At 38.2% G+C, this 243,793-nt stretch overlaps 1 protein-coding gene across 1 annotated transcript; it reads right to left on the reverse strand.

The window, feature by feature from the left end:
- Positions 1-10,171: 10,171 nt before the first annotated feature.
- Positions 10,172-223,069, reverse strand: gb (genderblind). The gene is made up of 14 exons (XM_067155995.2): positions 222,977-223,069; positions 222,452-222,583; positions 183,228-183,401; positions 177,461-177,683; positions 162,267-162,382; positions 162,063-162,188; positions 156,721-156,820; positions 146,501-146,545; positions 97,645-97,768; positions 97,344-97,447; positions 86,673-86,769; positions 64,719-64,868; positions 27,185-27,362; positions 10,172-11,215 (listed from the first exon to the last, which is right to left on the reverse strand). Exons 3-14 carry the CDS (start codon positions 183,382-183,384, stop codon positions 11,163-11,165), a joined length of 1,473 nt encoding a protein of 490 aa, XP_067012096.1. The 5' UTR covers positions 183,385-183,401; positions 222,452-222,583; positions 222,977-223,069; the 3' UTR covers positions 10,172-11,162.
- Positions 223,070-243,793: the final 20,724 nt, after the last annotated feature.

Consider the following 243,793-nt stretch of genomic DNA (forward strand, 5'->3'; position numbering starts at 1 on the left):
GGAAAACCATTTTCAGGACTGCCGATAGTGGGATTCGAACCTACTATCTCCTGGATGCAAGCTCACAGCTGCGCGTCTCTACGCGCACGGCCAACTCGCCCGGTCAAAAAAATCCAAGTTAAGGCAAGACATGAATATAGATAAAATTTATGTCCTAGAGGAAGGCCGAGAGCTTGCACAGGACGTGTGATTGTGATGAGTGTTTCTCAAATCTTTACTTATCTTGTATTGAATTTCATCCTTACTACATACAATTTTATCTATATTCATGTCTTGCCTTAACTTGGATTTTGACTGATGATGGTCTCCAGTAAAACCAAAGCTAGTTTCAACAAGTAAATATAAAACTTCTTTTTAAGGTTACAACAAATAGTATTGAATTGGTGGAAACCTTTAGCTTTTGTTTTATGGCATTTAGAACATTTCATTTCAAGTGGTATGCCAGTACATTCTGTTCCCTTGTGTTTCTAAGATCAATGTACTATGTGTAGAGTTGTACAAAAGGAGTTCTAACATGGAAATAAAGCATTTCTGGACCCATGTTCATACGACATACTTTCTTCTCCTACATGTGAGAAATGGGTCCTGAAAGTTGGGCCTACCATATTGTTCCACTCTGTATTGTTCAGATTGAGCTCAACTTACTTTTTTTCCCCATTTGTTTCACTCTTTCTGATGGGCAGTACTACACAAATGAACACCGAAGCAACATTCTTCACTCTCCCGTAAAACCAGCGCCCAACAACCTTGCATGTACAGTATATAAAATGTAAGTAAATCACATCTTAATTGAAGAAATAAAAATATGGAGATAAAGTAAAGATAAATTTCCATTTTCTTTGAAATCATTTAGGAAAAGGCTAGGAAAACAACAAATAGGGAATCTGCCACCTGGGCGACTGCCCTAAATGCAGATCAGTATTGATTGATTGATTGTACATCAAGAAACATGTTTTTAATGGGCTTACTTTTAACCAAGCATTGTTCACTGATGTACTAGTCAAAGTATCTTTGATTAGATATTTTGTTATTACACTATAATTGGAACATACAGTCTTATTAAAACACTGTTCAACAGTGAAAATAAGTACAATTCAATAACATTCAAAACAATCTAATTTTCTGCAAGTATTAATAACAACCTCATTTGAGCCTTATTTGAAACACTAATTACATAACATACTAGCTCACAAGTAGTTTCCACTCCTAACAGTAACACAATTTCATACTACATGTTAAAATAAATAAATAATTAATAAATACATACATTTTGCACATAACTTACTGCACTTCCTGTTTACTTTTTACTGTTAACTAATCTTTAGAGCAAAAGTTGTCATAAAGCTGAAACACACAATGTACTGTATACACTACTCACCTTTCACATGAGAATAAGAAAAGAAAATATGAACACACACTTCGTAACTTATACAATACTTGGCAAACATGTGTAAATCATTTCCTAAAAATTCATAACATTATTTGTACAATTGTTACACAGAAAATTAAATAGATTCATTCACATAAGCAGTGGTGTATTTCATCTTACAGAGGTTCCTGATACAGCTATATATAACCACAGTGCACTTTAATAATAATAATGTTACTAGTGTTACATTCAACTAGCAACTTTCACGGTTTTCAGATACAGCTAGGTGTCGGAATTTTGTTTTGCAAGAGTTCTGCCAGGAAATCTAACACCAGCAAGCAGGAATCAGTCCTGCAAGCTCTGACTCAAAATGGCAGCACTCTACCTGCTATTTACATATTGTTTTGGCTCAAGAAGTCATACAGGCTTGACTGAATTACAGAACTGGAATCACTGCAGCAACAGGAGCACATTTCACTACATACAATCCCCACATTAGAAGTTGTTTCAGCTGTGCCTGATATTGTTTGGAAGCCAACAACCATGCTTACTTTCACATGTGTGTGCCATCTTAGTTTCCTTGCATTATCTATTCATAAACACTTCCCGTTACTCCGTGAATCATTAATATCATTATTTATACTAAAAAGTATTCAAGAGATTCAAAACTTTCCAAAAATATACAATTTGCAATCAGAAATGTAAACATTTTGTTTCAATGGTAAGTTTTAGATGTAGTTTTTACCACAAATTAATCAAATTCAGGGACTTTTTGGATACAGCGAGGCGTTGGAATTTTGTCTTGCAGGAGTTTAACTAACAAACCTTCATGGAAATGATGTCCATGGTACATGGTGTAAACTGTGCCACTTATTTCAGTAAGACATCCATAACACGTGGTGACAGCAGGCCACCTACCGATAAAGAATCAATACGACATATGGTCACTATGAACTGCACCTCTTCACTCTGTCCAGGGAACATAGTGTAAGGTATGTTCCAAACCAAATGATATACAGATATGGTGAGCATCTACTATGGCGACAGCAAGTTTCCAGTTTAGCCTGAGTAACTGGTGGCTTTTTCAACATTGCATGAAGCTGATGTCTGGCTCCACGGCTAAATGGTTAGAATCTTGGCCTTTGGTCCAAGGGGTCCCGGGTTCCATTCCCGGCCAGGTCGAGGATTTTTACCTTAATTGGTTAATTACTCTGACTCAGGGGCTGGATGTTTGTGCCACCTTCATCATTACAGTTCATCTTAGGTACGGCCCAATCTTCATAGACACACAAATTGCCTACAGGGCATCTACTCAAAATATCTGCACCAGGCCTCTCAGGGCACCATACACCATTATTTAAAAAAACCTCATGTCCTCTTAGTTGTACTTACTTTCTCTGCTTAAAACCCAAAACTCATTTTCCCCATCTATTTCAAGTATGACAAAATGCATTCCACTCGAAGTATGTTCAGCCATTTACGAAAGCATAAAGAACAAATTAACTGCTCATTGTTGGAAGGTATGAAGATAATGTTTGATGAAGCTGACATTTTGTGGATACTCACTTTATGATGCATCTGGTCATGTTACAAGGAATGAAGTCTGCCCATTCAATAATGGTAAAACAAGTAGCAGTATTTAATACCCTCAGTTGAAGAAAACTAAGTCACTGACTTTTATTGCCTCACATGTTGTTATAATGTATATCCACTGTTCTGTGCTCTTGCATTGAAAATACTGTAAAGTGTATTAGTGGCAACCATAAATGTCTTCATAAGCCTTATACTTCTAGAGCTTGCAATTCATTGTAAAAAATTCTAAGAAATCTTACTATTATTACTTTTTTACAACTGTCTTTACGTCGCACCGACACAGATAGGTCTTATGGCGAGGATGGGATAGGAAAGGCCTAAGCGTCGGAAGGAAGCACCTGTGGCCTTAATTAAGGTACAGCCCCAGCATTTGCCTGGTGTGAAAATGAGAAACCACAGAAAACCATCTTCAGGGCTGCTGACAGTGGGGTACGAACCCACTATCGCCCGGATGCAAGCTCACAGCTGCGTGGCCCTAACCGCACGGCCAACTTGCCCGGTATTTTTCTATTATTATATCAATTTCAAGAAGGATAAAACTAATCAAATACAACCTTCTAGAACATTATCATGATGAGTAAAGATTACAGAAATCAGCAACAAATCTTTACATTAAGCACAAAAAAATAATTCTTTCAATTGTCTAGATAAAGGAAAAAAATGACTTAATCCCCTTTTACTAATGATCAATTGAAATAGAAAAAAGAACCCAAGAACCGCTGTCAGAAAGGTTCCGGCGGTCAAGTACCTAGGAGAGTGGAACTCAGCAAACCAGAGTGAGAACTTAGCCATAGACACCAGGTACACCAAGTTTGAGAGAGCCTACCACTCCTGCAGAAGCATCTACACATCAAAGTATATCTCCAAGAACCTCAAACTCAGGCACTATAATGAAGTACTAAAAGCATCTGTTCTCTATGCCTCCGAGTGTCTTGTGATGTCCAGGAAAAGCCCGTTCAGGAAATTAGAACTCAAGGAAAAGAAGATCCTGAGAAGAATACCGAGAGCAGTAAGAGAATAGGGATGCACCTACAGAATCGACACAACGATGAGCTACACGAACATCAGGAAGATATTGTCGCGTGTATAAGAAAAAGGCACCTGGTCTTCTATGGGCACCTAACTCGCGTGAACCCCTGCAGACTTACCAGCAGGATCTTTGCTGTGGCAGGTAGAGGAAAGGCATCCAGGAACAAATAGATCTCTTTGGCCAAGTCAGATCTGGAACAACTGGTAATCCCACGTGAGTCCATACATAACTGCCCTCAGTTCTGACAAGCCAACCAGAGGGGAATTTTTCCAACATCACTTACTAGTAGGAAGAATATAGGGACCAGCAGACTTACATGGATGGAGGAAAGAAAGATGGTTCATAGCCAGAAAATGAAGGAGTACTGGAAGAGCAGAAAACAGAAGGTCCAAGTGGCGAGAAGATACGAGCCCTGTGGTCCTCAGTAGACCCAAACGATGATGAAGAAGAAGACATTTTCATGAAAATGGTCTTTGAGAGTTTTACTGCCTTATTTTGATATTTTTAAAGGTTCATTTCTCAGAAATTAAATATTTCATGCAGATTTTTGTTTCAGATGTCTCAAGGTCTGGAGTTATTGAGCTGACTACACCTTGTACTGCTACATCCACCACTACTCCTACAACCAAACCAAAGTCTTGTCCTCATTCAGGTAAGTGAAAACTTTTAAAGGTTAAACAGATTGTCTGAGAAAGGTGTATAAAGCGAAACACCAGTGAGAGGTTACCTTGAAGATTTGTATCTGGTCTGCTCAGATGGAAAAAAGAAATAACTAAATCACTGTATTCCACAAGAATTGTTCTTTATGGTTGACATATTCTAATAGAAACAACCTGTTCAGTCAACAGACGTTAAAAGTTGTTTGTATTCCTAGTTTTATACTGTACATCAATAAATTTTCTTAGATGGGAAGAGCAAAAGAAGCCTACAAATACATCGTAAAATCATGGTTCTTGTTCCAAAAGTGCAGACTCCATATACAATATCTAATCCTACAACTAAAGCACACTGTATGTCCAACCTTTGCCCCGCTTCTCAACGGGGTCTAGTATGAAGCGAAATGAATTTTTGCAATTAAATTGAAATAATAAATAAGATAGTTCAACCTATTCAATACAAATAAATAAGAAATGTAGTGTTACATTCCTATTTAATTATAAGTGGAAGCGGTACCGGTTTCAACCCCAATCCGGGTCATCATCAGCCGAATAAAACGCAAAAAACGATGCATAGGTAAGAAAAAAAATTAAAGAACGAGTCCCCTACAAAAACAGATGAAGAGGCAATATAAAACAACGGGGATAGGCACTGTAAAATCCAGAAGAAGTAGAAGGTTGGCCATTTTTGTTCTGTACTTAACATCTCTTCAACACGTACTACATGTACGTAACACGACCTAATACGTTGAAAGTCTGTTTCGACTACATTTCTTATTTATTTGTATTGAATAGGTTGAACTACCTTATTTATTATTTCAATTTAATTGTGATACAGTTCAATACGGAACATCATGAAATTTTTATCTTTAAATGAATCTTTGCAGTGAGTTTTTACAACCCGACGCCTTTCCTAACATCAACCTCATTAGAGAAGTTAATGAGATGAAATGAATGACGTGACATATGACAGAAGAAAGGGAAAGGGTGAAACTCAGTGCCGGCACATAGCCTACTCCTGTTGAATAGCACCAAGGGGTCTACTCAAGGCTTTTTAAGCCCCCATCCAATGGATGAATCACCATCAACAGTGTAATATGCCCTCACACCATGAGCACTGCAGAGAGGTGATTAGAAATTGCATACCACCACTTCCCATACGGAGGGTTGCCCCAGTTCAGTTTGGACGACTTTGACGTACCTTTTGTCCTAGGTGATTCCTTTTCTTCAGACCTGGTTGTGCTTGATGTGATAGCAAAAGGCACGGACAATTGCCCTACATCTCAATTTCCACTGTAGAAGACTTCAACGGAGTACAGGAAGAGTAACACTGTCCCATACCTTTTTGCACACTTTCTAAAGACCCCCGATAGTAGCGGGATGTCAAACAGAAAGCCCACTTTTCAGGAGACAAAAGGCACAGAAATCCATCGGCGAGGCATCCAGGGATTTGACAGGGATGTCACTAAATGGTATGACACAGACACTCGTCTCTGCTTCTTTTCTCTCATAGTAGGTGACCAATGATCTGGCAGTACGACTGTATGCTTTATCCATCTGGATCCAGACATTTGAAACATCCTCACCGTACAGCCAAGGGATATCTTCGTCATAATAGGGATCCATGGCATTCTTCTGGAAGTAGGTATCATTGATTTTCACATTTTTCGGCACTCTGAGGATTCTCAGTTCACCTCAGGTACAATATCTTGCAACTACCATGAATCTCCTAGCAAACTTTTCTTCATTTCTCTTGACGAAGTTTGGCCTTTTGGGTGATAGTAAATTGCCCGGGGCTTGTTGGTGTCATCCAAATTAACCAAAGATTCATCCAGGTTAACAAACGACTGCCATTTATCCCCTGCTAGGTAGTTTCCGTATAATTTTCTGGCATTAGTGAGCCGTTCTTTATCATCCCTTGTTTTCCTTACTATTGGCTTTATGTCGCACCATCACAGATAGGTCTTATGGTGATGATGGGACAGGAAAGGCCCAGGAATGGGAAGGAAGTGGCCGTGTCCTTACATAAGGTACAACCCCAGCATTTACCTAGTCTGAAAATGGCAAAAAAAATGGAAAACCTTCTTCAAGGCTGCAGTGGAGTTTGAACCCACTATCTCCTGGATGCGAGCTCACAGCTGCGCGCTCCAACTGCACGGAACTCGCCCGGCCCCTTGTTTTCAAAGTAAGTGTACATGACTTATGCCACTTTACCAGGTTCAGATTTTCTTTAATTATACGGTAGACTGTACACTTAGATGTGCTTGTGTGGCTGGCAAAGTGTCTTTTGAGTTGGTGGATTTTCCTTCAGGACAGCAGCCTTTACCTCCTTAATGATGTCCAGAGTCCTGGATAGTCGAACTCTCTTCAGCGGCAGTTTTCTGAAGTTTTTGTTTCTGCCGGGAAACCATTCTGATGTAATTTTATCACATTGCCTACAAAGGACTCACTAGTGTTGAGACCTTTCATTTTACACTCTTATACAATCCTCGATAATGAGAAATTAGCATCGGAAAGACCAACAGAGTAGCCTTGCCATATATCTGCATTTCGGCAGGCCATGAGACAACAATGGTATGATATGACTGTTCGCGATACTTCTCGAAAACACATTGACCAGACAGAATAAAAAAAGACGACATGCAGCTGCTTCCAGGATTGGCACGTGCGCTCAATGTCGCATCCTGTATTAACTGGGTCAACCCTTCGTACCCTATCGGCGAACATTCGTGATATCAGACAAAACATTACACAGAAGTACGTCATCTGACAGGGTTGGATTTTGCAGATGACAGTGTACTTCTGGATGAGAATGATACTTGGCTCCTAAAGGTCCCCACAGTCCTTGATCTTCAAGCCAACATGTTTGGTCTATGGCTCTGCTAAAACAAAACCCCTCCAGATCAAGATTTTAAGTATGCAGACCAATATTAACATTGGAGCCATTTGATGGACGACAGTCTACACTCACGTACAGTACTATGCAAATTAATCGGAACAGGTCTTTTTGTTCTTCATAATTTTCCCAATGGGTGGCAACAGTGTGCTAAACATTGTTTATTCTTAGATCCTGTGCTCTCTATGCATTCTTTGCACTATTATTCATTGGTAATTAATCTGTGTGACAATTGTTTTAGGTTGAAAGTGTACTTATTTTGATGTGTACCACTTCTGAGGAATTTCAAGGTTTCCTTATGTGGTGGGTAATACCTATGAATCAATGGATACAACTCTCAGGAAGTGTACGATACAAAGAGAGTTAGCTACTAAACTTGGGTGTTGGTGTAGGCACTAGAGCAGGGCTTTTCACTGAGTTATAAACTATCAACATCTGGTTCTGTGGCTAATTGGCAATCACGTTGGTCTTTGGTACAAAGGGTACCAAGGATTCGACTCCTGGCTGGGCTGGGGATTTTAACTTTCATTAGTTGTTTCCTCTGGCTCAGGGACAGGTTATTAGAACCACCTTCAACATTAGATTTCATCTTAGGTAGGACCCATTCTCAGAGAAATGCAAGTCGCCCTTGGGTGTTCATTCAAAGAACATTCATTGGGCCTCTCAAGAGGTATTACATCATTATTACTTCTTAGGTTTTCCACATCTATTCCTGTCGCATGTCTGTATCTCATACCCTCTGGCCTATGTTCTACTGTCTATTGACATCATTACTATGGAAATTCATTCTTATTTCATAGCAATACAGTGGAACCTTGATTCTCTGTTTCTGGAGGAACCATGAAAATAAAACGTACAACATGGGAAAAAGGAAAATCCGAGAATGAATGAAAACCATCAACAATTTGGCTAAACATCACAAAAATGATATTTGTATAATTATAATCTTACAAACACTCCTAAACCAAACCAAACTACAGCCCCAATGGGCCTTTGCCTGCCAAGCGACTGCTGCTCAACCCAAAGGCCTGCAGGTTATGAGGTGTCACATGGTCAGTGTGACGAATCCCCTTGGCCGTTATTCCTGGCTCTCTAGACCGGGGTCGCCATACAGCTCAGATAGCTCCTCAATTAAAGGTAATCGTGTAGGCTGAGTGGATCTGGAATCAGCCCTTATATCCGGGTAAAAATGCCTGAACTGGGTGGGAATCGAACCCGGGCCCTTAGGATGAAAGGCAGGCAAGTTAGACCGCAAAACTGGCATCAAACATTAATTACTGGTACGCGAGTTCAAAATCTCAATACTTTATATTCAATTTTATAGGGGAAACTTTGTCAGTTTCCCATGAAAACTTCATTCAGTACTGCAACTTTGATTAGGCAAACTCTTCGAAACATCTTACAAATGACAATCGACCACAAGTAGTTTTTAATTCCCCTATCTAATAAAATAAAGTACATTAGATACAAAAGCACCCAACATGATGGCAAAATCCCTTTTTTTCTTAATCTTTCATTGTAATTTGGTCTACGCTATACTGTTTGTAGTCAGTTTCTGGAAATCTTGTACCGTGTAAATTAGGCCTACATCAACTTCTATTAAAGGTTATGTTGAACTTGAGAACATGGTTTCAAATGTAAGTATCGATTCTCAAAAGTTCTCGAATGCAGTTCTGCCCGTCACTAATCCTACGAAATTGGAAAGAGAAAAAAATTTTCATCAAAACTTCAGAAATTACAATTATTTGTGACCTTGAGCTCAGCTGGAAAGCGTGCTTGCTGCACGTCAATACGAAATGGAAATGATACAAACCATTTAAATGTAACATGCGCAAATAAAGCAACTGCAGTTTTCAACATTTTAACACGAAAAAGTATAACTCCCAGTCTTACATTAGGTCCAAAACAGTAATAGGCAATCCCAAGACCTACCACGGCTTTTTGTATGTAAGGTGCAACATCTGTTCTGGTCTCTACAACATAATCGTATACGATAATATTACAATACTAGATTTGTGTTAAGAAGGAGCAGTTTCGACTCTTCCCTGAAAGCCCTGTTACTATACAGTGCCCTGAGGAAAGTGCCAAAAACCTGTTCTGCAATACAATAGAAAAAAGTGCAAACATCTGACGAAATTAATGGTTATGAATTTCATGTTTTTGGTCCGTACTGAACTGAGAATAATATATAAGTAATAATAATAACAACGTAAACGTTTCCACCTTTTCAATACTAAAATATATTCACAAAATTATAAATTACACGGTACTAGTTTCGACCCATCTAGGGGTCATCATCAGCCGTATTGGAGCAAAGATCACTTTTGGCGAAATCCTAAGAAAATGTTATTTTAAAGAATAACAAGTGAAATGAGATGTTATTATGGTAATAGTTAATAATACAAGGAATATACATACTAAGAGGTATAATTACCATAATAACATCTCATTTCACTTGTTATTCTTTAAAATAACATTTTCTTAGGATTTCGCCAAAAGTGATCTTTGCTCCAATACGGCTGATGATGACCCCTAGATGGGTCGAAACTAGTACCGTGTAATTTATAATTTTGTGAATATATTTTAGTATTGAAAAGGTGGAAACGTTTACGTTGTTATTATTATTACTTATATATTACATCTGACGAAACTCGTTCCGTCTTCAAGTAGAGGTGTCGAAATGCGCTTTGTCTCCTTACAATTGTTGTGGCCACTCTCTGTGTTGTGATTTCTGAGATTCTCTAAACAATACCACCCGAACGCGATGCTAGGATGGTCCCTGATGTAAGTTCACCGCCGATCACTTTTCCAGTACAGTACTTGCTCTAATTATCACAATGACTGGGCGTTAACGCCAAGATCCATGAGTATGCCATAGTCGTCCTTTCGTGAAATACAGTTTATTGAAAAACGCTTGATAGAGGATTTACCGTTGATGGGACTAAAATTTCTGGACGGTTGATCCGGGAAATCGTTTTTTCGAGGAACGGATAATGCGGGATTTTTACAACATGTTTTAATTACGATGCTCGCAGGATCACATAATTTGAATGCATAATCCAGGAAAACGTAGTCTTCAGGAACGGATAATCGAGATTTCACTGTATTTTCTATCAACAATTCTTTCTTTGTTTCTGACCTTCTGCCTGCAATTATCCTTGAACAAAACAGTAAATTGAATGACAAATACATCACTGCTCATGAAAAGAACCTTATCGATGATAAGATATCATTAACATTTTCTCAATTGCTCACTCAATTATGCACGTGTTACCTTCCTAGCACTTATTTCTAAAAAAGACTGGCAATTTTCCACCTCACAAAAATATACAATAGAAGATTCATATAATTCCAACATGTGGTAGGAACAACAAAGCCAAACAACACAGCAAACTAACAAAACATTTAGGTTATTAAAATATTGCTCAACTACACAATACTGTTTCCAGAGATTTCTTGTGACTACTGTCAATAAATAGACAATTTTCAATAATTTTTTAAAAAACAAGTACTACTGGTCTTAAAAATATCTAGCACAGCCAATCAGATCAAAGTCATGACAACAGGATGATGAAATGATGATGAATAATTACAGATGGTCTGGCATGAGGTGGTTCATTATTCTTCCTTGGCAGATAGGAACAATTTCTGGACACTGCATGTAAGTTTAGCTGAAAAGAAAAATATTTAAGCATCAGGAAATTAACGTTGTGAATTGGTAGAAATAAACTGGAGCACAACAAGAAATGAGTGACATAGCAGCTTAGGTAGGAGATAACCAGGTTGTATTTATGACTTTGAAACTATGACATGAAGCAACTGTCATGCAGCGTGTGGAGTACCTGTGTGTATTTCACTGTGATCTAATGTCGAACAACACGCACCATCTCAGTAATGTCCTAGTCAACTTCCATCACGGCACAGTTCTGGGCTTACCTACATATATAAAATAAGAGTTTTGTCTGTACACTGCCCAGAATTGAAAAAGAATAGTATTTCTGTATTGGTCATGTCCAGAGTAACCAGGAAATGCACTTTTTAATTTTCTGTAATTTCTGTCTGTCTGTCTGTCTGTCTGTCTGTACACGCATCACAAGAAAACAGCTGAAGGGAATTTAATGAAAATCGGTATGTAAAGTCGGGGAATAAGTTGCTACAATCTACACCAGAAATAATTTTATTCACGCTGAGTGAAATGATAGTTCAGGGGAAGGCCTAAAATTTAATTCTCAAATATTTATGTTATTATTATAATTTTTTTTTTTTGCTATTTGTATTATGCCGCACCGACACAGATGGGTCTTATGGCGACAATGGGACAGGAATGGCCTCTAGGAATGGGAAGGAAGCGGCTGTGGCCTTAATTAAGGCACAGCCCCAGCATTTGCCAGGTGTGAAAATGGGAAACCACGGAAAACCATCTTCAGGGCTGCCGACAGTGGGATTCGAACCCAATATCTCCTGGATGCGAGCTCACAGCTGCGCGCCCCTAACCGCATGGCCAAGTCGCCCGGTATTTATGTTATTAGTGGTCCTATCGATAATACTACATAACTGAAGTTATATAGAATTACACTATCGATTTATGTCTTACACTTCTTTGATATACCGGCTTTGATAACAGACATATTCATGAATTTGGATTTTTGTTGCTAAGTCTATATCAACACCAAGCCATAAAAGAAATAGGTAAACAGATATTAATGAAAATCGGTATGTAAAGTCGGGAAATAAGGAACTGCAGTCTACGCTATAAATAATGTTATCCACCCTGGTTGAAATGGTAGTTTAAGGGGAGGCCCCTAAAATGTTAATTTTTAATTACCTACCTATGTTATTGGTCCTATCGAAAAGTACTACATAACTCATAGAGAATACAATTTCCGATCATTCATGCCTTATTCTGTTATGCCGTACCGACTATGATAAGACTGGTGGTGATGGTGATTATTGTTTTCAGAGGAAGTACAACTAGGCAACAATCCCTATATAACAATAATCAGAGAGGAAAAATGGAGGGGTCTTGACATTTCAAAAGAAAGAAGGACTCACTTTACATTTGATGCAAATATGAAGGCCTACAATATCGAAATCTCATAAAACTGGTCAATAATAACATTACATTGACCATTGTTTGTCGTGATGTGCTTTTTCGCCTTCTGCTGTCTCTCATCTCCGACAGATGGGGTTACTGCTGTGTACCGAGTTTAACCTCCTGCTAATACCAATAATATTATTCGGAACAAATATTTCAGGTTCCCTATGGGAATCAACATCTTTACCATCTGATGGCCAGGCAGGCATCAACTTTTGAAAATGAAACGAAGTCTCTCATAGTGGATTGGCACAGCCGATGGCTCCAAGTAGCCTACACAGTGGCCTCCACGTTATGCACCAGCCAAGCGTCTTGGTAGGTGTGCTATTTACCAACTGTGGGAGTTTGAAACTGATCCATTTCTGCATTCTCTCTGACTTGTGACTTGTGCTCTCTGAACGTCTAGGAGCATTGTTAGGATATGTTGTTGTATCATCTAGGATATCCATTTTTTAAAATAAAATGGTAGCACATAGTTGACTGGAAGTGATCCTCCTTTTTCATTTTAATATGTTCACTATATTTATTGGTGCCAAAATACTCAATTGAATGAACCGACGTACTTTGTCTCCTTGACTCAAAATAAAGAAACATTAAGGTTACATTAAGGTTACGACAACTTCGTAAACATACAGCTGCAGACTACGGCCAGATAAAAGGAAGTATCTTGCTCGTTTTAGCATTGCTACTTACTCCACTTAGAATTTTCACTTTATTTTGGTCCATTTTTAGGAAGAGTACTCTATTTCGCATATTACATTCTTTAGTTAAGCACATACGAGATATTTATTGCCGCCAGGAACAATAACCTGTTCATTGTTCTGCTTTCATTCACTAACAAAATGACAGAAGCTTCATTAGATAGATTGCATAACTTGAAACGGAAATACACTGGGGAAAGGGCAAATGTTTCACACGATTTATTAATGCTATTAACAGCTTCAGTGACACTACACCATTGAACGAATATCAATATTACCGAGAGACTACAAGAGACACTAGACAAACTTATCAGCATAGATGACGTAATCCACGACCTTCTTTCAGATCAAGAGTTTGAATATGATATCGAAAAATGTGAAGAGTATATTGACACTGCCAAATGAGCCATACAGCGTGCTACACACGGCATTAACGATAGTACAGCCATTTCAACATCTTCTCTCAGTATTAATGCCCCCAACACCCTCTGCAATCACACATTCAATAAAACTACCCATTATCAAACTTCAGCCTTTTAACGGAAACATTGAAACATGGCCTCGCTTTTGGGAACAGTTCAATCATCTGTAGACAAGAATCAGAGAGTATCTACAAATGATAAACATGTTTTTTTGAGAGGTTATCTGGAGGGAGAAGCTAAACATCTCGTTGATGGTATTGCAGTCACTGCAGAAAATTATGAAGAAACCAAACGAATTTTGCAATATAAATATGGTGATAAAAATAGAATTATACAGGCATACTTACATTTCCTAGATAATCTCAAACCTATTCGATCTATCACTCCCGATTCCTTAAATTACAAGTACATAGAATATAATCGTCGTATTCAAGCTCTGAGGGCCTTGGGAGAGAATGTAGAAAACTATGGAGGAATTCTTACACCCAAAATTCTCTGGCCATTTTCGGAAGACAATTGCCGCCGTTGGATAATCTTCACAAAGAATGAGAAACTCTCTGAAGGCAATATTTCCAAGTTGATGGAATTTTTGAATGACAAGGCTGAAGGCGCTCTCATAACGAAGAAAATTCGAGGTGATTCACACACTGAAGATATATTTCTTCCTATTACCGCTGGGTTCCACGTAAACACAAAATCAACAAAAAATGTATCAGGTAAAAAACAAAAAAGACACCAAAGCCATTCTGTGTATTCTGTGATAAACGAGGATACTGGGCTCAAGACTGTAAGCAAATAACAAACATCAAGAACCGTACTGAGAAACTTAAAACTTAAAACTACATCACGATGCTTTCTGTGCCTTACTCGTGGTCACTCAGTTAAGAGCTGTAGCAAACCTGGAAAAGCTCTCTGCTCTAAATGCAAACAATCACATCATCGTTCATTTGCCCTATTGAAGATTCACAACCAACCACAATTAATCAAATTGCCACTCACTTACCTGACTACATGCACTTACAGTGTTTGGTTAACTAGACGAAAAGGATTGAGTAAAGTAACAAGTTGAGTTTTGGACTCAGGCAGTCAATCTAGCTTCATTTGTACATCACTTAATCAACTCGCTCAAACTTGAAATTGTCACTGAACGAGCCGTTACCATCACTGGATTTGAAACGACTCAATTAACGGCAGAGAAATGTCGTCAAGTACTGTTCCACATTCAAGGACTTATGACAAAAACACAAACATCTATCACGGCTCTCGAAAGTAACAATGTGTATTCTGCTTATCCGACTACTCCACCAGACATCACTTCACTTGCACACAATCATAAATTATTGTTGGCGGACCCTAGAGATAATTCGCCAGACATACCCATTTTTTTCAAAATGGCGCCCGGTAATGACGACGTAGTGTTTTATTCTCCGAGTAAATTAACCGTAAAATGTGACGAAAAGTGCGGAAAATGTAGAAGATTAGTGAAAAATGGAATGTTGTGTGATTCGTGTGATCGATGGTGGCATTATAAGTGCAGAAATTGCCCTAGAGACGTAAAAACTTTTTTTTTTTGCTAGGGGCTTTACGTCGCACCGACACAGATAGGTCTTATGGCGACGATGGGATAGGAAAGGCCTAGGAGTTGGAAGGAATCGGCCGTGGCCTTAATTAAGGTACAGCCCCAGCATTTGCCTGGTGTGAAAATGGGAAACCACCGAAAACCATCTTCAGGGCTGCCGATAGTGGGATTCGAACCTACTATCTCCCGGATGCAAGCTCACAGCCGCACTCCTCTACGCGCATGGCCAACTCGCCCGGTAGACGTAAAAACTAATGAAAATGTTGACTGGATTTGTGAGCAGTGTGTTCGGAATGTTGTTGTTGGGGACGGCGTTGACGAAGCACCGAAAACAGTCGATAAGGAATATAAAAGTGCATTAGAAATTATAAACATTCTAAAAAAGGACAATGAGACTCTTAAAGTTGAAAATCAAGAATTAAAAGAAAGACTGCGATCGCTAGAATTGGGGCTGACCATTCTTCGAGTGATATACCGGTACAAGTAACAAACTCGAGCACGTGGTGTCAAGTAGTTCGTGGATGGCCGGCTAAGAAGAAATCTACAACTGAATTTTCGGAAATAAACATCAGAAATAGGTTTTCTGCCCTAAATAATTTAATTCTGGAAGAAAGTGATCGCGCGCACGAAACCAAATCATCGCGATCCGCTGCTGTTGCCGTGCCGAGTTTAAAATTTAGGCCTAGAATTCAGATTCAAGACCCAGTTAGGCCTAAATCAGCGAAGGTAGCTGTGTTTGGTGATAGCCAAGGAAGGGGAATTGCGGGAGTGATTAACGACGAGAATATAGCAGCAACCGGAGAAATATATCCAGGAGCTTCTATCAGCAGTGTTCTGGAAAACGTAGAAGCAGCAACTAGGAACTTCGGGAGCGGCGATGCAGTGCTTATCATCGGTGGGACGAACGACGTAGCTCACGACGGCGCCAAGAATGTAAGATCACAACTCAAACATACACTAGGGAAGCTGACCCACACTAACGTCTTTAAAGTATGAAGGCTTTCACGGCCGGTGTCAATATAATAAAAATCTTCCGGGCTGTTATGCCGTGGTGAGAGGAGTGGACCACGGCATAACAGCCCGGAAGATTTTTATTATACTAACGTCTTTGTAGTGAACGTGCCCCACAGGCATGATTTGAGTAGAGACTCGTGTGTGAACATTGAAGTGGACAAGGTCAATACAGATATTGTTAAAATTTGTAAACATTTTCGGAATATTCAGGTTATTGAATGCAGCAGTTTTGAGAGAAACTGTTATACAAAACATGGCCTCCATCTAAACAATTCAGGTAAACGAAAGATAGCAAATATTGTTCTAGATTTTATTAATCTTAAGATATGTACTGTAAAACAGGCAACTCCCTTGAGTTATAATACCGACCAGAAAAACTAGTAGAAAGAGCCAGCTGTACTTCAAGCTGGCCCAGTCGACTAGAAAAAGAAACTCAGGATAGTAAGGAATTTCAAGTTACCCAATTGCAACAGTCAAATTTTAGGGAGGAAGGGGGTCTGAGATTGCTCTTGGTAAACTGTCAAAGTGTAGTAAATAAACAATTAAAATTCAGTACATTGATGGAATCTTATGAGACTGATGTGGTGATAGGAGTGGAATCGTGGTTGAAAGAAGGGGTGGGTAATAGAGAAGTATTTCCAGAAGGGTACACAGTCTATCGTAGAGACCGAGGAGATAAAAAGGGAGGGGGGGGGGGGGGGTGTATATTCTGGTGAAGGAAACTTACTGTTCACATGAATGGTTTACCGATGAAAGGGATGAAATATTAGGGATACAATTAGTTTGTGATAATATGAAGGAGGTGGGAATTATAGGAACATACAGGCCTGGAAGAGAGGAAAGAGACATGGAAATCTTTGAGAAAATAATAGATTATACTCATAAAAACAATAATAATGACATGGTAATAATTGGGGGAGATCTAAATTTGCCTGAAGTTGAATGGAATGGAGCTGCAAGTGAAGCCCATGAACAGAAACTGGCAAATAAGTTAATTTGGGAGAGAGGATTTACACAAGTAGTACAAGAACTGACTCGTCTCAATAACTTACTAGATGTATTCTTGGTTAAACCATGGGAAATTGTTGATAAAACTGAGGTAATTGAAGGAATAGGAGACCATAAGGCTGTAATAATGGATGTAGGACTCGTACCAAAAAGGCTTAATAAGAGGGTTACACAAGACAAGAAATTGTACAGAAAAACTAAAGTTGATGAATTTGGGACTTACCTTAAATCACAATTCAGTTGTTGGATAAGTGAAGGGAGTAACGTGGATACACTTTGGGCTAAATTTAAAGGAATCATTTGGGAAGGAGAGAAGAGATTTGTACCTGTTAAGAAGGGTAAAATGACCTCAGACCCTGTTTATTATACAAGGGAAATAAGAAAATTAAAAAGAAAATGTAGAACAGTAAACAGGAAAATCAAAGAGGGTAGGGAGAGTAGAGAAACTAGAAAACAGCTAATGAGGGAACTGAATAGAGTGAAAAAGGAAGCAAAAGAGAATTATATGAATGGCATACTTCAAGAGGGTAATGACCACAAAAGGAAATGGAAAAAGCTGTATTCATATATCAGGAATCAAAAAGGAAAAGGAATCCAAATTCCTACAATGGTGGGAGAAGGGGGTGAACACTATTTAACAGATACTGAGAAAGTAAACCTATTTAGTAGGGAATTTAGAGAGTCAGTAGATGATTGTCAAGAGTTGGAAACCGAAACAGAAGATAGAGAGGGAGAGAGACAGAGGGAAACAAGAAGCTTCTCATTCACAAATGAAGATATTTTCAGAGAAATCCAACTGCTTCAGCAAGGAAAAGCAGCAGGAAGTGATCAAATTACTGGGGAGGTATTAAAGACAATGGGGTAGTACATAGTGCCTTATTTAAAATTTCTCTTTGACTATGTCATAAATAATAGTGTGATACCAAAGGAATGGAAGGAATCTATAATAATACCAATTTATAAAGGAAAGGGTGATAAAAGGAAACTAGAGAACTACAGACCAATCAGCCTGACCAGTATAGTTTGTAAAATACTGGAGAGTTTAATATCGAAGTACATCAGAGGGATATGTGATGATAAAAATTGGTTCATGAGGAGCCAGTATGGATTTAGAAAGAAATTTTCTTGTGAGGCACAACTGGTGGGATTTCAGCAGGACACATCAGATCAATTGGATTCAGGAGGTCAGTTAGATTGCATAGCCATAGATCTTTCCAAAGCCTTTGATAGAGCGGAACATGGAATATTATTAAAGAAATTGGAGGGAATAGGATTGGACGTAAGGGTTACACGTTGGATAAAAACATTTCTAAATTCAAGGGTTCAGAAAGTCAAAGTAGGAAATAATGTATCTCAGGAAGAGAAAGTTTGGAAGGGAATTGCACAGGGTAGTATAATCGGTCCGTTACTTTTCTTAATATATGCAAATGATTTAGGGAACAATATAACATCAAAAATAAGATTGTATGCAGAAGACATAATTGTTTATAGAGAAATAAACAACATTGAGGATTGTTCAGAATTACAAAGGGACCTTGAAAGTATCCAACAATGGGTTGAAGAAAATAATATGAAGGTTAATGGAGGCAAATCAACTGTTACAACTTTTACAAACAGGAGCTTTAAAACTGAATTTGAATATACTTTGGATGAGGTAGTTATCCCAAAAGATGGCAAGTGCAAATACCTAGGTGTGAGATTTGAAAGTAATTTGCACTGGAAGGGTCATATTGATGACATTGTTGGGAAAGCATACAGATCGTTACATGTCATAATGAGGCTACTTAAGGGATGCAACAAAGAATTAAAAGAAAAAAAGTTACTTAAGTATGGTTCGTCCATTATTGGAATATGCAAACAGTGTTTGGGATCCTCACCAAGAATACCTAATAAAAGAAATAGATAGTGTGCAGAGGAAAGCAGCAAGATTTCTAACAGGGGATTTCAGGAGAAAGAGTAGTGTATCAGAAATGTTAAAGGAACTTGGGTGGGAAACTTTAAGTAAGAGAAGGGAGAAAACTAGACTTATAGGATTATATAGAGCCTATACAGGAGAAGAAGCATGGGGAGATATCCGGGAGAGGCTTCAGTTGGAAAATAATTATATCGGCAGGACTGACCACAAATATAACATTAGAAGGAATTTTAGCAGAAGCGATTGGGGTAAATTTTCATTCATTGGGAAGGGTGTGAATGAGTGGAACAGTTTACCAGGGGTAGTGTTTGATCCTTTTCCAAAATCTGTACAGATATTCAAGAAGAGAATAAACTGCAACAGAAAATATAAATGAAGGGTTAGAGGGCATTCGACCAGTGCAGGTTATTGTAAATAAAAAAATGTGTGTGAATAAATTAATTCCATCCCCTGGTCTAAGGAGTTTGGACAGCCAAAGTAGGGGACTGCCTGTAGGGGTGAAGTACAGTGGGGACTTCGAGGGCCCTGGGACCGCTACGGTAGCTGTGAAGGCCCTTCAGGAACTCTGAAAAGTGGTGGCAAAAGGGGCTCTGGTTAAGACGCAGCAGGTTGTTATGCTACTTAGGATCCAGAACGGTAAAAAAAAAAAAAAATGCAATGTAAATATTAATCTTATACCAGTTGTATTGTATCATTTGAAGTAATTCCACATACTGTAAATCAGTTTACTATATTTGTAAGTAGTACAGGAGATATTGTAAGTAGAATTTTGTAAACAATATAAATTTATTAAGGATGAGCTGTGTGTTTAATAGAAAACATTGTTAGCATAAATTGTATAATATTGTATTATAGGAAAATTTTCTTCTCTTGTTAATTTAATATTTAGTGCTTGACAATAACGTATTTTAGTGTACCATTTGCCACCGAGGTAGACACCTCATTTGCAAATAAAGAGATTTTGATTTTGATTTGATGTTTTTGAGATACTAATCGGAGCTGACCACTGTTGGAAAACAATAAAAGACAGAATCTCTTCGTCATTTGTCTTACCTCCATCGATTTTTGGATGGATACTTAGTGGCAACCAATCAGGAATCGTCATTAACAAAGCCAGCGTAAATAAGGTAGAGCTACTCGAAGATTTTACAGTACTTGGTAACCACATACGTCAGTTTTGGAATCTTGAAAACATGGACATCAAAGATACTGAATTAAGATATAAATCTTTAAGTACTAGAAACACAGAGATACTCAACGAATTCCACGATTCTTTCTGTGTAGATGAAAGTAGGCGAGTAGTTTCACTTCCCAAGAAACACAATTCACTCTTTTCAGTCATAAATTGCATATCCTGTTTTCGATTTCAGAAAATTTTGCGTAATGTCCACGAAATACCTGGCAGTTTCTGCTTGTGTTCAAGACAAGCCTTATTTTTCCTCCAATAACGTGAACTGTCATCCTCAAGAAATTTTCTTCATGAAGAGCGATTACTAATTTCCTCTTCCTCTTCAATAATGTGGAACTTTTCTTTAGTCTTGAATGACCTATAACGGGAATTCACACCAACCATCCAAAACACATGTTACTAATAAAATCGATGCCACGCCAAATGATGCAATATATACGCTTCTTGCTTGAGGTGGGAACAGAGTTGCCAATTGAGTGGGTGGTAAAATGTTGACACAAATAATAACTGCACCAAAACTTTTTGTTGCCAAATTTTGAAAAGTATGTGGGAATTATTTGCGCATATACAGTCATTTCTTCTATATTGATCACTAGGGCTCAGATTCGAGCATATTAGCATATTTTTTTCCCTGAATAGTACACATTGAAAGAAGTCTTCCAGTGGTATTTTCATCTCTCTGGGACCAACAGAATTTAAATTTATCGAGAATATAAATGCATAAAAATGCAGTTTCCAGAATAGAAGCATATAAATGCATACTCTTGTGGTTTTCATCTAAATAGTTTGTTTTTCTTCGAATTTCCCCCCGAATTCGGGCCCTGACCATCCTTAAGGTTCGAAAACAGAAATAATTATTGAAAAGCCTATCTGGTGCGAATAATAGAACCCCAGGTTTTTAAGCTTTAGTGAGGTCATTCACACACCCTAAATGGCCTCTGCCGGATTAGGGTGCAACTCGTCAGAGAAGCTCTGGAAGCCCCGAGCATCCTTTCACTTTGAAATGCGAGGTATTTTAGTGGAGTGCCTATTTTTGAAACCATTACCGTTTAGGTGGCTTTTCCCATGAAGTGGTGGAAGATCTGACCCGGTCAAGTGAAGTTTTTACTCTCAGTTCTCAGTTTGTAATCGTATCCGTACATACCTATCAAGTTCTTGTGATTTCGAAGTACGCGATGCCTAAAATTAAGGAATCTCTGATTGTTTTACTCCGACGATGTGCAAAGGAAGACCCTGAATCGTTTTCTACTGACAGGAAAATTCTTTTCCGCAAAATGTTGAAAAAAAGGTTAGTTCTTATTGACATTTTCACATCTATGTTGTTAAAGATATTACTCGGGAAACAGTTGAAATTTCAAGTAAGCCGTACGTGCAGCATACGGTGCCTACCTACTAGGTAAGTAGAGAGAAGTCTAAGAATTCGGAGTATAGACCCGTTAGATCCTCAGATTTTACATTTCCGAGGCGGAAATTGACATTTGGATTTGCTGGCTTTTCATGGGATCGTTGAGAAGGTGCTCATATTTCTATTGCAATATTTGAAAATAATTTCATAGTCCACAATGCTTTATATTTGTTCATTCAATGCATTTTTTTTCTCACTTATGCGTACCTACCTATTTATTTTCAGATCAAGATTTCGAAGGGTTTTCAATTTTCCCAAAATATAGCCACAAGTGGGCACTCATCAAAAGTCGGGGGGGGGGGGGAAAGGAAACTGAAGAAACAAGCGCTGATACAACTTTTGTTCAATCAGCAACAGTACTCGGAAGAGTTCTCTTCCAGAGTTTGTAGGGCGTTCTTAAGTGCCAATATACCCCTGTACAAGGTCGATCATGCTATGATTAGAGCTCTCTTCAAGGACTTTGCAGGAAGAGAATTGCCTAATGAGTCGACCCTACATAAAAATTATGTTTCTTCACAGTATGAAAAGGTATGAATTCATGCACGATTGCCGTATTCCGCATTCTCGTTTAAACAATTTAGAAGTAATTTTAACATGAATCTGGCTCTGTCGTAATGAAGATAATCTCGATAATACCTTCATTCCACGAAGAATATTCATTCAGGTACTTTTTTCACCAGGTTCTACACGCAATCAGGGACGACATCGGGAGCCACCCAATTTGGTTACCTATCGACGAGACCACATACAGTTGTGGAAGATACATTGCCAATATTATTGTTGGAAAACTAAGTCCCAGTGAACCAGGTAAGGGCCACCTAATTCTGTGCAGGGAGCTAGATGTGACAAACCATAGTACCATTGTGCGAACAGTGCAAGCAGCTCTGCGTAAGTATATTTTTGTTAATTTATTTTTCAAGTGTTTTGACAAATAAGAGTAAGTACAGTCTGGCTATTATTTCAATGCATTCTACGTTTGCTCAGTGAAGACTCTGATAGTTCTGATAGTTAAATATCTCCTACAGTCGTATGACATGTCAGAATCCCATTAACTGAACAGCTCACCCTTCATTTTATGCATTCCTGTTTCAGGTTTGCTGTGGCCAACCTTTTCAGATGAGGAGGTAATCAAAGTACTTGCATTGGTGACTGACACTGCTCCCTACTTTATTAAGGCTGGGAAGAGCCTCAAGCTTCTCTACCCGAAGATGTTACATGTTACTTGTCTTGCCCATGCAATGCACAGAGTTGTTGAGGAACTGCGCAAAAAATCGTCCAGCGTCAACAGCGTCATTTCTTCAGTGAAAAAAATTTTCATCAAGACTCCTTCTCGCATCCGTGCCTTCAAGAACATGCATCCAGAGCTCCCTTTACCTTCTGAGCCCATACTGACGCGATGGGGTACTTGGATCTTGGCTGCCTTGTATTACGCTGAAAATCATAGGGCAATTGAAGAGGTAAGACTATTTGAAATGTTTAAAATCTTCCCATTTTCGAGGTTTTCTTTATGATTCTTTTCAGACCTTTTATGTTTACTCCATCATACGGCACCTAATTTTGTAATTTTATTCTCCTCGGCTAATGTTTTTCAATTATATTTTTTCCAGGTGATCAATACGTTTGATGAGGCGGACAGCAAGTACATCGCGAAAGCTAAGGCTGCTTTTTAAATGAAGGGCTTGAGGCCATCCTTGACTTTCATAAAAGCCTACATACGCGTCATTCCTGAGGCCATCCTAAAGTTGGAATCGCGAGAGATGGAGTTGGTTGAAGTGGTCGCTAAAATACAAGGAGTCATCCAAGAAGCCGACTCGTGGCATGGAGAGACTGGGAAAACCGTGAAACAAGTTAGAGTTTGTGCTGGCTCGAAATCCGGGTTGGAGTGCAGCGTTGGACTTGGAGAGGATGCTGCATGGAGAGTCTGCACCGTCAGAGGATTTTCCGAACTACTCTGCATACTAAGCAGCATCATTCAAGTATTTACCTCTTGTCAGTTGATGTTGAAAGATCGTTATCATCATTGAAACTTTTATTGACTGATGTAAGAAAATCATTCAAAACTGAAAACTTTGAAAAAATTCCTGTTGCAGATCTACTTCATTGACTCGCCTAAGTTTGAACATTTTGTAAATTAACTTTTAAACTGTAAATTTTATAAGAAAACTTCTCATATATATACTTTGAAACTTGAATGCGAGTATATCGCAGTGTATCATACAATTAGAAAATAAAGCTCGTACCGGTATATAAAGATATGTTATTGGTTTTTTCGTTTCACTTTCTTTCTATAGTTTTTAATGGTGTTTTCCAAGCATATTCTGCATATTTAACTGCATATAATGGTTTTTTTCGAGCATATCTATCGAGCATATAACACATGGTTTTCGAAAATATCTGGCGATTTTATCGAGCATATCGATCCGAGACCTATTGATCACGAAAAAGGCTAATACTGTGAGGGAAATCTATTCAATGACAAGTTGGCATCACAGCAGGGAGCAGTGGAAAAGATGAGGAAAATAGGAAAACACACAAGGACAATCTCCAAATCTTCACATACTGCCATTTTCAAATAGATGACCTCTTTCCTCATAAATCCCAATTCTTCTCATTTCTGCTTCCTAGATTCATAAAGGAGTGAACATCAACTCAATGAGGGGAACCCCACAAGTCAATACAAGTAACAGATACTGTATGTATTGCTAGTCTTTCACAACCTACAGTATATTCATCTCTTCCTTTTCCTTGAAGATCTTTTCCCGTTCTCCTAATGAAGCTGGAAACTAGAAAAAAAGCCTATCAGGGGTTGAGAAGAAATGGATGTAGAAAAACTGGGAATAATCAGAGAACTTATTTTTGTGAGGATGACACGGTATGAAGGTGTGGAGATAGTCCCCGTCTTTTTATGGACTATTTTCATTTTGTCCATGTTTCTCCTTTATATAGCTTCATCTTCCTACACTGCTCTGTCACCGTGTTTATCCTGTTATGTGTACCCATCCAAGTTCCTATCTTTCCATATATGACTTTAAAAGTGCAGTCATGAATCCAAACTGCTGTTCCAGGTACTTGCTCAGAGTCAGTAAACACGAACTTAATTCTACAGCCGGTGTTTCAAATGTCATCATCATCACATGCAGTTTCCAGCTGTTGGCCAGGTCTGCTTGGAACACAAGCCTCTCCATCTCCTCTTGTCTTCTCACTACTTCTCCCTCGCCACTCTTGCCCAGTCCTCTCCTCTTCTTCGTACACACTCTTCTACTGCTTTTATCCACCTGTCTCTTGGTCTTCCTTTCTATGTTTTCCTGTTATCTCCAATTTCATGCATCCTCCTCTGTCATTCTCTTCATGTGTCCATACCATCTGAGTCTAGATGCCTCTCTCCTGCTCTGCAGTGGCTCTTCTTTCACTATATCTCTAACCTTCTCGTTTCTCATCTTATCCATTACCACTCCTATCCTGCTTCCCAGAAATTTCATTTCACTTGCCTGTATCCTAGTTACAGCTCTGCCTCATTACCCAAGTTTCTGCAGCATACATCAGAATAGGTACATAGTACGTCCTGCCTATCGCTCTTTTGCTTCTCTGAGGGACATCCTTGCTCCAAACTAGCTTCTGGCACTTTTCAGGTATGCTCCTGTTTGTCTTCCATGCTCAATTGTTTCCTTACAATTTCTTCCACTTTCCTTTATGATACTTCCCAGGTACTTGAAACTCTCTACCTTCTTAAACTGTTCCCCTCCAAGCATTATCCCTCTCGAAGGACTCTCCTTCTTTCTAGTTGTGATCACTACCTTGCTCGTTATGGCATTAACATACCTGCCAACTTTACAAAACCAAAAATCAGGAGATTTTGATATGAAAATCAGGAGAAATCAGGAGATACAATTGGTCAAAACTGCTTATTCTACATGTCTTGCACAATACAGGAGTACTATGGTATATAGTATAACACTTATTATCTCAAAAACCAACTGTTGCTATATGAGGCTACAATACTAAAAATTACACATCTCTATTCTCTCACAGGAAGTACGTGAGAGAGATGATCGGTCTCTGATAAGCCTTCCGAAAATAGTATGAACTCATCCTCCACATGTATGAATCAGTCATGCACCAGATGCCATTACTTAGAAAATGCACAGATTAATATATTGCATCACGCGCCCGCGCCATTATGCGAAGGACAATGCTATTTTTAGCAAGTAATTAATTAAAATTTGCCAGAATTGTCTCCAAATGGCTTCTAAAATGTCTAGAAAAGTCACTAGCCGCTATCTTTGAAATTCTGTCACTAAATTACTAAAAAAGACTCAAAATCTAGCGATTAGTCTCTAGAATCGACTAGACTGATGTGAATGAACACGAACATAGCATGCGAGAACGGGAGATTGACAATTAATATACACATTGCGATATACAGGTTTCAATAAACATCGCACATTTGCACGCATTTCTCATATCAATAAACGTCGATATTCCATTTGAAAGCGGCCAATGAGAGAAGAACTTACAGCCACTGGTGTACAAAGCTGAAATGGCGGGATTTGAAAACAAATGTTTGAAGTTTACCAAAAAAAATAAGCTAAAATCGGGAGAAATAACAGAATAATCGGGAAGAGGGAAAAAGTCGAAAAATCGGGAGTCTCCCGCCTAAATCAGGAAAGTTGGCGGGTATGCATTAAATTTCATTCCATTTGTTTCACCTCCTCTTCCCATGCACCTGAATGTTCCTAGATATCCTCTTCCTTTTCTCCCCAGACTAACAAGTCATCTGCAAACATCATCACTTTTATTTTTCTTTCCCCGATTTTCCTCGACACTTTTGTCATTAGCTCGTCCATTACTACAATGAAGAGCAAAGGTGACAGAGCACTTCCTAGTCTTAATCCACTTTCTTGCTCAAACCAGTCTGTTCTCTCTCCTCCTACTTTCACACAACTGACACTCGAATGGTAAATCTCCCTCACTCTTTCTATTGTCTGCTTCTCGACACCTTTTATCTATAAGGCTTCCCATACCTTGTTTCTGCACACATGATCATATGCTTTCTCAACGTCCAAGAAGGCCATCACATGTCCAAATGTCAAATAGATCAGCTCCTTTATAATCACCTTAGACTTCCTAAATGCCTTTTGACAGCTACGCTCCAATTTTGGAGAAGAATTCAGAAATCCATAGTAAAGTGAATATAATAAAAGATTATTTCAAAGGTGTCTGCTTATGCACACATGAGCTAAGATGTTCAGTATCCTAACAGGTTGAAACACTAATTTCTACTGTAGGATAGACCATGAACAGCTAGATCTTACCAAGCATGGTCAGGAACCACTGAGGTTTGTCGTTCCATACAACACCAATATAGTAAGCTGGTATTCCTGTCACAGTGATGAGAACTCCCATTCCCACTTCAATAGGGCGCTCATAGCAGGGAACAACCACCAGGAAGGCACAGATCACAACAAATACTATAGGGATCCATAATGATACCTGCAACAGAAAATCAACATATTATTTTCAAAAATAATAATAAATTCACAAATTGCTCTTTTAAACTAAACACTTTAAGATTTTGTACCTGTTCCTTAAAAAGCTTTTAATATACACATTCTACTCAACTCTTGATTAAGCCTATGAGCAGGGATCTGCTCAAAGGAGCTAAGACAAATTTTGGTCATTTTGCAACCCAGATTTTTTCAATCAACACAAACAATGAAACAAGGAGCTGAGGACAGAGAACATTGGTTGCATAAATAACTCATTAACTTTAGACACTGTTGATGATGATGACAAAAAATTTAACACAGATTCAAATGATGAAAATCTCACTAATACATAAAACTACGAGTATTTCAGAAAAAAAATTACCTAGGAGATATTATAGTAAGTAACACGGGAAAAAGTACTACATTTTGAAAACTTAAAAAAATCTTCAATATAAGCAAGGGAACAGGAAGGATTGCAACTACTATCGAGGTATCTCACTGATTAGTATACCAGGCAAAGTATTCACTGGAATCTTGGAAGGGAGGGTGCGATCAGTCGTTGAGAGGAAGCTGGATGAAAACCAGTGTGGTTTCAGACCACAGAGAGGCTGTCAGGATCAGATTTTCAGTATGCGCCAGGTAATTGAAAAATGCTACGAGAGGAATAGGCAGTTGTGTTTATGTTTTGTAGATCTAGAGAAAGCATATGACAGGGTACTGAGGGAAAAGATGTTTGCCATACTGGGGGACTATGGAATTAAAGGCAGATTATTAAAATCAATCAAAGGCATTTATGTTGACAATTGGGCTTCAGTGAGAATTGATGGTAGAATGAGTTCTTGGTTCAGGGTACTTACAGGGGTTAGACAAGGCTGTAATCTTTCACCTTTGCTGTTATAGTTTACATGGATCATCTGCTGAAAGGTATAAAATGGCAGGGAGGGATTCAGTTAGGTGAAAATGTAGTAAGCAGTCTGGCCTATGCTGACAACTTGGTCTTAATGGCAGACTGTGCCGAAAGCCTGCAGTCTAATATCGTGGAACTTGAAAATAAGTGCAATGAGTATGGTATGAAAATTAGCCTCTTGAAGACTAAATTGATGTCAGTAGGTAAGAAATTGAACAGAATTGAATGTCAGGTTGATGATACAAAGCTAGAACAGGTCGATAATTTCAAGTATTTAGGTTGTGTGTTCTCCCAGGATGGTAATATAGTAAGTGAGATTGAATCAAGGTGTCGTAAAGCTAATGCAGTGAGCTCGCAGCTGCGATCAAAAGTATTCTGTAAGAAGGAAGTCAGCTCCCAGACGAAAGTATCTTTACATCGGTCTGTTTTCAGACCAACTTTGCTTTACGGGAGCGAAAGCTGGGTAGACTCAGGATATCTTATTCATAAGTTAGAAGTAACAGACATGAAAGTAGCAAGAATGATTGCTGGTACAAACAGGTGGGAACAATGGCAGGAGGGTACTCGGAATGAGGAGATAAAGGTTAATTTAGGAATGAACTCGATGGATGAAGCTGTACACATAAACCGGCTTCGATGGTGGGGTCATGTGAGGCGAATGGAGGAGGATAGGTTACCTAGGAGAATAATGGACTCTGCTATGGAGGGTAAGAGAAGTAGAGGTAGACCAAGACGACGATGGTTAGACTCGGTTTCTAACGATTTAAAGATAAGAGGTACAGAACTAAATGAGGCCACAACACTAGTTGCAATCGAGGATTGTGGCGATGTTTAGTAAATTCACAGAGGCTTGCAGACTGAACGCTGAAAGGCATAACAGTCTATAATGATAATGTATGTATGTATGTATGTATGTATGTATGTATGTGTATGTATGATAGAAATATTGCACATTAGATCCAACTCCTTGACTGTTAAATTGTGAATAATTTGGCAACAGTATTATTTTTACACTGTAATTCACTAATGAAGTATGAAACTAAGAGGACAATTCCATGAGAAAATGGACATACAGGTCAAGATTTAAAATGAATATTCCAACCAGTAGGTAAATGTATGAAAATTAAGCCAATTTCCAGAACTACCATGAATTTTTCCACGTAAAATCCACCACTGTTGCATGACTATAATTGTGATCCTCTGGAGGAATGGTTAGTATTTGAAGAACCTAAGAATAAATGAATGAATTTTCCATTGCCAGATAAGAGAGAAATTAAGGAGATAAAGAGCAATAAAGCTTTAGGAAAGGATTCCGCAGATCTAATGAAGTACGCCGGTGATATTTGAAATCTACAGGAACATTTTGTCAATATGTGGGAGACAGAAGTAATTCCTTGTGAATGGAAGAATGAACTCACTCACCCACTGCATAAAAAGGACGGAACTAATGCCAACAACTACACTGCATATAAAATCCTCTCGAAACCACCGCAGCGTAGAATTGAAACTCATTTAGACGAACAAGTCGGTGATTATCATGCAGGTTTTAGGAAAGGACGCTCCTGCGCAGAACGAATATACATACTCAAGTCTCTAATTAAAGTAACAGCAATGAGAAGCCGGAAGAGAACAATCATGAATTTTGTAGACTTCATAAAGGCTTACTATACAGATTGTAAAGTACTACTTAATGTCGTTTGTGAGTTTTGTTTAGATAATAAATCCCTTGTGATAATCAAGGATACATCGGCAGACACCTCAACTTAAGTTAAATTTCATAGCTGAAATCTCAGAACTATTCAAGATAAAAACGAGTCTGAGACAAGGGGACTGCCTTACACCACCACTGTTCAATTGTAACTTAGAAAAAGTAATCTGAAATTGGAGATAAAGAAGGACTGAAAGGGAACAACAGAATGGGATAAAGACAGGATGTGGAAAATGTGTGATCATATTTGATTGGCTAGTTTTTGCAGATGATGTAGTACTCCTAATTAACACTCTACACTCAGCTGGAAAACAAGTAGAAGAATTACAAAACGTGACTGGTTTAAGAATATCTTTGGAAAAAATTGCATATATAGACTAAGAAAAAACACTCGCATAGACAGAATCAAAATCAAATGTAGGGAAGTCCACCGTGTCCAGAAATTCTCACGACGAATGGAAATTAGAAAGAAGCTATAAATAGAAGGGTGGGAAAGATAAAAATGGCTTTTACACTATGTCATGGAACTTATAAATTCAAGTCCATATCCACCCAAGCAAAATTAAAACATTATTATACGGTGGTGAGAACACAGTTTCTACAGGTCCTACCAAACGTTTAAGGACACCTGCGTATTTCATGAATATGATTCCTGTCCTTACATTTTTAGTCTCAGGAGTAAGACTTTTTACAGGGAATTAGTACATATTTAGAGGAACATTTCCTGAAATTTTCATTAAAATATCACTCTTTGTTTTGAAGTAACTGAATGTTTTGTTTATGATCATTGGAAAGAAATTTGCTATATTTTGAATACTTGAGGAGATCTCGACAGTGCAGTATGGGTATTACATTAACATTTTTTGTTATGGAGAAACACAGATACCTGTAGAATATTTATAATTGTATAAGAACAACAGAATATGTTCCCATTTTAAAAATTCCCCCCCTCACCCCCATAATAGAACCACAGAAAGGTCATAAAACAAACATTCCTTCACCTTAGTTGGACAGGAGACCCCTCTAGCTACCGAGATCATTTGTGTGTTACGCTGTAGTGTAAATAAACCACAACCTTAAGATCGACAATAGGCTGAAGATGCTAAAAAAACAGGGCGAAACATGTACCTATGTAGTGTAAACAAATCACTTAGAATTTAATCACCACAAACAGTGAATTGTATTGAATAGGTGGCAACAATAAATTTTATTTTAATAGAATCTTACTTAATGAGGGATACAACAGAAAAACTCGTTAAGTCACACAACATCTCGATTGAAGTGCGACAAAGGAAGAGTTTAGACTTAAGAACATTTGGAAGAAGGTCAGAGAAAAGAGAATAAGTCTGAGTGAGAGATAGAAAATCTGATGGATTGTGTAGGAAAAAAAAAAAAACCTTTTGAATTTTTACGGACATCTCAATGAATGACAACCGTCTGACTAAAAGAATATCTATATATCTATCTATATACATAAAATAAGAGTTTTGTCTGTACATTGCTCAGAATTAGAAAAGAATGGTATTTCTGTATCGGCCATGTCCATAGTAACAAGGAAATGCATTTTTTACTTTTCCGTAATTTCTGTCTGTCTGTCTGTCTGTCTGTATGTATGTATGTATGTATGTATGTACACACATCACTACAAAACGGCTAAAGAGAATTTATGAAAATCGGTATGCAAAGTCGGGAAATAAGTCGCTACAATCTAAGCCATAAATAATTTTATTCACGCTGATAGAAATGGAATTTTAGAGGAAGGCTAGAAATTTAATTTGCAAATATTTATGTTATTAGGGGTCCTATCTTAATAAAAATTGGTATGAAAAGTCAGGAAATAAGTCGTTACAATATAGGCTATAAATAATTTAATTCACGCTGAGTGAAATGGTAGTTTAGGGGAAGGCCTGAAATTTAATTCTTAAATATTTACATCATTAGTAGTCCTATCTCATTGAAACTGGCATCTAGGCTATAAATCATTTTATTCACGCTGAATGAAATGGTAGTTTAGGGGAAGGCCTAAAATTTAATTCTCAAGTACTTATATTATTAATAGTTGTATCGATAAATACTAAATAACCAGTTATATAGAATTAAATTTCAGAGCATTTATGTCATACATATTTTTACCGTACAGGCTATGATAACACAGATATTCACGAATTTGTATTTTTGTTGCCAAGCCCATATCGACACCAAGCCAAGAGAAAATGGGTAAACAGAATTTAAAGAAAATCGGTATATAGAGTCGGGGAATAAGAAACTACAGTCTTTGCTATAAACAATTTTATTCACCCTGGATGAAATTGTAGTTTAGGGGAAGGCACCTAAAATTTAATTTTTACATACGTATGTTTTTGGTCCTATCAAAAAGTACAAACGTTACAGAGAATACAATTTCCGATCATTTATGTTTTATACAGATGTTGATTCCCATAGGGAATTTAAAATATTTGTCCTGAATGAGTAAATTTATAATGGAAAATTTATAATGTCCAATAACGGACAATTATATTGATATTACATTTATGTTTTATTCAGTTTTACCCTACTGACTACGATCAATGGTATTTCAGAGTCGGAAGAAAACTAAATGTGAAGGCCTACAATATCGAAAGTGCATAACATTGATCAACAATAACATTATATTGACCATTGTTTGTTGTGATGTTATTTGTCTCTTATGCTGCCTCTCAACTCCGATAGGTGGGATTACTGCTGCGTATCGACTATAATAGCCTGACTGAATGAAAATGAAAACCTACAACCTGTTTTCCAGTCAGTGACCGGGCCAGGGATGTAATGAATGAATCACATATAGGCTATTATTACGATGGGGTCGCCACTCCCAAAGTGATATATTAATGAATGATAGATGCTACGAAATGAGAATGGAGAGTGTTGCTGGAATGAAAGATGACAGGGAAAACCGGAGTACCCGGAGAAAAACCCGTCCCGCCTCCGCTTTGTCCAGCACAAATCTCACATGGAGTGACCGGGATTTGAACCACGGTATCCAGCGGTGAGAGGCCGACGCGCTGCCGTCTGAACCACGGAGGCTCTAGCCTGACTGAATATTGGCGGGAAATAGCCAGAGAGTTAGAAAACTCTCTTCTTTAGCATCCCATTCCTCTGGTTCATACATTTTCTGATGGAGCTGGTACGTAACATGCTGGTTCTTCATAGTATTCCAGTTATTCGATCCCAACTCTGACGCGCTGTTTTGAACAACCAGCGTGCATAATTTAAGGCAGAGGCTGACTTAGTAGTAGTAGTAGTAGTAGTAGTAGTAGTAGTAGTAGTAGTAGTACCAAGCTCGATAGCTGCAGTTGCTTAAGTACGGCCAGTATCCACTATTCGGGAGATAGTAGGTTTGAACCCCACTGTCGGCAGCGCTGAAGATGGTTTTCCGTGGTTTCCCATTTTCACACCAAGCAAATGCTGGGCTGTACTTTAATTAAGGCCACGGACACTTCCTTCCCACTCCTAGTCCTTTCCTGTCTCATCGTCGCCATAAGACCTATCTGTGTCGGTGCGACGTAAAGCAACTAGCAAAAAAAAAAAAATAGTAGTAGTAGTATGGCCTGGTCTAGAATAACAATTTAGGCCTATTCCAAATTATAGAACCACAATTCACTAAATAACTCAAAATTAAACCCTGAAAAGATCCGCTTCTTAAGAAAAGCTTCTTCCTCTTCACTTTTATTAAATTCTACATTCATTTTATCCCAAATTATCACTGAAGGGCGTTTCTCCTGTGGCTTGGAGGAAAAACTTGCCTCCAAGTCAGATAGACTTTTCCGCCGCCAGTGTAGTGAATTGATATTTTTTGACTCATCGGATACTCCTAGGAAACAGATTAGTAAAAGGCCATAGAGTTTGTCTTGTGAGTCTCCACTATTCGTCCCTCTCCCCGCCGAAAAAAGATGAAGAGTGTTCACGAATAACGGCTGTCTGTGACTTGATCATTCCAGCTCTGGAATTTTGGACTGTTAAATCGGCAGTGTAGTCCTGTTTGTTAAAAATGAGAAAATGTGTGGTGTTTCATTTGATCGAGTATTTCATATGAAAGCGTTGCTTTTAATTGTGCCATTCCTACTGAGGTCATTGTAATGTATGTTCATTTCAGTTGGGAAAACCATTACGACAGTCTTTCTGAGGATGTAGAAAGGCAGGTGGTGAGTGAGTGTCTACCATTATAATGAAAACTTCCCAACCTGATTGTGACTGATGGTATGCAAGCGGGTCTACAATTACAGTGAAAATTCTCTAAATCAGTCTTCATATGAGAAAAGATGTTTTGTGACTTCCCCATCACGTTTCTAGGATAACGTTAAGAGCTATGGGTACAATCTTGCTCACTACGTGTACACTAGAATTCCGTATAGAATGTAGAATTCCGTTGTGAAGCACGGGTACATCAGCTAGTTTAAATATATAATTGCATTAAGGAGGACAATAAAATGGGTGGAGGAGGTTAAAAAGGACGCAGAAGAAATTAAAATGACACCAGAATTGATCTTCAACAGAAAGAAGTTCAGAACTCGAGTAGATGACCACAATTTCCATGAAGAGCAGTGGAAGAACCGGCCCAAATTTGTAATATCTGAGGAGCAGAGAAAAATAAGGAGTGAATGAATGAAGAAGTTCTGGAAAGAGAGAAGAAGAAGACTGGTCAGAAATCATTAAGTTTCACGTGGTCCACAGTTGGCCAAATTCGGAAGCAAGAAAAACAAGTATCCACAGATCTTCAATGATGAAGATACTAAGGAATTTCAGACCATCTATGTCCTTGCGGAGAAAGTACACGGTGAATAATGTTCCCCGGACCTTCTCTCTCGCTTCCATCTGGTGCCCTCAAACAGAATCTGGATTCATCTGTGAACAGCACTGAGCGCCACTGCTCCAGTTCCGATGGGCATTGGCGAATTGCATCCAAGAGGCGCAGTGATCACGTGTAAGCAGAGGTCCTGTGGTGGACCTCTTGGACTTTAAGTCCGCATAATTCAACCTCCTTCTTGCTATCCTTTTGCTGAAGTTCGTGTCCCGTACTTGCTGCAAATGATTTGAGGCCTCCACAGCTGTTGTGTGTAGATCAAGAAGAACTTGCATTACGAGAAAGCGATCACTGCGCTCAGTAGTGCTTCTCCTACAACCAGAACAGGGCCTCCTGGTGTAGATGTTGTCCTCTCTGTACCTTATAACAGTTCTGTACACGTTAGAACAAGCCGGGCCTATAACGTCTGCTACATAGCGTATACTGCACCCATCCTCCACTAATGCTACGGCCCTTGCTGCATTTTCAGGTGAAAAAGCCACTATGACCTGACCTAGAAGTGAGGCTAACTGTTGTAGCCAAACTGTAATCTACACAGAAATAAGCAGCACAAGAATTTACAGCAATAAACCTTAAGACAGCTGTTTGTGGTTAGTCTTGTCAAAAGACGGGAAACGGCAGTATTCGTGTTGCGACTGTCACGATCAGTAATGTTTATCAATTATAGCTCTGAACCAGTAGCAAAAGATCTTAGACGTCGACGCTAATTAGGAACTAATATTTAGAGGCCCCATGAAGAAAAAAAGCTCTGAACCTTCCCAAATGGGCCAATTAACTTACGATACATTGCCATGTTGTAATGTCATAACATTTAATTTATACAAGGTATGAAATGGACCAACACTAAATTTTATTTGAAATCCATACTGTTTCGCTTTTTTGCGTCGTCTAATTTTTTTCCAAGATTCATCGCCATAAGACCTATCTGTGTCAGTGCGACGTAAAGCCACTAGGGGAAAAAAAAAAAAAACCCACACCCAAGGCGAAATGCAAGCAAGTTGGTTGAATTAATAAGAAACAAGTGCTGAAGAAAGAAGATATTGTGTGAATCTAATTAATATTATCATAATTGAGGTTACTGAAAGCATCCTAGAGGTTACACACATGATAAACAAGCCATTATATTTCAAAGTCAGCTGACTGATATCATTAAAGCAGATTCAACAGGCAAGTGCATATCAGTCTAAAGCAGAGGTGCTCCTGCTGGGTATTTCGTGCCGCGGGTGCACAGCATTGTAAGTGGGCAGGCAGGCAGGCAGTGATGATGTGGTTACGTTACAGGCCATGAAGGTTGGGCGAAGTTCTCTCAATCATTCTCGATCACTGTGAAAATATCTGAATTTGAAATGGAGGCAGAAACTAATGAAAGAACGAGGCCAGAAATCCATGTCATTTTCAATTTATATTGTAAGAAATAAGTTATGTTCATCGCAGTTTATGTATTTTAAATGTAACAAAAACTTTGCGGTCTGTCAAACACACAGCAATTACAATATAAATTATAACACTACAAATATACCTGTAAAAATACACACTATTATACAAAGAATGACATGTTTCGTTCTACAAGAACATCCTCAGATTCTATCAAATCACTTAAAACATGCTTATACATATACAGTATTGTTTATGTTGCATAAACTTGTCAATGATAGAGATTTTAGTGATAACATGAACCAGTAATGACAAAAAAATAAATTTACAAGTAATAAGATAATGAAAAACTTATGTACTTATCTAGACTGCTGATGCTAAGTCCGTTGTCACCAAACATTATTTTAGGACTGTGTTCATGGAAAGATTTGGGAAAAGCACACTGCTCACGGAGAGGGGAGGGAAGCATGGGAGAGGCCTTGTGGAGCGTTGTAGATCTCTCCTATTGGATGATAGAATGGAGTATACTGTACCATGGACAGGGGAGTTGGAAAGTAAGGCGGAGCGAGTGGAGCACTGTGGAACCTTCCATCAACACTGGAGAGGGGAGAGAAGGTTATTGACCTACTTCATGTTAAAACGTACTTTTATGTAATATGGATGGATGCAAATTAATGATTTTAGGTGAATAAAGTAAGGAATTGAAATAGACACTAACTATTAAATGTTATTATTATGATAAAAGCTAATTTAATGAGTAGGTGTTGTCCAGATGTTTTGTCAGTAGAGTGAAGATGGTAGGGGAATTTTGTAAGTGTGTATGGTCATTTAGGTTAGTTACATTAGCATTTTTTGCGACGTAAATTTCTATTAACATAATTGAGAACCACGTATTTTTCTTTGTCATGTGTGGTGGTTTCCCGGCGATTTTTCTTCTGTTTATTTAATAGTTTATCTACTGTGCCTAGAGCGTGGTTGTTTTCTTTCACGATTTGTTTAATGCTTTGTATCTCTTCACTGAAATCCGTTGTGCTCACTGGTATGGAAATAAATCTGTGTATCATTGTAATCAGTCCTGCTATTTTGTGTGTGTATGGGTGGTTCTGGGTGATATTGTATTTTAACCAGATACAACAGTTAGACCTAGAACCTCAAATATTTTTGTACTGTATGTAATGAATTACAATTTTCACTATTATATTTTAAGAGGTACTTTAGAAACATTTCTTGTATAATATGGAGTTAGGGTGGATAAGCTATGGCTTGAGATAGTTTGGGTTTAACTTATCTGATAAACTCGCCAACAATCCAATCATGCTTACCAGGAATAACACCAGTCAGGTTATTTATTTGATACATTTACACTGTTATTGTACTTTAATCTTGGATAGTAAATATCTCTATGTCCTCACTTGTGATGAAACTCCCTCGCCATTTAGAGGCTAGCTATTATCATCGGATGCCTGATAAGTTTTAAATACAATTTTCAGAAATTCAGTGAACAGGGAAAATCACACAACACTGCAAAATCAAGCAGTAAGCTTGTTGAATTAAGTGAATACATGATGTTTTGCTGAATTAATAACAGGAATTTTACTTTTTTTAAAATGTAAATGTTGTCATTCCCATCCAAAGAATTATAAATCGTAGTCTGTATCTTTGAAAATTGTAACACAAAAATTATAAGGTACAGGTAAACCCCGTCATACGCGGATTCGTTATCCGCGATTTCACATATACACGATTTTGGTTTTAAGTCTAGTCTGCCATCTGTTAACAGAACACACCGGGCTATTTGGCCGTGCAGTTAGGAGTGCGCAGCTGTGAGCTCACATCCGGGAGATAGCGGGTTCGAACCCCACTGTTGGCAACCCTGAAGATGGTTTTCCGTGGTTTCCCATTTTCACACCAGGCAAATGCTGGGGCTGTACCTTAATTAAGGCCACAGCCGCTGCCTTCCCATTCCTAGGCCTTCCTGTCCCATCATCGCCATAAGACCTATGTGTGTCGGTGTGACGTAAAGCAAAAAAAAAAACTACGTTGCGCGCCAAGATTAAACAGGGCAAGCACCTCTCTACGCGCATCTTCTGTCGTGTTTGTCTAGACGTGAATCGTCAGTTCCGCCAAGTAGAGCTGTAGAGATGCACTGGACAGGTTTTGTATTTAAAATGCCGGTTAAAAGGAAAGAAAGTGTGCCTGTCGAAGGAAAGAAGCGTGTACCGAAGTTGTATTCGTCAGAAACAAAATTAGAAGTGTTGGATCGCTATGAGAAAGGTGAGTGTGTTGTTGACATTCGGCGTGCTTTGGGAGTCAGTGAATCCACTGAGAAAACTATTCGTAACAATGTGGAATTAATTCGAAAATCTGTTCTATCTTCTACTAAATTAAGTGTAACCAGAGTGACCAAATCTCGCTTGGAATCGATGGAAAGAATGGAGTGGATTGAGCATCACAACCAACAACACATGCCTCTCTCTGGAGCTGCTATTCAAGCTAAAGCCAAAAGCTTGTATGCAGAGTTTAGTTTATCTTTGTGTGTTTCAGTGTTACATTTTTAAGGGTATGAAGTTTGCATTAAAATGCGTTTCAGAAACGTGATAATTGTTACTTTTTGTAAAAATACTAAGAAACTCGGCTATTTTAGACTTAATATGTGAGTAAACGGAAACCTAACCATGTATTTTACATATAAAGTGGCTCTCGATTTACGCAAATTCGGTATGCGCGGCAATTTCGCGGAATGTAACTATTTAAAGTTAAAAACTTCATGATCATTCCGTATTGAATAGAGAAATAAGAAGATGTACAATATTAGAAGGATCCACCTTTCAATACTTCGTTGTAAGTTGAACTAAAAAGAAGTCACAACTTGTTTATTGGGACCGGTTTCGACACATTACAAGTGTCATTATCAGCCAAATAGTAAAGTAGGGCAAGATATAAAGATCTTAAAACAACTAATACATTGAACACAGGCAATGTTAATTTTTTGCCTGTGTTCATTGTATTAGTTGTTTTAAGATCTTTATATCTTGCTCTACTTTACTATTTGGCTGATGATGACACTTGTAATGTGTCGAAACCGGTCCCAATAAACAAGTTGTGACTTCTTTTTAGTTCAACTTACAACGAAGTATTGAAAGGTGGATCCTTCTAATATTGAATGTAACTATCGCGTATAACGAGGTCTACCTGTATAAATATCAGAAAATAAAACTGCCTGTTTATATTGAACGCAGTATAAATCAAACAAGAATACCTTCGAAAAGTAATGTTTTTGCAATTTTAGTGCCTTTAAAAAATAATGTAGGCTACCCCAGTTAACATTTCACTGAGTAGTGAAGGAGAGCTTCGTAATCACAATCGAACGCCACCACTTCCTTTCCCTGCAAAATGTGTTCACTGTCTCGCTTCACTATGGCGTACGCTTGCTATGTAAGCTCCCCGAATTTACATCAGGCCAGCCCGGCCGCACTAGGCTAGCCTCAGCGGGTGCCCAGGTGAGCACCTCTGGTCCAACGCAACTATGGGATATCTGTGTATATCAGATGAACTGACATTCTTCTTTAAGTTTCAAATTGAAGAGTGATGTATGAAAGCTCCAAATGTATTAAAGAGGGCTAAAATTAGTATGCACTAATAAGGTAAGAGAATATGTGGGCAATGGCGACTGACTGGTGTGGATGATAAAACCAGACGTGATGGCATGGATCTCACAAGTAACGTAATTTTATTATGTGCAGTAGAGTTGTGAACATTATTCTTCTGTATAATTTGCATCTATTTTCTTTGTGATGAATTAATTGAGTAAATTATTGAAATGTAAACACTGGAAGGAGAATGATGGATGAGTCCACCTAACATAGGGAATGGTAGTTGAGGTTAGATATAAGTGTATGATTAAAGTAGCCACTGATTGTGATACTGAATCATGAGTGGATTGTACTTAGGAATTTCAGAATATATTAACAAAGAACACTGTGGATGTTTATGGATCGTTCTTGATGAAGTGATGGTTAGGAACGAGTAGACAGATATAATTGTATTGGTACATGGTGATTAATATGGGGTCAGAATGTTCTTTTTCTTCAGCGTGTGTCCCTCCTGCTGGCGGGGTCCGCTAAATGGATTTGTTGCCAACATTTACTTCTGTCATGGGCCATGTCAGGGTGGAGATTGACGCTCTTCAGATTTTTGTGAAGAGTATCGGTGCATCGCTGTTTTGGTCCCCTACCAAACATGTAACCCGTCTTCGAAATAGTGTCACGTCAGCCCTTAACACATGTCCAAACCATCGTAGACGACTTCCACACATTTTTTCTTGAATTGGTTCAACCCCAAATCTCTCCCTGATGGATTCATTGGAGATGTGATCCAGTATAGTGACGCCAGCTGTCCATCTCAGCATCTTAGTCTCCATGACACCCAGTCGACGCACTGTCTCAGTCGTGGTTGGCCAACATTCACAACCATACAGTGCGGTACGATAGATTTTTTAATTTGAGATTATATTTCATCCTCCGGTTGCAAGTGACGCCGGCTGTTGTTCTCCATTTCATCCAGGCTGTGGATATCCTTGCACTGACCTCTTCGACAAGTCGGCCATCATCAGTGATCGTGGAGCCAGAATACTTGAATCTTGTCACTCGTAGCAGGTCCTCACCGTCTATCTGAATGGTTGATATAGATGTTGATTCCCATAGGGAACCTGAAATATAGGTGTTACCTGAATGGTTCCGATTGCTTGTGGATCTGATGCCCTATATTCAGTCTTCTTTTTACTTAGGCGCAGGCCGTATTGCGCCAGCCAGTCGCTCCATTCTTGGGTTTGGCATTGCACATCAACCTGGGTCTCAGAGGCCAACATGACATCGTCTGTGTAGAGAAGCGTCTATGGCAAAGAATGGTGCAGGTCTGCTGTTACAGTGTCCGTCACTAAAACGAACAAGAGCGGTGACAGCAAAGAACCTTGGCGAACACCGACGGTGATGGGGAAAGTCACTAAATGTTCCTGCGGCGCCTGAACATACTGTAGCTCCGTGGGTCTACATAAAACAGATGAACCCAGTTGAATAGGAATTCTAGTATGCCATGCTCTTGCAGTGCTAGCCATATGAGGTCATGCGGTGCACGATCAAAGACCTTCTCAAGGTCCAGGAAAGCTACTCGTAGATGGATTGGCTTGTCTCACAATGCTTTTTAACCAAGAGCTGAATGCTGTAATGGGTTAAGTTGATACTAGAAGAACTGAATAATGAAATCAGAAAAAGATAAAAGTGGAATATTGAACATGTGGTTGTGCGTCAGATGGTTGATTAAGAAAATTTGTGCGGATAGATAGATGTGATAGTAGTCAGTTATCATGAATATCCAATGTGTTATGAATTTATAAATATGAATTTCATCCTATAATACTATCTCATGAAGGAATAATGTTGAGAAGTAGCATCAACAGCACATGTAGATTACCATGTAGAGTAGATTCTGAAGTTTAATTCCAACATATTGTATATTACAGAGTGAACCAAGAACTTTGTGTGCCAGGAAGCGGAGTCCATCGTTATTATACCTGAGATTTACGTATGTGTAGTATTGATCTTTGTATTACTTTGTTGAAGATACAGTATAAAAAATAAAAATATAAATAAATGAATGAGTAAATAAATAAAATTCATGCCTGCCTGCATGCATGCACGCTTGGCTACAAGTCTAACAAATTTTTCCCTTTCCACTATCATCAGATTAGCAAACCTATGCTATTTGCAGAACCCAAATGAATAATTGCTGAAGGCACATACACAAGAAAATGTGGTTGCTAGATGGTGGATCATTACCTCATACATATACATCTTAATTGTAGGTATATTGCTATGCCTTTTAGCATTCAGTCTGCAGGCCTCTGCGAATTAACTAAGTGCTTCCATAATCCTCTATTTGTAACCAGCTCTGTAGCTTCTTTTAGTTGCACACCTCTTAAAACCTGGTCTCCCTCTACATTTCTTAGTTGGTTAAGAAATTATTTTCAATGTTATTTAGGAATATGTTTGCTATTATTCCTGATAATGGTGAGCCCATGGTTAACCCTTCCTTTTAACAGCAGATTTTTTTTTTTTTTTTGGTGAATGCAAAACTGCTTCAGTTTAAGGTTGTTCTTATAAGGTTATACAAGATTTTCCATGAAAGCCGGGAAAGATACCAAACTTGCATAAAAACACATTAAAATCAGTATGAAACAGAAATCGGTTTGTTTATAAATTTTTTCGGATGTTTTCCAAACTGCGGCTTACTGATTAGCACGGTATTTTCTAATTCCAATAGCCTGAACACGCATATTCAGTTTCATTCTTGAAAACTGTAATGGCATCACTCCAGAAGCTTGTGGCAAATGTTTTGATTTTCTTGCTTCAAACAGCATCACCTTACCTAGGTTTACCACACACCTATTATGAAAACAACTTTCAAGCTCCCTGTAGACTAATGATAACCATAAATTGACAGGGGAACAGCTTTTCTGAAATTTAAAACACGCAAAAGTACATGACTTACCCTCTGAAATTAGTTATGCACACCACTGTATCCTAAAAATGAAATGGCGTATGGCTTTTAGTGCCGGGAGTGTCTGAGGACATGTTTGGCACGCCAGGTGCAGATCTTTCGATTTGACATCTGTATTACAAGTTGTCCATTTCATGACCGTATCGATGTTTAATCAAGAAGTAAGTATAAATAACCACCTAATCGATACTTTATTAATGCCTCAGGCAAATTGAATAAAATTAAAACTTACAGGACATGTTTCGACCAAAGAACTTTTTTTTTGTGCTTATTTTCATAATGTTTTTCTTTCCAGTTCTTTATTTATACAGCTGAAGAGGACCACTAAGTGGTCGAAACATGTCCTGTAAGTTTTAATTTTATTCAATTTGCCTGAGGCATTAATAAAGTATCGATTAGGTGGTTATTTATACTTACTTCTTGACATCCGTAAGCGACCTGCGCGTCATTATGAGGAGGAAATGATGATGAAGACGTCACATACACCCAGCCCCCGGGCCAGCGAAATTAACCAATTATGGTTAAAATTCCTGACCCTGCTGGGAATCGAACCCGGGACCCCTGTGACCAAAGGCCAGCACGCTAAGCATTTAGCCATGGAGCTGGACACTGTATCCTAAGAAGAAGTATCACATTCTTATTTTATTTCAGTACATAGTATTAAAATCAAGCAATTGTTTACTTCAGCCTTTATTTCTAAGGAGTTAACAACTGCTGTCGGTGCAATTTTTGCAAAAACATGTTCTCCCAATATCTGTTTACACCAGTCAGAACAGTGGGGAGAGCTCACTCGTGCATGTAGCGAGGAATCGATAGCAAAAATGATCGACTGCATTCAACAGAAACGCTGGAGTAGAGTGTATGAATGTTGATAGTGGAAAAATTAACACATCCGAATTTTCCCGTAGTAACGGATGATTCAGTTAAAGAGTTCTCATTCTAACCAAAGGATATTGCACAGATTAATATAGGAATTCTCGAACAGCATACTAATACTGCCATGAAAACCGGGATTCTCTTTTACTGTACCACAGCGGCCACAATCAGATGTGCATCTGAGTCTGACATCTTACTTTGGCCGTAAGTGCCCGCGCTCTAAATTCCTCTTTTGCCTCGAATCATCCTTAGCAAGCTTATAACATCTTTTTCATAGGTTCTGAATGTCCCATAACAATTTAAGCTAAATGCGGGTTTTGCCGTAATGGGAATTGTATTAAATCAAATATAAAATTGCATTGCTCTAATGGAATATTTTCGGAACTTGAAATTTCTTCTACTAAATTGTGGTTTACGCTATATCGGGGTTATACTGTATTTGCAATTAGAAATACCATATTTACTCGTGTATTAGATGCCCCTGGCTTTTCGAGACAAAGAAAATTTTAAAAATAAATCTCACATACAAGACCCCCGATGTAATTCATCAGAGAAGAACAATGATACCGCTTCAAAGCCGGTACAAGCCTTACTGCAGCCCCGACGACATCACAAATTTGTGAAAGTTTTGTCCGTACGACCCACGCAATGAAATGAAATGTCGTATGGCTTTTAGTGCCGGGATATCCCGGGACGGGTTCGGCTCGCCAGGTGCAGGTCTTTCTATTTGACTCCCTTGGGCGACCTGCGCGTCTTGTGATGAGGATGAAATGATGATGAAGACAACACATACACCCAGCCCCCGTGCCATTGGAATTAACCAATTAAGGTTAAAATCCTGGACCTGGCCGGGAATCGAACCCGGGACCCTCTGAACAGAAGGCCAGTACGCTGACCGTTCAGCCAACGAGTCGGACATGAAAACACGTGTCAAAGTCATGTGGTACATCTGTATTTCGAAGTTAAGAAACGTCCGCCTCTGTACCGTAGGCCTACTGCAGCTCTGACGACGTCGCACAAATAGGGGAATAGTTTTGTGTCTGACATGCGCATTGCAAGCACGCATGAGTCATGGTATATGTCTGTGTTTTGTAGTTAAGAATGTTTGCCAGCGTAATGGTTAGCACAATTAGCTGCCGTTCTCGGGGGCCTGAGTTCGATTCCCAGTACCCGAGATTTAAAAATGGCAGGAAGGTTGATATGCGGTAAAAATGGTACATACAGCTCCCCTCCACTGGGGGCATGCCTAAAAAGAGCTGCATCACCTCGGGATGAGGAAACGAGTTTACTTTAGTAAAGAATATTCACGGTTGTTGCTATAGCAGGTGAGATCATTAACAAAGTGATCATTTAATATCTCATGACTCGGGCCAATATAGGTAACTGTTTGAGAGAAGTAATTTTAAAAAGTGATCAAAACAATCCAATCACAATGAGTGTTTTACTCGCCAACGTACCTAACAATAATAATGTTATTGATTAACTAACTACTTCTACGATTTCGGAGATGCCAATCAAGTCAAACTACTTTACAAAGCAAACAATGAAATGTATCCTCCTAATTCAATACAAAACATAATTCCTCTATATAAATGATATCTCCTCTAAAATAAAGTATAATAGATATCACCTCTTTGCCGACGACCTCCAGATTTACTGCCACGTTAATATAAATGATATATCGAATGCAATAAGAGATATTAACTCCGACCTTCAACAACTCAGTGTGTACGCCAGTGAAAACTCTCTCCTCCTCAACCCCCAAAAAACTCAAACAATTATTATCGGTTCTCAGAAATTATTAATCATCATGTATAAAAATTATGCTATTCCTCCGGTGACATTAAATGCCACCATAATCCCGTTCAGTAAGGAAGTGAAGAACCTAGGTATGACCCTGACTGAAACTCTGACTGGTCTGCACATGTAAGAAATACATGTAGAAAGATGTACGCGACGTTACACCCTCTAAAACGACATAAGGACATTTTATCACAAGACGTAAAGATAAAACTACTCCAAACTTTGATACTACCAATACTTGACTACTGCGACATTGTCCTCATTGATACAACCCGTGAACAAACTATGAAATTTCAACGAGCATTGAACTCTGGTCTTCGATTTGTTTTTAACTTGAGTTACGATGCTCACATAACCCCTAGCTACACATTTCTTTCCTGGCTGAAACCCGAGAGACGACGGAAATTCCATGCACTTACGTTGATATATCGAACTCAGAAGGAAAATCTACCCAAATACATCTCTTCAAAATTCCATTTATTAATCCTCATTCCATAATTGTAACACTAGATCTGGCACTTCCCTCGCTATTCCCGTCAACCACTCATCAATATATAACAGATCCTTCGTTGTGGCTGGGTCACGACTTTGGAATTCACTCCCAGCTGCTGTCAGGAACTCAAACTCAATATTGAAATTTAAAACTGCATGTAGAGATTACCTGTTGAATACCGCTGATTGTCTCGTGTATATGATGACGTATGATAGGTTGTGTGATTGTGATTTTTATTATTATTATTATTATTATTATTATTATTATTATTATTATTATAGTGTAATGTACATAATTTTAGCTTCTTACTCATGTACATAGATCACTTTTATGGCCATACTTATATTTCCATTTACTTTATTACTTATTGTGTTCTCTTTTTGCATTCCTTTTTTTTTTCAGTTTGTATCTCACTTTTTTATTATGACTTTGTCTCTCATCTATACACTCCGAATTTTATTCTATTTTGTTTGTTGAACTCTGCTTTCTTTCTTCATTATATGTTGTCCAAATCTGTAATTTTTAGCTTATCTTTGATATTATGATAGAATAGTACATTTCTTTTATATATGCATTATCTGTAGATTAATTATGTGGTTAAGTGTAAGAGAGGGCCACGAGCCCTAACTTCGCCACTGCTAAAGTCAATCAATCAATCAATCAATCAATCAATCAATCAATCAATCAATCAATCAATCAATCAATCAATCAATCATCAGATGGAGTGATAAAATTCAAACAAGTTTTGACTTGTTAGAGCCATCTTCAGTGAAATAAGGGAAGGGGGGGGGGGGTTAAAGTATTCTACATAATATAAGCTAAAAATGTGCTAAAACATAATGAAAGAACAAATAAAAAACAAAAAAGACAGATGGAAAAACCAATAACAATGTACAATATTTACATCACTAGATGGAGCAGTAAAAAACTCGCTGAGGACAAATTCAGTGAACAAAGGGTTAATATAAAACATAATTGAAACCAAAAAATGTGCTAAACCTAAGGAAAGAAAATAAAATAAAATAAAAGATAACAGACTAAAACGAAACAATAAGTGTTAACAGTGAGGTTGCGAAACTCTTAGACTGAAAATTTGTAGTTGGATAACACTTCAAAAACAGGACGAAATCACGGTGTTGAAAATTCAGGCTAATAGTCTGTGTATGTAGAAACACCATACCATGAATGGATAGGAAGGGAGCGAAAAAGCTTGAGAAACCAAGTTTGAGAGGAGACAACGTGCCAGGTGAAATGTATGTGATAAGCGATGGGGAAAAAGTACCGATGAATTTAAAATTTTAGAATAGCGGCATTCTCAATTTCTTCTCAATTTAGCAGTCCCCTTCTCGAAGATTATTTCCAATGTTGGCTAGGTGTGTTTGCCTTATGTTAAATGATCAACAAATTAATCTAAAAAGCCACCTAATCGATACTTTATTTCTTATGCCTTAGGCAAAATTAAAAATATATTAGCACACACAGAATCTTCAGCTGTATATAAATATCTTAGATGAGAACATTTGGACAGTAAGCACATTAGATCTTAAATGTATGTGATAAGCGATGGGTTAAAAACACAGATGAATTAAAAATTTTAGAATAGCAGCATTCTCAATTTAGCAGTCCCCTTCTAGAAGAGGTCGGGAGGGCATCGACAAAATTGAGAAGCTGTGTTAGAGGAGTAACAGCTGCATGGTAAACTGTAAGTGACCATAGTGGAAAACGTCAATGAAGTTTCAATCAGTAATGGAGAAAATGAGTTTGTGCGAGAAACTTGGGCTGATAAGTTAAAAGTGGAAAACGGGTGTGAAGAAAACGTTAAGCTTACAGTACTTAAGAGGTGGTTGTCCTCTCGAACTGGCCTTTTCAAAGTTAATGGTCTCATTCGTACGATCTTGTCTATTGTTGGCTCAGCTGTGTTTGAGAGGATGGGAGGAGCTGAGGGGGAAGGGCGGTGCGGGACTGGTGGGGAGAGAGTGGGGGTGGGGAAGGGGAGTGGTAGTGAGTTGGAGAGATGGAGGCAGGGTTTGTTTTTACTATAGAAGTTCTGATAAATATTAATGTAGGCCTCACTTCTTTCTCAATCTCTCTGTCAACTATCACGTACACTTAACACAGCAAATACAACATTATTGAAGGATTTATAGTGCAGAAGAGCAGCGCCTGAGCTCCTTCAATCACAATGAATTTTACAACGCTTATGGGTAGCAAAAGGAAGTCATGTTCGAATAAGTATCGTTGCCCACTCACCAGCATTGAAACGAGGATGATATAGGAGAAATGTTCAATCCTTTGGAGCATTTTTCCTTCTTTTCTTTTCTTTTTCCGTACAAAATTTTTTTTCCTGATAATGTCAGCTTTTCCGTGATAATTTCCCCTTTGACCATAAGTCCGTAATCGCGAGGTGAAATCTGTAATAGTTGGCACCTCTGCATACTTAACCTAAACACTGCGGTCTCTTTTAGCTCAATTACAGATGTTTAGGTAAATCCTGATGTGATAAATGTAGAGAACAAGCATGAAATATAATTTAAAATAAATATAAAATAAAAATATGCTAATTATGCCATTTATAGCTCTTTATAGCCTAGAAGTCCTGTGTTCACTGCACAAAACTTGAGGTTATCGTATATTGGATCTCCCCTTACTTTATTTGGCTGTGAAAGTGGGAAAAGGGGCGTCTAATACACGAGTAAATGCGGTATTTATTTAGGTGGAGAGTTACCAGACGCAGGTGGTAGTGTTCACTGTTTACGAGTGATGTCTCGATGAAATATTTTTCCTTATTTACTTATTTCTAGAATATCAATGTAGTCAATAGTTTTGAATCCTTTTTTCATTCAAGTGTAACAGAAATAATACTTTGGACATGCCAACTTTCAAAAGTAAAAAAAAAAACAGGGGAAATTTCGCTGCAAATCACGGCATATTACGACACATCACTGATGGCAGAACATGTACTAAGTCATTATAATTCAAAACATTAACTCCATTTGGCCTACATATACAGTATATTTTTCATTATTTTTATGTGAATACTAAATACTGAACATACCTGAACTTTAGGAACATGTGACTTCTCATCCTTCAACATGCTGAACACATTACGACTAATTGTTGTTCAACACACCCATAGCTGACTTAGCCCTCTTCAGAAACTCGGAACTAAAATTTTGCTCAAAGCACTTGCCTTGCTGAACTGATTTTAAGGTTAAAAGTTTCTCCAAAGTTTGCTCAGACAGCAAGGATCTGAACTGTTGTCTTTGTAACTCTGCTAAAAATCCTTTCACATTGTGCATTGCTATGTGGAATTCATAAAATAGTAAGCATCACCTTAGAGAGTCTGTCATATTTAAGTACATAATCAGCTGATTTAATCTGACCTACCAATGCCCACTGAACATCAATTCAGAAAAATTTGCAGATCACAATCATCCTTTCGATTTGCTGGAGTATGATAAATCTACATCAAGGAGAGAGGAGGAGCTTTTAATAACATGTGGTTTCACAAAACTTGCCATCACATTCTTCACTTGCTCCTCCAAAATTGACTTCAATAAGTGAATGTGTAGCATTCTTGACTGAAGAGCTACGTTTGGATTCTTAAAGATATCCATAAAACTTGAGAGAAAAAGGCAAAGATTTATGTAAATTGGATGAAAGGAACATGAACAGTCGTTCTTCACATGACAAAGCATGGCTCTTAGTGTCATCAGTAGTTTCATTTTTTGAGTGAAATTGATGACTGGGTTTTCCTTTTAACTGAGGAGTGTGGTGAAATGTTATGACAATGCTTCACCTTTTCAGACAAACAAGACACACCTGCACTTAGACTGTGCTTAGGAATAAGTCTTCAAAGTTCCCATCTGAGAATCCTTACAATTTCACTCCTGAATAAAGTAACCAAAGGGTCCCACTGCAGCAAAATCCTACCTAAACACCTTCCTAGTGATAACCATCAAGTAAGCACACATGCTTCAGAATTTTCCTGATCTCTGTGTTGTGTAAAGTCTGAAATTCTCTGAACTTGTCTTTCCTCTTTGCACTCCTTTCCAGATAATAAAATATATCAATTATACTTTCACCCACATTTATAGGCAAGCACATCGCACCCTTCTCTGCAGCAAGATTAATTAGGTGATAAGAGCAGCCTATGATGATTATGTTACTATTTTCCCTCTTCAAACATCCTGCCACACCATTCTTCAATCGTACCATTACCGGAGCATTATCAGTACCAAGAGCTAGGCAGTTTTTTAATGGAATGCGAAATTCTTGAAAAGCTGAGTGCAAAGATTAGCAATGTTAGCTCCAGTGGCATCCCCTTCTAAATTAGGCACAGAGAGCAGACAACTCTGAATTTCATTGAGTTCAGGCCTAACAAATGTTACAACAATAGGATACATTTTCAAGTCGCTTTTTATTGCTACCATCAGTAGCAACAGAAAATGCATTCACCTGCAAATGTGATACAATATTTGCCCTTCCTTCCATGCACATTTCTGTAATGATAGCTGCTGTTTTCGTTCTAGAACACCTATATCGTTAAGCGATTTCCTAATCAGGAAACATGCGAAACAAAGGCCCTGCGTGGTCGGCACAATTTACAGGCAGGTTATGTTCTACAATAAATGATGAAAATAAAGCCTCGGTAATCATCACAGTACCGTATTTACATCTTGGTTTTTACATGAAAAGTTCAGTTTCTGATTTCTTTCTAAACACTGGACACACTCCTTATGTTTTTTCGTTTGCACATGTTTGAGTATATCGCACTTCCGACCATGCGCAACTGAAAAATCACACCTACATATAGTACAGAATGTGAACGTTTGTCCCTTCCTGGATTCACTAAAACACGGAAACTCTTCCTATAAGCGCTTTTAATCACCACACCATAGTTCTTTTTTGACATTTTGGCCAAAACAAATGTTCTGACATACAACCCAGAAGCACTACTACGTGACATAACACGAGCACTTATGCAGGTCCTGCCCCGGGTAGACGTCTATGGCGTGCCACTTCTGAAGTTAGGTTACTCGCTTGCAACTTCCACTCCCTATTATTAAGCTATTTGAGTATTTGACTGTATTACAGACCAAACAGGAGCACATGGCTGACCACCGTACCCTGTACTGCCATCTGGTTGTGATTATTAAGCTACTCGTCCACAGTGCAACTAAAATGGCATGCAACTTCGATTTAAGCATGAAAAGTTTAGAGGCTTCGTGCAAAGTCATGCAATTAAAAAAAGATGCATGTGCCACTTGAATTCTGCGCAACTTCCAAGTTGCGTGCAATGTCAAAAGTGGCATCGTGTACACAGCGGAAGAGAGGAAGTTGCGCCATCTGAAAGTGGCGTGAAAAGTTTAGATCATTTTTGTGGCACAACTTTCTCATGTGGTCGTTTGCTGTGACATTATACTGATGTTTGAGAGGGTCACACTCGGGAATAATTTAACGTAAGTACGTACCTGTATATTCTTTATTGTAAATGAAATATAACATGCCTCAAAATAGATACCCATCTTAGTAATAAATGCATAATTTACGTAAGTTCATTTACAGGTTACAATGTCTCAGAACACGAAGTGGGCAAGGGAGATGACGAGAAAGCTGATATATTTAGTTGAAACACAAGAATGCTTATGGAAGGTTGAGACAACAGACTATAGAAACAAAAACGGCACTGTGTAGATAGCATCACAAATTTCAGGTATTACACATGAAATAGTGCATGTCGGTATCAGTGACTGATAGCTGTTACCTGTAATAAAACAAAATATAGGAAATTACAATAAGCTACAAGAAATGATTCCTTATGTGTACTGTATAAAATCCATATATTTTTTAAAAATTGGCTTACCAGATGCTAAATATCTCAATGTCAACACAAGGCGTTCCGGTGGTGATACTGATTTTCTCATTAGCGTGTCTTTCTTTCGTATCAACGGCGCTACTCTTCTCAGAAGATATTCAAAATCAGTCGCTGATATTCGCAGTAAATTCTTGTAGAAGACTTGGTCTTCCATGAACAATTCCTGTAGCAAGTTATTAACAACTCCTTACTCCACAATGTTCACGACCTTAAATCCATTCCCTCACCCAGCATTTCCGTTTCGCTCTTTCTCGTCTTTCTCTTCGTCGCCGTAATAAAATCAGCGATAAGCGAGCCGCCAATAACACCTCGCCAGAAAACATGCTTGCTACTAACAACACTCACATCCGCTAGAACAACTGACTAGGAAAGTTGCATGCGAGAAAATTTGCGCCACTTAAGTAGCGTGGTGTAAACACCCGGTGCAACATTTCTTTGGGCGCACAAGTTTTCGTGTTCCACAACAAGAAAAAAGGCAAACTTGCGTGCTGTGTGTAAACAGTGCGTGCCATTTTTCTTGCGCAACACAAAAGTGACACACAAGTTTTGTTGCAACTTGGACGAGTACCTTTAGAAATATTATCGACCAGCCATACTCATTAAGAGATAAGAATTTCATATTGTTTCGTACTGAAGTGAGTTCACTTATCAGTCATACTCCAGCATATATCAATAGAACGAGGAAACGTCAGGCGTTTAAATAATACAAAAATTACTGAAACTGCTCTGAAAATCAGGGGATCGGTTCTGGTGATCGAGAAGAACGATGAAAAATCGGAAGTCTGATACTTGAATTGTTTATGATTAATTGCTTATACATAATTTAAATGGATGAATTTGAAGATATGTAGTTTAATTCGTGGAGGAATAATATCAGGACATGTAAAGGCATGTTATTCTGGTGTCACAAGCACAAATATTTAATTCTGATGATGATTAATATATTTCGATGCGTATAATTTGAAACCAAAATGATTAATTTCAAACTAATCATAATAATTTTCTTTAATTTCAACAATTACTACCATATTTTGAAATGTTTTATGCGATCGAATATGAAATGAGTGATTTCAATATACTGTAAATAAAACCTCCAGCCATCACTGTCCACACAATTTTAATCAAATATTAACATGGTATCAACAAGAAATTATTGGCCTAATGAATAAATATATTGTCAATATGAGCTGTTGTTTTACTTCGAGACCTTGATTTTAGAATAAATGTTAAGAGTTTCTTGCAATTGAGTGTTGTCTTTTCATAAGTATCTGTGATTTACATTATTACTTGTATTATCATCAGTATTCCCTGGACAAAATTTGAATTCTTGAGAAACATACCTGCCTCCCATAGGTAACTCGAACGCCCTGTAGGTAGTTTTGCGTTGCTCCCTGAGTGATGTGGCATAAACGGGTACTGTATATACAGGGTTATTCACCTCAGATGTTACACAAAAATAACTTCTAAACCATTGAAGATATCAGCATTCTGTTTTCATATTCATAAAGGGTACCCAGAAACTTGTGCAATAATGTGCTATGTATTCTCATGGGGTGATTAATAACCAAGATATAGATACTAACTCCATATTTTTAAACAGAACGGCACAAATTCATACAGCTGGTCTAAAAGTTCAACTGCGTACAAGTTCAAATATGTAAGTATTTTCAAAATCTGAGAGTTAGTTTTTGAGATATCAATAAGAACAGAATGCACTGTTTTGCATGCTGCATCAGACAGCGTGAAGTCGGGCAAGGACATATTGATGCGTAAGCAGGTCCTTGGGCATGATTCCAGCCACAGAATGAAATGAAATGTCATATGGCTTTTATAATGCCGGGATATCCCAGGATGGGTTTGGCTCGCCAGGTGCAGGTCTATCTATTTGACACCCGTAGGTGACCTGCGCATCGTGATGATGAAGACAACACATACACCCAGCTCCCTTGCCATTGGAATTAACCAATTAAGGTTAAAATACCCGACCCGGCCAGGAATCGAACCCAGGATCCTCTGAACCGAAGGCCAGTACACTGACCGTTCAGCCGAGTCGGACAGCCACAGAATTAACACCAAGAATGTAAGCATATTGTACACATGTGATGGGTTTGCAAAGTGTGTATGACAGGCGAACTCATGACAGGACAGGGAGGTGTGATGTTTTTAAAAGGAATAAAATAATTACTTTGACTTCAAAGGAACATAACGAAGGCTAATAATTGTCATTGGTTTGAGTGTACAGTACATACTACTGTATGAATTGAGAAATAAACATAATACAGGACACCGGAAGAGCTCCTTCTAGAAAAGAAAATGAATAATGTCCGTATTATCTCCCTTCCCTTCTGTGTGTTCGCCAGTCATATGACAACGTTACACACCCAAGGTATGTTACGGTACATCACATTATGCGTGTACGATAGTTTACAGTACATGCCTGGTATCCATTCTGTGGCTGGAATCAATGCCAGGAAACAGCTTGCGTGCCAATACGTCCTTGGCCGAACGTACACTGTCTGATGCAGCATGCAAAAGCCCAAATGCATTCTTATCAATATCTCAAAAAGTAACTGTCCGGTTTTGAAAATACTTAGATATTTGAACTTGTACGCAGTTGAACTTTTAGGCCAGCTGTATGCATTCCTGCTGTTCTATTTAAGAATATGGAGTTAGTATCAATATCTCGGTTATGAATCACCCCATGAGAATAAGCAGCACGTTATTTTACAAGACCCTAGGTACCATTTACGAATATGAAAACAGAATGCCAATATATTTAATGGTTTAGGAGTTATTTCTGTGTAACATCTTAGGTGAATAACCCTGTATAAGTTATTCTTAAATTATGGAGTTTGAAAAGTCATATTCTTCTTTGGAATGGGTTAACTTGGGATCAGGCCTATAAACTGTTGGGCTTTTGATCTTTACCCAGTATTGTATGTTCCCCAGTGTACCTTTCTTTCCCCTGACCAGGCGGTAGCTTTCTTCTTAGAGGTTTCTCCCGAAAAACACAAACATTCTTCAGTACTGGGCTTAGGATGGTCCAGAGAATTCTTTTCTCTCTGATAGTTTTTCAATCAAGCCTTTTCTGTTTGGTGACAAAGAGACTCCATAGAATACAAGGCTTCTGGGAGAATGACTGTAGGGCAGCATTCAGCTTCAGATTGCATGAGAGGCATCACTTGTAGGTTTTTTGAGTATGTTGATAGGCCAGTTCCAGCTTGTTAATTCTCAGGGAGAGCGCTGCTGAGTTGGATTCAATCCAGTTGTCAAGGTGCTTTAATTTCTCCACTCGCTTTATCTATCTATCTATAAATTAACATGAGGTTCATTCATTCATTATGCCATGACTTCATCATTAATTTGGCTTCAAATACGGCAGGCAAGATTGATACACGACTAGGAGGTGCCTTGAAAAGTTGAGGCATCATAGAAATAGGAGGTTACCTTAAAAAAAAAAAAAAAAAAGATGAAATCTGCGGAAAATAAGGCACAGTTATAATTAGGTAACATAAAGTAAAACATAACTACAGAAAATGTAAGACATTACCTTGAGATAAAAGTAATCACAGATAGTATAGATTGCGACGAATTACTTGCCTAGGGAGACAAAAAGGCCTTCAAAATACGATTTCTGTTCAATTTTCTCGCGGACACAGAACGACCAGATTTCTGGGTAAGGAGTAAGGATAAGGAAATTTCATTTTTTAAAGATTCGATACAGCAGTGGTGCAAAATTATATGCACGGAAATGTTTTGTTATGGGACATCGAAGGTTTACAAAACGTGATACTATTCATCCCAACAGAAACATTAACAATATATGATGCTATCATATGAGGGTCATCCAGAAACTAACACACCGCATTTTTTCTTCAACAATTATTTACTGAACACAATGAAACTTATACACAAGAAAGAATGATTTCTCTTCTACACTCCCTATTTTTCCACGCAATCTCCTTCCCGTTCTATGGCCTTCCTCCAGTGAAACACAAGGGCATGTATACCCTGTCTGTACCACTCCTTGTTCTGTTTACGAAGCCATTTCTTCTCTGTACGAATCACCTCTTTGTCATCCTCAAAATGTCTCCCACAAATTCTTCAATGGCCCAAACAAGTGAAAGTCTGAGGGAGCTAGGTCAAACAAACAATCACCTGAGTTGTTATGGCATCCAAGTCGCTGAAAGCGCTTCTCAATTTTGGTTAATATGTTCACATATGCCTCAGAATTAATAGAGGTACCTCTCGGAATCACATCAATGAGTTTGACACCATCACAGTCGCAAAACACAGTGATCATGACCTTACCAGCGGAAGAGGTTGCTTTGAATTTTTTTTTTTCCCAGGCTCAGCTTCAAAACATTGCAGCAACTGAGAAGAAATGCTTTTTTTTTTTCCTGAGAATTTTGTGTTCCTCCGTAAGACGGCATGGAACCCATCGTGAACACGTTTTTGCATAATCAAGAGCACTGATGATTACACCCACACTTCCTTTGCTGACTGACAGCTCCCGTGCCAACTGCCGAATAATTCTGCGTCAGTCCTCGCAAATGAGCACATCAGCACGCTGCATCTTGTCAGGTGTGACACCCATAGGTGGCTTTTCCGACCACTGCAAATCCTGGAGCTCTCCTGAACTGCTCTCAGATGGCCTCACCCTCTGTGCCCAGCAACTAACTGTTCTTCGGTTGACTGCTGATGCTCCATAAACTGCACATAAACGTTTATAAATGTTCCCAACCACTCCTTGCTCGCAGTGAGAAATTCAATGTCACGCTGCTTGAAACGTACATCACTAAGTGATGCCATGTTGAACCATTGCTGCAAGTACGCTATCTGTTAGACGAAATGGAAACTTTGTGCACACACTTCGAAAACTTCAAAGAATTCATATCTATAAAGTTTTTCATTCGTACCATTCTTGTGGGCTGATTAAAAAAATTGTGGTGCATTCTTTTCTGGGCCACCTTTTTATAAACAGAAACCTTTCTAACAGAAGAATATACTATAAAAGAATTCTATGGAATCCACTCTTTTGCTCGCCAAACCATAGGTAGACAAGAGCAGGAGGTGTTTCCATCTTTCTTAAACCTTCTCTAGGATTAACAAATTAAATAAGAGAAAAAAAAAAAACACAATTATAATTAAAATAAATTATATTACATGAATAGGCATATATGCTCAATCTCAGATGATGGTAGATAATGTCATTGAACAAATAACAGAAGCTTTAATACGAATGATGACTGATAAATGAGTAACTTTTGCAGGTGATTGCACGAATGCACGAATTGATAAACCAAGCCATAAAACAGATCTAATCCTGGTTACACTAGAAGAAAGAGGATATAGCCTCATTAACAAAACCTGACATGTTAACATACACAGTGCCAAATGGCACTAGCACAACAGACCTTCCGAGAAGAAGGCATAAAAGTAACTAAACAGAAAGCACTCTGGACATCAGCAACAACACCAGTTACAACAACTTTTGATTTTAGTCAGCCATTATCTTCGATCAACCTTGTGGCAACCAGAATATCTAGGAAACTGAATTTGGAAAAATTGAAGGGAAATTTGAGAAAAATAGAAGAAGCAACATGACTAGTACAGCAACATCAAATAATAGAAACAATAGAACTATACTCCGCACGGATCTACTTCTAAACTGACGTTTTGGCAGATTTTGGCTCTGTCTGGTGGTTCTGTGCTGAAGCATAGACATCCAACCAATCCCAATCTGTCATTCATATCGATTTATATCGGCAGAGCGCGATGTCGAAAACCAGTTGCCAACTCTAATATTTACATTTGCTACGTGGTTAACCTATCTCTCTCAGCATGTATGGTATTCGGTACACTTCACGATCTTTTGCATTTTCCTTCAGTAATTAGTGTGCTTTTTATATTGTTGGAGGGTTCTAGTGACTATGAGATCAGTGGAGTGTTCCCTTTGTAGGTCATAACCTCCTTCCTGTGCCAGCCATTAGCAGTGAGTGGTTTTATTTCCTCATTCTCTTTTATTCTTAATAATATATTCCCTTATTAGTGTCAGATGTTGTCAGTAAGTGTAGCTTTTGTGAATTTGTTTTCAATCCATGTTCATTAGTTTTTTTGAGTACGGTATTACATTTTACAAGGGCTGTATACCGCAGTTGTTTTGCATCAGCTGTTCTCGCAGGTGTTGCACGCTGGCAACAGAGGAAAGGCGATGCTCATTTGTTTTGGGAAACTTCAATTTAGAAGTAAGGCCGTGCGGACTATATGCACGATGATTTTGCAATCATGTCAAACACAATTAAAGGATAGGAAATTGCAACCATGATTTTGACAAAGAATGCTATGATGAACGGAAGAAGACCCTGTCAGCACTACATCAAGGCAAAACCACAATGCAAAAACATGATTTATCATTACACGCCCAACAAAGAAAGTTATACAAAAGTTTAATTAAACAGAAAAAAGCAGACCGCGTAGATCTAAATACAAGCAGAACTTGCTCAAAAAGATCCTACAATAGCACTCAAAAGACCAAAATCACCTACAATAAAAGGAATCTCCAAAGAAACATGGGAAAATCATTTTTAAACCATTTTAAACATCAAACATAAGGACACAGCATATGAATATTATGCTGCGGAAACAACAGAAAATATCACCCCTATAACAAGACAGGAAATATATCATGCAATAACAAAAGCAAAATCAACAAAGCTTCAGGAACAGAACATCTCAAAGAACCTTACAATCTGATGAAAGACTATTGGATAGAATTATTCAATGCATGTTTGAGTCTAGGAAAAATATGTGAACAATGGAGAACATCAACAATAAAAGTTATTTTCAAAGGGAAATGGGAAACCTGTAACCCAGACTAATACAGAGGGATAGCCCTCAAAAACTTTCAAAATATTCATGGAAATTTTAAACAGCAGGCCTACTGATGAAGTAAATGTGCTAGTACTTGAAAACGAATTGATTTCAGAAAGGGAAGAAGCACTCTCAATGCTGTGAACTGCTCACTAGAACATGCTCAAGATACAATAAGACACCCAGGGAGAAAATATTTTGCAGTCTTCATAGGATACAGAAAAGCCTTCAATTTCATAAACAGGGAAACATTCATCCAAAAACTCACGTCTGCTGATTGGCGAAGCACACCAAATGACGAAAATACTTTCAGGCAATTTAAAATACATTTCATCCAGATATCTGATATTACCTTATCCAAGAGTTTAATTCATACTACTGGTATTTTATAAGGAGATCCGATTAGCCCATTACTGTTCAACGTCATGACAGCAGACATGACAAATATCATTAAGGACAGTTCAGCAATACTTCTATTCTATGCAGATGATATGGTAATAGGTTCAGAAGACAGAGAAGAGCCCCAGAAGGTACTAAACAGACACACTTCATGGGCCCTAACCAATGACTTGCAAATAAATCACAACAAAATTAAACAAATGACGTTCAAAAGAGGTGGTGAACTCTTTCCAAAAGATACACTGACCCTTCGAAGTAAACCTCTAGAAGTAGTATCAAAATTCAAATATCTTGGAGTTACTCTTCAAACAACATTGGCATCTTTCAACAATCATATCAAAGAAAGAGCAACATCAGCAATAAAGGCAATTTACAACATTCAACAACCACAAAAACTTTGAACAAAAACAGCAACGATACTGTTTAAAACAGCTAAAGCACTAGCAGCAACTTACGGGATCCATATAATCTGGGACAAACTTAAAATTAAGATGTACAATATTATAGGGAAGGATCCACCTTTCAATACTACGTAGTAAGTTGAACTAAAAAGTAGTTACAACCTGTTTATTGGGACCGGTTTCAACACATTTCAAGTGTCATCATCAGCCAATTAGCGAAGATCTTAAAACAACTAATATATTGAACACAGGCAAAATATTAACATTGTATCATATCGTAGCAATTCAGTTAATGTTCAAAACAATAATCACAGTCAAGAGAGTAAACAGAACATCACTATCTTGCGCCGAAAACAAATATAGTTGAAGTTCATAAGCAGATCAAGTATGCACTTATGTAAAGTCGTTGCTGGGCAGGTCTTGTAGGCATTTGTTTCTCCGGCCGAAGAGTAAAAGGTGACGTGAATGAAGTCTTAGGAAAACAGTGTAGGATTTAATTTCGTCAAATTCAAAGTGGATATATAGGTTTTAAAATAATTTAAAACGTTAAAAAAGAATAAAGCCAAATAAAAATATATTAAAAAATAGGAAGAAATAATGAAAGAAATACGAGGTTCAACTCGAAACAACTTGCCGTAGTAATTGATAAAGAAATGATAAATAGAGAAAGGGAGTGGGGAACGTTTATTAGAGGGTGGTGATGGTGGTTATTGTTATTAGAGGAAATACAATTGGGCAACAATCCTTTATATAACACTAATTCGAGGAAAAAAGAGGAAGAGAACCGACACTTCGAAAAATTAAGATATCGGTTAAAGGAAGACAAGGGCCACGAAGGGCGTGAAAATGAAAGACTCCCTAGCCCTCGCAAACCTAATAGCATTGGGGTCGGAAAAGAACAAGAGTTGACCAAGGGAGGTCGGACAGGATAGATGAAAGTGAGGACCCTGGCACAAGTAAGTGGAAGCAATGTCAGGACTCAGCTAAGGGCCCCGTGGTCGCCAACCCATGCTCCGAAGTTCAGAGCCCCTGGGGGATGGAGGGTGGGAAGGAAAGAAAAATGGAAGGGATCCGATACTTCAAAAAATGAGGATTGTTGCCCAATTGTATTTCCTCTAATAACAATAACCACCATCACCACCCTCTAATAAACGTTCCCCACTCCCTTTCTCTATTTATAATTTCTTTATCAATTACTACGGCAAGTTGTTTCGAGTTGAACCTCGTATTTCTTTCATTATTTCTTCCTATTTTTTAATATATTTTTATTTGGCTTTATTCTTTTTTAACGTTTTAAATTATTTTAAAACCTATATATCCACTTTGAATTTGACGAAATTAAATCCTACACTGTTTTCCTAAGACTTCATTCACGTCACCTTTTACTCTTCGGCCGGAGAAACAAATGCCTACAAGACCTGCCCAGCAACGACTTTACATAAGTGCATACTTGATCTGCTTATGAACTTCAACTATATTTGTTTTCGGCGCAAGATAGTGATGTTCTGTTTACTCTCTTGACTGTGATTATTGTGTTTTGAACATTAACTGAATTGCTACAATATGATACAATGTTAATATTTTCCCTGTGTTCAATATATTAGTTGTTTTAAGATCTTCGCTAATTGGCTGATGATGACACTTGAAATGTGTTGAAACCGGTCCCAATAAACAGGTTGTAACTACTTTTTAGTTCAACTTACTACGTAGTATTGAAAGGTGGATCCTTCCCTATAATATTGTACATCTTCTTATTTCTCTATTCAATACGGAACAATCATGAAGTTTTTAACTTTAAATAAACTTAAAATTAACGAAGCCCGCCTGGTGGCCATGATCATTAAGGCGTTGAAGTCTAAACGGTCTGACACCGAGGTTAGCCGGTTCGAGTCCCATTGGTCGAAAAAAATTTCACCATCAGAAAGTTGGCCGGTAGGGTAGGGGAGGTGGTGGTATACAATTTCTAGTCACTAGATTGCGTGCCAAAAGCCTGGATTAAATTTCACACCTCTCCGCAGTGCTCATATGGAGTGAGGACATATGACGCTGCTGATGGTGATTCGACTGTTGGATGGGGACGTTAAGCCTTGAGTAGACCCCTTGGTGCTATTTGAAAGGAGTAGGCCACGTACTGGCACCGGGTTTCACCCTCTACCTTCCTACTATCATATATCATCTCATTAAGTCCTCTGACGTCAGGAAGATCATCCGGTCATAAAAACCTGCCACGACAGATTCATCTCACCTCATACCCGGCCCTGTAGAGAAAGGGACAAGGGTTGGACAAACAAACAAGCTTAAAATTAAGTGATAGCGTACCAGTTATGAGAAAACATGTATGGGAATGCCTACTGAAAAGGAATGTACTAAAATCATTAAGATAAAATGTATAATGAGAGTAAGGGCAGTGTACAAGTGGGGAGTGGTGACTCAAACATTTTATACAAAGAAAGGTCTCAAGCAAGGAAGCAACTGTTGCCATTAATGTTTATTATATTGATGGATGAAATCATAAAACTTATAAAACAGAGTATCAGTAGTGATTACGTGAATCCTTTGGTATTTGCAGATGATGTGCTGATTTGGGGAAAAGGAAAAAAGGATGTACAAAGGAGACTGGACATTTGGAATGAAAATCTGAAGGAGTTTGGAATCCTAGGATATAAACTTCATAGTTCTTACCTATGGCTAACACCACTCAAGTAAATTTGGTGATTGACTGCAGGATCAACATTTACCAGTTCCCGTTTTACAATTGAAATTGTAATGCTTAGCAGTGATGGAACTAACAGTTCTATGAATATTAGTACATGAAAGAGTCTTGATGATGAGCATACTCAAGATGCTAAGAATTCAGAGCCTAATTTATTTTCGTATTTACTCATAATTTCATCCCAGTTTTTAATATCAATTGTATATTGGTTCATTTGTTTTATGTCAATTGTGTATATGTACATTTGTTTAGTTATCAGATGTTTTACATTAGGGCTGAAGATGGCCAGCCCAGGCCGAAACTAGTCCCTAGTTAATGCAATTCAAAATATTGCATATTATAGTATTGAAAGGTAGACCATTACGACATTAATTTAATAATTATTATTGTGAGTTTGGAAAGGTAATTCGTAAAAAGAAAACTGTAGTCATGCACTGTGAAAAAGAGAAGCCAAGTGAATATAGATGGAGAACGGTTAGAGAATGTAGAACAGTTTACATATCTGGGCAGCATTGTTAATGGAAGTAATGAAATCAACCCTGAAATTAATAACAGACTAAGTAAAGGTACAACATTTTATCCTCAAGTCAGAGAGCTTTTATGGGATGACAAAGTACCCAAGAGAACGAAATTAACACAATACAAACAGATATTTCATACCAATTGTAACATACGGACTAGAAACGCTGGTAACTAGTAAGACACAAGATAGTAAGATCCAAGCAGTAGAAATGAAATTTTTGAGAACATCGGTTAAAAAGACAAGAAGAGATAAAATTCAAAATATTAAAATCAGAGAATAGCGGTTGATCAGGGTTGGCGTGTTGGGATCAATCAATCAATCAATCAATACTGATCTGCATTTAGGGCAGTCGCCCAGGTGGCAGATTCCCTATCTGTTGCTTTCCTAGCCTTTTCCGAAATGATTTCAAAGAGACTGGAAATTTATTGAACATCTCCCTTGGTAAGTTATTCCAATCCCTAACTCCCCTTCCTATAAATGAATATTTGCCCCAGTTTGTCCTCTTGAATTCCAACTTTATTTTCATATTGTGATCTTTCCTACTTTTATAAACGCCATTCAAACTTCTTCGTCTACTAATGTCATTCCACGCCATCTCTCCGCTGACAGCTCGGTTAGTACAGAAAACACAGAAAACCAGGCTGAGATGGTTCGGACATATAAAAAGAATGGGAAAGGAACAGGTAGCAAGAAGGGAATTGGAAAGAGACCAGTTGGAAGACCGAGAAGAAGGTGGATGGATCAGATATCGAAGGACATTAGAGAAGCTGGATTGGCTGTGGCTGAAGTAATGGAGCAGAAAAAGTGGAAGGACAGAAAGGAGTGGAGGAGGCTTATTAACCACACCCGGGCGACTGGAGTGGGACATTGATGATGATGATAGCGTACCTGCAGATTAGGAACAAAATCGTGATAAGTTGAATAGCATGGTGGATATTTGTCTTACGGTAGCCTAGTTATGGATAGTATACGAAGGTCATGAAATTGCTTACTAATAATGAAGACAAAATTAAAATCCTTCAGGAAGTGAACAGGCATCTGCATCTTAAGCGTGTTGAGTAAGTACGAATGTCAGAACTCCTTCAACTCGAGACGGTCAAAACCAATGTGGATGTTGGTATTGCCGAAGTATTGTCACATTCAAGATTGCGGCCAAAGTCATTCCCTTGCACACAGCCAAGAGTAACCTCCAAATTCCCAGTTGAGGAGTGTGATCAGAAAACGATGTTTAATTTCCCACCGGTTCAAAACATAAGGCTTCAAGTAACACTTCAACATTACAGTTGTTTTGAAAGAGAGTGACCTTCCTTAAGACAATGATAATTTTCTGTGCCCCAGTGCAATTGTTTTCATATTTCTTGTCTCGAGTTTTTCATACCTTTTAATACTCTCCTCTCATCTTCAGAAAAGGCAAATACAGGTTTCATTGTACCCATATAAAGCCTACACAACATAAAATGCATTCATGAATAAAAAAAATATGTATTGTTTCCACATCCCTGTTAGATACATTTTATTTGCATATTCAATAGTGCAAATTTATAGCTTATTATCCCAAAAATATAATTTTCAATGCAATACACTCCTTTACTTTTTTATAAATTTTTGGTTGAATGTTTTATGTTCAGGCCCCTCAAAAACATGCTTTACACTATTATGTAGCTGTACTGTTCCAAACCTATCATTTATATTGCTAAAGAACAATAACATAATAAAAATGATAATTTGAAAAGACTCCAACTCGCAACCCTCTGTTCCACGAGAAGCAGATATTGAATGACTCCTTAAACACCATAGTTCAGCATAGTTCCCAATGCTCCTACTGCACATCTGCAAGTGCATGGGATCGTGTAATAGCACTGGGATCCAAAATGGAACTTAGAATGTATATTCACTGCTCATGTTGCAGCCACTTTTTTTTGTTTTCTGACAGCTGGACATGTAAGAAAACCAGAGCTTACTCTTCCCGTACTTAGTTATTTACTTGGCTTGAGACCAAGATAATTGTGATACTTGCCTTGATTGGTCGTTCCATTTCTGGTCGTTTCCATCGCAGCCACAGTATTCCACCCACAGACATCATGATAAAAAAGGACTCCACAATGCTTGAGTATGTGATAAGGACATGGATGTCACTTGTACACAGCATGATCAAGGAAAGCAAATTCTGCAAAGGTCAGAGGAAATACAACCGATTAGTTTAAAGCACGAGATTAAATTATCAATAACAATGTTATTTGTTTTACATCCCATTAACTACTCTTTTGCGGTTTTCGGAGATGTCGAGGTGCCGGAATTTAGTCCCGCAGGAGTTCTTTCATGTGCCAGTAAATCTACCGACACGAGGCTGACGTATTTGAGCACCTTCAAATACCACCGGACCAGGATCGAACCTGCCAAGTTGGGGTCAGAAGGCCAGCACCTCAACCGTCTGAGCCACTCAGCCCAGCATGAGATTAAACGATCCTGGACTCATTACTTACAAGAATCATATATCACCTAATCAACCAATAATGTAGACAAATGTTTAATTCTAGGCATAACTTATATTGTTGCATGCTGTTAGGATCCTTAACCCAGGAGAGGGCGTGCAGCCAGCACTTACATGAGAGGGCCCGAATGGTCAATAAGACTGCTTGTTTATTTATGCTTTTTTTTGGGGAAGGGATTATTTCTTTTATGTAGTTTTCTCAGTTTTCTTGAATCCATACATTTATGTATGAACAATTTTTTATATGGTACTTTCCAAAAAAAGGAAAAAAAAGCTGCCACGACTGTACAGGTAAAATAACATGTCGTCCTTCATTTTTTGGTCCTGGTAAGTGAATTACAATGTTGTTTACCCTTGTACGATCACACAAGGGAGTGCTATGTACATCTCACTTAGTCTGACCATCTCTTCCAGTGTATTGAGGGCCTACAACAAGGCTGACTACTCACAGCACTTCAATGTCATCCTCAGATTCAGCTGATACTTCAGTTTCCGTATTATGATCAATGGCCTCACTAACATTTATAGGAAGGGGAGTTAGGGATCAAAGTAACTTACCATGGGAGATGTTCAATAAATTTTTACTGGGCAACTGCCCTGAATGCATATCAGTAGTGACTGATTGATTGATTGATTAATTGATTTGATCTCCTTCGTCATCTGCTTCCTCTTCTGAAACATCTACGGAATTTTGTCTGATAACATCTGCAAAAAGCCTCTGGCGAAATGCGCCCTGTTCTCTTCCTAGTGCTTCGTTCCATGTCGCCTTTTTTAACGATCTCAAGAAGTTTATTTATTCTTTCCTGTTCTTTCTTATCCGTTATGAAGTCAAACGCACAATATACTACCTGAACAAAACAACAAAAATACAGGAGAAAGCATTAAAATAAATGTCAGAAACTCAGCATGCCACAGGACGCGCGCTGTTCAAAGCACCGTTAATATGCACTTTCAATCACCAAATTAACACAATCATGACTGAGGGATCGACAATGCTGTATGCGCTGCCCAATACCTCCTAATATGATATGATTGGGGTGAGGGAGTAGTACAACAATCACCTAAAAACTGGCAAACAAACGCGCCTCCTCCCGGGTTAAAACTAAAATCACTACAAAGAGAGGTAGTGTGTTCTACTACCATCTATATTAACTTAACTACTGTTTACAGTTATTTTACAGTTATTTATAAGTTTGCGAATGTTTGAGTTTTCCACTCAACATGGTTTTTTACTAACACAGCTGAACACACTTTGACCTCTTGTTCTCTCACAGCCTCCACAGTTCAGTGTATTTCCAAAACAGTTAGCTTCACAACCACCAAACTTCACTGAACTCTCCGCAGTGCCCTCTGACAGATTTTTTTTTTAAAGCTATTTGCTCTACGTCGCACCGACACATACAGGTCTTATGGCGACGATGGGATAGGAAAGGGCTAGGAGTGGGAATGAAGTGGCCATGGCCTTAATTAAGGTACATCCCCAGCATTTGCCTGGTGTGAAAATAGGAAACCATGGAAAACCATCTTCTCTAACAAAATCACTCCCGATAAGACTAAATGACTAGTCAAGTCTTCTTCTGTTCATTCACAACTGATCCACTTGAGACTGGCTGATTTGCACCAGATGCACTCTTTATGCAGGCCCAGAGAAGAATCTAGTAGTTGCCACTTCCAGATCACACTGGGCTCTAAAGTTAATCAGCTTCCAGCTTCTGCCAGGAGCTTCCTTATCAAGAGCTTCAACAGTTTGTCAACACTATTGTTTAGCAACCCCATCCAAATAGTCATTGCTACGCCAGCATTATGTTTTCGTGCTGGCATTATTACATTTTGTCAGCTGCCCTGTACTCAGTCTTCATTGTCACAGTATTTCTAAATTAAGTCATATGCAAATACATAAGAACATGAATAAGCACACATAATAGGATAAACACAATGACAGGCCAACACTGGAAGAGGGAGCAATAGAAAAGGAAATAAGGACAAACATGAAAACACTAAAGGACAAACTCCACTTCTTCATATACTGCTCTGCTGTCTTCTAAAAGACAGGTTTTCTCCTCATCAATCACAATTCTTCTACATCCATTTCATCTCAGCATCCAATGAGCTCATTTCTGCCTCCCAAGTTATTCCAGAGGGTGGGCTTTAACATTCACTGAGAGGCCAGGTCCTCCTCATCATCATCTTCTTAAAGACTGTTGTGATTTCTTATGGGTCTGACACATATTTGGTTTTTTTCTTGTAAGCTTGAAGACCATATTCTGCCAATCAATCATTCAATTCCTGAATTTGAAGTTTCCAGCAACTGACACAATGTTATCACTACACAACTTACATAACAGTCCAGGATATTGGCCACTGCAGGTCTGCAGTCACAGTGTCCATCACAAGGATGAACAAAAGTGGAGATAATTGTTGTGCTGTGAGGTGGTACAGTAAGGATGTTCATGAAACATTTGTTATCTGACCCCATGGTGAACATGAATTATCCATATTTTTGAATCATTTGAACAGCATACAGCCAAACATAAAATTTACCATGGAGTCTGAGTGTGGAGGATGCTTGCTGTTCTTGGATGTTTTGGTTTCTTGGAAATCAATAGAACTTTAGGTCATACGGTTTACCGTAAACCCATCCATACTAATAGATATCTTCATGAGTAAACACTTTTAACAGCCGAACAAGGCAGGTTTATGAGGAGGATAAATTAAATGGTAACCTTGAATTTCTAAAGAATGGTTATACAATGAAACAAATTGATGAAGTGCTACATCCCAAGCCAAAAGACAGTTTGTTGCGTGATTTTCCTCCTTTAAGTCTGGCCTCCTTGCTATACGTACAATCTGTTGGCAATACTATCAGACACCCTCGTCGGAGGGTCTGCCTTACAAGGGCTGCACTCGGCTACAAATAGCCACACAAAATTATTTTACTATCAGAAGGCACAATATCAAAACTATCTTTAATTCTAATATCATCGCAGGCAATTGCTTGCAATCCGTTGAAGATCCTATTGGTTTAAACTATGCTGGAACATACACGGTTCCTTGTTCCTGTGGATCGGTTAATGTTGGTCAAACATAGGAAGGTAGCAACGAGGGTTAAGGAACATTGCAGGGACTTACGTCTTTGACAGCCACAGAAATCCGCCGTGGTAGCGCATGCCATACACCATGACCATCAAATAATTTTTGATGCAACACCTGTCATTTGTAAAGAGAAACGTTTGACACCTAGCATCATTCATGAGGCAACTGAAACTGCTAAACACCCAAATAATTTTAACAAAGGGGATGGCTATATACTGAGCAGATCATGGCTACCTTCCATAGTTTACTCTTCAACATCTTTCTCCTTGACTGTGGAGGCCCTGGAACAAACTACATCACGGTCTTTCTATTTTGAGTCTAGTTACTATAGAGTAACAGTTGCCATAAACAGTTACTGAAAGTAACTTCTTTTAAATGAGTGAAATTTTATTGTGTGTTATTTTCCACCTATTCAATACAATCAATCATAAGATTAATGTTCTTTCCTCATTAAACTATGAACATGGGACATGTTTTGCCCCTTTTAAAGGGTATCATCACCTCAAAACCAAAAACAGGTACCTGTTTAGCTATCAGAGGAGGATGACTGAGAAAACTTTGGACTTACAGGTATCCTTCGTGTGTACTCTATCCATGTGTGCTTACACTATAAGTTGCTGCTCTCCATTTCTTTCCTACAAATTTTCTATTTTACTCCTGTTAGCTTTCTTAGATAAGCATTTTCTGTGTCTGTTACCGTATTTACTTGAATAATCCCTGCACATTAAAAAAAAAAATTGAGGCATGAAATTGGGGTGTGGGTTTTATTTGCGTCTAGGTTGGCAAGTTTTCAATGTTGGATGTACAGTTACGCTTTATGTAACCACAGATGGAAGAAAACTGCCCCCATATGTCACATTTAAACGGAAAAGAAATTCAGACTCTTATTTTAAAACTGCATTTACATTTTTTAAAATAGTATTTTACAGAGTAATTTAAATTTAAAATTGCTCCATATCACGATAGAATGTTTCTTCCGAAACGTGCAGGGGTAGCTTTCCACACTTTCTTTCACTTCGGTGTGTCGACAGTGTGTTTCAATTGCTAAGTTTGATTGAAATAGTAATTCTTTTGTATTCAGCATTTGAAGGAATGCCACAATATAATGTAACAGGCAGTTTGCGGAGAAGCAGAATCCGCGAACACAGGCGATGCCGACAGCTGATGAGAAAGCGTGGCTTATAATTATAATCAATTCGAATGAACCGAACAATAATGTCATTGCCAATGAAACTGTAGGCCTATTGTTTTTTATGTTAGCCAAAACGGACGTTTTTAAAGATGGGGTCAAAGTATTGTGTTGCAATGCAGACGGAAGCGAAAGATTTCCTCCCCTTGTCATAAAAAGCTTGATAAGCCACAATGTTTTAAGGGCGTCGGGCACTTTCCGTGCAAGTACAAGACATCTAAAAATGCAAACAGTAAAGTAATCCAAAAAATAAAGCACTTGCACAGGGGAGCCAGCATTTTTTGTCCTCATTTTTGAATCGTCTTTGAATTTACTCAAAAACACACATTTTCTTCTTACCGAAACTGAATCTGCTAAACTTATAACAATGAACCCCCAATTACCATCCGCGAAAGCCTACCCTAAAATTCACAAAGAAGATGTACCCATGAGACCAATTATAAACTATAGAGCCAGTCCAACCTATAAATTATCGCAATTCATCCAAAAAAATTTAAAAAAGCATTATTCAGTTTTAGCAAAAAAAAAAACAATACAAAACTCAATAGATTTTTGCAACAGAACCAAAGAACTAAAGATCGAACAACACCATACCCTTGCTTCATTTGACATAACAAACATGTACCCTAACATTCCTGTTAAACAAACAATCAAAATAATAGAATCTAATTTTAAAAAACCACAGCAACTTGACCACCTTAGAAATAAACGAATTCATAAATTTACTTGAATTCGCCATAAACAATAACTATTTCAGATTTCACAATACCATATATCAGCAACAAGGCCTACCTATGGGGTCTCCTGCCTCCGGAATATTAGCAGAAATATATATAGATTACTTAGAACACACGTCAATTAATAAAATAGATAATATACATTTTTGGTGCAGATTTGTTGACGATATCTTCGTAATTATAGATAATAGATCCACTGACGCACAAACTATACTAGATAAACTTAACACTTTAGACCCCCAAATTAAATTCACTAAAGAAACCAAAAATAACCGTACACTAAATTACTTAGACTTGACAATAACCAGACACGACAACCACTTATCTTACAAGATCTACAGGAAACCCACACACAACTTAAATACCATAAAAAATGACTCCATTCATCCCAATACACACAAAAGAGCAGCCTATCATAGTATGATATATAGAGCTTTTAACAGTAGAAGACCAAAATAATGAACTGAAATTAATCCAAGACATAGCTAAACATAACGGATATAGCAAAGAAATGGTCAACAAAATCATTCATAAAATAAAATCCCAACCTAAAACTAAATTAACTAAAACAGCCAAACCCAAAAAAGATTATGCCCTATTTACCTTTAACAACACCCATATATATATACCATAACTAATATTTTCAAGAAGCACAACATGAAAATAGCATTCAAAACCACACACAACAGCACCAACATTATACATAACACTAAAACAGTCAATAATAATAACAAATACAACCAATCAGGTGTCTACCGTATGAAATGTAACAACTGTGACACAAGTTATATTGGACGTACAGGCAGAAACTTCACCATCCGCTATAATGAACATATAAATGCAGTAAAACATAACCATTTCTCATCAATAGGCCAACATGTAGAAGAATCTAAGCATAGCTTCACAGACATCAATAATGATATGACGATACTAAACATAAACTCTAAGGGCCCCCTGCTCAACATAACCGAAGATTTCTAGATTTCTATATTTCTTTGGACCAATACACTAATCCTAATCATAACATTAACGATATTACAGAGAAAACCAGCATGATTTTTGATAAAGCCATTCGGGCATTAAAGAATGATTACCTCAAAATAGTAAACACACGCTCTAACAAACCAACGAATCACAAGCCTGACCCCGCCCCTACTTCCCCAATAGTCACTCCTTCTTCCCCTCCACAGCTAACATGAGCCCCAGACGCACTCGTAGTAGAACACAGCAAGCCTTCAGACATATTGGTACAAGACCTCCACAACAACAATAGTAAGTACTCTTTCCATATACACACCAGGCATTCCTTCATACATATACTATACTTATATTAGCTTATCTTTACAGACTACACCACAAACGAACATAGACGAGAGAGGTGTTACCACCAACAGCTTCTAAATTCAAACTCAAGACCTGCAGTCTATTATATTAAAATTTACTGAAGTACATCACAGTTGGATTATATAACACAAAAGTTTTTCATGACGAAGGTTCATACTAACATGACACATATCAGCCTCATAACATTCTCGAAGATTACCTCACACAGCTAAACCAACATAACATAGAAGCAAAGGAACCACACAGAAGATAGAAGAATGGAATCTAAGCAACATGAAATTTTAATAAACATTTTAATGTGTTAAAACTTTTTAAGTGTTTTATATTGTGGCCCATATGTTTTAATGTGTTCTGTATACTCATGTTCTAACTTATTGTAACTTTTTACCCTTGACCACAAATATTTTAACTTCATGCTACTGTATACTGCATTTCCATCCCCCATTCGACATCCGGATGTCTAACACAATAACAACTTTTGATTTTGTCTAATAGATGGAAACTAATCATGTACTAGCTGATGATGGCCGTTAAGGGTCGAAACCGGTACTAGTGTAATCTATTTACAAGAAATCGTGTATTGATTGGTGGAAAAACACATTTCTTGTCTATACATTGAATCTATCAATATGGAAAATGAAATTTATAAACAATAAAAGAGCACTACTGTGTCGCAACCAACGAGCTCAACTGATAACAAATTGCTATATGCTTCCTTGCTGCCTAGCAGTACTGGCTGCTCTGGAATGGACAGATCACAGATGCATTTATTGTTTGTGACTGGCGTGATTACTGTAGACATGTGTGCGTGAGAATTTAAGTTTTTAATTTGTGTTTGGGGTGTTTGTAGAAATAATTTGTTTTAATAGTGAACAATTACAGAAAGTCATTTATATTGCAAAACATTAATCTGTGAAGCATTTATAAGTGATTATGGGTAAATATAGAAACTATTCTGCGGGCTTCAAGCTAACCGTAATTGCCTTCGCTGAACAGCACGGGAACAGAGCTGCAGAAAGAAAATTTTCAGTGAGTGAGAAGTTGGTGCATGACTGGCGGAAATTAAAAAACAAGCTAAAAAGCACAAACCCTTCTAGACGCGCGTTTAGAGGTCCTAAAACAGGGAAGTTTTCTATAAGTGACGAAGAAGTGTTTATGTACGTCAATGAAATACATAGCAATGGCTGCAGTGTATCATATGAAATGTTACAAATGAAGGGACGGGAAGTAGCGCGCAAACACAACATAACTCAGTTTAAGGCGAGTCGTGGGTGTATTAAGGGGTTCATGCGAAGACACAATCTGTCAGCAAGTTGTCCACTTCATGACCGTATCGACGAGTATAATCAACAAGTATAATTAAAGAACCACCTAATCAATACTTTATTTTTTGCGTTGGGCAAAATAAAATATACTTTATCACTCACAGAACATGTTTCGACCACTTAGTGGTCATCATCAGCTGTATAAGGAAAACTTAGATGAAAAATATTGGACAATAAGCACAAGCGTTAGTCTTTAGGTTATGGAAAAAATATTTGCTGTGTTGATTGTTTGATTGGTAAAAGTTCTTTGGTATCTTCACTGTTATAAAATGGTGGTCATCTGGTTAGGACAGCTTGCCTCACGTTATCATATCTTGGAAAGATGTTTATTCCGCGCTGCCTTGGGGATCTGTCTTTGTGCACGACCTAGTGTAGTAGCGATGTGACACGGTTTGATTGTTCGTGCAATGCACAGAAGAAAAGGGAAGTGGTGTCATCATCTAGTACGTCATTTGAAGGAGGAGGGAGACTTAGCAGTGATTCTGCGACGTCGTGCTTGATTATTTCACTTTTTCGTCTTATTTGTTGTCTGTCAACCCATCCCATGTATTTACTGATGTGCTCGTATAAGAGGTCTTTTTGCTCATTCATTTAGTTAAGATTCTTTTCCCCATTTTCTAATTTATCAAGAATAAAATGTAGATGTTTTTTAGGTTGTTCATTAGTGTTCCTTTATTGATCTTACTTATGATTTGAAGATCCTGTTTGATATTAGTGAATTTGTGGTTCACTTCTTTCATATGAGCTCCCATAGCAGAGAATCTTCTGTGTTTCTCTGCATTGACGTGTTCCTGATATCTAATTATGAAGCTCCGTCCTGATTGTCCCACATATGTTATTTTACACTGAGTCCATGTCAACTTATAAATGCCAGATTCTTGGAATGCATCATCTTGAAGTTTATTGGCTCTATTGTGATTAAAGAATCTACGTTTCGTATTGTTTTTGGTTGAAAAAGCTACTTTGGCGTTGTATTTCTTAAACAAATTCGTGATTTCATAAATCCTCGGGTTATTAAAGGTGAATTTGACAAAGGTGAATTTGACATATCTCTTAGTCTTCTCTGATTGCTGTTTAATTTGTTGTTGAAATTTGCATTTAGAGATGATTTTGTTGATGAATTTCAGACTGAAACCATTATGCAAGGCTTGTTGACGAATGTAAGATAGTTCCTTCTTTCTGTCAGTTTCTGTTAACGGTATTTCAAAGGCCCTGTTGACAAAACTATAGTAAGCAGATTACTTTTGTGAAATGGGATGTAAAGAATCGCATTTTATTGTGGTCAGTGTAAAAGTAGGTTTTCTGCAAATTTTAAACTGGAAAATGTTGTTTTTCCGAACTGTTTGAATATCTAGAAAATTGAGCATACCATCTTCTTCTTCTTCAGTTGTAAATTTAATGTTAGGGTCTAAACCATTTAAAATATTTAGAATACTTAGACTGTCATTGATTTCTCCATTTATTATGGCATAGGTATTATCAACATATTGTAGCCATAGATCCAGTCCTTCAATGTGGCCTATCACAATCACAGTTGTAATCGTGCAAGCGAAGAGGAAGGTTGGTGAGTGAGTGAGTGCTGACATGGGGATTTCAATAGAATTGTACCGGGCGATGATAGGTCGTTGGCACGGTAGAGGCAGGAATACGAGGCGCAATATGGGTGGCAGAGCCGGACAGCAGGTGAGTCTGATTTCAATTTTGATGGCTGCATCAGTGATGGCAGTGTTGTTGATCATTGGAGGGGTCGAGATGAACCCCGGACCTGATCATGATAATACAGTTGGTTGGGAAGACACGGAGAAGATAAGGGAAATTGGTAAGGCTTAAGCTCAAGCTGAACAAATGAGAGAGCTATTACGAGAGCAATCTAGTGAACTACGAGAAATGGTGAAAGAGGAGATAGGAAAGGTGACAGAAAGGATGGACCAAAATAATAAAGAAATATCAAGTTTGAGGGATAAGGTGAGAAGAATGGAGGAAGAGATAAAAGAGTTGAGATGGCAGGAGAAGAAGCGACAAGGGGAAACCCGAAAGAAAAATATCTTTATATATGGGCTACCCGAGAACACTAAAGAAGACCTGGTATTCAAAGTGTTGGAGCTAATTAACGAGAGGTTGAAGATTAGTTGCAGAGAGGCCGATATAGACGAGATACAGAGAATGGGGAAAGTCAAAGGCAAGAGACCAGTGAGAGTGAGGTTCATATCAACCCTATTAGTGAGGAAGATTCTGCGGAATACTAGCCGGCTGAAAGGTGAAAACGTATGGGTCAAACAGGAGATGGAAAAAGAAGCCTTCAGGAACCAGAAAATGCTACAGTTCCACCTAGGAAAAGCTAGAAGTGAAGGATTAATGGCATACATAAGGCACAATAAATTAGTGGTGGGCAACAACAAGTGGACCAAAACGTGGGGAGTAGAGCAGTTAAAGAATATGCACAACACAGCGAGTACATTGGCCGAGGAGGAAGGTGAATGCACGAGGCAGCTGAGACCAGCAGAATGCGAAGCAGCGAGTGAAGCCCAGGTAGTGACGCGACAAGGACAGAGAGAGGAAGAAGGAGATGCTGAGACAACGAATAGCGAGGGCAGTCCAGGTGACCTTCAACGACAGCTGAGTGCAAACTCTATGAAAGATGCAACACCGAAATGCAGACGTGTGAGTCTCAAGGTCTTCTGGCTCAGAAAAGGTAATGGAAACGAGAGTGGCCTCGATAGAGAATGTGTTAATACTCTAGATGAGAACTCTGATGATCTGGGTGTTTCAAGGATTACGAGGTCCAAGAAGAACAGCCAGAGTGAGAGACAGGGGAGTAAGAAATAACTGGAGATAATAGTAGGGTGTATCGATATTGAAGGCCTTAGAAGTAAGTTACAAAATGAAACTTTTAAAGAGTTGTTACTTAGTTTGCATATTCTCGCATGCGTGGAAACATGGATTCCACCGAAAAGTATTATAGAAATAGGAGAGTTCACGGCCTACTGTAAGTCAAAAGATAGACGAACCGACAGGGGCAGATACCCGGGTGGGATGATGGTGATGGTTAGGGAGGATTTGCAAGCTAGAATAGTCCAAATAGAATCAGAAATGGAGGAAATGATGTGGGTCAAAATAAAGATGTACGATGAGAATGAACCAGATTTATGTATTGGCTTTGTCTACAACCCTCCTGAAACCTCGCCATTTGCGAAAAGAGATTTCTTTGATGAGTTGGCACTAGAAATTAATAGAATGCAAAATATTTTTGAGGATGCAGGCATTCTAATAATGGGGGATTTCAATGTGAGGGTTGCAGACCAGAAGCCGGTGTACGGTAAGGAGACATTTTGCTAGTTGTTTTACGTCGCACTGACACAGATAGGTCTTACGGCGACGATGGGACAGGAAAGGGCTAGGTGTGGGAAGGAAGCGGCCGTGGCCTTAATTAAGGTACAGCCCCAGCATTTGCCTGGTGTGAAAATGGGAAACCACGGAAAACCATTTTCAGGGCTGCCGACAGTGGGGTTCGAACCTACTATCTCCCGAATACTGGATACTGGCCGCGATAAGGAGACAGAAGCAGTTTATGTACAAAAGAGAGTGAGCCAGGATAAGGGTTGTAATAAGAATGGAGAAAAGTTGCTAGAGCTATGTGGTATGATAGAACTATATATTTTGAATGGATGGTGGCATGGCGATGAATTAGGGAACCTGACATTCATAATGGAAACGGGGTAGTAGCATAGACTTGGCGCTATGCTCCAGGAATGCGTTGCCTGTGATTAAATGCATGGAGGTTAAAGAATGGGGTGAGTCACATCATCTTCCAATCATTGTCAGAGTAAAGGATAGAGAGGGTAAGGCATCAACAAGCAATATGATAAAATTCAAAGAAACTCTAGTTACTAAATACAGATGGAAAGAGGCTAAAAAATGAGTTTATGAAGTATTTTGAGGGAGAAATAGGGCAGATAGTGAAAGGTGGAATAGATTCAATGATCGAGATTAACCAAACGAGTACAGCAGTTAAAATAATAGAAAATTCTGTAAAGATGGCAGGGGAGAAGATGAGGATAAAGGAGGGAAAGAATATAATAGGAAAAGGCTGGTACAATGACGAATGCAGGCACAAAAAGTATGAAGTGCTGAAAGCATTGAAGGAGTTTAGAAAACATGGGGGAGAAAACCATAGGATGAGATTCTGTAATTTGAGAAGAGAATATAGGGAATTACTGTATGCAACTAAGTCCGAATGGCAGGGGCAGAGAGTTGTTGAATTAAATAGCAATGCAAAACAGAATGATAGTAGGTAAGTATGGAGTACAATCCACAGGATTTGTGGAATGCGAAAGCTGTCGCGGGAGACGGAAATAAGTCAGGCTATCTGGGTGGAGCACTATAAGAAACTTTTAGAGGCTGAAGACAAGTGGAGCCCGAGAATAAACGAAATCGGAATATCGGTAGGACTAGGGTGTACTATGCCTGCATTAGACAAGGAAATTTCGAATGAAGAAATAAGGGAGGTAATAGGGAAAGCCATGAAAGGCAAATCAGGAGTGATTTCGGGCATCACTAACGAATTTTGGAAGCAGCTAGCACAGAATAAGGATATCCTAGAAAGTATGGTGAAACTATTTAACAGAATATTTGAAGGAGGTGAGTTCCCAAAATCTTGGCAAGAGGGAGTGATCTGCCCAATCTATAAGAAGAAAGGAGATAAAAATAACCCTAACAACTACAGGGGTATAACGTTGCTAGATACATTAAGTAAAATATATACAGGTGTGTTGGCCAAAAGGTTAATGAAGTGGGCAGAGGGGGAACTGATTCTGGAGAGGCTGCAAGCAGGCTTTAGAGAAAGGATGAGGACAACAGATAATATTTTTGTAGTGAAAACAATAATAGATAAGTATGTAAAAAAGAAAGGCGGAAAAGTGTACATTACTGCTATTGACTTGGAGAAAGCATTTGATTCTGCGAGCAGAGGGGCGGTCGTGGTCAAGATGAGAAGGATAGGGGTGTCCCAGAAGATGATAAGAGCGGTTGAAAACATATATTCAGAAGTAAGGTGTTCAATCAAAACCAAGGAGGGAACAATTTTTGGGGAAATATTCTCTAATGTAGGGTTGAAACAGGGTTGTAAGTTGTCACCAGTACTGTTTCTACTCTTTATAAATGATATCTTTCAGTCGAAAGGTTTTGAGGCAGGGGTATACCCAAGCCTTGAGAACCAGGATGTTCCGGGCCTCATTTTTGCTGATGACATCCTTCTGCTCACTTTGACACCCAATAGTATGCAGGGTAGTATAAATGTGGTAGTAAATTACTGTCAAGAGTGGAACTTAAAAATTAATGCACAGAAAACAAAGGTAATGGTGTGCAAAAAAAGGATACAAATTGTCAAAGAATGAAAAATGGTGGATGGGTGAGGCGAGGTTAGAAGTTGTCAAGAAAGTGGAATACTTGGGTTTGATATTAAGTGGAAATGGGAAATGGACGGAGCAAATAAAAAGATCAAAACTAAAAGGCATGAGTGCACTGTCAGCCATTAGCATACTGGAGAAGAAGATGCCCAACACAGACTACAGAGTGTATAAAAATGTTTTTAATGCAGTAGTTAAATCTACAGTGTTGTATGGAGCAGAAATTTGGTGAGTCGAAGGGAGGGTTGACTCACTTGATACAATTACAAGTAGATTTGGGAAAATAATTATGGGCCTACCCAGTTGTTCAGCTAATTGTGGAGTGAGAATGATGTGCAAAGATATGTCTGCGAGTGGATATTACTAAAAGGATAATAAAGTATTGGTTGAGAATGAAGTTATGAGAAGGGGGCGAAATTTTACAGATAACATATCAACACCAAATGAAACATCAGAACCAAGGATACTGGGTGGATGGGGTACGGAACATTTTGGAAACGATAGGAATGGGATATTACTGGGAAAAGGAGTGTAAAGAGAAGTTGAGAATATGTAAAAAAAAAATAGTGCTAAGAATTAAGGATATTGAAAAACAAAGCATAGATGCACAATGTAGAAGTAAGAGGTCATTAGAAGAATTTTGTAATGTAAGTGGGAGAATGAGAATAAATATAGAGATTATAACAAAAAAGGGAATGAGAGGTATAATATGGTGGTTAATGGGGATACATAAAAATAAAACCTATAGACGAAACAGGGATGAAAATAAATGTTTACTATGTTCTGAAGAGTTAGGATGGGCACACCTTATAAAAGATTGTCCAATGACTAAGAAAATACGAGAAAAATTCATAGATGAGGAGGATGTAAAGAAAACTGAGAACGAAAATCAGTTGTGTACAATTGTAAAGTTATTGAATAGAGAATGGATGCACCCGGATAGAATCGCAAAATTATTTAACACTATTAGGGGAATGTGGAGCAGGAAAATGAGAGAAGGAAAGGATGTGGTACATGTCAGCCAGGAACTGAAGTGTGCCTAAGGCAACCTAGACAATATAACTCCGTTGAAGTCTAGAGCCATTAGTCACATAGGCTTAAGGTATAGTATGGAACTACCTTGTTACAGTAGTTCTATTAGTTTCCTGTATTGCCGAATAATAATTTTGTTTTACCTCTTTTCTTAATGTGGCCTATCTGAGTGTGTTCCAAATAATTGAGGTATATGTTAGCTAAAATTCCAGAAGCCGGTGCTCCCATTGGTAATCTGTCCTGATGATATATTTTATTATTAAAAGAAAAGAAATTATGGTTCAATACGAAATCCAGGATAGTTAAAAAGTTTTCTATTTCGGGTTTACTGATATGTTTGTGATCCAATAAATTTGTTTTCATAATCTTAATGGTGTCTTTTATAGGAATGTTCGTGTACATATCCTTAATGTCGAAAGAACATGTTATGTGAGAAGAAATTAATTTGAAATCTTGAACAGCATTGCAAAATTCCTTGGAGGTTTTTACCGAGGTTTTGGTATTAAAAAAACGTAGTTTTGGGTCAAGAACTTATGAATAAATTGGGAGACTTTGTATGTGGGACTTTTCTGAAAATTAATTACAGGTCTCATAGATATGTCCTTTTTATGTAATTTACGCATAGCTCATGCTTTAGGAAGTCCTGGATTCATATTTATGAGTTTTTGAATTTCTTCGTCATTAAAAAAGGAAGGAGCTTTGCTTCAGTATTCCTTTCAAATTCCTTTGAATTTTTTGGGTGGGGTCTTTTTCAATTACTTTAAACTTGTTGTTAATGAAAAAAGTTTCAGTTTTTTTAAATGTAATCGGTTTTATTTAATATTACCACTGTTCCACCTTTATCGGCTTTCGTTATAATTACATCATTTTGTTTAATTTTACGCTGAAGATTTTTCTCAATCTTAGTATTAGTGGAATTAGTCAGAAAACCTTTAATTACGGAGGGAATTTTTTTCTTTGCTTCGTGTCGAATGTCATTTTGAATGTTGACTGGAAGGGTTTGTATGGCCGTTTCTGTTTCTGCCAAAGTTTGAATTAATTCCTGTCTGTTGTTGAAACTATGCCAATTGTGATTTGGCCCTTTGCCTAATATTTGTAGTTCTTGTTCTGTAAAAGATGTGTTCGATAAGTTCTTGACAGGGGGTAGACGTTTTTTACAATTGAAAGATGTTTTAGGTTGTGGCTTATTTTGATTTGCTGAGGAATTGTTTTTTAGGTTTTCTAACTTCTTATTCAATGTTGCCTGTTTCTTATGTATTAGACTCTCTATTTTATCTCTGCTGTATATTTGCACGGAATCCCATTCTAATGGTACTAAGTTTATTGATGCAGAAAGGTGCGCTAGGTAAAGTTCCTGATTAAGGAAGGATTTCTTCCTATACATAAATTTGATTTCTCGTTTAAGCCATAGACGGTTAACTGTTCTCTGTGTTGAAATTTGGAATACTGAGCGTATGTTGTTTCTTTGTGTCCCTTTTAAAAATGTAGGAATTAGATTGTTATTCAGACATTCTTTAAGGAATAATATATCTGTGCTTATTTTTGCGAGTTTCATCTTCAGTCTAAGATAGATGTTCGTAATATTACCTGCTTGGTTAGCATTTGTAAATACATGGAATGGGTTGACAGACAACAAATAAGACAAAAAAGTGAAATAATCAAGCAAGACATTGCGGAATCACTGCTAAGTCTGCCTCCTCCCTCAAATGACGTACTAGATGATGACACCACTTCCCTTTTCTTCTGTGGATTGCACGAACAATCAAACCGTGTCACATCGCTACTACAATAGATCGTGCACGAAGACAGATCCCCAAGGCAGCGCGGAATAAACACCTTTCCAAGATATAACGTGCAGAAAGCTGCCCTAACCGGATGACCGCCATTTTATAACAGTGAAGATACCAAAGAACTTTTACCAATCAAACAATCAACACAGCAAATATTTTTTTTCCATAACCTAAAGACTAACGCTTGTGCTTGTTGTCCAATGTTTTTCATCTAAGTTTTCCTTATACAGCTGATGATGACCACTAAGTGGTCAAAACATGTTCTGCGAGTGATAATGTATATTTAATTTTGCCCAACGCAAAAAATAAAGTATCGATTAGGTGGATCTTTAATTATACTTGTTGACAATCTGTCAGTGCGAAGGAGAACAACACTAAGCCAAAAGTTGCCTGCTGACTACACGGACAAGATTGTAAATTTTCACCGATTTGTCATACGTTTGCGCAAGGAAACTTCGTACTTGCTTTCTCAAATCGGTAATGCCGATCAGACTCCAATCTTTTTTGATATGCCTCGCAACAGCACTATTGCGCTAAAAGGATCATGGAGTGTATTAATGAAAACCAGCGGTAGTGAGAAGTTGCGATGAACGGCAATGCTAGCCATTATAGTTGACGGAAGAAAGTTGCGGCCTTACATCATTTTCAAGAGGAAAACGATGCCTAAGAATATACAGTTTCCCCATGGAATTCATGTACGAGTGCAACCAAAGGGTTCGATGGACGTAGAACTCATGCTGGACTGGGTTAAAACTGTGTGGGATAGAAGACCCGGTACACTACTAAAAGAACCAGCTCTGCTTGTTTTAGATAGTTTCCGAGGTCACCTCATGAACAAAGTGAAGCAACTTCTCAGTAAAATTAAGACATGACAGATAGTCATTCCTGGTGGCCTCTGCTTTGCAGCCACTAGACGTATGTATTAATAAACCCTTTAAAGACCACTTATATCGATTTTACAAGTGGATGATGAGCGGCGATCAGCAATTGACGCCCGCTGCAAATATCAGGCGTCCACCCTTGGACTTGTTATGCTTGTGGGTGATGAAGAGTTGGGACCTTATACCACCTGAACTAGTCTCCAAGAGCTTCAAAAGGATTGGGATTTCGAATGCACTAGACAGATCTGAAGATGACGCAGTGTGGCAGAGAGACGAAGAATCTGATACTGGTATTAACAGCGGCGAGGACGGCGCATCAGATACCTAACCTGCGATAGCAACACAGAAGATTTGGAATAAATTGTGTACTGGTAAGTCCGTATTTCACAACAAAGCGATAATTTTTTGCAAGTGTAATATTTTAACTTTAATACTCAAATTAATGCCAACTTAATACGTTCATTTTTATTTTCAGGTTGGAAAAACGTTCGCCGAATTGTTGTGAATAATTATGAATTTTGTTTTAGACTACTTCAATTATTTTGATGTATAAACGCGAGTATTACATGCATCTTAAATTTGTATCAAATACAATTTAGTTATAAATAAATTTTTTGAGTAATACAAATACTGGTATTAAAAATTCTTCGTATAATGTTCGCACCCTACTATTTTTTCGAAAATTTTGGTATAAAAACCTTCGACATCCTTGCACTTCTCCTTCAGCTAGTCTTCCTTAGCTACCTTGCACTTTCTAACCACTTCATTCTTTAATCGCCTATATTCTTTTCTGTCCTCTTCATTTCTAGCATTCTTGTATTTTCTTTGTTCGTCAATCAGGTCCAGTATCTCCTGAGTTATCCACTGATAGTTAGTTGATCTTTTCTTCCTTCCTAATATTTCTTCAGCAGCCATGCTGATTTCATTCTTCATGACTATCCACTCTTCCTCTATTGTGTTTCCTTCAGCCTTTTCATTTAGTCCTTTTGCAACATATTTCTTGAAACAATCCCTCACACTCTTTTCTTTCAACTTGTCTAGATCCCATCTTTTTGCATTCTTTCCTTTCTTCGATTTCTTTAGGTTCAGATGGCATTTCATGACCAACATGTTGTGGTCAGAGTCCACGTCTGCTCCTGGGAAAGTTTTGCAATCCAACACCTGGTTTTCGAATCTCTGCCTAATCATTATGAAGTCTACCTGATACCTTCCAGTGTCTCCAGGTCTCGTCCACGTATAAAGCCGTCATTTGTGGTGTTTGAACCAAGTATTGGCAAGGACTAAATTATGATCAGTGCAGAACTCAACCTGCCGACTTCCTCTTTCGTTCTTTTGCCCGAATCCAAATTCTCCTACTGTATTACCTTCTCTTCCTTGGCCTACCACTGCATACCAGTCTCCCATCACAATTAGATTCTCGTCACCTTTTACATATTGTATTAAACCTTCTATCTCTTCATATGTTCTTTTGATTTCCTCATCATCCGCTGAGCTAGTAGGCATATAGACCTGCACCACTGTGGTGGGCATTGGTTTGGTGTCTATCTTGACGACAATTATTCTTTCACTACGCTGGTCGTAGTAGCTTACCCGCTGCCCTATTTTCCTATTCATTATTAAACCCACTCCTGCATTTCCTCTGTTTGATTTTGTGTTGATAATTTGGTAGTCACCTGACCAAAAATCCTGTTCTTCCTGCCAACGTACTTCACTTATACCAACTACATCTAATTTAGTCTATCCATCTCCCTTTTCAGATTCTCTAATCTACCACAACGATTCAAACTTCTAACATTCCACGCTCCGACTCGCAGAATGTCATATCCATCTACCAGATGATCGCCCCCTTTCGTGTAGTCCCCATCAAAGACTTTAATATTACTTATCTAGACTCACAGAGCGTGCTGATGCTATGCGGAATATTGAACACTTTCGCGCATCGCCATGTTGCGGGCGCTTCAGCTTTGAATGCATGGGTAGCACGTGGTAATGTTTACAGTCCCTTGCATGTTTTCGATTTGAATCATGTCTGTTAGTGGATCTGTTGTGGTATTATATGTGACGGAGTGAAACTATATTGTCAAATATCTTCAAGGAATGTGAGAGCTTGTGCGATACGCTAGTTAAATTTTTCGGCAATATTAAAGGGAAGTAAGTTAGGCCTTACGTGTGGAATGGTATTCACCAGGATGATTTCATGTGCAACCTTCATTTGTACAGATCGCTATCAGATGGGATCTGGTATTTCTTTTCACATGTGAGTAGAAATTGAACTGTTAAAAAATGACTTTCAATGACCATAATCGCAAACTAAACAGGTTACAAGGTGGTTGATTCAGACAATGTATGGACATTAAATTTAGAATTTTTAGGCTTCTTTTTTCCCTCTTTGCCTCTTTCCAATTCATCGGGGATAAGTTTTTAGAACTAAACAGCTGTTCTGAAAAAGCATACATATTTTTCGTACAGACTGTGTACCGGTATTAAAAAATTTGATAAACTTGGGCCTAGAATTCGCTAGATATGACTGATAAAGCTTAATGAAACCCTTTTAATATTAGGGTAAGGTATTGCTTCAAATTATTATAAATTACCGGTATCTGAAAAATGATTTATTGGTATCGTAACTTATCTCTTAAGTTCTCCTAAATCCAAATCACACAGAAATGATCATTTAAGTTCTACTCATACCATTACGTTATGTCATAGATAAACCAAACCAAACGGAAAGGTCATGGCCTACCAAGCGAGAGCTACTCAGCCTGAAGGCATGCAGATTACAAGGTGTCATGTGGTCAGCACGACGAATCCTCTTGGCCGTTATTCTTGGCTTTCTAGACCGGGGCCGCTATCTCACCCGTAGATAGCTCCACAATTGTAATCACGTAGGCTGAGTGGACCTCGAACTAGCCCTAACATCCAGGTAAAATTCCCTAACCTGGGCAGGGACTGAACCCGGGGCCTCCGGGTAAGTGGTAGGCACGCTACTCCTACACCGCGGAGCCGGTATTTCATATTCAGAAAATGATTAATGTATCTGATATTTTAGAAAGATTTTCGCAGTTATGTGCTTTTCAAACAAACTGTTCAGAGTTGAGTAAAATTTGCTGCAATGACTTATGAGAGAGGAATGATAAGCTATGTACCGTTCATAGAAATATTTTATTTCACCGGTTTCCTTTTTGTTGATACTGAAGATTATTGTTATCGGTACAGGAGTTTGTAAATATTTAACTAATTTGTTCTCCAGTCTGCTGAGAGATGGGCAATTTTTCTCTCGCGATATGTAATCGTACTTAAGTTGTAGATCGCTGTCATTTGAACAAGTATTCGTATTTTCAATAAAGCTAAAGTGTAGAGCCTATGTTTCAATTACATGTATCTGTTCCGAATGTTCAAACACATCAGTTACAAACATGACCCTTATATTAAAATGAGCGACATGATTACGTTTAAGTACCGCTAGGCCTGTATACTGTTTTTTTCTGTTTTCGGGGACTGAATTTCAAATAGGAGGTATGTATATTTATTTTTGTTAGTAGTGTATTTTTCAGTCATCTTATTCAGTCTGCTAAAGGTTTTCTTATTTTTAAATTTCATTTTATGTGCCCCATCTGTACGCTATCCAAAGGATTTGTGTAGACTGTTCAGTACAATGCAAAATGTGTTCAGTTTTTATACACAAATATTTTCAATTTTACCAAGGTCTTGATATTATTTATATTTATTGCGTGTGTACATGGTAGTCTGTGTAGGCTGGCATTAATTTACCAGGGCAGGTGTTTTCATATGTGCAAAATGTAAGTTAATGCATGAATTTCATACTACGGTCTCCTCGGCGAGCTGTGGAGTGCCCACAAGATGGCGGTACGCACATGGGCGTATTTTCCCCAGTCACACGCTTCTGCGCAGCCAGCGGTGTGGGGCCTTGGTCCCCACCTGGAGATCCGAATGGGGGACTAGTTTACCTCCGGAATTTTTTATTTTTTTGCTAGGGGCTTTACGTCGCACCGACACAGATAGGTCTTATGGCGACGATGGGATAGGAAAGGTCTAGGAGTTGGAAGGAAGCGGCCGTGGCCTTAATTAAGGTACAGCCCCAGCATTTGCCTGGTGTGAAAATGGGAAACCACGGAAAACCATCTTCAGGGCTGCCGATAGTGGGATTCGAACCTACTATCTCCCGGATGCAAGCTCACAGCCGCATGCCTCTACGCGTACGGCCAACTTGCCCGGTCCGGAATATTTTACCCGGGAGGAAGCCTCATCAGTACATCATTCATACAGAGAGAGCTGCATGTCCTCAGTAGTTAGTTACGGCTGTAGTTTCCCGTTGCTTTCAGCCGTGTAGCAGTATCAACACAGCTAAGCCATGTTGAGTATTATTACAAGGCCATATCAGTCAATCATGCAGACTCCAGCCCTTGCAACTTCCGAAAGGCTGCTACCCCCCTTTCGATGAACCATTCCTTAGTCTGGTCTCTCAACAGATACCCATCCGATATGGTTGCACCTGTAGCTCGGCTATCTGCTTCATTGGGACACGCAAGCCTCCCCACCGCGGCAAGGTCACATGGTTTGCAGGGGAGGCAAAAAATTATATAGTATATAAAATGACAGGCTAGTCTAGGCAAAGAGAACATAATTCCATTTGTTAACATGATTGTGTTAAGAAATTACTTACCAGGAAAACTAATGAAGGTGTAGGAGTATATCTTTTAATATTTATATGGGCAAGCATTGATGGGAAATGGCCATATCTTGCTCCAACAAAACACATCCTGAAATGAAGAACACATACCATCTCAGAATATGAGCCAGCAAAAGATACATCATGTATATAAGATAACTCGTATGCAAGAAAGTTAAATGTTGCAATAGTTGTACAGAGTGCAACAAGAACACTCAAACTTCGAGGGATAATAGAAGACACTCATACAGACAAAAAAAAAAAAAAAAAAAATTAAATCATTAAATGTTGGGAACTGATAACTGAGGTACTTTATGATGTTATTGAGAATTAAACTATTACATTTCAATATAATTGTAATCCTTTACAAAACAAATTCAAAGGTGCAGACAGTCTTCAGCTACAGTACAAGTTCCTGATCTTGACTTCATTATGTGGGGCGCCTGAAGAGCCTGGTATACGAGACTCCAATTGAATCAGAGGAACAGTCCATTGCTCGGGTGCTTGTAACAGCTTACTCAATAGAGCACATGCCTCGGCAGTCCCAAGTTCACTTTATGAGTGAAGACCTCGGCAGTCTACTTGGTGGAGGAGTTTGTATGTGCGAAAGAGGAACAACAAATCCTTAGAAGCATCCGTACTCCAGTGAAGTGGCTACAAAAGCTGTCTATTCAATTTAAGGGCAACCTAAATTTCTGTGTACAACAACCAATGGCATGGCATCATAAGATTGGTCACTTTTAAACAGTTTTTTTGTAAGGAATTACAATTAAATTGAAATGCAATAGTTTCATTCTCTATCGCGTCAAAAGTACCTCAATTACAAATTTCCGACCAATGATTGTTTTATAAAACATATTTGTTTTGGTATCTTCTATCATCCCAAGAAATTTTAGCATTGAACTACGTTACATCCAGTATAAGGGAATCAAATCAGTAAATGCCTTTCAACTTTAACTGTTCTGAAGATAAAAACGAAGTAGATGAGGTGGTTTTGTAAATCTAGTTAGAGAGAACATACAGTAGAGGGGCAAGGACACGCTTGATAACAATGATAACACATACCATCTCAGAATATGATCCAGCAAAAGATATGTCATGGACATAAACTAACTCACATGCAAGGAAGTTAAATGTTGCAATAGTAGTACAGAGTGCAACAAAAATACTCAAACTTCGAGGAATAATAGAAGGCACAATGTGAAGCCACAGAAAATTTCAAACATACCAACAATTTCAATAGGGAACAAGACTTTTGCTGTTTTCAGAAACTAGATAGAAGTAGGAGCAGAGAACAGTTTGCAGAAAGCACAACTGATCAGTGACCACAAGCCACTACAGCGTGCCACAGCTTCATTCCACTACTGACCTTCAGAGAGAGCTTGACAAGGCCAGATATAGTTTCCGGTGAAATGTCAGGAACTAGAAACCGAATGTGACCACAGCCTTCAAGTGTTGAAAATTTACTCTATATTAATCGAGATGCCTAAGTTCTTACATCCCTTTCGACCATCTTTCAGGAACTGTTTCTCTTTTCAGGCATTTTCTATCACTCCATATGTCCACCAGAGTTCTGAAGGTGCAGCTGTCTTCATTACTTCTACTGAAACCTCATCTACCAATGGTATAGCAAGGTCCACTTCAACTTCTCCTGCTGATGTTTCATTACTGCATGCTCTGCCTAGGCCTACCAAGTGACTGCTGTTCAGTCTGCTGAAGACCTTCACATTACCCTGTGACAAATAGTCAAAGAGCAATAAATCCTCTCAGTTGTTATTCTTGGCTTTCTAGCCCAGAGCCGCTTTCTCACCTTCACAAAACTCCACAACTGTTTTCACATAGGATGAGTGGACCTCACTCAAACCAACCCTCAGATTTAGGAAAATATCCCTGCCTGGCAGAAAATCAAACCCAGTCTCAGGATAAGAGACAGGCTTCTTATCATCAGATCCCAGGAAAGCCACCTCATGGTTATTTTAAGACTCTAAAAACAGATGTTTGTAAGAGCTTAATGTGATACAGATATTGATTCCCAACATAAGAATTTTCGCACTGATGACATTTTAATTTGTAAACCCCTGAATCTAAAGGTTTGTCTTTCCTAGGGAATTAACGCTGTTGTAGTTTAAAAAAAATTGCTTAGTATTATTACTGGCTGAGTATGCAATTTTATAGTTATGTTTTCTGAACAAATTTGTTACTGCATATATATTAGGATTGTTGAAAGTGAACCTGACATATTTATCTTTCTTTTTTATTTTTGGTGTTAGATTAGCAAGAAACTTCTGTTTGAATTTTCTGATTATTTTATTTACCAAGTCCAAAACTGTTGCATTGGGCATGTTTACGGATAAGGAGCACTTCTTTTTCTCGTTCTACATGGAAGAGAGGTATATTAAATGCTCTGTATATGTGACTATAGTAAGCTGATCTATTTTTGTGATTCCAGATGTAATGAGTGGTTCTTTATCGTAATACGAGTAAAAGTGGGCTTTCTATGTATCTTAAAAATAAACTCTTCCTTGTCCCATCTTATATTTATGTCTAAAAAATTTATGGAAACTTCTTTTTCTTTTTCTACAGTAAACTTTACTCTGGAATCTAATGAATTTAAAATATTGAGGATATTATCACTATTGTTCACTCTTTGATCTATTACTATAAAGGTATCATCTACAAAGCGTATCCATAGATTAGACCCTCTATTTGTCCTATTATTTTGGTGTTCAAGATGATCCAGATAAATGTTGGCTAAAATGCTGGAAGCAGGAGCTCCCATAGAGAGGCCTTCCTGTCCATATATCTTCTTGTTAAATGTGAAATAACTGTGTTCTGAAACAAATTTGAGTATGCTAATGAAATCTATTTCTGGTAGGCTAAGTTGTTTGTGTTCTATTAAATTTTTATTGTTTCATCTCTGGAATATTTGTATACATGTCTTTGATATCAAAAGAACATGCTGTATGATGTGGAGTTAACTTAAAATTCGTAAGTACTTTACAGAAATCTACTGAATTTTTATTGGTGTCTTATTGTGAAAAACATAATGATAGTTAAAAATGTATGTATGTATGTATTGAGATGTTTTGTAAGTAGGACTGATACGGAAGTTTATAACTGGTCTTATGGGTATTCCTTCTTTGTGTAACTTGGATAAGGCCCTTGCAGTTGGAAGACCGGGATTCATATTAATCAGTTTCTGGACATCTCGCTCATTTAAAATTAAGGTTGTGCATTTTAGTATTGCTTTTAACTTTTTCTGAGTACGTATTGTAGGGTCTCAATTCTAAAAAAGAGCTATTGTTGAAAAAATTTTCAGTTTTCCTGATATATTCCTCTTTATCTAAAACACTATTGCACCCCCTCCCCACTTATCAGCTTTAGTAATTACTATTTCTTCTTGTTTTATTTTGCGTGATAAACTCATAGTGGGTTTAATACTACTTAGGGAGACTTTTAAACCTTTTACAAGGTATGGAATTTTCTTTTTCACTTCATGTCTGACTTCATTTTGGACCTCGTTTGGGAGTTTTTGTATAGCCGTTTCAACTTCCACAATGGCAGTTATTAGTTCTTTTTCCTTGTTCATTCCTATCTAGTTCTCCAAACTGTGCATGGAGCTGTCTTAACATTTTGGAAGGTTTCGTGCCCTCTTTTGTGAGAAATTTGATAATGATGCGTTGCACAACAGACGTGTGCACTTCTTGCTCATTCATGGCGTACTGAAGCAGCCCAGACAAGCAGAATATCATATCATAGTGAAAAAGTGCTGGAACAAAAACATTTTTTATAACATCTGTTCAAATGAATAGATATAATTTTAAAATAGGCCAAAATAAGTAAATCCATTTTCCCTCCCATTTCACCACCCCATTCAACCAACCACATTGATTTTAATTTATTTCAATTTTTAAATTTCATGTAGATTTTAAATAAAACAAGGTACTTATTAAGATGTTCTTAAGAAGATATAAATACTTTGCAATTTCACCTAAGCATTGTAATACAGCTGAGATGTTCCAAATGGAATGAAACATGTACTGTATATGATTAATTGATTTGCTTAATGCAAATATAAGTATCAAAATGGTGGAAAATTACTGTTTATGATTCACTGTAAATCTGGACTGTACGGAAAGTGTTTCAGAGGTGTCCAGTGAATTTCCCCCAGTTTTTCCCACACTAAAGTAGCATTGTCATGGAGAAGAATGACGTTTTGGATCGGTTGCCAGCGTCGCTTGTTGCGATACGCAGCTTTTGCTTCATCCAAAAGGCGGCAGTAATAGGCTACATTAATTGTCCTTTGTTTGTGAAGAAAATCCACCAGAAAAATGCCTGCAGAGTCCCAGAAAACGGTTGCAAGTACCTTCCCAGCAGATGGACGTGTTTTGGCCTTGACCGGACCTGCTTCGTCTCTTTGCTGCCACTCCATGCTTGCTTGCTTGCTTGCTTGCTTGGGCCCTGGGGTGTAATGATGCACCCAAGTTTCATCACAAGTCACAATACGATGCAAGAAATCCTCTTCTTCCTCCTCGTAGCGACACAGGAGTCCCTGACAAACATCCTGGTGTAAAGTTTTTTGTTCCTGGTTGAGGAGACAAGGAACCCACTTGGCAGGCAATTTTCTGAAATTGAGTTCATCTCGAATGATGGTTTGAACACTTCCATAACTTATTCCTACGGCTATAACAATTTGCAAAATTTTTATTTGCCGATCTTCACCAAATAATGTCACGAATGGCAACAATGTTGTCTGCAGTGATGCTTGTCCACGGTCTCCTTTCATGAGGTTCGTTTTCCACAGCTTCTCTTCCTGCCACAAATTTTTAACCCACTCACACACTCGAGTCTGCGAAAGTGTTTCTGCTACAAACTGTGCACGGAGCCGTCTTAAAATTTCAGAAGGTTTGGTGCCCTCTTTTGTGAGAAATTTTATAATGATGCATTGCACGACAGACGTGTGCACTTCTTGATCACTCATGGCATACTGAAGGAGCCCAGCTCTCCGTCGTTCGCATGTGCAAACCCCCAAACACCTCCACCAACATCCTGGCAAAGCCCCGCATCAGAATTATTACTAACAGCAGTAGTACATTCAAATTCCCATTTATATTTGATCCGTCTTTGTAATTGCATATTATGCTGCATACAAGACATCATACATAATTTATTTAGAAAGTTACTGCATACCAATTACCTAAAGCTTAAGCATTAAATGGTTGCAATAATCATTCGCACTGTTATTATTTATATAGTGGAACCTCAATTCTCAGTTTTTGGAGGGACCATGGAAAAAAAAAACACGTACAACACGGGAAAACAGAAAATCCGGGAACAAATTAACCATCAACAATTTGGCTAAACATCACAAAAAGAAATACAGTATGTATACTTATAATCTTACACACACCCCTAAACCAAACCAAACTACAGCCCCAATGGGCCTTCTGCCTAACCACTGCTTGGTCTCAAGGCCTGCAGATTACGAGGTGATGCATGGTCAGTGTGACGAATCCTGTTGACCGTTATTCCTGGCTCTCTAGACCGGGGTCACCATCTCACCATTAAATAGCGCCTCAAGTAAAGGTAATCGTAGAATGAGTGAACCTGGAACCAGCCCTCATATCCAGGTAAAAGTGCTTGACCTGGCTGGGAGTCGAACCCGGGCCTTACGGGTGAGAGGCAGGCAAGTTCGACCGTGGGACATTAATTACTGGTACACAACTTTAAAATCTCGAAACTTTACATTCAGTTTTACCGGGGAAACTTCGTCAGTTTCCTCTGAAAACTTCCTTCAGTTCAGCAACTTTGATCAGTCAAACTGTTCAATAAACCTAATAAAACCAAGCCACACAACAATCAACCACAAATAGTTTTTAATTCTCTAATCTAATAAAATAAAGCACAGTGGATACAAAAGCACCTAATATGATGGCGAAAGCCCCTTTTTTTTTAATCTTCCATTGTAATTTGGTCAACGGTATACTGTTCATAGTCAGTTTATGGAAATCTTGTATCGCATAAATTAGGCCTACATCGACTTTTAAAGGTTATGCTGAACTTGAGAATATGGTTTCGAACAAGACCGACTACAACACATCAGACCTTAATTCTACTATCGATTGGGGGTAAAATAGCGCCACCGTAGGCAAGCGTCTGAGACATGTGGCTGGTTCATAACTACGTTTACATTGTGTTAAAAAGTGTTCTTTTGATTGTCATTGAAGCATAAAGTATATATTCGGTGAAATAGTAATCTGTAATGGTTTATTAGTATGGTGTATTGTTAGGAGTGTATATGATGGTATTTTTAGTGTATAAAGTGTTTACATTGCCGTGCTGTATCATTTCACAAAATGGGTCGTTCCTGCTGCGTTAGTGGTTGTAGATCGAATTATACCGTTGTGGATACTTCGATTTTTAAATTCCCTACAAATAGATCTTTACGGGAGGAATGGATAAGGAATATTGGGAAAATTTGGAAGTCAAAGACCAAACTGTTGGATGCGTGAAACCAAAATCTGTGGTTAAGGAAGATCTCGTTCCGACGAAAAGGGCGAGCCTATTCTTTTTTTTTTTTTCAGTCGGAGTAATTTCATGAAAGTTGACAATAAATACATTAGTTTCCTTGTTGAATATAAGTGTGCGAGAGTATTTATATGAGTCAGTGGTCAATTAGGATCTGTATTTATACGGAGTAATGTGAGAATGCGTTTGTTTCGATCGTGTTGTGAACCGAGTTTAATACCAATATAATGGTCCGTTATTGGACATTATAAATTTTCCAGCTAACTCATTCTTGGTCGCCTGCGTTTCGCCCTCGTGTGCTAAGTTGGGCTCATCAGTTGGTACTTAGCACGCTTACCAAGACGCAAGACTAGTGCATACCGTGGAGGCTACTGCATATGCTACTTGAAGCCACCAGCAGTGTCAATGCACTATGAGAGACTGTCTCACTTCCAAAAATTGATGCCTGCCTGGCCATCAGATGATATAGATGTTGATTCCCATAGGGAACATGAAATATTTGTCCTGAATGAGTAAATTTATAATACCAATATAATGGTCCATTATTGGATATTATAAATTTTCCAGCTAACTCATTCTTGGTTGCCTGCAATCGTAAGTACTCTATATTAAAATCACACACACAAACAAACAGGCATTCCTCAGACTACAAATTCTTAATTTCATTTTTCGTTCCTTACAGACACACATTGGCATTTATAGACCGGAGAGGACCCACCTTCCTGCATTTGACACTCACAGAATAGAAATTACATTCAATACTCCAGCCATATTCAACCGTAGCTGCACACATCTACCTTGGACAATACATCAGACTTGTTATTAATGATTGATAAGTCAACCATAAACTAATGAATACGCATAATATACAGCAGAAAGAAGAGCACCACTTAGAAAAAAGCATAGACATTCTCCATATCATAATGAAGAAAATCAACGAATGCAAGACCGGAAACTTACTCTAAAAAATTGTTTCCTATTTACTGTAACGGATCTTACATGAATTTGCACATTTTAAGATGACATTCTACATGTACTATATATTTTTAAGAGTGTTTATGTAACTGTACTTTTAATAATAGTCCATTTATACGATTTTCACATCATACTGAAGAAAATCAACGTACGCAAGACGAAAACTTATTCCAACAAAATGTTTCCTATTTATTTATTATAACGGATTTTACTTGAACTGTATATTTTAAGACAACATTTTACATATTTCACATATATTTAAAAAAAAAGTGTTTACGTAATTGTACTTTTAACAACAGCCCATTTACATGATGTTAGGCCTAAAAGAATTCACCTACACATTTTAGATTGTACATAGTCGAATTTACCCTGATGTATGCTCACTTAGAAGTAAGATATATCCTATCATTATGACTATTATTATGGACAAGAAAAATCAACTAATTTGATTTATGTGAAGGTAACGGTGTACAGCTGAGGATGACTACATGTAAAGAGTCGAAACCGGTACTGTAGATATTTGTATAAATAAATTTGTATTGATAAGGTGGAACCTTTCTCGTCTATAACTTAAAATAAGTTGAAGCAACGCCAGGCTCAGCTAGGGGAACCGTGGTCACATACCCACACTCCCATGCTGAGGGGTCCTGGTTCTCCTTTTAGTTTCCTCCTCTTAACAATATAATTATTAAATTAATGTTGCAATGGTCCACCTTTCAATACTATAATATGCAATATTCTAAATTACATTAATTACGGACTAGTTTTGGCCGGGGCTAGCCATCTTCAGCCTTAATGTAAAACATCCAATAGCTAAACAAATGTACGTGCACACAATTGACATAAAACAAATGAAACAAATATCTACAAATTGACATTAAAACTAGGATGAAATTATGAGTAAATTTGAAAATAATTAGGTTCTAAATTCTTGCATCTTGAGTATGCTCATCATTGAGACTCTTTCATGTATTAATATCCACAGAACTGTTAGTTCTAATACTGCTAATCATTACTAATTCAATTGTAAATGGGAACTGGTAATGTTGATCCCGTAGTTCATCACCAAATCTATTTAAGTGGTGTTAGCCATATGCAAGTCATTGGACGCCGCTGTAAATAACCACCAGCTGATGGAGAACTGCTAGATGCTCTCGTGGTGCTTGTTAAATCATGCTGAAATGTTGTTGGACATTGTCAGGACGGCACATAAAGATGTGGTTAAAACAGATACATTGTATCTGGTATAAAATTTGCAATTCATTGTGGTGCCCATGAATTTAACCTGAATAAATGAGATAAAATTAAATTAATGAATTGAATGAGAGAGTGTGTTAGATGGCCAGCCCCAGCCGAAACTAGTCCCTAATTAATGTAATTTAGAATACTGCATATTATGGTATTGAAAGGTGGACCACTATGACATTAATTTAATAATTATATTGTAATTACAATTCAATATGGATCAGAACCATGAAGTTTATATCCTATGCCTCCTCTTAAGACAGAACGGGGGATACTGCTGACGTTTTTCTATCATCACCACCCACAGGGGGGGTGTAAAATTAAGTATTAAAATGTGATGCAGATGTGTGTTACATAGCTTACATTAAAGCATCTTTATTATTTTATTGCCCAATTTTTGTCATTATAAATGCCTATTTTAATTATTTTACTGTCTATTTCCTAAATGTTAAGTGCCTATTTGCCTGCCTATTTTTACAAAAATAAATACCTGAACTTCCAGGCTCTAGTTATGAGGATGGACAGAACAAGAACAGCAAGGAATTACTTTGTCATAGAAGTGAAAGAGGAGAGGCCAGTTGGGAGGCCAAGGAATCGATGGATAGACACAGTGAAATCAGAAGTCAGCAAGAGGAAAGTGGGAGGAAGAGAAACTATACCTTGACAGAAAGAAGTGGTGAGCGCTTGTACACCACACCCGGAAAACTGGAACGGGCAAATGATGATGATGAAATCGAAGGATATTCTTGTAGGACAAAACATGCCATTCTTTGTTTAATAGTGTGTATTTTGTACAGGTATGTTATAGTGTTATCATTAGTGTTTTTGACAGACTGAAAAGCTTTAAAATTACATTAATTAAGTTGACACTGGAAAATATGGTTTCTTTCTTAACCCTACAAGTGCCAACACTATTTTTTGTAGTGCCATACGTTAATGCTGACACTGTAGTGGTTTACAAAACATTTTATAAAATTGCAAAATATTATGAGAAACCAGCAATATATGCACTATTTTGATCAGAAAGAATAGTTTCACAATATAAAGACAGATAAAAACTGATAATATTGGAACTAAATATCCTTCATAGAAACCAAACTTTTTGTTGTTTTGAATTTTTGTTATTTGAAAACACAAAGTGAAATTGCACAAAAAAAATATAACAAAAAAGCAGAAACGTTCAAAATTTTCCCCATACAATGCAGAAATAACACTGGAAGTTTCAAGAAAATCTGTATGTAATTAGCCCTCCTAGAACACTTTGTCACAATTGGGGAAAAAGAAAACATTCACTTTTTTCTTGTACTTTATTCTCATTCTACTTCCTTTTCCTGGGTTTTCTTTTTTGTGTGTCCCCTTGCTCTAAAGACGTGCTCTAATTGATCCTAGCATGTTTCATGTATTCCCACATTACATCCTGGATACCAATGTCTTTTCTAATGTCGCAAATACAGCGAACTTCCTCAGCTGTTTGCAATGGTGTACTGTCATCTGACAAATTATACAAACTTCTTCCAGCCTCACCTGGATTTTCAATGTCCTCGGAATCATTTTCACTATCAATTTCACCAAAGTCACTACCTTCCTGAAAAACTTGTAAAACATCTGATTCATTTAGCAATGTTTTTGATTTCGATGCTGCCTTGTTTGTTTAACACAGTCACATGGTAACTACTAGATACAAGATTTGTATAGTCATTAAACTCTAACAAATACTACCAAAAGCAACAATAGTGGTGGTAAGTGTGAACTAGAGACATTCAAGTTGATGTAGTACAAATGTTTCCCCAACAGATGACATAACAGTCTAGAAAACACACATTTACTGAGGATCTCAAAAAGCGACCCTGGCGTCACAGGAAGGCGCAGTGAGCGACTTTTAGAGATCCTTGGCACTTCTTGGGTTAATGAACTTACCTGGATGATGTCATTATGTGAACACTCAATCCTCCAAAAGCAGACAGAGCTACCAACAACGGCATGGACCAGGCCATTGGACCTAAAGCTCGATCTGCAAATGTCTGTAAAGATAAGGTAATGATACAGCCTCAAAAAAATCTCAAGTAATCATGGTTTTAGTTTAATACTTAATTAGTAATTACATAATATGATTGTCAAAAGTTCTGTTTTGGACTTAGAGAATTTTAATAGCAAAACTAGTGTGATATACTTACCACATGATGTACTTTTACTGGAAACCATATGTAAAAAGTCTTACCACTGCAATAGCATTAGACGACATGAGAGCTGTAGGTGAAAGCACGGCAAGATAAGCCACATTAGCAAGAACATAGATCAGAGTGACAAGAGGCAAAGATACGTAGATGGCTCGAGGCAGATTCCTGTAAAGAAAAGAAAAGGATCATCAAAAGAGCAATATATCAATTATGAAACATAAATAATAAGAATGAAACAGAATTCTCTAACCAGATAACTTATTATAAAGAGACAGGCAAAGCTGTAATCCTTATCCTTACAAAGCCTCATCTTTATTGTTCATAGTCTACATCATGAAATAAAAAGCATAAAATGGTAGGGCTGAAATGAATTCAGCAGTCTGACACTCACCAACAATTTGGTCTTAAAACGCGTTGAAAATTCAAAATCTTAGAACAAGAAAGGGAAATATCAATTGGAGACTAGGTAATGAAGTAGTGGATAATTTCAAGCACTTTGGTAGTGAATTAATGAAGTATTTAAAACTGATTGGGAGTGTTTTCTATCACAAAGTTCACAATCATTTTTAGATGCTGTGACAGTTTTTGTATGCCCTTCGTCATACCAGCTCACTACCATGCTGTTGAGGAAGCATTGAACCTCATCTTTCACATCATCGTCGGTGCTGAATAGACTTCCGGCCAAATGGATAGGTGGTAGTCACTGGGTGCCAAGTCCAGACTAAAGGGTAGGCGGGTGATGATGTTCCACTGAACTTTGGCAGCAAGGCGATGGCTTGACAGGCGACGTGTGGGCAAGTGTTGTTGTGGAGAATGTTTATGCCCTTGCTCAACATTCCTCTTCTCTGGTTCTGAATTGCCCGCCTGAGTTTTTTCAGTGTTTCACAGTACTTGTCAGCATTTACTGCAGTCTCAGGAGACATAAAGACCACCAACAATACCACCTTTCGATCCCAAAACACAATTGTCATGACTTTACTGGCAGACTGTGTTTGAATATTTGCGGTTTGGGCGAAGAGGGATACTGCCACTCGCGTGATTGTTGTTTGGTCTTAGGTGTGAAGTGGAATGCCCAGATCTCGTCATCCATTACAATCAAGTCCAAAAAGTTGTCCTTTTCATCTGCATAGTGGCAAGGAAACTGGCGGGGAGAATCAACTTCTTGTCGCCTATGGTCTACTGTCAGCATTTGTGGTACTCATCTTGTGAACACCTTCTGATATTCCAAATTAAAATACTGTGAACAGTGCTTCAGGAAACCCCAGGAACCGAAATGCAGAGATCACCCAGAGTGATCCGCTGATATTCACGCATGGCTTGCTCAAACTTCACGACTGTCTCGTTGGAAATTGATGGTCTCCCGCTCCTTTGTTCGTCGTGAATTTCAGTATGACCAGCTGTAAACCCTCTACAGCACTTGCGAATATTTTTGACAACCAGGCAAGATTTGCCATACACTTACATCAATTGGCGATAAATTTCAATCAGTTCAATGCCTTTAGCATTTAAAAGAACTAATAACTGCGTGAACTTCGCACTTGGCAGTAGCATCCAACAGGAATTCCATTCTCAACGGCTGCCAAACCAGACTAAGAGTCCCAGCAAGGCATGTGCAAGCTTATTTGGGAGTGCGGGAGGCACTCATTACAAAAAGTGTGGCCAACAGCTGCACAAACAGTTTTTGCATTCATAAAAAAATAAGGAGACCTTGTTTTTGGGATTACCCTTGTACTGTGGAACAAAATTAAATTAAAGCTAAAGAAATAATGAACAAGGCATATTACATACCAAGAAAATTAGTACAGAAGATAAGGAAAGACAAGAGTAAGAAATTAAGATTATATGGAAAGAAATGAAGGTGGAAAATTTTAAGTGATAAAGTGGAGTGAAGTCGACCAAGATGGTTAGGATATATTAAATAAGCAAATTTAAATAATGGAATTGTAAGTGAAAGGAAAGAGGGGCCAAGGGAGTTTCTGATTACAAAGCAATGTGGACTGAACAATAATGAACAAGGCCTTCTTCTTCAACCATTCCCTTTTCCAGATTCTCTCTGGGTAGGGTAGTAGGGTAGTGTACCAAAGCCCTCCACCTTACTCGATCTTTCCACCATTCCTCTTCTAGTACTTTGTTGCTATCAACTCCTCTATTTGCAATATAGTCCACAACAGAGCTCCTCCATCTCATTCTAGGACGTCCCCTAGGCTTCTTTCCAGTCTCTGTATCCATGAATGTTCTCTTTGGTATTCTCTCTCCAGGCATTCATCATGTGTCCAAGCCATTTTAGCTTTGCTATATCAATCTCTTCTTGAAGTTTACACACTCCCACGCTTCTCCTTATTTCCTCAATTCGTATTCTATCTCGTCTTGTCTTTCCTTGTATGCTCCTCAAGAACCTCATTTCAGCTGCTTGTATCTTACTTTGGTTCCGCTTAGTCAACGTCCAGACTGCTGAAGCATAGGTCGGTAAAGGTTTATAATAGGACGAGTATAAAACCTTCTTGCACTTCATTGTCACATTTTTGTTCAATACAATGTCTCTCACACAATGGTAGAAACTTGCAGACTGCTGTATTCTTAAATCAATTTCTCCATCCAAATTTCCTCCTTAATTTCTGTGATCCATTTAATTTTGGTCTTGCTATTCCATAATTTTTCAATTCTTCTTCTGCTAATTCTAGTGTCAGGCGTTCTGATAACAGTCAATCTGGTGTTGGTTTCCGTATCAGGTACACGTAACTTATGGAGAACATACGGGCGAGTCTCTTATATGATTATTATTATTATTATTATTTGCGTATGGACCCTGTTGGATCACGCATTACATTCATGATTCACCTTTCTAACAGACCATATGTGAGTCTCATATAGCTAAATATTAATCTCATTCTTCTAGCTCCCCTTCTTTTCTCAATTATTTACTTCAAATTATTTTCTTTTCAGACATTCACTTCAAACCAAATTAAACAATAGATCACTACAACTGATGTAAAGGAATACCTATTCAAGTTACGAATGTTCCCCTTCAAGCTACAAACAAATCATTACCCATATTACTATTGAACAAACAAATTATAAATCAAGTTGCTCATCTATACTGATAGGGATGCCAAACTCCCAGATCAACTCAGTTGCTGTAGGAGCAACGACATAGTTCAGCATCAACCACAGCAGTTTTGATGTGTTATTTGGTTTCAAGTTTGAATGTGTTATTTGGACTTCATCAATGTTTTAAATTAAGATTGTAAATTGTGACATACCAGACTGAATTTCTTATTGGTTATATGTGTGCCTATGTCTTCGAATTGGAGCATGGCTGAAGATGACCCTACATATATATGGGGTTGAAACTAGTCTCAGTTTTATAAGACAATATATAAGGTGGACCCTTCTCTACCCTTTGATAGTTCTGATAAGATGTCCAAAGAATGATATATGTTTTTTCCTAATTGTGCTCAATACTGGTTCAATTTCCTTATAAACTGTTTTATTTGGTGCGTGGCCTCAGTAGAGGACTGGTGCAAGTCTTTCAATTTGACGGCCTATAGGCAACCTGCATATCCATGAGGATAGGACCCTACCTGAGATAAATTCTAACAACGAAGACGGCACAAATACCCAGCCCCCAAGTCACAGGGTGGCCGGGAATTCAGCCAGGAACCCTTCAACCAATGGCTAGTATGCTAACCATTTAGCCATGGAGCCGGACACCACAGTCAGGTGAAATTTACTAATTTTTAGGCTTCCAATTCCTTTTTTGCTACCATGACAGTGAGTAGTTTGCTATTAATATGCACCTTGAAAATATTCCCATCAATCCTGTCGGGACTTTAAAGTCCCAAGTTACATTTAGACCCAAATTACTAATATTTTGCATATTTATGGTTTCATACATGTTTGTAGCCTATATCAAAATCTACATCCATATTAAAATTTTTGTTCAAAAATAATTCAGTAAACAAAGGGTTAAAGCTCATAATAGAAAAATCTGGTGCAAGTCATTTCCAAAGTGAGGAACAAAAGGTGAAAATTCTATACTGGTCCATCTAAAACTGTTCGTCTGGCGAGCCTAAGTGGCATATACGAAAGTCGAAAATAGTTTCAGCTCAAGTTTTGCCTGTCTGTATAGACACCACAGGAAAACAGCTACAGAATTTCTCAAGACTCAGTATTTAAGTTCAGGTGTGGCCGAAGTATGCACTATACCACATCTCAAATAACATGAGTCAACAATAATAACTCCAGCAATGCACGCACTGCTGTCGGTACTACTGACATAAAAACATAGGTCAAGAAACCATGAGATCGATAACTAGTTCAAATAACTAACATTTAGAAGAATAATACATTTATACAATCTCCAGACTGAATCAACAAGATATTCAATATAATTCTGAAGATTAATGTACTCAACAAAATAGCCAGTGGAAGAAAAGTGGGTTACTCAATCCCCTCCATAGTGTCGTCATCACTGTCAGAGTCGTTCAAGTTTATTATGTTCCATTCAATGACACGTTCTACCAACCAGTCTATGTCCCACAACCCTCCTTCTTCTGTCTTGATGACATGTTTTAACACACATTTCCCTATGTTAGGGAGTCACTAGTTCGATCCCACCCAGCAGCAGGTTTCTCACTTCCACAAGGGTTAAAGTTTTGTTGTTACACACCACATGACCCTTTACTTGGCTCCATATACTTTCAATGGAATTCAAAGAACAATTGTATGGAGGTAATCTTAAAACTGCCTTCCTGATTACAATGGAATATCATCTACCCAAGACATGCAGCATAAGTCCTGAATATGCTGTGGGATGACATTAAGTGGCTCCAACTTGACACTCTCCAGTTCATAAGGGATTCCCTTCCCTTCCAGAAAATTAATTATATCTCCCTTTTCTTAATTTTAACCAAATGGTAAGGTGCATTGTCCATAACTACTACTGCATTGATTTCAAAACTAGAAAGAACATCACAAACAATTCTCCGAATACATCTCCATTAATTTCCTCGTAACAGCATTTCACGGAGTTAGATTCAAAACATAGTAACCCTCCTTCCATGAACCTTTCTTGTTGCTCAAATGTGAAATTATCCAACGTTCCTCCTTCCTTGAAGGATTCCTTAAGCAGCTGAGAATTTGCCCGCACTGGATTTGATGGTTGTATCACTCTATACTTTTACACAGGTATGGACAGAAGCAGGATGTCCAAAGCAGTCACAAACTACTGCCCCGGTGGGAAGAGATCTCTGGGATGCCCCAGGAAGAGATGGCGTGAAAATGCAGATCTTTTGTCTAGACCGTAACAGTTCTTCTATAGGACTAATACATGAAAGCATGATGATGATGATGATGTCCTGAATTTATAATCCCATCCAAATAATAAACTGGTCCTCCCTCCTCCCTGAACTTTCTAATTTGACACAAATATCTTCACCACAAATCTATTTCTTCCCTTTCAATAAGCAGTGATTGATGATTATGCAACATAAACTTGAAATTTAAAGTTTTTAAAAGCCGAAGAGGCACTACATGTGAAATTGAAGGAAAGGTTTCATCACTGCTCAGAGACTCTTAAGATCTTGTCGATTGTTGATATTTCGTTTCTGAAGAAAAAACATGTGAACTTTTCACCAAACTGCAACCCAGTATGAATAAGACAGAATCTGCTTGCTTCCATCTCCACAACAAGTTGGCTAATACAAAACTCCAAGTACGCTTCAATGGCTCAGTGCTAAAGCACAATCCTAACCCAAAGTACCTCGGGGTAACGCTTGACCGAACCCTATCTTATAGAAAGCATCTTGAAAACCTCGGATCTAAGTTGAGATCACGTAATAATATTCTGTTTAAATTGTGTGGAACTTCATGGGGTGCTTCAGCGGACACATTACGACGTACTGCGCTTGGCCTCGTGTATTCTGCAGCTGAATACTGCTCTTCGGTATGGCTTAACAGTTGCCACGTGAAGAAAGTCGATGTACAACTTAACACCACCATGAGTATCATCTCTGGTACTCTGAAGCCTACTGCAACGCACTGGCTGCCAGTCCTGTCCCACATTGCTCCACCAAGCCTGCGACGTTCAAGAGCCCTTGTTCAAGAATATAATAAGATCATGTCCAATCCAACTCTACCTATCCATAGAGATGTTGCAGATCTCTGGAGACAAAGGCTGAAATCCTGTAAGCCACCGATGAAAACAGCTAAGAATCTAATGGATGCTGGTTTCAATTTAAAAGAGGAATGGAAAGAACAATGGATTCGTACAGCTCCGGAGTGGCCAAGCCTCTTTAATCCAAACCACGCCCCAGCTGGTTTCAGCTTGCCAAGAAGAACGTGGGCATCACTAAACAGGTTCCGCACAAATTGTGGAAGATCTGCATTCTCCCTTCACCAGTGGGGCTTCAGGGACTCTCCAGCGTGTGATTGTGGTGCTTCAGTCCAGACCATGCATCATATAATGGACGAATGCCCTCTGCGTGCTTATGGTGGAGACCGAAAAGACTTTGCTGATGTCTCAGTATCCCTAGTGCAGTGGATAAACAATTTAGATATTCATGTGTAATTGTTCCCTACTTACCTTGTATTCTTTGCAGGTTTTTCTTTTGTATAATTATATACTTGTCCATTCTGTAAATTCCATTCGCTTAATAATAATAACCAAACTGCATCCTTTGTAAAATAATCATACATGTCTGGTAACTTCACTTTATTCTCCTGTTTTTCTTTTTTTCCCCTGAGAAGCAAGTTTTCCTAGTCTTAAGTTCCTTTCTAGCACAATAAACACTAAACACTAGTCCTAGAAATGCAAGTAGTCGCAGCTACTAACCTTGCCACATTCTTGAGAATACTACCAGGATATGCATCACTAAACTTCTTAAAAACATTTGGAACACACTGCTTTTCTGCACTTCTCAATGATTTTTCCTTCTTATGCTTCACATGAGAAAGGCAGGGCTAATCCATTATCACTTCACTTTGCACGGAACTTAATAAAAGGTTAAAAAAAAAAAGAGTGACTACCAGTGTTATATTACAGATTATTAATAAGAAAGACTCAATAATAATAATAATAATAATAATAATAATAATAATAATAATAATAATAATAATAATAATAATAATAATAATAATAATAATAATAATAATAATACATATCTCAGCTGAAGACGCCCTTAACAGAGATTGCTTCCGCAAGAAAATTTTGATCAACGGGCCGAAGAGACGAGCAACTGAAGCGAAGACACGGTACCCCTTGGACAGAGGAGCTTAAGCAGGCCCATTCACAAAGAATGAGGGAAATTTGGGCTCTAAAGAAGGCCAAGTTCAGTGTCAAATGCAACAAGACTTAATGTGGTTCTTTATATATATAACATAATATATATAATAATAAGCTAATTCACTAGCACACTAAGAACACCATCAGAGAGGAATAAACAGAATGCTATTCCCACACGCGTGTCCGATGTTAGCTAAATTACAACTATAGAATGCAATGGCTGTTCCACCGATGACACTTTGCTCCTTTCAAAAGGAACTTTAATGCGGAAGTATACATTAAGAATTGAAACTGACAGCTTTTTAAAGTAAAAAGTGAAGCTAAATGGATTTAGATGATGTAAATATAACGTTTACAAAGAAATTACATTGCTCACAAAGTAACTGCAACATTTACCCTATGCTAGACCTGGGACACCCAGGGTGCATGCACCAATGCATTGTGCGGGGTACAGTGCAAAAGACGAATTTGCATGGTTGACCAAAAAGCAGACCCCCCACTCCTCGATTTGGAGCAATAGCGCTGTCTCTCTCTTTCCCCATGCCTGTCTCGCTTCCTCTGTCTGTCTCCCTCTTCCTCACTTGCTCCGTAGTGCTCCAAATCCGAGCCGAGTTGAGCCGAGCTTAGCCGAGTCGACGGGCTGGTACGAGCCGAGCGGGACTGATGCACTGTGCACAGAACCTCTGCACCTCAGTTTGCATGTGTGAGATTTTGGGCGTTCGAGAGGCCCTACGGTTGACTGCCCAACTCATTTCAAACTTTCTTGGTTACTTTGTCTGCCAGGTTGTTTGAGACAGAGTTTAGGCTACATATTATATAAATAGTATACAGCTGCGTATCAATATTAAGGAGGCCAAAACAGAAAATGTTTAATTTTATTGTTCATATTACAGTAGAACCCCTTTCTAACGAATTTCAGGGGGATTTTATATTTTTCCTTAAAAAGGGGTTTTCCTTGAAACAGGGGGTTCAAAGGAAATAGGCTATATATCACAAGGAATAATAAAACATTTATGTCTTAAACTAATGTCATGTCCAGAAATAATAAACGAACATATTAAGAAATACTAAAACCTCAAATTAACACAAGAATAACAGAAAATATTTACAAAACAGCAGATGTAACAAATTCCTTAGTGGACCATTGGGAGCACAAACTGCAGCAAGGAAAAAAGATATAGGTATTACTGACTTGCAATTTTAATTTGAAGGAACAGAGGCCTAACATGATTTTAAAGAGATTTGTGAAAAATAGACTATGAGAACCGTGAGAATAAGCATATTAACCTTCACTTTCTGAAATAATCCAGTACAGTAGTTTGGTTCCTCTTGTTCAGATGTCTCACAGAAAGAAGATTTCTCTCAATTCGGTTGCGACTCTTGACGTGGTTTCATCAACATTGAAGGAAGAAAAGTACTGGTGTACAATATCCAGTCCCTCCACTGCTGCCTCAAAAGTTGGTTCTGCTGGATCCTCTTCTTCTTCCTCTTCAGTACTTTGTCTTTTTGCATCGTCACAAAAGTCTCCAACATCCATCTATGGTGCTGAAGTTAAGATATCATCATCACAAGTAACAAATTCTTCTAATGTTATGGCACGCGAGTCCTTTGATACACCCCCAAATCTTCCTCAATGTCGTCAGTAGTGTCATCTTCATTAAATCTTCTGAAATGGCATCAAAACCCGCATGGCCACAGCAGTTTTGAATAGTGTCCATTGTTTAAAGATTAAAATTTCATAATGCTCCGTACTGAACTGTATCACAATTAAATTGAAAACAAGAAATGAAGTGGTTCAACCTATTCAACACAAGTAAATAAGAAATATAGTGTTACATTCTTATTTGGTTAAAAGCAGTACCGGTTTCGACCACCAATCTGGGTCATCAGCCGATTAAAAATACAAAAACAATGCATAGGAAAACACAGTGCCGGACATTGCGTATGTTGCAAAGATCTTCAGGAGCTAACATCGTACTTTATTTAAGCGACTTGTCTTCGACTTCTACACAATTTTGGGACTTCAAATTTATTAAATCGTGTTGTGGCTTTGCGCCTGGCAGTGTTTGCAGGCTTGTTCAATGAACTGTTCACCTCTTCTCGTAAACATTTTAAGGCACAGTGTCGGACATTGCGTGTGTTGTGCTACTCTTCAGGAACATGCGCCTTGCTACATATAAGTGACTGATCTTCGACATCTTCTGGTTTTTATGATTTAAAATCGTGTAGTGCTACTCCCTATTGTCTTATATTGCTTCCTGAACTGCTTTTGTGAAAGACTTATCCTTTAATTTTTAGTTTTCCTATTTTGTATTTGTATGTTTTGTATTTTTAATTGGCTGATGATGACCCAGATTGGTGGTCAAAACCAGTACCGCTTTTAACCAAATAACAAGGTAACACTACATTTCTTATTTACTTGTACAGGTTGAACAACTTCATTTCTTGTTTTCAATTTAATAGTGTCCGTTGTGACTAGAGTAGAATGCAGCCGGGAAGGCGGTTTCGTATCTTGGACTGCGCAGAGAGAGACATAAGTATGGGATGCGGTGATGCCAATTTGGCTACTCATAACAGCACGAAAGTTTAAACATTTTTTCATCCAGTTATATCTTTAATCCCAAAGCGATGACCTATATTTTTCGAGAGCTTAAAGGTTTCCTGAAATTGAGAAACTGAGAAGCTTTAAAGTCCTAATTTTATAGTACGAAAAAAAAAAAAAAAAAAAAAAGAGCTAACAATAAACACAGAGTGAAAACAACAGTAAATATTAAAACAAAACTAAAACAAAACAAATTAAATTAAAGAATACAAAATTACCTGGTGACCTGGACACTGCATTATTTTAACATCAGCAGCTTGTTATCCTCTGCACTGTTCGCAGGCCGATACCACACGCGAGCGTAGTCTTCTTTTGAGGTGTGGCAACATCGCGTTCCTTACCTTCCCCACCTCTGAACGCCTGCTGCTGAATGCTTACAAAATACAAATACACTCTAAATACTATTTCCCTCACCTGTCGATGCAATACTTGTCTTTCTATTTTTCCTGGATCCACCTTACACACGCAAATAATTCCCTAAATCCGTTGACTGTGATATTTACAAATAATACTCTAAAACATTCACTCGTGACCCATACAAACAGGCACCTCTTACTGAAATGATTCTATTGGCTCAGTGGAAAACACATCATAGTACAAAGCACGCAAATGTTACTGCGCAACACTCTTCAAACCGCCTTCCGGTCTGTGTTCTACTCTAGTTACCATGCTGCTACAAAAATATGTATGGCTTGGAATATATTAAATTGCATTTCCTCATTTCTTTCGAGGAAAGAAATGGCTTTTTGAACCAGGGCCTTCCTGTACTTCACTTTCGCAGAATGAATAATGCCAAGGTCCAAAGCCTGCAGGTGACAGGTGCAGTTAGGAGGAAAGAAAACCACTTTGATATTCGACAGGAAAGATCTGAAGGATGAGCTGGACATCTATCACCAGCTCTATCTTCCTTCCTACCGATCCTATCTTAGCATCCAAGCTACGTAAATATTTTAGAAATATCTCCGATGTCATCCATACATTTTTCTTAAAATCATTTTTACATGGGAGTGTATGGGTGTTCTTGAAGCATCTTGGATTCGTAAATTTTCCAATTATTAGTGGGGGTAATTTTTCACTCTCGTCGCTGTTAACACATAACAACGCTGTTGATAAACTTAACCATGATAGGTTAAAATTAATGTTAGATCCGTATTGACTAGTTTGAATGTAGTACAAAAATATTTAAAATAGTTATATTTAAATCAGCCTTGTCAATACACTTATTAATGAAAGAAAATTATATATTCAATCAAACATGTTTCAGGAATTCAACCATTCCCTTCATCAGTGTATTGACATGGCTGATTCAAATATAACTACCGTATTTACGCTAATATTCCCCGCACCCTAACTTTAGGAAGGCTGAATTTGACAAAAAAACATTGACTCAAATAAAACCCGCACTCCCAAGTTTGTGCCTCAATATTTTAAAAAAAAATATGTGGGTATTATTCGCGTAAATACAGTATTTTAAATATGTCAGTCTTTCTTTACGTTTTTGCCTCCTGGCATTTTTCTCTGCGAACAGCACATTTTGGACAGCAGCAAATTGTAAAACATTCCCTTTTCATCGGCGTTAAAAATATCCTTAGCATCATATCCTTCATAAAATCGAGGTAACGTATTCTTTTTCCAGTACACAACTGTATTGTCATTACCATCTGCACTCTCACCGCACAAACGATTGTGCCATTTTTTAAAACGATAAAACCAGCCATTAGAAGCATGAAAATCGACCAAACTCAGCTTAAGCGCGACCTCTCTAACTTTTTGTTTCAGTATGTTAACATCAATCGGAGCGTTCTCACTCCTTTTTTCCCTCAAGTCATTTCATTAAAATGTTTTCAAGTTCCTCATACGGCAAAAAACAAATATTCTTCCATATTTTCGCCCCAGAACCGCACTCCACTTCTGTGGTCAGAATAGCTTCCTTCTGTTTCATGACGCCAAACAACGTAGGGAGTGACAAGTCATACTTTTTTTTTTTTTTTTTTTTTTTTGCCATCTGTAACAAAGGTACTTGTCTATTCCTTTCAAAATCACTAATGATGTCAATCTTTTGTTGAAGAGTCAGCTTCTTATGTTTAGCAGCCATAATGAACGTAGTCCACCATAACTCACAGTACAACTCTTATCAGATACACAAATGTAACTCGCAGCACAACTTGCAACACAGCAACAAAAACAGTGAATGAAGCTGGAGGTATTCTTCAGTCTCCACCCTCCGCATGACCCCTAAGCAGCGACTGGTTATTATTGATTGCCATTATTATGGATGCTGAAAAATATGTCGGTAAAAATGTCGCAGGCTTGATGTACAATATGAAATTAATCATTTTTATGGATATTTTAAGGTTAACCAGCGACCCATCCCGACTAAAATGGTCCTAACCCCCAAACTGTTCATGCATATTATGTACTGTACAGTAGAACCTTGATAATTCAAAATCGGTTAATTCCAAAATACCACCTAATTCGAAGAAGCTCTCAGTCCCAGAAACATGAGGTACGGTTTTGCCTGTTATTTCAATTGTTTAATTCGAAATAGGGATAATTCGTAATTTGAAGAACAATGTCGGTCCCATTACCAAAATTCAGACATTTAATTCAAAACGGTCTTTACATTTTTAAAATAGTACTTTACAGAGTAATTTAAATTCAAAATTATCCACGTCATGATAGAACGCGTCTTCCGGAATGTGCAGGGGTAGCTTTCTGCGCTTTCACTCACTTTAGTGTATCTACAGTGTGCTTCATATTTGCTAAGTTTTAGTGAAATCATAATTCTTTTGCATTCAGCGTTTTAAGGAATGCCACAATATCACGTAGCAGGCAGTGTGCGGTGAAGCAGAATCCACGAACACTGGCGATGCCGACAGTTGGAAAAAAAAAAAAAAAATCGTGCCTCATATAATCAATCTGTACACACCGAACAGTATTGCCAATGGAAATTCTAAGTTCCCATGGAGGGAATTAGATAAATTTTCCACCAATATAGCATATAAAAAATCAGATCTAATTAATGTATGACTTTTCAGGCGTTTGCTCTATTAACCAGCATTTCGTCTTAGGTCTGACACTAGACTCATCAGAGTGGGATATGTCAGACCCTACCCACTGACGCTGGGGTGTATGCAGGTGAACTTATCAGAAGCCTATTTAAGAGGCACAGTCTGATAACTGCATACGGGACATAAAACTCCACAATGGAATTGATGCCCGCCTAACAATTCCGAATGGAAATTCTAGGTTCCCATGGAGGAAATTACATATTTTTCCACCAATAGAGCATATAAAAAATCAGATAAAAAATTAGATGTATGGCTTTTCAGACGTTTGCTCTATTAACCAGCGTTTAGTCTTCTGATAAGTTCACCTGCATACACCCCAGCGTCAATGGGTAGGGCCTCGCACATCCCACTCTGATGAGTCTAGTGTCACACAGACCTAAGACGAAACGCTGGTTAATAGAGCAAATGCCTGAAAAAGCCACACATCTAATTTTTGATCTGATTCAGTATTGCCAACGCCGATGAAACTGCTTTTTTTAACGCCGAGCCCAAACGGACTTGTGGTTTTATAGGAGAGAAGTGCCAGCCAGGAAATCGTACAACGGTGGGGATCACTGTACCGTGTTGCAATGCACATAGAAGCGAGAGGCTTTCTCCCGTCGCCATACGAAAGTTTGATAAGTCATGATGTTTTAAGGGTATCAGGTACCTTCTGGGCAAGTACAAGGAGTATAGAAAATGCGAACAGTACAGTAATCCAAGAGATAAAGCATATGCACAGGAAAGCCAGCAAAATTTGTCCTCGTCTTTCAATCGTGTGTTTGTTTTCTGTCGTTGCATGAGGTTATGTTTGCCAGTGATTTACCCAAGTGTATTGTTTGAATAATGTAAATGCATCTTGTTGGACATGTTTTGGAAATAGTTTTCTCCATAGCATTTGAAAAGTTTAAACTGTGAATCTGTTGATTGCATGCATTAATGGTCTCAGAATATTTTGTGATGCGGCAAGTGAATTTCTGACTTACGAGCTGGCAGTTAATTCGAAATAACGTAATTCGAAGTCCGATTTTTGCATCCCAATGACTCTGAATTAACAAAGTTTTACTGTACTTTAAAGATTATTTTAATCCTTAATGAGTCCTCGAGGAGGTTGACACTTCATTTGTTTGTAAAATTTGGGGAAAAACTCTATATATTTATTTCTTTACCTGAAAAGTGTTATTTTGTTTACCACCGATTATGAACTAAGGACACTTTTATTCTCCGTCCCGCGGAGTAGGGAAAAAATTAGTAATCCACCATCTGTAAAGATCACATAACTGCATTTCAGTTGAGAATTGTAGTGCAGATACAGTATATTAGATAGTATCTTGCCTGTTAAATTCATGTGTATTTTTGTGCAAATGGCAGGTTTAATTTCTATTATAGCAGAGTAGGACAAAGTAGTACTAATATTAATCTGTATACGTGTTTAACTTTGTTGGTAATCTTTGAGTACCGTACCGTACCGTACCTACCGGTAGTTCTTGCGAATATCTAAATTTAGGCCTAATTGGAATTTTCATTTCTATTTGTGCTTAGTAAGAAGCTAGGATACGTCCGAACGTAGTTTTAACATTATTGTAGTGTAGTATAGTAACTTATTAGAAATTAGAATGCCAATTCTATAATTTTGAGTAGTTTTGAGAATTTCGAACTTTAATCGTAACTTTCTTTTCTGTTTTTGCTTGGTAATAACCTGTTGTAATTAGAATACGTCTGAACGTAGTTTAAAATTATTGTAGTGTATTATAGCATCTTATTAGAAAGTAGTGTGTTTATTCTATTACTGTGAAATATTTGTATAGTATAGTACCGTTTCTGTGGTATCTGTAGTAACTCTCTTACTAAAATTCTGTTGTTGTAATTAGGGTAGACTTAACTGCAGTTAAGATTTGTGTAATTCTTGTGTATTATTCTCCGTTTCCATTAATTAACAGCAATTTTCATCATGTTAGCGTGTTGTAGGAATAAAAATAGTACAATTAAGTTGTATTGTAGTGTAGTAGTAGCCTATATTAAATAACTTACTGTGTGTTCTTTGTGAACTAATCTGGGCAATATTTCTTTCCTTTCATTTTTATTTTGCACAGAATAAGTTATCTTATTTTTCCTTTTCTTTTCATTATTTAGTAAAAAATTGCTAAGCAGTGAGAGTGTGGGAACTGTGGGTGTGGCCAGGCATTAAGGAGTATGAGGGAGGAGTTAGAGAGCTTGAGGGAGATAATTAGGATACTCTCAGAAGACAGGAAGGAAAATAGGCCTCCAAACAATGTACAGGATACAGTAGGTGTAATAGAGGGATTGGAAGGAAATGGGGGAATTATGGAAGACAGGTGGTCTAATGTTTTAAGGGGAAGGAGATTGCAGGCTAAGGACTCCATTCAGGATCAGAATTCAGGGCAGGTGTCGGTGAGAAATCGGTACGAGTCACTGCAGGTAGAACAACCGAGGGAAGATGAGGAACAGGGAACTGTCGCCAAGAAGCTTGGAAGTAGGAGAAAGGGAAGAGGTAGGAAAGGGAAATGAGGAGTAGTGGATAGGAAAAGACAGGTGGAACAGGGTCATGGGATGGAGAAAAGGGAGGAGGAAGTAGCTTCTGCAGCTGTCAGGAAAGATAGGACTGACCAGGAGGGGAGGGGATCAAATGAGGTGGGTTGAGGCTCTGGTCATGGGGGATTCTATCGTTAGACATGTCGGAAAAGTGTGTGGAGGAAAGGGTACCAGGGTAGAGTGTTATCCAGGAATTAGGTTAAGGCAGATGTTGAAGAAAGTAGAAGCGAAGGAGGAGGGAAAGGAGAAGGTGGTCGTGTTTCACGTTGGTACTAACAACGTAAGACAAGCAGGTATAAGTACCAACATAGTTGGGGATGTGTGGGATCTGGTAGATGCAGCATGGATGAAGTTTAAGGAAGCGGAGATTGTTATCAGTGGAATACTGTGTAGGAGGGATACTGACTGGAAGGTGATTGGGGATTTAAATGAGACTATGGAGTGGGTATGTGGGAAACTGGGAGTGAAATTCCTAGATCCTAATGGATGGGTAGGAGATAGGGATCTGCGCTTAGATGGCCTTCATTTAAACCACAGTGGTACATATAAGTTAGGAAATTTGTTTAGAAGGGTCATAGGGAGGTACATTCAGGGAAACAGGGTGCGCTAGGCAGCGGTGTTAAGGGAACAGGGAACTGGAAATCAAGTAGGGATGACATAAAACTGTTAGTGCTCAACTGTAGAAGTATTGTAAAGAAAGGAATAGAATTAAGTAATTTAATAGATATATACTTACCAGATATTGTAATAGGAGTTGAATCATGGCTGAGAAATGATATAATGGATGCAGAAATTTTCTCACGAAACTGGAGTGTGTATCGTAGAGATAGGATAGGAAAGGTAGGAGGGTGAGTATTCATTCTCGTGAAAGAAGAATTTGTAAGCTACAAAAAGTTAAAGATGACAAGCACGAAATTCTAGGGGTAAGGTCATTTCTAAAGATAATAGGCAACTAGATGTCTTTGGAGTGTACAGACCAGGAAAGGGTAGCGCAGACGCTGATTCAGAATTATTTGATAAGATAATCAGCTATGTGGGAAACAATAAGGAAAGGAACGTGATCGTAGCGGGTGATCTCAATTTACCAAATGTTAATTGGGAAGATAATGCTAACGACAGGAAGCATGACCAACAAATGGCAAATAAGTTAATATGGGAAGGGCACCTGATTCAGAAAGTGATGGAACCTACTAGAGGGAAGAATATTCTGGATGTGGTGCTGGTAAAACCAGATGAGCTCTATAGAAAAACCAAAGTAATAGATGGTATTAGTGATCACGATGCTGTTTTTGTGGTAATTAAAAATAAATGTGAAAGAAAGGAAGAGATTAAAATTAGGACAGTTAGGCAGTACCATATGGCTGATAAAACAGGCATGAGGGAGTTTTTAATAAGCAACTATGATCAGTGGAAAACGGTAAATAAAAATGTAAACAGACTCTGAGATGGGTTTAAAGCAATTGTTGAGGAATGTGAAAATAGGTTTGTACCTTTAAAGGTGGTAAGGAATGGTAAAGATCCACTATATTATAACAGGGAAGTAAAGAGACTAAGGAGGTGCAGGTTGGAAAGAAATAGTTAGAAATGGCTGTGCAACTAAGGAGAAATTGAAAGAACTTACTAGGAAATTGAATCTAGCAAGGAAGTCAGCTAAGGATAACATGATGGCAAGCATAATTGGCGGCCACACTAATTTTAGTGAAAAATGGAAGAGTATGTATAGGTACTTTAAGGCAGAAACAGGTTCCAAGAAGGACATTCCAGGAATAATTAATGAACAAGGGGAGTGTGTATGCGAGGATCTTCAAAAGGCAGAAGTATTCAGTCAGCAGTATGTAAAGATTGTTGGTTACAAGGATAATGTCCAGATAGAGGAGGTGACTAATACTAAAGAAGTATTAAAATTTACCTATGACAGCAATGACATTTACAGTAAGATACAAAAGTTGAAAACTAGAAAAGCAGCTGGAATTGATAAGGTTTCGGGGGATATACTAAAGACAATGGGTTGGGATATAGTACCATATCTGAAGCACTTGTTTGATCTTTGTTTGCATGAAGGAACTTTACCAAATGAATGGAGAGTTGCTATAGTAGCCCCTGTGTATAAAGGAAAGTGTGATAGGCATAAAGCTGAAAATTACAGGCCAGACAGTTTGACGTGCATTGTATGTAAGCTTTGGGAAAGCATTCTTTCTGATTATATAAGACATGTTTTCAAAATTAATAAATGGTTTGACAGAAGGCAGTTTGGGTTCAGGAAAGGTTATTCCACTGAAGCCCAACTTGTAGGATTCCAGCAAGATATAGCAGATATCCTGGATTCAGGAGGTCAATTGGACTGTATTGCGATTGACTTATCTAAGGCATTTGATAGGGTAGATCATGGGAGACTACTGGAAAAAATGAGTGCAATTGGACTTGACAAAAGAGTGACTGAATGGGTGGCTCTGTTTCTAGAAAATAGAACTCAGAGAATTAGAGTAGGTGAAGCTTTATCTGTCCCTTTAAAAATTAAGAGGGGAATTCCTCAAGGCAGTATTATTGGACCTTTATGTTTTCTTATATATATCAATGATATGTGTAAAGAAGTGGAATCAGAGATAAGGCTTTTCGCAGATGATGTTATTCTGTACAGAGTAATAAATAGGTTACAAGATTGTGAGCAACTGCAAAATGACCTCGATAATGTTGTGAGATGGACAGTAGGCAATGGTATGATGATAAACGGGGATAAAAGTCAGGTTGTGAGTTTCACAAATAGGAAAAGTCCTCTCAGTTTTAATTACTGTGTTGATGGGTGAAAGTTCCCTTTGGGGATCATTGTAAATACCTAGGTATAAATATAAGGCAAGATCTTCATTGGGGTAATCACATAAATATGATTGTAAAGAAAGGGTACAGATCTCTGCACATGGTTATGAGAGTATTTAGAGGTTGTAGTAAGGATGTAAAGGAGAGAGCATATTTGTCTCTGGTGAGACCTCAACTTGAGTATGGTTCCAGTGTATGGGACCCTTACCAGGATTACTTGATTCAGGAACTAGAAAAAAGCCAAAGAAAAGCAGCTTGATTTGTTCTGGGCGATTTCCGACACAAGAGTAGCGTATTACAAGTTACAAAAATGTTACAAAGTTTGGGCTGGGAAGACTTGGGAGAAAGGAGACGAGCTGCTCGACTAAGTGGTATGTTACAAGTAATAAATCTCATTGTAGACCGTATTGGACATCAGATATGAACATTAAAACAAGAATAATAGTTAACACCACCTTTCCAATACTTATCTTTCCTATATTTAGGAAATAAACATTACAACAGGCGTTGTAAGATGGGACATGTTTCGCTTAACAGTCGTAAGCATCATCAGCCAAAAATAAATCTTAGCCTAAAGTTAGGTCAGGGCCCTGAACCTAGTGTCCTTAACATATATGGCAGTCTAAGAATCAACATTTATATTTATAAAATGAAAACAGGCTTAAAACTAGTGTGAAAAAACATGGAATGTTACATGGCTAAGAGAAAAAACACAATCGAGTTGAGACAGAGGATAAGAACAGAAAGTAGGCTACAATACAGAGCTGGTAGTGAAATAATTAAAATCATTAGGATATCATTGTTACCAGTCAGTCAATCAGAATGTTCAAACATAAAAACAAGAGTGAAAATATATAAGAGTGTTCATCATGGCTGAGTTAGAAAAAACACGTCTGTTGTAATGTTTATTTCCTAAATATAGGAAAGATAAGTATTGGAAAGGTGGTGTTAACTATTATTCTTGTTTTAATGTTCATAAGTGGTATGTTCCGAACTGTCAGTGGAGAGATGGCGTGAGAGGACATCAGTAGACGAATAAGTTTGGATGGTGTCTTTAAAAATAGGAAAGATCACAATATGAAGATAAAGTTGGAATTCAAGAGGACAAATTGGGACAAATATTCGTTTATAGGAAGGGGAGCTAGGGATTGGAATAACTTACCAAGGGAGATGTTCAATAAATTTCCAATTTCTTTGCAATCATTTAAGAAAAGGCTAGGAAAACAACAGATAGGGAATCTGCCACCTGGGCGACTGCCCTAAATGCAGATCAGTAGTAGTGATTGATTGAAAATCACTCTAAACGCGATGGTTGAAGATTAGTATATGCCCTCGCAGACATTTTTTGTAGAGCTTGAACAGCTCTACATTTCACACACTTACACTTTGGGTCTATCCATGACGGTTCAGGCAGCGTAAGTCATGGAAAGCACAACTTTCTACTTATACTGTCATTTTTTCTACAATACACTTTCATTTTGTTCATTATCCATGGTCATTTTCAGTTTCTAATTGCTTTTAATCTTCTGAAATACTGAATATCGTTCACTGTAAATCACTTGAAGTTTGCAAGAGACCTTCCGCCTAAACGTTTATATTTCCTGAAGTTACTGTATGTCAGTAATGCCTCTAGGCCATAAAGCTAGTCTTGCTGGAAACTGCACTTCTCTCCCATACAGCTGTCATTCCAGTACTACCTGCAGTTCAATGGACATAACTAACCAACAGCATCTAGCATTTTATTATTATTATTAATTATATACAGTCATAACAGCACACACTTTTTTAAAACATAACCGGTTTTCGGACACTAAGGTCCATCATAAGTGTTAGTATTTAAATTTAATTCCACACGAGTGCGACATTACAATTAGTTAAAATGAGTTTAAAATGTAGCCCTTTTGACAACTGTAAAATGAGAAAAAGAAAAACAAGTGTAAAAGTATGAAGATAATACTTATAAACTTACAATGTTGTTGTAAAAGGTATGGAAGTACCATAGGAAGGGCTGACTTTTCCTCGTGCTCAGGCTGTTGGTCCAGTACTAACAAACGCTCAGCTTTAAGTATGGAAACGAGCTGCAAGCACATGATGTTACGTCACCTCAAGATTGTAAACAAAATGTTGCTTGCGACTGTTTCATTTAAAATTTTATCTGGACCCCTTGTCTGCGCCAAAAATATCTCAATGTTTTCACGTGTATTTAATTCAAATCCATAATTACCCTTAAAAATTAATTTCATGTCCTTTTCGATACCTACAAAGCTGTGGTTATTGTTGTAAATGTGTTCCGCAAAAGCTCAATATCTGTTGAACTTTATTGCCTTGAAATGTTATTGATATCTTCGCCCAGTTCTTCCTATATAGAACATTTTACAGTCATCACAAGTGAGCCTGTATACTCCCGAACTGGTATATATAATCTTTTTTATTCACACTATGTGAATTATATATATATGTTCTGATATTTTATTTCTGGTTCTAAACGCCATTTTAAGTTGAAATTTCTTATATAAATTCGAAATTTTAAGAACTTGGTTTCCAAAATACGTAAATGTTACAAACTGATTATGTTCAGAGATTTTCTTTCTTTTCTCATGGTTTTTCCTTTTTTCTCAGTTTTCTTTCTTACGTATAATATTGTCTATCATTTCTGGGTTGTAGCCATTTGCTTTAGCAATTTGTTTTATTATTCTAATTTCTTTCAGTTTGTTTTCGTTACTCAAGGGAAGTTTTAATAATCTATTAATATAGCTGTTGTAAGCTACTTGTTTGTGAGTTCCTGGGTGGTTGGAGGATCGTGTTGATGGACTGTGTGGGTTTCCTAAAAATACCGAAATCTATCCTATTTTTGGTTTTTGTTAATGTGAGATCCAAGAAATTAAACTTTTTATCATTTTCTTTCTCCACAGTGAATTTAATGTTGCTGTCAAGCAAATTTAAACAACCCAGAAGTGTTTCGAGAGTAATGAGGTCTCCATTCAAAAGTACTACCGTGTCATCAACAAAACGGAGTCATAATTTTATTTCTTCCTGATATGTATTCAAGATGGTTTTCTCAAGGTTATTTAAATAAATATTGGCTAAGAAACCTGATAGTGGACGCCCCATTAGAAAACCTGTATTTTGCTTGTAGTACTTCCCATTGAATGTAAAGTAACTATTTTCTAATATTAGAGTTAATAAGTTTTTCATTTCGTTAATTTGTATGTGACTTAGTCTGTCTTGGTTCTTTATGTTTTCTTCTATTAAGTGTAAAGTCTCTTTGATAGGAATGTTGGAATACATGTTGGTCACATCATATGATACCATTATAGTTTCTTCATTTATTTCTATTGATTGTATTTTGGAAATGGCTTCCAAAGAATTCGATAATGAATTGCTATTTTCTAATTAGATGTGGTTTTGTAGGTGATAAGTAAAAATTTAGATAGTTGAAATGTAGGGCTGTTTCGACAATTAATTATAGGTCTAACAGGGTAATTCTCTTTGTGGATTTTTGGGAGAGACTTTAAAGTTGGGCATCTTGGGTTCATCGGGACTAATTTTTGTTTCTCTTTTTCATTTATTATGAACTGTGTGTCCTTCAGGGTTTCTTTTATTTTTGTGTTTAAATTGCTTGTGGCGTCCTTCTTTATTTCCTTCATGTTGTTTGTTTCTATGAAGTCAATTGTTTTTTGGATGTAGTCATCTTTATTTATAACTGTGACGTTACCCTTATCTGCTTTAGTTATTATTATTTATGTTTTTATTTTACTTTTTAGATTAGTTATTAGTTTTTGGTGTGTACTCCTTTCTTTGTTTCCTTTGATTGGTTTGTTTATGATGTTTTCAGTTTCATTTGCTACTAAGTGTTTTACAGTTTCCATTTTATTGTCAGGGACTTTTTGAATAGCTGATTCATTCTCTGTTATTAGTTGTTTTAATGTGGCATTATTAAGGCTTTGTTTAAGATTGTGTTTGTGACCTAGTTTTAATAGGATGGTTTCATTTTGGGTTAAAGGTATGTCCGAAATGTTGACAACAGGTTCACAAAATTTTTGCTCAACCAAATCATTAAAACCATCACATATGTATTTGTTCTTAAGTTTACTTATGTATTCGTGAATGTGTGTTGCGAGACATGACCGTTTTAGTTTATTGTATGTGTTCATAAGTTGAAGCTGAAGGTGAAACGCTTCTACATTTAACTGGTCCTTCTTTGCTTGTAGGCTCTTGATTTTACTTTTTAACCATGTTGTCCATGCTATTTTGATGGCGCGTTGACAAGATACTGATGTGGTGTTGCTTTTCAGATTAACAAAATTAGGTGTTAAGTTATGTTTTAAGCATTCATGGTTGAACTTAATGTCCTCAATATTGGTTAATATTTTCAATTTTGTGTTCCTAAATTTAAAGGCTTTGTATGTTTCTCGACCAATGAATGACGAATTATAATCATTATAAAATATCAAAGCCATTTCTTATTAACAGTGCTGATGCAGTTATTTTATTATTATTATTGATTATATAGAGTCGTATCAGCACACATTTTAAAACATAACCGGTTTTCGGACACTAAGGTAAGTACAGAAATTAACGAAACGATAGACTTATTAACTCTAATGTTAGAAAATAATTACTTTACATCCAATGAGAAGTACTACCAGCAAAATACAGGTTTACCAATGGGGGGTCCACTATCAGGTTTCTTAGCCAATATTTATTGAAATAACCTTGAGAAAACCATCTTGAACACATATCAGAAAGAAATGAAATTATGGGTCCGTTTTGTTGACGACACAGTAGTATTTTTAAATGGAGACCTCATTACTCCCGAAACAAATCTGGGTTCTTTCAATTTGCTTGACAGCAACATTAAATTCACTATGGAGAAAGAAAATGATAAAAAGTTAAATTTCTTGGACCTCACATTAACAAAAACCAATAATAGGATAGATTTCGATATTTTTAGGAAACCCACACAGTCCATCAACCATCAATTAAAAACTCCAACCACCCAGGAACTCACAAACAAGCAGCTTACAACAACTATATTAATAGATTATTAAAACTTCCCACTGAGTAATGAAAACAGACTGAAAGAAGTTAGAATAATAAAACAAATTGCTAAAGCAAATGGCTACAACCCAGAAATGATAGACAATATTATACGTAAGAAAGAAAACGGAGAGAGAGAGAGAGAGAGAGAGAAAAAAACCACGAGAAAAGAAAGAAAATCTCTGAACATAATCAATTTGTAACATTTGCGTATTCTGGAAACCAAAATTTAAAATCGCGAATAAATTTAAGAAATTTCAACTTAAAATACTATTTAGAACCAGAAATAAAATATCAGAATATATATAATGCACATAGTGTCAATAAAAAAGATATATATACCAATTCGGGAGTATACAGGCACACTTGTGACGACTGTAAAATGTTTTATATACGAAGAACTGGGCGAACCTTAAATCAAAGATATCAATAACATTTCAAGGCAATAAAGTACAACAGATATTCAGCTTTCGTGGAACACATTTACAACAATAACCACAGCTTTTTAGGTATCGAAAAGGACATGAAATTAATTTAAGGGTAATTATGGATTGAATTAAATACACGTGAAAACATTGAGATATTTTTGGCGCAGACAAGGGATCCAGATAAAATTTTAAATGAAACAGTCGCAAGCAACATTTTGTTTACAATCTTGAGTTGACGTAACATCAGGTGCTTCCACCATAATCTTGAGGTGATGTAACATCATGCGCTTGCAGCGCGTTTCCGTACTTAAAGCTGAACGTTTGTTAGTACTCGACCAACAGCCTGAGACGAGAAAAAGCCAGCCCTCCCTATGGTATGCCCATACCTTTTACAACAACATTGTAAGTTTATATGTATTATCTTCATACTTTTACACTTGTTTTTCTTTTTCTTATTATACAGTTGATGTCAACAGGGCTACATTTTAAACTCATCATCATCATCATCATCATCATCAGTTTTTCACTCCAGTTGCCCAGGTGTGGTTTACGAGCTCTCTCCACTTCTGTCTGTCCATGTACCACTCTTCTCTCAAGACGACATCCCAGCTGACTCCTCTTGTTCCTATGTCCTCTTTCACTTGGTCCAGCCATCCCTTCCTAGGTCTTCCTATCGGTCGTTTTCCGGCCACGACTGCATGTAGCCATTGTTTTGCTGTCCTTCCATCGTCCATTCGTTTGACATGGCCAAATCATTTCAAACGGGCCCTTGTCACTTTTTCATTCAGGGATGGGTACACACCAGCTTCCTCTCTTATTCTTTCATTCCTTACCATGTCCCTTTTTGTCTTCTGTAGCATAGTTCGTACCATAATTTTGACGACACACTCATGTGGAATTAAATTCAAATACTAACACTGATGATGGACCTTAGTGTCCGAAAACTGGTTGTTTTAAAAAAAAGTGTGTGCTGATACGACTGTATATAAATAATAATAATAATAAAATAACTACATCAGCAATGTTAATAAGAAATGGCTTTGATATTTTATAATGATTATAAAGCATCTAGCATGATAGTAACTGCTGCTTGCCAGTAACAGTGATTTCCAGAGGCGCGCCAATTTATTATGGTTCCACGCATTGCTAAAGGAGCGCTTACATTTAGCGTGTTAGCTTTGGACTGGGATTACGTGACAATGGAAGTTAATTAACATTTAAAACAAGTTTAGAAAAAAGTATATTTCGCAAATTTTCGTTATAACGGGATGTGCGATCGTAGTTTATGTGAATTATATTCCTTAAAAGCGGACCTTTCCTTATGTCAGGGTTCGTTAGAAGAGGGTTTAAATAACATTGTGCTTATGGCGATTTGGCTGGGCCTTGCAAAAATCTTCGTTAAAAGTGAGAATTCCTTAAAAGCGGACACGTTAAAACGGGGTTCTACTGTAGCTGTATCAGAGAACTGTACTCTGTGCAACTTTTGTAAAATATTTATGTTTCATGCGCTTTTATCATAACAAGAGATCATCCTCCTCCTCCTTTACCCTTATCCAGCTCCCGCCATGTTGGGGCATTTATGGCACTTCTCCACCTTCCTCTCCACTTCCATCACTTTGTCCCATTCCAGATTTTTTCTTCTTGTATGCCTCTTTATTGAATCAATCCACCTCATTCTAGGTCTCCCTCTTGCTCTCTTTTCCTCTAATTTCATCTCCATTATCTGTTTTATATTATTTTTTTCCTCCATCCTCTTTACATGTCCAAACTATCTTAGTTTACTCCTATCAATTCTCTCATTTAGGTTTTCCATTCTACTCTCCTTTCTCACATTTTCGTTTCTCAATCTGTCTTTCTTTGTCTCCCACCATAGTTCTTAGGTAAATCATTTTGCTGGCTCTAATTCTACTCTCCTCCCTACTTGTTATTGTCCAGGTCTCAGCCCGCATAAGACAATATGAGTCAAATAATTTGTACACTGTTAGTAATGGAGATATTTGCAAATATTATTATTTTTACTAACTTCCAAATATCTCCGGAAACATTAGTTCTGTCTAAAAAATGTGCACAACAACAATTACAGATATCAAATTTCCAATCATTTACATTCTTACCATATGAGATATTCACGAATTTAAGTTTTTGTTGCTAAACCCAATGACAAGCCTCACCGAATTGAAAATATTGTTCTGTCTTTGCAGTTCTGCGAATATCGAACAATAATATTTGTACTGATATATATTTCTGATATTATCAGGTTATTACAGATAAATTATTTTAGACTAGAGTATCGATATCAGAATACTGTATCGAATGCAGTATTGCGACGTTCCTATATGTATGTGCAAGTGAAGTGGTGTGTTCGTTTGAACAGTCACTGTTTTGTGCGACATCGTCATTCTTCAGTTTTGCTCGGTCTGTGAATATCACTATGCGAGAACACCGTGCTCGACTAAGATCAGATATACACACGACATCTCACTTAAAGGAACACACAACACAAAAACACATATTTCGTTATTCATTGCTATATATGTATTATGGGAATGTAATAACAATGCCGTTAATCCGGTGCCTCTATGTCCAACCATTCTCAAGTTGTGCGGAAGTAGTAACTGGTCGTGACGTCACTGCGCTGTAGAGTCTACCTGGCAGCCTTGACGCTGAGAGTAAACTCGCGCAGTCTTTTCCCACACTCCATCCGCTACTGCTGTGTTCTTCTGTTGCCAGTGTTAGTGGGCTTATTTTTATTTATAATGGATGTAAATATCATTCGTCTGTATCATTATGAGCCAGAACGAACGTTTGCTCATGTCCATTCAGATAGCGATCTTGACATGGATATGCTAAACACTACAGGCCGTGTCGGCACGCGAATTTGGTGTAAATGTAATGAGTGTTCCATCATGGATACGGATGAAGAAAGTGTATGCTGTTGTGAATTAAACAATGTAAAAGCAGTGAAATCTGAGAAATTTATGTGTATAACAAGAAATCTCTCGTTTACATGGCTTATTTTAGACCGTGAAGTATTGACAATGACAAGGCATAACATGAGCTTAAAAACAAAGATACCGGACGAGTTGGCCGTGCGCGTAGAGGCGCGCGGCTGTGAGCTTGCATCCGGGAGATAGTAGGTTCGAATCCCACTATCGGCAGCCCTGAAAATGGTTTTCCGTGGTTTCCCATTTTCACACCAGGCAAATGCTGGGGCTGTACCTTAATTAAGGCCACGGCCGCTTCCTTCCAACTCCTAGGCCTTTCCTATCCCATCGTCGCCATAAGACCTATCTGTGTCGGTGCGACGTAAAGCCCCCTAGCAAAAAAAAAAAAAAACAAAGATCATGGCAAGGAAACTTTTACTGACAGCTTTAAATCCATCAAATTTTATTTGTTCCAAACAGTTCACATCGTGGGTAAAGTCATGGACTGCGATTAGTAAAAAGGACAGAGTTGTCATACCATCATGTGTTGTCAACACCATAACGAACACATTTCCGGAACCCAATGGCACCTATGTGGGCTTCACGCTGTAAATGAAAAAATTAAATTAAAACAGTAGAATTATGTAAGAGTTTCCTAAGCTTGTTTGTATGATAAATATAGATAATGTATTATTTTGACATGAAGCTGTACCTCATTTATTGTTGCGAGTGAAATCATGAGAAGTGCTTCTTGATCAGGTCGTCACTGGAAGGTTGAGGTATTGGAGCGATGTTTTCAGGCAGTGACAGATCCATTGCTTGATCTTCAGGTGAGGCTCTACTATAGTTAGTTTCCAAGAGATTTATTTAGTTCATTTTTGCCTTCTTCCATCCATCGCTTGACGCCTCATATTTATGTTTTATCACCCAGGCTCCTGTTGATTTTGAGTACTGAGTTTTAATACCAGCTTTCAATTTATTGATGTTTCAATTATAGTCCAATGCAGCAATCACTGACCCGAGCTTTAAGCCTCTGTACGAGAAATGAACTCTTTTAGGAGTGTATTTCAAACGAAGGTTGTGATAACTTCTAGGCTTCTGGTGTGAACGTAGTGTTTTATATGTTCCACATCTTTTAAAAATTATTTGTCTAAAACTATTTTCTTCAAGGCTTCATATGAACTTGAATTTCCTTTAATCCACATTTTTACTTTCTCTCTTCCCCTTCCGTTAATGTATCGTGCTCACAGGATTTCCATTCACCATTTTTTAACCACTTATGCTCATTTTTTACGTGGTGCAAAACTGACGTAAATTTATCGAACACAGAACTGTTTCCATTACATGTTTGTGCTGCCCACCATAAATGATTATTTATACTGGCCTTCCACGCTTCAACTTCTGGATGATTTTTATCGAGAGCTTTCATCTTTTTCATTAGACTTTTTGAGTGTGCCAAACATCAAATTCATGTTCAATATCAGGATACTGCGTTCTCAGTAAATACCTTACTCCTTTGTATCTATCGGAAAGGAAGAGTTTTATACTGTACTACAATTTTCTTCCTGTACAATCTTCCTCATCGCGATTTCACACGCAGCCCTTTCAAGATCACCTTTCACCATCACTCTCTGAACAAGTTCCAAATGAGCTATGCAGCCTGTATTTATATCCATTAGTGAATACACTAAATATTTGGCTGAAAAGCCGGGAGAATCGTACTGGCCATCTCCGGCTAACCAAATGGGTTTGTCACTGCTCTTCAAACAATCAATAACATTAGTCCTTTCTTGATCCCAAGCACCCTCCACTATCGGACCAGTTACTATATGAATAATTCTATCATATACAGTTCGTGACATCATACGTAAGTTAATGGACTTGCAGAATGACCGAAAAGGTTCAAACAGAATGCCTGACCACAATAATGCTGATGATATTAGGATATTTGTTTCTGGTTTCTGCTAAACCTTCGAGGCGACTTACTTCAATTTGGAAACCTATGGAAATGTAGTTCTTTCTCTCTACACTTTCGGTTTCTACTCGTTGTGTTGTCACAGCCGTACACACCACAGGAAGGCATTTCGACAAACAGTCACCGCACTATTATAATAAACAACACTTCCTGTAAACGAAAGAGCCGCTGAGCGCATACTGAAATAATCAACTGGATGGCTCGCTCAGCGCTTACAGCGCAGTGACGTCACAGCTACTCGTGTTTCCTTAGTTCACCGGCCTGCGGAGCGGCGCACAGCAAAAGCAAATATATAGTTGAAAACTGCCCGATACACTCTTTAATTCTGAGGCAACTTGATTTTTGTGTTGTGTTCTCCTTTAAGCGCTGGCAAATTTCACTTCTGGTTAACCTAAGTTCTTGACGTCATATAACGATAAAAAACATGAGAATTTTAAAATTTCCTTATGCTAATCGCAGGTTTTATCCAAATGTGATTTACGTCAAATTAGATATAAAATTATGTTCCTCTTATGGAATAATTTTCAGGGCTTGAAATTTCTTGAGAAAAATAATCAATAATCAATACACAATACTATAATCTGAACATATTATTTATGAAATAATAGTGGATATGTTTCGGCTCTTGAAGCCAACATCAGCACATATACGCTACAAACACTTAAATGAAAAAACTTACATGGAGGAACATCTTTCTCTCCAATGTATTAATGTTAAAATAGTTCCTCACATCTAAATTCTTATAATCTTATTTAAGGAACACTGGGACTGGGTTTTAGGCGTAAATAATAGCATATTTTGATCTTTTGATTTTGACGTATTAGTGTACCCCTGACCATTGCGGATAGATTAATGGCATGATTTTCCATTTTCCACCATTTTTAAAGGCACAGTGAGACATTTGGTTCTTTCTTTTTTTTTTTGCCGGTTGATTTACGTCGCACCGACACAGATAGGTCTTATGGTGGCAATGGGATAGGAAAGGCCTAGGAGTTGGAAGGAAGCGGCCGTGGCCTTCATTAAGGTACAGCCCCAGCATTTGCCTGGTGTGAAAATGGGAAACCACGGAAAACCATCTTCAGGGCTGCCGACAGTGGGATTTGAACCCACTATCTCCTGGATGCCAGTTCAAAGCCGCGCACCTCTAACCGCACGGCCAACTCGCCTGGTGTGAGACATTTAAATGCCTGCCGCACAGTCATTTAAACGCCCCTTTTCTGTTCATTCCACACAGAATATAATCCTGCACACGCATTTATGCATTTTTAAACGCAAAATTATGAAACATGGATTTGAAATAAATACCCTCTGTACTACTTACTGACCCTGTATTGTGTTACTACCTAGCGTTGGATATAGGTACTATTACTGTGTGAAATATAAAGATACTTCTAATGTTTGAAAAAAATATATATATATATATTGTAGATGGTCGATATGAGGAAGTTTTGCGTTTAGATTTTATTTTTTAAAATTTCATGAGTCATTCAAGTTGCCAATAAAAAACCAATACATGAACTACCGTTAGAGTTTGTGATTTTCAGCATTTGCGATAAATGCGAAATATGCCCAAACTTTGTCAGTGTATGTGCCTTCATCTTATATGACCCGTACGGGTGGTTTTTAGCGATTTCGAATTCGCGATAAAATGCGAAATTGTTTCAAAATGCGAAATTATACAATTTATGCGAAATAGATGCGAAACTCCCAGTTTTATACGAAATAAACATATGTATTTTTTAAACTATGCATTTTTCTTAAAAATAAGATATAAATGTTGTTATTTATTGCAGGAGAAATAATTATTACGGCGCCCATTGCGATCGTAAAGCGGTAACATGCTTTGATGGACAATTCCATCTTGGTGCACGGAACATCTATAAGTTCATTATCGCAGTTAGCTGGTCGGAGAGATTTATTCTCTTTGTTTTGCAGCCTAACCGATTGATGTCAGATGATACCTGAAGCTATTTTCTCTGTATACATAGTAACTCTGAGCTGAAATACGGAAAATAAAAAGCACCTCATTTTGCCGCTCGTTGTAAACAATCATGGCGGCATCCAAGCGTGGCATGGATGAGTTTATTCGTAACTCGCTTGAAAATAGTGATGTTGAAAGTGGAAAAGATTCTCTGGAAAGTGAAAATACTTCTTCAAATGACAGTGATGAAAGTGATTCAGATTTCAGTTCCGAGATGATAGTGCCAATTGAAACTACGTGACAAAACCAGAATGCAACAAGAGCGAGTGAGAAGTCTAGTGTTCCTTTTTTCTTTTCTTTTTTTGCTAGTTGCTTTACGTCGCACTGAGACAGATAGGTCTTACGGCGACGATGGGACAGGAAAGGCCTAGGAATGGGTAGGAAGCAGCCGTAGCCTTAATTACGGTACAGTCCTAGCACTTGCCTGGTGTGAAAATGGGAAACCAAGGAAAATCACCTTCAGGGCTGCCGACAGTGGGGTTCGAACCCACTATCTCCTGGATGCGAGCTCACAGCTGCGCGCTCCTAACCGCACGGCCAACTCGCCCGTTGAGAAGTCTAGTAAAATGATACTTGGAATTATGATCTTGTTGACAATAAGTCCCTTTCTGTAACATGTAAACCAGTTTTTGAAATTCACTCTATAGTGAGGAGGGGGTTGGGTAATAATCCGAAAGAAATGGACTTAGGGAATGAATTTCTAACTCCATAGTTCTGGGATCACGTTACTAAGGAAACCAATACCTATGCCTCTACATTTCTTGCTAATTTATCTGCTTCCCTTGAAACCAGTAATACTTACGAACGAAAACATTGGTTTCCTGTTACTATAGACGAGCTAAAAGCTCACTTTGCTTTGTGTATTCTTATGTAGCCTATGTGATCAATCAAATTTATGTTAAAGTGACGAAAAAATAAATAGTATGTAAGGGAATATTTCCTTTCACAAGTAATGGCAGGCCAAAGGGTTAAATCATTCAATGTGTGGAATTTCTTTCACTGGCTAAAGAGCACTGCAAAGACCAGTCAATCAAACAGCAAATACACTTTCAAGCACCACGTTCATTCTCTTTGTGTGTTGACCCTTGATCTTAGTCGGTTATTCTTGACATTGGTGTTGAATAGTTCTGTTTAAAAGTACGGTAGCGATTTATTTTATTGTCTGTTAGCCATGGGTAGAAGCGAAGTGATGATGAAACAGCATGCCGAAAGTCACAAATCGGGACATTTTTATGTAAGGATACAGATGGCCTATAGTGATGTGCCGACTCTGCAATCAAAAACTTGAAGAAGAAAAAAAAATGTTTTGCAGGCTTTCCTTTGCCTTGGCAGCACTTCTGTGCATTTGGGCCTCTACGAACAGTGTCGATGTAGTTTTTTTTTTAGCAAGTACAACATAATTGTAACTGATAGGCGGTCTCAAATGAAGGACACCTTTTAAATAATTGACATGTTGTATTTAAATAATCATTGAAATTCCTCTTCCATGTAGGTGTGTTGTACTCTGATAAATAAACACGTTCAGAATAGTATTTTTCACTTTGAAATTGTGTTTGTAAATTTGAAAATAAGCATATTCCTGTGTGTTCGTTAATACTTCTTGCAGTTTTATGTTAATGTTTGTCTTATTTTCCATAGTGAATTCAAAACTGCATGACGAGCAATGTGTGATTAAACAGTATGATTTTACTCCCAACTGTTGTGTGCGCAATTTAGCAAATTATGCCTATTTTTAACCAATTTGCTACAAAATGCTAAATTTGAGAAGTTTAGATGCTACAAAACGCTAAATTTGAAAATCAAAACGCTAAATCACTGATTTTTAAATGCTATAAACCACGAACTCTAACTACCGTATTTCTCCGAATCCAAGACGACGGTTTTTCTCTCAGAATCTCCTGTGGAAAATCAAGGGCCGTCTTGCATTTGCGATCTAATAGTAATGAACACCACTGGCAGCTAACACGGTAATAACGCTGCTGCATTCTCCCACACCCGCGTGCGCACACATTCAACGCCCGCCTCTTTATTATACATTGCTAGCCATGGCAACCAGTTGTACAGTGCCTCTGTATAACATCACTGTATCTCGGGAAATAGCGAAGAGAGAATGAAATTCTATTAGCCCCAGAAAAACGTTTCTCAAATCCCCAGAATGGTATCAAAACATGCGACCCTTTGAATTCTTAAAAAGGCCATGGCTACTCAGTGGCAGAGTAATAACGCGTCTACTGAACCTGACGCTTAGTAAAATTAAGTTTTATAGACAGCAGGAATATTTTCGTAATGGATCGTCGTATTGTAAAGTACGTGAACAGATATTGTCGGCAAATTTTCAACGGGTTCTCGTTGAAATGATGACACTAATCTTAAGATAATGGTTATTAAACAAGCAGAAATGAATAATTGTGCAGCTGCAAAAAAAATACAGCAAAGGCCTAACTAAAGCCAATATTCAGTGTAAGCGTGAAGACGAAGAGAGCTTAAAAATGCGTACTGTACCAAAAATGTGCGCAAAAAATGTAAGGGCGGAATGGCCGTACAAGGCACATTAAAACTAGTTCGTTGACCTTCAACGTCCGCGTCTTTATTAGGCCTATACATCGCTAGCCATTGAAGTCGGCCGAACCCAGCAAGCCAAACGTGCGTGTAGTGGCAGCCGGTTATACCTGACGCTAAGTAAAACAGTTTTATAAACATCAGGAATATTTTTCTGATGGATCGTCGTATTGTAGAGACGTGTGGAACAGGTATAGCCGGCAAATTTTCAACGGGTTCTCTTTGATATTCAGATAACAATTTTAAGTTATTAAACCCGTGGAGAACCGTGCAGCCGGAAAAAAAAAAAAAAACCAGCTTAACTAAAGCCAATGTTCGGCGTTGGCGTGTAGTAAAAGATAGTCTAATAATGCGTACTGTACAAGAAAGGCATTCATATTATTTTATAAAGCAGTTTTTAAGCCTGGTTTAAGTTTCTTGAAGGAAAAATTGGAGGTCGTCTTGCATTCAGAGAAATACGGTAATACTATTTCTCAAATATTTGTGATGAATACAAATTACCGTGCCGCATGGTTACTTCTGTTTAGAAACAAGTATTCAAGAGAGGGTTGTATCTTCCCTTTTTCGTAATTTTTTGTGCTTGTGAAGTTTCTTGAAATTTGTATTGATTTCTGTGAGTGTATTACTTAGTGATTACAAAATGCATTCAGTCACTTCCCACTGTCAATATTAAAAAATATGCATGATTTTAGAAAAATGCCATTTTCTCAGTTTCACATTTCCACACACATAAAATGTACTACGTGCTACACATCTGATCCTTTTATCTTGTAAAATGACATACATGTTTCTTAGTACTTTATCCATAAAAATATGTACAGCAGGCACTCGCTAATCGGACATTCAATTTCCAGTAATCGGACGGTTTTGATGGGTGACAGCCCGGTAATCGGACAAAAGCAAGTTCATAGTACTCCTGTTGCTTGGCGCCACTACAGATAGGTTATTATTAGGCAGTGTCAGTCAGTCTTAGCGAAGTGTAGCATAATAATCTTAATGCGTGTGTACTTAACTGTTAACACATGGGTGACGGGCCCCGAGAAATCTAATAGTACGCTCGCCAGCGGTAGGTGACGGGCCCCGAGAAATCTCTATTTTATTCATGACATTGTTTTTGGTCTTCCTGTGACATCTCTTGACCATATCCTGAACTATTTCGGACGTGCACATTGAGTAGAATAAATCGTAGATGTATATCTGCCACTTTTCTTTTATTCACGGCCTCTTTTATTCTTTGATTTAGTTTCGAAACGTCGACTTTCTTCCTGCCGGTTCAGTCAATGACAAGCCCGCGGAATACGGTGTTAGCTGACGACGATATTTTAGAAGAATTATATGCCGATAATCGTTCAAATGGAAATAGTCTAATGAATTAGTGGAAACTGAATGTGAGAGTGATAGTGGAAGTGATATTCAAGCCTCTACAGGTCGTAATTTACCTAGTGTACTTATTTATTCAAGTGATTCTGACGACAACGATGTAAACATTAATGATGTGTTAGGAATTAACGCTGAATATGGTTTTGTAAATACAGATCCACTATTACTAGGGGCATTGGAGAGTACCCATACCAACTTTAAAGATAAAATATTGACTGGTTTAATATTTATTTACGTTTTTATAACCAAGTGCACCCTAGTATGCTTAGTAGAAAAATGCCCAGTACACAGGGTATGTGACAAGCTCAAGCATCCGGTCAGCAATGTGTCAAGTGATTGTACGTGTTAGAGTTTAGTTCAGTGTGTTTAGTGTTAGCGGGAGTTTACGAAAATAAAAGTACAATATACTGTACAGTTACAGTAGATTTTTTTGTGAAGTGTCAACGGTCAAACGGAAACATGAGACTCTAACACGGAGTGTTAAAATAGGAGATTTTAAGAAAGTTGGACATGGGAGAGAAGGTTGCTAACATAGCTCGAACACATAATATTCCACGCACTACCATCTACTCCATCAAGAGTAGCGGAGAGAACATTGAGAAGTTTGTAAAAGACGCTGAAGGTGGTGGTTCTTTACGGCAAACTGTGAAAGCAGGTGATTTTCTAAGATGGAAGAAGCAATTTACTCTTGGTTTATAAAAGAACATGCTCGCCACACCTGAATGCTGAATTGTTAAAAGAAAAATCTTATTTTTTATAACAAAATGTATGGAAAAGATGATTTTAAAGCAAGTGATGGTTGGCTTGCAAAATTTAAAATGTGGTATGGTATTCGTCTGTTGACTGTGGCCGGTGAAAAACTGTCTATTGACAATACAGCTGTAGAGCCATTTATTAAACTTTTTCTAGAGCATGTAGATGAACTAGGTCTTACAGGAGACCAGGTGTACAATGCAGATGAAAGTGGATTGTTTTGGAAATTGAAAAAGTTATGTTCATCAAAATGAAACTTGTGCACCTGGTTTTAAAGTTCCAAAAGACTGAATAACCATTTTACCCTGCTCAAATGCCACTGGAACACACAAATTAAAACTTTTGGTAAGGCTAAGAATCTGCGGTCAATTTGTAAATTTGCCTGTCACTTATAAAGGTCAAAATAAGGCATGGATGACAAAAATCTTCCATAACAGATTTCACCCAGAGAAGCAGTCGTGATGTAAACATAAGCACGTGCTTGGGTTAACTTTTATTGGTTAGTACTGCCGCGGGACACCTACGCGGAGACATGAAACTAGTTCGTTAGCCACATCATGGCTAATGAGATCCTAGATGCAAAATGTCCGAAATATAATTCCTCAAATAATTTAAGTCAGAGAAATATACAAAAAAAAAAACTATTTGTATTCAATGTTATTTAATATAAACAAGCATTTCAAATTGAAGAGCACCAGGGATGCATGCGTTCATGCTTGACCCGCCATTTTGTTAAGCTGTGAGCTTGGGAAGCAAGCAGATACAGTGCGTGAGTGAATGAGACATTACTTGCTCTTGTGCAGTGTGGATCACCGAGCTGAGTTCATTAAGCATCGTAAAGGGAAACATTTGAAAAGTGGCAAGAAGGCAATTGCATTGAATGTGTTCCATAAATTTTGTAAGAAATACACGACTTTAGCTTTAAAGGATTTGCGAAGCTGACATCCGAGTTCACTTGTGTTTCGGAGTGGAAAATTAACACCGCGCGCAGCGAACGACTGTACCAAGGATTGGTAAGAACACCTGGGAAATCAAGAAGCGTCGACTTGGAAGGCGTTCGTCCTGTACATTTTATTTTTTTAATATTGCCTTTTCTATGCTGTAAGTTCCCCACTAGAATTTTATTTGATTAGAATATTACATTTGTGAAGTTTTACTTATATACGCTGTTATGTTTGATTTATTACGTATTTACGTTTCGGCCATAAATTCTAATTTATGTTCTTTTCTGATATGTTAAATATCAAGATACCATTTATCATTCATTGTTGTTTATTTCTCGCGGCTCAATAGCTGCATTCGCTTAAGTGCGGCCAGTATCCAGTATTCGGGAGATAGTAGGTTCGAACCCCACTGCCGGCAGCCCTGAAAATGGTTTTCCGTGGTTTCCCATTTTCACACCAGGCAAGGGCTGTACCTTAATTAATGCCACGGCCGCTTCCTTTCCACTCCTAGCCCTTTCCTGTCCCATCATCGCCATAAGACCTATCTGTGTCAGTGCAACGTAAAGCAACTAGCAAAAATAAAATAAAAAAATTTAAAAATTCTCGCGGACAGAGAGTACAATTTGTGCTGTAATCCGCATCACAATTGTGTGTCAACTACATGTTGACGTCAGTGGTATCTGGCAACAATCTCTGTAGAGCTAATCCTGACGTAATCACCGCAATCAAGCGAAGTAACGACAGTTTCAAGACTGCCCACGGGGTTCCTGCCATGCCAGTGATTCTCCAATCAGCGTTTAGACCACAGATGGATACATACGGATGCACATTTTTCTTTGTTTACATCAGGTTCGGTTCTCACAGTGACGGGAGGAATGAATGGTTCCATACTGATTTTGTACCCCAAGTGCACTCGTTTCTCAAAAAAAATAGAAATGTACCTGAAAAGGTGCTACTCGTCCTTGATAATGCACCAGGACATGGACCAAATGATGTGTTAATGTCAAAAAACGGACGCATTAAGGCTCTTTTCATGCCTCCAAATTGCACTCCCCTGTTACAACCAATGGACCAAAACATAATTGAAATGGTGACAAAGAGATACCAAAAAAAAATTTTTAAATAAAAAAAATTGCTTGAGGCTGTTAGCTGTAATGATGATATCACTGTGACTTTGAAATCAATCAACTTGAAAGACACAGTACTCATGGTTGCAGCAGCCTGGGATAACCTCAATCAACAATAAGATCGTCGTGGAAGAAGTTATGGCCTACACTGGACTCAGCTGAAGAAGGGCAAGATTCTTTTGATCCAGAAGATTTAATGCCATTAGCAGACCTGATAAGAGTCAGCAGTAAAGCAGGCCCAAGACACAGAGCATCAACGAGTAGACACTCAAGACTGGTGTGACGAAAATATCGACTTTCAACAAGCAGTAACTGATGATAAAATTATAGCAGAACTAGATTCATCAAACCGACAAGAAGCTGAAGACTCATTCGAGGTGTTACCGAAGACAACTGTAAAAACTTGTATCAAATGGGGAGAAGAAAACTCCGCAGCAACCAGCACTTTAACTGTATTACGAAAGTTGAAGAGTGATGTACTTGTAAAAACGTTTAAAGGAAAGAAACAATCTACAATAGATAAGTTTTTTCATTTACAGTAAAATTAAAACATGTAAGAACAGTACATACAAATAATACATATTATTTTACTTATTTTAAAAGTATAGTTTTTCAATAAATGTACCCTACTTTATGTTAAACTCTATAGCCTAATCAAATTGTGTGTTTCTAAATGCCAGACTCTGATATTTTGGATTACTTCCAACATACAAGTAACAAATCTCATGTCTGTTCCGTATTGAAGATAACAATAAGTAAAATTCTTTCAAGAATAAAATTTACTGTATCCAGTACAATTCACAGTTTACAGTGATTAAATTCTACAATAATTACATGAATGTAATTACATGTAAATTTTATTCTTGAAAGAATTTTATTTACTTCCAATACATTGCAATCACATCACAGGATGTGTTCCTATGATATAACCAATATGTATCTAAACATACCTATTAAGGAAACCGTAGAAATCATCAAGACTAATCTAAGTACATGCGAAATAGAAGAGTTTATAAATCTATTAAATTTTGCTTTAAACAACAATTATTTCACATTCAACAATAAAATTTACAAACAGATGTGTTTGGGGATGGAGACCCCACGTCTGGAATTTTAGCCAATATTTACATGGATCATATAGAGCACAGAAAAATAAAAACAAGCATAAAAGGACTATGTTTGTAGTTTAGATATGTAGACGATAGCTTTGTTATAATAGATAGCAACTTAATGACTGCGATAATATATTAAACTTCTTAAATAACCTAGACCAAAGAGTAAAATTCACTAAGGAGGAAGAAAATAATAATTTCTTAAACTTTTCAGATATTACAGTAACACGAACAGAAAATAAATTTGACTTTTAGATTTACAGAAAGCCATCTTACGTTTCAATAGCTATCAAAAAAGATTCCCTACACCCAAAATCGCAGAAACAAGCCACTTTTTTTAGTCTGATATACATCATCATCATTTCCCTTTATCCAGCTGTAGCTGGGTAGGGGCAAATATGGTTCCTCTCCACTTTCTTCGGTCTTTCCACCACTCCTCCTCCAACACTGTGTCCCAGTCCAGGTTTCTTTCTATAATGCTGCGTTGGATGGTATCCTTCCATCTTAATCGTGGTCGTCCACGGCCTCTCCTTCCTTGAATTTGCATTTCCATCACCTTTTTTGGAATTCTTTCATCGCTCATTCGCTTTATGTGCCCAAACCATCTTAGTCGGCTCTTCTCTATTCTATCATTCATTTTTTCCACTCCAATTTCTTCCTGGATTTTCTCATTCCTTATTTTGTCTCTTCTACTCTTCTGTATCATACTCCTCAAGAACTTCATTTCGGCTGCCTGTATTCGACTCTCATCCTTCTTTGTCACTGTCCAAGTTTCTGCTCCGTAAGTTGTTATGGGTACGTAATACATCTTGTACATAGTATCCTTTGCTTCCGTTGGCACATCTTTGTCCCATAACATGTTTCTTACACTGTGATAGAAACAACTTCCAGCTTGAATCATTTTACTAATCTCAGCATCCAGTCGAGCATTCTCCATTAATTCACTCCCCAGGTATTTAAACGTTTCCACTACTTCCAGGGGTTTGTCTGCAAGTCTAATTTGACCTTTCCCTTCTTTCTCCCCTCTAGTCATAACAAGAGTTTTACTCTTTTCTACACTTATTTTCAATCCACATTCTTCGATCTTCCCATTCACCACATTCAAAATGCCACTCTCTGATAACAGTTTAAAGAAAGAAATTAAATTTATAAAAGACTTAGCTTCTGTCAATGGTTATAAAATAGATGTTGTTAACAAATTATTAATAGAGTGAAATCAAAACTGGCCACTAACCTTATTTCGATCAAAACTGAAAAACCAAAATTCGCAACAATTACATTCATCAACCCAGCAGTATATCAAATCACGAATCTGACCAAAAAACGGCAAATTAATATCGCTTTTAGAACACAAAATACAAATAGAAATATATTTTTCAACCATAATAGTGTAAATTCACACAAGAACCAATACCAAAATTCAAGAATTTATAAGCTAATTTGCTCAGACTGGTTTTTCTTACGTTGGCCAAACTGGCAGAAGTTTTATAACTAGATATTAGAACATGTAAATGCTGCTAAACATAACAAATTTTCCAATATGAGTAATCATATGCAAGAACAAGGACACCATTTTACTACAATAGAAAAAGATTTTAAAATAATCAGAAAGGTCGATAAAGGAATAATGAATGAGCTGGAGAACATACATATCTACCTTGACAAACACTTCAATAGAGATAAAAACCTGAATGACGAAATAGAAATCAAAAACCCATTAATAGAAAAAATACCGAAGTTAATACAAATATTCAAACTCGATAGCACAAAACTGACAAACAATTTTATCCCGGATAATAAAAAGAATCAATCTATGAATACACAAGCCCCCCCTACACAACTTCTGAACATTCCCCTCCACAAATCATGCCATTCGCTAGGACGCCGCCCTCCGTTACCTCCCCCCAATGCCCCGCAGATACGGAGACAGATCTACATCAAGAGGAGCGCAAGGAGAATGACAAGCAGTCGTCAAACAGCTGAGAACACAAGCATAATTGCAGGCAGGAGTAGAAGGGATAAGTACTGATCCTTCATCGTTAGTTTCTTCAACTTTTGAACCATTCAGCATATTCTTACGAAAAAAAATTTCCTGTTACAGATAAGTCAACAAACTTACTTATGTAAACTTTGATGAAATTACCACTTGCATATCACCAAAGCTTGACTGTCACCATTTGACTTAGTCCCTACTTACGTCTGTAGGATTGCCCTACACTAGTGAAGACTACAAGCAATTGTGAATTCGACAAATTTTGACATTAAATATTTAAAGTAGGACAAAATTCATAACCTATAATCAACAGTGTGCATCAGTTTTGTCATTTTATGGACGAAAATAATAATATTTACGCCTAAATTCAACTGTTTTGAGAGTGTATTAAGATTTCATTTCCATATGGTACAACATGTGAAAAAGTTTACGCCAGTTGTAACAAAAGGTTTTAATGTGTATACAACATTACACAGAGACTAACTAATGACAATGTATTTTAAATATTAGAATAAGGTTTTAAAGTTTCAAACTCAACAAATTAGTCATATTATTTTCAATAACATGACATAATATATAAACACTTTATATTTAAGAGGTTTTTTTAAAGTTTATTATGGGTAAGTATGTTAACGGGCAAACCATAAGTGTAAGTTCTAGAACACTGTTATCCATTTAACCTTGTAAGAATATTTATACCTGAAGATGTTCAAAATATGAAAGAAACATGTCCTATGTTTTAACCATTAAGCAATGAAATAAGGATGAGGTCCTAATTTTATAATTGCTTTTAATGTATAGAATAGGTGGAAATCAAAGTTTTATTGTTCTCCTTTTTATTTCTAATAGTCGGACACTTCCAGTCATCGGACAACTTAATGGTCTAAGACATGTCTGATTAGCAAGCGCCTACTGCATTACTTTTAGGATTGCAGTTCTGGTTTGCCTGTAAAAAATGTTCAAACCTTAAAATTTCAAGAATTTTACAAAAAATAAACTTCAATGGGGGCGAAACATTTTTATCTTCATAGTAAATAATACATCAGAGATGAAATTTCTTAGATCCACCATCCAGAAAACCAAGATGGACAAGTTAAGAAATGAGGAGGTGAGGAAAGAGGCCGGAATAGACATCCCTATCAGACAGAATCGGCACATCCAGACTACGGTGTTACGGGTATTGAGACTTTCCTGACTCTCTTACTAACTTTTGAAACATATATAAAATTGCATTTAACTTGAAAAATATGAAATATCTGCATTTAAAATGGAAAATCTGAAAATTAACATTCATTAAATAAAATACACACTCATCGGACCTTGTACTCACACTTACTTGTTACCTACTCACTTACACATACGTTATTTGAAGGGCGCCAGCTGCCACTCAGTGCAGCAATAATAGAATGAGACTCTTGACTATCTCTAGGGTGTGGGGTAATAAGCTTACTTTTGACAACATACCATATAAGTTCTGGGAAAAGGAGATTGGCGTTCGGTTTCCCCATTAATTTTGACGTGAAGATATTTTACTGTCAATGAAATAAAACTATGAATTTGTTTGATAGAACAATATATATTCTTTAAATAATATATCAAAAAATAGTGAGTCTTGTTGTGATAAAACAGATGAGAATATGAAATTATGACATTGCAACTGAAAGAAACTAGGCATGAATATGAATTCTTCTTGACCGGACATTTAACAATTTATACGAAATATTTCCCTCACTGATTCACTTGACTGTACCTTCAACACTTTGAGTGTAATTACGACGTATTCCTTTGATCTGGTGTTTACTGTAGATGTGTCACGCCTAACTTGGTGATACATCCTTGTGACTGCTTCTTCTCTATATCATCTGACTTCTTTGTAAGTCAATATGGTATTACCTCTTGGCAGGTCCAGGGTTGCCCTCTCTGACTCCATGGTAAGCCCTTGCGTCCGTGTCTTCCACTAAGTGACGGACCAACTTTGGCCTCACTCTCTCAATGACCAATGATTAATGGCTCACTGAGTCTTCTCCATCTCTCGTTCACACTCATTGACTGACCGACTGAGGCCTCTTCATCTCGTAGACTTCTTCACTGTACTGCTTCCGTTTAACTAATGACTGACGCTACAATATGCACCCACCTTTTATAGACGTTGGTTGACACAGCTACGTAATCTCCAGAAATAACAATGACATACTCCCACAACGCCTCAAACCGTTGCATGTAATGGTGAAATCCCCTGGGGCGGCTGAGTCTCTGAGCGAATATTCTAAAAGCTCACGATGACGTAGCCATGACTTGGCAATGACTTGGCAGAAATGCCAGCAATATTGCACAATGTAAGGATGTCACACTCAACAGCTGATATATCGAAACTCTCACTATACAGGTATTTAATGTTAATCTACATATACGTATATATGCATACACTCAATTATAAATAATAATTATAACAAAATAATAGTAATCTCATAGATAAAATAATAATAATACGGACATAATAATAATAATAATAATAATATTAATAATAATAATAATATACATATTATCTTGTAACGGGATTCGAACCGTAACAGTATGTGATGATATATAAGTAATAATAATAATAATAACGTAAATGTTTCCACCTTTTCAATACTACAATATATTAACAAAATTACAAAATTATACGGTACTAGTTTCGACCCATCTAGGGGTCATCATCAGCCGTATTGGAGCAAAGATCATTTGTGGCGAAATCCTAAGACAATATTATTTTAAAGAATAACAAGTGAAATGAGATGTTATGGTAATAGTTAATAATACAAGGAATATACATATTAAGAGGTTTTTAACAAAGAATAAAGTATAAATGGGGTGTTGTAAAAATTATAATCATGGAAATCAGTAAGTTCATGTATTGAAATGAAATATGGCTTAGGAAGAGGGCTTAAGGTGGGGCTGAAGGGTGCGGGAGAAAGTGTAATTGTCTTGGAAAAGTACCTTTGATTAAATTTAGGATTGAGTTTAGGTTGGCTGCATTATTGTTTCTGAGGAAAGTGATAAATAGATCGAAGAGTATGTTGGGTTTCTCTGAGATTTCATTGAGATTGTGACTTGCATTAAAGTATTGGTCTAGGTGTATGTAGTAATTTTCCATTATGTTCAGTAAAGGGCCCTTGTTTGCTAATACGAGGATGTCCATGTCTTGTTCAATATTGGTGAAATTATGGTTATAATCTTGCATGTGTTGGCCGATGGCTGAAAACTTGTTGTATTTTATTGCGTTAGTGTGCTCGTGGTATCTGATAATGAAGTTTCTCCCGGTTTGCCCGATGTAGGTTTTTTTACAGGTGGTACATTTGATCCTATAAACTCCTGATTTTAAAAAACTGCTGGTCTTGTTGATGTGTGAAGTATTGTATAAAACATTCATGTTCTTATTGTTGGTTTTGAAGGCTATTTTAACGCCTTGTTTCTTAAAGATGTTGGTTAACTTGTAGATATCATTGTTGAACGTGAAGGTGGAAAATGTTAGAGGTTTGGTTATTTCTTTTTTGAGGGTAGGTTTTGGGCGATGTTTGTGTTTATTGATTATCCTTTCTATAAAATGATTGCTGAAGCCGTTGAATTTTGCGATTCCGCGGATTGTGTTGAGTTCGTTTTTTAGATCTTTATTGGACATAGGTATGCTGAAGGCTCGGTGAACTAGGCTGTTGTATGTGGCTCGTTTGTGGGACTGGGGGTGCACTGAATCTTGGCGAATGGTGGAGGCTGTTTGAGTGGGTTTTCTGAAAATTTTATAACTGAAAGAATCTGAGTTTCTAGTGATGGTTAAATCTAGAAAGTTGATTTTTTGATTTGATTCGGATTCTAGTGTGAATTTGATATGAGGATCAATATTGTTGAGTCTTAAGAGGGTGGTGGGTGCGTTAATTGATTTCTCATTCATGATTACAAAGACATCGTCGACATATCTGGCCCAAAAGAGAATGTTTTCGAATTCGTTGTCAATTTTGGTGTATTCGAGGAAGTCCAGGTATATTTCTGCTAAGATACCTGAGGCCGGTGACCCCATTGCCAAACCATTTTGTTGATATATGACATTGTCAAAAGTGAAGAAGTTATTGTCGATGATAAGTTTTAATATTGTGATAAAGTCTTGTATCTCTAGTTTGCTTAAGTGGCTGTTTTTGTTTAAATTGTTTATAATTATCGGAATTAATTTTGATACTTGTATGCTTGGGTACATGTTTACAATATCGAAAGAGTGGATGGAGTGATCCGGTTGCAAATTGAACTTGTTTAGTTTTTCTACTAGCTCAGATGTGTTTTTAATAGACTTTTTGGATAAGAATTGATAATTTTTTCTTAAGAAACATTGGATGAATTGTGATATTCTGTATAAGGGGCTCGGTCTATAGTTGATAATTGGCCGGATGGGAATTCCGGTTTTGTGAATTTTGGGAAGAGCTTTAGCAGTGGGGAGTCCTGGGTTCATATGTATGAGTTTGGATTTTTCCTGTTCGGTAAATAAAAATGAAGTGTTTTTAAGAGTTTGTTTAAGTAGTTTTTGAATTTTTTGGGTGGGGTCTTTTTTGATTATGGAAAATGAGCTGTCTGTGAAAAAGTTTTTTGTTTTTTCAATATATACTTTTTTATCCATGATAACTGTTGCATTGCCTTTGTCAGCTTTGGTTACGATGAGTTCGTTGTCTTTAATTTTAATATTAATATTTTGTTTGTTTTGTTTTGAGTTTTGACGGTTTGAGGTGAAGTCCGATGTTTCTTTTTATTGCTTCTTAGAAAATATGGTTAAGAGACGAAATTAAATTCTTGTACAGGAAGAAATATTTTTTGAATCAGAAATTATACGACACTCACCTCGCAGCGACTAAACTACTTTCAAACGCACAATGGACACTATTCTATCAAGAAGTAGAGAACAAATTATTCTACGAACTAGCCAAAAAACAGTCAAATTTGGAGAATAAACTCAACAGGCTAAAAAACTGCCAACTACATAACCAACAAACTAGAAACTCCAATAGTAACACGTTCGATCGTACGCAGTTTCATCCAGCTGTTGTAAATCTATCTAACACGCCCTTAAGTGAAAGTGAACACTTAACTTTATCCAAAGGACCGAAACACAACTGGCCAAACTTGAACAGCCTCAACATAGCCGCTACTATGATCACAGAATCAGAGCTAGCCATCAGCAAAATGCCGGAAGACACGCAAAATGAGGTTAGAACCGATGTTAAAAGGAAACTGACTGATATCCTCCACAATTTAACCAACCCCGCAAATAACCTCAATAATAAAGAAAAAATTGCTGAACAAAAGCGCATATACGCCCTCAAGAAGAAAATTAAAGACAACGAACTCATCGTAACCAAAGCTGACAAAGGCAATGCAACAGTTATCATGGATAAAAAAGTATATATTGAAAAAACAAAAAACTTTTTCACAGACAGCTCATTTTCCATAATCAAAAAAGACCCCACCCAAAAAATTCAAAAACTACTTAAACAAACTCTTAAAAACACTTCATTTTTATTTACCGAACAGGAAAAATCCAAACTCATACATATGAACCCAGGACTCCCCACTGCTAAAGCTCTTCCCAAAATTCACAAAACCGGAATTCCCATCCGGCCAATTATCAACTATAGACCGAGCCCCTTATACAGAATATCACAATTCATCCAATGTTTCTTAAGAAAAAATTATCAATTCTTATCCAAAAAGTCTATTAAAAACACATCTGAGCTAGTAGAAAAACTAAACAAGTTCAATTTGCAACCGGATCACTCCATCCACTCTTTCGATATTGTAAACATGTACCCAAGCATACAAGTATCAAAATTAATTCCGATAATTATAAACAATTTAAACAAAAACAGCCACTTAAGCAAACTAGAGATACAAGACTTTATCACAATATTAAAACTTATCATCGACAATAACTTCTTCACTTTTGACAATGTCATATATCAACAAAATGGTTTGGCAATGGGGTCACCGGCCTCAGGTATCTTAGCAGAAATATACCTGGACTTCCTCGAATACACCAAAATTGACAACGAATTCGAAAACATTCTCTTTTGGGCCAGATATGTCGACGATGTCTTTGTAATCATGAATGAGAAATCAATTAACGCACCCACCACCCTCTTAAGACTCAACAATATTGATCCTCATATCAAATTCACACTAGAATCCGAATCAAATCAAAAAATCAACTTTCTAGATTTAACCATCACTAGAAACTCAGATTCTTTCAGTTATAAAATTTTCAGAAAACCCACTCAAACAGCCTCCACCATTCGCCAAGATTCAGTGCACCCCCAGTCCCACAAACGAGCCACATACAACAGCCTAGTTCACCGAGCCTTCAGCATACCTATGTCCAATAAAGATCTAAAAAACGAACTCAACACAATCCGCGGAATCGCAAAATTCAACGGCTTCAGCAATCATTTTATAGAAAGGATAATCAATAAACACAAACATCGCCCAAAACCTACCCTCAAAAAAGAAATAACCAAACCTCTAACATTTTCCACCTTCACGTTCAACAATGATATCTACAAGTTAACCAACATCTTTAAGAAACAAGGCGTTAAAATAGCCTTCAAAACCAACAATAAGAACATGAATGTTTTATACAATACTTCACACATCAACAAGACCAGCAGTTTTTTAAAATCAGGAGTTTATAGGATCAAATGTACCACCTGTAAAAAAAACCTACATCGGGCAAACCGGGAGAAACTTCATTATCAGATACCACGAGCACACTAACGCAATAAAATACAACAAGTTTTCAGCCATCGGCCAACACATGCAAGATTATAACCATAATTTCACCAATATTGAACAAGACATGGACATCCTCGTATTAGCAAACAAGGGCCCTTTACTGAACATAATGGAAAATTACTACATACACCTAGACCAATACTTTAATGCAAGTCACAATCTCAATGAAATCTCAGAGAAACCCAACATACTCTTCGATCTATTTATCACTTTCCTCAGAAACAATAATGCAGCCAACCTAAACTCAATCCTAAATTTAATCAAAGGTACTTTTCCAAGACAATTACACTTTCTCCCGCACCCTTCAGCCCCACCTTAAGCCCTCTTCCTAAGCCATATTTCATTTCAATACATGAACTTACTGATTTCCATGATTATAATTTTTACAACACCCCATTTATACTTTATTCTTTGTTAAAAACCTCTTAATATGTATATTCCTTGTATTATTAACTATTACCATAACATCTCATTTCACTTGTTATTCTTTAAAATAATATTGTCTTAGGATTTCGCCACAAATGATCTTTGCTCCAATACGGCTGATGATGACCCCTAGATGGGTCGAAACTAGTACCGTATAATTTTGTAATTTTGTTAATATATTGTAGTATTGAAAAGGTGAAAACATTTACGTTATTATTATTATTACTTATATATTATTCTCAGTTCAATACGGACCAAAAACATGAAATTCATAACCATCAAGTATGTGATGAGGATGGAGCCTCCAAGAACAGCCAAAATAAATTTGGAAAGACAGGTGGAGGAGTAAAGACCTGCAGGAAGACTCTAAAACCCAATGGATGGACATGATCAAGGTTGATCTAGTTGCCAGAGGATGGACAGTGGATGATGTTCTCCATGACAAGTTGTATATGGAAAGGAAGAAGTGGAAGAGGCTCATTAACAGTACCCAGAAACTGGAACTGTACAATTATGATGATGATAAGTAAATAATACAATCTCAAAAACGATGCCTCGTTTCATTGTAGTTAATTACAGGAAAATTGTGCTATTTGGATCGGTTTGGCACTCTTGACATTTAGAATATTTGAATAATTTGCATATAAATATTGGAAAATAATTAATATCTATGCAACTAGTAAAGCTACATTGTTGAAATTTGGTACAAATAATCATACTACCACATACTTCGCAAACAAAATATTAAATTACAGGAATTCAGAAATTTCAGTCCCAGTGTCCCTTGAGTGTTTGTAGTGTTGATCTGCTGATGATGGTTCCAAGACCCGAAACATGTACACTATTATTTCAAAAAATTATCTTTTAAGATTATAGTGTTGTGTATTGATTAGGTGGTTTGAACTATATAGGCCTACTTTTCTCAATTTATATATAGTCAATACAGACCAATATGAATATGATCACTTGTAATCAAAATTTTTTGCATTAAATGAGGGTTTATGCTGAATCAAGGACATACAAAATCAGGATTATCTGTATAAAGTAAAGAACATTCACCTTTACCTGTTAGTAAATCATGCAGACTTCCAAGACATACAATTCATACCAACAGCATGCAAAAAAAGAATAGTGTTTCCTCCAAACTTACACATAAGGATCCTTCAGTTCTTCAGTCATAAAATTCAAATAATTCCTGAAAAAGTAAAATACGAATATGTTAATAATATCAAACAGAATAATAAAATGGACAATGAAATCAAAGACAAAGCAGGAGAGGAGGAAAAAAGATCATGCCGAGATTACACAACAAGGGAAGATGGAACTAACAAAGAATTAGGTGATGAAACTGCAATTATTGGTGTAATATTTGAAAATACTGAGCAAATTTATCAGGGGAAAGGACAAGATGATAATGAATTAAAAAGAACCTATTGATTCTTCACCATCATGGGAGACCCGATAATAAGGTCCAAGTGTGATAGAACACTGGGGGACCTAAGTAAGAACAAGGCACCTGGAACTGATTTTCCTCCAAATTACTGGTTGAAAACTGTTTCATTTAGTAGGTTAGAGGTATGAGATAGAAATACCATCTGGTCTTAAAAATCATATCATTACCCCTATACTTCAGAATGTAAGTGCCGACTGGAATTAAAACTACTATAACATTAGCTTAGTATCTAAGATATGTAAAATTTTACAACAAATTATTGAGAAAAATGGTAACTCTAAAAGCTTAACTGGAAGATGAGTTTGGCTTCTCAAGAAATAGTTTATTCGATCTCAGTTTAAAGAACACTAACACACTGTTTGTTAACATAGCATTAAAAATTTAGCAGCATGTTAAGATTCTTGCGCTTATCCATACATTTCCTGGGAACTGTTAGCTAACACAGGGCTACAATCAGTGAGAATCTAGAAGGGAGTGGCAGAACCATGCAGTTTGCAAGCACACTTCGATGTGGTTTTGTTTGAATACAGCTGTAAACCAAGGCGCGTGAAGTCAACATTATTATTATTATTATTATTAGAATTTTTTGTCTTGACCATGCATTTTCTGTTGCTCTATAGACCAATATGATAAACAGGCAAGAAGAGAATGCGTGGATCAAATTTCTCTTCTTTTGGAAATATTTTTCAAGTATATACCAAGTGTTCTTGCTAGGACCTTTTTGATAGGCCCTGCTGTTTTTACAGACCACCCGGCTAACATAACCTAGATGTGTGTTACTTTCATAACATTAATACATATTTGGCCGGGCTGAGTGGCTCAGACAGTTGAGGTGCTGGCCTTCTGGCCCCAACTTGGCAGGTTCGATCCTGGCTCAGTCCGGCGGTATTTGAAGGTGCTCAAATACGTCATCCTCGTGTCAGTAGATTTACTGGCACGTAAAAGAACTCCTGCAGGACAAAATTTCGGCACCTCTGCGTCTCGAAAACCGAAAAGTAGTTAGTGGAACGTAAAGCAAATAACATTATTAATACATATTTGAGAAAGGGTGTAACAAATTAAAATGTAAATACTGCAAAACTGGTTATTTAAATGATAAATCTTCATTATCGTTGGCACAACTGCATCAATTACATCCGAGTTCAAATATTCAGCTTGACTATCACATAGTATCATGCACAAGCAGTGTCCGGATTAGCATGTGAGCACTAGATTCCGCATGGCACTCCACAGCAACTGAGCGGTAAGTCCCTGTGTGACATGACGAACGAGCAGCAGAACATGAGAAGTTAAAAATACTCTTATGTCTTGTTCTTGATAATAACACTAAAATAGTTTAATTTTGCAGTTAATGTTTACCTGTCTGATATTACTGTTAATGCTGTGAGAGGAATAAACTGAAATTTGATCATATTAATTTTTTACGTAGTATTTCCCTCCCAGCTGCTCATTCCTGCCATCCGATGTGCGAAAATTTCTGGGGGAAAACACCTATTATAGAAAGTAAGCAAACTTATGGATCCACACTTAAAGCTAAAAGTGACGCTTGGCAGAAAATTTGTAGTGATTGCAATATACATACTGACATTAGCCAATGTACGATCAAGCAACTGAAACAACTTTACGAAAATCATCTCTTCCAACTCATTCTGCAAAAGCCTATCATATTCCAAATATTCAAGGTACAGAAGTTCTGCATCTAATGCACTTGCATATTTTGGTCTAACAGAGAATTTAACTGCTTGAGCCTAGGCAGTTATTTAACTGAGAGTTTAACAGATTGTTAGTCTTCACCAATGCTGATTAAATGCTAATTTGGTTTTAAGTTCACTGTTAAATTATTTTAACAGGCAGTTAAATATTAACTGAGGTTAAATAAACCGGGCCATGAAGCAATACTGACTCTAAATATGATCTGAGAAAACCAAATAAAGGAGAACAAGCCCATCTGTATTAACCCCACAGTGGTAACGTTGGGTCCACCAGACCCAGATCAAAATGTAATCTCTACATACCTATACTTGGCAACACTGCCCACATCTCAGCTCCCTTCCACCTTTCAAATTAACGTTCCGCTTTGTTAACAACTATCAAGCTTCATCCTGCAGTTCATCGTTGCTGAATGAGGAGGATGTTTCCTAGACTTGGGTCCGTCGGACCCAATGTTACCAGCGACGATATTATTTGAACTTCATCCCCCTGGTAAGTTAGTGTTAGATTTTCACAGCTTCTGGTAACATTTTACTTCTGCTTTCGTATGTTGATTCAAACTACGCTTTCTTGCAGATAGACAATCATGGGTGAAAGTTTCGAAGCAAGGAATGACGGAATACAGATGATGCTAGAACAGTACCTAGATGATGCCTCGCGCAAAGAGGAAGAAGAAGATGATCAAGATAGAGATCCTGATGTCTGTATATACAGTGATCATAATACTGATGGTGAAGCGGAAACAGGGGAAGAAAATGTAGTGAATAGTGATACGGATAGCAATACATACTTTGTGGGAAAGGACAATAAAACGAGGTGGAGGAAAGAGATGAAAACTGTGAATGTTCGTACTCGACAGTGCAACATAGTTACTTCAAGGCTACCAGCTGCTAAACAAACTGCGAAGAATGCGCGGACAGTCTTAGAATCATGGTCTTTGTTTACTGATGATGACATGCTGAATTTGGTTGTAAACAGTACAAACATGTATGAAGAGAAACTGACCCGTAATTATTCCGAACAAAGATTTACACATTCTACCAGTATGACTGAAATAAGAGCACTAATTGATTTGATGTATATGGCTGGTATTCTGCATGCAGGAAGGCTGAATGTGGAGGAGTTGTGGGAAAGAGATGGTACGGGTGTGGAAATCTTCTGGGCAACAATGTCGTTACAACGGTTTCGATTTCTGAGTCGTGCTTTACGATTTGATGATTTTGAGACACGACCGGAAAGAAAAACCTTGGACCGCTTAGCCCCGATTAGTGACTTATTTCAGGATTTTGTGGATCATTGAAAGAACAACTTTTCAATTGGAATGTTTACTACTATAGATTCTGGGGAAGATGTAAATTCCGCATGTTTATGCCAATGAAGCCTGCCAAGGACAGGATAAAAGTGATCAGCCTTATTGATTCAAGATTATTTTATAGCGCAAACATCGAGGTGTACGTCGGGCAACAACCAGAAGGGCCGTTTACGACAAATAATAAACCTGATGCTGTTGTCAAGAGGCTGTGTCAACCAATTTACGGATCGTTTCGCAATGTGACATTAGGCAATTGGTTCACCAACTATGATTTAGTCAAAACAATGGTAAATGACCACAAAAACACAATTGTAGGTACAGTCTGCAAAAACAAGAAAGAATTCCCTCCGTCTTTGTAAACGCTAAGAACAGAGAAGAATTCAGCAGTCTTTTTGGGTTTCAAGATGATTGTACTATTGTGTCCTACGTACCGAAGAAAAACCGATGTGTTGTGTTGATATCCAGCATGCACCATGGTACTAAAAGTGATAGCACTACTGGAAGCAAGAAAAAATCTGAGGTGGTAATGTTCTATAGTGGCAAAAAAGGAGGTGTGGATTCAGTTGACCAGAAGAGTCAGGAATATAATACTGGTAGAAATACAAGACGATGGCCCATGGAATTATTTGGCTGCAATAAATGGTGGAGTTATCCATTCAGTAAACACTAGTACTAAAATGCAAAGGCGAAAGTATCTAAAAGAATTGGCCAAGTCCTTAGTACAAGATCATCTACGCGAAAGAGCACAAAGTAAACGCAATCCTGTGGATCTAAGAAAAGCAGCTGCTGGACTGGGTGGAATGACCTTGGAAAATTATGCCCTACCAGTTCCCCAGCAAGGAAAGGATGGAAAGGACGCTGCTATCTGTGTAAAGACAACAAAACATGTTATTGTTGTCAAAAGTGCAATAAATGGCTCTACTTGGGTCATGCTCATTACGCTGTGTGATGGTTGTTTCGAAAAAGACGACTGAACCTCTGCCAAGTTTTCTAGTGCTGTGATGTGATGTGATATCAGGCTAACAGTTACAAAAAAGTTTCTTTTATGTGCGATATACACTTAACAGCTATTCAAATGTGTGCAGGGTTTTTCTAAAAATAGACAAACAAAAAACTGAAGTCTGCCATTAAATATATTACAAATAATTTTTCTTAGGTGTCTCAAAGAAGATATCCTTTATCATCATTAAAATTTTATGTCACATTTTTGGGTTGTATATTTAGCTTTTCCGATTATTTTTGCTTAATATAGGTATGATTTAAAACCGTTTATATTTGTTTCACTTCATATTAAACCAGAAAATCAAAATGGGTCTCACAAACCCAACGTTACCATTGATGAATTTTTTATTCATGTTACCACTGTAGGGTTAAGTTATCAGCAAGGATTCACAAAATTGAAAGTTCTTTTAGAGAGGTTCTCTCTTGAAAAGGGTAGGTATTTTGAAATAATTTTTATTAATACTGTAATATATATATATTATGTTTGTTTGTCCAACCCTTGTCCCATTTCTCTATGGGATCGGGTATGAGGCGAGATGAATCCGTCGTGTTGGGTTTTTACGACCAGATATAGGACCCATTGCACAGGAAGGGACCCAAAGTTGGCAATGAATATTTTATAGCGGAGCTGAACAAAGTGTCTCAGGTGTACAAATTGCAGTTCTATGTTTTGACTTCTTGCGGTATCTATGGCTCTTCTTAACAAACTAAGTTATCCAGCAGTTCAAGTTTTCACCACTCTATGCCATGAGAACTCTGTACAATTGGTACGAAAATGAGTGAAAGCTATAATTGCGTTCTTCTCAAAATACAGTTTTATTAATGGTAACAATCAATAATTAATGTCTTCTGAAGTATTGCACCTAGAAGCATGAACTCTTTCTTATAAATGCTCAGTATCTTATGTCAATTTTAGAACTACAAAAATCTCAAACATTAAAAATAGGACTTTAGGTCCCTCACAACGGGTCACAGAGAAAGAGAGAGACACACACACACACACACTACCAACCACCACAGAAATACACTATAGTAATTACATCCTTTCACGTGGGGTTGCGTCACAAATTGCATCCAGCTGTAAAACAGGACCAAAGCCACGTGTGCGACAGTTCACACCTGCGACCCCACAGGTATGGCAAAAACGATGGAAAAAAGGAGAAGAAGAAGCGCTTGTTCTGCTATAAGATGCTACAGATACAGCTTACCAAATCCTACATAAATAATGATAATATCCGTTGACTTTAGAATAATAACGAATAATTAACGCCCTTGCATAATTTACACATCCCAATATTTTTGGGTCCAAAGTGGAGAAAAAGAAATGTTTCCATATTTGACACACCCACATTTTCCAACATTCATCACACAGCTCTGGATGTGTTTCGAAATAAAGATGTCAACTACTCGAGTAGCAGCCTTCCGAATCCGGGCATTCCACATCCTGGGCAACATGCTGTTATCAGCCAGTAGGAAATACCCGTGCACTTGTTCAGTGAGTGAATCAGCACAGAAGTGGCTAGTGACACTCTATTCCAGTCTGGTACAAACATATTTTACGAGTGTTTCGGGTGTGGTACATGTGCTTTCTGTGATCTAAAAACTGCTTATTAATCTACAATGAGCAACTATTCGAGTAATATGACATAGTATAAACTCGCAGTGATCAGTTACGCCGAAACATACGGGAATAGGATAGCGGGCCGCAAGTATTAGGTATCCGAATGCAATGTGCACTAATGGCGGAAACAGAAAATTGCACTTCAAGCGACCAACAAGTCTCACAAAGTATTTTGCGGACCAAAAAGTTGCAAGTTTCCGCAAGTAGAGAAGGATCTACTTAAATACGTGATTTTGGTACGCAACGATGGATATGCCGTTTCTCATGAAATGCTGTAATTTAAAGTACGAGAAACAGCTACTGCACATGGAATTAGTGTCTTGGATTTTAACGTTAGCCGAGGCTGTATGATTAATTTTTTTGAAGAGAAATGGGCTCTCTCTTCGACGAATAACAACATTATGCCAAAGAATGCCGAATGATTTCAACCAAAAAGTAATTGATTTTCACTGCTTTGTGATTGAGAAGTGTAAAGTTAAGGAATATTTGCTCTCCCAATAGGAAACGCAGATCAGACGCCAATAAGTTTCGACATGCTACAAAAAGTGTTATCGTACGCACTACGGGAAGCGAAAAATAACAATGCTTTCTGTAACAGCTGATGGCAGAAAGCTTACGTTGCTCTAAAGCGAAAAACAATGCCGAAAGTAAAATTTCCGTGAGGGGTCCACGTTCGTATCCAGGATAAAGGGTGGATGGACACTTCACTCGTACAAGATTGGATACGAATGGTTTGGGGAAATCGAGCAGGGTCCCTCCTTCGATGCTTGACCCTTCTTGTAATGGACAGTTTTCGTGGCCACCTGACGGAAGACACTAAGAAGTTATTGGAAACCATGAAAAACGATTTGGCAGTGATTCCTGGTGGACTGACGTCGGTACTTCAACCCTTGGACGTTTCAACTAATAAACCATTCAAGAACAATGTGCGAAAACTTTTATCAGTGCTGGATGGCGGAAAGTGTGCACGAACTTACCTACCCCAACAGGCAAGATTTAGAAACCCCCTGTGGAAGTACTTTGTGAGTTGATTTTGCGTGCTTGGGGCATGATTTCTTTGAAGGTGATTGAAAAGAGCTTCAGGAAAACAGGAATCTCGAATTCGTTAGACGGGAGTGAAGATGATTTCTTATGAAAAGATGTGAGCAGTGGTAACAGTAGTAGCAGTTCTTCCTCCAGTGCTGGTAGTGAACTCAAAGCCAATACCCTATATAAGGTAAGACCCTTTTTTTTTTTTTTGCCAGTAAGTCATTATTATGCATTTACATGAACTGAACTTTTATTAGTTCATATCTCTTCAGGTCGTATCATCAGCTCGTAAAGGGAAGAGAACTTTCTAGTGTCGGTACTTCAAACCTGTGTCTCCAAATTACCTTATATACCCTATCTGACTTTCAGAAAGAAAAGCACGCTGTAATTTTACACCAAATGACGATAACCACAAAGGAATTGAACCAATTGTGTGTGTATTTGATGGCTTTTTTTTTTATTTGCTTTACGTCGCACCAACACAGATAAGTCTTATGGCGACGATGGGACAGGAAAGCCCTAGGAGTGGGAAGGAAGCGGCCGTGTCCTTAATTAAGGTACAGCCCCAGCATTTGCCTGGTGTGAAAATGGGAATCCATGTAAAACCATATTCAGGGCTGCCAACAGTGGGGGTTTGAACCCACTATCTCCCGGATACAAGCTAACAGCTGCGCGCCCCTAACCGCACAGCCAACTCACCCGGTGATGTATTCTTTTAAATCCAAATAAATTGTAAATATTTTTTTAATATCTGAATTCCTTGAATAATTTACACATCAGAAATTTTTTCCAGTTTTTTGTCAAAAAAGTGTGTTAATTATGCGAGAAAATACAGTATATAATGAACAATCACTACGGAGACTGCGACAATATTTTCCACAAGGTTTTTCTTATTTATCCCTTAATTAAACAGTATGTTATTACCTATTGATAAATCACTTCACTCACAGCAAACAGAAGGCTATAAATGACGAAGTCACTGTTGCCGTACCATTATTCTTCTTCCCGTGCCGTCTCCTACCGAAGGTTGGCAATTCTATTCTAGTCTTTGGGCCTGTCACATGGAAAAAACAACACTGTGTTAATCTCGAACCAATGCCTCAGATTCTTCAGCCAGGTCTCCGTTTTTTTCCTGAGACCTTCCCCTACATCACCAACTGTAGGATCCTGTACTTTTCATTCCGCATCATATGTCCAAAATATTCAAGTTTCCTCTTCTTGATGGAAAGAAGTACTTCGGTCTTATTGCTTAGTCTTCCCATCATCTCGGTATTCCTTACCCTTTCAATGCTCGAGATACGTAACATCCGCTGATAGACCCACAGTTTGAAGGCTTCCAGCTTTTTGATCAGGGCCTGGGTTTTTTAAGTACCCCCTTCCATTCTATACGATAGTGTGCAACTATGCACAAATACAAACATTATAGAACTATAATTAATTCATATTGGTTCACATTTAATACAATTTTTTATCACAATTCTGGACTTTCTTAACACTGTTTTACTGCGTTTAATTTTTTTCCCCCCAGGTTCCTTCAGATAGTCCACTTTCATTCTCATTAGCAATCCATTCTTGGAATTGGTAACGGGCCTAGACATTTACACTTCTTGTATAGTCTGCACACCTTTTAGCGATATTTCTTTGTACGGGGGTTGGAGGAAGGAGGGAGCTCTCACGGTTCCGGTAATACTGGCAACGGAATGAAAATGAAATCTGAATTGAATCGATAATATGATTGATCGATATGAATTTTCTAAACCTTTATTATCTTAAGCCAACAACTGTGTCATACACACTTTATATAACATTATATAACATTTCTCGATGCGAATCTTGTTCCCAGCATGAATTCTATAGTTTGGCTTTGCTGAGTAAACAACAACAGTACTAGTATGTAAAGTGTACGCCAGATGTCACACAGCGATGTATAAGCGATTCATAGTTTGTGTTTCAAAGGTTGCCAATACGAATCTCGAAGATACCCGTGGTCGACCTATTCAGCATTAGGGTGACCATGTATCGCTAAAAGGTGCGCATACTGTACACATTAACTCATTATTACTCCCTTAGGTTTTCATTATAACTGAACACGTTATCTTTGACTGGGAGTTCGTAATCCTGCTGATCACTGTAGTCACACAAAGGCAGAATATCCTGATATTATTTTACACAACACGAGAATGGTACCATGTTGTTCACACGGCAAGGGACTTGAGTGTCACCAGACCACTTCCTACTGCACACTATTTCAATCCTATACTAGCAGAATGTTTACAGGCCGAGTGAAACAATTTAAACACCCAGCCATACAACACTGGGTGGTTGAGCACTTTAGAACACATGCTGCAACTGCATGGTCACCGTGTTGTTTCAGAAGGCAGATAGATGTCATTTCAGTTTTAGAAGCATACTGCGTACATCAGACTTAACCCTGGAAAAAGTTTTTTAAAAGAGGCCACATCAAGAAAATGCCAGGTCATTGGTTTTAGATAGTTCTTTGGTAAAACCTGTCCCTCACAGGGGTGGTCTCTGGGACAATTTTCACCATGTATGGCATTCGATAACATTTATCACTCCAAGTTATTTAAAATTACAAAGAAGTATAGAGAAAGAAGGGTGATCTACAAACTATTCAAAAATCAAACTGGACTGATAAGCATCAAGAAAATTACAGAGAAGCAGTTATCCAAAAAGGAGTGAGACAAGGTTACAGTTTGTCCCCCTCCAATATAAAGTTACAGAACAGACAGTAAAAGGAAAACAGAGAAATTCTGGATAAAGAGAGGAATTTTTGCATGTAAATAAGTACTATGAATTCTACATAACAAAGTTACAAAATTTGCTTCATCCAGTTCATTACACAATTTTCTTGAAGTCTAGTCATGCACTTCTCAATCCAACATTCCACTTTTTTCCTAGAGATTGAATGTTGCACTAACTTAACACAGGTTTCTGGTAGCATTGAGATGGGAAAAGCTACAAGTAGGGACATAGAAGATGCGGTCTACATTAAAGTATCTCCTTCACGTTTACCTGGTATGAATACTGAAAACCATGCAAAACCACCTTCAGGGTTGCCAACAGGAAGGTTCGTAACAGTGTTACGATATTAAGGAAAGACTAAACAAAAAACGTTGCATTCAAATATTTCAAAAGGTATCTTTCCCACCTGTCACAGTTCCATCCTTTTTGAAAATATGTAATTTATCACCTTCTTTCTAAAATACAGTAACCTGAACTTACCAACCAGAATAAGAGAAGATTCCAGAATAAAAAGCAACAGCTATTTTCCCAGGGTCTGTGGTTGTATCACGGAAAGAGTTTTCAAAGTTAGTTGAATTCCCTGAAAATGTACATAATTTTCAATCAGTGTTGAGATGTAACCAAGAAAACTATTCAAAAATCTACCTGTTCATCAGGAGCAATACAAATGATACATTAGACTCTTAAGCTGGGAGTTAAGAGACAACACAGATTAAGTATGTTAGGGGTAACGTAGAAGGTTATGAAGCTATTATCTAAAATGAAGCTACGTACTTACATTCCTTCTGATCTTTTCTATTCAAACTACATTGTTTTACCCAAGCCATAATCAAAGAGAACTGCTGGGTCAAACCAATTTCTTAAAGCTGATGAACAATTCCTAATCTCTGCTGTATTAACACAGTATCTTCAGATACCAACCACCACAAACAAAAAGCAATTGTTTCTGGAATGCACTGAATGCACGTACAGCAGCAGAAAACCAAGCATCCATGAACAAGATTTCTATGCCCTAAGCTTCAAAATTTTGGAATAAAATAGGGTCATTTTTTAAGCTCTGTGTGAATGTTCAGGGAGCTAAACAGGCCAGGTGACTCATTTGCCAAGAAATATATTGCTTCATGTCCGGCTGATATGATCTATTGCAGTAGGGATTAAGCGATAAGTCCTGTGTCTTCACCACAATAGTTTAGTATAACATCTGTGGTATTGATACTGTATTCATTGTGCTAGCTTTGAAACAGCGTAATTTCTGGATGAATACAAAAGTTATCGTGTGTTTAATGAATGATGTATACAGTAGAACAACACGTATTCATTGTGTTGTGCTATGCGAAGCCTTCTTCTGTTAGAGAATGCTGCTTTTGATTCAATCGCAAATTTCCTGGCATCCTCCCTCCCCATAGGAATACAGTACGTAATTTAGTGAAGACGATCCGCACCACTGGATCCATTCTTAACAAGAAAACACACTGGAGACAAACTGATTTAACAGAGGAAAAGCTTGCTGAAAAAGAACCTCTCTTGGAAAGAACTCAAACAATCCCTATTGCATTTTGCCACACAAGCTAATGTGTCATTATCTTCTGCCCATAACGCAACAAAACTATTAGAAGCCAAACAGTACAAACCCACAGCTACCCAACATTTCAGAGGACCTGACAGTTTCGCTAGAGTTTGGTACAGTAACTGGTTGCTACAGCCCATTCATAATGGGTATGTTGACATGGAACTTTTATTTTTTAATGAGGAGGTATGGCTTCACTTAAGTGGCTACATAAATAGTCAAGACAATCGCTACAAAAGTGCAGAAAATCCCTACCAGCTGCATGTCCGTCCACTTCACAACATAAAGATGGGCATTTGGTGCACAATAAGTGCTCAAAGAATTATGTGGCCTTTATTTTTCCATGAAACAATAAATGCTGACCAATATACAGACCTCATTCTCAGGCCATTCTTTCGAGAGTTGACAAAAGAAGAAAGGTGGAATGATTACTTGATGCAGGATAATGCAACAGCACAAGCTGCTGATCAGTCTATGGAGATAGTACGGGAAGTTTCCGAAGATCGTCTAGTTAATTATCCCGCTAGATCTTCCAACTTAAATCCCTCTGACTATTACCTGTATGTGTATGTGAACAACCCTCACACAAGAGAACAATGCACAAGTTATTTCAAACATGACGTACTGAGATTCGGTGAATGTCTGCAAACCTGTTTATGAGGTGCCAGGCGTGTTTGACAGCTGAAGGACAACCTTTTGAACATCAAATGTAATGCCAGGTAGGTTTTAGACTAATAGTTTCACTAGAAATACTTTTCTATACATGCAAATTGCTGCGATGTAGTGGGGAGAAAAGGCGCACATTATACCGGCTAGCGATCAAGTGTTACTGCGCCAGCTGTGCCATGCTCTGAGTGGTGCTGTGACCAAAGCTAAAAAGATGACCCTAGACATTTATGTATCGTAACTGTACCTTGAAAATGCTAGAGCGTTCACCACAAGCGACGTGCAATTCTTGTGATGCTGGGAGAAATGTGAGAAATGGGCGACTAGCAAATAAATACATCAAGATAAAGACCATCAATGTAATGATACTAACAGGGAAAGTGGAAGAAATTGTAAATTTTATGGTTGACAAAGATATAGCACTGCTGAGAATCAGTGAGACCAAATGGAAAGGAAAAGGTGAGAGGAAACTAAAGAAAAGATACACCTTATACTACAGTGGAGGAAGAGAAGCCAAAAATGGTGTAGGTCTCATAGTTAGAAAAGACCTAAAGGAATACCTAGAATTGGTGGAAAACATAAATGACGGGTTGATTAAAGTCAGATTGAGACTTGAAACTGGTGTTACAGATATAATTCAACGGTATGCTCTACATACAGGAAATACAGATACGGATCTAGAGGAATACCTTGGATACCTGGAAGGTCATATACAGGACAAACAAGCTGTGATCATATGAGACATGAATGCCCAAGTAGATCAGGAAAGAAAAGGTGAGGAGATTATAGGTCCATTTGGATATGGTAAGAGAAACATGGCTGGAGATATTTTGGTAGACTTTTGTAGAAAAAATGAGCTGATCATTGGTAACACATGGTTTTGAAAGAAATTCAGTCAGAAAATAACAAGATATAGTTGGGATAACAAAATCAAAACTCTGATAGATTACATTTTGGTTGAGAAAGGTAACAGGAAAATGTTTGTATACGTAACAGCCTTCCCAAGTGAATCTTTTCAAGGAGATCACAGAGTTGTGATAGCTAAGTTAAAGATGGGAAAGATGACTGAGCTTAGGCAAAGAAAGCTAAGGGTGTGGAAATTGCAGGAGAAGGAAATAAATGGAGATTTCCCGACACACATTAAAACAAGTATACCTAAGGTAGAAATCGTAAGGTGTGAAGAAGAATGGGCATACTTTAAAACAGCCATGGTAGAGTCTGCAGAAAAGACCTGTGGAAGAGTATCAGGCAGGAAGAAAGATAAATAAATGCCCTGGTGGAATGACAGGGTAAAAGATATAGTTAAAAGGAAGAAACAAGCTTGGAAAAGATGGCTGAGAAACAGAACAACAGAATGCAAAACAGAATGGAGGCAATGCAAGAAGAAGTGCTCCAAGGTGGTTCAAGAAGAGAAAAAGAAATGCTGGCAAAAATTCACTTAGTCTCTGCAAGAAGATATAACTGGAAAAAAAAAAGATTCAAATGGGTTAAAAAAAGAAAAACCCTGGAGAAGGTGCAAACTTCATTAAAAATGAACAGGAGGAACTAATGACACAGAAGCAGGATATATTGCAGAGGTGGGGAAAATACTTTGAACAGCTTTACAACGTGCAAAATGCCTCTGTACAAAGAGAAATCGAAGAACCAGATTTAGTGCAGATAGAAAATAAGGAAAACGAGGTGTCCATGACATAGATTGAGTGGACCACTAAAAGGATGAAATGAGGCAAGGCAGCTGGAATTGATGAGGTCACCATAGAGTAATGATAACAGCCGCAGGAGTAGTTGACCTACAGTGGTTGTATAGACCCTTCAGAGTGATATGGAGAGAAAAGACTGTTGCAAAAGAGTGGACGAAAGGGGTCACTATACCAATTTTCAAGAAAGGAGACAGGAAGCAATGTGAAAATTACAGGAGTTACAATGATACCTCATAGAGCTAAGATTCTTGAAAGAATCTTGGATAGACAAATAAGAGACAGAGTAGGGGGAAAATTGGCAGAACACCAATATGGATTCAGAAGAGGCAGGTCCACACATGACCCAATATTTACATTGTGTCAAATGATGGAAAGGTATTGGGAATACGGAAAGGACAGGGTGGTGTTATGTTTCTAGATATTGAAAAGGCATTTGACAGTATCATAAGGAATTTGGTATCGAGAACATTGACAGAGGCACAGATTGGGTATGAAACAATGCAGATGGTAATAGCCTTGTATCAAAATTGTGAAAGCTGTGTTAGAACCAAAGTGGGTCAAACTGAATGGTTCAGACTTGAGACAGGCTTACGACAGGGAAATGTATTGTCTCCCTTACTCTTCATTATCATCATGGATAGAATTCTACATAATATGAAGGACAAGATGATGGGCGAGCAAGTAAAGTCTATGCTCTTTGCTGATGACACTGTAGTTTGGGGAGATAATGAAGAGGAAGTACAGACATAAGTTGATTTATGGAATGAGGAGATAATAATAATTTCGTGTGGCTATTTCTAGCTGAGTGCAGCCCATGTAAGGCAAACCCTCCGATGAAGGTGGGTGGCATCTGCCATGTGTAGGTAACTGTGTGTCATTGTGGTGAAGGATAGTATTATGTGTGGTGTGTGAGTTGCAGGGATGTTGGGGACAGCACAATCACCCAGCCCCCGAGCCACTGGAATCAACCAATGAAGGTTAAAATCCCTGAACTGGCCGGAAATCGAACCCGGAACCCTCTGAACCGAAGGCCAGTACGCTGACAATTCAGGCAACGAGTTGGACAGGAATGAGGAGATAAGAAATTTTGGGATGAAGATTAGTACTGCGAAAAATAAGACTGATCATAACAAGAAGTAACAGAAAATCCAGGGGAGTGATAAATGAACCTCCTGAAGTAGTGAAAATTTTTAAATATTTGGGCAGTGTGATATCACAAGATGGAAATTTGGATGGAGAAATTGATTTAAGAATACAGTGTTCTGCAAGTTTCTACCAGTGTGTGAGACACATTGTATGGGAGAAAAATGTGCCAATGAAGTGCAAGAAGGTTTTATACTCATCCTATTATAAAACCATACTGAAATATGCTTCAGCAGCCAGGACGTTAACTGAGCGGAACCAAAGTAAGATACAAGCAGCTGAAATGAGGTTCTTGAGGAGCATACAGAGAAAGACAAGACGAGATAGAATATGAAATGAGGAAATAAGGAGAAGCGTGGGAGTGTGTAAATTTCAAGAAGAGATTGATACAGCAAAACTAAAATGGTTTGGACACATGATGAGAATGCCAGCAGAGAGAATACCAAAGAGAACATTCATGGATACAGTGACTGGAAAGAGACCTAGGGGACGTCCTAGAATGAGATGGAGGAGACCTGTTGTGGACTGTATTGCAAATAGAGGCGTCGATTGCAATAAAGTACTAGAAGAGGAATGGTGGAAAGATCGAGTAAGGTGGAGGGCTTTGGTACACTACCCTACTCAGAGAGAATCTGGAAAAGGGAATGGATGAAGAAGAACTGTACCATGACTAATTTGAAAATCTGCTTGCAGATAATGAAGTCTACTCTATCACATAAATAAATTATAACATAAATGTAACTCACCCATCAGGAAATATGCCAATCCTGCAATTACAATGACCACAAGAGCAAGGATTTTGGTAAACATGAACAAATTCTGCATTTTTGTTGTTCGTCTCACATCGTAACAATTCATAAACGTCAAGAAACCTTGAAAAAGAGGGACAAGAATTAGAACACAATCTTGCAGACAAATGGAAAAGTTGCTATAAATTAAAGGAAACTTACAAATCGTAACAGCAGCAATCATACGTGCAGCACTATCTGGTACCGAACAGCTTGGAAAGAATGGCTGAATAACATAATTGGCGAATGTTAAGCCCATAATTGCATTTGTAGTTGGTCTGAAACAGAATTAAAGTAACTTTTACCACTACTGATGAAAAAAGACAATATGCGGTACAAACATCGTTCAGAATGATCTGAACTACACTAGGCACAATATAATAATAATAATAATAATAATAATAATAATAATAATAATAATAATAATAATAATAATTGTACCGGGCGGTACACCTCTACGCGACGCAAGTTCATATCTTGCGCCAACTGAAACTTCTCTACTGGAGAAACCCGGAACTTTAACCACCGAACTAACTCTACTAGTTATCAGAAGATGTCACTGAGTGTTTTTGATTTGCTTTTGTTTTTCATTGATCCAGAAGTGTGGACATTCTCTAACAGATGTCTCTACCAAAAACTATGGCAATACACTCTGGCACAATGGAATGAACTCTCTTGAAGAAATTTTGTATTCATAAGTTTTCTCTTTACTAAATTTTGTTCTGTGGTTTGTGGGTTGGCATATTAATCCTTTCTTTCCGCCTGTTTTGAATTTATCCAATCAGTAATTTCTGTAATTAATTTTCCTCCAATCATAGCTTTCTTCTTCAAATTTCCATGTGTAATTCTTTGTCTACCAATAAAAATCGAGGGGGTGTGTCTACTCATTCTTGAAAGGTCTCGAATTTTCCACGAGGGTATAAAAACTGCTGATTTTCTTGTCTCGGGGCCACTAGTATAATATCTAACTCAGTGTGTGAATATGTAGCAGGGGGCGGGAAGAGCCTCGTTCTTCTGACAGCAGATCTTCAACAAGGTAATGGCCTTTTAACATTGTTATTTCATGCTAGCTCAGCAGTCTAACTCTCGGGGAGGGTCGAAACCTTTAACATGTAACCCATCTCTTTAAAATGTAAATTCCTTTCCAGTCTATGTAAAAACTACAAATCTCTTTTACCGTAAAGCGGGGATAGAGAGTGCTTCACCCTCTCGAGCTCCCCTTCATTTTGAAATTGAGGTGACTACGTTTTCATAACCGTTTCTTCTCTTCCTTAATGTATTAAAGTTTTTTCATACGAGTCACCTCCCTAGCTTGGGATTAGCCCCTGTGTATCGGCCTAGAGCCACTTAGGTTTTAATATTGTGTATTTAGGAGTGCAAGTTCACGCCTCCAGTCCTTTCTGTACTTTGGGCCATTAACTTAACCTGATGTTTTGTTTTCTTCATGCGAAGGCCCTGTAGGTTGGGTATTAAATACCCCTGTTTCTTTGTATGCCTTGAGGGCAGTTAGTGTAAAGTCAGTTTATGGCCTCTTAAATAGGCTTGAAAAATTGAGAGCGGGTCAGCTCTTTCTTGTGTGTGAAAGGTGCCTCTGGGAGGCTTGAGGTTAAAAGTTGGGAGCAAGTGCTCCATGCAATTGGGGGTTTTCTGCCCTTTGGTAATTTGTGGTTATGAGCTGAGGGCTCAGGAATAGGAATGTATAGAACTAGCACCGATAGAGCGCACTGCTGTTGTACTGGGTAAGCGCAATGCGCCTTTCATTTGTCCCCTGTGCTCTCATGCCGTTAAATATCCACGAATATAAGTTGCTTAAATGTTATTTTCGTGACTATGCCGAGCTATTGCAGTGTTCCCCTTTGAAAAAATCAAGGAAGCCCATTTTCATTTCACCAGTTTCCACAAAATACAGAAATGAGGAAGAAATGGTTACATGCTAATAGAAGGAAAAATTTCGGTGAGAAGAATCTGTTCCACCTAAAATGAGGTTTATAACATGTAAAGAGAAGAATCTGACCGAAAATATTAAAAATTAAAGTGTGTTCCCATTATTTTCAACCCGGCGACTTCACGAAAACTTTGTTGGGTAGGTGCTATTTACGAAGGCAAATAATTCATATTTTCTAACTATAAACTGATTAGGCATTTTGAAAACAACCACCGAATTTATGAGTTTGTATTTAAAGGTGAGAGAGCAAGATTAAAACCGGGCGCTGTTCCATCGCTTTTTCCATGGACCACGAACACAACAAAAACAAGGAAGAGGTCATACACCAGAAAATTGCCGGATTACCACGATAAGCCTACAATATCGGATTATGCAGAAATCACCTTCTTTGAAGTACCGTACGGGAAGAAATCGTGAATATACCTGAAGAAGTAAATGTTACATTTGACTCCCATTTTCAAAGACATCAACACTCAAAAAATACTACAAGTAATTTGGTTGTTGAGCAAACAATGCGTAATCCTGATGCCATATTGCTTTATACAGGGTTTGTAGACATCCAACATTGTAATTTGGTATTTGCTGTTCTGGGAGAAAACAGATGCAATTTACAGATATTCCCACTAGAACCCAGACTGTGTTTCTTCTTGACAGTTATGAAGCTAAGGACCAACAAATCTGACAAAGAACTAGGCCTTAACTTCGGAATCCATAAAACTACTGTTGGGAGAATATTTAATGTTTGGATTATTTTCATGTACTGCCAATTTAAAGAGTTGAACATTTGGCCTGATAGAGAAAATGTTCTTGAAAACAGCCCCCTTGCTTTTAGACAGAAATACCCCTCGACTAGAGTTATAACTGGTGCAACTGAGATTGTAATAGCAAAACTTGTTCCAAAGGCAAGTATTCCTCTTTCATAGGGCTAACTGGCCTTAACCATTTGGTAAGGGGATGCTGAAAAGTTTATAAATTTTGGCTGCATGTTTCTGAACACTGAATAATACCAGTCTTGGGGGAAGTGCTCTAATGCGTACCTTACAGCAGCAATATGCTTACAGCATGCTTTGGGGCCTGCTCCAGCAAAATGTTCACATTCCCCTCCTATAATGGCACCAGGTACCCTTAAAATAAGCTTCACATTATAGGTCTTAATTGTGTACTCTGATTTCACAGCACTGCATTTTAGAATTTCACCCGATTGAAATTAACCTTTTATAAACAAAACAAACTTTTCACTGAAAATTCTGTATCCAGCATAACAAAATGATTTGTAGTTGGAAACAGGTGCTCCATCTATTTCGCATTTTCTAAATACCAAATAATCCATCAGATGCAAACTTGTGATAGTGACCTTCACCTTATGGCTGATGGTAAAATATTCAAACGAACCGGCAATGGGAAACTCGAGAATATTCACATGCTTTTGGTGGTGGACAAAGGCTGTATCTGCAGTTTCATGTAAGCCATCAACCTTTACAAAAATACATGAACCAAAGTTTATAAACAAGGGGAGCAAGTGCGTGTTTAAATATCTATTTATGATTTGTATTGTGGAGGTACATTCATATATTTATCAATGTACAATGCTCAAGTAATTGTAATCTTTAGGAAAAGGCATGCTGACTCCTATTCATTATTTGGATAATAAAGCGTGTTAGAATTTTCTAATTACCGCTGTACTAATTCTTTCTTCCTCCCACTAGTTTTAGCGTTTCTGGTCCGTAGCTCATATTGCAACTGTTTAAGGCTTAAACGCTGAAAATCGTCCGTAATATACTAGGGGATATACCTATACAATTAATTAATATAGTCTTGGAGTAAAATTAGAGAAGATACAATCGGCTTTAGCTCAGAAAACTCAGTCACATTCTATACATTACTCGCAGCTGACTAGGAGAAACATAAGACGATCGCCTTGCGCTTACCCAGTAGTACACGAGCGCTATCTGGCGCGAACTTTCTCTGCCTACATCCCTATTGTAACTTGGGGCACGAAAGCCCAGAACTTGTAAGAACCCGAATCTCGGGCTTTTCTTGTAAATCTACTCTGGTACCTGATTTTGTTATTTCCCCTAGTGGAAACTGGTTTAAGTTTGGACTTCTTGATTGTGTACCTGATTTAACTTTTTGTTATTTGTTGTACGCTCAAAATTCTATGTCGCCATTGTTAAGTTTTGAAAATATAACCTTTATTGAAATTTTAATTCATCTTTCGGACTTGTAGTTAGACCCATTCCAGCCCGCACCTTCTTTCACCTCTGACTTCCACGGATAACTCCGTAACAATAATAATAATAATAATAATAAAATTGCATCCAAATGAGAAGTTAAGGAGTAGTACAGTTTTCTGCATACTTTTACAGTGGCCTAGTCCTATTTCCACACAACTTAAAGTGATAAGTCTCACACTTCTGACCACATAGTTCATGGACATCAAAATGTAGAAGCAACTGTGGAGAACAGAAGCAGCAATAATAAGAAAACAGATACTTTTCATAATAGAACTTCAACTAGAAACCCCTTTGGAAAGAAATAACTTAAAAAAAAAAAAAATCAATTGTTTCAAAAAGGAGATTTCGTGCACACTTTTCACTAACACTGGGTAACATCATTTTTGGGCTTTACATGAAAATGGGTGTATTTAGATCATTTTTAGAGCTGTTTACAAATATGGTATCAGATTTCCTGTAACACCCACAGTTTTTTTATGTAATTACATAATTTTCCTTTTTTTTTTAAAAATTAGCGCGTAACAATGTGCACTGATCGATAAAATATGTACATTAGAATAATCGAAAACAATCAACTGCGGTAAAATCGATAGCCTGATGTCTATGTTTACAGAGGAACACTGCAACTGGTTTAGTTTTGTTTGGAAAAGTGCTCTAAATAGTTATTTAATACATATTACAAGTGCAAATCAGTCTACAAATGGCGAGTTCCTCAAGACGACAGTGTGTAAACAATCCCAAAACCTTTTGTTTCATTTGCGGCTCACTGACTTTGAAATCGAGAAGAGAGAACATAACCTCATTTGTAAAGAAAGCTTACCTGGCATATTTCGGTGTCAAGCTAGGCGACCAAGATAAAAGGTTTATGCCGGACAGCATGTCATACGTGTGTTACGGGATTAAGAAAATGGACTCAGGGGAAGCAGAAGTCATTACCTTTTGGAATTCGGATGGTGTGGAGAGAGCAAACAAATCACACCGATGATTGTTATTTTTGGTAAAAGTTGAAGGCCATAACAAGAAAAGTATTAAAAGCATTGCATATCCAAACCTGAAATCAGCAATCAGACCTGTACCACATGGACCTGACATTCCTGTGCGCAACCAACCAGCAACCCTGCAATCATCATCATCATCATCATCATCATCATCATCATCATCATCGTCTCGTTCTAGTGACGGCAATGAAATCTTGATAACCACAGAAGAGCTACAACCAGAGTTGTTTACTCAATGTGAATTACACGACTTGGTAAGAGATCTGGGTCTCTCAAAGGAGTTGTCACAAATGCTGGGTTCTCGTTTAAAGGAGAAAAGACTGCTAGTTCCAGGTACAACATTTTCCTGGTACCGAACAAGAGAAGAAGAATTTCATGAGTACTTCCCTGAAGAGGGTCCTCTTGTTTACTGAAAGAACATTGAGGGAGTAGTATCAAAATACGTAATTACATACAAGAATGATTGGAGGTTATTTATCGATGGAACCGTAAACAATATCAAAGCTGTACTCTTACATATCACCAATAAGTATGGTTCGATACCTGTAGCGTATTCTTACGTCTTGAAAGAAAACTATGAAACCCTTGCAATGTTATTAATGACAATTAAGTATTCAGAGCACGAATGGATTGTATGTGGAGATCTAAAAGTTATAGGAATGCTTCTTGGACAACAGTCAGGTTACACAAAGTATCCATGTTTCCTCTGCCTGTGGGACAGCCGTACACGTGATGCACACTGGGTTAGAAAGGAATGGCCATCTAGAACAACAATGGATCCAGGAGACAAGAATATAATAAGATCATGTTTGGTGAAACGAGAAAAAATCATTCTGCCACCTCTCCACATTAAACTAGGGATCATAAAACAGTTCGTAAAGGGAATGAATAAAGATGGTGACTGTTTTAAGTACATCTGTCAGAAATTCTCCTTCCTGTCTGATGCGAAACTAAAAGAAGGAATCTTTGTGGGACCACAGATATGGAGCCTTACAACAGATGAACAATTTGAGGCGTTGATGACCTTTGAAGAAAGATTGGCTTGAATAGGTTTCAAGAATATGATAAATGGTTTTTTGGGGAACAGGAAGCACCCGCATTACAAGAAAATCGTAGAAGATATGTTGATGGTTATGAAAAATTTAGGTTGTAATATGAGTATCAAGCTACATTTCCTTCACAGTCCCCTCGACTTTTCCCTCAAAATTTACGAGATTTTAGTGAAGAACATGGGGAGCGGTTCCACCAGGACATGAAAGAGATAGAAACACGTTATCAGGGCAGGTGGAATGCTGTGATGTTAGCTGACTATTGCTGGTCTATGAAGAGGGATAATCCGGAGTTGCAACACGTCAGACGATCACGAAGATCACACTTCCGCAGCAAAAGGAAGAGAGTTTAAGTCATGAAAATAGTATCTTGGACTTGCCATTTGTAGAATTTAATTTTATATGTTCACAAACAAGGTAAATAATAAATTGTTTTCTGGATTCTTTTTATTTTAAGTTAGTTTTAGTTACTTTACTGATGTTTAATTCCCAAACTTCACTGTAAGTGATATTATAGATTAAGTAAATACTTAATTTGAAATTTTGTAAATTCCTTACGTGATTCATAAAATTTGATTTCAGATTCATAAACAGGAGGCAAAACTACATTACAATCACCCATCAAAACTAAAAGCCTTGAGAAAAAAAAAAAATTTCATTTTGTAACTCAGCCTAATTGCTTCAGAAATAACTTTTTTTTTGCAAAATCATAGCAAATTCGTTAGATTATACAAAATTCGTTATATTTAGCGAGTTCATATAATTTTGAAAGAGATTAAAGGTTGTACATCAATAGCAATTACACAAATGGGAGACCCAATTTTGAGGTCAGAGTTTGACAGAGCTGTGAGTGACCTCAATAGGAACAAGGCACCTGGAATTGATGACATTCCCTCTGAATTACTGACTGCCTTAGGAGAAACCAGCATGGCAAGGTTATTTCATTTGGTGTACAAGATGTATGAGACAGGAGAAGTCCCATCCGATTTTCGGAAGAATGTTGTTATACCTATTCCCTAGAAAACCGGTGCTGACAGGTGTGAAAACTACCGCACAATTAGTTTAGTATCTCATGCCTGCAAAATTTTAACACATTATTTACAGAAGAATGGAAAAACAAGTAGAAGCTGAGTTGGGAGAAGATCAATTTGGCTTCACAAGAAATGTAGGCACACGTGAAGCAATACTGACTTTACGTCTGATTTTAGAGGATCGAATCAAGAAAGACAAGCCCACGTACATGGCATTCATAGATCTAGAAAAGGCATTCGATAATGTTGATTGGACCAAGCTATTTATGATTCTGAAGATGATAGGGATCAGATACCGAGAACGAAGAATTATCTACAATCTGTATAAAAATCAGTCTGCAGTGATAAGAATCGAGGGCTTTGAAAAAGAAGCAGCAATCCAGAAAGGAGTGAGGCAAGGCTGCAGTTTGTCCCCCTCCTTTTCAATGTTTACATAGAACAGGCAGTAAAGGAAATCAAAGCCTTGAGATTTGCCGATGATATTGTTATTTTATCTGAGACTGCAGAAGATCTCGAGAAGTTGCTCAATGGTATGGATGAAGTCTTGGGTAAGGAGTACAAGATGAAAATAAATAAGTCCAAAACAAAAGTAATGGAGTGCAGTTGAACGAAGGCAGGTGATGTAGGAAATATTAGATTAGGAAATGAAGTCTTAAAGGAAGTAGATGAATATTGTTACTTGGGTAGTAAAATAACTAACGATGGCAGGAGTAAAGAGGACATAAAATGCAGACTAGCACAAGCAAGGAAGAGCTTTCTTAAGAAAAGAAATTTGCTCACTTCAAACATTGATATCGGAATTAGAAAGATGTTTTTGAAGACTTTCGTGTGGAGCGTGGCATTGTATGGAAGTGAAATATGGATGATAACTAGCTCAGAAAGAAAGAGAATAGAAGCTTTTGAAATGTGGTGTTACAGAAGAATGCTGAAGGTGAGATGGATAGATCAAATCACAAATGAAGAGATACTGAATCGAATTGGTGAGAGGCGATCGATTTGGCTAAATTTGACGAGAAGAAGAGATAGAATGATAGGACACATCTTAAGACACCCAGGACTTGTTCAGTTGGTTTTTGAAGGAAGTGTAGGTGGTAAGAACGGTAGGGGTAGACCAAGGTATGAATATGACAAGCAGATTAGAGCAGATGTAGGATGCAATAGTTACATAGAAATGAAAAGGTTAGCGCAGGATAGAGTGGCATGGAGAGCTGCATCAAACTAGTCTATGGACTGATGACTCAAACAACAACACAGCAATTACACTTATAAAATTAAGTACATAGAGGTTAGACAGTTTGAAATAATTTTTATTAATATGAATATTGTATGTAGAGAGAAAGAAAAATATTTATTGTAAAATGCTGCTGCTTGTTTTGCTTCAAGATACCAGAGATACAGCTTACCAAATAATGATTTTTGTTAATTTTTTATACATGGTGTCTCAAACTTTATGGGTCAAATTTAAACAGGTGACAGTGGGTCCACAACCGATTACTGTACATTATATTGAAATAAGGAACCAAAGGTCAGAAATGCAAATTTATTGTGTTATGGACATACAAAGCGTACACCGTATAACAACAATGTAGCTCAAAGTAATTGCTCAATGAATGCATGGCAACGGTGCACAAAGTTCTGCCATACTCTCTCAAAGATCCCAGTCGTCTGTTGTACCAGGAAACAGGAAGCTTGGATCCTAGCAAGCAGGTCTTCATCCCTTTCTATGGGATTTCATACACCAACGACTTCATGCAACCCCAGAGGAAAAAGTCCAGAGGTGTGAGATATGGCGATCGCACTGTCCATGGGACAAGGCCTCCCCTTCCAATCCAACGATGAGGGTGCATATTGTTCAGGTGCTTGCAAACATTAATATCGAAGTGGGCTGGTGAACCGTCCTGTTGAAGCCACATCCTTTTGCAGACAACAAGGGGTAAAGTCTCCAAGAACTGTGGCAACACATCTTGCAGGAACACCAAGTAACGTAGACCAGTCAAACAAGGAGGCAGCAAATAATGTCCTATAGGTGATCTTGGACAATGTTCGCCCATACGTTTACATAGAATCATTGCTGGTGGCCACCGATGTGGGTGGCATGGGGATTGTCCTCACTCCAGACATGGTTGTTGCAGCTATTGAAAACACCATCACGGATGAATGAGGCCTCATTCGGGAACAATACAAACTGTACAAAGTTCAGAACTACAGCACTGCGGTGGATAATCCATTGATAGAAGTGAATGCGGGGCTCAAAATCCATTGGTCCCGGTACTTACACACGTTCTTTATGATAGGGGTGCAATACCTGTTCTGTCAGTACTTTCCACACTGTATCCTTCAAAGTGTGTGTTTCATGGGCAAGTTGACAGGTGGTTATTGCTTGGGGGGGGGGGTCGGGCACAAGATCCAACACCATCTCCTCAAAGTCTGGTGTTTGGATATGTCTTTGGCGGGAACCTTGGCCGGCTCTGTGTGGAGTGAACGAACCCATCTTTCGTATGTTGGTATCCACGGAGATAAATTTTTCCCATTTAAGGTGATGCCTGTTGGGAAAGCATTCTATGCACATTCGTGCTGCTTTATGTGCACTACATCCAGCCGCAATATACATTAAATGCCTGTAAACCAACTCTTCGTGACGAGTAACGTTCCATCTTTGACTACGAGTCATGCACTATATACAGTAACACACCTCACCATGGACACATCACTAGCTGTCTGATGCAATGGACAACTGACACCAGAGTTAGTGATGTGTGTGTGCGGCACAGGTTAATGAGCCGGTGCGATGCATGCGGTCGTCACATGATGCACGTGCTATAAGCTAAGTTGTCTAAAATAGTATGTCAGTTTGGTAGTCAGGGGTGTAGGCTGTTTATCACCCGCTGCCTCTTCCAGTGTACAACAGACAACTGGAATCTTTGTGAGAGTGCGGCAAAACTGATTGCGCCGTTGCAATACATGCACTGAGATTGGCGGTCAAGATTTTGAACAATTACTATGAACTATGTTGTTGTTATGCGGTGTACGCTGTGTATGTCCATAACACAATAAATATACATTTCTGACCATTGGTTCCCTATCACACACTATCACCTGTTTCAATTTGACTCAAAAGGCTTGAGACGCCCTGTATAAACATGATGTTGAACAATAGCTTTTAAAATCTATATATATATATATATCTGAAATATATTTTGAAAGCTAGGTTTTGAAAATACTGAAAAGTCCTCAGTTGAAAACACTGATTTTTCTATTTTAAAATACCACTTTCTGACTTCCAACTCATTAAAAATTCCAATCTCTAGACTATCTCTATATAAAGAAGTGCTTGAAAAAGAGTACTAAATGCAATGATGATGATGATGATGTTGATGACGACGATGATTACTGTTTAAAGGGGCCTAACATCTAGGTTATTGGCCTGTAAGAATACAGTGAATACGATATCTGCAGCTTAGTGTTACGAGAAAACTATTATAAATTATTTCTATCATCACAAACATGCTCTTTATTTCCACAATATTTTTCATAAAAGTTCAGCTGTTGAATTTCAAAGGAGTTATCTTTTATTAATGTACTTGTCACTAATTATATCATCGCTTAAGAATGGAGATTTGCAATCTGCAATTTTTCTGAAATATTGTTTTATTTAAAAATCTTCAAAGAATATTATTTTTTATACTAATCAATATGATAATAATCAAATATAATTCATAATTTTTAATTGGTAAAATTTTTCATTTTCAACCATAGGACTTTTCGTCTTCCTGAAAAATCAGGTTTTCATTACCTACAAGGTCTCCATTCTTAAAATTATAATATTTACATATTTGGAATTCTAAAAGAGAGAATGGGATGATCGGCAGCTGTCAAAAATAATAATAATAATAATAATAATAATAATAATAATACAGAGGTGCCAACCTTTGAAGTGGGTTATCAGTAATCCCATTTTTAACCCCCCCCCCCGCCAAAAACTTTTACGAGTTAAATCCAAAGCACCCCGTTTGCCCTACAGCAATCTATTCTAAAGTATATCATATAATACAATAAAATTTGCTCATTACCTGTTAGTTCTGCGATAAAAAATTCTTTGTAGCTTTTTTCGCACCCAGCAGCTGCTTTTCGGTGTAGGTTTTCTTGTAACATACTTCCCCCTGAGATGACATTTTCGTCTTCAGAACCATAAGCGATTCCAGTGTAGATGTACTTAGTGTAGGCCTGAATTCTGTCTGATTTTTCCTAACAACACTGAAAACTCTTTCTGTGGGAGAGTTACTATGAGGTACACTTAGTACTGCAAATACAACATTACTTAAGGTTTTATACTTAATCTGTCCACTTTCATTTTTAAGCTCTGCAATCTTGCCCCAATTCACATCAATGTTAGGTCCATGTACAATATATTCCAGGAAAGTATCACACTGGTAAACTGCAAATTCCTCTTCAAGTTTGTCATGTTCACTTTCTTTGACCAAAGTTGGGAATCGTCGAACAAAGTATTCAAGAGATGAATAGGAAACCTTCGTTCTGAGAGAGATGTCTACAACTTCGGCATGATGAAGAAATTCATCATCAAGGGGAAATTTCCTGGTAATGTAACTGCAAGCTGCCATATAAAACTCTCTTACAGAATTATAAAACATCTCTTCATCACAGTCATTATCTTTCAAGTATGCCCTAGCTTTTGCTCCAATTACCAAGTCCTCATTGGCTTTCTGGTATTTCCTCCTCTTGAATTCAACACTCAAAAGGGAGGTAGATTCTGACTGAAGAGAACATGGCTGAACAAATCTGACCAATAGGTCAGTTAAAAGACCAGTAAGTTTCCTCCTAAGAAGATGTATGGCTGGAGCATCTTGTTGCAGAAATATATTCACAGAGTTAAAAACAGGAAGTGTACTCTGAAGAAAGTAGCAAAACAGTTTTGTGTGTGGGTCTTGTATGAAAGATTTCACAGGTTCAAATTGCTTGGTGGTCTCACTTTTATGGTGGGTCTCACTACAAAACATGAGTGTCAAAGCTTCCCACTGCTCAAGAACTCTATCAATAGACTGAAGAAGCGAGAGCCAATGGGTACTAACATATTTCAAAATTTTGTGACCCTCTGTGCCACAAACAGCCTGATAAACTTTCAACGCGTTTTGTCTTTTAGAACTCTTGTCAAGATAGTAATATAACTGAACCAAAAAATTCTCTACATTGACTGGCAATTGGGCTGATGCTTTTTGCGCACAGATGTGTATGAGATGACATGAACAACCCGGGACATAAACAGAAGAATGCCTGTCCTTCACAAATTTGGCAACACCTTTATTTGCCCCTATCATTGTGTATGCATTGTCAGATGAAAAAGAAATGCAATTTTCCCATGGAATGGCTAAAGAAGAGAATTCACTATTAATTACAGAGAAAATTCCCTCACCAGTATTGTCACTACTCTCTAACAATGACAATAGAAGAGTTGATATTTGACCTCTCTGAGCATTAAAGAAAGAGACAACTATAGGATAAAGTTTAACTGCATTTGAATCCGTACTACCATCAGTAATACCAATATAAATGGTCCGTTATTGGACATTATAAATTTTCCAGCTAACCCATTCTTGGTTGCCAGCGTTTCGCCCTCGTGTGCTAGGGTGGGCTCATCAGTTGGTACCTAGCACACCTACCAATACGCTGGCTAGTGCATACCGTGGAGGCCACTGCGTAGGCTAACTGGAGCCACCGGCAGTGCCAATGCACCAAGAGACTTTGTCTCATTATCAAAAATTGATGCCTGCTTGGCCATCAGATGATATAGATGTTGATTCCCATAGGGAATCTGAAATATTTGTCCTGAATGAGTAAATTTATAATACCAATATAAATGGTCCGTTATTGGACATTATAAATTTTCCAGCTAGCTCATTCTTGGTTGCCAGCGTTTCGCCCTCGTGTGCTAGGGTGGGCTCATCAGTTGGTACCTAGCACACCTACCAATACGCTGGCTAGTGCATACCATGGAGGCCACTGCGTAGGCTAACTAACGGTATGCACTAGCCAGCGTATTGGTAGGTGTGCTAGGTACCAACTGATGAGCCCACCCTAGCACACGAGGGCAAAACGCTGGCAACCAAGAATGGGTTAGCTAGAAAATTTATAATGTCCAATAACGGACCATTTATATTGGTATTATAAATTTACTCATTCAGGACAAATATTTCAGATTCCCTATGGGAATCAACATCTATATCATCTGATGGCCAAGCAGGCATCAATTTTTGATAATGAGACAAAGTCTCTTGGTGCATTGGCACTGCCGGTGGCTCCAGTTAGCCTACGCAGCAGCCTCCACGGTATACACTAGCCAGCGTATTGGTAGGTGTGCTAGGTACCAACTGATGAGCCCACCCTAGCACACGAGGGCGAAACGCTGGCAACCAAGAATGGGTTAGCTGGAAAATTTATAATGTCCAATAACGGACCATTTATATTGGTATTATAAATTTACTCATTCAGGACAAATATTTCAGATTCCCTATGGGAATCAACATCTATATCATTTACCATCAGTAGCCAAGGAAAAAGGCGTTATTTGCAAAAGTTCACTTAATTCCTGTTTTGCCTCAGATGCCGTGTATTAAACTAAAGCAGAGGTTTTAGTTCTTGCACAACCATATTTCTGAGATATTTTTGAGTCGGGGAACATTGATCTAAACAAATTTCCAGCGTGGTCTGAAACTGATAGTGGAATATTATGCTCCAAAAGAAATGATGTGAACAATAATTCGGCATTTGTCACCGCAGTTTCATTACTTTTTACGAAGAACGATGAAACAGACTGGTTTCGTAATTTTGATTCACCGTATGTGTGATGTTTCTTGGATTCTATGTGTCTTCTGCAATCATCTCGTCCACCGTGAGCCACAGAGAAATCACACGAACACACACTACAGAACACGTGGTTTTCACTAACACGTGAGGCAAGCAAGCATGGCCATTCCTTTGTGTAACCGTCTCGATATTTCTGTAACACTGCTGTCTTCTTAGAAGAAGATGCAATTTGACAATTGCTCCGCTTCATTTCACAAAACCAATCACTACTTTTCGAATCAACGTCTAGGATAATTAGAATTGAAATGCGCTAAATATACGAGTATACCATTCTTTCTACGAACACAACAGAGAGCCGAATGTGCGCACTGGAGAACAGCAAAGCAAGGAGTAGCGAGTTGGCAAGGAGTAGGGCCTACCTCACGGCCGACTTGATACATCACGTCTTTCCCGCGTCATTCTAGCTAAGAGACCAGCGTATATCTATGTAGCTGGCCGTGATTTCACAACGCTCGCGGGAAACAAAAGGAAGTGACGACCAAATAACTGCCAAATATGTTTGGTAGCCAACGTACAAGCATTGAAACGAGGCGGGTTGACCAGTAATGCTCTAAGAGATTGAACATTTTTTACTTCTTTCCTTTTTTTCGCAGAAATTAATTTTTATCGTGACAAGGTTGCTTTTCCGTAATAATTTCCCCTTCGACCGTAATGCCGTAATCGCGAAGTGAAATCCGTAATCATTACGGACAATCCGTAATAGTTGGCACCTCTGTATAATAATAATAATAATAATAATAATAATAATAATAATTAAGTGACGACTTTAAAATTAAGAAATTAATGATAATTCAATTCACACTCTGTATTTTTAGCAACAGGCTTGGCATATTTAGCATAGAACTATGCATTCTTTTATTTTGTTTTACAACCTGCTTTACATTGCACCAACACAGATTGGTCTTATGGTGACAATGGGATAGGAAAGGGCTAGCAGTGGGAAGAAAGCGACCATGGCCTTCATTAAGGTGGCGTGAAAATGGGCAACCACGGGAAAAGCATCTTCAGGGCTGCCGACAATGGGGTTCAAACCCACAATCTCCCGAATGCAAGCTGATAGCTACATGACCCAAGCCACACAGCCACTTGCTCGCTACGAAACACATTTTACTATATTCTTTTTAAGAGGGAGGTCCCATTGTCCCTAGAATTTTCTCAAGAATTCTTGACTAGAACATGATCATTTAAAAAATAATTCACGAAATCCATGGTTTACTTACACAAAAATGAGCATAGCATCCCATAGGTAGAGGAAAGCTGGAAGTGGTCCAAAAGCCTCATGGATATAGGCATAATCACCTCCACTCTTTGGGATGGCAGTTCCCAACTCAGCGTAGCACAGAGCTCCAATCATGGACAACAGGCCACATAGAACCCAGACCACTAATGAGAGACCGACTGAGCCAACTTCTTGAATAACTCCTTTTGGTGATATGAAAATACCTGAAACAAAATATTATGAATAATCAATATACAATTGATAGCCAGGTACGAAGAATGTTTGTAGTTCATGACTACTGATAATGTGATCAATGTCACAGACCTCCATTTTCAAGTAAACTCCAAAGTACAGGAACATTTTGTTACAAAGCATATTTTGGTATCTGGATATAAAGAAAAAGATCGCAGAAGCTCCTGATCGCGGTCACAGAGCGCAGTAGCAGGCGCAATCGAACATGAAAACCATTTTCTGAGCGCAGAGTTGCCTCGTACCACTGTGGTGAACATGCTCCAATCTCAGTAGTTGTTTAAGAACAATTAAATGTGAGACGACCCTACTGTAAATTGATGGCAGAGTAGTATATAAATAAATACATGAGTGGTAGCTTCTACTTTAAGATTTATTAATTAACACTAATTGTTATTACAAGATATTAGAATCATTCCGTATTGACGGTTTTCACTTTACAAAGGTGAAAAATGAGAGTATCCTCCTAATTCAATACAATAAATATTCTGTCATTAGATGGAGTAAACAAATTCAAACATGTTTCAGCTCGTTTGAGCCATCTTCAGTGAAAAATGAGGGGAGTTTGAAATAATTTACCTAATATAAGTTATAAAAATGCTAAAAAACATAATGGAGCAAATATTTTGTTTGTTTTTTCATTTGCTCCTTCATTATGTTTTTTTTTTGCATTTTTTCAACTTATATTATGTAAATTATTTCAAACTCCCGTCATTTTTCACTGAAGATGGCTCAAACGAGCCAAAACATGTTTGAATTTGTTTACTCCGTCTAATGACGTAATATTTATTGTATTGAATTAGGAGGATACTCTCATTTTTCACCTTTGTAAACTAATTGTTATACAACCAAACAGGCAAACAGTCTCTCTACAGGGCCTCTCAAACACCCAACATCTCAACTGCGCAAAACGAGGCACAGAGGTTCTGCGCACATGCATCGGACCGACTCAGCTCGGACCAGCATTTTGTCTTGGGGGACTCGGCTAAGCTCGGCTCGCATGGCTCTCTGCAGAGCGAGTGATGAAGGGGGAAACAGGCGGAGCGACAGAGACAGGCGTAAGGAAAGAAAGAGAAAGCTATTGTTTAAAATCGAGGAGTGAGGGATCTGGACTCTGGTCAACCTAGCGAGGTCGTCTTATGCACCTTGCACTGAGATGAAAAACGTATTTGGTGAATGTGAGTTTCCCGCACTTTCAGAATTTTCACTCTCTGTTTTGTCACTCCCTCACTCGAAAGCTGATTGTGAAAGAATATTCAGTAAAATTAACAACAATAAAGTCAAGAACAACTTCTACGGAGAATGAATGCTAGCTGAGCTGTCAGTGTGTTCGAGTCAGTGGTACGTGTAAAGATTTCAAACCGCCGGAGACCATGCTCAGAAGCACAGTTGAATCACCAGCAAGCTCAAGTACTTCAGAACCTTCTGCTGTGAATGTGCCTGGAGGTTCCATAAAAGAAGATGATGATGATGACGATGATGATTTCCAGCTATGAGGTAAGGCACTTCAGTGACTTTATATCTCATGTTGACTACTTCTTTACAAATTACCCAATTCTTGAGCAATGTAAATAAAAATTATTTTCGTAACCTTGATATCTGTCTCAAATATTAGTACAATGACTTATCTTTATTGTGCATTCTAACCTGTTTGAATGTGGAGTTGTGGTGGTGGGACACCTAGCTATCTTGTTACAGGTAATCTGCGGAACGTACAGTTTTACATGCCGCCCGAACCAGAGGTACTCGACTTTTCAGAAATATTCTATACCAAGAATCGAACCAGTCAGATTCCTGAGAAGTAAGCTGCTGCATGAATGAGCTATTGCATCTGTATAGAAACTTAAACAATGAATATTTTAATGGTTTTTTAGTCGTACGATCCTCTCTTGAAAATAATACGATATTTTGGGGTAATTGTATGATCCTGACCATCATAGAGATTTTCACAATCACCAAGAATGGGTACCGTCCACCTAATCAATACTTTATTGTGTCTTATTACTATGCAGTACCAGTTTTGACCTTCACAGATATCATCCTCAGCTGGTCATGAGATCTAAAGCTAACTTAATTAATATATAATTTTAAAACATTACTAAATCTAATGAAGAATGTCTCATGATATGAGTGATAATATTAAAACATACAATATATAAAATATACATTGATATGATGTGTCTTCTGGTTTAGAAAACAAGCGTCGATATTCTTTTTTTTTTTTTTTTCTTGCTAGGGGCTTTACGTCGCACCGACACAGATAGATCTTATGGCGACGATGGGTTAGGAAAGGCCTAGGAGTTGGAAGGAAGCGGCCGTGGCCTTAATTAAGGTACAGCCCCAGCATTTGCCTGGTGTGAAAATGGGAAGCCACGGAAAACCTTCTTCAGGGCTGCCGATAGTGGGATTCGAACCTACTATCTCCCGGATGCAAGCTCACAGCCGCGCGCCTCTACGCACACGGCCAACTCGCCCGGTCGTCGATATTCTATGACATGTATATGTGACATAAAATTCTGGTGTACTGCTTGTGAGTAATAGATAATTTGGTGAAATACAATTTCTACACTTGAAATGTTTATAGCATTCTTGAGGTACACTTTGAAGTTTAGTTCATATTGGTGAATCGTTGCATACGTTCATTGGTATGTTTGTACTAAGCAAGAATACAGTGAACATTTTATCGTATTTTAATGTATTATATGTTATTAGTTTTTATCACATCCATATCCTAGAATGTTCTAGAATGCTTAGCATAAACATACCAATGAACGTATGCAAGGATTCACCAATATGAACTAAACTTCAAAGTGTACCTCAAGAATGCTATAAACATTTCACGTGTAGAAATTGTATTTCGCCAAATTATCTATTACTCACAAACAGTACACCAGAATTTTATGTAACATATACATGTCATAGAATATCGATGCTTGTTTTTTAAACCAGAAGACACATCATATCAATGTATATTTTAATATTATCATTCATATCATGTGACGTTCTTCATTAGATTTAGTAATGTTTTTAAATTATATATTAAGTTAGCTTTAGATCTCATGACCAGCTGAGGATGACCTCTGTGAAGGTCGAAACTGTTACTGCATAGTAATAAGACATAATAAAGTACTGATTAGGTGGACGGTACCCATTCTTTGTGATTGTGAATACCAAGTACAAATATGGACATGAAACTGATAGATTATAATCATAGAGGCTGGCAACAATGATGCACCCTGAGAGGCCCTGCTCTAGTTAGCGGTCTCTCTCTGTTCTGTATGTACAGTCACACAACTTCTTCAATCTAACACTAGCTAAAACAATTACACTAGGGTCACTTCTGCAATTGTCACTCAGTCCTAGGGTAGTTCACTGTATGCTGTATTCAGTGTACTACAAAAGCGGCTGGACTGTTCCCAATTTGTGCACGCACAAGCACTATCTTATATTCACACTCACAGCAGTCTTCGGTTCACTGTCCCTTGTTACTCTTCGCACTGTTTGTCAGTCCATATGCAGCACTCCATCCACACCGTAGCATCCTCACCCACTAGTCACAGCAGTTCATGCACTTCTCAGCACTGTCCACAGCTGCAAGCTGCACTGTCCCATCACGATCACTAACTAATCTCAAACTGAACCACTGGAGCTAGTCTTGCATGCCTTATATAGTCAGACTGACCCTTCCAGGAACTGTACTTTGCGAGCATAGGGGTCACTGGAAATCTCCAGTGATGTAACGGCCCATGGCAGTAGTGGCAGATGGGTCAGACTAATGAACGCCTGACTCACCTCTGACTGGTTGCCGGTAGTACAGAGAGGGCGGGCATTACGAGGTGATGTCAATGGCAAATGGAAGCAAGACTAGATCACCCTCTATAACACTTTTCATACAAAATGGCAGGCCCATGCTACAATATTGTAGATTTGTACATTTCATGACTGAACGTATTCTTGTACATCTTGAGCCTTGACCTGGGTAAGTTATCTCTTCTCGGCCAAAACTTGCTTTTCCTTGATGTTCTGCTGCTGCTGCCACTCTGCCAGGGAAACAGCTGCATCATCTTGACCAGAAGTGAGTGGTGGACGAATCTCCCAATCCCCAGTGCCGTATAGCTGTCGAGCAGGGAACAGTTCTGCTGGGGAATAGCCTGTGACACAGTTGATGCATCGTCGCAGGGCAAAGAGTGACTGCGGTAACTGATGGTCCCACAGTCGATGCTCTTTGTTCATCAGGTGGAACCCGTAGCATCCTTTTCAGCTCCTGGTTTTATCATTCTGTTGGATTGGCCCTTGGGTTGTAGATAGGGGTGGTCCAGGGCTCCGCACTCCATTCTGTCATCATTTGTAGCCACTTTCTCGACGTGAACTGACTCCCGTTGTCTGACAGAATGCACCGTGGATAACCGTAGCGGCTGAATACCTCGTCTTGTAGCAGGCTGGTGATGAGTCCCGTCATTGCTTCAGGTATCAGAAAGGCCTCAATCCATCTTGTGAAGAGGTAGGTGATTACTAGGAGTCCTGTTTTACCCCATGGTGTTCTAGGGTAAGGACCCATCAAGTCCAGGGATTTGACCTCCCACGGGCGTTGTGGCAGTCTTCCTCATTGACTGGAATCTGCCTCCCTGTTGCTCGCCTTGGTGCAGGCACAGATGTAGCACCCCTTCACGTAATCCAGTATGTCTTTCCGCCTGCTGACCCAGAAGAATCTTTGTCGGATAGACTGACAGTCTCTTCGCCTCCTGGATGTCCGGCTTCAGTGCTGTCATGGAACTTCTCGAGGATGTCCATTGTGTGCAATCTGGGGATCACCACTACAAGGATCACCTTGTATTCTTCCAGAAAGTCATGACCTAATATGATGTCCAGTATTACGTTGTGAATCACTGAGACATTAACTGCAATCGGCAGGTCCATACATTTAGCGGTTAGGTTAGTCTGTACTTGGATGGAATAGGTTACCCCGTCCGCTGCTCCCACTGCTCTTCCGAAGTTTTCGCCTGTATTTTTCATCACTGGAGAATATTTCCTCTTTGTGTCAAAATTTGTCCTGTATCTGTCCTTACGAATTTTGTATCTTCTCTCCTGTTTATAACACAACACAAAGTAATGAAACAAGATATTAGGATCCACCTATTCAATACTAAATTATGTGATAGATTATTAAGTCATCACATATACATTATGGCTGAGGCACTGGCCATCTGACCCCAACTTGGTAGGTTCGATCCTGTCTCAGTCCGGTGGTATTTGAAGGTGCTCAAATACGTCAGTTTCGTGTCGGTAGATTTACTGGCACATAAAATAACTCCTGCAGGACAAAATTCCGGCACCTCGGCATCTCCGAAAACCGTGAAAGTGATTAGTGGGACGTAAAGCAAACAACATTATTATATGTAACACTGTACACATATACACGAGGGCTGGTATTGCATAATTTTTTATGTATTCCAAAATACACCTTAAATACCTAATATGTTCAAAGCTGACAGAATTTTAATGTTTTAGAAATACTTTACCTGAACCAAAAATAATCCCTAATATAATGGCAACTCCTTCCAGCAGTCCCAGCTGCTTCTTCATCCGGACTTTTTCAGTAGGTTTAAGGGGCTCCTCTCCAATAGGAGTTATTCCCTCCAACTCCATAGGAGAATTTAACATTGGTGTAGTAGTCATTTCTTTTGTAGGATTTGCTGCAATCAAAAATAAAACAAAGCTGTAAATTATCCATTATAATGCATGAGAAAATTTGAAGAAAGCTCTGATGCACAGAAAATTAAATACACTCATTGGAAAAAAAAAAAAAAAAAGTGAAATACTACGCATTTCAGGCAAAATTTAACGTTAGTTCATTAGAATTTCCATTGGTGGACTGTTGCGATTGTCACGATCAACCATCTTTATTAGTTATTGCCCTGAAACTTCTCAAATGGGCTAATTACAGTAACTTATTATACATTGCCATATAGTTGTAATGTCACAATATTTGATTTTTACCATGTTTCAAATTAGGGATTTTTTACAAAGACATTTGTAATTACATTAATATGTGACCCTTATAGTTAATATATACTAATAATTTAAAAAGGATATCCATGTAAAAGCCAAATAATGTTATTTACAAGTGTTACATGATAGTCATTGAGCATTTACATTCTCAGGTTTACAACTTGGCAATCATATAATTAAAAATAAATTGAAAGATTAACACTTTTTTGAGTGATTGATTTAAAATATACACTTTGCAATAAAATATAACTTATTTTCAGTGTTTTATCAATTACTAGTAGTATGTACAAGTGACATTGTTTGTGTTCATCAAACAGCTTGATTCAAATATAAATTCGTAGGTATTGTAGCCATATTTAGTAATTAGAAACCTGCACAACAACCCAACAAGTGGACAGCAAACTACAAGCCGCAGAAATGAAGTTCCTACGAACTATGGTACAGAAGACAAAAAGGGACAGGGTAAGGAATGAAAGAATAAGGGAGCAAGCTGGTGTGTACCCATCCCTGAATGAAAAAGTGACAAGGGCCCGTTTGAAATGGTTTGGCCATGTCAAACGATTGGACGATGGAAGGACAGCAAAACAATGGCTACACACAGTCGTGGCCGGAAAACGACCGGTAGGAAGACCTAGGAAGAGGTGGCTGGACCAAGTGAAAGAGGACATAGGAACAAGAGGAATCAGCTGGGATGTCGTCTTGAGAGAAGAGTGGTACATGGACAGACAGAAGTGGAGAGTGCTCATAAACCACACCCGGGCAACTGGAGTGGAAAACTTATGATGATGATGATGATGATGATGATGATGATAAAATGAAAGCAGCCAGTGTTCTTGATAGAAGGTAGTTCCTCAAGGAAATATAAGTTGCATAATTGTACATAAGGCACTTGGCTCAAACTTGACAAACTTAAATCCAGAATGAATGATTTAAATAAAATATTCATATCTCCTTTATAAATAAAATATAACTTATTTTGTCTATCAATCACTAGTAATATGGTGTATACAAATGACAAGGAATTCCCTATATTATAAAATAATTGAATTCATGAAAACAGGTTTGATTCAATTATATGTCCGTAAGTATTGTAGCCATATTTTAGTGTTAATAGGCTGATATGAAAGCAAATGAGGTTCTTGATAGAAGGTAGTTCCTCAACGAAATATAAGCTACGTAACTGTATAAAGCACTGGGCTTGAACTTCGTGCTAAGATGTATGATCGTAACAGAGGAATGGATCTCATATAACATATTTGTTATTACAGGTGTTGATCTGGAATGTTCTTGATCCGAGACGGAACCTACAAGAAAAATAATTCGTGAATTAGCGTTATGAATGAAGAAACGGGGGGGGGGGGGGATGTTTTATAGATAGAAGACTCACTTCAGATGACAAATTGGTGGTAGTAATGTTGAAGAGGAACTAGCAGACTGATCTTACAGGCAGCAGACCACAGAAGAGAGCGTGGAGCGGCGGGGTATTAGTAGAGCACACAGTAGAGGAGTAAGTGTGGTCGGGAGGGCGTGGACAGCAGTAGGGGTAATATGCAAGCATATTGTGTGTTATCTGAAATATTGATCAATTCTTAGGTAATTTAATATTGTTTAATATTGTAATGAGTGTGTAAACAGAATTTTAGGTTTTTCGGATTAATCATTGAGATTAAGATTTGGATTGTAATATTGATCAAGTAGAATATAACATTATTCAGTAAGTTGAATAAAGAGCCCTTATTTATTATTTTAATAATATCTATGTCATGATCTATGCAGTAGTATTTGTGTTTGTAGTCGTAGAGAATCTTTTGTATTTGATTGCATTCACAGTTCCATGTATCTAATTTTAAATGACCTACCAGCTTATCCAATGCATGTGCTGTTGCAGTCATCGCAGCGGAATGTATAGACACCTGATTTTTCGAAAGGGTTAGAAGCGTTAATTAAACTGGAGTTGTGCAAAATGTCTAGGTTTCAAATGTTGGTTCTAAAGGAAATGTTAACCTTCTGCTTCTTGAATATGTTCATAACTCTGTAAATATTGCAGTTAAAAGTGAAGGTTGAGAAAAGTTTAGACTTAGTAGTTTCTTTGATTAAATTAGACATTGGGCGGTGTTGGAACTTGTTTATTATACGTTCTATAAAGATCCTATTGTAACCATTGTGAAATGCGATATGACGTATAGTATCTAACTCTTTTTTAAGGTCCGATTTTGACATAGGGACATTAAAAGCATGGTACACTAAGCTATTATGGGTGGCACATTTATGGTTAAGAGGGTGTACAGAATCTTGTTTAATTGTTGTCACAGTGTGCGTGGGTTTCCTGTATATTTTATACTTGTAAGAAAACGGAAGCCTGGTGATAGTTAAATCTAAGAAATTAAAGGCATTATTGACTTCAGATTCTAGTGTGAATTTGATGTCCACGTCGATACTATTAAGATATGGTAGAGTAGTAGCTGCATCGGTACAACGTTGGTCTAAAATAATAAATGTATCATCTACATATCGAGACCAAAGTGTATCAAGTCATCTGTTGGGTGAAGCAAAGTCTATACATGTTTCAGCCTAATCTCAAGGCCATCTTCAGCAGCAGAACAGTATTTACATAATACACAAACAAATTTAAAAATCATAATGAAGTGAAATGACAGTGAAAGTGTATGTTATTAAATTTTCCGACTTCATTTTTCTTGTATGTTCTAGAAAGTCCAAATACATTTCTGCTAATATACCAGAAGTGGGTGACCCCATAGCTAGTCCGTCTTGTTTGTACACTATTTTGTCAAATGTGAAGTAGTTATTGTTAATTAGGGGGTCGAAGGGGTAGTATGTGGTCCTGTGAGTACACTTTTTGCTGATGGAAGTGCACTAGCAAAACACAGGAAATGCCAGGTATTCCTACCAAGTCCGAAACATGCACATCCACGCCGTGGCCTCCGGGCAACGGGTACATTCTCTAAGGTACACAGCTAAGTCATGTAAAGGCAGAAAGCAAATTCCCGACATTTGAACGGGGGACCAATCAGCTAAGGGAGACAATCCTAACAGAAAACATCGGTCCTCCAGGATTGCTGGGGGTTGGAGCAAGGCTAAGAACCTCGCTCCGGAAAACAAACTGTTGCGAAGTCCCAGAATATGCCTCGGAATGGTGGATTTAATAGACGACGAGCTAAGCTAAAAGCAATGGACTATGCAATTGGTAAATATCTTGGTGTACATCTAACCAAAGATGGTGTACATCAGGACGCAGCACACATCCTCAAGATCCGGAATTGGAGAATTGCTGCGTGAGATCAACAAGTTTGGCGGAGAGCAAATGGGGAGACCATGATCCTAAAATGGGCCGTCGCGCTATAGGTAATGTAAGATATTGTTAATAAACAGCTTCAAGATGGACATAAAATCAGATATTTCTAGGTGACTTAGTTGACTATGAGTTTTTAAATTCCTAGAGATGATGTGTAATAGTTTTACTGGTTTAATACTCGTATACATGTTAGTGATTTCGAAGGAATGTATGGAACGGTATGGTTGGAGTTTGAAATTATCTAATTGTTTGATAAGTTCTAACGTATTCTTAATGGATTTGTTTAACTGAAAGGTGTAATATTTTTTAAGAAATTGTTGGATGAATCGTGCTGTTTTATATAAGGGACTTGGTCTAATATTTACAATTGGGCGTATAGGAACACCAGTTTTATGAGTCTTAGGTTTGCCTTAACAGTGGGTAGTCCTGGGTTCATGTTCACGAGTTCATTTTTTCCCATGTCAGTTAAAAGAAAGGATGTATTTTTTAAGTGTGTTTAAGTTGATGTTGAACGGATTGGGTAGGGTTTTTTTCAATTATTATGAAGGTGCAATCTGCGAAAAAAATTGTTTTAGTGATGTAATCTGTTCTATCCTTTATCTGCCTTGGTAATAATAATTTGTGTATTTTTATTTTATTTTTGAACTGAATGATCTTTTTTCTGTCTGCAAGTTGTGATTTAGTACTGAAGAGTTTGTTTAGTTGTTTCTTGACTTCGTGTCTGAGTTCATCTTACCAAAACCGGTACCATGAGAATAAATAAATGAATATGTGATGACTTAATAATCTCTCACATAATTTAGTATTGGATATGTGGATCCTAATATCTTGTTTCATTACTTTGTGAATCTCGAGTAAATACGGGCCATAAAAATTAAATTTTTGACGTTAAATAACATAGCCTACCAGGCAAAAATTAAAGCCCATTATTACATGAGCTTAAGAGTTAAAGTAGGGAAATTGAACAAGGACATAGAATTCATTAAAAAGTGCATTGCACGTAATTTGACTCCAAATTTTCTAAATAATAATGAACGACGTATTCTATCACATCAGCATAAAGTTCATAAAAAACCAATAAATTATGGCTTCAAAACTAAAATATCTACACAAGAAAAAATCATTCTAGAATAATCGTCTCTATGAAACTCACCTTGAGGTCGCAACATTGCTATCAAATGAACAATGGAATATCTTCCAATATAAAGTTTATAATAGATTATCTACTTTGCTTTCTCAAAAACAGTTCACCTTAAATAACAAGTTTCAAACGCTCTTGAACAAATCTATTACAGCCAACAGACCATCTAAAAATCCGATCAACCCTAGCATACCTAATCACCACTTAACCCAATATCACCCTCCATTCATCAACTTAACTAACACAAGGTTGGATGACGAAGAGATAGCAATACTTTCAAAAGGTCCCATGCACAACTGGCCTAACTATAATACATCGAATGTCACCACAAAAGTTGTTCTAGAAACAGAAGCCGCCATTAATAAAATGCCCTATGACACTCAAGATGAACTCAGACACGAAGTCAAGAAACAACTAAACAAAATCTTTAGTTCACCTGTTCTTAACATTTAACTAAACCACACTTGCAGACAGAAAAAAGATCATTCAACTCAAAAATAAAATAAAAACACACAAATTATTGTTACCAAGGCAGATAAAGGTAATAGCACCAAAATAATGGATAAAAACAGATTACGTTACTAAAACAATTTTTTTTCGCAGATAGCACCTTCACAATAATTGAAAAAGACCCTACCCAATCCATTCAACGTCATCTTAAACAGACACTTAAAAATACATTCTTTCTTTTAACTGACATTGAAAAAAATAAACTCATTAACATGAACCCAGGACTACCCACTGTTAAGGCACAACCTAAGATTCATAAAACTGGTGTTCCTATACACCCAATCATAAATTTTAGACCAAGTCCTCTATATAAAACAGCATAATTCATCCAACAATTTCTTTAAAAATATTACGTCTTTCAGTCAAACAAATCCATCAAGAACACATTAGAACTCATCAAACAATTAGATAATTTCAAACTCCAACCATACCATTCCATACATTCCTTCGATATCACTAACATATATACGAGTATTAAACCAGTAAAACTATTACACATTATCTCTAGGAATTTAAACACCCATAGTCAACTAGAAATATCTGATTTTATGTCCATCTTGAAGCTGTTAATTAACAATACAGTTGAACCTGACTTATACATATATTAAGGGGAAGAGAAAAACTACTTCTAAATCAGAATTACTTAGAAATCAGACGCAATACATCACATATTTATTGAAAAACTAATGGAATAGACCTACATGTGAAAATCCTTGCAAATAATAAACACATTAAGACAGAAGATATTATTTTGAACCTGGTCCAGCCTTAGAGAAATCAGATAGGTTGGCTTGTTTCACTTTTCTTGCATTAAGAGTATAAACCTCCTTTTGCAAACTTAGTAATGAATTCAAAGCATTTTCACTACAACTTTTCACACTGAAGTAACGCCTACACTCATCGATTGCACTTAACACTTCACTCAGTTCAGGTGTTTCAAGATTCAAGTCGTTATCTCCATCCCCATCATTGTCACTATCACTTGTAGCTGATCCATCACCACCGCGTTGTTGGCATACATCAGCAATAATGTCTTCATCCGGTAGTTCTCCACATACAGCCAGATTATCATAGAAATGCACAAAAGTATTGAATTCTACACCCTCCGGTAGTGTCAGCTCATTGCCAGACAAAACTTCGTCCCCATAATCATCATTAGAGGCAGCCTCTTCTAGTAAGCCACCAGCTTTGTGAAAACAGTTGCTGATTGTGGAGAATGACACATGCTTCCAGGGAGCCAAAATAAAGTCCATGGCTTGCAGCAAATTACTGGAGAGAGGTTCATTTCCTGCTGCACATCCATCCATAAGAAGAAGTATATTCTTCTGTTTCTTTTTCATTGTAATGTCCAATTTTTCCAACCACTGTTCCATTAGAAGCATAGTTATCCAAGAATTTCTGTTGGATTCATATTCCATAGGTTTTGTTTTTGCACCCTTAAAACACCTTGGATTCTTCAATTTCCCTTTCACAAATGGAGGAAGTTTGTCAGATCCATCTGCATTGGTGGCAAGAAGTACTATTACACGAATTGTACTTTTCTTCCCTCCATGGCATGAGTCACCTTTTTCAGCTAATGTTTCATTAGGAAGGAGATTGTAAAATAGGCCAGTCTCATCACAACTGTAGATGTTTGGAGGCTGATCATCGCTTACGATACCCGGCAGAACCTCTTCCTTCCAGTGTTGCACTGTCACGTCGTCCACAGCTTTTGAGTCACCGCAAATTTTTCTCCCTGTGATTTCATGACGATCTTTAAATCCTTGCAACCATCCTGATGAAACCTTGAAATCAGCAGTGATACAAATCATTTTAGCTAAATCTATCGCCTTTGCCTTCAGCACGTCGCCACAAATTGGTAGAGCTGCAGCCCGCTTTTGTTGGAACCATGAGAAAAGTGCTTTCTCCAAATTTACATACCTTCCTTCTTGCTGACGGCTACGATTTGCTGATTTTGAAGCCAGTTTTAAGAACTCATCCAAAATAGCGTTTCTTTTACTGATGACTGTACATAGCGTGGTATAAGCAATCCCTAAGTCTGAAGCAATTTCAGTTTTTGTTTCGAGTGGATTAGTGTCCACTTCTCGTATAAACTTTACTCTTTCATCTAGGGTATAACTTTTCCTTTTTCTCTTCTCCATGGCTAATCAAAAGCAACTGAATGACAAAACTACTGTTCAACAGTAAACACCAGATACCGCCACCATGGACATTTTACTTCTCCGTTGTTCCCACAAAAGAAATTCTGATATTCAAACACATTTTCTGTATTTTCTTTTTTGTTTCCGTACCGAAACCGCTCACTTTGCTTGTAAATTATCTTTACTTTAGGCGGCATTGTGAAGACAAAGGTACAGGAGGAGCGAGATAGAGAGCGAAGGGAATTCGCTCCGTTGGCCTTTGTTAAGCCGCCAGTAAGTGTCAACAATGTCGCTCGACGAAACTCTTTGTCTTCTGTTTCAGTACCGAAACCTCACCGCTCTACTTACACCTACGCCGACAAAGAGGAAACTTCGTAACTACAGTAGTTTCTTTAAAAAAAGCATGTGCTCATTACAATTGCACAAAACTCAGTTATATTTCACTGACAATTAATACGTATAACAGTGAATTACGTATAAACGTATTACGTATAAATAAGGTTTAATTAACACGCTTTTAAATTAAATTTTGCCGGGACCTAAAGGAAATTACATACAAATACGAATTACGCAGAACAGAGTTACGTATAAAGCAGGTTCAACTGTAACTACTTCACATTTGACAAGATAGTGTACAAACAGGACGGACTCGCTATGGGGTCAACCGCTTCCGGTATATTAGCCAAAATATATTTAGACTTTCTAGAACATACAAAAATAGATAAAGACGGAAAATTAAATAACATACACTTTTGGTCCCAATATGTAGATGATATATTTATTATTTTAGACCAACGTTCTACCGATGCAGCTACTACTCTAACATATCTTAATAGTATCGACGCGGACATCAAATTCACACTAGAATCTGAAGTCAATAATGCCCTTATTTTTTTAGAATTAACTATCACCAGGCTTCCGTTTTCTTTCAAGTACAAAATATACAGGAAACTCATGTACATTGCAACAACAATTAAACAAGATTCTGTACACCCTCTTAACCATAAACGTGCCACCTATAATAGCTTAGTGTACCATGTTTTTAATGTCCCTATAATGAAATCGGACCTTAACAAAGAGTTAGATATTATACGTAATATCGTATTTAACAATGTTACAACAGAATCTTTATAGAACGTATAATAAACAAGTTCAAACACCGCCCAATATCTAATTTAATCGAAGAAACAATTAAGTCTAAAATTTTCCCAACCTTCACTTTTAACTGCAATATTCACAGAGTCACGAACATATTCAAGAAGCAGAACGTTAACATTTCTTTTTAGAACCAATACTAGAAACCTAGACATTTTGCACAACTCCAATTTAATTAATGCTTCTAATCCTTTCGAAAAATCAGGTGTCTATAGATTCCGCTGCAATGACTGCATGTGTATTTAACCACACTATAGTGAAATAAATTTGTACTGAATAGGTGGTATTAAAATTACTCCTTGTATAAACTTTGTGATTAGCTATTTTTCAATACGGAATAATGACGAGAATAATGGTTTGTAACATTCCTTTCTTATTACAAGTTGTCCATTTCATGACTGTATCGATGTTTAATCAATAAGTAAGTATAAATAACCACCTAATCGATTAGGTGGTTATTTATACTTACTTTTTCTTTACATTTCTTTCTATCACCTTTTTTCAACAATGACACAGATATTATTGAAATAATAAATAAGGGCTCTTTACTCCACTTAAGTGAACAATGTTATATTCTACTTGATCAATATTACAATCCAAATCTTAATCTCAACGACTTATCCAAAAAACCTAAAATTCTGTTTGATACACCCATTACAATATTAAACAATATTAAATTACCTAAGAATAGATCAATTTCTTCAGATAACACACAATATGCTTGCATATTACCCCTACCGCTGTCCACGCCCTCCCGACCACACTTACTCCTCTACTGTGCGCTCTACTAATACAATACGCAACAGACAGCCAAGCAGCATACATCTCAACCACTCCACAACAATATTTATCAACACCAACATCATAAGAAAGGAAAGAGCCACCAATAAGTACGACTATGTCATTCAAATTGAACAATTTCCAGAACATCAGCCACGTCAAACAAGCCAGGATTATGTTCAAGTCAGATAAACAAAATTAGAAAGATAAAGTGGTTGAGTTATACACAAAGTGTATCGCCTAAGCTTATACAAATTCAGGCTTGTAACTCGCATGTTCATCAGTCTATTTTTAAAACAACATAAGAATGTGCTGTCACTTGTTAATTTAGACTACAAGCAGACATTTGCGTCGAAACATATCTTACACTGCTTAATATTTTAATGTGTTTATATGTTTGTATAATGGGCAAATTTCACATTATTTCAATGTATTTACGTACTGCAAAACAACGCAAGATTTATTGTTATCAGCTGTTTTAGATTTTCAACAAATGCATTCAAGCACGTTTAACCATATTTGCTAATATTTTAATGTAGATATATAATATGTTATATTGAACTATCAGTATATAATTCCATTTGGTCAGCGTATTTTACTGTTATTTTACTGCTATAACATTAATCACTTCACAAATATCAACAAAGCTCGCCTCATACATGACTAAACATTTATAAGAATGGAGCTTATTTTAACTGAATAGGCAAACGCCTATGGTAAACATTTCTTACATACTCATTACGCATTAGAAAAAGACAAAGTCATTTTATTATAATTATATGTGTACATTGGGTTATTATATTATGTAAATAAGAGTATTTAACATGTTATAATTTTAACTATGTTGTAACATTAGAACTCTTAGCAAAGGTGTAATCAACATAATGTTGTTAAATTTCAGAGTATGTCATAAAGCTTTCAAGAATGAGATATAATACAAAAAAAATGCAAACATAAGATTCTAATGCGGCTGAGGATGACCTTGTAAGAGGTCAAAACCGGTCCTATTATACATGTGATATTCTTTCATGTATGTGATAATAAATAAGTATTGATCAGGTGGAACTTTTCTTTCTTTTATGACTACTAATACCCCGCCGTTCCCCACTCTCTCCTGCGGTCTGCTGCCTGTAAGATCAGTCTGCTAGTTCCTCTTCAACATTACTACCACCAATTTGTCATCTGAAGTGAGTCTTCTATCTATAAAACATTCCCCCCCCCCCGTTTCTTCATTCATAACGCTAATTCACGAATTAATTTTCTTGTAGGTTCCGTCTCGGATCAAGAACATTCCAGATCAACACCTGTAATAACAAATATGTTATATGAGATCCATTCCTCTGTTACGATCATACATCTTAGCACGGAGTTCGAGCCCAGTGCTTTATACAATTATGCCACTTATATTTCTTTGAGGAACTACCTTCTATCAAGAACCTCGATTGCTTTCATGTCAGCCTATTAACACTAAAATATGGCTACAATACTTACGGACATATAATTGAATCAAACCTGTTTTAATGAACTCAATTATTTTATAATATAAGAAATTCCCTGTCATTTGTATAAACCATATTACTAGTGATTGATAGACAAAATAGGTCATATTTTATTTATAAAGGATATAAGAATACTTTAAATCATTCATTCTGGATTTAAGTTTGTCAAGTTCGAGCCGAGTGCCTTATACAATTATGCAGTTTATATTTCCTTGAGGAACTACCTTCTATAAAGAACCTTGGTTGCTTTCATATTAGCCTAAATACTAAATATGGCTAAAATACCTATGAATTATATTTGAATCAAGCTGTTTAATGAACACAAACAATGCCACTTGTACATACTACTAGTGATTAATAAAAAAACTGAAAATAAGTTATATTTTATCACAAAGTGTATATTTTGAATCAATCACTCAAAAAAATGTTAATCTATCGATTTCTTTGTAATTATTATTGTTAAAGTGTAAACCTGAAAATGTAAATGCTCAATGACTATCATGCAACACTTGTAAATAACATTATTCAGCTTTTACATGGATATTCATTTTAACTTATTAGTATATATTAACTATAAGTCACATGTTAATGTAATTTCAAATGTCTTTGTAAAAAATCCCTAGGCTGACGATGGTAATCACTTTGCCGAAACCGGTACCATGAGAATAAATAAATGAATATGTGATGACTGAATAATCTATCACATAATTTAGTATTGAATAGGTGGATCCTAATATCTTGTTTCATTACTTTGTGAATTTAAATTAAGTTGATGTCCAAAATACAAAATGAAATATTGATTACCCTGAGGCAGGTATCCCATGACGGGACTGATGCAGGACCACGTCCACTCTCTAGGATGGTCAAAGGTCAAACACGCAGAGACTACCTCGCTCCCACGGAAGGAGCGGGTAAAATTGAGAAACAGGAAATGGTGCAACCACCAAAAGAACCAATCAAAATACAGGCTTCACCCTCGACTTTCACATTCATCAATTACATTTCATCTCATTTTCACCAATCAGAAGTCTCTTCTTTCTTGCTGATCCAGAAAAGTATTTTACGCAACAGAAAATGCGCTTCAAAAGCGGCACGTGTAGATACACGCTGTTACTCAAGTTAGATAACAACAAAAATTTTAAATTCACTGATAAATGATAATTTTCCTCTTCTTCTTCTATGGCTCTACACTTCATTCTGAACCTTAGCCTCTTCAACAATCTTCCGCCATTTATCTCAATCCAACGCTAAAACTTTCCAATTCCTATAGCCCATTTCCCGAAGATCTTCAGGAACTCCATCCATCCATCCATCTGGTTCTCGGTCGACCTCGTCCTCTCTGTCCACCTGGATTTCCATTTAATATTTATTTAGGTACTTCTGTATCACTCATCCGTGCTACATGCCTGGCCCACCTCAATCTGGGTGATTTCACTATTGTTCTAATAGGTGGGTCTTTATACAAAACGTGTATTTTAAGTAAGGTCCGTTTTGTTGTAGACACTAGTAGTTCGCGCGCATATCACAACGAGCGCGCACGTCATGAACCGGCATGCCTCGGGAACAACTGTGCTTAGTTTCAGCACTGTAGCTAACCTGTGCGGTTCTGTTCTGTGCTTTCGAAAGGTTTAAGACTATCAACTCACCCGCCGCGTGTGAGGTTCGGTCAGTGACACGGTTTTTGTCAGCAAGGAACCTGTCTGCTGCAGAAATTCATCGACAGATTTGCGAAGTGTACGGTGATACTGTTATGAGTGAAAGCAAAGTGTGTAAGTGGGTACGACAATTCAAAAATGGCCGTGACAACGTCCATGATGAGGACCGCTCCGGTCACCCTTCTTTGATTACAGACGATTTGGTGGATTTCAGTTGACGCGAAGATTCGTGAGAACAGGCGCTTCACAATAACAGGTCTCTCAAATGAATTTCCTGACACTGATACAGATGTTAATTCCCATAGGAAATCTGAAATGAAATGGCGTATGGATTTTAGTGCCAGGAGTGTTCCGAGGACATGTTCGGCTCTCCAGGTGCAGGTTTTTTGACTTGACACCCGTAGGCGACCTGCGCGTCGTGATGAGGATGAAATGATGATGAAGACAACACATACACCCAGCCCCTGTGCCAGCGAAATTAACCAATGATGGTTAAAATTCCCGACCCTGCCAGGAATCGAACCCGGGACCACTGTGACCAAAGGCCAGCATGCTAACCATTCAGCCATGGAGTTGGACGGAATCTGAAATATTTGTCCTGAATGAGTAAATTTATAATACCAATATAAATGGTCCGTTATTGGACATCATAAATTTTCCAGCTAACTCATTCCTGGTTGCCAGCGTTTCGCCCTCGTGTGCTAGGTTGGGCTCATCAGTTAGTACCTAGCACACCTACCAAGACGGTGGCTAGTGCATACCGTGGAGGCCACTGCGTAGGCTACTTGGAGCCACCGGCATTGCCAATGCACTGTGAGAGACTTTGCTCTTTACCAAAAAAATTGATGCCTGCTTGGCCATCAGATGATATAGATGTTGATTCCCATAGGGAATCTGAAATATTTGTCCCAAATGAGTAAATTTATAATACCAATATAAATGGTCCGTTATTGGACATTATAAATTTTCCAAATAACTCATTCCTGGTTGCCAGCGTTTTGCCCTCGGGTGCTAGGTGTGCTAGGTTCCCTTCATGAATACTGTGCTATTGTCATATCAACACTTCTTTATGGTTGTGAAACTTGGACCCTCTACCATCAGGATATCTAAAAGCTAGAGCGCTTCCATCTCCAAAACTTAGATCCATCATGAATATCAAATGGGAGGATCGTGTCACCAACCTTGCAGTTCTTGAGATAGCGCATGCTATAAGCATTGAGATTACCATCATTGGCCATCGTCTCAGATGAATCGGGCACATCCGTCGCATGAGCGACACGAGGTTTCCTCATCAACTCCTGTATGGTGAACTCTGCTCCGGCACAAGACTTCATGGAACCCCTCTGAGGTGTTTCAAGGATCAGCTAAAGCATACTATGAAAAGAGCTGGAAGTAACACTAAAACCTCGGATACGCTCGCTGAGAATTGTACACTTTAGTGTCACACTGTTTCTACATCAGTTACTGTGTTTGAAGAGGAATTATGTGGTCATGAAGAGATCAAACGACAAGCACAAAAGCTCTCCCAAGCTCAGCTCTGCCCTCCCCAAGCCATTCCATGTAATTTGTGTCGATGTATACTTCATGCCAAGATTGGGCTACTAAATCCTATGAAACATGTAAACTGCTGAACAATATGTTTACTCAGATACAAGTTGCAGTCGACGATGATGTAGGTCAGTGGTAATATTTGAACCTGCCAATGCAGTACTGAAGTAAATGTTACAGAAGATCACTCCATTGGTTCAGCGCATCTTCACACATGATATACAGAATGGTCCATGGTGAGATGGCCAGTACACAGTAGTGCCCTATTCAAGAACATCAACCCCCCAACATGGTATAAAAGAGGAGTCACACACTTTTGGTTTTGCCAGAATCCCAGTGACATGGCTCCAATCACAGACTTAACTCACGAAATGCTAACCAGTGGAGCTTTAGGACATCAAAGAGAATTTCTACTTTTTAGAAGCCCTGTAACCAATGTGAACATCATGTAAAAATAAAGAGGTGTCTCTCCTCTATGGCAAAACACTGGGAGGTGACTGGAGCAACAGTAAGCCAAGAAATATGGTAGAATATACTTCTAATGTTTGTTAATTACATTTCATTAAAATTGGAGAATGTATTGTGTTGCCTCTAACAACCAACACAGATCTACTCAATGCTGACTAATGTGGATTATATACCACACTGCTTGAACTTTGCTCATCATATCACACATGTACTGGCATGCACTGACTGAAAACATAAACAATACAACTTCACTGTGTTGTGCACCAGCCCAGTCCACAGCACAGACATGGTGCATTGGAATGGAGTTTCCTCACTTGTTCTCTTCGCTGCAAGCCAGAGACAGTTTCCAACCACCTGACATGGAATGCAGAGAATGATAGCAAGGTTCACAAACATAAAATACACTGTTATTCATTAAGAGAATTCATTATGGGAATATCTGTATTGATTTCCAAACGAACAGCAATGTCATAGACGTGTGTTTGAGGGAGTTCACCACAACATACATGCATGTGATGCATGTTGTTTTAAGGGGCCTAACATCGTAGGTCATCGGCCTGCCACAACATACAAGAAAGCAGTACAGTACAGGGAATATCACTAGCTCAGCATAAAGGATCGGTTATTGAAACAGATGATGTTCTCGAATTATTGTATGCCAATTGTTCGATGCCACTCACCACGCCACAGCTGAAAGCAGCATATCGCAAAGTATGACATATTTTACATAAGAATGAGCTACAACCATTTCACTTACAATCTATGAAAATGAAGATAAACAGCTCCACTTCTCTCAGTGGCTGCTGCATAAACTTTGTGATAAGACAACTTTCTCAGCTATGTTTTGAATAGGATGAACAACAATTCACACAACATGGCATAACAAACGTCCATAATGCACACACATGAAACCTGGAGAACCTTCATTCCGTGTGATACCCCTCCTAACAGGAAAGATTCTCAGTTAACGTTTGAGCAGGAATTGTGGAGAATACTTTGACGGGACCCTATGCTCTGGAAGGACGTCTCGATGGAACCAGAAGGTACATTACTATCCCAAGTGAAAAGAAAGCTACCAAATAAATAAAACTGTGAAGTAGGTGTGATTCACTGGACTATCAGGGACTCTTACATTTGCCGTCATTATCTCCTTCTTCTGACTCGTTATCCTCATACCTGAAGAATAGTCATCCCCTATGACTTACATCTCCTGCTTATCACTCTCCATTTCAGCTCATCTGCTTCTCTGATAGAGATCTGTAAAGGTATTCTGGTGAAGCATATAATATGGTCCAACCATCTAACTGCTGTTCTACCTCTGGTCCACTTTCTGTCTACCTTTCCTTGGACGACTAGTTTCTCAAGACTAGCTCCATCATGACGAATCACATGCCCAAAGCTTTGTAAAATGCAAAGCTGGCAAACTGTGGATAGAGTGTGGTGAATATTTAATTCACTTAAAATGGAGATGTTAGTTCTTCTGGTTGTACATGGAATACCGGGCATTCGCCGCCAGCAATACAATTCAAAGGAGTCAATCCGATTTATATCTGATGCCATGATTCAATACTGTACAGAAAAAGAAAACAAGTCTGAAGAAGTTACCCTCTGTGATAAAAGAAAGTGTAATTTCCTTAGGTAAAAAGATTTTCCCAAGAATATGTCACAAGACATAGGATTTGATTGGAAGCATTCAGCAAAGAGATAAATATTGGTAGAGAGACATTAGAGATGATGTTATTTGCTGAAAAAGGAAACAGTACAGTATAAGGGTGTAATGTGTACTGCAAATAACAATGCTAATAGTTGGACCAGCAGTGGAGAATAGCATGTGCAACTCTTTATGAGGTTGTTGTTGTTGTTGGAGTCATCAGTACATAGACTGGTTTGGTGCAGCTCTCCATGCCACCCTATCCTGTGCTAACGTTTTCATTTCTATGTAACTATTGCATCCTACATCTGCTCTAATCTGCTTGTCATATTCATACCTTGGTCTACCCCTACCGTTCTTACCACCTACACTTCCTTCAGAAACCAACTGAACAAGTCCTGGGTGTCTAAAGATGTGTCCTATCGTTCTCTCTCTTCTTCTCATCATCAAATTTAGCCAAATCGATCTCCTCTCACTAATTCGATTCAGTATCTCTTCATTCGTGATTCGATCTAACCACCTCACCTTCAGCATTCTTCTGTAACACCACATTTCACAAGCTCTATTCTCTTTCTTTCCAAGCTAGTTCTCGTCCATGTTTCACTTCCATACAACGAAATGCTCCAGATGAAAGTCTTCAGAAACATCATTCTAATTCCTATATTAATGTTTGAAGTGTGCAAATTTCTTTTCTAAAGAAAGCTCTTCCTTGCTTGTGCTAGTCTGCACTTTTGTCCTCCTTACTTCTGCCATCGTTAGTTATTTTACTACTCAAGTAACAATATTCATCTACTTCCTTTAAGACTTCATTCCTAATCTAATATTTCCTGCATCACCTGCCTTCATTCGACTGCACTACATTACTTTTGTTTTGGACTTATTTATTTTCATCTTGTAATCCTTACCCAAGACTTCATCCACACCATTCAGCAGCTTCTCGAGATGTTCTGCAGTTTACAAGTAATAACTCTCATTATTGTTCCGTATTGAAGATGACGTTAGGCATAGATATCAAGGATAATTTAATAAAAAACCACCTATTCAATACTTTCCGCGTTTAATGTAGTTATTATCTACATGATTTTATGTAGACTTATTTAGGTCAGGTACATGTTTCACCCATTATTTTGGGCATCTTCAGCCTGTATACAACCTTTAGGTCCAGGTTTGGGACCTTTTTAACCAATATAAACACTATATACAATATATACATTATATACAATATATACAAACATTAATGAACCCTTAAGATGGGTAACATAAGTTAATACATTTAAGTTTTTGGTCCTAATCTATCTAATATGAAAAATGTCCAAAACTAAAATGGATCTTCTTTTTGGTAAAGAGGATTACATATCGGGGTTTATGTGACCACTATATCATATCATGTTCTTGACGTACCGTGTCTGTTGACAGGATGTGTCGTCAACAATAAGTGGAGATTTGAACTGATTGTTGATTGTATGTTGGTCAAGATTGAAAATATAAATTTAAATTAAATGTGTTTTAACTTGGCAGTTCTATTCTGGTTAACTTAAAATGTTCAAAATAAAATGAAATGGATCTTCTTTTTTTATCATAAGTCTTGAGAAAGGGTGATATTAAAACTGGGGCTTATTTGACCCACGATTTTCATTTTCGTGTTCTTGACGTAACTAATACTTAAATGTGTTGTCATGCACAAGTGGAGATTTAAAAAACCAATTGTTGTAGGTAGAATGGTCAAGAACGTTGTGAATGAAACTGTTAGCGTCTTGACTTTGGGTCTCATGTAACATCAAGGAATTGACAAGAGTACAGTATTAAGCTGTTTCATAGTTTTAGGCTGCTGCTTAATTGAGAAGGAACATCCTAGACACTTCATACAGACTTGTATGAATATTGTTCCCGTTGATGTGTTGCTTGGTCTTTGGGAGGGATCTTAAGAATATCTGTAATGAAGTAGAAAAGTAATATTGAATTAAAAATTTAGAGCACGCGTTGTGATAAAATGTATTAAATTAACACCTCTTAACTGTAAAATGACTTACTTGTTCAATTAATACAAGATGGACCTGTCTGTTCCGGCAGCGCCTGTCTTATCAACATTTCTACTCCTGGTGGTGTACTGGTGCGGTAATGGAGGGGCGGGGCATGGAGGGAGAGTGGGGGTAGGCTGGTCTATGGGCGTGTGTGCTATTGCTGGAGGGGAGTTTCTAGAAGCGATATGGGTGGGTTTAACTGTTGGCATGGTGGATGAAGCATTTGAGTGTGGAGATTTAAATAATTGAGGGATTTTGTTTCGATCTGTATTCACGATATTAATTAATCTAGGTGTTAATTCGTACAAAGGATTTTTAATTTCATTGACGTCGTTGAGATTTCTATTTTTATTGTAGGTTTGGTCTAAAAAGATGTGTAGATTTTCCAGTTCATTCATTAATTTCCCTTTACCTATGCTTCTAATGATGGTAAGATCTTTCTCTATGGATGTAAAGTGATGGCCCGTTTCTCTCATATGTTGGCTCATCGCTGAGTACTTATTGTGTTTTTGAGCGTTATAATGTTCCAGATATCTCGTGTTAAAGCTCCGGCCAGTTTGTCCGATATAAGAAAAATCACATTGTGTATATGTTAGTTTATATATGCCGGACCTTGAATAATGGTTGCTATTGTGATTGACCTTGTTGTGGTTAAAAAATATGTTTCGATTGGTGTTAACTGTCCTGAAGGCTATATTAATATTGTGCTTCTTTAAAGTATTTGCGATCCGATGGACGGCTGGGTTGTTATATGTAAATGTGGCGAAACTAGTATTTTAGTTTTTTCTGGGACGAGATTAGTGGACAATTTAATTTTGATTTTATTAATCAAACGGTTGACCATATCTATTTTAAACCCGTTGAGTTGAGCAAGATTCCTTATGTACTTCAGTTCAATTTTTAAATTGTTGGGAGAAAGAGGAATTTTAAAAGCTCTATAAATTAAATTATAGAAAGAGGCTTGTTTTTGGGACTTGGGGTGTAGGGATGAATTCATAATAGTTAAGGGAGAGTGTGTAGGTTTCCTGTATATTCGAAAATCGAAGGTATTATGTCCACGTGTAATAGTTAAGTCCAAAAAGTTTAATGAGTTCCTAACCTCACCCTCTTTAGTAAACTTAACACTGGGATCAATTTTGTTTGGGGACTCCAAGATCTCGTCACTATTAGTGACATTTTTGTCGAAAATTACGAAAGTATCATCTACAAATCTGAGCCATAAACATACGCCTTTTATTTGTGTTATAATTTTTGTGTGTTCTATTGTGTCCATATAAATGTCTGCTAAGATGCCAGAAAGAGGGTCGCCCATCGCTAAGCCTTTTTGTTGGTAAAACTTTCCCTTGAAAGAGAAAAAGTTCTTGCTTAAGACAAAATTTAATATCTTCATGAATTCTTCAATTTCCATCTTACTAAGGCCGCTGTGTTTATTGATATTATCATTGATGATTCTTACAGTTTCTTTGGTAGGGATGTTTGGGTACATATTTACGACGTCATAGGAGCACAATGAGTGATTGGGTCACAGCTTAAACTTGTTTAGAATTTCGCAAAAAGTGACTGAATTTTTTAAAGGGTGTTTATTATTGAATACGTAATGTTTTTTTAGGAAGCCGTGAATGAATTTTGATACTTTATAGGTGGGGCTGTTTCTACAGTTTATGATAGGGCGTATTGGAATGTCCTTCTTATGAATCTTTGGTAAGGCTCTGGCTGTCGGAATACTAGGGTTCATGTTAAAAAGTTTTTGTTGTTCTTGTTCATTGAAAAGAAAGAACTTCTTATTAGAGTTTTTAGATTTCGCTGAATTCTCGTGGTTGGATCTTTGTTGACTATTGTGTATATTTTGTCCTTAAAAAAGTCTTCTGTTTTTTGAATGTATGTGTTTCGATCTAGAAGAACTGTGGATCCTCCTTTGTCCGCTTTTGTGACAATAATGTTCTTGTCGTCTATTTTCTTTTTTACGTTCTGGATCAATTGTTTGTGGTTGAAATTTGAATTTGCGTTTATTTCTTCCGCTAATTTTGGTAGTTTCTTTTTTACCTCAAATCTGGTATCATTTTGTGTTTCTAAAGGGAGTTAAGAAATGTTAGCCTCGATCTCAGCTACTGTATTGATAATATCCATTTCTTTTTTCTTGCTAGGCCAGTTATATTTTAAGCCTTTATTCAAGATCCCCATTTCTTCTTCAGAGAACTGTACGTCTGTCAAATTAACTACTGTGGGTGTATTGTTCTGTGAGGGAGCTGCTTTTTGCGTGTCTGAACTACGTTTTGGTAACCGTGATTGGGATGCTTTTAATTGAGATAGTTTCTTGTCGAGAGTAACTTGCTTCCTATCCAACAAAGCAATCAATTTATTGTCCACATGTAGTTGGAAAGAGTTCCATTCTAACGGATGTAAAGCCTAAGCTAACGCTAAATGAACTTTATATAACTGCAGATTTAAAAGTGACTTCTTTTTATATGACGCTTTAATTTCATTTCTTAACCAAATGTCGTTGACCTTGTTTTGAACTCTATTCAAACTTTGGTTAGTTATAGGTTTGTTCCAACAAGCAGTTTGCGTACGGTTTGGTATCGATTCATGAACTGATGTAAGCGCATGCGCGAGCTATGTACTCGTTGGGAACCGTCCCTAAACAGCAGTCTGTTGGAACGGTTCGTGTACCGTCAAGAAAAACTACAATGCGCATGCGTTCACAATTACGCGGGAGATTCCTGTTAGAGGATAAACAAACAGCTGTTCTTGTTCATCTCTGCTAAAAAAAACTTGTTAGGTCTACTCAGTGGAAGGTAATTGGCAATAAAATGACTCAACTAATAAAATAATAGACTAATGGACCTGTTTCTAAAATACTTTGCTTTATTCCAGAATTACGTGAATTTATAATTTTACCACGAGTACTGGCAGCGTAAAAACCGATGATGTAGACGGTTCTATTCAGAGGATAACCATGTCACCTAAAAGCAAATACTGATCACATTTTTCCCTTCTAAATTATGCCAAGAGATGAAATTCTAAATGCTCTGCTAGTCCGGCCCCGGGGTGTAGGGGGCAACGCGTCCGCCTGTCACCCGGCGGCCCTGAGTTCGATTCCCGGCTGGGGCAGGGTCTTTTAATTGTAATGACGTCCTTTGTGGCGTCCTTAATCTTCCTTTCCTCACACAGAACATTCCACACTGCCGCCATTCCAATTACACGCAGGTTCATACACTATGGTGCCATTAGGGGCAAAAGATCCATATAGGTCGACGCCCCGAACAAATAGCATTTAAAAAAATATTCGGAAACACATCCAAAATTTTTCGCCTGTGGTCACAAACAGCTTGCATTCATTAATTCATTAATAATAACAGTGGTTTATTATGAAGACATTATGTTGATAAATAAAATATAACTGTATGGAATAGTGTCCTTTTCTATTTATGTAAGAGTCAGGATCATTTACAGGCTTATCAATTTCAATATGACAGCCACCTATGGCACCAATGACACTTGGAAATCCACTTTCCCTGAAATGTTGCTCATTATTTACTTTCTCATCTTCTGTAGGCCAAGTGATCACTTTTGGAGATAAGTTGCTAATGAAGACAGTCAATCGTTTGACAGTTCTATGTAGAGAGCTCAAAGAAATGTCAAACCGATCTGTAACACCCCGGAAACTTGAAGTCTGATGCTTAACCTCCAGGGTTGGTTTTTCCCTCGGACTCAGCGAGGGATCTCACCTCTACCGCCTCAAGGGCAGTGTCCTGGAGCTTCAGACTTTGGGTCGTGGGATACAACTGGGCAGGAGACCATTACCTCACCCAGGCAGCCTCACCTGCTATGCTGAACAGGGGACTTGCGGGGGGATGGAAAGATTGGAAGGGATAGACAAGGAAGAGGGAAGGAAGTGCACGTGGCCTTAAGTTAGGGACCATCCCGGCATTTTCCTGGAGGAGAAGTGGGAAACCACGGAAAATCACTTCCAGGATGGCTGAGGTGAGAATCAAACCCACCTCTACTCAGCTGACCTCCCGAGGCTGAGTGGACCCCGTTCCAGCCCTCGTACCACTTTTCAAATTTCGTGGTAGAGCCAGGAATCGAACCCGGGCCTCCGGGGGTGGCAGCTAATCACACTAACCACTACACCACAGAGGCGGACATTATTATTATTATTATTATTATTGCTATTTTGCTTTACGTCGCACCGACACAGATAGGTCTTATGGCAACGATGGGACAGGAAAGGCGTAGGAATTGGAAGGAAGTGGCCGTGGCCTTAATTAAGGTACAGCCCCAGCATTTGCCTGGTGTGAAAATGGGAAACCACGGAAAACCATCTTCGGGGCTGCCGACAGTGGGATTCGAACCCACTATCTCCCGGATGCGAGCTCATAGCTGCGCGCCCCTAACCACACGGCTAACTCGCCCGGTATTATCATTATTATTATTATTATTATTATTATTATTGCAGCAGCTAAAGACAAACCTCACTCAGTGCAGAAAGTTTTCCATATTGGCCAGACTGATGTTTGTACCGGTCACTTCCTTCATACCGTTCTGCAATATTTTCCATTATCTCCCTACTGACGCGAAAATGCTCCTTGAAGGTTTCATTGTCATAGCGAGGTACTGTTTCTTCTATAGGCGGAGAGCGAGAGAGAGAAAGAGAATTGTGGTTACTAAATTATGAGTTACTCGTGCATGTAGTGAAAATAAATATCACTTAAACATAATTGCAAACAAGTAAAAAATAATAATAATAATAATAATAATAATAATAATAATAATAATAATAATAATAATAATAATAATAATAATAACAACTTGCCTAAATAATCTTCATTTTTCGCTTTTGGGATATTGTAATATATCCCTAGATCATCTTCACTGGAGTCCGTGTTCATAAGATCATCATCAGAATTTATTAATTTTATTTATTTATTTATTGGTTATAGAATGTCCCAATGAGCTAGTGGCTCAAGGAACCGCCTTCAAAATGGTCATGCATCGTTCTCGTTTATATCTCGTGCCTCTTACTATTAGTGTGTAGTCAAATATGACTTTTTAACTGTATAACTTTTAAACTTTTACAGTATAATTGTATAACAACGCCGAACTTCTATTTAATTTTACGTGTAACGTGTCGTCTGCTCGCGCCAGAAGATACCGACCAGCTGTTCACGCTTCACCAAGTGACAGCTAGGACCACAATGCACAGCTCACACTTATTTTGATGTACTGCGCATGTCACTGACGAACAGTACTTGCTCTGGAGCATGAACTGCTTTGCCAGTCCGCAAACTGGTTCATGAACGGTCCATAGTCTGTTGGAACAACCGACACCGAGTCCGCGTTTGAGTTTGAAGTTTGTTGGAACGCTCTTTCCGTACTGCGCATGCGTCTGCCAGTTTGCAAACTGTCCCCGTTCTTGTTGGAACAAACCTTAAGTTTTTTCGCTGTGTAGGCTTCAAAAATTTTGGGATCAATTTTAGTTCTAGACACTGTTTTAGAAAGGCTATGTCTTTTGTTAGTTTACAAATCTTGACCTTAAGGTTGAAGTACCTATTTAAACGATATTTTGCCTGGTTGGCTACCAAATTACAAGTAATAACTCTCATTATTGTTCTGTATTGAAGATGACGTTAGGCACAGCCCCACTTATCAAGGATTGATATCAAGGAAAGTATTGAATAGGTGGTTTTTTATTAAATTATCCTTGATATCTATGCCTAATGTTCTGCAGTCTCAGATAAAATAATAATATCATCGGCAAATCTCAACGTTTTGATTTTCTCTCCTTGGATTGTGATTCCCTTTCCAAATTCTTCTTTGATTTCCTTTACTGCCTGTTCTATGTAAACAATGAAAAGGAGGGGTGACAAACTGCAGCCTTGCCTCACTCCTTTCTGGATTGCTGCTTCTTTTTCAAAGCCCTCGATTCTTATCACTGCACACAGATTTTTATACAGATTGTAGATAATTCTTCGTTCTCGGTATCTGATACCAATCATCTTCAGAATCTTAAATAGCTTGGTCCAAACAACATTATCGAATGCCTTTTCTAGATCTACGAATGCCATGTACGTGGGCTTGTCCTTCCTGATTCGATCCTCAAAGATCAGATGCGAAGTCAGGATTGCTTCACGTGTTCCTACATTTTTCTGAAGCCAAATTGATCTTCTCCCAAATCAGCTTCAACTTGTTTTTCCATTCTTCTGTAAATTTTTTCCATTCTTCTGTAAATAATACGTGTTAAAATTTTGCAGGAATGAGATACTAAACTAATGATGCGATAGTTTTCACACCTGATAGCACCGGCTTTCTTGGGAATAGGTATAACAACATTCTGCCGAAAATTGGATGAGACTTCTCCTGTCTCATACATCTTACACACTAAATGAAATAACCTTGCCATGCTGGTTTCTCCTAAGGCAGTCAGTAATTCAGAGGGAATGTCATCAATAGGGAACATGCATGATCCGGGGTTTTAATTAAAAATATCCTAATCTGATTCAAAATTTCATGCAGAATTCAAAAATGTGATCAGAATGTACAAAAAATAACTCTAAACATGATAAAAATCTAAATCAATGTACGAAACTGTCACGTGACGCAAGAACGCGATCTCATTGGTCTGACGTCATCGTACAAGTTGACTGAATTAGCAGACGAAATAACACATAGTGTGCTGTGAGAAGCAGGATACACTTCGCGTATTTCTACTTTATGTTAGTGTCTGGCATGGTTAAATTCGAGGTCTATACATTGGATAATAATCTGAGTGGTATATTTTAGACTTAAAATGAATCCTGCGCAGAGAGTGAGGCAGAAAACTTATAAATGACAATAGCACATCGCATACCATCCCAAACAAATTGTTTATAAATGTTCCAAAGACGCTAAAACTAAGGGAGAAATGGATTTTGGCGAGCCGGAAAAATGCTAGTGATATATCGGAAAAGTCTTCAGTTTATTTTTTGAAAATTTTAACGTACGATGAATTTGTTTGAATTTTCAATCACTTTCCCATATCAGCTGTTCTAGTGGTAAAACTTTATATTTTAATGTATGATGCTTTATTTAAATGCTTGGAATATGAAAGTAATAAACAGTGCATTAATTAATGCTGATTATTAAAGTATTCTCCAAACCTAACCTATGTTTTGGGTGATCCATGTCAAGATAATAAATCAAAGGAGTTATGAACCATTTTGACAGCTCTAATTCTACCAATTTATCTTGGCATGCGATAGTTATTTATGTCTTTATTGAAGAGCTTCATTTGTAAAAAAATTTAGGCTATATCTAAATACTCTATAATATAACGAAAAATAGGCATGTACATCATGAAAGGAAACGTGAATTTAACAAATGTATAACTCTACACAAAACCAATGCTTGTCTGTTGGGGTCTTATAAGTTAACAATACTCAATTATAATAATTATCATAATATTAATGAAATAAATAACATAATTGCACACAGGTGAAAATAGTGATGTTGGTGTTTAAAATATTATTCGACTTAGCCTAAGTTTTAGGTTATACAAGCCAAGTCAATAAACCGAAGGGTAAAAATACCGGGCGAGTTGGCCGTGCGGTTAGGAGCGTGCAGCTGTGAGCTCGCATCCGGGAGATAGTGGGTTTCGAACCCCACTGCCGGCAGCCCTGAAGATGGTTTTCCGTGGTTTCCCATTTTCACACCAGGCAAATGCTGAGGCTGCACCTAAGGCCACAGCTGTTTCGTTCCCATTCCTAGGCTTTTCCTGTCCCATCGTCGCCATAGGACCTATATGAGACGGTGTGACGTAAAGCAAACAGCAAGGAAAAAGTAAAAGTCACAGCACCCAAAGACATTCCTGTATTGAATGACTAAAATGTCACCAGGACACTTTTCTTGCCTGATATGCTCAGCATATTAAAAGCCAAATGTAATTAGGCCCGGTTTCTTCAACTATATGTTAAATTTTGCTTAACAAATGTTAACTAACAATTGTTATTAATTTAACACTTCGTTTAAAAGTACCCTGTTTCACGAACATATCTCCAACATTTGTTACGAAACAAATGTTAAAGACAAATTAACACATTTCCGTAAGATATCTGAACGCGTTTGGCAGTGAGAGTCTTTTGTTTCTTTACATATAGCGCTCCTAGTGGCATGTTGAAATAGCTTTTTGTCACACATACACATGGTTGACATTATTATAGGTTATGGTTAGCGGAGACCGCTAAGAAGTAAACATGTCAAGTAAGAGGCAACAACAGCATTATTATGATGAATGCGAGACAAATGTTGTTATAGTTTTAATTTAAAATTATGCGAGTGTGCTAAAAAAAAAAAAAATTACGGACTGTTATATCACAACATTCTATATAGCCTATTCTTGTAGGAGTGCAATCTAAGGTTCCTACATCACCAGGAAAATGTGATAATTGATATGTTTTGAATGATTATCGGACATTCTTTTATTGCGGGGAAAATAATGTAGTGCCTTGTTAATGCTGCAATGGCAGCAAGAATTCTTTGTAGAATTCTACACTCTTTTCTTGCCCTCGTGAACATAGTCGCCTACAATTAGGCCTTTTTTCTTTTAAAAAAATACTATTTGTTCGGGACGTCGACCTATGAAGATCTTTTGCCCCTACAATTAGGCCTACATGAAAAGTGTCTCGAGGTCAGATGTCATAACAAACCTCCGCTTCGGACGAAGTGAAGGTGATATAACACTAAAGGCGAACAAATTTTACTTAAACATGTCAGGTCCGCCACCTAATAACTTCTGAAAAATTGATGAAATCCCGATTCCAATGCAAGGCGTATATATTTAGGAGTTGTGGCATAGTGGTCATCGTACTTGTCTGCGAGCGTCGTAGACGTGAGTTCGAGTCTCGTTTCAGGGAACGTTATTTAAACATTGGAACAAAAATATTACGCAAATTGCAGTACCGGTACACTTTGTTTTCTACCTGAAATTAATATAGGTCTAAACGTTCTCACAGTTACTGCTGGATCTCTTCTTAATCAGTTTATCCTCCAGGGTTGGTTTTTCCCTCGGACTCAGCGAGGGATCCCACCTCTACCGCCTCAAGGGCAGTGTCCTGGAGCTTCAGACTTTGGGTCGGGGGATACAATTGGGGAGAATGATGAGTACGCCCCCAGGCGGCCTCACCTGGCTATGCTGAACAGGGACCTTGTGGAGAGATGGAAAGAAGATTCGATGGGACAGGGAAGGAAGCGGCCATGGCCTTAAGTTAGGTACCATCCCGGCCATTTGCCTGGAGGAGAACCCACGGAAAACCACTTCGAGGATGGCTGAGGTGGGAATCGAACGCTCCTCTACTCAGTTGAGCTCCCGAGGCTGAGTGGATCCCGTTCCAGCCCTCATACCACTTTTCAAATTTCGTGGCAGAGCCAGGAATCGAACCCGGACCTCCGAGGGTGGCAGCTAATCACGCTAACCACTACACCACAGAGGCGGACAATATTTTAATTTGAGGTAGGAAATAAAGTTCCACTGCAATTTGATCATTAGTTTTATTTGCATTTTTACCTTCACATCATCATCATCATCATCTGTTTACCCTCCAGGTTCGGCTTTTCCCTCGGACTCAGCGAGGGATCCCACCTCTACCACCTCAAGGCCAGTGTCCTGGAGCTTCAGACTCTTGGTCGGGGGATACAACTGGGGAGAATGACCAGTATCTCGCCCAGGCGGCCTCACCTGCTATGCTGAACAGGGACCTTGTGGAGGGATGGGAAGATTGGAAGGGATAGACAAGGAAGAGGGAAGGAAGCCGCCGTGGCCTTAAGTCAGGTACCATCCCGGCATTCGCCTGGAGGAGAGGTGGGAAACCATGGAAAACCACTTCGAGGATGGCTGAGGTGGGAATCGAACCCACCTCTACTCAGTTGACCTCCCGAGGCTGAGTGGACCCCGTTCCAGCCCTTGTACCACTTTTCAAATTTTCGTGGCAGAGCCGGGAATCGAACCCGGACCTCCGGGGATGGCAGCTAATCACACTAACCACTACACCACAGAGGCGGACTACCTTCACATTCCCTTTAATAATGAATTAAATTTGTATTTTTTAAAAAGTAATCTAACGCGGGACTCGAACTCTCATCGTCGTGGTCCGTAGACAAGTACGATGACCACTCAGCCACTGCTAAACTTGACTATTGTGCAACTTTTCAAGTATATACGGGGCGCTTTACAATCGGGAATTCGTAATTTTTTCGGAAATTATTAGGTTGCGGACCTAACAAGTTCAAGTTAAATATGTTCGCATTTTAGTGTTCTATCCCCTCCACGTGGTCGGAAGCGAATCCTGCCTCATGACATTTGGCCTCATTTATTTCGAAAACAAAACAGTATGGTATTGACCCAAACCCTTCTACACGAGTTACTGCTGAGTATCCCCCAGCAGGTACATTAAGCTAGTTGAAATCGATTGGACGCAGGGTTTGACCCATCCTTGTAAAATCTATAAGCAACTGCTGCACTGGAGAGATTGGTAAGTTGCAATCTGTTGGAAACTCTAACCTATATCGTCTAGTAGGTACCTTGTTCATTATGGCTTCGGTAATTAGAAATCTTTCTTCTGACAACTCTAAAAGGTCGTTATTTCTTAGTATGAGTCGTCCTTTGCCTTCTTCAGTTTATAAATAGTCCTCATACAGCAGTAAAGCTTCAAACTTACGTCTTCTACATGTCTCCATTTTGAAATTTTAGCAACTGTTAAGAGGTTTAACACAGGGGTGCTGCTAGGTTAATTTAACACAAGATTTAACAATTGTTAGAGTTAACAATTCTTGATGAGACGACCATTTTATTAAATTGTGTGTTAAGTCTCCTTAATAGCAGTGTTAACACTTAACATTCGTTGAAGAAAACGGGCCTCAATGTTATTGGCTTTACGCCCCGCTAATTACTTTTACGGTTTTCGGAGACGCCGATGTGCAGGAATTTAGTCCCGCAGGAGTTCTTTTACGTGCCAGTAAATCTACCGACACGAGGCTGACGTATTTGAGCACCTTCAACTACCACCGGACTGAACCAGGATCGAACCTGCCCTATCCCTTTCAGACCTGAAAGAAAACTGGAGGTGTGAATTTTTGTTTGTACGTCAAGAACTGACTAAAATGCTCCTCAATACACATATTAATATTTTATTTTACAAAATAAAAACTAACATCCGAAAAACAGGACCCACACAATTGTGCGTATCAAAATTCAAAACCTCGTTGTATCACGTACGATGGTGTAGCTTCCAAATTTACGTTCACTAACCAATGTACACACTTCATTGAATATATTCCGGTATTCAGTAAAGCTTCTAGATTAATATAAACGCAGTAAATAAATACTTACTTTCGGCACTACTGCTTCCTGCCATCTCGCCGATCAACTGTGCTTTTTAAACTCTTCTTCCTTCGCCCTGGCGGTCAAGCGCATACTAAAATCAATTGAAATACACGCCACGTGTCCTGCACAATCACTGCAGTCCGGTGTAGCGCCGAAAAAACATCAAATATGGTCAGGGATAACTAAAATACGAACCCGCACAATTGTGCGTACTCGGTCTGAAAGGGCTATAGTACTATGATCTTTCTCCCTTTCCTTATTTCTTTCTTTCTTAATCAGTTTATCCTTCAGGGTAGGTTATCTCTCGAACTCAGCGAGGGATTTCACCTCCACCGCTTCAAAGGCAGTGTCCTGGAACGTGAGACTTTGTGTATGGTGATGCAACTGGTGAGGAGGGCCATTACCTCGCCCAGGCGGCCTCACCTGCTGTGCTCAACAGGAGCCTTGTTGGAGGTTGGGAGGATCGGAAGAGATAGACAAGGAAGAGGGAAGGAAACGGCCGTGGCCTTAGGTGCTTGGAGGAGAAGTGGAAAAATACGAAAAACCACTTTGAGGATGGCTGTGGTGGGATTTTTTTTTTTGCTAGGGGCTTTACGTCGCACCGACACAGACAGGTCTTATGGCGACGATGGGATAGGAAAGGCCTAGGAGTTGGAAGGAATCGGCCGTGGCCTTCATTAAGGTACAGCCCCAGCATTTGCTTGGTGTGAAAATGGGAAACCACGGAAAACCATCTTCAGGGCTGCCGATAGTGGGATTCGAACCTACTATCTCCCGGATGCAAGCTCACAGCTAGTGGTGGGATTCAAAACCCCTCTACTCAGGTGACCTCCCAAGGCTGAGTAGACCCCGTTCCAGCCCTCGTACTATTTGATTTCAACTTTCATGGCAGAGCCGGGAATCGAAACCGGGCCTCCGGGAGTGGCACACATTACCACTACACCACAGAGGCGGACTAGTACTATAATGCTACCTATATGTTTATGTTAGTGCTGAAATCCGATTTCTTACTTTACTAATGCTGAAAGCCCGAAAATGTAATGTTATTCTTTAATATGGGAATCAGTCTAGTAGGAAATGTTGAAAGTGATGTGATATCTATCCAGGTTCGTTGTTATCCCAATATTATGGGTTACAGTACATTGCACGTATATAAAATACGCCACTTACAAACTTGCTTTTTATCCGCCAATTTCTGCAGCCACAAAAGTCACTATTTTTCAAGAATGATGACATCTACACATGGTAGATTGTCTGACTGTGCTGTTTTGAACCTTTCTTGTGTCATTTCAAAGTTGTTCGCGATCATGAATAATAAACAATTGGCTTTTTAGCAACGGCTGGTAGAGCTGCATGCGGTACTGGATCGTGACGTCACAGCGCACCGCTTATGTCAGAGGCCGTTTCACTCGCCTTGCGGAAAGGCACTATTAAATTTTTTTTAATGGTAGAAAACAAGGCAACTTACCACAATATAATACGTTTACGTACATTTTTGAAAATGATGCATCTTCCCTATTCCAGGTGCCTTGTTCCTAATTAGGTCACCACAGCTCTGTCAAATTCTGACCTCAAACTTGGGTCTCCCATTTCATCAGAATCAACAGCCTCTTCATGTGCCAGAGCCAAATTATCTACACCTTTACCTTGATACAACTGTTGGCTATGCTCCTGCCATCTGTCTGCTTTGTCTTCTTTCCCTAGAAGTGGCTTTCCATCTGAGCTCTTAATATTCATACACCTAGATTTCCTTTCTCCAAAGGTCTCCTTGATTTTCCTGTATGCAGCATCTACCTTTCCCAGGACCATACAGCCTTCGACATCCTTGCACTTCTCCTTCAGCCATTCTTCCTTAGCTACCTCGCACTTTCTATCCACTTGATTCTTTAATCGCCTGCATTCTTTTCTGCCCTCTTCATTTCTAGCATTCTTGTATTTTCGTCGTTCATCAATCAGGTCTAGTATCTTCTGAGTTATCCACTGATTGTTAGTTGATCTTTTCTTCCTTCCTAACATTCCTTCAGCAGCACTACTGACTTCATACTTCATGATTATCCACTCTTCCTCTATTGTGTTTCCTTCAGCCTTTTCATTTAGCCCTTGTGCAACATGTTCCTTGAAACAATCCCTCACACTCTTTTCTTTCAACTTGTCTAGATCCCATCTTTTTGCATTCTGTCCTTTCTTCAATTTCTTCAACTTCAGATGGCATTTCATGACCAACAAGTTGCGGTCAGAGTCCACGTCTGTTCCTGGGAAAGTTTTGCAATCCAACACCTGGTTTCTGAATCTCTGCCTAATCATAATGAAGTCTATTTGATACCTTCCAGTTTCTCCAGGTCCCGTCCACGTATACAGCCGTCATTTGTGGTGTTTGAACCAAGTATTGGCAAGGACTAAATTATGATCAGTGCAGAATTCAACCAGCCGACTTCCTCTTCCATTCCTTTGTCCCAATCCAAATTCTCCCACTGTATTACCTTCTCTTCCTTGGCCTACCACTGCATTCCAGTCTCCCATCACAATTGGATTCTCGTCACCTTTTACATATTGCATTAAATCTTCTAACTCTTCATGTATTCTTTCGATTTCCTCATCATCCGCTGAACTAGTAGGCATATGGACCTGCACTATTGTGGTGGGCATTGGTTTGGTGTCTATCTTGACGACAATAATTCTTTCACTATGCTGGTCATAGTAGCTTATCTGCTGCCCTATTTTCTTATTCATTATTAAACCAATTTCTGCATTGCATTTCCCCTGTTTGATTTGTGTTGATAATTCGGTAGTCGCCTGACCAAAAATCTTGTTCTTCCTGCCAACGTACTTCACTTATACCAACTACATCTAACTTTAGTCTATCCATCTCCCTTTTCAGATTCTCTAACCTACAACAACGATTCTAACATCTAACATTCCACACTCCCACTCGCAGAAGGTCAGTATCCATCTTCCTGATGATCGCCCCCTCTCGTGTAGTCCCCACTCGGAGATCCGAATGGGGGACTAGTTTACCTCCGGAATATTTTACCCGGGAGGAAGCCATCATCAGTACATCATTCATACAGAGAGAGCTGCATATCCTCGGGAGTTAGTTACGGTTGTAGTTTCCCGTTGCTTTCAGCCGTGTAGCAGTATCAACACAGCTAAGCCATGTTGAGTATTATCACAAGGCCGTATCAGTCAATCGTCTAGACTGCCGCCCTTGCAACTACTGAAAGGCTGCTATCCCCCTTTCGATGAACCATTCCTTAGTCTGGTCTCTCAACAGATACCCATCCGATATGGTTGCACCTGCGGTTCGGCTATCTGCTTCATTGGGACACGCAAGCCTCCCCACCGCAGAAGGTCACATGGTTCTCAGGGAGTAAATGTACTTCTGGGAGCAGGTTGGTGGGTCCCCGGGCATTGCAATGAACACATCTCTCTTCTCTTCTGGTTCATAAGGATGAGGATTTTGCTGGGGAATTTGTGTGGTCTGACGAGGCACAATTTAAATTTAAAGGTACAGTAAAGGTACGGTTTGCATCTTTTCTATTTACTGATCAGGTTATAAAGCTTGCGTGAACAACACTGGAATTCTACTTAGTTTTACCATATTATTGAATATCTGCTGTTTTATAAACCCTTATGCCTTGCTTCGTTTAACATAATTATAGACTATATGGACTGGCACCATGGTCAGCCAGTTCCGCTGATGGAAAAAATTGTCACCATTAGAATGATGGCAAGCAGGGTAGAAGAGGTTGTGATATACAGGGTAGTTCAAAAATTGTACACTCTGTTTGTAATTCAACAATTTTGAAACCAAACGACTTACACTTACTAATCTCACATGGAAGTATAATGTAATGGTTACGTTTGTCATGGGTAGGTGATACTGGCAATTCGTCGCGCATACGCGAGTAGTGGTGGCCGGTAGTGGCGGGACATTCGATTCATTTTACTGAATCGATTCATTTGATTCTGTTCACGTTAGTGAATCGATACAGTGATCCGATTCACGGCACATGTCACTGCTCCTACTGATTTGTGTAGTTTGTGCTGTTAAGACAGCAGCAACAGCATTCAGTGCTCACAGCTGCCATCTGGTCTTCAAACTATGAACTCCTTTCTTAGAAAAAAATGCTAGTCACTCTAAAACATCAAAGGTTTCCGGCGACGCAGGTTGGGAAAGGTTAGGATTAGGAAGGTAGAAGCCATGGCCTGAATTAAGGTATAATCCCAGCATTTCCTGGTGTGAACATGGGGAAACTACGGAAAACCATCTTAACGGCTGCCGACGGTGGGATTCGAACCCGCCATCCCCCGAATGCAAGTGCACAGTTACGCGATACTAACCGCACAACAACTCGCTAAGTCATTTTTGAAAATATGTATTTTTCTATCAGCTGAGGATTTTTTAAAATCGTTATATTTTGTATAGGCTACCCGAGATGTACAGTAGCCCGCTGGTTTTCTGATTCAACATACTGTTGGTTAAGTTATTGCTTCTGTCCACATATGATTGAAGTCTTGTGCAATGATGTGACATATGAACTGAGAGAATACTGAGCCGTTCTTCCCAATATAAAACAGGTACTTCTGAGTGGTCATGAGCATGACTCATAGTCATAAGGACAGGCTAGAGTCGAGTTTAATTGCCAAATGTCAACGTAAGTTATAATACTAAGATTCTTTTTTGCTATTTGCTTTACGTCGCACCGACACAGATAGGTCTTATGGCGACGATGGGACAGGAAAGGCCTAGGAGTTGGAAGGAAGCGGCCGTGGCCTTAATTAAGGTACAGCCCCAGCATTTGCCTGGTGTGAAAATGGGAAACCACGGAAAACTATCTTCAGGGCTGCCGATAGTGGGATTCGAACCTACTATCTCCCGGATGCAAGCTCACAGCCGCGCGCCTCTACGCGCACGGCCAACTCGCCCGGTATACTAAGATTCATTAAACTAATAAATAGTATAACCTAATAGCCTACCTAGTTACTAGCTACTTCAGAGTTATGTTTTGACTACCTTTTTTAACACTGCAAATAAATCCATTTATTATTTAAACCTCCTTGTAAGAAGAGGACAGTGAATGAAAATGTGTATTATTTCCAAATGAGCTGAGCTCAAGAGTCCATTATAGCATACGATTCTTTCATTGTACCATGGCTCACTGTATGTCTCGCTGCAGTGGAAGTTCGGCTCTCCGCGTGTCCAGTGAGCCGATCAGGAGTCGTGTGTATCTTGTGTCTCACTGAGCCGTGCTCGTTCACGATTCTTTTGGTGTGCCATGGCTCACTGTATGTCTCACTGCAGCTGAAGTTCGGCTCTCCGCGTGTCCAGTGAGCCGATAAGGAGCCGTGTGTATCTTGTGTCTCACTGAGCCGCGCTCGTTCATGATTATTTCGATGTGCCATGATTCACTGTCTCGCTGCAGCGGAAGCTCGGCTCCCCGTCAACGTCCAGTGAGTGCGCCACTCAGCACTGTCCGCTGGAAGTAAGCTGAATCGTGTGCCGTGAGCTCGCCGTTCTTGTGAATCGATTCACTCGGACACTTGAATGAATCGATACACTGCTTCGAAACATGCATTCAGTAGCCAACACTAGTGACCAGAACAGCGGATGACAGTCGAGCAGCAACAATGGCCACGGTAAAGTTGTCACTTGCTGAATGGAGGCTGTGTTGAAGTGATACGGGAAGTACGAGAACACTCAGGAGGTACAAATGCGGTAGCAGGAGAAGTTTCGAACACCTCCACCAACACGTAGTACAATTACCTGTATTCGTGATAAGTTCGAAGCTGACGGAACGGTACATGACATATACAAGACAAGATCCAGCTGACCACAAACAGCTACAAGCCCAGTGTCCAGTGGTAAGGTGTTGCAACTTTATACATGATCACGGCAAAAATCATCATACCAGGGCGCACGAAAGTGGGGTGAGCCGTTCAAGTGTGAGATGCATTCTTAAGGATGTAAAGTGGAAAGTATGTTCCACAACTGCTACTCACGATGAATGAAGACAATCGGGATCGAATACTGCGACTGATTTGAACGCATGGTTCGTGAGGATGAGAATTTTGCTGGGAAATTTGTGTGGTCTGACAAGACGCAATTCAAATTTAACGGTACAGTAAACCGCCACAATTGTGTCTACTGGGCCCCTGTAAATTCTCACGCTGATGTAGACAACGCAGTGAATCTACCGGTACCAGGGCTTACTGTTTTGTGCAGCCTGTCATTACGTAGTTTGATTGGTCCCTTCTTCTTTGTGGGTACCATAACTGGTCATGCGTATCTTGATGTGCTTCAGACAAGGATTTTGACTGCCATCCAAACCCTGTACGGCAATGAAATCTTTTACTTCCAGCAAGATGAAGCCTTGCCTCACTACCATCAAGAAGTCAGGTTGTATTTGGACGACACTCTGCCAGAATGGTGGGTGGGTCACAGAGGTGCTGCTGCTGAGTACCCACCTAGGTCATCTGATCTGACACCAATGGACTTCTACCTGTGGGGGACCATCAATAATAAAATGTATCAACAGAAACCTCATACAATCTACGAGTTACATGACAATGCTGCCTTTATGCCACAGACACTGACAGCTGTAGTTCAGTCTGCACTTCAGAGACATAGGCAATGTATAGAAGTTGTTGGTGGCCATTTTGAACATACCATGACATAACTCTTTCAGTGCCAAAAGGTGTACCTGCAAGTTAAATGTGTCACAATATATATGGACAACTGCAGAAACAGTATTTAGACCACGTTTACAGTTAAACAATGTCTAAGTATGGCTGCTGCATTGCAAAGATGTTACTTATCACTTAAGACACTGTCTTAAACCGATGTTCAACTGACTATGTATGGTAGGCCTATGTTTAAACACTGCTGAAAACAATCTTTAACCTCAAATATTCAGTGAATCACAATCGGAGGTTATGTACCATGAAACATATGACACAAAGGACAGTCCAGTAACCGTCAATTTGACTACAATTCTTGGCAACCAGTATATGTGATTATATTTGGAATAATTTCCAGGTGTTAAAGGTCACTTCGACAATATCCATATCAGAATAACTTGTCCCAATCGTCAAAGAGCTGTCACATACATCAACTGGGAGGGATTCAGTTACTACATTTACTGCCAAGTCATCATCATCATCATCATCATCATCATTGTACAGTTCCAGTTTCCCGGGTACTGTTAATGAGCCTCTTCCACTTCTTCCTGTCCATATACAACTTGTCATGGAGAAAAATCATCCACTGTCTATCCTCTGGTAACTAGGCAACCTTGATCATGTCCACCCATTGGGTTTCAGGTCTTCCTGCAGGTCTTCTCCCCTCCACCTGTCTTTCCAAATTTATTCTGGCTATTCTTGTAGGCTCCATCCTCATCACACGCCCTACCACCGTAGTCTGGATTTAATAATGATGTTATTTGCTTTACGTCCCACTAACTTCTTTTACGGTTTTCAGAGACGCCGAGGTGCCAGAATTTAGTCCCGCAGGAGTTCTTTTACGTGCCAGTAAATCTACCGACGCGAGACTGACATATCTGAGCACCTTCAAATACCACCGGACTGAGCCAGGATCGAACCTGCCAAGTTGGAGTCAGAAGGCCAGAGCCTCAACCGTCTGAGCCACTCAGCCCGGCGTAGTCTGGATTTACTGCCAAGTAAGAATACATAAGTGTGACGCTAAAAAGTAGATATTTTTTTGTGCAGATAATCATCGCACTAATTCAGGTAAGTTTTCGGCAACTATGAGATAGGAAAAGGAAAGGACTGGGAAGGAAGAGCTGTAGCCATAACAGCCTCAGCATTTGCCTGTTGTAAACATGGGGAAACTACGGAAAACAATCTTCAGGGCAGCCGATAGTGAGTTTCGAAACTATGATCTCTACAATGCAAGATACAACTCATTCGGTTACACAGTAATATATATTCATCTTCTATTCGCAGAAGCTATTTACAATACACTCACCGTAACAACACTACAATCAAAGCTATACTTCCTTGTACGGTCGCCTTAGTGCTAATAATATTATGAGATTTTATTTCAACTGAAAGCAATATTCTTATCTGTGGGCAATAAATGCTCATGCTAGCCATATTGAAGTAATCCATGTGAAGACGATAGCTGACTAAGATTTGGTGCATGCACCGACGAATGATGATACTTTTATTTCCAGTTTTGAACCAATACTGAAACTTAACACGACATCTAGCTAAAACACCGGCTGAATATTGTTTATGCAATGGAAGATTGTGCTCAAATTAGACGTTGTCTAAGGCTTAAAATTAGTCATCGTTTCTGCACTCAGCCCATAGATTATCCAACAGTGAGTACATGTTTCTTGACTACCCTATATACAATTTCCTATCCCTACACCATGTGTTAAAAGCCTGGGTTCAATTCCAAACCTCTCCTCAGTGTTCACATGGAGTAAGAGCCGATGATGACATTGATGATCATTCATCCTTCACTTGCGAACGTTAAAGCCTTGAGCAGACCCCTTGGTGTTATTCAAGAGGAGTAGGATATGTGCCAACACGGGTTTCACTCTCTCCTACCTCCTCTTCATAATCATCATTTCACAACCAGATGTCCAGATTGCCCATGGACATCAAGTAGAAACACCTGGATCAGGAGAGCAGAACATGTCCTCGGAGACACCCAGAACTAAAAGGCATACGCCTCATAATAATAATACCCTATACAGAAACCAATAGGGAAAAATTATCTTCACCTCGTAACCTGTGTTTATGTCAACAATCGCTAGCATTGTCTGAAGGCCTCAGCAAGCCATCTCTCCAGACAGCTCAGAACATACCGGTACCACTTATTACAATTTACGAACGTCGAGCAGCTCGTTTCCTTTCATCCAAGTCTTCCCAGCCCAAACTTTGCAACATTTTTGTAACGCTACTCTTTTGATGGAAATCACCCGGAACAAATCGAGCTGCTTTTCTCTGGATTCTTTTCCAGTTCTTGAATCACATAATCCTGGTGAGGGGTCCTATACACTGGAACCATATTCTAGGCCTAGTTGGGGTCTTACCAGACTTATATGCCCTCTCCTTCACATCCTTACTACAACCCCTAAATACTCTCATAATCATGTGCAGAGAACTGTACCCTTTATTTACAATCCCATTAATGTGATTACCCCAACGAAGATCAATGCCCTAACTGTAAAGCTAAGCAGAGCTTCTGCGACCATTCTCAACTGAATCAAACTCATGATGAGAATGGCGCACAGTAAATGTTAATTAAATTAAAACCAAATTCTATTGTGTTCGATAACACGTCTTAACATAATATTATTTTTTCTCCCTTTCTTCGCCTCAAAACAGCAATCACAAAACATCAAATATTCATCTTTAACCTTCACATGAAGGTGTACTTTAAGTTTTAAGTGTACTCTAAATCGTAAAAAAATTACTCTGATTTGCATTATTCTAATAAACCCCTTCCGTGAGAAAATATAGTTACCTTCAGTTCCCAACCAAGAAATTCTGAAGATGTGGACACAGACCACGTACACCGTCGGGGTTAAGTCTTGCAATGCTAGCTACTTATAAGTAATATAGCTGACTGCCTCAGTTTAGACACTCTGAGCATGATCTGTAATAAACATAAATACGTCAACACGTTTATAATATCAGTACTGAAATATAGTAGCCAATAGCATGCGAGACAACAGGTAAAGACAACGAAGTCACACTGTTGCAAGTTCAATTAAAATAAACCATGCTAGGTGATTCACAAAAAAAATAAAACTTATTGCCAACTCGAAAACGCATTCCTGAGCAAATCATAAACATGGACTAGACTAGACTAGTAATTAGCATCGCATGCTTCATACAAACGCAATACTGACCACTACTTCACAACCGGGCTATATTACATCATGCATACAGACAAACCAAATTCTTATTTTTGGTAGCCAGTAGCGATTTACTCTCTACTTCCTAATCACTAATATATATCTCAAATTAAAATATTCCCATAACTAACCACAAGTAACGTCACTTCTTTATAAGGGCATCAAAATTCAAACATATTGTTTATATTACATCCCAGCATCCAGCCACGTGTGTTCGAATTTTGATTCCTAAACCATAAATTCCAAGGAATGCACAAAGAAGAAATTGAAGTGACCCACTAAAGAAGGGAAATGCTTAGAGTAAACATAACACATTCGATCCACTGCTATCCACGCCAATCCACTTCAACAGAGGTATAGAAAGAGGCCAGTTTTTTTTCTTTCCTAGGGGCGGGGGGGGGGGGGGGGGAGGGAGCGCCGACATCTGCTCTCCGCGCGTGGCAATCGACTCAGTCTACATTGCCTCCAACATGCTATTATTTCTAAGAAGAAAAAAAGATATAATAAAGTTTTATTGAAGCCAATGGCCATATATAAAATGCTATATTCTTTACTATATTCATGTAAGGTCTTTTGTCTTTTGCTACACTTATCAAAGTAGTATCGTTCTCATATTTTCCCACATAATTTGCACACGCATTCGTCGCTAGGTTCGTGATACATCTCTTTTACACATAGCTTATGATGAAATCCGTGTACAACCAGCCTCTCGACAGCACTACGCATTTTCTTATTTGGGCCCATGCAGTCTCTGCTTATCATAGCATCCATCATGTAAAACTCCGGCCAGATTTAGGTGAACAATGGTTTGAGGTGTCCATGGTACAGAAAGATATCTAAGATCCTCAATAAGGAAAGCCTCCTGAGCTAACTCATAAGCTAGTCTAGATGGAGATGTCTTAGAACTACCTAATATTCTTTCCAGAAAGATAGCTTTCACTTTTTCAAGGATAGTTAGGTCTGATGTTGATAATTTATCCCAGATTAAATCTATGCCATATGTCAGAATGGGTAGTATCTTTACATGAAAAAGATTCATTGCCGAGCCTATTGATATTTTGGTTGGATCTTGTATATCGTGAATTCCTCTTATTGCTGCTGCTGCTCTGTTTGCTAAAGAAAAAGAGATATCAGGGAAGAATTGGAAAGGTACTACAGGAGTGCCCGCCTGTTTGCACGTCAGACGCGTTACCAGGCAAGGTAGTGTTAAGGCGTGGTATTAAGGGTCAGAAAAAACCATACAGGTGGAAAAAGAAAGAGCCTACATGTAAAACCTGACAAATTGCGGTAACACATGCAAGGATGTGGTTTCTGGATAGGTCCGGGTGTTTGTGTTCGTTGAGAACAAAAGTATAATTCACTAGCCATGAACCCATCGAGCACAGAATAGCATAGAGCAGGCAATGTGCCAACTGATTTGAAGTCAGTGGACATAAGCGGCCGCCATGTTGCTTGTAGCATAACTTTGGAGACCAGTTAGTGTATAAGGCCGGTCTCCACTGTTTAACATTTAACACCAACATGTTAAATTTAACATGTTACAGTTGACATGTATATTGTGATTGTGTCTTCCAATTGACTTTGCATGTTAACTCAGAATGTTGAGTTAACACTTTTAACATGTTGGCGTGTTTTCCGCTCCAAGTGGAAAACATGTCAAGTCAATTCGTTGTTCGTGCGATGTTGGCACAGCTTCGGCAACTTCCATGCTGATTCCATGCCAACACATATCCTAAACGACGCAAACGACCTGCTCCTCATGAAATAGGTTTATAATTACAACAATCTGCAACACTGATTCTCTTTGTTATAAGCTACAAATACAGTACGCACACGTGTATCGTTCTCTCTGCATTATACTAAAATGTACCGGTATAGTCAGAAATGGAGTAGAGCGAGAAGATTACTCTGGACTTAATTAATGATATGCCTTTTAGAAAGGCCTTATTTGTGGGATGTCTCATCAGAGGAATACAGATATAAAGCGAAGAAAGCCGACAGTTTCCAGGAACTCGAAAATATCTATAATTGTTCCCGCGAGTAAATCGAAAAAAAAAAAACTAGCGTCCCTCCGCTCCCAGTACAGTCGAGAATTGGAGAAAGTTCAGAAAATTGGGTAATCGGGAGCGGACGAATTTTATACTTCAAAGTGGTTTGCTTTTGAAGCAATGAGCAGAGTGAGGGGAAGAAATGTGCCTAATAAGACTGCATTTCTAAATCATAACAAGAAGCAACAGTGGCAAGAACAAAGGCCAATTCCTCTTCATCTGAGTCCATTGTCCTTATTTAAAAATACTAGACACCACCTAAATGTATTGCCATAAATTGATATGATGAACTACCTGTATATAAACAAAGGATGTCAAGTTTAACATGTTTATTAAGTGTGGACACAATGTTAAATGAAACAGTATTTGACATTTAACATTTAACATGCTGATGGTGTCACCAGTTAACATTTAACACTTTTAACATTTAACATGTTGTTGTTAAATGTTAATCAGTGGAGACCGGCCTTAAGTAAGTGAGCAGTGCACCACGTGTGAAGTAAATAAAGGAGGTTTGTCTTATGATTTTAAAATGCCGACTTGTGTAGCGTATGGATGTGTAAACAGAGCTTCAAAGAAAATACCAGAGATACATTTTCACGGGCATGCAATATGTTTATCCAAATATTCAGTGCCGAGTTGTTTTCCCCTCGCACATGGATTATAGGTTAAGTAGCCCCCTTTATAATTTACAGTTTTCCTGAGGATAATAAACGACGGAAAATGCATAAGAGCTATACGAAGGGAAAATTTGTTCCCCCACACCTTTCATCGCCATATGTTCAGCTCGCTTTACTGAACGTAATTTTGATCGTACTTCATTGTGTCCTAAGGCTGAGGCAATGGGCTATGCCATCTGTGCTTTCTGCTTTTCCAAAGTACTTACAAATAAAATCAAAGGTTAGTTTCTCTTTATTTTACCCGTTTGATGTGATAAATATGTCGAAATACATATTTATAGAGTAAGCCTACTATTTTTTTATTTTTTTTTACAGGAGAGGAGGGTCCTTAAAATCATAAGGACTCTGGAAATGCCTTCATTAGACTCCTGTTGTGGAAAAATCTATTCTGTAATAAAAGTGCAGAAACGTGTTTTAGAGCCCTAATAGTTCATATGAAAACCAAAGAAATTGTGCACAGAAAGAAAATAAAATTATTTCACCACAAAAGGTGGCGAGTGAAGAAAAAAAAGTGGCTGAACTAAGAACTGCTGTAGATAGTCTTGAACAGAAGGCACTGATAGATAATGAGTACTGTGAAATGTTAAGTGGTTTGTCAGATACCCCAATATGTCTGTATAAACGACAATAAGATAAGGCTTCATGTTACAAAGTGGCAAAAGCTGTATGATGAGAAATTAAAAGCATTTGCCATTATTCTTCATTTTCTTTCCCCGAAGTCAAATTCATTTGTGAGAAACACTTTTGACACTTGTGTTCCAAACTCTAGAACATTATCTCGATGGTATAAAAGTGTAGATGCTAATGCTGGGTTCTGTGCTGAAGCTTTTCAAGTACTTAAATCATACAGAACCACTAAGATTTGTCCACTTTTATTTGATTCCATGGCTCTAAGAAAATATTTGGAATGGGATGGCAATAAATTGCATCGGTCTCTAAATGTTAGGTTTAATACTGTAGATGACATAGCACCATTAGCTTCAGAAGTCTTAATTTTTCACTTAGTGTTTGTGAATAATTCCTGGAAGATTCGTTCAGGATACTTTTTTGTGCATGGCATAAAAGCTGCACTAATAAGAACTCTTACAGAACAGTGTTTGACATTGCTTCATGGTTCTGGTGTGTCAGTGACTTCATTGACTTGTGATGGCGCTGCAACAAATATTGCTTCAGCTGAAAACTTGGGTTATAACTTAGATGTAAATAACATGGTTATTCATTTCCTCCACCCAGTTACCAAACAGACAGTTAATTTTTTCTGGGTGCTTGTCACATGTTGAAATTGGTTAGGAATGCTTTAGGTGACAAGAAATACTTACGTAATGGGTCAGGTGAAGTAATAGAATGGAATTTTATTAGAATGTTGAACGAGTTGCAACAAAAGGAAGGTATACATCTAAGGAACAAAGTCAGGATTTCACACATACATTATAGGAAATGAAAATGAAGGTCAAATTAGCTGCACAAGTTTTAATTTAGTCTGTTTGTGATGTCCTGCTGTATTGTTCAAGTAAACATATTGAAGGTTTCCAGGGTTGTGAGGCCACAGCATAATTTATACAGATATTTAACATTCTCTTTGATGTTCTAAATTCTAGGAGTAAAAGGGGTAAATACTTTAAGAAAGCTCTGAATTTACAGAATATTTCTGAAATCATAGATTTCCTTTTGAGGGACAAACAGTACATTATGCAGCTACAGGAGGGATTCAGTGACAAGCCCATGTACTTATTCACCAGAAATACAGGATTTTTTTGGTTTCTAATTGATATTGAGTGCACCATTTCAATGTACGACTTCTTTGTTGGGGACTCATCAGAAAGCTTTCACTGAAGTATTTTCTTCTGTATAAATTAAGTCAAGACCATCTTGAGAGACTGTTTAGTTATATAAGATCTCAGGGTGGACTTAATAATAACCCCGCTGCTAGGCAATTCACTGCTGCATTGAAGAAAATATTAATTAGTTCTGAGATACATGAATCCAGAAATGGCAATGCTCTCCCACTGGACAAAATCAGTATTTTGACCGCTCAGAACAAGTCTCCTGAGGTTGTGATAAATGCGTCATTCCCTAAAGCAAGAATGCTAGAGTATTCATCTGAGGTATTGTCCCAAACATCTCTCCAACATTGCCTTCTGGATCATGACTACGCTGTATTGCCTGGAAAGACAAACCACAATGACATGACATGGGACATCCCTGAGTACATTGCAGGGTTTGTAGTCAGAAGTTTAGAAAGTAAGATTCTATGTCCAGAATGTCTCAGCATCCTTATAGACACTAGTGATAAGTTAAATCGCCTTATTTCAGTCCAGGGTAGTGATGGTTTAATGAAACCATCAAGAGATGTTTGCAAAATTTGTAAATTTTGTGAAATTGCATTCAGGCAAAGTATGAGTATTAGAGATGTTAAAGTTCCTTCTGCTCAGAGCTCATTTAAGGTCAAGCATCTGGTTTGTAAAGTGTTGTAACACTGTCTCGTGCTTATCATTATGACTAGGGCGCTTTTCTACTGCGTTAGATATGCTAACCAATGAAATAATATTACAGAAATCTTTTAAAATGACAGATCCTGATAGGAATTAACGTTACTCGGTTAGGAATTAACTAGCACTGCTGGTAATACCAGCATAGCGACGCGCGCAAAACTCGGCTTCAGCGAGCCAATGCATTGCAGTAAGCATTGCCATCTCTATATTATTCTGAGCTCGATGCATGAACCATAATCTCGCTATTCCAGTTATCAGGGAATCAGACCGTCTGGGCACTACCATGACTAACGCGGGCCTTGCCAGTTGCGGAGTCATGCGTCAAGTACCACTAGGGCCCGCCGCCTAGCGCCACGTCCTTGGGGTTCCTCGTACTCACTCTCCGATTCCGGAGAATAACGCCAAGCCCGCCTGGGCGGGAGCTTCCTGGATGGGGTGGGTCATGACGCCGGGCCTCCTTCCACTCTGCCCGCTTAATGTCCCGGTGAGCAGGGCAACTGCGGTGTGAGGCCGGATGGTCCGCCGCGCAGTTGGCGCCGCTTTAAGTGCTGTGCAGGCCATATAGTGGTGATCTCCCCCACAACAGTTGCACCTCACTAAGAGCCCACAACTCTCCTGCCGGTGGCCCCACCTCAAACAGCAGAAACACTGCAAGAGCTGCTGAGGGGAACGTTTCCATCGCACCTGATTGCCGAAACCCACTGAGATCCTCTCCTCATTGGCTCCTCGGTCGGCTGCTGTCCTGGGAGCACTCCTGTGTGGCGGCAGGGCGGTCCTCTCCTGGTGGACCGGCGGCGTCTTCTTCTTTCTTGTCCGGGGCGGAGTCTGCTTCCTGGCAGCGATCTTTGCTCATGTGGGTAGGAGGCCTCGTCCTGGTGGCCCTTCCAGCCTGGTAACCCTTGGATAGCGGGTGGTCCTGTTGCAGCGCCGGTTTCTCCCTCCTCCTGTTTGGCGGCGGCGGCGTCGGTCGTTGCTGTTATCATGTTGCATTCCCTGTCCTGAAGGCGTACATCGATGTCTGCATCGTGAACGAGGCGCTAGCAGTCCGAGACTGCGTGGCAGCCTCTGAAATCCCGGGGGCGTCCGTCTCCGAGCCGCCTTCCGGGTCGCATTCCTGGTCTGCGACCGGGTGGTGGGCCTTCCCTGTATGGCCCAGGCAGGTAGTCGACGTTCCTGGTTGGCGGCCTTGTCGGTCTGTGTGTACTTTGTGAAGTACAGCAAGCGCGGCCGTCCCCCTCGGCTCTGGGGAGCCAAGAAGCGTCGGTCCTTTCTCACCTGCTTGTTCCTCTGCTACCAGGCAGTCTGCGTCTCGATGGCTAACGTCCCCTGTGACGTCTGGGTGGCTGCCTTTGTCATCCAGCTGCTCCCTGAGTCCTGGTAGCTGGACAACTTAGAAATGTTGAGACACCAGTCTCTGGTAGGCGCGGGGGCTTCTTGAGTCCTTAGGCGGATGACGACCGCTCAGCCAGGGTTCACCTCGCCTATGAGCTGGATGATTGGCTCCTCTCCAAAATGTTCCGCAATCGCTGTAAAGAGATCGATAATGGCAATCGTCCCCTCGTAGATGTGCTCCCTCCAACGGTTGTAGCCTATATCATCAGCGCCGGGAGTCTAAGGTCGGTGGTGAGCTCCGAGTACTTCGGTCGCTGCCCTTAAGTCACAGTCGGCCGGTCTCGCTGGAATGGATAGCTGCTCCATCCTTGTCCTCCTGAAATAAAACCTCGAAAAGAGCTAGCACTAAGAAGTGCTTCCTAACAATGCTCGTACTGCGTACTTAAAAGTACAAACAGTATACAATGCTCTTTTGGAAGATGCACTATCTAGTACAGTTGCCTGGCTAATACTTGGAAAGTACAGATCACCTGGCGAGGAGAGTGACTCAGCGGGAAGCACGTACTCCTGCATGCTGTGACTGCCAAACTCATCCTCGGTGCGTGGAGCATTCACACCACAATCTAATATATACAGTCGCGGAGCTTTAATAAGAGGAGGGTTCATCCAATGGCAGCTGGAGCACTAGCACCTCTAGCGGCGGGAGGCAACTTGCTAGCAGAAAACAGGGAACGTATTATCACAACAGTCTGAAATGGTCATTACTTCTGAACCATTCATGCAAATAATGTCCTGACAAGGATAGTGTAACCCTAATGAAATAGTGGAGGAGGTCAAATTATGTATTTCGATTAAGGGTTCGAGGATATTATCGAAATATTTAATAAATTTTAAGGAGTTATTTTTTACCACGGACTATCACAAAAAACCGCTTCTAGAGGGCAACCGCTTGGAAATAGGAATATACCATACAGACTTTTTGTAGAGGTTTCTATGCTCTACAATTCGTACGCTTACACTTGGGGGTCTATCGTTGACGGTTCAGGCAACGTAAGCCAAAAAAACAAGTGACCGACCGACCATTTGGTCTCTTTCCTCGTATTTATTGTATATTGGAACAGGGATACTATATTATTTCACGAGCTTCGAAATATATTCAGAAATATAAGTTATTAGCACATAATAATATTAATGTTATTTAATTTGGTACCATTTTGAGTGTATGTGTAGTGCTGGTTTTGCTAAAAATGAAGATACTTGGACCTGTGTGAGCTGTGGCGAGAGCAATTTGAATAGCGGTAACAAACCTAGGCCTACAACGGTCAACGAATCGCTGGCGTCTCATTCCCTGGAGGATGGAGGTAATGATAATATACTTGTAATTCTCTCTTTATTGGAACAGGATTTACAAGCATTAAAAGCGGAGAATGAGGTTTTAAAGGAGAAGGTACGTTTACTGGAATCGAAAGTACCGGTACCAGTAAACACTCAGAACGCTGGTGGCTCCGTGAATTCTAGCGCGTGGTGTCAAGTTACTTCAGATTCTAGGAGAAAAAGTGTACAGTTAAATAAGGACAACTTGTAATTGACACCAAAAATAGATTTTCAGCCCTGAGTGAAGTAAGCGAGATGCAAGGACTTATCCTATGGGAAGCAGTCAAACGTATAGCGCGAAATCTGTTTCGAGAAGCGGCAAAGTTAGGCCTAAAATCCCACACAGTGCACCGGCGAAAGTGTCGCATATTCTTATATTTGATAATAACCAGGCGAGGGGAATTGCGGAGAAAATGAACAATGAAGATATTGCAGCATCGGCCGTCATCTATCCTGGGGCCCCAATCAAGAAGGTATTGGAAAACACGGAACAGGCAGCAAGAAATCTCGGAACTACTGATGCAGTAGTGATCATCGGCGGGACGAACGACGTAGTTCACAACGACGCAAAGAATGTCATTTCTAAACTTAAATGTACACTAGGTAATCTGACTCACAATAATATCTTTGTAGTGAACGTGCCCCACAGGCATGATTTGATTAGAGACTCGTGTGTGAACATAGAAGTGGACAAAGTTAATACAGAGATGGTTAAAATTTGTAAACATTTTCGTAATACACAGGTAATTGATAGCAGCAGTTTCGAGAGACACTGTTACACAAAGCATGGCCTTCATCTAAACAATTCAGGTAAACAAAAGATAGCAAATATTGTTCTACATTTTATTAATCTTAAGATATGTACTGTAAAAAAAGGCAACTCACTTGAGTTATAATACTGACCAGGAAAACTAGTAGAAAGAGCCAGCTGTACTTCAAACTGGCTCAGTCAACTAGAAAATGAATCTCAGGAAAGTAAGGAATTCCAAGTTACCCAATTGCAACAGTCAAGTTTTAGGGAGGAAGGGGGTCTGGTAAACTGTCAGAGTGTACTAAATAAGCAATTAAAATTCGGTACACTGATGGAATCTTATGAGACTGATGTGGTGATAGGAGTGGAATCGTGGTTGCGAGAAGGGGTGGGTAATAGAGAAGTATTTCCAGAAGGGTACACAGTCTATCGTAGAGACCAAGAAGATAAAAAGGGAGGGGGTGTTTATTCTGGTGAAGGAAACTTATTGTTCACATGAATGGTTTACCGATGAAAGGGATGAAATATTAGGGATAAAATTAATCTGTGATAATATGAAGGAGGTGGGAAATATAGGAACATACAAGCCTGGAAGAGAGGAAAGAGATATGGAAATATTTGAGAAAATAATAGATTATACTCATAAAAACAACAGTAATGATATGGTAATTATTGGGGGAGATCCAAACTTGCCTGAAGTTGAATGGAATGGAGCTGCAAGTGAAGCCCATGAACAGAAACTGGCAAATAAGTTAATTTGGGAGGGAGGATTTACACAAGTAGTACAAGAACCGACTCGTCTCAATAACTTACTAGATGTATTCTTGGTTAAACCATGGGAAATTGTTGATAAAACTGAGGTAATTGAAGGAATAGGTGACCATAAGGCTGTAATAATGGATGTAGGACTGGTACCAAAAAGGCTTAATAAGAGGGTCACACAAGACAAGAAATTGTACAGAAAAACTAAAGTTGATGAATTTGGGACTTACCTTAAATCACAATTCAGCTGTTGGATAAGTGAAGGGAGTATTGTGGATACACTTTGGGCTAAATTTAAAGGAATCATTTGGGAAGTGTACAAGGGAAATAAGAAAATTAAAAAGAAAATGAGGAACACTAAACAGGTAAATCAAAGAGGGTAGGGAGAGTAGAGAAACTAGAAAAGAGCTAATGAGGGAACTGAATAGAATGAAAAAGGAAGCAAAAGAGAATTATATGAATGGCATACTTCTAGAGGGCAATGACCACAAAGGGAAATGGAAAAAACTGTATTCATATATCAGGAATCAAAAACGAAAAGGAATCCAAATTCCTACAATGGTGGGAGAAGGGGGTGAACACGATTTAACAGATACTGAAAAAGCAAACCTATTTAGTAGGGAATTCAGAGATTGAGTGGATGATTGTCAGGAGTTGGAAACAGAAACAGAAGATAGAGTGGGAGAGACGCAGAGATAAACAGGAAGCTTCTCATTTACAAATGAAGATATTTTCAGAGAAATACAGATGCTTCAGCAAGGAAAAGCAGCAGGAAGTGATCAAATTACTGGGGAGGTGTTAAAGGCAATGGGGTGGTACATAGTGCCTTATATAAAATTTCTCTTTGACTATGTCATAAATAATAGTGTAATAACAAAGGAATCGAAGGAATCTATAATAATACCAATTTATAAAGGAAAGGGTGATAAAATGAAACCAGAGAACTACAGACTAATCAGCCTGACCAGTATAGTTTGTAAAATACTGGAGAGTTTAATATCAAAGTACATCAGAGGGATATGTGATGATAAAAATTAATTCATGAGGAGCCAGTATGGATTTAGAAAGAAATTTTCTTGTGAGTCACAACTGGTGGGATTTCAGCAGGACATATCAGATCAATTGGATTCAGGAGGCCAGTTAGATTGCATGGCCATAGATCTTTCCAAAGTCTTTGATAGAGTGGAACATGGAATATTATTAAATAAATTGGAGGGAATAGGAGTGGGCGTAAGGGTTATACGTTGGATAAGAACATTTCTAAATTCAAGGGTTCAGAAAGTCAAAGTAGGAAATAATATAACGCAGGAAGAGAAAGTTTGGAAGGGAATTGCACAGGGTAGTATAATCGGTCCGTTACTTTTCTTAATATACGTAAATGATTCAGGGAACAATATAACATCAAAAATAAGATTGTACGCAGATGACATAATTGTTTATAGGGAAATAAATAATATTGAGGATTGCTCAGAATTACAAAGGGACTTTGAGAGTATTCAGCAATGGGTTGAAGAGAATAATATGAAGGTTAATGGAGGCAAATCAACTGTTACAAAATTTACAAACAGGAGCTTTAAAACTGAATTTGAGTATACTTTGGATGAGGTAATTATTCCGAAAGATGGCAAGTGCAAATACTTAGGTGTGAGATTTGAAAGTAATTTGCACTGGAATGGTCATGTTGATGACATTGTTGGGAAAGCATACAGATCGTTACATGTCATAATGAGACTACTTAAAGGATGCAACAAAGAATTAAAAGAAAAAAGTTACTTGAGTTTGGTTCGTCCATTATTGGAATATGCAAACAGTGTTTGGGATCCTCACCAAGAATACCTAATAAAAGAAATAGATAGTGTGCAGAGGAAAGCAGCAAGATTTGTAACAGGGGATTTCAGGAGAAAGAGTAGTGTATCAGAAATGTTAAAGGAACTTGGGTGGGAAACTTTAAGTAAGAGAAGGGAGAAAACTAGACTTATAGGATTATATAGAGCCTATACAAGAGAAGAAGCATGGGGAGATATCCGTGAGAGGCTTCAGTTGGAAAATAATTATATCGGCAGAACTGACCACAAGTATAAAATTAGAAGGAATTTTAGCAGAAGCGATTGGGGTAAATTTCCATTCATTGGGAAGGATGTGAAGGAGTGGAACAGTTTACCAGGGGTAGTGTTTGATCCTTTTCCAAAATCTGTACAGATATTCAAGAAGAGAATATACAGAAACAGGGAAAATAAATGAAATGTTAGAGGGCATTCGACCAGTGCAGGCTATTGTAAATAAAAAAAATGTGTGTGAAAAATTAATTCCATTCCCTGATCCATGGAGTTTGGACAGTCAAAGTATGGGACTACCTGTAGGGGTGAAGTACAGTGGGGACTTCGAGGGCCCTGGGACCGCTACGGTAGCTGTGAAGGCCCTTCAGGAACTCTGAAAAGTGGTGGGAAAAGGGGCTCTGGTTAAGACGCAGCAGGTTGTTATGCTACTTTGGTTCCAGAATGCGTAAAAAATAAATAAGTAAACTAATGCAATGTAAATGTTAATCTTATACCAGTTGTATAGTATCATTTCAAGTAATTCCACATACTGTAAATCAGTTGACTATATTTGTAAGTAGTACAGGAGATATTGTAACTAGAATTTTGTAAACAATATAAATTTATTAAGGATGAGCTGTGTGTTTAATATAAAAAATTGTTAGCATAAATTGTATAATATTGTGTTTTGGGAAAATATTCTTCTCTTGTTAATTTAATATCTAGTGCTTGACAATAATGTATTTTAGAGTACCATTTGCTACCGAGGTAGACACCTCATTTGCAAATAAAGAGATTTTGATTTGATTTGATTTGATTTGATTTGATTTGATTTGATTTGATTTGATTTGATTTGATTTGATTTGATTTGATTTGATTTGATTTGATTTGATTTGATTTGATTTGATTTGATTTTATTTGATTTGATTTGATTTGATTTGATTTGATTTGATTTGATTTGATTTGATTTGATTTGATTTGATTTGATTTGATTTGATTTGATTTGATTTGATTTGATTTGATTTGATTTGATTTGATTTGATTTGATTTGATTTGATTTGATTTGATTTGATTTGATTTGATTTGATTTGATTTGATTTGATTTGATTTGATTTGATTTGATTTGATTTGATTTGATTTGATTTGATTTGATTTGATTTGAAGAAAGGATCGAATCTGCCAAGTTGGCTTAGAAAGCCAGCGCTCTTTCATCTCAGTGGCTACTCGCCCGGCTATTAGCACATAACATTAATTACAGTGGTTCACTACTGTACATGAACAGTGTTCGTGTTTACAGTATCTAAAGTAGAACCATTGTACTGATTAAAAAGCAGTCTTCATATTATGGTAACACGTGTGGTTCTATACATTTTCAGCACGTAAAATAACTCGCGTGGGAAAAAATTGCGGCACCTCGAGTCTCGGAAAACCGTAAATGTGGTTAATGAGACGTAACACAAATAACATTATGGCATATTGTAACAACACTTCCTCGTCAGCAATGTTTGATTGTTGATACACTTTGTAATAAACTCTTGAATATCTCCAAAATTACAACTCGAACGGTAAAAAGTGTCAGATATGAATGAAAAAATTATATTTTCTATAATTATTGTTATATGTTAATAGCCGGGCTCAGTAGTAACTCGAGTGGTAGAGCGCTGGCCTTCTTAGCCAAACTTGGCAGGTTCGATCCTGTCCCAGTCCGGTGGTGAAGATGCTCAAATATGTAGTTATTGGGACGTGAAACCAACAACATTAACATTATTATGTGCTAATAACTTATATTTTTGAATATATTTCGAAGCTCGTGAAATAATACAGTATCCGTGTTCCGATGTACAGTAAATGCGAAGAAAGAGAAAAATGTCGGTCGGTCACTTGCTTTCTTTGCTTACGCTGCGTGAACCATCAACGATACACCCTAAGTGTAAGCGTACGAATTGTAGAGCATATACCTCTAAAAATAGTCCGCTATGGTATATACCTATTTCAAACCGGTTGCCCTCTAGAAGCGATTTTATGTTATAGTCCACGGTAAAAAATTAATAAATATTTCAATACGATCCTCGAACTCCTCATCGAAATAAATTGTTTGACCTCCTCCAGTATTTTATAAGGATTACAATAACCTTGTCAGGGCATTATTTGCATGAACAGTTGATAAGTTATGACAATTTTAGGCTGATGTGCTAGTACGAGAACAAACAGCGTCTCCTCCACCGCGCCACTTGGAGCGCTGTGGTCACCTCGGATGAAAAATATCATCAGAGATTCGCGACTGTATATATTAGACTGTGATTCACACGAGACACTTCGTGTATCGCACAAACTCCCTCCACTCTCGTCAACAGCAGGCTTCTGTCAACCGGGCTGAAGTATCTTGCACTCTTAGCGACCGGAAGCTCACTACATCAGATTAGTTCGTCAGACAGTCAACACTGTGTGCAATACAAATTCGAAGTTTTTGTTTCAAAATGTCGGTACAATTCATAGATCCTGAAAAGTTAATAACATAAATACAAACTCGTCCTAGTCTGTGAGATTCACAAACGACAGACTATTCAAATACAATTAAGAAACGTCAAATGTGAAATGAGGTTTCCCAATAAGTGATTTCAAATTTGCCGAACTGGACGACTCCAAAAAGAGGGAAGTTGGGAAGTACAATAATATTGTATGTGTTACATGTTAACATTTTATTAAATATTACAATAGAATAGGTCATTGAAAAAATAATTAATCAAGATTTTTAGCAAACTCTATCTCAAAACATTTCCATCCAATTAAATTACTTGCCGTAATAATATTTTCTTATTCATGAGAACTGTTACGGAGTTATCCGTGGAAGGCAGAGGTGAAAGAAGGTGCGGGCTGGAATGGGTCAAACTACAAGTCCGAAAGATGAATTAAAATTTCAATAAAGGTTACATTTTCGAAACTAAACAATGGTGACATAGAATTTTGAGCATACAACAAATAACAACAAGTTAAATGAGGTACACAATCTAGAAGTCCAAGATTAGATAAAAACTTAAACCATTTTCCAATAGGGGAAATAACAAAATCAGGTACCAGAGTAGATTTACAAGAAAAGCCCGAGTTTCGGGTTCTTACAAGTTCTGGGCTTCGTGCCCCAGGTTACAATTCCTGAGCCCTCAGCTCATAACCACAAATTACCAAAGGGCAGAAAACCCTTAATTACATGGAACATTAGCTCCCAGCAATCAAAATGTCACGTCTCTCCGAGGCACCTTTCAAAATACCAAAAAGAGCTGACCCATTCTCGACCTTTCAAGCCTATTTAAGAGGCCATAAACTGACTTTACACTAACTGCCCTCAAGGCACACTTACAATGGCACAGGGGTATCTCATACCCAATCCACTGGGCCTTCTCAGGAAGAAAAACAAAACGGGTTAAATAAATGGCCCAAAATACAAAATTGAATGGAGGCGAGTATTTGCACTCCTACACTAAAATTTGCTAAAACCTATGTGGCGCTAGGCCGATAATACAGGGGCTAATCCCAATCTATGAAGGTGACTAGTCTTCAAAATAAATTTAACACTTTAAGAAGGAAGAGAAAAACGGTTACGAAAACGTAGTCACCTCGAATTCCAAAAATGAACGGGAGCTCGAGAGGGTAAGGCACTCTCTATCCACGAATTACAGTTAAAGAAATTGTAGTTTTTACATAGAGTGAAAAGGGATTTACATTTTAAAGAGATGGGTTACATATTAAAGGTTTCGAACCTTCCCCGGGAGTTAAACTGCTGAGCTAGCAAGAAATACAGATGTTAAACGGCCATTACCTTGTTGAAGAACGGCTGCCTGAAGAACGAGGCGCTTCCCGCCCCCTGCTACATATTCACACACTGAGAAAGATGTAATACGAGTGGCCCGGAGACAAGAAAATCAGCAGTTTTTACCCTCGTGGAAAATTCGAGACCTTTCAGGAATGAGTAGACACACTCACTCAATTTTTATTGGTTGACAGCAAAAACTTATACACAAGGCGATGAAGAAACACCTTATTGGTGGGAAATTAATTACAGAAATTTAGGATTGGTTAAATTCAAAGCAGGCGGGAAGGAAGCTTAATATTGCCAACCCTCAAATAAAAGAACAAAATTTAGTAAAGACAAAACTGATGAATACAAAATTTCTTCAAGAAAGTTCATTCCTTCACACTAGAGTGCATAATCATAGTTTTTTGGTAGAGACCTCTGTTAGAGAATGTCCACACTTCTTGATCAATGAAAAACAAAAGCAAATCAAAAATACACAATGACACCTTCAGATAAACAGTAGAGTTAGTTCAGTTGTTCAAGTTCCGGGTTTCTCCAGTAGGGAGGTATTTTAAGGCGTAAAATTCAAATGTGCGGCGTAGAGGTGTACCAACCGGTACAAGAACTACCAGTGTTTTATTTACAGAAGTTAGGTATAGGTAGCAAGGCCATACTGGTATTATTATTATTATTATTATTATTATTATTATTATTATTATTATTATTATTATTATTATTATTAGTAGTAGTAGTAGTAGTAGTAGTAGTAGTAGTAGTAGTAGTAGTAGTAGTAGTAGTAGTAGTATTTAATATCCAGTACAGCATGGAGCGTATTTCACAAGAGTTCATTAGGGCTGTAGTATATAATGTTAAAGTATTTCAAAACGAAGATTAAAAGCTCAATTTGTTAAAGATGTGCAGAATCAATGTTACGATTAGCTTATAACAACAAGGTTTCTTGAAAACATCACACAATGGTTTAGAAAATACAAGATCACAACTGTTCAGGTGGTACTCAAACATAAGTCTTTTCATTCCAAACACGGGGCAGGAGAAACTTACATGATCCACTGTCTGAGCAGAATCACAAAAGCATAAATATTCATCTGTAATTTGGATTTTTAATCGCTCAAGGTAAGATTTAAATCTTCCATGTCCCGAGAGAAATTGTGTTAGGATAAAGGTTATCACCTATACTTTATTCAGAAGTCGATCTTGAACTTCGGGGAAGAATAGGCCATTCCGGTAGCTCACTATATGAGTCATTCAGACGGTCAACATTGTGTGCGTCACAAATTCGGAGTTCTTGTTCCAAAATATCGGTGGAATATATTTTCTCATGTTTGAGACCTGAAGCTGTAAGCTTGCTTCAACGATTAACAACAATTCAATAAACTAACACCCGCTCATACGAAAGTAATTAAAGAACATTTTTGGATCACTGGTACGTTCATCTAGAAGAAAACGATGAGCTCCTCGTTCAAGGTGATTCGAATTCAATTGATGGACCCAATGAACCCTAGCCCTCTCCTTTTTCCTCAATCTTATTTTCTTAAGAATATAAATCCCAAGGATAACGTTCGCGTCCATGGTCCAAAGTCAAACTGAGTCGCAAAAGATGTGGTGGGGACTAGAACTTGCCGGCAAGCTGCCGAAAGTGGACAGCAAGGAAAAGCAGGATTTCTGAGAAGTGGCGTGGCAGGGCGTAGAAAGCAAGTGGATCGTGTGAAAGGAGCCATATAGAAACGATAAAAATGGGGATGGCTGGAGGTTACACTCTCTCTAAAATTTGACCCACAGAAATACAACAGACGCTAAGATTGCCTAGACGGAAATACTACGCAGTATTCGTTGAATTCACCAGAGCTTTTCAATACCTACACCGATGAATAGTAAAAGATAAGTTAGTTCAAATGATTGGAGAAAAGAACAAGAATACAATCCCGCTAAAAAAAACTTCGACGGAGTTTATGTGACTGACGTGATCTCTCTCAGAATAAAGAAGTAACAAATTAGTGCATTACTCTTCAACATCGCAACCAAAACAGTGAAGCAGTAATACCAAACATTTAGGCCAATGAAATGACACTGGGATCCTCAACCACGAAAGACCTACAGGAATCCCTCAACAAATCGAAAACGTGGGTAAAAGAAAACGAATTGCAAATAAATTCATCTAAAACGGTACCGGTAATTACTACTTTCAGGAGAGGAGTGAAGGGCTGCAATGAATGAAATATTCAATATAACAATAAAGATCTAGAACTTGCACATTCTTTCAAGAATTTTAGGATCAAGATTCCAACGACAATAAACTCGTTCAGAATAAACATAAGGGTTAGAAGACATGTGGTATAACGTTTTGAGAGGAAGGAAATTGCAGGCTAAGGGCCCTGTTCAGATTCATAAATAACGACAGGAAATGTGAGAAATTGGCACGAGTCACTGCAGATAAAAACAGAGGTAAAATGAGGAACAGGGAACTGTTGCAAGGAAGTGTCGAATTAGGAGGAAAGGAAAAGGTAGCAACAAGAAATGTAAAGTAGAGTATAGGAAAAGACAGGTGGAACTGGGGCATGGGAGGGAGAAAAGGAAGGATGAAGTAGCTCCTGCAGGCATCAGGAAAGATAGAGCTGACCGGGAGATGAGGGGTTCAAATGATTTGAGTAGTGTTGAGGCTGTGGTCATGGGGGAATCCATTGTTAGACACGTAGGGAAGTTGTGCGGAGGAAAGGAAACCAGGACAGAGTGTTATCCAGGAATTAAGTTAATGCAGATGTTGTTGAAAGTAGAAGAGAAGGAGGAGGGGAAGGAGAAGGTGGTAGTGTTTCACGTTGGTACCAAAAACGTAAGGCAAGCAGGTACATGAGTTATGTATCCCGAAACCTTAATCCAAGCCCATGGTCTCCACAGTCCAGGACTTGGGGTTTTAAGAGTATATTGTAAGTTAGTTTAAAAGTCACTATTTTAAACCCACTTGGTCATCACACAAGGAAATGCACTTCCGCAAGAACACGGGTTTCACTCTCAAGAAACATGAAATAAAACATGTTGCACTAAGAGATCACCTCTCAAAGAACAAGGGTTGCACTCTCCGAAAAACATGAGTTTCTCGAAAAAAAAAACACTCCCTCTTTTCAGACACTGTGTGTGGTATGAATTTCATGGCTTACTATAAGAGTGTTGTAATGTCACCTGACAAAACACAAGGGAAGCAGACATTACTTCTTAGGTGTGACCATCCACGTCACCCCACTTTAGCAAACGTGAAAGATCGCTATCACTGGACTGATACGTGACTCAAACCTGATAACCTGTGGTATAAAACTAGCTGACCAAGAAGGCCCGCTCTCATTCGTTCAACAGCCAACTACCGAGTGGGTTGGTTCTCGGGCTTCGCACGTCTCAGATCAGGAGTTCAATCTCTGAATATAGTAGAGATGTTATTTAACTCAAACTCAATTCATGTACATAGGAATAGCCAGCTATATTAATAAACAGAATTAACACCAAGTGTCTTCTCATTTCGACTGAATTAGGTAACGCTCAGCGCGATATTGAACTATCCGGACTGGATAGCTCAGTTCCAAGAAAAATATAAATATTTTTGAGCTACAAAACATAACTCATGCACCAACATAGTTGGGGTTGTGTGGAACCTGGTTAATGTAGCACGGGTGAAGTCTAGGGAAGGGGAGACTGTTATCAGTGAAATGCTGTGTAGGAGGGATACTGATCGGAAGGTGATTGTATTTAAATGAGACCATGGATTGGGTATGTGTGAAATTGGGAGTAAGATTTCTAGATCCTAATGGGTGGGTAGGAGACAGGGATCAGCGCTCAAATGGCCTTCACTTAAATTGCAAATATACGTACAAGTTAGGAAATTTGTTTAGAAGGTTAATAGCAGTAGCGTAGTCAGGATTTCAGTTTGGGGGGTCCATTTATTTTGATAGGTGTCCAAACTTCCAGAGTTTAGGTGGTATAGAATACCTAAAAAGGAAATGAGTGTCCTTGGATCCAAGTATAGTCCTCTCCGTGTAAGGACGTACCCTAAGGGTGCAACCTTACCCTTTCTCCGCTGTAATATTAAGGTATCGATTTATAGTTACTTTTCTTGCTGTTGGGTATTTTGCAGGTCTTTTTCAGTGTCGGTAACCATACAGTTTAGGGACCCTACTTGCCGATACGACGTCTTACATTAACCGTTAATCTGGCACGTTGGCAACGTTCAATCACTGTTCTAGCATGAATTGCGTGTTGCCACCGCATCGCCATTAAAGTCACTAGTGATACATTTGCGAGAATATTTAAAGCATATTTTCTTTTTCTGTGGGATTGTAAATCTATTTGGCTAACACCAGGTAAGTAGAATTGTGGCATGTTCGGATAATGCATTTAATAACATTGTTTGTGTGAAATGATTAAGTGATCAAATACGCCAGTCTCATGTCTAGATCTACCGGTACATGAAATAACTCTACCGGAACGAATTTTTGGCAGTAGAACTTATAACATTATTATTTTCAAATCCGCAGTGAACTTGAAAGCTGACCTAATTTCCGTTTACGGAGCTTGGCACATTAGTATTCCTATATGTTTTCTGATAAGCCTGAAGATATAACCAGCCTGCAGGCTGAAAAAAATATGTCCAACAATCTCTCTCCTTACTGGTTACCGGTATTGAAGAGAGAAGGAAATGTTCGCGCAAAAGAAAGGGAAGTCATTAGATGTCTGGAACTTTCGAAAACCACACTGCAAAGACTTATTAAATAAATTGCATCGTTTAACACGCCCCCTCTTTTCAAGAATATGGTTATAGTACGCCTACTGTATATCAAAATAAAGACAGATAATTTGAGTGAGAAAGTGTGTTTAGTTCCTTAATTCCTCATTGAGTGTGGAAATCGACGAGATATTCATAATTATCTTGATTAATTTCATCTTATCTTTTATCATTTACTAGGGTAGGGAAACATTCATTATCGGTGTTTACATTGAGGTTAGTTTGTTATGGTTATGTCTGGTGATTTTAATATGTAACCAGGCAGATTGGCAGCAGTGATAAGCCATTACAAAAAAGAGAAAAGAAGAGCATCGGGCGGCGATATTTACTTTCTGGGGTAGTTCCTTACGTGGCAATTACTATAAGTGTGGTGGATTCGTGCGGTTTCCGGAAGCTAATAATAATAATAATAATAATAATAATAATAATAATAATAATAATAATAATAATAATAATAATAATAATAATAATAATACATAATAATACATATACATAATTACATAATAATATTACATATTATTATTATTATTATCATCTTGTTCTTTTTATTCTTGTTCTTCTTCTGTTTTTCCCACACCTGTGGGGTCACGTATGCGAAGTATGTCGCAAATGTGAATTTGGCCCTGTTTTACGGCCGGATGCTCTTCCCGACGCCAACCCTATATGGAGGGATGTAATCACTGTTATGTGCTTCTTTGGTGCTTAGTTGTGTAGTATGTTGTCTGAATATGAAGAGGAAAATGTTGGGACAAACACCCAGTCCCCAAGCCAGAAAATAAATACGGTAATCTTATTAATATAAAGGCCATGCGATACGCTATACAGAAGTGACATTTTATACGATCAATGCGGCAAAGAAACACACACATACACGTCGAATAAAGGTTTCTCGCCCTT

Source organism: Anabrus simplex, chromosome 1, assembly GCF_040414725.1.
Source record: "Anabrus simplex isolate iqAnaSimp1 chromosome 1, ASM4041472v1, whole genome shotgun sequence".
NCBI lineage: Eukaryota > Metazoa > Arthropoda > Insecta > Orthoptera > Tettigoniidae > Anabrus > Anabrus simplex.

Bases quoted from the DNA above. Each gene is read 5' to 3' on its own strand.
- gb (XM_067155995.2), bottom strand. From the start codon at position 183,384: ATGACTACTACACCAATGTTAAATTCTCCTATGGAGTTGGAGGGAATA. The intron at 162,383-177,460 runs GTAAGTAAACCA...ATTCTGTTTCAG, and splicing joins GATGCTATGCTCATTTTTGT to ACCAACTACAAATGCAATTA. The intron at 64,869-86,672 runs GTAAGTAATTTC...TGACCTTTGCAG, and splicing joins CACCTTCATTAGTTTTCCTG to AATTTGCTTTCCTTGATCAT.